The sequence below is a fragment of the Saccostrea echinata genome, unplaced genomic scaffold, assembly GCF_033153115.1.
Source record: "Saccostrea echinata isolate AGI-Se365-2 ecotype Australia unplaced genomic scaffold, CSIRO_AGI_Sech_v1 ptg000008l, whole genome shotgun sequence".
Classification (NCBI taxonomy): Eukaryota; Metazoa; Mollusca; class Bivalvia; order Ostreida; family Ostreidae; genus Saccostrea; species Saccostrea echinata.
Genome location: NW_026889757.1, coordinates 7,856,551 through 8,095,000, shown reverse-complemented (window position 1 = coordinate 8,095,000; position 238,450 = coordinate 7,856,551). Strand labels below are relative to the sequence as shown.

At 32.9% G+C, this 238,450-nt stretch overlaps 6 protein-coding genes, 2 long non-coding RNA genes, 1 other non-coding gene and 1 pseudogene across 17 annotated transcripts in view; 7 read left to right on the top strand and 3 right to left on the bottom strand.

Moving 5' to 3' along the window:
- The window catches only part of LOC133181361 (uncharacterized), a 63,338-nt gene extending 25,101 nt beyond the window's left edge, over positions 1 to 38,237 (top strand). Inside the window, exon 3 of one of the 2 annotated variants that reach the window (XR_009720463.1) lies at positions 37,880 to 38,237. This is a non-coding gene — a long non-coding RNA (uncharacterized LOC133181361). Of the gene's footprint in view, positions 1 to 1,794; positions 1,934 to 37,879 lie in introns of those variants that run through there. The other variant, XR_009720462.1, reaches the window with a different exon arrangement.
- A 4,940-nt stretch (positions 38,238 to 43,177) lies between these two features.
- Positions 43,178 to 52,192, bottom strand: LOC133181359 (uncharacterized). Its single transcript, XR_009720461.1, has 4 exons — positions 52,077 to 52,192; positions 51,299 to 51,639; positions 43,682 to 43,743; positions 43,178 to 43,244 (listed from the first exon to the last, which is right to left on the bottom strand). It is a non-coding gene; the product is annotated as an uncharacterized LOC133181359 (long non-coding RNA).
- Positions 52,193 to 70,708: 18,516 nt separating this feature from the next.
- On the top strand, positions 70,709 to 70,782 carry Trnat-agu (transfer RNA threonine (anticodon AGU)). The gene has a single exon. It is a non-coding gene; the product is annotated as a tRNA-Thr (tRNA).
- A 12,169-nt stretch (positions 70,783 to 82,951) lies between these two features.
- On the top strand, positions 82,952 to 93,577 carry LOC133181357 (synaptobrevin homolog YKT6-like). 2 transcript variants are annotated; one of them, XM_061315875.1, is made up of 8 exons: positions 82,952 to 83,052; positions 83,372 to 83,519; positions 84,182 to 84,264; positions 84,922 to 85,022; positions 86,272 to 86,330; positions 86,967 to 87,078; positions 90,973 to 91,074; positions 91,676 to 93,577. In XM_061315875.1, the coding sequence occupies exons 2-8, from the start codon at positions 83,416 to 83,418 to the stop codon at positions 91,709 to 91,711; spliced, it is 597 nt and encodes a 198-aa protein (XP_061171859.1). In that variant the 5' UTR covers positions 82,952 to 83,052; positions 83,372 to 83,415; the 3' UTR covers positions 91,712 to 93,577. The 2 variants fall into 2 exon arrangements, with proteins under 2 accessions (XP_061171859.1, XP_061171860.1); XM_061315876.1 differs by having other exon boundaries at positions 82,975 to 82,992.
- An 11,967-nt stretch (positions 93,578 to 105,544) lies between these two features.
- On the top strand, positions 105,545 to 118,624 carry LOC133181355 (uncharacterized; annotated as a pseudogene).
- A 6,363-nt stretch (positions 118,625 to 124,987) lies between these two features.
- Positions 124,988 to 142,296, bottom strand: LOC133181354 (uncharacterized). Its single transcript, XM_061315873.1, has 13 exons — positions 142,251 to 142,296; positions 141,038 to 141,178; positions 140,670 to 140,787; positions 139,093 to 139,277; positions 137,986 to 138,130; positions 135,923 to 135,997; positions 134,714 to 134,876; positions 133,652 to 133,791; positions 132,427 to 132,501; positions 130,003 to 130,065; positions 129,761 to 129,817; positions 126,690 to 126,731; positions 124,988 to 125,352 (listed from the first exon to the last, which is right to left on the bottom strand). The coding sequence occupies exons 1-13, from the start codon at positions 142,257 to 142,259 to the stop codon at positions 125,192 to 125,194; spliced, it is 1,374 nt and encodes a 457-aa protein (XP_061171857.1). The 5' UTR covers positions 142,260 to 142,296; the 3' UTR covers positions 124,988 to 125,191.
- Positions 142,297 to 145,501: 3,205 nt separating this feature from the next.
- LOC133181018 (nuclear protein AMMECR1-like) lies at positions 145,502 to 154,606 on the top strand. The gene is made up of 5 exons (XM_061315547.1): positions 145,502 to 145,744; positions 147,547 to 147,657; positions 148,173 to 148,287; positions 149,873 to 149,963; positions 154,278 to 154,606. Exons 1-5 carry the CDS (start codon positions 145,530 to 145,532, stop codon positions 154,442 to 154,444), a joined length of 699 nt encoding a protein of 232 aa, XP_061171531.1. The 5' UTR covers positions 145,502 to 145,529; the 3' UTR covers positions 154,445 to 154,606.
- Positions 154,607 to 168,929: 14,323 nt separating this feature from the next.
- Positions 168,930 to 194,273, top strand: LOC133181017 (protein FAM53A-like). 2 transcript variants are annotated; one of them, XM_061315546.1, is made up of 5 exons: positions 168,930 to 168,950; positions 185,206 to 185,499; positions 187,451 to 187,511; positions 191,190 to 191,905; positions 192,128 to 194,273. In XM_061315546.1, exons 2-5 carry the CDS (start codon positions 185,359 to 185,361, stop codon positions 192,428 to 192,430), a joined length of 1,221 nt encoding a protein of 406 aa, XP_061171530.1. In that variant the 5' UTR covers positions 168,930 to 168,950; positions 185,206 to 185,358; the 3' UTR covers positions 192,431 to 194,273. The 2 variants fall into 2 exon arrangements, with proteins under 2 accessions (XP_061171530.1, XP_061171529.1); XM_061315545.1 differs by lacking the exon at positions 168,930 to 168,950 and adding an exon at positions 181,304 to 181,469.
- A 2,313-nt stretch (positions 194,274 to 196,586) lies between these two features.
- On the bottom strand, positions 196,587 to 222,978 carry LOC133181015 (leucine-rich repeat and calponin homology domain-containing protein 2-like). 6 transcript variants are annotated; one of them, XM_061315538.1, is made up of 20 exons: positions 222,738 to 222,978; positions 219,573 to 219,717; positions 218,564 to 218,693; positions 217,444 to 217,549; positions 216,376 to 216,512; positions 215,943 to 216,073; positions 215,093 to 215,222; positions 213,827 to 214,123; positions 213,098 to 213,258; positions 212,818 to 212,952; positions 210,156 to 210,629; positions 209,064 to 209,243; positions 208,225 to 208,269; positions 205,907 to 206,174; positions 205,625 to 205,717; positions 205,380 to 205,452; positions 205,038 to 205,153; positions 204,759 to 204,896; positions 204,371 to 204,448; positions 196,587 to 199,024 (listed from the first exon to the last, which is right to left on the bottom strand). In XM_061315538.1, the coding sequence occupies exons 1-20, from the start codon at positions 222,901 to 222,903 to the stop codon at positions 198,911 to 198,913; spliced, it is 3,117 nt and encodes a 1,038-aa protein (XP_061171522.1). In that variant the 5' UTR covers positions 222,904 to 222,978; the 3' UTR covers positions 196,587 to 198,910. The 6 variants fall into 6 exon arrangements, with proteins under 6 accessions (XP_061171522.1, XP_061171523.1, XP_061171526.1 ...); XM_061315539.1 differs by lacking the exon at positions 208,225 to 208,269; XM_061315542.1 differs by lacking the exon at positions 210,156 to 210,629.
- Positions 222,979 to 228,086: 5,108 nt separating this feature from the next.
- Positions 228,087 to 229,928, top strand: LOC133181014 (WD repeat-containing protein 53-like). Its single transcript, XM_061315537.1, has one exon. It carries the CDS (start codon positions 228,093 to 228,095, stop codon positions 229,143 to 229,145), a length of 1,053 nt encoding a protein of 350 aa, XP_061171521.1. The 5' UTR covers positions 228,087 to 228,092; the 3' UTR covers positions 229,146 to 229,928.
- The last annotated feature ends 8,522 nt before the right edge of the window (positions 229,929 to 238,450 follow it).

The window sequence follows — 238,450 nt, the reverse complement described above, 5'->3', positions numbered from 1 at the left end:
TGTTGTAAAAATCTTTAAAAATCTTCTTTTCAAGAACCACTGGGCCAGAAAGTCTGAAACTTATGTAGAAACATCCTTGGGTAGTGTAGATTGTAAATTGCTCAAATCATGACCCCCGGGGGTAGGGCGGGGCCACAATAGGGAATCCCAGTTTTACATTGAAATATGTTGTAAAAATCTTTAAAAATCTTCTTCTCAAGAACTAGTGGGCCAGAAAGTCTGAAACTTATTTGGAAGCATCCTTGGGTAGTGTAGATTGTAAATTGTTCAAATCATGACCCCCGGGAGTAGGGCGGGGCCACAAAAGGGAATTCAAGTTTTACATTGAAATATATAAAATCTTTAAAAATCTTCTTCTGAAGAACCACTGGGCCAGAAAAGCTGAAACTTTTTTGGAAGCATTCTGGGGTAGTGCAGATTTTAAATTGTTCGAATCATGGCCCCTGGGGGTAGGGTTGGGCCACAATAAGGAATCAAAGTTTTACTTTGAAATATGCAGAAAAAATCTTTAAACTTCTTCTTCTCAAGAACCACTGGGCCAGAAAGGCTGAAACGTGTAAGGAAGCATCCTGGGGTAGTGTAGATTCTAATTGTTCAAATCATGACCCCTGGGGATAGGGCGGGGCCACAATAAGTACTACAAGGGGGGGGGGGAAGAAATCAGGTGAATAACAATAAGGCAAATGTTACTCAGGTGAGCGTTGTGGCCCATGCGCCTCTTGTTTATCTTAAAATACTGTAAATGTATTACAATTGGCAGTGTATTCTCTTTAGCACCTTTGGCAGAAAGAAGCTACCACTGTCAAGTATTTGGGGGGGGGGGGGTGCAGATATATAGTGTATAGAAAACATAGCTACTTTATGTTTGTGCCCCCTCAATAATAACATCTAATGATTTTTATTAACTCACGTGAGCCAAAAGTTCAAATAAGCTTTTATGATCAAAATTTATTTGTTGTCCTCTTGTTGCCTTCGTCAAAAACTTCACAATTTCATCTTCTCCACAACCAACCAGTATTTCAATCCATGGATGAAGGAGATTCAAGTTTATTCAAATGGACAACCACACCCTCTTCCAAGGGGAAATAAGAACTAATGAAAATTTAATGGCATCTTTTAAAAATCTCAAGAACCACTGGGCCAAAAAAGAAATGAATGAAAATTTAATGGCATCTTTTAAAAATCTCAAGAACCACTGGGCCAAAAAAGAAACTAATGTGGAAGCATCCTCAAGTAGCACTAGATTAAAGTCTGTTCAAATCATAATAGGCTATCAAAATTTTACAGAGGAATATTTAGGAAATTTTTTTTAAAAATCTTATTCTCAAGAACAGCATATTTATATAGAAGCTTTCTCAAGTAGTATAGATTCAGGTTTCTTCAAAACATGTCCCTTGTGATAGAGTGGTGCCACACTGGGTGATCAAAATTTAACGTAGGAATATATATGGAAAAATCTTTAAACATTACCTTTTTCTCATGAATGGCAAAGGCATCATTAGTCATAGTAATATGAAAGCATCCTCAGACAGTGTAGTTTCAAGGTTTTTTTATCTTTCAAAATATGACCCTTATGGTAGGGAGGGTCACAATAGGCTATCAAAGTTTTTTTTAAGTATATAGGGATTAAATCTGCTTATTTCAAGAGTAATAGAGCCATAGTGATCCAGGTGAGTGTTGTGGCCAATAGGCCTCTTATTTAATTTAAAAGTATGTTTATGTTTCTATTATTTACCATGTGTGAATTGTTTATAGGTAAGTTTTAAAAAAAATTATTCTTAATACTGATTTCAGCTTATTTCCTTTACCAATAAAAGAGGAAAAAAGGAATTTAAAACATGATGGAGTTACAGAGCAGATAAAAAAGTATGTTTATGAAGACACTTAGGCCAAATAAAAAGATATGTGTGGATCCAGTTACATCTCAAAAAAAATTAGGGTAGGTAGGAATTTTTTATTAAATGTACAAAATGATTTTCTTAATATTACCTACTGATATTACTACTTTGCAAGTGGCATTTATATATGGTGTGATAAGTATACAAATCAGTATTGATAGGGAGCATCCTAGTTTTGACTATGAAACATATTTTTTAAAATCAAAAATTAACAAGGAAAGTTTATGCATTATGCATTTTAAAAAGTACTTTCACAAGTAAGCATCCAAGTAAAGTTCAAGATATTTTACACTGTCTTCAAAGCAAAGCACAAAGTAATACAATTTGCAAAGTAAACAGAAATGGCACATGCTTTTGGTGCATTTTCAGCCCACCTGAGCTGAAAGCTCAAGTGAGCTTTTCTAATTGAAATTTGTCCATAGTTGTCAGCGTTGTTGTTAAAGTTGCATAATGAGTCAAAACCATGTGTTTCTTTTAGGAAAATTGTATCACAAAACAAAAGATTTCTGTGAAATATAAATATAGTGAAGTTTTGACAACTCAACTGCATTGTAAAGCAAGAAAAAAAACCTGCAAAATATAAGTGCCGGAAAAACAAATGGTGTATCTATCGCTTTGTTTTTATCGTCAATGTGAACAATGTCAAGGTCACGCGTCCTTTATTTTTAGCGTGAAAGTTGTAAAAAACATTGAATTGGGGCAAGCAGAAGTAAGGAATAAGTTATGATCATCTTTTTTGAAGATTGTATCAAAATTCTCAGTCATCCGACATTTATATCTGTGAAATTGAAACCGTGGTAAATTCTACAACTTTTCAGCGCATGCGTACAATAAAGAGGAAGAAGTGAAGCAATATTTTTGTGATGGGTTATACAAAGATTTTTTTTACTTTTATTTTTCTCCATTAAATTAGATTTTTTAGGTTCTGAAACCTGTAATTTTCTGAAACCTAATATCTTCAAGAACTGAATAAAATTTGCATGTATCATGCAAAAATTCTACTGTTGTCAATTTTCCCGTTTGTCCATCACTGTTATTTCATATATTCATCTTCTCCAGAACCACTGGGCCAATTTCAACCAAACTTGGCAGAGAGTATCCTTGGATAAAAGGGATTCAATTTATTCAAATGCAGGGCCATTCCCTTTTCCAAGGGGAGATAATTAAAAAATAGTGAAAAGTGGGTTGGGTAATTTAAAATCTTGTCAAGAACCATTTGGCCAGAAAAAATGAAACTTATGTGAAAGGTTTCTGGGGAAATGAAGAATCAAGTTTCTTCAAATCATGAGCCCTGGGGGTAGGGTGGGGCCACAATGGGTGATCAAAGTTTTACATAGGAATACAAATGAAAAATCTTTAAAAATCTTCTTCTCAAAAAAAGTAAAGCCATGATTGGACATATTTATATGAAAGCATCCTCAAGTAGTGTACATTCCAGTTTGTTCAAATCATGACCTTCGGGGGAAGGGAAGGGCCACAATGGGCAATAAAATTTTTGAGAGGGAATGCATTGGAGAAATCTTCATCTTCAAAATTTGTTCAAATCATGACCCCCTGGGGTAGGGTAGGGCCACAATGGGTGATCAAAGTTTTACAAAGGAATACATAGGAAAATCTTTCAAAATCTTCTTCTCAAGAACAGCAAAGCCATGATTGGTCATATTTATATGGAAGCAGGTACTTTAGATTCAAGTTTGTTCAAATCATTAGTTTAAGGATGTATGTATTCCATGGTGTGTTACATATTTTTAATTTTAAAAACAACAAGAGGCCCAAGGGCCTTAATGGTCACCTGAGCAAAAAAGTTCTTTGTGCCCATGGGAGTGATGTGTCATTGTACCAAGGTCATTTGAATAAGACTAAAATCACTTGTTACACATCTTCGCTAGCCAAGGGTTTCTGATACGCTACTCTCCTCATAAGCCCTTGGCATACGGTGTTAAAAAAAGTTGGGATTTTTTTCTCAAGTTGTGATTGGAGTTGATCGACATCGTTCGACCAATCAACAATTGTTTTCTGTAAATGACGATATTTGCGTTCGGGATATATCTTGACTCTTTAATATCGGTGCAAAATATGTGATTAAGAATCTATACTGAAGATGTAGATTTGCATTTTAAAATGTTTAAGTAACAAATTAACATAACTAAATACCTTCTTGTTAATTATTCTTTAAAAACATTATTTTTTTAAATACGTTATTATTTCTGTCGATGACGCAATCTGTGCCTACCTGGTAAGAATGGTGATCACGTGACGAAAACAATCCCGTCTTTTGTCAGCACTGTATGCCAAGGGTTTATGAGGAGAGTAGTGTATCAGAAACCCTTGGCTAGCGAAGATGCTTGTTACAGAGTGTTTAAAAATTCTTGTCTGTATCGTGACTTAATAATGTAATAACATTAAAAGCCAAGAGGTTGTCTATAATGATGGAATATGTATCCTGACCCTGAACCAAAGCCATTTAAACAAGATCAACTGACAAGGTCACAGCTGGGCTTAGAAGTAGAAAATTGCTAAAAGCTTCTGAAATGTATAAATTTGTATAGGGTCATATTGCACAAAAATTAGTACATGAGGATGAGGAGGTATGATATGATTCTATGCAATGGTCAAATTGTTTAGAAGTTTATATTTTGTTGGTCATGACTTTTTTTTAAATGCTAGGATATTTGAAGATCCAACAGAAAGTATGCTCATGTCTAAAAAAGATGATACAACCTTCAACTTCATTACTTTTCAAAAAGGTTAAATAATAAAGACAGAAATTTGCTGTTTGATTTTATTTTTGGAAAACTTGAGCTATATTTTCAAGTATGCCTTTTGTTGAGTTGCATACATATAAGTCCTGTAAGGTCAATTCTTATTTACACTGGGTTATAATAATAGAAGTATGCAGGAATCCTTGTTCAGTGAAATTTCAATTTACCTAAAGTCATGGACCCATGGTTTAGAAATTGAGACTTCATGAGGGGTTGTCATTAACCTTGGGATGGGAATATGAAGAGAAAGGTAACAGTCATTTCATTTACCAATGATGTCTTTGGAAGACATATACTGACGTGCACAGGCACCCACTTCATTATCTACATATTAAAGCAGCCCCCAGTTTCCTACAGAAAATTATCACCAAATGTGAATTTTGTTGGATAATTGCAAAATTAATGAAATAAATCTAGGTTAGTGAACTGTGAATATCTCCTGAACTGTTAATGAAATAAATTGCTCCATCCTCTCTTTTACGTCGTTGTTGAGAATAAGTGTGAACAAAAGTTTGATCACGTAATTATTCTTTCTTTTTTTTTTTTTAATCTTCCAAGATCATATTTTGGGGATGTATCATTTTTGGTATTTTTATTTCTGTTCACAACTTTATAAGCCCATTGTATTAAGTTCCCTTTTGAACTATGTATAATAGAGTCCTCACAGTTTGTCAAATTTAAGTTTAAGATCAAAGTTTGATGTTTTGTCAAGGTCTTGCATTGTTTGTCTGTGTGTCTGTCTGTCCATATGTCTGTACTGTTAACTTCTTGTGTGATTAACAATATAAAGTTGTACATTATATTGTTTGTTTGTTTATTGTTTAACGTCCCTCTCGAGAATTTTTAGCTCACCTGAGCTGAAAGCTCAAGTGAGCTCTTCTGATCACCCGTTGTCCATCCGTTTGTCTGTCCATCCGTCCTTCTGTAAATTTTTCACATTTTCAACTTCTTCTCAAGAACCACTGGGCCAATTTTAACCAAAGTTGGTACAAAGCATCCTTGGGTGAAGGGAAAGCTCAATTTTAAAAATGAAGGGCCCAGCCCCCTTACAAGGGGAGATAATCAAGAAAAGGCAAAAATAGGGTGGGGTCATTAAAAGGTCTTCTTCTCAAGAACCACTGGGCCAGAAAAGCTGAAACTTATGTGGAAGCATCCTGGGAAAGTGTAGATTCTAAATTATTAAAATCATGACCCCCAGGTGGGGCCATAATAGGGAATCCAAGTTTTTCACTGAAATATATAGAAAAAATCTTTAAAAATCTTCTTCTCAAAAACCACTGGGCCAGAAAAGCTGAAACTTATGTGGAAACATCCTTGGGTAGTGTAGATTGTAAATTGTTCAAATCATGACCCCTGGGGATAGGGCGGGGCCACAATAGGGAATTCAAGTTTTACATTGAAATATTTTTAAAAAAAATTTCAAAATGTTCTTCTCAAGAACTAGTGGGCCAGAAAAGCTGAAACTTATGTGGAAGCATCCTGGAGTAGTGTAGATTCCAAATTGTAAACAACATGACCCCCGGAGGTAGGGCAGGGCCACAATAGGAAATCCATGTTTTACATTGAAATATACAGAAAAAAATTTCAAAATCTTCTTCTCAAGAACCACTGGGCCAGAAAAGCTGAAACTTATGTGGAAGCGTCCTGGAGTAGTGTAGATTCTAAATTATTAAGATCATGACCTTTGGGGTAGGAAGGGGCCACAATAGGGAATCCAAGTTTTACATTGAAATATACAGAAAAATCTTTAAAAATCTTCTTCTCAAGAACCACTTGGCCAGAAAAGCTAGAACTTATGTGGAAGCATCCTGGGGTAGTGTAGATTCTAAACTGTAAAAATCATGATCCCCGGAGGTAGGGCGGGGCCACAATAGGGAATCCAAGTTTTACATTGAAATATATATATGAAAAATCTTTAAAGATCTCCTTTTCAAGAACCACTTGGCCAGAAATACTGAAATTTATGTGGAAGCATCCTGGAGTAGTGTAGATTATAAATTGTTAAAATCATGACCCCTGGGGATAGGATGGGACCACAATAGGTACATGTATTACATGGGGGAAAGTCTGATGAAGAACAGCAGGGCCAAAGTTACTTAGGTGAGCATTTTGGCCCATGGGCCTCTTGTTCACTCATATGGAGACGCCACCACTTGCCGGTGGAGAGCTGGAAATTTTGACCTTTACTTGGCACAACTGCCATTGAGCAGTGAGGGATCTTTTTTGTGTTAGCACCTACTGCGACAAGGGACCTCGGATTATACGGTCTTATCCGAAGGACCGGTCTCCATGTCCCACAGTGGGATTCAAATCTGCAATGTAAGGATCAACTCCTTACTCCACAACTCTAGAGCGAACGCGCCACGCAGGTGACTTGTACATTATATGTACATTATATGTAAGAAACACAATATTCTACTGCCTGGTTTCCAGAGGGGTCATCTCAAAAGATCAAAATTTACTCAATACAAAAAATCCCTCCCACATGCATCGTCGCAAACCACGGGTTTTGTGTCCATTCTATTTCCACAAACCCGTGGCTGTCTCCTACAAATTTCTGTCATTCTCATGAATATTAATAACATACATTCAACCAATGGAATAACATCTGACGCTTCAAGTCAGAACCAATGAAATGATCAGTCTATCTTGTATTTGGATGTAACCATAACCAGGAGCTGTACATCAACTTCGGTTTGAATTTCCTTTCTTTACAAGTAACGCTATTCAGCGTTCTCACACAACGTTTACATTCAAAACCCTGTATTTTAATGTAAAACCTTGTAAGTATTTTAGAATATACGTTACTCACCTCTGTTCTTCAGGATCTATCGTATTTTTTTCTCAATAAATCTGCCACGCATAGCAAACATGATTTTATTATGGGCGCCGCCATTTAAGCGTACCAAAAATTGCTACAGAGTGATTTTATTGGTCAAGGTAAATCTGGTGTCACTTAATAAATATTCAATGATTCAGTTGCGAGAACGAGAGAATTTGGTAGAAGGCAGCCACGGGTTTGTGGAAATAGAATGGACACAAAACCCGTGGCTTGCGACTATGTCCCACATGATCTTACAATCTTTCCTAATTATAGGTTTACATAAGAGACACATAAAAGATCAGTCCCAAGAGTGCACTGTAAATATGTTCTGTTTATAAATTTGATGATAGGTTGGAGCTAATATGGCTTTCATATTAAACATGTGTATTCTTTGTGACAAGACCTTCCATTGGGTATTAACAATTTTGACCCTTTGACCTTGAAGTTTGACCTACTTTTGAAAAACTTTAACCTTAGCCATAACTTTTAAATGGTTGGTGCTAGGGTTTTCATATTTCACAGACTTAAGTTGAATCTTTAATTTCCACCATGGACATGTTTTTCCTGTCCCTATTTAATTTCACTTCCTCAAGTAAAAATGATAGGGCATGGCAAAGAGTGAGAGGGGATAAAAATCTTAAATAATTTTCATTTGGCTGTAAAAAAGATTTCTTGTCCTAATACCATTTGAACCTTTTAAAATGTTCAAATTATGTCATGTTATATTTTTTATCACTGTTACAAAATTGTCCTAATTTAAAAGCTAACATACATTGTAAACTATGTGATAAGTATTAAATGTCATTTGTTAAGAAATTTAATTTTTATCTTGACATTTAATTAAAGAGTTTGAATTATATCTGCATGCTGCATTATCTAGAAAGAAGATTAGATATATCAAACCTTGTTATCTTGAATATGACAGGACAAAAATTAAACTTTGAGATATGAATATTCGAGATAATGGGGTTAAAAAAACATGAAGAAAAAGTGATTGGGACTGCCATCTCACTTTGACATATCCCATATGTGAGATATCAGTGTTCCAGATAATAAAGTTCAACTGTATCTCTTAAATTTCATTATTTAATGGGCAGAATGTTTAAGTTTGCTAAAATCTGTTTTAACAATTCTCGCTTTTGTATTATTAGATACTTGAGTTGCAAGGAAAAATGGTAAAAAGTTGACAGACTTTGATTTCTGCTCTAAATCTCAAAGTGTGTGAATCATAATTATATCAAATATTTTTTAGGTATGGCACAGATATTTCATGTACCATAAAAATTCCATGCATCCATTGTTGTATCCCCCTTTTTTAAGCTAGAGAAGAGATACCTTAATAATACACAAATAATTGATAGGAAAGTCAAGCAGATTTCAATTACAAATTTGAATTTTTAGGTGTTCTTGAAAAAAAATAAAAATAAAAAGTGTTCAAGGATATTTCCAAATCATTCATTCTTCTTTTTCAAAAAAAGTTTATAAGCAAAGAAATTATTAAATGCACCCACTGGCAAATAAATTGTTTTGTTCTGAAAATTCTAATCTACAGGTATCTTTATATAATCGCCTATAAGTCAGATTTTTGGGAGGTATATTTTGGTCCAAAACTCTTATTTTTGACTTAAATGTGGGTCCTAGTACCAACAGTGTTTTTCTGGAAGATGAAATATGGTACTGAAGTAATAACTCTTACAAATGATTATATATCAATAACAAACTTTGACATGCATTCAGGAAAAGTACATCTATATAGGTTACAATATGCATTATGTAAAAATCTCTGCAGATTTTAATGTTTCTTTTTGTTTAATTAATTTAAAATTGTTAATTTCAGATCAAATGTTGATGTCACACCAAAGCATACTTTGAAACATAGATCAATTTAATAGATCTGAAATTGGAACAAATTCAGAGAAAAAAAGACCTTACCAACTTGTAAGTGGGTCACTCACAAATTCAACTAAAACTACATGAAAAAATACAACTGACTAGGCGAACAAACTTATAAGTGCGAGTATATACAGTAAATATAATAGCTAGATAAGTAAAATAGTCTAAAATTAAAAACGTATGTATTGATTTCTATAATTAAGAAAAAAAAATTTAACAGGAGATAGTGATGAGTTGACATATTCAGCTTCTACAGTGATTGTAAACTAAATTAAAATTATACTCTTTTTTTTTTTTTGACTCAGTGACATACAATCATTTTGATGTTTTTATTATAAACAGTTTATCATAATTATTTATCAAACTATTCATTCTTAAACATTTTAATACATTATTCTATTATAGTGCTTCAATTTGTGTTATATCCCCTTTTGCGCATGTGTTAAATTCAAACCATGGTTATTGTGCGTGGATGGGGCTCCAGAAGGGGGTTTAAGGTTTCAAATATATATTAAATCAAAGTACTGAAAGTACTACTACGAGTTGATGGTATTGATTATATAATGTTTAAATGAGTTGAGGTCTCTAGACCATATATGAATATGTGATATTATGTGCAATGATGAAAACTATCACTTTAAAATCTTTTCTTTTTGTTTTCTTTGAGAAATAAAATTATATCATTTCATTTACACCTTTTGCAACATGTATTTTTAACATGTATATTTATTTTTGTTCTTTAATATTTACTGGAATGTATGATAATTTATCACAAATCGAACCTTTAAACATAGAAAACAAATAATACTAGCTAGTTTTGGGATTTTTCATAAAATGGCAATGTAGCTTGCATTTAAAGTAATTTGTATTTTTACAAAATATTAAAGGATACCATCATTGAAATGGTCACAGAGCACAGACTATCATCATTAAAACTACCGAGAACAGTTTTTGGTCACTCGATGTCATTTGACAGAAATATTATATATCAAGTGACTAGAAATTTCAAATAGGGACAAATGGCACAACTGTTGTAAAATCATATAACAGTATTAAAACAACTCCTAGCTAAATAGACAAAAAAAAAAAAAAAGAAAAGAAAAGAAAAGAAAAAGCCTTAAACACACATATCTAAAACTAATAGGTCAAACCTACTATAGTATTACAAATAGGGAATTATTATTTACAAATAGCGCAAATTGAATTATTTCATTAACATGCTTATTGAATATTTTCACTGCTTTCTTAAACTGACAAACAATTTGACATTTTCAATGCACATCAATATGTTCCAATTCTCGTGATTAAGCCAGTCTTAAAATTTACATCTTTTACTTTCATTTATATGTAGATTTCATAATTCAATTTTCTTGATTTAGTTACTATTGAAATTCAACCCCTTTTTTCAAAATTTACGTGCACATATGATATTTCAAATCTTTTGATCTAGCCACTCTTGATATTCTGTCTTTTATGATCATTCACAATAATATTTTAATTCTCTTGATTACGCTACTCTTGGAATTCAACTTCTTGACATTTAACTGAAATGAGCATTTTATATGTTATTTCGGTTAGTTTAGTCACTCTTGGAATATAACTACTTGACTTTAATTGACATGCACATTTTATATATCATTTCTCTCGGTTTAGCCTTTCTTGAAATTCAACTACTTGACTTTCATTGATACATGTATGCATTTAAAAATTCGTTCGGCTTTTCGACTTAAGACTTTAAATTCATCACAATGACATGATATTGACTATTTACATGATCTATCTACTCTTGAATTAATTTGATTTCTTGATCATTTCACATTTATAAATATGCATTTCACATTTAATTTATCAATAACATCCCACTTAATTTTTTGTTTTTATTTATCGCCCTCAGTACTATTAATTCACTTTATAACATGGCCAGCATCTGATAGCAAAACACAGCTGGACATATTAAAGAAAACCACTTTCCAGTGTAGTGCCAACAATTGAGATAAGAATCATAGGCCTGTTAAGTGACCATTGCTGTATTTAAAGCTTGCTGTGAAACAGATCTAGATTGTGGAAGACAGGAATTCTCAACAGTGTTTTTAACAGGGAAAAAGAAATTGGAGCACAAAGTTGTCCGCTGCTGAAAAAATCTGACCCTTTAAGCAATCGAAATATTTTATTGCTTGCACAAGAAATAAGAACTTTAATTTTAAAATTGTTTTTTCAACTAGTACAGCTCATTTCTTCCGTTTGAGATTAGTAGCTGATTTACTTCGACCTTCCTTACTGCAAACTTCTCGCTTTGTTTACAAACATAGGAAGTGTTCTCTGTGTTGAACGATTCATCACTAACGCGGAAAAAACTGCTCTGTTCATTAGCATACAGCGCAAGAATTACTTTATTTATATACCACCAGCATGTCAATCTTTTAAAAATAACCTGGTTTGTAAATGTTCAATTTTGTGAATTTTCTTTAAAAATCTGTTTTCAAAATACTTCTTATTATATAAAACATTTATTGATTTATAAATCAAAACTTTGTTTGCACGACATGTCACTTTTGTTGACCGCATGCCCCTAACACTGTTTTCTTTTGTGGATGGACACAAATTCCAATAAAATTAATAATAAATATTTATGTTTATAAACACTTTAAAGCATATCAGGAAACATATTCTTGTTCTGTAGATTATGAAAACGGTAAATAAACCAATATTATACAAGAACCTGTACGCAAAATACTCAAATGAAAATGTGATTAGTTTCGATACATTGGGGAATCCCTTACAAGTCACATGAGTTGATACCATCAACTCGTAAAAAGGGGGGATTTGTTAAAACTATTTTCTCGCATTTAGTGTAGATAGTGGGATCTCATTTAAGGTTGTTTTTCTATAAAGAAGAGTTTATTGTAGAGGAAAGGCATGGGGGTTAAATTGGCATGGGGGTTAAATTGATTGTTTCTTAAAAAAGTTTTTGTGTGTAATTAACTTACATAACCCTCATAACTGATGGGTCATTGATTTTAATTTTCAGCATATTCTCTGAATCTGAATCAGAACTGTTTTGATTTATGTATTTAATGAAAAAATGATTGATATTGAATTCCATGTGATATATCATGCTTGCATATAGAGAAGTTCAGGGAAATTAACAAGTAATCATGCTTTGTCATTTTATGTATGTGGGGTCCTTCATGATTTACTGAACTATAAACTTTGGCTTTCTGTTCATATGGTAACAAATATGGAAGGAACTAATTAACTAACGTAAAACAACTCCCACTGTGACTTTAATGAACTTTTTATTTACATTGTATGTATAAAAGCACGTAACTATGGTTGGCCATTCTACTCACAATTCTTTATTTTTTACTCCATCCAATAAAAAACTTACTGCAGTAAAAATAAAACACAGGCCATTGCCACTTGCAATTAAATATTTTTGAATAAGATTGATCTAGTACTTCCTGTAAATTTATTAATTTTGCTATGTATTCTTTTTAGTTGCCTTTGGCAGAAAGTAGCTTCTGCTAAATCAAGTACATAATGCAGTGCTAAATATCTATATATTTATGTTTAGCATATTTATAAAAGTGCTAATCCATGAATCTGTGCTCACATGTTGAAAATCAATCCCCACCAAATATTTTTCACTCTAAATATGATACATTTACAGTAATTAGAAGAAACAGTTATTTGGGTCTCTATTATGTGTGTTATCGATATAAATCATATTCTTAAATCAAGCTTTATAATTAACGTAAATGGAACAAGAGTATGCTATAGGCATAGTACCCCCTTTTGACAGAAAGCCTTCTTACTCTTGACTAACTGTAAATGATTATGTGTTAGTGCATCAAGTTTTATACTTGTATGCTTGCAGTGTTAAATATTATCATGCTTAAAGATAGCGTATTTCACAAAAATGCTTAAATCAGAGTAATACATGTATCTCAATACATGTACACATTTTTCAATATAGGTAGAAGTCTTTAGGTTAACTCATTCATTAATCATTTTGTATTGCTTACTCGTTCATTTTAGGAATGACTCTAATTCTTGGCCAAATTATTCGAGTATAACCTGGTTTGGGTCAGTTTACGCTTTATAATCCGCGAAGCGGATTATAAAACAGCGTAAACTGACCCAAACCAGGTTATACTCGAATAATTTGGCCAAGAATTAGAGTCATTCCTTATAATTTAATTTTAAAATCATTAAATAACTATGGGTGTAAAATTTCGGTGTTTTTTATTAGTTCAAATTTGCCGCTCAATAATACAACCATAGTAACGGAAGTAATGGAAGTGATGGGAAGCGAGGGGAGGTAAAAACTGATACATAGGCCTAGCAGCTTGTTTACATGTGGTAAGATCGAATTATTGTTTGAAGTTAAAGGTATATTTATTAAATCTGGAATTTTCCATGAATCCCGAGGACTGGAAATGAGAGGATTGTATGCATACAGATGATTCAGCTGGTTGTCAGGGGGGGGGGGGGGGGGGGGTGTCCCCATACCAAACCAGGTTATACAGAAATAATTTGTGTTCCTTTTTGGATATTAACCAATCAGAGGCTAGAATACAAATAAAATTAAATTATAAAATTTGAAGTTGTATTTACAAGATATCCTGAAAAATAATTAACTAATTAAAATTGAGAATTAATAGTATTCGACTTGATAACAATGTAAGAGAATTAAAGAGGCTGGGGGGTTGTGGCCATTTTTAGACTATATTGATCTCCTTTAGAAGAAGAGCTCCATATGAAGATATAGAAAATGATCAAATTTTAAAACTAAAATTTTTGCAATTTTTCTTTGCCAAATGATAGTTGACAGCTTAAGATATCATATCTAAAAAATTAAGTTAAATCTGGTGGTTAATTTGTTGACCCCCCAGCCTCCTTAAGCAAAGTTTGATAATAATATATTACTAGGATTCCCTTTCAACCTTACCCACATATTTGTACGCATGCACACGCACATTAGAGATTCTACATACCCTTCACAACTTATTATGCAAGGGGAGAAAAAATTCAATAAACAACATTCCCAATACAGTCAAATCTTATTATCTCAAACTTGTTGGGACCAAGGAAAAACTTTGAGATGTATGATGATAGTGCATGAGGGTAAAATGCATAAAGAATATGTGATTGGGCTGTCCATCTCACTTTGACAGATATCCATAGTATTCCAGATATCAATGTTTGAGATATCAAAATTTCAACAGTACTTTAATTATTGCCTTTTAAAAAGAGGTACTTTATTAAAATGTTGCCTTGTTACCCATACCTTCCTATGATTTCACTTGTTTGGTAATTGTTACCTAACCCAGCAGAGAGCTGGCCAGCTCCCTTATAAAAAATATTTTGGTGGGGGTTGTAATGGTGGGTTAATTGAGGAATTGTATTAAGTAACAAGAAGAAATGCTCTTGCCTAATTGATTATTTATCAGAAAACTAAGTGGAATATGAAAATGCCTTGGTTTCAATTACATGACATCCCCTTTTAATCATGTCTCATTGTTTTAGTTGATTTTTTTTCCTCTCTGAGCCAATCAAATAAGATACCAGGTAATTCTGAATATCAGCTAGAACAGGACATGAAGCATTCTGTTGTTTTCATTAATGACATAGGTATTTGAGTTGATGTAAGAATTATCAATTTCATTAAATATCACTGAAGGAAATATTAAAACATGATCAATCAATTCCTATTTTGCATTTTTATAATTATCAAAATAAGTTCATTTAATCTTGTTCAAAAAGTATTGACCGGGGTTGCATATATATGTTCAGACACATGCATGCACCCCTAACTGTGCCAGCTCTGTGGTATGTCTGCAATGTAGGGGGTGGGGGTGTTGAGTTAATCCTAGACCTTTTATTACTTGCCTCCAGATGTCATATTATACACATATTGGAAACAGTTAACAGGTCTGAATTAAAAGCTCTTTTATTAAATTTTGAGTTTGTACTTTTGAATTAATCCAGTTTCTCAAAAAGGGGGTGTTGTCTATAATTTGGCATGAAAAGCATGTCTGTTACCCATAGCAGTCTGTCAATATATATGAGGAATCATATCAATATTTTGCCAGCACTATGAGAACAAATCGGAGAGACGTCCCCCAGGTTGGATTTGATAGATAATACAGTTGACACATGCCTTTTCTTATATATGCAGCTTGTTTGAACAATGAAAGCATTTTTCCATTGAGAGCTTATCAAGTTAAGTTCTCGGTGGCCTTTTAAGAAATGCATTACCTTAAATAAAGTATGTGTATTTGTACTAAGGGAGACAACTGGTATCTTGACTTTATGTTGACAATATCGTAGTACATTTAGTATATTAGCCATTGAAAGAAGAGAAGTAACTCTTGTAAGTTCCATTTACTCAGTTACAAGTATGACAAGAGTTATTCATCTTGGATCACTTAGGATAAGTGCATGATTTAATAAAGTAAGGTTCCAAAATTTAGGGGTAGCAGAATGTGTAAAATAATTTTTTTTATGAACCATTCCACCTTGAATACATTTTGTATTCTTTACAAAAGAAACCCTAATTGAGGCTCATAGATTTTTTGTGACTTGTTATAATGAAAACAAGAGTAAGAATCTTTTACAAGGTAATTCAGTCAAGATTACTATGTCCTTTCAACTTATCATGCCCAGTGATGCCCAGATGTCATCAAAATTCATATCAGTGCAGAATATATAAACCATATAGATCATTTCTTACTGTAAATATTCTTTCAGTATATTTATTATCATAATAGGAAACAGCATTTAAAAATCTTCTCAAGAATAGCAGGGCCATGATTAGTGATATTAATATTAAAGCATTCTTAGGTAATGCAGATTCTAATTTGTTCAAAACATGGCCCCCATTAGGATAGGTTGGGGCCACAATATGGCAACAAAGTTTTATATTGGTATATATTGGGAAAAAATTCTTTAAATTATGAATAACTTCTTGTTAATTAAGAACAACAGGGCTTTGATTAGGCACATTAATACACAAGGATTCTCAAGTTATGTAGATTTAATTGGTTCAAATTATGGTCACTGGGGGTAGGGTGGGCAAATAGAGGAGTCAAAGTTTATATAGGGAAAAATCTTACAAAATCTTCCTCTGATGAACAATAAGGCCATGATTGAGTGATATTTATATGCAAACATCTTCCAGTCAGGTAAATTCAAGTTTTTGACCCCTGGGGGTAGGATGGGGCTACAATTATAGAGAATGAAAGAAAAAATGTTTTAAAAAATATTCTTATAAAGAACAACATGGTCAGGATTACCGTAGTCATATTAATATGCAAACATCCTCAGGTAGTTTAGATTCAAGTTTGTTCAAATCATGGCCCCAGGGGTAGGATGGAGTTAACGTTATGAAGAACAGTAGGGCCAAGGTGACTCAGGTAAGTGTTGTTACCCATGGGCATCTTGTTGTTTATTTCTTTTTCATTTTTAGCTCACCTCGACGAAGTCGAGATGAGCTTATGCTATACCCCCGGCATTGGCGTCGGCGTTAGCGTCGGCGTCCCAGGTTAAAGTTTTAGGAGCAAGTCCATTCCCAAGTAACTATAAGCCCTACCTGGACCAAACTTGCATGGATAATGCATCTAGGGATGGACACTACCACACTTGCTTCGGATGCTGGATCTGACCTAGATTTTCCAGATGAGTGACCAGGTTAAAGTTTTTGGAGCAGGTCCATTCCCAAGTAACTTTAAGCCCTACCTGAACCAAACTTGCATGGATGATGCATCTAGGGATGGACACTACCACACTTGCTTCGGATGCTGGATCTGACCTAGAATTTCCAGATGAGTGACCAGGTTAAAGTTTTTGGAGCAGGTCCATTCCCAAGTAACTATAAACCCTATCTGGACCAAACTTGCATGGATGATGCATCTAGGGATGGACACTACCACACTTGCTTTGGATGCTGGATCTGACCTAGAATTTCCAGATGAGGGACCAGGTTAAAGTTTTTGGAGCAGGTCCATTCCCAAGTAACTATAAGCCCTACCTGAACCAAACTTGCATGGATGATGCAAATAGGGATGGACACTACCACACTTGCTTCAGATGCTGAATCTGACCTAGATTTTCCAGATGAGTGAATTTTAGCCATATTTTAATCAAATTAGCATGGATGGTGTATCTTAGGATGGACACTTTCAGACTTGTTTTGGATTCTGAATCTGACCTATATTTTCCAGATGAGTGACCAGAGTAATGTTTTTGGAGTAGCTATATAATATTATGGCATGTTATGATTAAACTTGCATGGATGGTGCATCTAAGGATGAAAACTTCCAGACTTGCTTTGGATGTTGGAACTGACCAAAATTTTCTTGATTAGTAGACAGGTTAAAAGTTTTTTGAGTAGGTCTATTTCCAAGTATCTATAAGTCCTTCTTGTACAACCAAACTTGTATGAATATTGATCTTGGGATGAACACTAACTAGAAAAAATATGATGTGAGATTTGCCTTACTTATAGATAACCTTCGTTGAGGTGAGCTTCGTAATCTTTGATTACCTATGTTTTTCTTTCTGGGGGGAGGGGGGACTATTTGTTTGGGTAAATAAAAATTCAGTTGAATTAATACATACATAATGAATTAGTAGTTGAGCTAGGGTAGAAGAATATGAAACATATCTATAAAAAAAAGGATCTGAGTTGATGGGGGAATAAACCTGATAGCCGATTAAACAGTTACCTTTAGATACCAAGGAATGGAACTCTCTATCCTCTTCTTGCCTTCTTGTAAATTTACCTACAGGGAAATGTAGCATTCTGTTAGACCATCATTCTAGCAATAAATTTTTCTTTAAACATTTTGGAAATATTTTGTTATGCTACACCATATGCATGGCCAGGCTGTATAGTGTTTGTCATGTCAACAAACAGAGCAACAAACACAATTCAGAGCAACTCTTTGTGACAACAATTACCATTACATGAAATTTAATTTCATGTCATTGTCCAAGAAATCACTCCTGTGAAATGGAAAATGAGTTGTACTTTTTAATTTAAATTATCCATTGTCTTTCACTGAAGTGCACAATAAATCAAGATCTGGAAAAAAGTTCCATTACTTTTACCAGGGGTTTGGCCAGCATTTGATTTGCTAAATTGAAATAATTGTATTGGGAAAGAATATTTACTGTCAGTTTTATGGTAAATTGATAGGCCCCCAGAAATGTTCCAAATTTTTGCAGTAGCAAAATATGATCCCCTTTTTAACTAAGAATAAATTGACTTTTTTTCTACCTTAAAATGAACTTTCCCCAGGTATTGTTTTAAAAGACCATCTAATGCCTTACTTCTTGAGGCATTCATCTTAAAAGAAGAGAATATATTGTTCACTGTTCCTCAGTTCATTCACATATTTAAAAATGTCAGAGTGATTATTTTCTAGTAATTTCCAGCAAGTTGTGAATATAAGGCTGGTTTGAAGACAATTGTTTGTAACTGATGAAATGTCAAAGAACCTGACACTTAAGAACATTTTGAAAAACATTTCATACAAAAAAAGCTAATAATTACATGTATGTTCTTCTAGACATTTCGCGAACAAAAAAATTATAAAGATTATCCCTTTTAACTCCTGGATTCACCTACCTGGGCTTCAGCTCTGGAGTAAATGTTAAATTAATCATACTTCAAGTCCAAGACCCTAAGCAGAGAACCTTAAGTCTTTGCTTGATTACAATGAATACAATGAACTCTAGCTACCAGAAATTTGAAATTACAGACCCCTAGGTTCTCATATTGATGCTAAGTGGTAAATAATTTAAGTACTTAAAGTACTGTAAGCCAGGCTTATTAAACAAAAAATAATTTTTAAAAAATATTTGCTTCTTTGACAAATCTGACATGAAAACAATTTTAAAAAAAAAAGTTTATGAAAATTGTATCTTAAAAAATCAATATTGTAAATGATATAATATCAAATTTATTTAGGGCCCCTATACCATGGTCTGAATTACCGTCTGAATAAATCAGGGTCATGCAGAGTTAACCAGACACTGCTGAAGCCTGGTTTCCTGCCCCTGTTTTTCTTTGTCTTTATAGAAAACCAGGTTATTGACAACACTGACCATCAATAAAGCTTATGCGTATGAATTAAGCTCTTTTACAAAAGACTAAAATTACTATTGATGTTTATTTGCATAGAAATCTTCGTTTACTTTGGTTGTTATATTTAGCATTTATGTAGTATGACAAAAAACAATTAAGAGTAAAGTACAATATATTTGCTGCTGTAAATTTAGTTTGGTGACCATTCAGACAGTCACTCAGCTTCCTGTTTGAACAGTCTCAGACAATAGCCGACTAATTTGCTCTACAAGCAATGAGCCCAGCTAAAAATTGTGATAGCAGTGGAACTGGTAACTTAGACATATTTACCAAGGTTGTTCTAAAAGTTTTGGGACACATATGCTTTACTTTTAGCTCACCTCAATGAAGCTGAGATGAGTTTATGTTATGCTATACCCCCAGCGTTGTCGTCGGTGTAAGCATCAGCGTCCCAGTTAAAGTTTTAGGTGCAAGTCCATTCTCATGTAACTATAAGTCCTACCTGGACCAAACTTGCATGGATGATGCATCTAGGGATGGACACTACCAGATTTGTTTCGGATGCTAGATCTTAACTCTGTTTTTCAGATGAGTGATCAGGTTTAAGTTTTTGGAGCAGGTCAACTCCCAAGTAACTAAATGCCCTACTTGGACCAAACTTTCATGAATGATGCATATAAGGATGTACATGTCCCAACCTGCTTCGGATGCTGACCAATATTTTCCAGATGAGTGACCAGGCTAATGTTTTTGGAGTAGCTCTGTAGTTATGTGGCCTGTTATGATTTAACTTGCATAGATGATGCATCTAGGGATGGACACTTCCAGACTTGCTGATGTTGGAACTGACAGACATTTTCTTGAATAGTGAAATAACCTATACATTACTAACGTCATCAGAAAATGATCTCAACTATTTTAGTTTCTTTACCTGTAAATTTTATTGTGTTTTGACTTACCACGGTATTTTATGAAAAATATAATCATTAAAATCCAAAAACATTTATTACATACAGAATACAGGGCTCAACATTAACTTTAAAATAAACTAGACCAGTCGGACTAATGCCTGAAAATTTTACTAGACCTGACCTAATATCTGTGATTCACTGAATTAATTAATATTGCAAGAATATGATCATGAAGAGAAAAACCCATAGTCGGATAACATTGTCAGTGTAAGCAAATCAATGCTTATTGTAAGTTGGTTTTGGTGTAAAGAAAATTATATGATAAATCTCTTTTTATTGAATTCAAGAAAATATCAGAATGGGAAATGTATTTCAACTTGATTTAGTTCTATGACTGGTTAAATTAAAACAATATACTGCGCAAGTTGTCATAAATAAAATGATCTAGCAGAAAGGAAAAATCTTGGTAGAGTTAGCTAGCATTTACGAGAAACTCAAATGGCAACATGATTAATGAAATATAGATTATTATATGAATACTAATACAGCAATAGTGTACTAAATTAATGTCTCACAAACTGTAAACTGTTATAGTGTGATAAAACAAGTAGAGTTTTAATGGTTATTTTATTTTTCATTTGGATCAAAAAATGATCTAACACATCAATAAACAAGAAAAATCTGTAAATCTGTTTTAAGTTTTGCTTCGTTTGACCTTCAGTCAAAATATTTTTAAACATACAGTCAGGCTACCATGAAGCAAAATAAACTTGACAAGACAAGACCTTTCCTAGTCTGAGTAGATCGGATGTGCCTTAATGTTGAGCCCTGGAATATCACACTGCTGTTTTGATCTCAGCCCTGGCAAGCCCAGATGGCGTGTTACATAAAAAAGGCCAGTATTTTGATAGAGAATGATATTGGAAGAGATATAATTATGTTTGAGTTCATGCGCCGACCTACATCATTATATATTCTTTATTTTTACATTTAGTTATTTTCTTATGAAAATGTTATTCCTATGAAACTTGAAATTCATGATTATTAAATGTTGCCTTTTACTTTGACAAGAAAAGAAAGTTATGTTAGCAAAGAGAAACTAAGTTGTTTAACCTGTCTACAACTTTTTGGGACAACTCGTATAAGGATGTGTTGACTGATTTAAAAAAAACAAGATGTGTTTGTGAAACACTGATGCCCCAGTATGGCAACTTATAGCAAAGGTTAAACTTTCTCAAAAGGAAATCAAATATGTTGGTACCCAAAGTAAGGTCTTGTCCCGAGGAATATACCTGTGAAATTTGAAAGTCCTAGCAGCAACCATTGAAAAGATATGGAAAAGGTTAAAGTTTTTCAACAGTAAGTCAAACATCAGGGTCAAGGTCAAATGGTCAAAATTAATGGTGCCCAAGGAAAGGCCTTCTCACATGAAATACACATGTGAAATATGAAAGCCCTAGCACCAACCACCAAAAGATATGGCAAAGGTTAAAGTTTTTCAAAAGTAGGTCAAACTCCAAGGTCAAGGTCAAAGTTGTTGGTGTCCAAAGGAAGGTCTTGTCACAAGGATTACATATGTAAAGTATGAAAGCCTTAGCACCAACTGCTCTAAAGTAATGGCCAAGGTTATAAAGTTTACCAAAAGTAAATCAAACTCCAAAGTCAAGGTCAAAGGGTCAAAGTTAGTTGGTATCCAAAGGAAGGTCTTGTCATAAGGATTACATATGTGAAGTATGAAAACCCTAGCATTAACTGTTCAAAAGTTATGGCAAGGGTTAACGTTTTTTAAAAGTAGGTCAAACTCCTAGGTCAAGGTCAAAAGGTCAAAGTTGTTGGTATCCAAAGAAAGGTCTTGTCACAAGAATTATACTTGTGAAGTATGAAAGCCCTGTCACAAACTGTTCAAAAGTTATGGCCAAGGTTAAAGTTGGGTAAAATTTTGTACAACTGGGTCAAACTCCAAGATCAAAAGGTCAAATGTGATTGTACCCAAAGAAAGGTCTTGTCACAAGGAATACACATGTGAAATAGAAACCTATAGCTCCAACCAATCAAAAGTTATGAGCAATGTTAAAGTTTTTGTGGACAAACAGATAAACAGACAGAGAGACAGACAGACGGACAGGGCAAGAACTATATACCCCCGAATCTTCGATACGGGGGCATAAAAAAATGGAATAGAGTATTTAAGTGAGGTAGCTGCTTGCTATCTGTAGTCATAAAGATTCATGGAAAAGACAAATCAAATATAGGCGAATACAGGTAACCCCATATAAATCGATTTTCGAAAAAGCAATGTCAAGTACTCGTGGAAGAGCATACTTAGGGTTATATAGGAAAATATTGTGGAAAAGCAGGATGACAAGGTATGTACAGGACTACAAACCTAACAGGGACACTGCTTGTCATCAATTTGAAGAGGTGAATTCCATTGTGGGAAAATAGATTTCAGTTAATGAGAGCTACATTTATCTTTTACTTTGAATATCCTACTTAACTCGATATACTTTAACACAAATTGCTCCATATTCACATTTATTTCTTCTGTCAAGCCAATTACATGTAAATATTGACTATGGGAACTTGTGAGGATTTTTTTTCATCCAGAACAAATTAATATGATGACAAATTATTACACAATGTTGCACAACAAGGGCCATTAATAATTTTTTTTCAGCCATTCATAATTTTTTTTTCAGATTATGTATTTATATGTTTTAGATTTAAAAAATAATTGCAATAGGAGGAGTGGGGGTAGTCGGAAGGAAATTAACACAGTTTTAATTTGTATCTCTGATGTAAATTTTTAAGATTTGACACTCACTTTTACTGATTAAGGAGTGGGCTTTACATCACAGATATATATCAAGATGAAAATAAATCATTACATTAGCTTTGTTTAATTATGCAAGGAGCATTAGTTTTTACCATCCTTCTTATATGATGTAAAAAAAAAAGAAGTTACATCATTAAACATGCAAAATAACATATATTTACTAAAAATACATTTAATATGTACATGTACATATGTATATGTAAGTTGCTTACCTAATACAAATACTGAAAATTTACATCACATTGATAGAGTTTTATAAGGAAAGGAATTTTTTTCTTTATCTGTCATGTGTTCAGTAATCTATTACAGTTGGGTACTTTTAGAGTTATGTGTACTTTAATATTTCTAATATTGATTTTTATCTGGTCACCTAAGTCTTTCAAGTGATATTGCTGTTATCATCTGACATCATGCGCTGCGTATTGTGCATTGTCCATCATGCCTTATCTTTCAAAACTGTGAAAAGCATGCATGGCCCCTGGATCAGGGGGTTCTGGTGTTAGGCTGTGACTTTTTTATCACATCAATTCTTTGAAAATCTTCTTCTCTGCTCCTTGGTATGTAGCAGACAAAGTTTGCTAATCAATTCAATGAATAAAAATGCCTCTTCTAAAACTGTGAAATTCTTGGCCCCTGGGTCAGGGATTTTGGAGTTGGATGGGGCTCTATTGATCATACACTGAAAATGCAAAATTTCCTACCCCCCCCCCCCCCCCCCCCCTTCTAATGTCCTGGAAATTCTTCAGAATTCAAGTATGTGCATTGTAATATTGTAATAATGAGATAGAGTTCTTCAAAAATTATGAAATTCATAGCCCTTAGGTCAGTGTTCTGTAGTTAAGGTGGGGTTCTATTGTGCTGCTTCAAGAGAAGTTATTTCCGTTTGTTATTCTTCTATGATAATCATTTTATAATTTTATAATACCACAAAATACATAAGTGTTTTTCATAATCCAAAAGGGGATAATGGTATGATAATTGTACTGGAATTATAAGAATTACTATGTGAATATGTGATGTATGCTAAAGCACTATTGCATTGTTAAGTTTAGTGATAGACTAGTGTAAATAGATCTACTTTCTGAGTTGTTGCTGATAGATTACTGGGTTTAAGGATTTTATGTAATTTTTTTAAAAATATCTATGCAAATAGCTTTATTTAAAAAATCAAACCAAGAAAAAGGGGTTAATGTGTTTCTTTAGGCACTACAATGGATTTAATTTGATGCAACTTAAACACAAATCACTTTTTTGGAACTTTTTCTTTCCTCCAATATTTTTTACGTGAATGAATCATGACATCATGCAAATACAGTCTTATTCTATGTGAAATTAGTACATACATTGAAAATTATCACAAAGAAAAAGTTCCAAATTACTTTGCATTATCAATTTGGTGACCTTAAAATATACTTACATATTCAAAAGAAAGTACCCTAACATGCAGTTAACCCTAAGTATTAAGATCTGAATAATTTTATCTAATGATATTCACAAGTTAACAAAGATTTAAACATTAATTAGGAGAAAACTTGATTTGCAAACACTGGAAATTTGATGAAAGAGACATTGAAAGTTGTCTTTTAACTTCAGAAACTAACAGAAAACCATTCATAACACACACCCAATTGAATTACATCATGTATTTCCACTAATTATAAGTACAACAACTGCAGCTCATGCAGTTTCTATGATGCATTGAGTTATCAGTCTCTTAAAATGAGAAAAAGAAATATTTTTCCAATTCTTTTGAATTGCCTATTTCTCAGATGCTGAAGTTGAATTCCTCGATCCTGGTTCAGCAACACTTGGACAATCAATCAATGATCAATAAGTCATGATCAGTCACTTTGCATTCTGAACAATATATATGCATAAAATTTGAAGGCATTTATGTGTGAAATTATCATGCATTATTAAAATTATTATTAGCAAACTGATTGATCATCATCTTAAATCCAAATGACCAGACAGTTTTTCATTATATATACATATATATTTACATTTTTATACTTGAATCAATAAAAAAAATATTTTCATTCAATAATAAATGATCTTAGCATCCCAGCCCAGTGTATTACTAAGCAACACAGCAAGAAAGCATGGAGTTCTGTTTTGTGCTGAGCAAATAGCTTTTGGAGGTTATAAAGCTCTGTCATTATTTGTACTTTTATCTTGGACAAAGACATTTGAAAATGTAAATATTTAAGGAATAACTGTCTAGTTCTTTAGGTTTTATGATGATCGTGACCAATCAGTTTGCATGCATGATAATTTGCATAAAAGCCAAAGACATTTATGTGTAAAATTATGACATGTGCAAACTGAATTGATCATCATCATAAAGGTGAAACTTAAATGAAACCTTCTTTACATTGTGTAGATTTAAATTTGTTCAAATCATGACCCCTGGGGGTAAGGTGGGGAAACAGTCAGGGATCAAAGTTTTACATAGGAATATATAGGAAAAAATCTTCAAAAATCTTCTCAAGAACAGCAAAACCATGTTTAGTCATTAACTGATATCCATATCAGCTTCAGATATGGATATCAGTACCCTGCGAGATGATCATGAATAATTCATGATTTTCCTTGAATTATTCATGTATTTTATTCATGAAATGTTCATGAAATGTTCATAGGATCTTCATGAACATTTCATGAATAAAATACATGAATAATTCAAGGAAAATCATGAATTATTCATGATCATCTTGCAGGGGTACTGATATCCATATCAGCTTCAGAGGCATCCTCGTGTAGTGTAGATTCAAGTTTGTTCAAATCAAGACCCCAGGGGTACGATGTGGCCACAGTGGGGGATCAAATTTTTTCATAGGAATATAAAGGGAAAAAATCTTGAAAAATCTACTTCCTATGAACAACAGAACCATTATTATTCATATTAATATGGAAGCATCCTCAGGTAGTGTGAATTCAATTTTGTTCAAATCATGACCCCCAAGGGTAGGGTGGGGCCACAGTGGGGGATCAAAGTTTTACATAGGAATATATAGGGGGAAAATCATGAAAAATCTTCTTAAGAATAGCAAAGCCATTATTAGTCATATTAATATGGAAGCATCCTCAGGTAGCTAGTGTAGATTCAAGTTTGTTCAAATTGTAACTCCTGGGCGGTAGGGTGGGACCACAATGGGGGAATCAAAGTTTTATATGGGAATACATAGGAAAAATCTTTAATAATCTTCTTCTCAAGAACTGCAAAGTCATGATTGGTCATATTTATAGGAAAGCATCCTCAGGTAGTTTAGAAGTATTTTTTTTTTTAAATTATGACCATTCTGAAAATGCATTTGGTTGACATACTATAAGGAAAAAAAATCTATATTGCGAATTAGCTATACATACTTTTAACAAATTCATTATATGGATATAACGAATTACAGATATAACAAAGTAATTTTGCAGGTCCCCAAGACTTCATTATAACTGAGTTTTACTGTACTAGCTTTTACATCTGTGTATTCATGTGGGACAGACTATAATATTTTAGATTTCTTTTAGATTTATTAACTTCAAAAAGGAAAAATAAATGAAATACTTTTAAAGCTTAATAAGCTTTTTATTTTTATTTTTTACTTAAATAATTCAGTGTACTGAAACATTTTCATTCCTTGAATGATCAGATCAGCCACGTATATAGAGGGCAGAAATAGTTCTAACAAAAAAATTGTTGTTTCAAGATCATTGTGTATATGAAATAATGTGTTTTGAACTAGTAGAATAAGAAATCTTAACTATTAAAACTAAAGCAATACCTACATCCTCTGCAGAAAAAAACATGTTTTTGAAAAAAATCTTGTTGCATATTTTAGTGACCTTTCCAAGAATTCAATGTGAGCTAGTGCCTTCTCTGCATGTATTCTAAAAAGCAGGATACACATGTATGTATGTACATGCAAAATAGAACTACTTGATATGGATTGCTCTATATATGTACACCAGTAATTTAATCCTAACCTATCCCCAATACTACTAGCCTAGCATTTGATCGTTATAATTAGGATGCCAATTAACACAATCTTTGAATGTCAATGGATTGATTTTTTTTTTAAGTGTAAAAAATGTTTAATCTTGTTCAGTTAATAAAAACAACAACTTATTCATTGGCTGCCTAGTTAAATAGACATGTATATACATGTAATTTATATGTAGATACAGGAATATCTGATGATGTAAATGCAAAACCCAACACAATCTTTGAATGTCAGTGGATTGAATTTTTTTTCAGTGTCAAAGATGTTTAATCTTGTTCAGTTATTCATTGGCTTAAGTTAAATAGACATGTAATCATGTTGATACAGGAATATTTGATGACGTAAATGCAATAACCACACTATATTTTTAAAAAAAATTTGTACTGATGGACTTCATCTTAGCAGTATTTTTAGGTCACCTGAGTCACTCAGGTGATCTATTGCTATCCGTTTTTGTCCATCGGCGTGCGTCGTGCGATGTGCGTTAACATTTGAACATTTTTAGCTTCTTCTCTGAAACCGCTCAACCAATTTCAACCAAATTTGGCATATAGCATCTATGGGTGAATGGGAACAAAAATTGTGAATTTCATGGTCCCTGCCCCCCTGGGGCCTGAGGGGTGGGGCTAAAACCACCAAAATTAATGCAATCTTTAAAAATCTTTTTCTTTACTCCTGGACATCAAGCAGTCAAACTGTTGGCATCATTGTAAAGAGCATTGAGTCCTCTATCAAAATTGTGAAATTCATGGCCCCAGGGTCAGGGGTTCTGGTGCTAGGGCGGGGCTATATAGATCATATAGTGAAAGTGCATTATTTCTTTGAAAATCTTCTTCTCTGCTCCTGGGCATTAAATAAACTAACTGAGTATATAGTTATGATGAGTAAGAGTGCCTCTTCCAAAATTGTGAAATTCATGGCCCCAGGGTCTGGGATTCTGGTGTTAGGGCGGGGCTCTATTGATTATATAGTGAAAATGCATTAATTCTTTGAAAATCTTCTTCTCTGCTCCTGGGTATTAAATAAACTAACTAAGTATATAGTTATGATGAGTAAGAGTGCCTCTTCCAAAATTGTGAAATTCATGGTCCCAGGGGCAGGGGTTCTGGTGTAAGGGTGGGGCTCTATTGATTATCGGGATCGGGATCCGAACAAGTATGTTCAGCTAAACAACTAAACCTTTTTTTCAACTCCCAACGAGAGTGAGAGGATCCATCAATAGCAATACCAACTGGAGGTGATAAAACTATCCATTTGACATTGATATTATCTAGGTATCAACCATTTTTTCTCAGAAATTTGCATTTTTAAAAACACGTGCTACCTAGCTCGAATTTCCTCGACTAGATATACAATGTCGAGTATAACTAAAGAAGAACTTGAGTCTCTTAAAGACTTATCTAATGTTGATTTATCAATATCAAACCTTTATAATGAATACCCAGAGAACTGTATTCCTAATAAGCTCCGCCCGCCTACAGGCTCTAAAGCAAGACAGGCGGCATACGAAGAAATTAATCCACACCTTTATGAAGAACAAGCCAGAATGGTAGCATTTCGAACAAAACGGGAACGTGTATTTCCGTGGATAAGAGCTTTACAAATTATCTACATAGAAAAGCTGCAAATGTGTAACTCTGTCGAAGTCAAATGGTATAACAACCCAGAAAAGTGGGATAGTAACAATACCCTAGCAACAAACTCTATTTGCATAGATATTGGGAATGACTCTAGCCTACACTACAAGATAACATTCTTTGTTTCAACTGGTACTATCCAAGTCCAAGGAAATGAAAAAGATACATTTGTTACCAAGTTCTTTCCACTGCTGAAAGAATTAGTGAATAGAATTAGTGAGTCAACCGAAAAAGAAGAAACCGTTCCAAAATCTGTAACTGAAAATCTACAAGGCCCAAACTCTGTCAGTTACTCGAACCAAGAACAATTGCTAAACAGTGAACAAAGGCAAATTGTATCAGCCTCAATGCATGACTTTGAGAGATTTCAAGAAAGTATGGTCCTGGCTTTAGAGGAATTAAGCAAATCACACTCTGGACTTGTGAAAACGTTAGAAACAAGACTCTTAAAAGGCCTGGAATCGCTTCAAACTACAGTTAGTACTCTTACTTCAGCCGTTGAAAACTTGAACAGCCAGAACAATAAAATGTCAACAACACCGAGTAAATCGAAAAACCCTGAAAATGAAATTAACTCGATAAAAAATAAGCTTAAGAAGTCAGATGAAATCAGGAATGACCTTCAAATAAAAGTTGCAAATCAACAACTTGAATTAGAAAACAAGGAGGCACAACTTAAAAATGAAAAAATCATGCATAATACATGCAAACACCAACTCCTTGACATGCTAGAAGCAAACAAGTCAGAAAGCTCTACATTAGTGGAAAAACTGAAAAGCAAAAATGAGGAGTTACTTAACATGGAAAATGAAAACAAACATCTCAAAGAAAAAAATTAGGCACTTTTTAAGGAGATTCTAGGTTTGAAGATGCATATTTCCAGTATGGAATCCAACAATGCGAAGTTTACACAGGTAGGAGATAAGAAAATTGAAGAAAATCACTCTTCACCATATGAGCTTCATAAGGGAAATCAAACTTCTTCTAAGACAAAACCCCCTAAACCCAAAGTCCTGTTGGTGGGGACTTCTAACACGAAGAAGATTAATCCAGACATTCTTAGTTCATCATTCAAAACGACAAAAAAACTTGCTTATACAATTGAAGAAACTAGGGATACCATATTAAGATATGAGGAAGCAGCACCAGATTTTGTTGTTCTTCATCACCTCACTAATGATGTAAAGACAAAAAGTCCTGAGATTTGTGTTAACGAGACAGAAGAAATTGTCAGCACCATCACTCAAAAATGGTCAGCCAAAGTGGTTCTGTCGCTATGTACTCCTTGTAAAGATGATGAATTACACAGTGCAAATAGTGCTCTGATCAATGCCCTTCTAAAGAAAAAATACAAAGATGACTCATTTGTGTATACTAGTGATAACATAAACATGTCTACTAGGCATGCCAAAGTCCTAGAAAGAGACAATGTCCATCTTACACAAGATGGTGTTGCCATGTTAGCCTCCAACATAAAAAGATCAACCCTTCTAGCACTAGGAATTGAGCAGTCTCCAATTCAGATGGAAAAAGACCAAGACTCTCGCCGTGCTTCACCAAAGAAGATGTACACGTACCATCGGAGATCGCGAAACTACCAGTTCGCACCATCTGGACCATGGGAAAGGAGATCTTACCAACCTGCCAGCTATGGCTTTAACTATAATTACTAACTTTTTTTTTAATCATCTTTTTAGGTTTTACCTATCAGTTACACAGATGATATATATAAACAATGTGTTCTACTCCAGTATATGAATTGTAGTAATACACTTGAATACTGCACCACCTTCACTTATCGGTGCACCTGTACTCATGACCATCATGTTTATTTGCAATTCCCTTTTTTTTCTCACATAATGTTGCTAGAATATATTCTGTTTTATATGTATTGAAGGATGTTGTACCTCTTCTCTTGATTTGGGTTTGGAAATTTGGTAGTTTTTATTTAGAATGTATCAGATGTACAGCAAGACAAATGTTAAATGTGCTTTTTGGAATATTGGAGGATTGATATCAAAAGGTATGAACAAAATGGATGATGAGCTTTTTCTATCAAGAATTATAGATAAAGATTTAGTATTCCTTGTGGAAACACACATTGGACCTGATACAATTGTTATACATGATGATTTTTACTGCCATACAATATGTAGAAGTAGATCTAATAATGGCAGATACTATGGAGGAATATCAATATTAATTTAAAGCATGAGATTAAAGATCATGTCTCTATAGTTAAAAATACATGTAGTGAATACCAGTGGATCAAATTAGAGAAAACTTTTTTCAATTTTGATAGAGATTTGTATATATGTACTGTATACAATCCCCCTGAAGGATCACCTGCAATTACAAAAAATAATATTAATATTTTGGAGCTTGTACAGAAAGATATTTTTCATTTTAAAGATTTAGGAAATATAATGCTTTGTGGAGATTTTAATGCTAGAACAGGAAGCGCAATTGACTATATATTTGATGATAACATTCAATATTTACCTTTATTTGAAACATATAAAATTGATAATGATATTTCCAACAGAGTTAATAGGGACACTTGCATGGATAAAAGAGGAAAAGAACTAGTAGATTTTTGTATTGCAAACCAACTCCGTATTATGAATGGAAGATGTTTTGGTGACATCTTTGGAAATTTCACTTGCCACAATTATCATGGCAGTAGTGTTGTTGATTATCTTTTAACTGATGAAGAAACTGTACAACATATTTTGTTTTTTGAAGTATCAGATTTTATTTCCACATTATCTGACTGCCACTGTATGTTGTCATGGAATATTTTTTCTCAATATAGTTCTACTAATAGAGAAAATAGTATAGATAATAATCAATGCAAGATCCATTCATCCTTTAAATGGGGAGAAGACTCTGCTATAAAATTTATAGAAGCATTACAGTCCCAAAAAATAAAAGACAAATTTGATAACTCCATGAGCATCAATGACATAGAGTCTATAGAATCAAGGGTAAAAAGTTTAAAAGATTCCCTGGAAGCTGCAGCCATTATGTCATTAAAACCAAATTTACCTAAAAATAAAACATGTAAAAGTAATAAAAGCCCTGCTAAACATAAAAACAAATGGTTCGATAATGAGTTGATACATATGCGTTCAAAACTAGTAAGGAAGGGACATTTATTTGGCCACAACCCTAGAAATATTTATGTTAAGAATCAGTATTATAGAGCGTATAGAATTTATAACAAACTACGAAAACAAAAATTTAGAACATATTGTAATATTATTAACAAGCTAAATACTTTAGGTTCAACTGATCCAAAAAAATATTGGAAACTTATAGGGGAATTAAGAAATGGAAGCAAAGGCACAATTGATACATCAATCTCTAATAATGATTGGATAAACCACTTCAAAAAATTGAATAAAACTCATGAGGATTTCCATGATCAAGATCAGTTTCTCAAAGACCAACTAAAACAAACTGAGGAAACATCTACGCCCATTTTTAATGAACTTGACTACAAAATATCTTTGAATGAAATAAATAAAGCAATCAGCAAACTAAAAAATGGTAAGGCAGCTGGGCCTGACAGAATTTGTAATGAAATGCTGAAACATGGCCAAATGTTTCTTATACCAGTCTTACTGAAAATCTTTAATGCTTGCTTATCTCTTGGCTATTATCCTTCTTCATGGTGTGAAGGATACATTACTCCAGTATACAAATCAAATAACACTAATGATCCCAACAATTATAGAGGAATCACAATTACCAGCACAATTGGCAAACTTTTTAATTATATTCTTAACTCAAGACTAGATAAATATTTACAATGTAATAAAAAAATCAATCCATGTCAGATAGGATTTACAAAACAAGCTAGAACTTCAGATCATGTTTTTGTTTTGAAAACACTTATTGAAAAATATTGCAAATCAAAACAAGGGAAACTATATGCTTGCTTTGTTGACTTTCATAAGGCCTTCGATAGTATAAACCATGCTGGTTTGAAACTTAAACTATTAAAAGCAGGTATCAGCACAAAATTTTACTCAGTTGTTAAGGAAATGTATTCTAAAAGCTATTCGTCTATTAAACTGGGTAACAAATTAATTGGTCACTTTCACACATACAATGGGGTTAGACAAGGCGATAACTTAAGTCCAAACTTATTCAAGATTTACCTTAATGATCTACCTAATTATCTATCAAATTCTGAAAGTTTTGTAAATTAAACAATGATTCATCTACATCTATTCATTGTCTCATGTATGCTGATGACATGGTGCTTCTCTCCCCCACTGCTGAAGGTCTACAAGAAAAACTCAGTATACTAAATACATACTGCAAGGACTGGTATCTCAAAGTTAATACACAGAAAACAAAAATTATAGTCTTCAATTCATCTGGCAAGCACATCAAAATCCCCTTCCATCTGAATAACAACAATATAGAATGTGTTAAACAGTACAAGTATTTGGGTCTGACAGTTAATGCATCTGGAACACTAACTAGTGCTAAAAATGATTGTTGTAATAAAGCAAAGAAAGCCTATTTCAAACTTCAAAAAGACTTTCTCACATTTAATCCATCAGTTAAAACTGCTTTAAATGTATTTGACCACACTATTAAACCCATTATCCTGTACGGTTCAGAGTTATGGGGGTTTTTTGACCCATCAACTTCCAAATTTAAGAGAAATCCAAATATAACATTAGATAAAATATACCAAACTTTAGAAGGCGAAAGTTTGCATCTTAAATTTTACAAACATTTATTAGTGGTTCATAGTAAAAGCAGCAACTTTGCTGTAAGATCTGAGCTAGGACGATTGAATGTACACTTTGATGTCATTAAAAATATGTTGTTATATTGGCATAGATTAGAGAATCTAGATGGGGAATTTCCCTTACTTAGTGAGGCTTATAAATGTTCCAAAACACTACACCAAAATGGAGTTACTTCATGGTATTCTTGTATTAACTTCTTACTTAACCATATTGATATTAAACTTAGTGATGTTTTAGGTATGTCACTCCCACGGTTTAAAATAAACTTGAAAAGAATATTACTTAACTTCTATAAAATTACATGGGAAAAAGACAGGAATTTGCATAAAGAAGGTAAATTATCTACCTTCACATGCCTAAAGACTAAATTTTGTTTTGAACCCTATCTAGATATTTTAACAAACAATCAACATAGATCAGTCATAACTAGGTTACGAATATCAGCTCACAGGCTTAAAATTGAAATTGGACGATATCAAAAAATACCTAAAGATGAACGATTTTGTTCCCTTTGTGATCTCAAGGAGATTCAGGATGAAATTCATTTTCTCCTTGTATGTCCTCATTTTAGTGTACAAAGACTTGAACTTATAAATATTTGTAATAATAAATGTAAAAATTTTCAGTCCCTATCATATGATAATCAATTTCTTTGGCTCATGACTAATGAAGACCCTGAGATCCTAAGATCTCTTGCTAGATTCCTTGATAATCTACCTTAACTGAAAAATTTAAATATATTTGGGGATGTATATACATGTAGGAATGGCAATATATCATCTCTTCTGTTCTTTGATATGGATATATGTATCTTTCCAGCTACTTGACTATATGTTATTATTATATTACAATATGTATACTCGTATACATCTCTTGTAGATGCATTTATCAATGATTATACAATTAAGCACTGCTCATTATATTTAAGATCATGTTTGTTCTATCATTTGGATCTTCCTCCTTCTTTGTTTCATGTTTGTAAATCTTTTTTGCTCCTCCGGGGGCCCAAATTGGACTAATAAATCTTGTATCTTGTATAGTGAAAATGCATTAATTCATTGAAAATCTTCTTCTCTGCTCCTGGGTATTAAATTCAGTAACTAAGTACATAGTTATGATGAGCAAGAGTGCCTCTTTCAAAATTGTGAATTTCATGGCCCCAGGGGCAGGGGTTCTGGTGTTAGGGTGGGGCTCTATTGATTATATAGTGAAAATGCATTAATTCATTGAAAATCTTCTCCCCTGCTCCTGGGTATTAGATAAACTAATTAAGTACATAGTTATGATGAGCAAGAGTGCCTCTTCCAAAATTTTGAATTTCATGGCCCCTGGGTCAGGGGTTCTGGTGTAAGGGTGGGGCTCTATTGATTATATAGTGAAAATGCATTATTTCTTTGAAAATCTTCTTCTCTACTCCAGGGTATTACTGAAACACAGTAAATACATAGTTATGATAATCAAGGATGCCTCTTCCAAAATTGTGAAATTCGTGGCCCCTGGATCAGGGGTTCTGGTGTTAGGGCAGGGCTCTATTGATTATAAAGTGAAAATGTTTTAATTCTTTAAAAATCTTTTTCTCTGCACCTGAGTATTATTTAAACAAACTAAGTACATTGTTATGATAAGCAAGGATGTCTCTTCCAAAATTGTGAAATTCATGGCCCCGGGGACAGGAGTTCTGGTGCTAGGGTGGGGCTATATAGATCCTATAGTCAAAGAGAATTATTTCTTTGAAAACCTTCTTCTCTGCCCGTGGGTATTGTTTAAACAGACTAAGTACATTGTTATGATACGCAAGGATGCCTCTTCCAAAATTGTGAATTTTATGACCCTAGGTTTAAGGGTTCTGGTGAAAGGGGGGGGGGGGGGGGGCTTCTATTGAATATAAAGTGAAAAAGCAAAATTTCTTTGAAAATATTCTTTTCTGCTTCTGGTTAAAAAAGCAAAGAAGCTAAGTGTATAGTTATGATGAGCAAGAGTGCTTCTTTCAGAGTAGTGAATTTTATGACCTCTGGGTCAGATGTGCTGGTGTGAGGGTGGGGCTCTTGATAATATAGTGAAAATGCATTAATTCTATTAAATAATCCTGTTTGCTCCTTAGTGTTAAGCAGATAAACAAAGTGATTAGTTACAATGAGCAAACTTATGGTCCCAGGGTCAGAGGTTCTGGTGTTTGGGGGGGGGGGGGCTCTATTGATAATATAGTGAATCCGTAGTAAAAATTTATTATTATTTCTTTAAAAATCTTTTCCGCACCTGGGTATATCTGAGGTAAATAGAGTAAAAATTTTCATAAGGAAGGGAATTTTTACCAGATTTTTGAACATCTGGACCATTTGGTCAAGTGTTCTGGTCCTGGCCAGGGCTCTATTAGTTTGTATTCTACTGAGAGGAGTTATTCCCCTTTGCCATTTACTTTTGATAATTTATCACTGTAAATAATGTACTTGAAAGGTAAATAGAATAAGAGAATTATGCAAAAACTTTTATTGTATAATACAAAAAGTACTTTCATTGTTTTAATGATCAGATAGACTTGTAAGTAGTAGATAAATAAAAATGAGACAAAAATAACTTGTCTTATTAAATGTTCATCAAAGAGCAAGAGAGGCCAATGTAAGAGATTTCAACAAGGGATTAAAATAGTACAGAAGCATTGATAATTTGTTAATATACTGTATGGTGATAGTGATAAATGGGGAACAGATTAGAACCTAATTCATGAACTGTTAATGAATATTAAGACCAATTATTTTGTTGATCATGATCACCCTATTTTTTTTTCTTTTGGGCAACAAAGCTTCACCTTTCAGTTCATATTATACTCTATGCATCCTTTCAATTATTGTATCATACTCAGGTGACCGTTAAGGCCCTTGGGCCTCTTGTTTCTTTCATTCATGAAAATAATATGTTTCAATTTTCTTACCAACTAATATAAAATGCACAATAATGATAAAATATGAAGTATAAGATTCTCATCCTTATATGCAATTAAACATGGGTATGGATGGGTCAATCTTACTTCTTTGAAATACATGTATCCATTTTTTTTAAAATTCTTTTTTATACATTCAAATATTTCTCACATTTTATCATAATATAATTTTCACAGTCTGCCTCCAAAATATCCAGATTTTACTCCCCCACCCCCTTTTTACTGTATTTTAATTTTTGCTTACTAATGACTCATCAACATTTCTAAACTTTTTAAGACCAAGTGTGTTTTAAAACATTTGAATAATCTTTGGCTGCCCATGTGTTTATGGAATAAATACCATAAGACTATTATGGGGGGGGGGGGGGGGGGGTGTTAATCCTCTCTGTATTTGCAATTTTATTGAAACGATCCAAATATAGGGAAGTGAAATATTATTTTGTCTGTGTATATATATATATATATATATATATATATATATATATATATATATATATATATATATATATATATATATATTACAATTTCCATCCATTGCTCAAAAGATTAGACAGAAATTTACAAAAGTAATATAAAACTATGTATCCAAAAAAAATATATTCAAAAGGAATGGAAAGACACTAAATCTGTTAAACTAATAATTATGTTAACGCATGAAACATTTCAATCAAATATAATAACCTAGAAAAAAAATTTGCAATAGTTATATGAGTTTAGACTGTCAAGTGTTCATTTCTGAAATTTGAATTTTTTATAATAAGCCTAAAGTAAATGTAACAATTTCATGTAATGATGTTATTGTTAACATTGCAAAAATTGTAATGATGAATTCATGTTATGATTCACATTATAGTAGGTTTTGTAGTGTATTGACCTTTTATGAATGAAAAGCATAATGCTCAGTCCTCTATCTTCATTTATAAATACCGTAACAACATTCATCTTAATTAATGAAGCTATTCAGCATGTGCTGAGACTCAGTGTTACTTTTTTAATGTTTCAGGGAATGGACTAGGTGTAAAATATAAGCAGGGGAAATTTTCAGTCGAGAAAATCACTTTATGTGAATATAATTAGAATTATGTATACTTGTATTGATTCCTGGCAGTACATGAATGGGAGAAAAAAATATTGATTATGAAACATCTTGCTGATAGAATACGAGGTCTTTGATAATAAATCTACAAAATGAAATGATTTAATCTACAACTAAAAGAAATCATATTTTGTCTTTAAGGGTACCACCTTTAAATAAATTTTCAAATGCATTCTGTGAGAAAATCTTCAAATTATTAAATAAAAAAATCAATGTTTCAGCACATGGTAATCTGACAGCTAGCATATGGCACAATGAATGAACTGAGGAAGAGCCGTGATATTCCTACCTGTGTGATGGGTCATGTCCAACCACTGATACAAGGTGCCACTACAGCAGGTACCACTCAACAGTATCAAATTTCAGACTTATTGGAATATACATAAAAAAAAGGTCACTTCCAAGAAAGCCGAGAAACAAGATGGGAGATACAAATTACAATTCCTCCCCCAGATCTGATCTTCATTGGTTGTTTGAAAATTTGAGTTGGTGTAAGTTATTTTTACTGAGATATATGGTATACTTAACTGATAAATAAAGGTACTATATAATCTTTTAATCTGTTTTGTTTGTTTTTTTGTTTAATTTATAGATATACTACATGTAGTACTTAATATTGAATTCATAGAATCTATGTCTCTATGCTGGCTTATTTTTATACATTAATATTTTAATATATGAAAGTAGAAAGTTGAAGTTGTATCATTTTTATTTGTGTATGTATTAAAATGCAGGTAAAGTAAAAAAAAAAAAAAAAGGGGGAAAAAAAGAGAAAAAATCCTCAGAAGTCTTTACCACTATTTTAACAACTAAAGAAAATCTTTCCTATGTGTAAATTTCCTTTTCAAACAATACAGTGTATGATTTGTATGAAGCCACTACAACAAATTCAAGACAACACCAATTTTGGATTGTTATATATTTACCTTTTAGTTTCTGTAAGAAGTGAAACATATTCTGTAGCTTTGTGAACCCTGGGGAAAAGTATAGGTCCTAAACAAATTGTTATATAATTAAATGACAGGTTTGTTTCATATTATTAAATTACAGGTTTGTCAAAAAAAAATTAGAACTTTTTTACCAGAATTATCTTAATGAAATTTCAAGGAGATAAAGGTTAATTGGCCCTCTAAGAGAGATAACTCTCATTGGGATTAAAGGACCATTATTCCCTTGAATAATTTTAGAGTTAAAAAGGTGGTTTCTATCAAATGTTTCACTGTAAGATATAAAGAAATTGTTTGCATTTCAATTACAGTGAAATTTTATTATCTCAGAATTGATGGGATGGAGAAAAAACTTAAAGCTATTTGAGGATTTAATATAGTTATGTTAATGTAAAATACATAAAGAAAAAGTTGTCGAGAATTCCATCTTACAGCTGTACTTCAACAACTCTGTGATGGTATTTGAGATGTCAGTGTTCAGAGATACTGAAGTTCAACTGTATCATTTGATTTCTTTTTGAAAAATTATTATTGTTAAAGCAAAATGTCATATTAGTGACCAGGGGGAGGATGACCTTAAGTTTTCACAGCAGGTCAATTTGCCAACTATGTCTCTTAATGTTTTTGTAGATATTGATATTTCTTCAGGATAAAACAAGTAATCAACTGAACAATGTATTGTAAGGAAGTAATGAGCATCCAATTTGTCCAGTTTTGACAACTTTACATATTAGAGATAATGTTTATTTTGAAACAAAATTTGTGTCAAATTATGGCTTTGAGGAAACAAGAGTTAAATCTTAGCATTTGATTATTAAAAAAATAAAATTTACTTATTATTATTATTATTACTTATTACTGTGTAAAAAAAAAAACAAGTATTGAATATTTTGTAAGACTTATTTCTGTTTAAGAATATGTTTCAGCATAGTACTAGTATCTTTTATTCATTTTAGAATACATATTATAGAATACAAATACATGCATGTACTTTGTATTTATTAACCATTTTAAAATGAGTTAAGTACAATGTATGTTCAGAAAATGAGAAAATGACTTCATTGTTTTGTTTGTTGTTTAATGTCCCTCCCGTGAATTTTTCACTCATTTAGAGACGCAACCACTTGACGGTGGAGAGCTGCAAATTTTGACCTATACTCGGCACTCAGGGCCAATGAGGAATCTTTTTCGAGCCAGCACCTACTGCGACACGGGACCGCGGTTTATACGGTCTCACCCAAAAACCGGTCTCCTCGTCCCACAGTGGGATTCGAACCCGCAACGTAAGGATCATATCCTTACTCCGCAACTCTAGAGCAAACGCTCTAACCACTGCACCACGACATATTCATTGTTAAAGCAGTGTGTTATTTACAAAAACCACGAATACCACATTATTTTTTTAATAACAGAATAATTTTTGCCGACAAAATTTTCCTCAGATATTTTTTTATCATAATTTTATGAAGTTCAATAATGAGAACTTTACTCTAAATACTAAATGCACAAACTGATTATGATTTTTATATATCTGAAGCTATAGGCATTTTGTGCGCTTTGTTCACCCATCTCCTTTGAAAAATGAAAATACACATTTTTTAATTGAATTAAATAAATGCAGAGTAAATTAAATTGGAAAATTTAATTTATTGATTTTACAGCCTTGATTAATGTAGCAAAAAATATGGAACGATGCCAACTTAAATGAGCACTGAGGCTCATAAACTCTCTCTTCTAATGGTATGTGATTAGAAAATGACATTCTGAATATGTAATGAGCAAATTTTTACAATATTAAAAACCATTACATAAAATTGCTGGACCAGAATGTGTGGTATTGATGTCTTCTTTGAACTATTAGGTATACTCCATTGATTAGTTCATCACTCTTTTATAGATGTCAATGACCATAATTATCGAGAGTAACAAAGGAGATGTGGGTGGAATCATTTTTGTAACTCGCAGTGTTACAAAATTAGCAATTTCCTCAGATTCTTTTCTTTTTCTCTATTGCTGATTCGGTTTTGGAGAGTATGTGATTGAAAGGTTGTACGATGAAAGATTGTCACAGGATTAAAAAATCAATTCGTGAATATTTTCTAGCCTCTGGGCTTGTCGGGCGCGCACTCCATTATGCCACGTTTTAAACATCAAGACACGACTTTAATATGTTAATTTGAAATTTCATCAGTTTTTCATTGTATAATTATTTATAACACCTACAGACCCTTTTTTGATATCCATTTTTATCGGATTTTCAAAGAAATCGTGCTTGTTTCTTTTATTTTTATTTTATTTTATTTTATTTTGAATTTTTGGGGTTTGTATTTTACGAAAGCCCATTGAGCTCATTTTCGTAGAATAAAAAAAAAACAAGTGATTTTGCGAAACTTAAAATCATAAATTCCGCGTTATATTGCGAATAAATGTGTTCCTTTCACATTGTGGCCTTTTTTTCCGCTAATAAATGCCCAATTTTCACATTATATCGTGAATTTTTCGCTTAGCGATAATATAAACAGTCTAGTCGAACCCCCGAACGGGGGTATACCCCCAAACGAGGGTTTTCCGTCCCGTCATGCAATGCGCAAGAACAGTAACTCTTGCCGTATCCAATATAAACAAACTTGCCTATATATCATTTATCTAAGGAAAAAGATCGATAATCATGTTATTTCTGCTATGAAATTGGTAAAATTTCAACAGAAAAAAATTAACAGTTTAAGTTTTCCATAGTTTGAATTTATACTGTAGGATTAACGAAATATTTTCCGTCATTTCATGAAATTAATTATTATTTTGTAGGACGTCTCAATTAAGATTGTGGAATTTAAAACACAAGGAAAAATATTCTAAGAATGAGGAAAATATTCATTTAGAACCTAGATTTAAATAAAATAAAATACAATCGTGTTTTCTCAAACAATCATATTTATTAATATAAAAAAAACCAAACTACAACAACATGTTGCCAAACATTTTATTTAATTCTTATAAGATATAAAAGACAATAAATACGATAGATTTCATTTGAATTTTATTTTTATATGTATTTTTGTTCCACTTCCTGGGCATGATTATCGATAATAAAGACCGTTGATTGCTAGTCAGAGGAAACGCGGACTGAAACCCACGATAATAAACAATTCGATATTAGCAACATTTTTTCTTGCATTTCATTATGAAAATAAAAGATATAATGTAGAATAATCCTTTTTTTATATAATTTCAATTTAGTATTAGTTGCTTATGTCTGTTTATCGAATGTTTTATCTTAAATACCTGCATGTCAAGGAGCAAAAGATCGCCAACTTTGCCAGTGAATAAATCCCGATTTGTACAATAAAGTTGTATTTTTGTAAAATACAAACTCTAAAAACACCTTTAATCTATCATTTCCGAGTGGTTTTACATTTGCCAAATAATCCGTTACTTTGCACCGGCGATTTTTGTAAACCCCTACTTTTTGCGTGAAATACGCACATTTTTAAGCATCTGCGCATGCTCGTACCCCCGTTTGGGGGTATGGATTTCCCATTTCCGTTTACCCCCGTTCGGGGGTTCGACCAGACTGATAAATTTCGACTATATTGACGCATATTCTTTTTTTTTTAATAGATTAAATGCGATCAATATAATATAACTAAGATGCAATACTTTTTGTATACAACATCATAGGTGTAATTGCTGATACACTCATAAAGATCACTTGAGGCCTGTTATTGCAGGCATTTTTGTGTTTTTATTCTTTCTTTTTTTTTCTTAAAGATTGACCTTCTTCTTCCACCAACTGATAAAAAAATACGTTTGTGACAACTTTATTAGATTACCCCAACTTTAATGTCAGAATATGTTAATTTACCACCCATGTAATTTTTGTATTTATTGCCACCCGATAAATATGAAAGAAAAACCCATTCATAAGGATTGTATGTTATTCGTATTTTTGTACATTATTGTACATGTAACATTAGTATGAGAGATGTGCGTGTTTGTGTAAAATTGAAGATCTAGTTCGGTATGAAATTACATTTCATTGAAAGTGACAGTAATTAAATGAACATCAGCATTAAATTTAATAAGTTTAATTATAAACTGTTATACTTTGTTTGATGTGAAAATGTTTATACTGCGGTATTTAGATGATTATGCATATACTGTATTTATATGATATGTGACCAAAAGAGCTAATGTGATAGTAGCTTGTCCAATCGTCTATATGTCCGTCTTTTAACAATTTTTCAGAATGATAAGAGTTTTACTTCTGCGGTTTGGTCCGATGCGTTAGTAAAGTACACAAAAATATGTACATTTATGTACATATTTTTGTGTTTCATATTTAGATGTCGGCAAATCGTTGTTGTAATGGTTTGTGAAAATAAAATCTTTCAGAACGTCTTCACGGTTTTTGATCGATTTCAATAAAACTTGGTACTACAGTATATATATCACAGAAGAACAAAAATTGTTTAGTTTCGCCTTATAATTTCGATGAACAGTGTTGAAATGGTTACTAGTAATAGATATGTAATAGGGTTCGTTGAATAATTTAAAAACGCAGTTGATCCTTGCTTCATTGTTGTATTTTATTAAATAATAGTAACCATGGTAACAGTAGAGTAGTATAATATAGTAGACCCTGTAATAACAATAACAATTATTAGACAAGCTAAAAATACACATTTAACTCCATTATAGTATATCATCATTATAATAAATCTCATACTTTATAATTCATATTCTCTTTAAATTAAATTGATATAAAAATAATTACCACTTCTTTATCACAGATCAATTTATCATAAAAATATTTCCTTTATTAATTTAGTCATTTAAAATAAAAAATCATAATAATTATCAAAAATCATTATCTGATATTAAATAATTCTAAATCAAATAATCTTATGTGATTTCATATTGAACATTAACACAAATACAATTTCATGCATTGGACATAACACACATGAAATTTAATTCAACATAAAATATAGACATGCATGACAAATACTCAAAAATAAGTTCTGTCAACACATACATATAATGGAACAACACATAAACATAAAACACATAAATTACCTTTAATATGGTCAAAAGGTCTGGATTATATACTAGCTGTTACACATGTAGCTGTGACAGTCCTATAAGGAATGCATAACAATGAGTAATCTCCCTTAGCTGCTTTAAAAATCTTTAATAATAATAACTGCTTTATTTAATGAAAAATACCTATGCTTTTAAATTTGAAGAATTATTTAAATTATATGAAACAAAAGATAAAATTCCTAATTTTACTATTAATCACATTACAGTTATACAAGTTAATTATAAAAAATAGTTTTACAACTTTAGACTTATTTATTCATTTCACTCAGTCCTACATATATACAATTTAATTCTTGAATTAGAGTGAAATGTCTGATAAAATATTTATACTGCTCATTTACACAATCTCTCAAACTTGCATTCACCATTCAAACACCTTTTTCACTCACTTTCACATAAACATACAAAATCACAATCATACATGAAAATAATATAAAGAACAGACCTGAAATTCTGGAATTAAACAATCAAAGAAAATAAACTGCTACTCCCCAAAAATGTATGAAATCAGGAACATCAAGACATCCTCTCAGTTTGAACACAAAGACTGGTATGACCAGTTCTAACCAAAAATACACTGCCCACAAAGAGATTTCCCTCCAAAAACCCCGACCAATGAAATCTCACTGATGGGTCACTTCATAGGTCACTGACCTCTCAAAGTTTATTACTATAAATACTATAAGGGAAACATATTTATTTATACTAAAGTAATTCCTAAATAATTGTATCTTCTAAAGTATAATATACCTTAAATAAATAATAAATTCCTGAAATATAAATAAGTGAAATTAAATAAATTTCCTGTAAATAATAATGTCACAATTATTTTGTAGATGATAATACTAAACCTGTCAAATAAACACAAAATCTAAAATACTAAAACTATATACACTTTTCAAATATTTACACTTCACCACATATTCCCCCCAGGTGGCAAATGACGTCCTCGTCATTCTAACCGTGGTCAATTATGTTAAGTATAGTTGCTGCTACATCTTTCTCCATCCCTGAAAATAAATTGGTATTAGAAACAAGACTTTGTATACAATTTATTTTTTCCTCCCATGGTGACTGCACCAATGACTTTGTTATATACTTGCCTGAAGAATACCACTCTGGTGGTTTTCTTACCCTTTGCGATCTTCGTAATGTTACGGATGTTTCAGGTAAGGGTACCTCTTCCTGAACATCTTCAGTTTCTGTCTCCTTAGGTTCTTTAGCATCTTCCTGATTGTCTTGTACTACTTCTTTGTTCTCTTGTATAATCTCTTCATTCTCCTGTATAATCTCTTCGTTTTCTTGGATATCCTGTGATTTTTCTTCTATAATCTGTGGTTTCTCTGGTGTAACCTGTGGTTTCTCTGTTGTAATCTGCTGATCAGCATTATCCTTATCATCCTTCTTTAAAAATTTTCTCGTCCTGACTGATGTTTTAACCTCATATGTTTCATCTTCAGAAGAAGACTCAGAAATTGACTGGGAATCAGTCACTGAATTCTCTCTATCTGTGATTTCTTTCTTCCTTGTCAGCCTGGTTCGTGGCTTAGGGATGGGTTTGTCCTGCGGTGGAAAATTTGTTGATTCTGATAAATAACCAATAGGTAAAAGTAAATTCCTATGTAAATTTCTCTTCTTTCCTGATCCATCTTCTCTAATAACTGTATAAACTGGGATGTCTTTGTTGGGTTGCTCTAGTATTACATAAGGGGTATCCTCCCACTTGTCTGAAATTTTATGTTTTCCTTCGAATGCCAAAATTTTAACTAAAACCCTGTCTCCTTTTTGTAAAGATATTCCTCTTGCCTTAATGTCGTATGTTGTCTTTTGTCTCATCTGTGCTTCTTTTGCATTTTTTTCTGCTAATTGATATGCGCTAGCAAGTCTTTCCCTTAAGTCACTTATGTATTTGGTCTTGGATTCTTGATTTTCTTTTCTTATCCCAAAGGCAACGTCTATCGGTAGTCTCGGATTCCTCCCGAACATTAAAAAATAAGGTGATACTCCTGTAGTTTCGTGTTTTGTACAATTGTATGCATGAACAAGTGATGGTACATATGATTTCCAGTCATTTTTCTTTTCTTTTTCCAATGTTCCCAACATATTTAGAAGTGTTCTGTTGAATCTTTCGCACATGCCGTTTCCCATGGGGTGGTAACTGGTCGTTCTAGATTTCTTCATTCCTGTTAATATGCAGAGTTCTTTTATAATGGCACTTTCAAAGTTGGTTCCTTGATCCGAGTGTATCCTTTCTGGTATCCCGTAATGTACTATGAAGTTTTCAAATAAAGCTCTTGCTGTTGTTTTAGCTGTTTGATTGTGAGTTGGAATGGCTTGTGCATAGCGAGTAAAATGGTCAGTTATGATGAGTATGTTCTCTTGTCCTCCTTTAGATTTTTCCAGGCTCAGGAAATCCATACAGACAAGTTGTAAAGGAAAACAGGTCTCGATGCTTATCAGTGGAGCTCTCTGGTTTACTGGTGTTTTTCTCTTAACACATCTTCCACATGAATGTATCCAGTCTTCTACATCTCTGTCTATTCCTGGCCAGTAAAATCGCTCTCGTACTAATGATAATGTTCTATCTTTCCCAGGGTGTCCCATATCATTGTGTAGTGCTTTCAATACTGTATTTATATGATCTGATGGTAGAACTAGCTGTTTCTTGTTTTCCTCATTGTAGATAACCTCTCTGTACAAAATATCATTCTGCAATTTAAGATGATGAAATTGTCTGATGTAAGGTGATGGTCCAATTTCTGCAACTGTTGGTTTTCTGCCTAACTTAACGAAATGAATTATTTTGTCTAATTCTGGGTCTACCTTCTGTGCTTTTGTCCAGTCTATTATCTCTTTGTCCATTGTAACTGTTCCATCCTCTTCTAAATTTACTGATGTTGACAAGTTTTCAATGTAAGGTCCAGAAATCCTTGAGTTACAGATAGCCTTGACTGAATCTAATGATATTGACTCCATGTTTACAGGTGGTGAGATTCTACTAAGTCCATCAGCGTCATTGTTCTTCTTCCCTGGTCTATACAAGATGTTGAAATTAAATGCTGATAATGTGGCAAGCCATCGGTGTCCTGTGGCATCTAATTTGGCTGTCGTTAGCACGTACGTCATTGGGTTGTTATCTGTCAGCACTGTAAAATCCTGTCCATAAAGATAGTCCTTAAATTTGTCACATATGGCCCATTTCATGGCAAGAAATTCCAATTTATGTGGGGGGTATTTAGCCTCTGACTTTGTCAGTCCTCTGCTTGCATATGCCACTACTCGCTTCATTCCATCCTGTTGCTGATACAAAACTGCTCCAAGTCCTACTCCGGATGCATCGGTATGAAGCTCAAACGGAGAATGGCTGTCAGCATATGCCAGAATTGGTGCGGATGTTAAGTGATGTTTCAAAGTTCTAAAGGCTTCTTCCTGTTTTTCTCCCCATTCCCATTTCTTTCTGTTTGCTTTCTTAGTTTTCTGCTTCTGTGGAGTTGGCATAAGATCTGTAAGCGGCTTACTTACCTTGCTAAAATCTTTGATAAATCTTCTGTAGTATCCTACAAAACCAATGAACTTTCTTACCTCCTCTGGATTTTTCGGTGTAGGCCATTTGTTGACTTTTTCTGTCTTTTCCGGATCGATTTCAATACCCTCGGATGAAACAATATGTCCTATATACCTTACCTTGTCCTTGAAGAAACTGCACTTTTCTGGTGATAACTTCAGATTGGCCTGTTGTATCCTAGTAAGTACTTTCTCTATGTTTTCTAGATGTTCTTCAAATGTTCTTCCAAATATAATGATGTCGTCAATAAATATGCAGCATATGTTCAGATGGTAATCGTGTAGAATATTCTCCATCATGCGTTGGTAAGTTGCCGGTGCATTTGTTAGTCCGAACGGCATTCTCTCGTACTCGAAAAATCCTAAAGGGCCAACTGTGAATGCTGTCCTTTCTTTGTGGCTCTCTTTGATCTCTATCTGATGGTATCCACTTTTCATATCAATAATACTGAAGTACTTGCTGCCCTCTAAACAATTGAAAATTTCTTCCATTCTTGGTAAAGCATAGCTGTCTTTCTTAGTGATCTTGTTGAGTTGTCTGTAATCCACACATAGCCTTAGTGTTCCATTTTTCTTTCTCACCAGAACAACATTGGATGCCCAAGGACTATGGGAAGGTCTAATCATGCCTGTTGTTAAAAGTTGTTGTATATGTTTCTTGACTTCATTGTACATGGATGGTGGTATACTCCGATATCGTTGTTTAAACGGTTTCTCATCCAGTAAATCAATTCTATGTGTGACCTGATCTGTATGTCCTATATCACTGTCACTGGTGGAAAATATATCTCTGAATGACTCTATGAGTTGTTTTCCTCTCTGATATTCTTCATCTGATAACTTTGATTTCATAATGGTAATTTTCTTCATGACATCTATATCTGCCGTCTCAATTTTCTGTGGCATTTCTTCTATTGTGACAGGTTGTACTTCGCAGATGACTGCTCTAGGTGGGATGTTGATTGTTCTCGTTGTCACATTTGAAACGCAGACATTGATGATTTGTTTGGCATTGAAGTCATAATCTATCAGCTGCGGTTCCACATCTAAATCCTGATAGCAGTAGGAGTCTTCTGATGATTGTAGAATACATGTTGTATTGAAGTAAGGAATTTGTTTGTACATTTCTCCTGGAATTTCCATGACTGAATTTGGCTGAATAATTATCGGATGATGAGATGTATTTCTGATCAAAGCCAAAGTGTTGTTATTCCTGTTGAGCTCTTTTTCCCGAATTGTGATGCATCTAAAAGCCAAATACCATGATGTTCTCAATTTAGAATTTTGTAGATATTTGTTGCCATGTTGTTCTTTGAGTTTATCCATGATGGTCAGAAGAATATTGGTGCCTAGTAAAATGGGAACCTCTGAACTGTAGTTGCTAGTTGGTGTCACAAGAAGAAGTATGGGAAAATTTTCCTGTAAATCTGGAATTTTGATTTCAAGTTCAATGTAGCCTAAATAAGGAAGCTTTTCTCCACTTGCGCATTCAATGTCTAAAATGTGTGTCAAATCTTGTAATTTTGTATCCTTTAAATTTTTTCTGTAGTAATTTTCTGATACTGTGGAGACTGTTGATCCAGTATCTAGCAAACATTTAACAGGTTGATGGTTGATAAATATTTCTGCTTCTGTAGGCTCACCAGTTAATCCTGCTGGCACTCTGTTTGTAGGACCTAGTGCATAATTTAAGCCTATCGGCGGCCCTGTTCCATAGGCTTCTTCATGTTTAAATTCCTGCGTGTGTGGTCAATTTTCACTCTACAGCCTAATTTTATATGGCCATACTGTCCACAGCGAAAGCACTGTACTTCATCCATGCCATGCGTTCTCGGTGTTGGTGGTCTCCTCTGGTTAAATTGAGATTGAAATGGTCTATATTGTCTAATCTGCTGTTCTTGTTGTAGAAATCTTGGTTGGTATTGATTACTTTGTGGAAATCTTTGTCTGAATTGTTGATCTGGTCTTATATATTGATGTTTTGATGAATTTGGACCTTCCTGTCTTCCTGGCTGTTTCGTTGATTCACATTTGTCCATCCTGACCGAGAGTTGTTGTATCATCCCTTTGATTTCCTCCATATCTGATTCATTGGAAATAGATGATTTGGCAATTTGCTTATTTCCTATGGCGGATACTCTTGAAACTTGGTCCATCTCAATTTGTCTAAGTGCTACTCGTAAACCATCAAAATCTTCTATCGCATCATACTTGTGGCCACTGATATCTTTCAATGATGGCTTCAGTCCTGTCCATAACATTGATCGTAGCATACTATCCATAGCGTTCCTTCTAACTATTCCTTGAATAACAGCCTTGCCTAAAATGTCTTCTAGGCGACAACTCCACGCAGTAACGGTTTCATCTTCTTTTTGTCTAGCTCCGTAAAAATGAGCAAGGATATCTTCTTTCTTTTCTATATCTCCAAACACACTGTCCATTTTCTGCAATATTTCCTCAATAGAAGCTTCAGGGCCTATCCTCATCTGAACTCTTCCTGCTTCTCCTTTCAGAGATCGTCTAATCGATTGAAGTATCAATGGACGTGGATATATCTCCTCCCTCAACAAACAACTGACCTCATATCTCCAAAGGTCATATGATGTTTCATTCTTATTCATACCTCCTGAGAATATAGAAATTTTTGGTGGTTCCTTTAGAATACTTGTAGTGACTGTTTCTGTAGTTGACACAGGAAATGGACTACTAGTATCGCTATCTCCTTTCATCTTAAGCTTCTTTGGTTTAACTAACGGAGGTGGTAAGAGAGGTGGTATGCTAGTCTGTGGTTCCTTTTTAATTGCACTTGGTGAAAGAGTGAAATGTTTTATTTTCTCTCCTGGATGGGCATCTGCCTTTTTACCTCCAGTTAATAGTTCTCCAGACTTCATCAAGTACTCTTGCATCCATATTTTCAAATCATCTGGGTTGCTAACTTTTGGCATCTCTTTTAACTCTTTGAGGGTTTTTAACAAGTTTGCGTATTCATCCTCCTTGGAACCTTTCTCTGGTGATTCATTTAATTCCAGGCTCTCTTCCTCAGTACCTTCAATTTCATCGCTTTTTTGATCCTTTCCAGTTGCCATGATGTATTGTAGTTGAAATAATTGTGTATTCAAAACACGAAAACGCGTTGTACATGTACACTCGAGCAATATCACGTGAAACACAAAATAAAGTTGTAAGTCGTAATTAAATTCTAAATAAATTTAAATAAACTAAATAAATAGACTTAATTAAGTTGACTATTTATATGCTGAAAAAAAAAATTAAACCTGAAATTCAAATTTGATTAAATGTCTTATCAAGCTAAATAACTAATTATATTTCAATCTAAATGATACTACGAAAACTTAATGCGGATAATTGATGCCAGACTCAAATTGATCAGAAATTTAACCTACTTACACCAAACAGAACTAAATACAACACTACAACACAACTCCTTGGACAACAAACCACTGAACTTCAAATCACAACTTCAAACAAAATACAACTGTGTGCAAGCAAGATGTGTGTATGTTTCCTTTCAAACAACACTATCTCTCAACCTATCTGAAATCCCTGATGACTTATACTCCTATTTATTTCATTTAATAAATGTTTTGTTTTCAAAAATAAATTAATAAATAAATGGCTTATCTAAATACAAAAAAAAATGAAGGGAGAAAGAAAGAAAAAAAATGTAAACAAACACACTTCCGGTACCGTGACCTTGACCTTGACTTAATTCAGAAAACACCAAAAACTCGAGTATGACTATGCAAGTAAAATAAATACACAACAAACTCTTACCATGTTGTCTTTAGAGTCAAATATACACACTAAACACACAATAATGTTTCTGCAGAATAGCAAGTAATTGTATGCATACAGTAAGTTTTGTATAGGCCTAGATTAATAATGTAAACACAATTCGTTGACACTAGTGCACTTTGACGACGAAGAATTCTGTCTGGTTTAGAATATGCGTACGCAGAGATCTATTCTACATGTAAATATAGCACTACAGCTAAGTATATTTACCAGAAGTAGAACATCTTAATGTCTCGATCCCTCCGGAGATGAATATCGACGATGAACAGAATTATTCCAGCGTTGAAAAGAAGGAAAACACAAGTTGTCAAATCTCTGTGATGGTTCACACGCTATTTTCACTTTCCGGTGTTGAGCGTTGAATTCCGATCCCGATCTAAATACCAGTCGACATCAGATGATCCAGGACTGCAGTAAACATCACGTTGGGCGCCAAAATGTAATAGGGTTCGTTGAATAATTTAAAAACGCAGTTGATCCTTGCTTCATTGTTGTATTTTATTAAATAATAGTAACCATGGTAACAGTAGAGTAGTATAATATAGTAGACCCTGTAATAACAATAACAATTATTAGACAAGCTAAAAATACACATTTAACTCCATTATAGTATATCATCATTATAATAAATCTCATACTTTATAATTCATATTCTCTTTAAATTAAATTGATATAAAAATAATTACCACTTCTTTATCACAGATCAATTTATCATAAAAATATTTCCTTTATTAATTTAGTCATTTAAAATAAAAAATCATAATAATTATCAAAAATCATTATCTGATATTAAATAATTCTAAATCAAATAATCTTATGTGATTTCATATTGAACATTAACACAAATACAATTTCATGCATTGGACATAACACACATGAAATTTAATTCAACATAAAATATAGACATGCATGACAAATACTCAAAAATAAGTTCTGTCAACACATACATATAATGGAACAACACATAAACATAAAACACATAAATTACCTTTAATATGGTCAAAAGGTCTGGATTATATACTAGCTGTTACACATGTAGCTGTGACAGTCCTATAAGGAATGCATAACAATGAGTAATCTCCCTTAGCTGCTTTAAAAATCTTTAATAATAATAACTGCTTTATTTAATGAAAAATACCTATGCTTTTAAATTTGAAGAATTATTTAAATTATATGAAACAAAAGATAAAATTCCTAATTTTACTATTAATCACATTACAGTTATACAAGTTAATTATAAAAAATAGTTTTACAACTTTAGACTTATTTATTCATTTCACTCAGTCCTACATATATACAATTTAATTCTTGAATTAGAGTGAAATGTCTGATAAAATATTTATACTGCTCATTTACACAATCTCTCAAACTTGCATTCACCATTCAAACACCTTTTTCACTCACTTTCACATAAACATACAAAATCACAATCATACATGAAAATAATATAAAGAACAGACCTGAAATTCTGGAATTAAACAATCAAAGAAAATAAACTGCTACTCCCCAAAAATGTATGAAATCAGGAACATCAAGACATCCTCTCAGTTTGAACACAAAGACTGGTATGACCAGTTCTAACCAAAAATACACTGCCCACAAAGAGATTTCCCTCCAAAAACCCCGACCAATGAAATCTCACTGATGGGTCACTTCATAGGTCACTGACCTCTCAAAGTTTATTACTATAAATACTATAAGGGAAACATATTTATTTATACTAAAGTAATTCCTAAATAATTGTATCTTCTAAAGTATAATATACCTTAAATAAATAATAAATTCCTGAAATATAAATAAGTGAAATTAAATAAATTTCCTGTAAATAATAATGTCACAATTATTTTGTAGATGATAATACTAAACCTGTCAAATAAACACAAAATCTAAAATACTAAAACTATATACACTTTTCAAATATTTACACTTCACCACATTTCGATGAACAGTGTTGAAATGGTTACTAGTAATAGATATGTGTGAACATCTTTCAAAATGCTACAACAACCTCCCCCTTTACAGTTTTTGTTAAATTTCATTGAAACTTGATTCTATTATTGATCATGCCATGGCTATTTTGTTTTAAGTCAAGATGCAAATTTTCTCTTTCTGTATCATTAGTACGAACTATTGTAGCTACAGTTTTTCAGAAATTTGTCCTTTCTTTCGTCTTTTTTTTTTATTTGGAGTTCTAAAAAGCACTGGCTGAATTTAAAACTGGACAAATCGTTTTCAAATGTCATAGGAGGAAGATGATACGGGGCGAAAATAACCCTGTATAACATTATAAAAAGTATACTCTATTTTGCATAGGTGAATAAATAATATATTTGCACTTTTGAAACAGACTTAGCCTTATTCAGTAAGGTACTGTAAACCACTCATTATTCGCGTCATCTTTTATTCGCGAATTTTGCAAGTTTGACTGTTCTAATTTTCGCGACTGAGTAAATATTTAACATGAATACACAAGGAAATATTTTTTTCACTTAGAGAAATATTGGCGAGAAAAAGAACGTCGCGAAACTCGCGGATATTTCTCGCACGCGAAAAAAAGTTAATTTACAGTATACACCATTAGCTGGTGGATGTTATAAAAATATTAACGTCAACAATACCGGTAGTTCTCGCCCTAAATACGCTAATTTATTAATTTTATACATCTACGTGGTTTATCGGATGCAAAACTGTTTCCCTAATTTTTGTGAATTGTTAATGCCATAAATAAAATGAGTCCAGAATATGCCCACAGCGAAATAATATACAGAAACTAATTTACCATTAGTATTACCCATAATATTTTTCAATATTTTTTTCTGCATGCATTGTTTATGTATTATTTAACTTATTTTATCTCCGATGCTTCCCCAGCCTAAGCAATCCAAATATCTTCGGAATGTTTTGCTCATTAAAATGTAGCCCTACTACTGTTGAAATACTTTATTTTTTATCTCAACTGAACATAAAACTCAAGTAAGCTTCTCTGAATACATTTTGTTTGACATCCATCTGAAAACTTTTGATATTTTTGACCCTCTCCAGAACCATCTGGCTAAGTCCAACCATGCAAACATGCCATATAGCATCCTTAGGTGGGATTCAGGATTCTTCAAATGAAGATTCACTTCGACATTCAAGGCAAGATAATGAAGAATTAGTGAAAATTTGATGGCATTTTTTTTTAGCTCACCTGAGCTGAAAGCTTAAGTGAGCTTTCCTGATCACATTTTGTCCGGCGTCCGTCTGTTTGTCCGTCTGTCTGTAAAAATTTCACATTTTCGACTTCTTCTCAAGAACCACTAGGCCAATTTCATCCAAACTTGGCACAAAGTATCCTTGGGTAAAGGGGATACAAGTTTTTTTTTCAAATGAAGGGCCACGCCCTCTTTCAAGGGGGAGATAATTAGGAATTAGTGAAAAATAATGGCATCATTTAAAAATCTTCTTCTCAAGAACCACAGGGCCAGGAAAAATGAAACATGTGGATGCATCCACCGGTAGTGTAGATTTAAGTTTATATTTAAATCATGACCCCCGGGGGTAGGGCGGGGCCACAATGGAGGATCAAAGTTTTACATAGAAATATATAGGAAAAATCTCTAAAAATCTTCTTCTCAAGAACAGCAAAGCCATGATGAGTCATATTTATATGGAAGCATCCTCAGGTAGTGTAGATTCAAGTTTATTCAAATCATGACCCCCGGGGGTAGGGCGGGGCCATAATGGAGGATCAAAGTTTTACATAGAAATATATAGGAAAAATCTCTAAAAATCTTCTTCTCAAGAACAGCAAAGCCATGATGAGTCATATTTATATGGAAGCATCCTCAGATAGTGTAGATTCAAGTTTATTCAAATCATGACCCCCGGGGGTAGGGCGGGGCCATAATGGAGGATCAAAGTTTTACATAGAAATATATAGGAAAAATCTCTAAAAATCTTCTTCTCAAGAACAGCAAAGCCATGATGAGTCATATTTATATGGAAGCATCCTCAGGTAGTGTAGATTCAAGTTTATTCAAATCATGACCCCCGGGGGTAGGGCGGGGCCATAATGGAGGATCAAAGTTTTACATAGAAATATATAGGAAAAATCTCTAAAAATCTTCTTCTCAAGAACAGCAAAGCCATGATGAGTCATATTTATATGGAAGCATCCTCAGATAGTGTAGATTCAAGTTTATTCAAATCATGACCCCCGGGGGTAGGGCGGGGCCATAATGGAGGATCAAAGTTTTACATAGAAATATATAGGAAAAATCTCTAAAAATCTTCTTCTCAAGAACAGCAAAGCCATGATGAGTCATATTTATATGGAAGCATCCTCAGATAGTGTAGATTCAAGTTTGTTCAAATCATGACCCCCGGGGGTAGGGTGGGTCCACAATGGAGGATCAAAGTCTTAAATAGAAATATATAGGAAAATATCTTCTTCTGAAGAACTGCAAACCATGATTAGTCATTTTGATATGGAAGCATCCTCAGGTAGTGTAGATTCTATTTTGTTCAAATGATGACCCCAAGGGGTAGGGTGGGGTCCAATGGGGGATCGAAAGTTTTTACATAAGAACATATAGAAAAAATATTTCTTCTCAAGAACAGAAAAGTTATGTTTAGTTATATTGATATGGAAGCATCCTCAGGTAGCGTAGATTCAAGTTTGTTCAAATGATGACCCCCGGGATAGGGAGGAGCCACAATGGGGGATCAAATTTTTACAAAGGAATATATGGGAAATTTTTAAAATCTTTTCAAGTACAACAAAGCCATTTGTTATATTGACATGGAAGCATCATCAGGTTGTTTAGAATTCAAGTCCCCCCCCCCCTGTAATCTTTTCAATACTGAACTGATTTGTGCTTTTGCCTAGCCAATGTGCTCAGGTGAGCGATGTGGCCCATGGGCCTCTTGTTATCTCTTATTCTCAAATATCACTGTATCAGAATAGATGAAACTTAAATATGTAAGCTTCCTGACATAATGGAGACTAAATTTGCAAAAATAATGGTCAATGCGAGTATATTAGGAAAATATATATTTTAAAATCTGGAGAACAGCAAGGTCTTGATAAGTCATTTTAATATGAAAGCACCCTCAAATAATGTACATTCAAGTTTGTTTAAATCGTGGTTGAGGGACACAGCAGGAGATCAAATTTTTACATTGGAATCAATAAGAAACAAGATGTGTTTGTGAAACACTGATGCCCCCGTATGGCAACTTATAGCAAAGGTTAAACTTTCTCAAATGCATTTCAAACATGTTGGTACCCAAAATAAGGTCTTGTCTCGAGGAATATACCTGTGAAATATGAAAGCCCTAGCAGCAACCATTGAAAACTAGTAGATATGGAAAAGGTTAAAGTTTTTCAAAAGTAAGTTAAACATCAAGGTCAAATGGTCAAAATCAAAGATGCTCAAGGAATTGCCTTCTCACAAGAAATACACATGTCAAATATGAAAGCCGTAGTTCCAATCGTTCAAAAGTTATAACCGTTCACGGTAGCTCAGTCGGTAGAGCGCTCGCTCCGTGATCGGGAGGTCGTATGTTCGAATCTCGGCCACGACAGACCTAAGTCGATAAAAAAATAGGTAGCAACTGTTCCTTCGCCATGCGCTCGGCACTCTGAAGTGAAAGTTGCGGGTCCTTCGGATGAGACCTTAAAAACCGAGGCCCCGTGTCACGGCAGGCGTTGGCACGATAAAGATCCCTCACTGCTCAATGGCCCTGAGTGCCGAGTAAGGTCAAAATTTGAAGCCCTTCACCGGTATATGGTGACGTCTCTATATGAGTGAAAAATTCTCGAATGGGACGTAAAACAATATACAATCAATCAATCAAAAGTTATGGCCAAGGTTTAAGTTTTTTTTCAAAAGTAGGTCAAACTCCAAGGTCATGGTCAATGGATTGGTATCCAAAGGAAGGTCTTGTCACAAGGAATAGACATGTCAAATTTTAAAGCCCTAGCACCAACCGTTCAAAAGTTATGTCCAGCGTTAAACTTTCCAAAAGAAGGTCAAAGGGTCAAAGTCGATGGTATCCTAAGGAAGATCTTGTCACAAGAATTACATATGTGAAGTATAGCCCTAGCACAACCGTTCAAAAGTTATGGCCAAGGTTAATGTTTTTCAAGGTCAAACTCCTAGGTCAAGGGTCAAAGTTGTTGGTATCCAAAGAAAGGTCTAGTCACAAGGATTACACTTGTGACGTATGAAAGCCCAAGCACTAACAGTTCAAAAGTTATGGTTAAGGTTAAAGTTCAGTAAAATTTTGTAAAACTGGGTCAAACTCCAAGGTCAAAAGGTCAAATATGATGGTACCCAAAGAAAGGTCTTGTCACAAGGAATACACTTGTGAAATATGAAAGCCATAGCTCCAGTCAATCAAAAGTTATGGTCAATGTTAAAGTTTTTGCGGACAAACAGACAGGCAGACGGGCGGACAGGGCAAAAACTATATACTCCCGAATCTTCGATACGGGGGCATAAAAAAAATTTGAATATCTCAATAACAAAAGGGCCATGATTAGTCGCATAATACGCATCCTCGGGAAGTGTAAATTCAAAGGAGATAAGCAAACAAGCTGAGAAAAATGCCAATGGTTTTTCAAACAGGAAAGCGAGTAATTGAATCTCAATTATAACAATTTTCTTTGATATTTCACTTAACAATAAGTAAAATTTTTACAATTTGAAACAATTGAAATTGTTCGTCTATGATACATCATTCGCACACCAAAGAGTACAAAAATGCTTATTTCATACTATACATAGAGGATAATCAATGTTTTGTAGTTCGATATGGAATTTATTTCACGATTTGGACAGGTTTATATATATATATATATATATATATATATATATATATATATATATATATATATATATACTCACACACGAGTGCGAAGCACGAGTGAAAATATCAAAAAATCCTGTCCCACTCGTGAAATAAATTCCATATCCAATTACAAAACATTGAATTTTCTGTTTATTAAATTTTCTTTGATTTTCCCTTTGCCTCTGTATTTTCTGAACACAGTGTCATAGACTGTGAGGTCATAGTTGAACAGCTGAGACGTCATAGCTTAGCAGTTGTGAGATTGAAAACATTGCAACATGGATTTTAGCAGCATATTTGGGAAGAAATTGGCAGTTTTAGTCTCTATCAAGATGGTTTAGTTACTTTCGCTATCTTATTAAAGGCCAGATATTGTGTTTTACTTTCTTTTATATGCTTTCACACTGTGAGAGAATATCACTTTGGTATCCTTTCACACTGTGAGTGACTATCACTTTTTGAATATCACTTTTCAATAAATAAATCACACTATTTCACTGTTGAAAATGTAATAAAATTTAACACAGTATTTCTATGTAAGTGGGTCTTCGCTTCATTTTAAGTTTATCTTCAAAGTGTATTTTAAAAAAGGATTTTTTTTTTTTTACTGAACAAAAACATGGAGCAGGGAGGCACTTTACTTAAAAAATACACTTATATCTTATCAATAAACAAGATATCCTTAATTTTTTGAATCACTGAACATTTTCTGACGAGAGAATTTTTCTCCGATCTTCTTTCAGCAAACATGAATCTAATCTGAGGATTCCGCGAATTTATATCACTACATGTAAATCATGCCCATATTGTTAGTCCCCTACCGGTGAAACCGGAGGGGACTATAGGTTTCCTCTGAGTCTGTCCGTCCGTCTGTCTGTCTGTCTGTCCCTCTGTCAGTCTGTCCCACTTGGTTTTCCGCACTTTTTTCCTAAGCGCTTGCAGATATTGAGCTGATTTTTGGTATGTGACTGTATCTTGATGAGATACAGATCAAGATTGCATTTCGTTCCGCTTTATTGATTTTTGAAGGAATTATGGCATTTTCAATTTTTAATGGGAACCAGATTACACTTGCCGGTAGGGGACTAGTATTGCTAGTGCAATACTCTCAGAATGCTTGTTTCTTTAGAAGGTTTTTAAGTTTTTTCTCCCAATATGATTCCGCATAAAAGTTTGATCCCCTATTGTGGCCCCACCCTTCTCTCGGGTGCCAAAATTTGAACTTTGAATCTGCATTACCTGATGAGGATTTAATATGGTAAACCATGGCTCTGCCATTATTGATAAAAACGTTTTTTTTTTCTCTATATATTTCCCATGTAAAATTTTGATCCCCCATTGTGCGCCCCATTGGAAGGGGAATTTAAAAAAAAAATGTAAGCTACACTTTGTTAAGAAGCGTTCATATAAATTTCATCTTTTCTGGCTCAGTGGTTCTTGAGAAGATTTTTTAAGACCCATTCTATTTTTGCGTTTTCTTGATTGTCTCTCCTGTTTTAGAGGGCGCGGCCTTTTATTTGAACAAACTTGAATTCCATTTACTCAAGGCGGTGGTTCTGGAGAGGAGCTTGAAAAAGTGAAAAGTTAACAGACGGGCGACAGGTGATCAAAAAAACCTTACTTGTACCTTTTGGTTCAAGTGAGCTATAAAAGAATCTTGGAAAACTAATTTTGGTTGATGATTAGTATATAGTATTCACTAAATGATATTGCAAGTAATTCGGTAAAATTACGGTATCAGTGTCCCTATCTGCGAAAGATAACTGTTTACTAGATTAGTTAATGAAATATGTCCAAAAAAATTCTTTAAAAAAGCTTCCGGAATCCAAAAGACAGCCCTATCTACCCAAGGAAAGGGCAATTTAATTATAGCTCGATTATTCAAGTTTGACGGAAATCTTGCAACTAGACTCCGGGTCAATATATGAAACCAATTGAAAGAGATTATCTAATGATTTTTAGTTTAAAAAAGTACCTTTTACGTACGATAAAGTTGTTCTTAATACCCTTTTTGAGGTTAATCTTTATATGACGTTTCACTAGAGATTTTTTTAGTTAGGGTAGATGTCTCACGTGAAAGGTGTGATCCCTAGGCATCTAAATACTTCCTGTATTTAACAGGGGAGGGGGGTTCATTGCTTGCTTTGGCAGTTGATTCTGCAAAGTAAAAGTCTACTATGCGTATATGTCATATATATATATATATATATATATATAGGATCTCCCATGATTTGTAGTTGGATATGATTTTTATCCAACGAGTTGTGTGTTTTTTATCCCCGAGCCTTGGCGAGGGGATAAAAACACACAACGAGTTGGATAAAAGTCATATCCAACTACAAATCATGGGAGATTCTTTTTATCCCATGTTTAATACTTCACAATGAATGTTTTACGCTGTTTTATACAGGACTCCACTTCATTTTACTTCATCACTCTAACGCAAAACCATTGTGACGTCACAACTGCACTTAACTGTGGAATATGAAAAAATTATCCAACGAGTCATATCCACGGGATAAAGGGGTAAACATGGGATTATCCCATGTTTACCCCTTTATCCCGTGGATATGTTCGATAAATATATATATATATATATATATATGTAGCTCAGGGAGCCGCTTATCAGATGTTGGCGAATCCCTGGTGTAACGAAGGTCATTAAAGGTCAGGCGATGGAAATTTTTTTTATATACTCAGTATATTGCATTACCCTTTATATATACCGATGTTTGTTTATATATTTCGCATTTCTCTTTATATATATCGAGGTTCTGTTTATATATTTCGCATTTCCTTTATATATATCGAGGTTTTGTTTATATATTTCGCATTTCCTTTACATATATCGAGGTTTGTTTATATATATCGCATTTCCTTTATATATTGAGGTTTGCCTTTATATATACAAGTTGGCACTAATGGGCTTCCGTATTATTATATATTAATATATTTTATTCTTTACAATCTTCAATTAATGCCCTTTTAGTCTCTATAGATATTTCCTACTTTCTTTCGACCAGTCTTCCATGACCTGGGCAACTGAAACCCTCACATATATAAAAATAAATGTGTTCACCAAAATTGTTTTTAAAAATACCTTCTTTTTAATTCATAAAACTTTTATCCTGAGTGGTATTTGCATATTAGTATTAGATTAATTGTGGGCTATTATTCACGAGATTTAGAAGATTTTCCTGTGTAATAGATCAACTTAGACCTTTTAGCTCACTCATGGTGAAAGATTAAGTGACCTTTTCTGATCATCCATTGTCCGTCCGTCTGTAAACTTCTCGAGAACCACTGAGGTCATTTTAACATAAAGCATCCATGGGTAAAGGGGATTTTAAATTGTTTAAATGAGGAACCAAACCCCTTCCAAGCAGAGATAATCAAGAAAAGGCAAACTTAAAGGGGCTTCATAAAATTTTTTCTCAAAACCCACAGGACCGGAAAAGGCGAGACTAATGAGGAAGCTTTCTGAGGTAGTGTAGATTCTAAATTGTTCAAATCATGACCCCCGGTGGTGGGATGGGACAATAGGGGATCAAACTTTTACATTGAACTATGTATGAAAAATCTTTCAAAATCTTGGACCAGAAAAGATGAAACTAATGTAAAAGCTGGGGTAGTGTAATTTCTAAATTGTTCAAATAAAAGCCCCGGGGGTAGGATTGAGCTAACATAGGGGATCAAAGTTTTACATGAAATGTATGGAGATAATTAACAGTATTCAAGCTCAAAAGTCCATTAAACAATACAAATTTGGGAGCAGATCAAACACGGACCTCTAAAACATCAGGAGGTGGGATCAGGTGCCATAGAGGAGTGAGCATCCCCTGCCGACCGATCACACCCGCCATGTGCTCCTTGTCATGATCGGGAAATAACGGAAAAAACCGTCGACAATTCAGTGTGTAAATAATGGCCTAACAATTAGTATGAAAAACGTCTGTCAGCATTTGACATAATGATAAATTGTATTTGCTGACAAGGTCATTGTATCGACCATAGAACTTACGAAATGATGACTTTAAACGATCCTGTTGATATTCTTGTTTCATCAACTTGTTTGTCAATAACTTACCTCGTTTTAGAAATTGTTCATACGTAGAGCATGCTCTTGCGTATCGAATCAACTGAGAGATATAAACCCCATATGCAGGTGATGAAGGTATATTGCTGCATAAGTAAGTTGATGATTGAAAAGTTAAAGTCATCACGTTCATCATAAAGCTTGGTTGAAGCAAATAAAAAAAATTTAAAGTCATTCTTAAACACCATTGGAGTAAAAAAAAAAGTGAAAATTATGTAAAAGCTTCCTGAGGTAGTGAAGTTTCTAAACTGCTAAAATTGTGGCCCTCGGGGGTAGAGCGGGATCTCAATAGGAAAACTCTTAAAAATCTTTTTAAGAACCACTGGAGCAGAAAGATGAAACTTACCTGAAAACTTTCTGACCTAATGTAGATTCTAAATTCTTAATTGTTCAAATCACGGTAGAGTGGGCCACAAATGGGAATCAAAGTTTTACATTGAAATATATAAGAAAAAAATTAAATCAACTTCTCAAGAACAGCAAAGCCATGATCAGTCATACTAATATGGAGGCATCCTTAGGTAGTTTAGATTCAATTTTTATAAAAATCATAACCCCGCGGGGATATATCGAAGGAGATCAAAGATTTACAGAGGAGTATATAGAAAAATATATTTTTGATTTTCTCAAGGACAGAAAAACCATGATTGGCTGTATTAATATGGAAGCAACCTTAGGTAGTGTAGATTCAAGTGTGTTGAAATCATGCCCCCGGGTTAGGGTGAGGCCACATTTGGCGATCATAATTTTACAAGGGAATATATAAGGCGAAAAAGAACAGCAAACCATGATTAGTCATATTAATATGGACCATCCTCAGATAGTTTAGATTCAGGTTTATTGAAATCGTATTTTAAATCAATTTTTACAAAGGAAAATATTGGGGGAAATCTTTAAAAACTTTCCTTCTCAGGAACAGCATATGAATGTGGAATCACTTTCACGTGGTGTAAGTTTCAGGGTGTGGCCACAATAGATGATCAAAAGTTTACGCAGGAACTTAAAGGAAAAGATTTAATAAATCTTCCTCTCAAGAACAGCATAGTCATGATTAGCTATATTTATATGGAAGCAATATCAGATAGTGTACATTCAATTTTATTCAAAACATGACCCCTGTTTGTAGGGTGGGGCCACAAAAGGCGATCTAAGGAACACATTGGTACCGTATATAAGATTTGCATGTATTTCGGGGGAAAGAATCTGATAAACAGCAGGGTCCAAAGTGATTCAGATGTGCATTGTGGCCATGAGCCTCTTGTTTCTTATTCTTTTTTTCAACAATGGCGAATACAAAGTAGATCAAATTATTTTTTTATGTGGATTTTTGTGATTTGAAAAAATGTACAAATATAGATAACCTCGAATCCATTATGATGCTTCTTGATTGAATGTGCGGTGACCTCGCTGCTACTTTTATAATTGTGTGTGTGGAGGGGGGGGGGGGTATAGCATGAGATATTTCAAAATACTTATAAAGTGTTATATACCAATAATAAAAAAAGTAGTCTTTTCGAGTTTGAATTAAAGAAAGAATTGTATATTTCAAGATTGAAGCAATTACAAACTACAGAACAAACTGTTATAAATTTAGGTGCACTTTACTTGAAGACAAAGTTCAATCCAGTGCAGCCCAGCTTTGGCTTGAACTTGAGCTTCATGTTTCGTTGTAATATTTCTAATCGACTGTCCCTGGTTTTCACACCTTGTTGAAAATAAAAGTCTAATATAATTTGATACTTGTATAGGGACACTCCCAGCAATGAAGGGGTACCTTTGCGTTGGACTAAATATATTTAATTTCACTTAAGTACACAACAAATCAAATATTGCCTTTACCTTAACCCATGTTTAAGGGAGAAAAAAAAGCAATGATACATTACATTAAAAGTCAGTCTTCCAATATTTATATCTTATAGCAGCATAGTTTTCATACTACTATGTAATAATATAAATGTATTTTTTATGTCTATAATATTACCAGTTCATCTTAGATTTAAAAAATTCAAATAAAATATTTAAATTGAGTTGGGTTAAGATTTTTTTTTAAACTTACCTTATGAATTGCAGATAATTTGGATTTAAAGAAACGTGTACACGAATGCAAATTTATACTATAGAAGGTGTTGCTGCGTCAAGTTATATACGGATTTCTAGTTGGTCTGACGTCACCGCTGTATTGGGCAGTTTTACAAGAAATCAAATTTCTTTTTAATAAGGTTAAGAGAACTTGCACAAAAATGCCCCATGGACCACAACACTCACCTGAGCCGCCTTTGCCGAACAGTTCTTTATCAAAAGGATTTCAGTTTATATTTTCATCTATATTCCCACTTTCGACTAAAAACTTTTGATCCCCTATTGTTGACCAACCCTAGCCGGAAGGGGTCATGACTAAACCTAGCTTGAATCCTCACTCTATGGTGATGCTGAATATCAGTATGATTTACATGACCTTGCTGATCGATCTGGGGAAGAAACATTTTTTTTCTTAGTTGAATTTGAAAACAAAAAAATTGAATTTGCACTTCTGGGGATGCTTGCATATTAATATGGATTAATGTTCTTTGTGCTATTCATTAGAAGATTTTGAAATAATTTTTATACATACATGTACATATCCCACGGGCTTTGGAGAATAACGGACAGAGCAAAAACTATATGCCCCAAATCTACGATTACTATTTTCTCCACCATTTTATAAAACTATTAGATGCTCACCTGAGCCGAGCTTATAGTCTGTTCTCTGCATGTAAATATTTGACATTTTCGACTCCGTGTGTGTGTTTGTTAATCTGTTGTTTGTCTGCAAAAACTTTGACCTTGCCCATAACTTCTGAATAGTTGGTGCAAGGACCTTTATATTCCACATGTTTATTCTTCGTGACAAGACCTTTCTTTGGGTACCAATAATTTTCATCTTTTGACCTTGACCTACTTTTTGAAAAAAAAAACTCCAACCTTGGCCATAACTTTTGAACTATTAAGGCTAGGCTTTTATATTTTACAGGTGCATTTTTTGTGACAAGACCTCCCGTTAGATACCAACAATTTTGACCCTTTGACCTTGACCTTTGAGTATGACCTTTGTTTGAAAAACCTTAACCTTGGACATTACTTTTGAAAGATTAATGCTAGGGCTTTCATATTTCACAGGTGCATTTCCTGTGACAAGACCTTCCTTTACGTACCAACAATTTTGACCCTTTGACTTTAACCTTTCAGTATGACCTTTATTTGAAAAACCTTAACCTTGGACATTACGTTTGAACTGTTAATGCTAGGACTTTCATATTCCACAGGTGTATTCCTTGTGACAAGACCGTTTCTTTTGGTACCAATATTTTTTATCTCTTGACCTTCAACTTGGAGTTTGACTAGCATTTGAGAAACTTTAACCTTTGACATGAGCAGCCATACGGGGGGCATCAGTGTCTCACAAACATATCTTGTTGATAATGTAAATTGTTTTCAAAATTTAAAAAATAACATCAGAGTATATTGATTTGAGAGTCTGAAAGATTTGTCTCATTTCATTTTCCTTGTAAATTAAAGAGATGCAGCGAAAAAGGATTTTTTTTTTTTAATTGAAATTTTATCAGTATAAAATAAACAAACCATCACAAATATCGAAAAATTTGTGATACATTTTTTTGTCAAGATATCTTTTGTCGTTAAGTAATGATTTCAAAATATATGTAGAAAAAATTATATAACGTTTGCCTCGTCAGAGTAACACGCCCCTGCAGTAGAACAATATTTAAAAATAAAATTCCATTGACAGCTTGAAACTATATTCTGCATCCATCCAAACCGATATAACCATAGTTATATAAATACTAGGAGTGCGTCCATTTATTTTGAAAATCAAGTAATTTTGTTTATGTAATTGGTGTTACTTTTAAAATTTATCAAACGTTTAATTTGTTGAGTTACATTTACACTGACTCTGATTTTTTCCTTCAAAATTAATCGCTGGGACTAAACATAATAATTAAGTATTTCTGTTTATTTTTGCATTTCATTGTACAATATAATATATTATGAAAACTTCTATAAAGATGACGATCGTGGATACAGGTATATCCTAAAAACCTGATGTGTCAATAAGAAATGCGGTTAATGCTTAAAATTTTGAAGATTCAGTGCAATGCCCGATAAAATTCTAAATATTTGTATAAACCTTGTGAAAATAAGAAATGCGATTGTCTTAAATTAATTGGGTAAACATCAGTATCGAAAAAATAAGTTGTCTTATAATAATCAAGAACGTAGTTACAGAAACTTTGGGATTATCAGAAATACTTGGAACTATCCCAGTCATTTAGATTTAACTTTTAGCTAATTGAGACAGAGCCTCAATGAGCCAAATAATGGCGGGATCATGAAGTATTACCTCCTTGCGTCTGTCACTCCATCAAAATAAGTTTTCAAGACATTTTGTACCCACTCTTTCTAAAGAAAGTTTGGGTATACAAATATTGTAATCATGGTTCGCCCTCAGTCTTTTTCCTCAGACTCCTCATACATTTTAAGCAGTAGCCAATCAGTCTTATGAAATAGGATACGTCGTGTCCTGTTAAACTCCAGAACTCCTCTGACATTATACACAATAGCCAGATCACCGTTTGGAATATGACTGGCGGTGCCCTGTAAATGTGGAAAGAGGTTGCAGAATTTTAATTTTCACCCTGGGGCCAATTGGGGTCAAAAACGACTTTTAAAAAACTTGATTCAAGAACTCTTCTTATTTGCTTTTGCATTTACCAAATCATCTTTTGAAATATGATTGGTGGTGTCCTAAAGATGTGCAGTATACTAATTATATTTAGGGATTTTCACTTTCACAAGGGAGGCCGAATTGAAGGGTCGAAAACGATGGGTTTTCTATGAAAACTCCTCTTATATTTTACGCTGTAGCCAAATCATCTTTTGGAATATGATTAGTGGTGTTCTGTTATTGAGCACTAAAGTTTTAAACCCTGGGGACCAATTCTGGTTTCAAAAAGTTCCCACAAAAAAACCTGGTTCCCAGAACTCCTTTTACATTTTAAGCAGTAACCAGAGATAATCTTTTTATATATTACCAGAAATCCTCTTACATTTTACGCAGTAACCAAATCATCTTTAGGAATATGATTGGTTTTCTCTTGTGATATTCAATTTTATTTTCACCTTAGGGACCAATACGGAGTCAAAAATGGAATTTTTTTTAAACAAAAAGCTAGTTCCCAGAATTCCTTTTACATTTTAAGCAGTAACCAGATATTTCTTTAATATGACTAGATGAAATCCCGCGCAAGCGCTGGAAATTGAATTATACCACTACCGACAGAAAAATTCCAATGATATATATTGCAGTTTCTATTGACAGCCTACAGGCTTATAGCAGGAAGAAATACTTTGTTCAAAATCCCGCATTTAGCTTTGGAGCAGAAGTAGACGTACGTCACCATCCCCCTCCCCCCCCCCCTCCCTTATAAAAACTTGAAAAATAACAATTTCATTAAATGCCGTTTTTTTTGTGAAACCTATTATACCATGTTATGAATATTGCACTTCAGGTGCTCTTATTTCATTTCTGTCAAGGATAAAAGCACCGAATATTCACATTTTAATGATAATTTGGATATTTTTTTTTATAGTAAATATTAGCTTTTAACACCCTAGTATTTGATACAAGAGACTGTATTCAGAAAAAATATGAAATGTATATTGGTTAAAGCACAATATTGAACAGCTTTAATTGTATTTTAACAATACCTTATCCATTAATTTTCTCTTTTCATGTAAGCAAATTTATTACAAATTGTACTTCGGGTTCGTTGCCACTATGCTCTCAGTGAGGAATATACAAATTTTACCGATAAATTTATTAGGAAAACCAACTAATAGTCTTTCGATATATAAATATATTCACAACTTATAGTGTTATCAAAAATTTACCATTATTTTTATGACCATTCACACACAAGCTATTTTTATGTTCATGCAGCTATAATCGCCTCGTTTTTTAGCTCTACTGATCAGAGATCAGTACTAGTATACACTTGTTGACTGGGGTAAAGGGAAACTGTCGATCTGTTGGACCGGAGTGCAAGCTATTGTCCAAGGCCGTAGGCAACAGCCTGCACTCCGGTCTAAAAGATCGACTGTTTCCCAAGACTCCTGTCAACAACTGTTTTGTTATACTCATACTAAATCAAATCCATAAATTTAACAGAAAATAAAACTGTTAAAATTGGGAGAGAGAGACTTTACGTTTTCACAACATTTTTCGTATTTTTACTGTCCCTTCTTTCAAGTATCGCCTGGATTTCATCCTCGTTCGCCGCAGCAAAACGAACATCGGCCATTTCTGTTTATCTTTAATATACAGGTTTAAATTACTCGGCACTCCTCGGCTGATTACATTTAACTGTTACCCGAATCAGCCGAGGTTTGCCGAATGAGGAAAAGATAACTCAATTTAGCGCCATTTGACGTCAGCGGGCAACAGTCTTTTTTGCTAGCGCTCTCGAGCGCTAGCAACTACGTTAATCTATATTTCTGAAATACGCATCCTCGACTTCACGGTCGGGGATTCTGGGAAAACTACTGTAGATGGACTGTACGAAAACAATTTCGTTTTGTCATACAAAAATAGAAATGATCCGAATTTACACTGGCCTTTCCTGTCTGATATGAGCGATATACATTTCGTAGGTTAGAGACAGTCAATACCAGTCTAGATCCGGATTCTGAATTTTTTTTAATTTATTGTCTAACCTACACATAAAAGTACAAGAAAATATTTGGCCATATAATGATTCTAGACATCTAGCTTTCCTTACATTTTATCACCTTAGTGGATAATTCCGGCAAGCTCGAAAAAAAAAAACAACAAAAAAAATCTTTTTCAGAGTATGTCGGAAAGACATGGCAATTTAGTGTTTATCATCTGAAAATACATATGATCTGAAGTTTCGTGTTTTGTTGTCTAACCTGCACGTAAATGAACAAAAAGTAACAGTAACTCGGATCTTTTAAAACCAGGACTGTCATTTCTAAAGTGGTAATGAATACATAGCTTTTCTAATCTACCTTCATGGATCTTTCCGGCAAGCTCGGAAAACCGCGGCAACCTCGGATATGTTTTCCGAGCTTGCCGGAAAGGCCCGAAGGTGCTCATTGGTTCTACTGACCTTTTATTTTTCACCTAGAAATTGAAATTACAGTAAAATACAGAATGCTTTAAGCACAGTTAGGAGTTATGCCATTGCCGACGTGAAGCACACTCTTAGATTCACCATTCTGAATTGTGACACCCCCCCCCCTACACACACACAAACTCAAACTTCACCCCCCAGTGCACCAATCTGCCTTCCTATTAATAATTAATCGATTCAGCAAATTTAACAAATGGTTCGGATTTCTTCTTCTGTATTTTTTTATGCTACAGCGCTAGCTTACCAATCTTTTTAAAAGATAAGCTTGTTAACAGTCTATTTTAACAGTTCCTGGTCCGACAGTCGGGGAAAACAGTCGAACTGTTGGACTTTTTTAAAGTAAGAAATTATATAGGGACTGTTTAGTAGGGGTATAACAAAAGAGCTTATGCGATAGTAAGGTGTCCGTCGTCCGTCCGTCTGTCTGTCTGACCGTCTGTCTATCTGTAAACAATTTTTCACAATCCTCCTCCTACAGTTTTGGTCTGATTTCAATATAACTTGGCACACAAGTAGACTACACTATGATACGTAATTCTGTGTATCGGCTTTTGATTTTGATGAACAGTGTTGCCATGGTTACTGTCCTTTACAAAAATTTTGATATTTCTTATTCAAAATAAAATTTTGCATAAGAAATGTCAAAATTTTTGTAAAGGACATTACTAAAAATAGAAGTTTCTGTGAAATACTTTCAAAGGCCTACTCCTCCTACAGTTTTGGTCTGATTTCAATACAACTTGGCACACAAGTAGATTACACTGAGATACCTAATTGTGTATATCCCTTTTTTGATTTTGGTGAAGTGTTGCCATGGTTACAAAAAAATTGAAATTTCGTTGATATACTTTCAAAACATTACTTCGCCCTACAGTTTGGTCTGATTTTAATATAACGTGGCATGCAAGTAGACTACACTGAGATACATAATTGTCTTTATTGTTTTGTTTTTTTTTATTTTGATGAATGATGTTGCCATGATGACTAAAATCGAAATTTCTATAAAATTCTTTTAAAAGGCCACTCCTTATACAGTTTTAGTCTGATTGCAATTCATCTTGCCACTAAAAGAAAGTAAAACAAGGATTATTATTTATTTATTGCTTTTGCAAAGTTTCAAGTCCAAGTGCTACTTTTCTCTTTATTATAAGTACTGTAGGAATTTAGGCTGGACTGAGGACATCGGCCTGGATAGCTCAGTGGTTAGAGCACCTGACTAGTAACGTAGGGGTCCCGGGTTCGATTCCCGGTCCAGCCATATGTTTTTCATTATATATATTTATGAATTTTCAATGTATATTAACTCATTCCTCCTTTCCATACTACAGTTGGTGCCGTGACCTACCTTGTTCAGGCAATATAATATATAAAATATAATAAATGTTAAGTCCTGACAAGGTGAACTTGTGTTGTGTCTTCGGGGGCGAAGACTATTTAAGGAGGGAGGAATGTAGGAATTTAGGCTGGACTGAGGACATCGGCCTGGATAGCTCAGTGGTTAGAGCACCTGACTAGTAATGCAGGGGTCCCGGGTTCGATTCCCGGTCCAGCCATATGTTTTTCATCATATATATATTTATGAATTTTCAATGTATATTAACTCATTCCTCCTTTCCATACTACAGTACAAACCAGTAGAGCTACCGTCTCGACAGAGACTTCTGGTCTTTTAAACATCGGGCTCAATACTACATATGTATAAGATGTTCTAGAAGTTTTCTTCAATATTAAGATCAGTGAATGACGAAATAATTTGTACATTTCCCTTTTTAATCGGTTATCATAACTTATTTCTATTTAGCTGCAGAACTGTAGCGTTATGGTTTTATATTTTAGTCTTTGACCATAACGCTACAGATCATGTACTGCAAATATGGTGCAAATTACGGCGCAAGATTTTCTACGCACGATTGGGGAGAATTTCTCCACTTTCCAGCATTGGTCAATCAACTACCTTTCACTCCCTAATTCTAGACATATTTTATCCACCTCCTGGCCCTTCACAGTCGTCTCTACAGACCAATAAGTTCGCTTCTTACGAATTTCCTGCCATCCGAAAAAAATAAAAACAAGCGAGTTTATTGGTCTGTAGAGACGACTATAAAGGGAAAGGATGTATAGACAACCTTAAAGGTTAGGATGGGTTGGGCCCATCGTTTCAAGTCCGGAGTCCGCCATATAGCTCTCCCCAGAACGGGAGAGGATCGTACATTTGACCGTGGTTTGCGACGTTGAGGGGAGGCCAAGTAGGACTATCAAAGATTGTATACGACGATTTTTAATAAACCCTTAGTAAATTGTAGGAAAAAGACTGCAATTGTAATAATTTGTTTGTAAACAGATGGTAGGAATCATGCTCTTTTATTTTAGATGAATTATATGTATAATGATAGTTTGCATGTTCCTTTTTATAGTACATTTCCGTCGAAAGTTCTCAGTCTAACATCGCGGAATGGATTTTGGAGAAAACTGGATTTTTGTTACCAACGTATACGTTACTCTTCCTGATTTGAAAACTGAGTCTAGAAAATTAAGTGACGAAATGTATTGTTTAATAATTCTAATCTTAATTTTATTTATTGATTTCCTGTGTTCTGATTGGACGAGAACAAATTCAAGAAAAAGTTTACACATCGATAAATCTCTCAACCAGAACTACTTTCTTGGCCTACATGTAGCTTTTACTATAAACAAAAATGAAACAAATCGTTACTTATAGTCTGTTTTAGCTAAACGATTACAGAAACTTTAAATTAAATAAGAACAAAACTGACGACAGGACTGACAGACGGGAATGTTATGTTTATGTCACTGTCTGATCACGAGTTAAATCTCTCTCAGGATATTATCGTCGTTCCTAATGCTAAGCAAATCAGCTCAGTTCTCGGTAGCTGATAGGAAAGAGAAACGTACCTCAGACTCTTGCCTTATTAGCATCAAATTCATATGTCTACATCCATATGTCTACATCCTACATCCTATAGTCCCGTCTTTAAACACACCAGAGCAAATCAAGGGTGTCGTCTGTATGCTACTTTCATTTTAGAGCGTTTCACCGTTTGTCGTTAATGTCAACATGGTCAAGGACGAATTCTTCTGAAGTCTACCTGTATTTACGATATTCGTTGACTTAAACAATATTCGAAGATATGTTTTATATGTTTGTTATATTGAATGTTTTGACAATTTAAGTTAAACTTTATCGATGCACATCTCGATTACGTTTCGTTTCCACACCGCGACATAAAGTATTCCTACGCTGTATACAAAAATAACGGATTGTATGGAGACTTCAAAGAGAAATAATTTTAAAACTTCTTAACTGGAATTATGACAAGAAGGCCATGGGCCACAACGCTCACCTGAGTTACTTCGGCCCTGCTGTTCTTCACCAGCCCCCCCTTGTAATACTTATTGCGGCCCCGCCCTACCCCCGGGGGCCATGATTTGAACAATTTAGAATCTACACTACCCAAGGATGCTTCCACATAAGTTTCAGCTTTTCTGGCCCAGTGGTTCTTGAGAAGAAGATTTTTAAAGATTTTGCCTATATATTTCAATGTAAAAATTTGATTTCCTATTGTGGCCCCGCCCTATCCCCAGGGGCCATGGTTTGAACAATTTAGAATCTACACTACCCAAGAATGCTTCCACGTAAGTTTCAGCTTTTCTGGCCCTGTGGTTCTTGAGAAGAAGATTTTTTAAAGACACCACCCTATTTTGTCTTTTTGATTATCTCCCCTTATATGGGGCCCTTCATTTTAACAATTTAAACTTTCATTCATCCAAGGATGCTCTGTACCAACTTTGGTTAAAATTGGCTCAGTGGTTCTTGAGAAGAAGTTGAAAATGTGAAAAGTTAACAGACGGACGGACGACGGACAACAGGTGATCAGAAAAGCTCACTTGAGCTGTCAGCTCAGGTGAACTAAAAAATTAAACGTTCCTTTTGAAAATTTTATCGGTGTGTAAACTCTTGACAAGTTACTCACAAACTTTACATAAAAGTGCTTCGCACTTATATTTAGTTTGTGAGTAAAATGTCGAGAGTTTACACATTGATAACTTTTTCAAAAAGAACGTTTAATCCTATAATAAAATTAAACCCGGTGTGCGTGTACGTAGGATCAACCTCTAAACACCGTCACTCACGTCCTATATTTTGAACCCCATTCACAGAAAGTATATACTAGGATTTTATAAGACTTAACTTGTACACTCTTGTAAGCTATTAATCACGGCTTACATCTATTTCTACGCGAACTGATTAATGATTACATATATGCTCAGATAGCAGAAACAAATCCAGACACTGATGAGAATGAAAACAGCTGATTGTAAATTGTAGACCTATGATTGTGGTACTATTTTAACTTTCCAATAAGTTTTGTTTGTTTGTTTGTTTGTTGTTTAATGTCTCTCTCGAGAACTTTTCATTCATATGAAGACGCCACCACTTGCAGGTGGAGGTTTGCAAATTTATGCCTAAACTCAGTGAGCAGTGAGGGGTCTTTTTCATGCCAACACCAGAGACACGTACGGGACCTCGGTTTATACGGTCACATCCGAAGGACCGGTCCCCACGTCCCCCAGCGACGTAAGGATCAACTCCTTACACCGCCACTCTATAGCAAACATCCTAACCACTGCGCCACGCGGGCGACTTCCAATAAGTAGTTAATGACCTACTTTTCATGCTATTTGCTTTTTGGTATTTCTCGAAAAATGTTTTTTCTTAACAAAATATAACAAGTGATAAAACTCTTTGGATAATAGAAAATAAGCAAAATTTTGCTAAAAATAATGAACGATTAGAGCTTGAGCAAAAACTTGTTGAAAATTCCGTTCCAAATTTCCTCTGTCAATTTAATTTCTATTTTTAACTACATGTATATTATTATAAAAATCTTAACTATGAAAGTTCCCTTCTATTTATATCCTTGGTTCACTTGTATTGCCTTTATTTTACTGCTTTTAAAATTATGTGGGGTCAATAATTATATCCTTGAAATGTGCTTTCTGGAATGGCTTTTGCTTATATTTTGAATTCTTTATTGCGTGCCTTCCAATTATTTAAAATAATACATGGCTATTGACACACAAAATATATGTAACATGATAATAAAAACACTTTGAAAGTCAACTTTTAGAACAATGTCAAAAGAAAACAATTTTCGTAAAATAAAGAAGAATCAAAAATTCAGTCCGAATTTCATCTGCACTTCTATAAATACTTTTAAAGCTATATATATGGCGTATTTTTAATGTCTATCTATTTGATTCACTATTTTATATGAAGATTGGACTTTTCTGTAGAATACACGAAAAATCAATCGTGTTTCAAAGATATCAAAAATTTGATACAATAACCGGTTTATTTACCGATCCACAAAAATAATAGAGATTTGAATTATTCCGACTTTATTTGATCGCGTGACTTTGACAATCAGCAATGAGAACGAGGGTAGACCAGCAAACACAAGCAGTTTAACAGATTTATAGAGAACAAAATGTGTTTGTGAAACACTGATGCCCCGGTATGGCAACTTAGAACAAATGTTAAACTTTCTCAAATGTAAATCAAATATGTTGGTACCTAAAGTAAGGTCTTGCCTGTGAAATATGAAAGCCTTAACAGCAACCATTGAATAGATATGGAAAAGGTTAAAGTTTTTTCAAAAGTATGTCATACATCAAGGTCAAGGTCGAATGATCAAAATTAATGGTGCCCAAGGAAAGGCTTTCTCACAAGAAATACACCTGTCAGGTGAAATATGAAAGCCAAAGCACCCATCGTTCAAAAGTTAAGACCAAGGTTAAAGTTTTCCAAAAGTAGGTCAAACTCCAAGGTCAAAGGGTCAAAGTTGTTGGTATCCAAAGTTACATATGTGAAGTATGAAAGCAATAGCACCAACTGTTTAAAAGTTATGGCCAAGTTTAAAGTTTTCCAAAGTAGGTCAAACTCCAAGGTCAGAGGGTCAAAGTTGTTGGTATCCAAAGAAAGCTCTTGTCACGAGGATTACACATGTGAAGTATGAAAGCCCTAGCACCAATTGTTCAAAAGTTATGGCCAAGGTTAAAGTTTGGTAAAATTTTGCAAAATTGGGTCAAACTCCAAGGTCAAGGTCAAAAGGTCATATATGGTGGTACCCAAAGAAAGGTCTTGTCACAAGGAATACACATGTGAAATATGAAAGCCATAGCTCCAACCAATCAAAAGTTATGGGCAATGTTAAAGTATTTTCGGACAAACAGACAGACGGCAAAAACTATATACCCCCGAATCTTCGATACGGGGGGATAAAAAGGAGGAAGAGATAGGCACATACTAGTATGGGGAGAAGTGAAGAGAAAATATATTTACAACATCTTGTACAATTATTCCTCTTCTACCATCATGGCTTAAATGCTGTATTTTTCTGCAGTCATGCGTATGGCGTTTTTTTTTTTTTTTTTTTTTTTTTTTTTTTTTTTTTTTTTAGTATTCAGCACAATTGCAGCAAAGTTCAAAGTTAATTTCAATTTTAACGTACATAACATATATCATGCCTGTATATCTACACTCAATTTCATAATATTTTTAGTTATATTTTTTTTAGCTCAATACGCCATAAATAGCTTTAATGTTCCATATATTCAAATAGTACAAAATCAATTGTTTAACGTTGATGATTATTTATACATTGTTATTTTGTCCATTCAGATCAATTGCACCGTTTTACAGCAGAACTAACGAGTAAGACCAAAACGTAATATTGCGAATAACTTTCTTCTTTAAAATAAATTTGAAAATGGTTAATATTTTTTTAAAAGAGTTTAAATATGTACTTTTATGCAATAATTTTTATCAGGATATAAAATTGTTTTTTACATATTACTTTAGCTTTTTTTTTTAGTCCTGAGTTCTTTTGTAAAACGTTGCCCTCGGCTTACATCTACATATACAGTATGATGCAATATATATTCGGACAAGAAGGCGGCGTGTATAATTTTAAGGCACTTCCCGCCATCGACTCAATTTTCACCAGCTTACGTGTACGTGGGCTTCTTCAGTATTTCATAAAGGTTAAAGGTTCAGTGAACTTAATTTACTATATAACATTTTGAAATCTGAATATCACACCAAGGTAGGAGGTTAGATAGGTGTTAGGCCTACGTATATTTTAGATCTAAAAAAGCAGCAAAGCTTTCAGGATTAAGGATAGATTCTTCTCATATTTAAATTGTATTTAAAAATTCGTTTAATTTTCCCAGATCGAAGAAGATAATACCACTCAGTAAAGTGTAAATTAAATTTAACAGCTTAATTCTAATAACAATGTACGGACAAGGTCATGTTTTCCTCGATAAAAAAAATGTTGCAAATAATGTAATAATTACTTCTATTTCAAAAAACATGTACTTTTCTTAATGTTGTCCTTATTTTTTCACAAAAGTATAAAGATCCACATAAAGTCTGTCAACTCTCACTACCAGTTTGAAAGATTAGCATTGGCTAACCTGAATGTCCTCTAATTATTCTAATGAAGAATCAAAAACAAAAAAAAATATTGGCGCATAAATGAATATAATCCCAATAAAATTTCCTTTTGAAGCATTGAAAGAGACAGTTTTTCAAATTGATATCCAATTATATCTACTACAAATCAAGATGTGTTTGTGAAACACTGACGCCCATGTATGGCAGCTTATGGCGAAGGTTAAAGATTCTCAAATGCAAGTCAAACCCCAGGTCAAGAGATCAAAAATGTTGGCACCCAAAGAAAGGTCTTGCCTCGAGGAATATACCTTACGTGTACGTGGGCATATGACGTTAAGTAAAAGACTTATGACAGTAGTCCACGAACTTTCCGAACAACCCTCGTAGATACTTTTATGCAATAATTTTTCATCAGGATATGAAATTGTCTTGTTTTTAATATACCTTAAACTTTCTATGCCCCCCTAATCGAAGATTCGGGAGTATATAGTTTTTGCACTGTCTGTCCGTCTGTCTAGCTGTCCGCAAATACTTTAACCTTGCCCATAACTTTTGATTGGTTGAAGCTATGGCTTTCATATTTCACATGTGTATTCCTTGTGACAAGACCTTTCTTTGGATACCACCATATATGACCTTTTGACCTTGACCTTGGAGTTTGACCCAATTTTGCAAAATTTTACCAAACTTTAACCTTGGCCATAACTTTTGAACAGTTGGTGCTAGGGCTTTCATTCTTCACATATGTAATCCTTGTGACAAGACCTTCCTTTGGATGCCAACAACTTTGACCCTTTGACCTTGAAGTTTGACCTATTTTTGGAAAACTTTCACCTTGGCCATAACATTTGAACGGTTGATGCTAGGGCATTCATACTTCACATATGTAATCCTTGTGACAAGACCTTTCTTTGGATACAAACAACTTTGACCCTTTGACCTTGACCTTGGAGTTTGACCTACTTTTGGAAAGCTCTAACCTTGGTCATAACTTTTGAACGATTGGTGCTTCGGCTTTCATATTTAATCTGTGTATTTCTTGGGAGAAGGCCTTTCTTTGGGCACCATTAATTTTGACCATTTGACTTTGGCCTTGATGTTTGACATACTTTTGAAAAAACTTTAACCTTTTCCATATCTATTCAATGGTTACTGCTAGGGCTTTCATATTTCACAGGTTTATTCCTCAAGACAAGACCTTACTTTGGGTACCAACATATTTGATTTGCATTTGAGAAAGTTTAACCTTTGCTATAAGTTGCCATACGGGGGCATCAGTGTTTCACAAACACATCCTGTTTATATAGTCGTGAGTTCTTTTATACAACATGGCCCTCGGCTTACATCTACATATTCGTATAATTGTTTACGGGATTATTAAGGACAGAGGGGTTTTGCTTTTAATTGAAAATTTCAGTTTGATAGTTAATGCTTAAATCAAGCCCATCTCTTTGAGACCTACTTACACTTTTATTATATGTATTAAGTTTGGCAAAATTATATTTTTTTTAAGTTTAGTGGATGGGTTTAATACTAGTACTTCTCATGAAAAACCACTCAATTTTCACCAGCTTACGTGTACGTGGGCTTCTTCAGTATTTCATAAAGGTTAAAGGTTCAGTGAACTTAATTTACTATATAAATTTTTGAAATCTGAATATCACAACAAGGTAGGAGGTTAGATAGGTGTTAGGCCTACGTATATTTTAGATCTAATTCTTAATCTTTATATTGTCCTTTTTCACAAAAGTATAATGATCCACATAAAGTCTGTCAGCTATCACTACCAATTTGAAACACTCCTGAAGAACCACGCATGCTAACTCTCGATTCCCGCCTACATTTTACACCCATTTAATTCAATATAAATGGCAGTTTGGCCATTAAAACTTAAATGAATGCAAAGAAGAGTTCATTATTAATTGATGAATAATTTAAAAACCGTCGTCAAAAACTTAATTGCTCTTATTTACGACTCTTTTCAAAAGGGGGGGTGAAATTTTTATCCATTGAATTCAGGCTTTAAAAATCTCTAGATTTTCAGAAATACATGGAAATTGGAAAACGGCCCTTAAAACTTTCCGTATGTTTACCTTATGTAAAATTAAACATAAAATATTGATAAAAGACGTTATTTTATTCGTAATGTCCTTTGAAATTGATAATAAAATGACCAATTTTGGTAGGTTTTGTAGACATATGCCCCCCCCCCCCTTCCCCCTGTGAAACAATAAAAGCTTTGGTATGAATTTGTGAAATAACAATTCATAAAAACCCATAAAAATGAATTTTTGTTTCACAGGGGGGGGGGGTGTTTTAAAAATGTTTTTAAAATATTTTCCGTTTTCCGTTGATTTCTATAGTGAAAAGCGCAATTTTTACCAAAATTAAAGAGTTATCTCCCTTATTTTTCCCAAATAAGTTATGTTTTATGAAAATTCACATAAATATCTATATAAATATGAAAAATCAATCAAATTTGTTAACTTTTGAAATTTCGGCAGAACAATACTATCGTTCGCAGTTCTTTCCTCTAATTTTTAATGAAGTCACATAATGAATCAAACACAAAAAAATATTGACGCTTAAATGAATAAAATTCCAATTAATTTTCCTTTCGAAGCATTGAAAGAGACAGATTTAATTTTCAAATTGATATCCAATTATATCTACTAGTATTTCAAGTCAATACTCATGAAAACGGAGCGTGAATCTAAAGATGTAGTATGAGTTAAAATATGTCCACAAAAACTTTAACCTTGACATCACTTTTGATTAGTTGGAGATATGGCTTTTATATTACACTTGTGTATTCCTTGTGACAAGACCTTTCTTTGGGTACCAATATATTTGACCTCTTGACCTTGAACTTAGAATTTGACCCAGTTTTGCAAAATTTTACTAAACTTTAACCTTGGTTATAACTTTTGAACGGTTGGTGCTAGGACTTTCATACTTTACATGTGTATTCCTTGTGATAAGACCGTCCCTTGGGTACCAACAATTTTGACTCTTTGACCTTGACCTTGGAGTCTGACCTACTTTCGAAAAACTATAACCCTGGCCATAACTTTTAAATGGTTGCTGTTACTTAGGGCTTTCATATTTCACTTGTGAATTTCTTGTGACAAGGCCTTCCTTTAGGTACCACTAGTTTTGATCTTTCATCTTGTTTTTCATTATTAATATTTTCTGAATTTATTTTCTTTTATTATTTTGTAAAAGCACGAAGTCCTTAGACTGGAAAAGAAAATAGTAAAACAATCGCGCGTTATTAATTAATTGTCATTCATTATTGCTGGTAATTCTTATCGTAACTATTTCCTTTGGAGAAAAAACATTAAAATGTTCATTTGTTCTTAAACTTTCAGATTTTGATCGTTGTAGAAAATTAAACTATCTTTTAAATTTAAAGCATGATATAAATGGGTTAATCTCTAAGTCATCATATGGTCACGCAAAGAACACTGGCTGAATGACGTAAAACCGAGGGTGTCTTTAGTTGATACTGTCGACCCCTACTTATCACAGCGAGCGTGCTAAATCGAACACGTGATTTTTTCAGTACGTTTTTCTCGGTACGTTTGACAGATTTTAGTAAATTTACTGTTAAATGACGAATGTGGCGTAAATGTATACATGTAGGTACATCACGTTATCTTTTTACAGTCATGTTCTAAATTTTGCATTTGCTGAATAGGAGTAAATACAATATTTAAAATATGATTTCTTGTTGTCAGGTTGTAAATTTTGTATTTACTCCCATCCAGTAATTTTAAAATTTAGAACACGATAATATGAGTACTCAAGGGTGAGGCCACGTTAAAATTCTTCATTATCTTAGAAATAAAAAAGGATTCCATATGTAGTGCAAATTCACATTGCACTGCTTCAATAAAAAGTATTTAAGTTCAGAGTCCTCAAAACGCTTTCTTGATGATAAACTGCAAAATGTATTCGGCTGTAAACTATAGGTCACGTTAGCAAATAAATAATTTAATAAGCATTCATTTACGGAATTTTCTTGACAAAGGCATTGGGTAGGAATTAAATGTACTCAGCTTAATACATGTTTATATTTATACTGGTACATCATATAACAGACATGAACTTTTTGAAGCCCCCTAACATTTTACATTTCTTTGATCATCAAATAAAAATCGTTAAACTTTAATGTACAGAGGTAAAAAAAAAATTGTCTAGATTTTATTTTTTATCGCATACTCGCAACGAATTCAAATTTAATACGTAATTCCAATTCTAATTTTTTACTTCACAAAAATTAAGTATGCTTTAAAGTTTTTCAAACAATGTCATATCTAATTTTCTTTTCTTAGCGTATTATTTACTTTATCATATGCAGTGAGCAATTGTGTTACCAAACATTATTTATATAGTTTCCTGTATCCTTGTATATACTTAACAAAGAATATCATTTAGTAATCGTATATTTATAAGTATATTGTGACCTTACACTTTGATGCTTCCTTGTCTCTATAGTAAAGGTTTGTGGATAAATTTACTAATATTAAACCATGATATAATTTTTTGGGCTTGCAGTTATACCACTTGGGATAAATGTATGCTTAAGAAATTATAACATGGGCTTGGCTTAACATAAAACAACTTTGAAGGAAAATATCCATTTATTGAAATATTTTTACACTGACCAATGCCCTCAGCACAGAATTTCGCAGACTTCGGAATGACATTTTAACACCTGTATTCCGCGATTTTCCCTACTCCCAAAGCCTAACTCTGGAACACTAAAAACTGCAATATAAAGACATGCATTTTCCCGAACTAGTCCTAATATTCGTCTCGTGTCTCAAACCATGCTATATTTTTACACAAAACAGTTAAAATTGTTGGGTTATCTAGTATAATATTTTTAGGTCACCTAGATCCTTCAGGTTACCATTTGCTGTTTTTGTCCGTCGTCGTCGTCCCTAGTGCGTTAACATTTGAACATTTTCAGCAATTTCAACCAATTTTGGCATATAGCATCTATGAGTGAAGAGGAACAAAAAATTTGAATTATATGGTCCCTGCCCCTCCCCTTCTGGGGCCTGATAGGGTTGGTCTAAAACCATCAAAATTAATGCAATCTTTAAAAATCTTCTTCTTTACTCCTGGATCGACATCAAGCAGTTAAAGTTGAACTGTTGCAATGATTGTAATAAGCATTGGGCCGTCTCCCAAAATTATAAAAGTTATGGCCCCAGGGTCAGAGGTTCTAGTTAGGGAGAGATTTAATGATAATATAGTGAATATGCAGAAATTCTTTTAAAAACCGTCTCTCCCCTGTATATTTTAGGTCCATGGTTATGATGAGCAAGGGTGCCTCTTCTGAAATTTGTGGCACCGGAGTCATTGAATGGGGGAAGGGAGGCTCTATTGATTATATACAGTGAAAATACATTATTTCTTTAAACATACTCTTCTTTGCTCATGGCTATTAAGCAAACAAACTTAGTGCCTGATTATGATGAGAAAGGGTGGTTCTTCCAAAAATCGAGATAAGATTGAGACTGTAAGTTCTACGTCATTAAAAGGGGAAAGGGGGGACGCTTTCTGTCACTGAAAAGACATATCGTCAGTATATTATCATATATATATTTCAAGGTACAGAAAGCCCACGCATATTCATGGTACTCGTGTCTAGATTAGATAAATGAAATATCCGATGCCAAAATTAGCGCAGTTTATCTCTCGCATAGGCATTAATATGTGTTTGTTTTCCAATCATAATCACGTATCATAAAAAAAGCATATTTTAGTAGTCTTCAGTGGAGATACATCCAATTATACTACCTCCACCCCTACCCCCACCCCACCCCGGGCCCGACCATAAATTTATTATTGGAATCAAATGATCAAGTTGCGTAGTTCTTATAAATCTTTATAAAGTTTATTTTTTAGGGGAAAGCTATTAATTGAGATGGTTGTGGCAAAAGTGATGAATATTACTGAGAAAAGATGTCATCTCTAAAATTATGAAAAGTAAAAGGGGGTTTCCCTTATCCGTGTGTCCTGTATCTGTAAACTTATAATTAATGGCTCTTTTTAAAAAATATAGGTGAATCTTGAGTAGAGCAAGTGTGAGGGAGAGTATTTTATAGAAATTGAAAGTAACAGATCGTTTTGATCGAATAACCCTTGGGTGAGTTGTCTAAGGTCTACTTCTCTTCGTCATTTCCGGTTTAAATCACAGCTAAAATAAAAATTGACAGTGGCCTGTGAGCATATTGTTGACAACCTGTCGTTTAGTCATATGTGTATGGTAAGAAAATCATCTATATATAATTGAAAATTCGAAGACAAAATTTTCAGTTGACAACAGGTACGTATAGAATGAAATGTTAATATAGTTTTTGTCAATAGAAAAAAATCTCTTGCTGTGTACTGAGTTGACGAACGTTAATAATCTAACCTATGTTCCTTAGGTTTTATATTTGTTGTAACTTAAGTCATTGGATTTAAATTAAAATCGTCAAGGTTTCATTCTTGATTAGACCTTTTTTTGTTCAAAATTTTTTCACAGCTGTTGATTTACCAAGTTAGTATAGAAGAATTTATATACATGCATTCCAAAAAATGATCACAATGCTTAATATTAATATTACGGTGAAAGTATATTACATTTTTCCCCCAAATTCCAGATCTGGAGATATAAAGAAATCATTAATACATACTACAAATCATCATGAAAATATACTGCATAGCTGTACTTCACAAAGGGGAAACAAAGGTGAATCCATTAGCCGCAGCCCATGAATTATCATCATTTGGATATTTTCAACGGTCAAGGTACACACATAATCACAAATAGACTCTATGTTGTCATATATATGTGAATTTCTTTATAAAAAACCTATCTGGAGGTTGTGTATGTTGTACTGTTGTTTGTAATGATGTCACTTTTGTGAACTCAACAGATTCTTTCTTTAAGTAATAATTAAATGATAAGAATCCCTACTTAGGAAGGCACTTTGGGACAATCTTTGAAAACCTAGTATTTGTTTTTTTATTTTATATTTCTGTTTTTGAAATTCACAGTGATTTTTTTTTTATTTTTAAAAAGCATATATACATGTATATTACTGATAGTTCCATTCACATATATTAAAAAGTTATTATGGATTGTTGCTGTTTCTTCTGATAGATGTGATAGATTATTATGGTTTCAAATCTTAAGAGTCTAGTAATTTATAACATTCCTGTGATACTGAGAACTAATTAGTAACAATATGGACACTCAACTGAAAACAGCTTAACACTTCTTGTTGAAATCATGTTGAAGTTTAAACAGAAAGAAATATTTAGAACATTTGAAGAATTTCATTTACTTTGTTGTTAAACTGTTCAACACATTTCCTTTTAAATAACCAATTTCTTCAATTAGTTTAAGCTATATTATTTTTCTTTTCAATAGAATGTGAACGTTAAATAGTATTATCAATTGTTTTCAGTGTTAAAGAGTTTATGGACTTTACTTGCAAGATTGTGGCAGAGAGAACAGTTGTTGGGTCAAGGGCATCAGTCAAAGAACAAGGTAAGAAACTTATTTCTGTTAAAAAAAAACCTAGTGGTAGATTCCAAACATAAGGCTGATGTCATAAAGCAAATATATTTTTTATGGTTTAGATTTGTTATATTTATCTTCAGTCAGAGAAATCTCAGAAGGGAATCCCACTACAGATATGGACTTGAGGAAATAGTTCAGTGGTTGTCATTGCTACTAAGAATAACTACTGTAAACCAACTTTTATGCGGGTGCAAGAAATATCTGTGGTTTTCGCGACCTACTTTAACTCAGGAATATTAATCGCCACCAACTATTATTTTGCTTTGTATTTGGAGAGAATGTTGTGAAAATAAATCGTTGCAGATTGATTTCAAATTGAGGAATGGCAAATAAAAGATGACACAATTAATAAATGATAGTTGGTTTACAGTAAACCATTGAAGGAGTGACCATTTAAGCCCTGCATATGAAAATGTTGGTGTCTATAGTAATCATGTCTATCTGTCCATTTGTCTTGTCTATCTCTCCATTTGTCTACACTCTTATGTGTTTGATAGCTTGATTATCTTCAATAAATATAAAGCTACAAGCTCCACATTTTCTACATAGGTGCCAAAGGGCCGTGGCAATACTGAATTGTATAATTATAACTGAATTGTAATGATTTTGTAATTTATTTTTCAGAGTATATTTGTCATGTGTATGTAAGAAGTGATAGTCTTACTGGATTGGTGATAGCAGACCATGAATATCCTCAAAGAGTAGCCCATACTCTTATCAATAAGGTATTTCAGAGTGGCATACATGTAATAGACTTGTCTTTCCTTCATTTTACAATAGTAATCTGTATTCTAAAGACCTATGTGTTATGGAAATCATTTCTTGCCTTGAAATCAAAGAGCTATGTGCGGTATATGTGTATTTTTGCCCCCACAAAAGTCAAATTTTGAAAATTTTTGAAATGTGCTGTAAGAAAAAATTTGAATTAACAAAAAATATTATAGTTTTGAAGTAGGTTATTGGCAGCTTTTGTTTCTGTGACGTCACAGACTATTTGGATTTTGTGCTATTTTTCAGAAATGGGGACAAAATGGACAAATATGTTCCATTTTTACCATAAGATTTATAGAGTGCAGGCCGGCCTGCTCCATAACAATATTCATATATCTTATTGTATTATCATTCTACACATTATATCAAAACATTGAGTTGGAGCAAAAGGTCATTTGGGGAAGTGCAGGGTCACTGGCAGAAAAAGAGTAAAATTCCTATCCAGTTCATATCTCTTAATTGGAGAAACATTGGAGGTTGATATTTGAAACAGAGATTACCTGTGAGTTAAGGGCATGTTATATTCTTGACCACAGGTCATTTTGGTGAGTGCAAGGTCACTGGCAGAAAAAGTGTAAAATTAGTATCTGGTCCATGACTTCCCCCTGAGAAAAATTGGAAGTTAAATATTCATACAAATATTATTTATGTCCTGAAGGTGTGTCATGACATTGACCCAAGGTCAGTTGAGCAAGTTCAAGGTCACTTTAAGAAAAATGTACTTGGGTACTTTGGAAAAATTTGCTGCAAGGAGGGGGGGGGGGGGGGGATTATGTGAGCTCGCTCACAATACCTCTAGTTTGGCCAGGCCCATTTCTCAAGTAACTGAACAAAACTATAAGGGGTAACATATTTATATGTATGCTTACTACTACCGGTAAATATCCTTCAGAAACTGCACCTAGTGACACTTATATTCTATGTATGAATGCCCATGTTGATGTTGTTAAAGAGGTTTATATGAACTTGTGTAGATGATGATATATAGATGCATACCAATACAATTTTTCTGGAGATGATTTCTTACTGTGATGAGAAAAATAATTATTGCATCATATCAGACATTCATTTGAGACTTAGCCCTAATAATATATATCATATTTGTTATACCTGTAGTTGGGTTTCTTTATACATGTATATTCGATAACTAAATTCAAGGTTAATGAATTATAATAATTTCTTGAATTTCTACTTCATTGACAGGTTCTTGAAGATTTCACCAATAAAGTTCCTAAACCACAGTGGCCAACAGCCAATCAGAGGTAAGCTTAGATTTTGGTAGTAGTAGCCAACATTGCCAACTATCTGAACCAACATTGCTCCTGATGATGATCAATGAAATTTTCTTTCAAGGAGAAATTGTATTCTTTTTAAAGGTTCACATCTTGATATCTTAATTACATTTTTACAGCCAACTGGTCAAAAACTTTAGTCTTTAAGATATTTTTAAGCTGAGCATATGATTTAAATGAAATATTTTACTGCTCTAAATGTACATGTAAAATTAAGCATTTGTAGTATAGCGAATAAGATATTTATTTCCAGTTCACAAATGGTTCAACTTTATTGAAATGTGATGTATTAATACTGTTAATGTACTTTTTCCTCTTGGTCATAATTCTGTGGAATCACAATTTATGTTCAATCTTCAGGTAGAAAATGATGCTGATTTCTTAGATTGCCGCTATGTACTTTGAATGTACTCTTAGTACGCTTTATCAATTTCCATAGAAAATTTGAGAACGCATAAATTAATAACACTTGGAAAAAAGTACTTCTACAGTACCTGTTTCTGATTTTCAGTGCAATATAATTTGGAGTATTAACAGTTTGCCTTCAAAAGTACCAGGATCCAAAGCAGGCAGATTCAATACCATGTTTCTGAATTTCACTTTCAGTACAATACAGTTTGGAGAATTAACAGATTACCTTCAGAAGTATCAAGATCCAAAGCAGGCAGATTCAATGACAAAGATACAGAATGAGCTGGATGAGACAAAAATTATACTGGTCAGTGATTTCAATGATTAATAGGTTATCTAGGTAAACCTGGCTTCTGAGTCCTTGAGGAAAATTTAGTCTGGTTAATGTTTAAGTGTAAATTTATCAATACATGTATGCAATATGTACATACACTGTATTCTTAGTATTACACAATGATTCACTGTGTCATTCATGTATAACTTTACAGATTTAGCATGTATATTGTTAAATCATTATACTATAATTTGAATTACCATTAAGTTCATTGTTATATGTTGAGACACATAACCTACAAATTAAAATTTTAATCTAAATTTACAAAAAGTTCCTTCATTGCCAGATTTATTATCCCCTCGCGCAACTAGTTGAGGAGGGGATATAGCATCGCTACTGTGCGTATGTGTGTGTGTTAGTGTGTCCGTTACAGCTTGTGGGCAAAATTTAAAGATAACCTTTGCACTATCATTTCTTAGTCTTCACATACTTATGTGGCATTGTAAAAGGACGAATCCTATTCATTTTCAAATTAATTGGTGAAATAGTTCTTAAAATATCGCATTTTTACTACCTTCAAACCCTGCAATTTTATGTACGAGTTGACAATACTCACTTCCGGTAAATTTAACAGGTTAAAATTCGGGTCATTTCGATAGAGCCGCTTCGGTAAGTTCTACTTTGTATTCGCATATTGTCATATTATTGTGCTGATCTTGAGACAGTTTGTATGAATTAAAAGTGTCATCTCTGTCACTGAGTAACTTAAATAATTTGATGAACGTCGCAGTTTCAATACCAAATCACCACACGTGTGTGTTTACAATAACATAATTCTCGAAAGCTATAAATATAAACTTTCACAAGTATCATTGACATCTCAACACCGGTATATTGTCATTTTTCACTACAAAAAAATATTACTTCCGTGCGTATTTTCAGATTTGATGCATATTGCATGCTACTGTGAGGTTTACTCTGGTAGGTAAATTAATGAAATTTAGAGCATACGTGATATGTTTCTGCTAGGAATAAGGGAAACTGCCCAATCACGTATGCTTGTTATCCCCCCCCCCCCCCCCCCCCCCCCCCCAATGATATCCACCTTGAATTTTGTTAAAATCTAATTAGTGTTGCAATACATTTTAATTTCTTTACCTTATTTTAAAGAAGATGGGTGAACAAGGCGAGCGAAATGCCCATAGTGCAACAAACATGAATGTGAAAATTAAATTTCAATTATAACATAATTTTCTTTGATATTTCATCTAACATTAAAGTATACTTTATGTAAAATCTCCACAATTTGCAAAAATCTCTTAAAGCTTGAAATTATTTGCTTATGAAATAGCATACACACACTAAAGAGGGCAAAAAGTATCATTTTCTCATATTAAAACACAAATTTTCGATATGAATGGGTCTTCGCTCCATATTTTTGAAAGTTTATCCTCAAAGTTTGCGTAAAAATAGACATTTTTTGGTTAACAAAAACATGGAGCAAAGACCCACTCTACCTTTAAAATACACTTTTTTGACACAACATTTGCATCTTTCCGAGAAAAACTTGAAGTCCATTTAGTCAATGGTCATATCACAAACATGATTTAAATGCCACTATTCATCAGGAGCTGTGTAGAGTAGTGGTTATCTTGATAGTCTTAAAAAGAAAATGATGCTCAGGATTTTATTGCTAGGGTTCAAACCCCATGAATACCATATTATTTTTTAATAACAGAATAAATTTTGCAGAGAAAATTCTCCTCAGAAAAATTTTGTTTATCATAATATCAAAAATTTCAATGATGAGAACTTTACTCTAAATACTACATTCACAAATTGATTATGATTTTTATGCCCCCGGATCGAAAGATCCCGGGGGTATATTGTTTTTGTCCTGTCTGTTTTTCTGTTTATCTGTTTGTCTGTTTGTCCGTTTGTCTGTCTGTCTGTTGTCAACTTTAACCTTGCCCATAACTTTTGATTGGTTGGAGCTATGACTTTCATATTTCACATGTGTATTCCTTGTGACAAGACCTTTCTTTGGGTACCATCATATTTGACCTTTTGACCTTGACCTTGGAGTTTGACCCACTTTTGCAAAATTTTATGAGACTTTAACCTTGGCCATAACTTCTGAACAGTTGGTGCTTGGGGTTTCAAACTTCACATGTGTATTCCTTGTGACAAAGCCTTCCTTTAGATACCAACCACTTTGACCTTTTGACCTTGACCTTGGAGTTTGACCTACTTTTGAAAAACTTTAACTTGGCCATAACTTTTGAACAGTTGGTGCTTAGAGTTTCAAACTTCACAAGTGTATTCCTTGTGACAAGACCTTCCTCTGGATATCAACCACTTTGACCCTTTGACCTTGACCTAGGAGTTTGACCTACTTTTGAAAAACTTTAACCTTGGCCATAACTTTTGAATGGTTGGAGCTAGGGCTTTGATACTTCACATATGTAATCCTTGTGACAAGACCTTCCTTTGGATACCAACCACCACTTTGACCTTTTGACCTTGACCTAGGAGTTTGACCTACTTTTGAAAAACTTTAACCTTGGCCATAACTTTTGAATGGTTGATGCTAGGGCTTTCATACATCACATATGTAATCCTTGTGACAAGACCTTCCTTTGGATACCAACCACTTTGACCCTTTGACCTTGACCTTGGAGTTTGACCTACTTTTGAAAAACTTTAACCTTGGCCATAACTTTTGAACAGTTGGTGCTTAGAGTTTCAAACTTCACAAGTGTATTCCTTGTGACAAGACCTTCCTCTGGATATCAACCACTTTGACCCTTTGACCTTGACCTAGGAGTTTGACCTACTTTTGAAAAACTTTAACCTTGGCCATAACTTTTGAATGGTTGGAGCTAGGGCTTTGATACTTCACATATGTAATCCTTGCGACAAGACATTCCTTTGGATACCAACCACCACTTTGACCTTTTGACCTTGACCTAGGAGTTTGACCTACTTTTGAAAAACTTTAACCTTGGCCATAACTTTTGAATGGTTGATGCTAGGGCTTTCATACATCACATATGTAATCCTTGTGACAAGACCTTCCTTTGGATACCAACCACTTTGACCCTTTGACCTTGACCTTGGAGTTTGACCTACTTTTGAAAAACTTTAACCTTGGCCATAACTTTTGAATGGTTGGTGCTAGGGCTTTCATACTTCACACGTGTAATCCTTGTGACAAGACCTTCCTTTGGATACCAACCACTTTGACCCTTTGACCTTGACCTTGGAGTTTGACCTACTTTTGAAAAACTTTAACCTTGGCCATAACTTTTGAATGGTTGGTGCTAGGGCTTTCATACTTCACATATGTAATCTTCGTGACAAGATCTTCCTTTGGATACCAACCACTTTGACCTTGACCTTGACATTTGACTTTTATTTAAAAAACTTTAACCTTCGCCATAACTTTTGAACACTTGTATCTAGGTCTTCCAAATTTCACAGGTCTATTCCTCGAGACAAGACCTTTCTTTGGGTATCAACATTTTTTATCTTTTGGCCTGGATTTTGACTTGCATTTGAAGAAACTGTAACCTTCACCATAAGCTGCCATACGGAGGCATCAGTGTTTCACAAACACATTTTGTTATGTATCTGAAGCTATAGGCATTCTGCGCGCCTTGTTCACTCATCTCTTTTATATAGTAATACTGGGTACCCTTGAATACTAGGCCTAGATGATTGTGTCTTGTTTAACATCCCTCGAGAGAATTTTTCTCTCGTATGGAGACATTGCCATTACCAGTGAAGTTCCTGGCGCGAGGGGATGCTCCTCTTAGAGGTGCTCTTGTTTTAGTAGAGACAAGTGATATTCTTAAAGTTGGTGATATTGAAAGTTTGATGAACAATGATGTCAGAATTGTCATTGTTTGCTTTATTTTTTTGCAGTATGATACAATAGAAAAGATCCTAGAGAGAGAAGAGAAGCTGAATGATTTGGTAGAAAAGTCTGAGGGACTCAGCATGCAGTCTAAAGCTTTTTACAAAACAGTAAGTCTGCAATTGCTCAATTGATTAATGAAGAGTATCATCCATATGTTCTATGTAATGTCTACATGAAAAATACATATGGATTTGAAAAAAAAGAGGAAGAATTAGGGTCTGAATCAACAGATGTTCTTTTTACTCAGCAATATCAAACTGACCTGAAAGTTAATTGTTCTCACATACAATTGAACTTTGGTATCTCTAACACCGATATCTAGAATACCATGGATATGTTGAAGTTGGAAATCCCAACAACATGTTTTAAGTATTTTATCCTTGATATCTTAAATCCTCGGATATCTGGAAGTTTTTTCTCAGTCCCATCGAGATCAAGATAATGAGTTTTGATTGTAAATGGTGGACACATTTCATATAATGCATAAGTGCTTCATTAAAAAATACACTTTTGTGAAAAGTTGTTTCATTATTTGACATGAAGTGCAGATATTGCTACTGGCATTTGAACCAGACATTTCATTCAAGTGCATAAAAAAATCTAAACAGTTAAAAAAAAAAATGGAACTAGAGTTTAAAAAAAAACAGTTACCAACTCGCACCAGTTATTTAGCCTTTATTTTTATTGTTTGTTTGTATTTTATTTCAGGCAAGGAAGACTAACTCCTGTTGTGTTATCTTATGAGTGTATTGACCTTCTGTATTTATTGTAATTATTAAGAAGGAAAGTCAGCCAGCTACAGATTTGTCTGAATTCATGATGAGATTTCTAATATGGACCAATTTTTAAGTCTCTTCAATTTTTTAATGCTTGTCAAAGTGCAATCATGTGTTTGTCAAAAATGTATTTATTTTCACTTTGAAAATTTGACAAGGTGTGATGTTTTAAGTTTGAGTGTGAATGAAAAATATTTAATTAGAAAACAGTTGTACTGTAAGGCATTATCTTTATTTTAAGACTTAAGATATGTAAATGACTCAAAGAGTTTATTTATATTGTGACGATTTTAAAGAGAATGGGTCAATCTTAACTCCTTTTTTAATGCTCCGTAAAATTGACTTTGTATCACTGTTGACCCCTTTTTATGATTTTATGAAGTGTTATCTGTTGGTCTCGTCAGAAAAATCTTTGTTCTCTTTTATGTGCCAGTAAATGTCAATATTGGATCAAACCTGACTTATGTATTTAATGACATTAATTAACTCAAGGAGTTCTTTCTCTTTTGAGAGAGAAATTGGAGTTTTCCATGATGACAATCTGATTAACCCTTTAATGAATCATTATACCCACATATCAAAATTATAGCTTTGAATACCATGTTTATCTACAATACAGTCACATACATTCATGTAAAGAATATTTTCATTGTGATTTTAGAAAAAGTGCTCTATTTGCCAAACACCTCTTTTATTGCAACTGCAATTCTTGACGTGTCTAGTTCATATGTAAGGTGCTTTGCCATTATATATTTTTGCTTTGCATGGTATTTTTATATAGAGTATTATGAAGATCCAATTAACACCATTTCTTTAAGGTGTTCTAATGCTCTGAAAATGCATCTTTACATTGTTATTACTTAGAGTTTGAATCTTTTCACTGATGTTATTAATTACTAAGCGTTTTTTGAGTATTGTAACCTTATATTATTTGATAATAAGACAGTAGGTTTTTCAGCAGAAAAAGGAAGCTTCGGCTTTAACCAGTTTGTCTTTGACTTTCTACATTCGCTTTATTATTCCTTAAGTCAATGTATGAAAAGCCTAAACATCTTGTAGTCCAGGATTTGAGGAATGCAATTATGTAACATATTGCTTTAAAAAAAAACTTTTCTTCTTAACCATCAACAATTCTGAATTTTGATATTTATCCACAATGAAGTGACACATTCCACTTTTCCATATTGACAAAATGATTTTTTTTTTCAAGCTTATTTGATCATACTAAGTTTAGAGAAGTGTGATTCAAACCTTGTGAGGTAGTGTGAATTGGCATGTATGTTTGTAATGATGTGCAAAAGAAAGTTGAATGTTGTGTCCGATTTTATCAAAAGGATAATATTTATTGCCTAATATCAGTTTATTACCAGTTTGCTGTTGAACTGTCTCCAACAAAATTTCAATATATGTTGTTGAAATAAGTATTTGTTAAGTTTATCACCGAATGATATTGGGCTTTTTTTTTTTTTTTGCCAATAATGTATCCAACAGCAAACATGTTCAGTTGTGTGCTTGCATTTTTAATTAAGAAAGGGTAAATGTACTATAAATTGAAATGTTACAATACTGAATATGAAATAGACAATTATTGTATAACTATCACATAATGTCAGCAACCCACAGTATTTTCTTTCCATTTATAATTTTAGATAATGAATTGTAAAGGATTTTCACAGGCATATCCTGCTGTATGGTTTTAAACTGAACTGAAGCAGGCAATGTTTAAATTGGAAGAAACAGTTCCCTTACCTGTAAATATTATTATTTGAATATCTGTGAGTGTATTTTATTGAATGAATGTAATAAACAAGAATAAAATATTGAATGCAAAGTGTTCCTAAAATAGTTACTTGTATTTTGTTAATAAAATGGAAATTACATAACATGTACAACATTGGAAAATGAATAATGATTAACATGCCTGGGTATTTATGCCTATCATTGTGGATAAATATAATGCCTTTATTAATATTGTCCTCCTTGTGGGTATGTTTTCAAGGAAGTTACCCAAAACGTTGTTCTGTAGACATTTGATACATGGGGGGGGGGGGGGGGGGGGGTGCAAACCATTATCACTATGATAATGGTTTCTTGAAAAATATTGGTTTACAAAAAAAATTTGTTATTGCCATATTTTGGCTCTCAACATAAACATCCAATAATTGTAATTATACCACTTCTGTATTATATCATAGTCACTAAACAAAGTAGAATCTTTTTCTTATAAGAATGAAAAAAAGCTTTTTTCCAGAATAATGCACAGGTGCTTGTGGACAGAACCCCTCTCCCCCCCCCCCCCCCCCCCCCCCCGAATATTCACCCGGGTATGATACCGCGGGTATGATTTTTTTTTTTTTTAAGGAAAGCGTTATTTTTTTTCAAATTTCCATATGGAATACAATGTAAATGTTTGCTAGAAGAATAATTTATGAAAGAAGACAGTCCTTGGATTCGGAGGGTGTATGCGGGGGGTGGGGGTCTTCTCCACAAGCACCTGTGGAAAATGCTTTATAATTGCAATAGAATACCCGGTAACAGTTTTCTGACTCTATCAATGTTACACCTTGGTATGTTTTAAGTTCCCTACATCTGGAATGAAATTCCGAAACAATTCAGGTGGTTGCGTGCAGTTCCCAAGTATGAGAGCAAAATATTGAGATGACACTGGGTAAATAAATTTCCAAGTCATTAATGTACAATGAAAATAGAAAGGGTGGCGAATTTTCACCTTGTCTAACAGCAACGAAATCTTGTAGTTTTTGACCTATTTGTCCCTTTAATTGTATACTTTGATATCTTTGTACATATACATACAACATTTTCCATGTATCCCACTTTTTAAAAATATTTGGTCGAAACACTAAGACAAATAGAATAATTTAACTGTGTCTCTGGACAAGCCCTCACCGGGTCCGTAGGGCAATATCATTTTAACGATAAAATGTTTTATCTAAAAGATAAACAGCATAGCTAAGGTAATACAGGCAAGCGTTACTTTGTTCTCTATTAGGCCACACAAAATTGAATCTTTGTTTTACGTTCCGGGCTGGTAGTTTTCAAAGAAATGAAATAAAAGAAATACAATAAAATAAAATAAAAACAAGCATTCTTTCAAATCATTTTCTCCGTATTCTTCATAAATGCCCAAATCCGTTCGATTTTTAGAAAACAACAGTATCTTTTTAAACCTAATATAAGTCTTTTCTGGAATCCTTATCTGAAGAATCCGGGCTACTATTAGTTTACACATAGATTTGTATAGAGAAAATAGGTGTTGTACGTGTATATGGGTCATAACATTTTTAAACTAAAAATGTATTTCTAAAAAAAAAAAAAAAAAAAAAAAAATCGGTATGAGCTTAAACAATCTGTCCACAAAGCATGCATAAGAATAGGGAGTTTTTATGGGGGCATTCTCTGGTATTAAAAAATAAATCTGACTTCATGCTCTTAAAATTGTAATAAAAATACAACCCCAAATACTGATTACTTTTAAAATATACAATGGAATACACTTTGAATTAACCACACGAATGCATATCACGGTAAACTTTAAATCTATGATCAGTAAGTCTCATTTATCTGACCTTCAACCTTAAAAACCCATGGGTAAATTTTATTTTCAAAATTATAACCTCTTTTGGATTTTTCGACATTTAGAATAGTATGAACAAAATACCAATGACAGGACTTGGTTCAGCAAAGAACCAATTTATCAAATCAAAGTACTGAAAGAACTGATGGGAGTTGATTTTAATGACGGGTTCAATAAAATTTTGTGTGTTTGTAACCTCGTTCACATCTTTTCAAATTATGCACAACATTAATGCTTCTAAATTTGGTATGTGAGAATAAAATGAATAAGAAAATGTCACGATCCTACAGAATCAAAGGTACTAATTCTTGTTTTGATTTGACCATAACAACGATATGCGAAAATGTGTAAGACTTCTTCACTGCTCCAAATTTTTCAGTAATTTAAGGCATTTTACTGACCAAAATTTTGTTTAAAAGTGCTATTAATAGCAACTTAGCTTTTCGCCAGAATGTGATACAAGTCGTGAATTCCACTCCTATTTATATAATCCTTGAATAAATAATTTCTAAGTGTACATTTGAAATTTACATATACATGTAGAATTCCATCGTCATCTAAAAATTACAGTTGTGAGTCATTAACTTAATTTTATAAACCTAAATGACTTGCTACAAGTAGTTTACAGGAAAAAAACGGAGTCCCATGTTGTGACAAAGATGCATCACTTTTGAGTCTATAAGGGACACAGACTCAAAAGAGTTCAAACGGTGTCCCTCGGAGAATTCTCACGCAGGGATATTAATTAAACATATGTCATAAGTGCAGTCTTCAGATTCCCAGTTTTGGTATAAAACCAACAGTTATTTAAAGAATGAATTTAATTGTTACCGAGGTTATACTGTATAACCTGGGTCGGGACAGTTTACGCTCTATAAACCGCGAAGAATTAGATATATGTTACACGATCAGTATGTACTGGTCCCAGCTGACAAAGCAGCTGACAAATTTTTCTTTGTTTGTAAAGCTCCTTATTTTAATTGTATTTTAGAGGAACTGGGATTGAATTCTACAAGTGATAATCCAACATGTCCATATATAATTCTCTTTCTAAGGAGGAAATTCTTCAAGATCATATGTCAGTTTTAAATATTTTTAACATTCCCAACAATCAATGTGAATTTGAATTACCATGCATATCTACACTGGATTCCTAAACTTAATAAAAATCCTTACAAACAAAGATACATAGCGGGTTCCAGTAAATGTTTTACCAAGCCTCTTTCTCTGCTCCTAACTAAAATAAAAACTTCAGGAGTACTGTACAACAATATATTTGAGGAGTAAAACTTACAAGGTTACTTACCTTGTCGTTGGTCATTTGCAAAATTATTTTGTTAAAAAAAACACTCTGATTGCACACACATGTACTCAGTAAATATGAGATGCTTGAGTTTCTGATTGAAAATATCTACGTAGTTTTTGGAGATTAAATCTTCCAATAATCTGTCGGTATTCCCATGGATAATCGCATATTCATATGAAGCAAACTTTTACATGAAAAAAGGCGCCTTGATATGGCCTTCAACTCGACATTTAGATATATCGACGACGTGTTTTCAGTTAACAATACAACTGTAGTTACTTCCATTCATATTTGGATATTTTACTAGATAAAGACGTTAATGGTAACCTAACAACAAAACCTTATGATAAACGGAATGAACTCAATTAACTTTTCTATCGTCAGCTTCCCTTACTTATATAGCAATATACCCTTATTACCTGTATATGGGGTTTAAATCTCCTAGTTGATTCGATACACAAGAGCATGCTCCACGTACGAAAAATTTCAAAAACAGACAAACAAGTTGATGAAACAAGGATATCAACAGTCTCGTTTAAAGTCATCATTACTCACATTCTATGGTCGATACAATGACCTTGTCAGCAAAGACAATCTATCATCAAGTCAAATGCTGACTGATGTTTTTCATACTATAATTGTTAGGCCATTATTTAAACACTGAATTGTCTATACGGAATTACCGTTTGCCGATCATAACAATGAGCATACGGCGTGGAATGCTTACTCCTCAATGGCACCTGATCCCATCTCTGATGTTTTAAGAGCTAGGTCTGTGTTTGCTCTGCTCCCGATTTGTATTGTTCAATTAACTTTTGGGCTTGATTACTGTTCGTTATCTCTATACATGTATTTCATGCATAAATTTGACATAGACAACAAAACCACACAGGTGTTTGTTTTCATCTTTTTTTATTTTGTTTGTTTTATCATTGTGTAATTACAGAAATGACATTTTCACCTTAAATAACTGGGATATTTTCGTTTGTTTGTTTTGTTTTGTTTTTATCTCTGCGATAAGGAAATATGAGAAGCCAAGAGCTTCAGGTTTCCTATCATTATGTTCCCAAATAGGAACATCTTTAATTGAATTACATTGCATGAAATATAACCCGAGACAGATGTTAGTTTGCAACAACCTTAGATATTGTCTTACAATCCAACATTCAGTCTTTAATAATATCCGACTTTAAATATTGATTTTTCCAACTTTAAAGTTGGTAATGCCAACTCTAATCTTTACTTTTCCAACTTTTACGGCATTTGAGCACTTTTAACCCCTTTTCTTGCCCCCCCCCCCTTAAAATTATTCCTAACTTTATTAATGCAAACTTAATGCATTGAAACAAATATTTGTGAGCAATTAAAGGAGAACAAGGCGCGCAGAATGCATGTAGCTTCAGATATATAAAAATCATATTCAATCTGTGAATTTAGCATTTAGAATCAAGTTCTCATTATTGAAATTATGAAATTGTGTTAAACAAAACTTCTCCGAGGAAAATTATATTTGCAAAAATTATTCTGTCATTAAAAAATAATGTGGTATTCGTGGGGTTCGAACCCTAGCAATAAAAATCCTTAGTATCATTTTTATGCCCCGTATCGAAGATTCGGGGGTATATAGTTTTTGCCCTGTCTGTCCGTCTGTCTGTCTGTTTGTCCGCAAAAGAAACTTTAACATTGCCCATAACTTTTGATTCATATTTCACATGTGTATTCCTTGTGACAAGACCTTTCTTCGGGTACCACCATAATTGACCATTTGACCTTGACCTTGGAGTTTGACCCAGTTTTGCAAAATTTTTCCCAACTTTAACTTGGCCATAACTTTTGAACAATTGATGCTATGGCTGTCATATTTCACATGAGTAATACTTGTGACAAGACCTTCCTTTGGATACCAACAACTTTGACTCTTTGACCTTGACCTTGGAGTTTGAACTACTTTTGAAAAACTTTAACATTGGCTATAACTTTTGAACGGCTGGTGCTAGGGCTTTCCTACTTCACATATGTAATCCTTGTGACAAGACCTTCCTTTGGATACCAACAACTTTGGCCTTTGACCTTGACCTTGGAGTTTGACCCACTTTTGAAAAACTTTAACATTTGCTATCACTTTTGAACGGCTAGTGCTAGGGCTTTCATACTTCACATATGTAATCCTTGTGACAAAACCTTCCTTGGATACCAACAACTTTGACCTTGACCTTGGACTTTGATCTACTTTTGGAAAACTTTAACCTTGGACACAACTTTTGAAAATTTGCTGCTAGGGCTTTCATATTTAACATGTTTTTTCCTTGTGACAAGACCTTCCTTTGGATACCAACAATTGTAATCCATTGACCTTGACCTTGGAATTTGACCTACTTACTTTTGAAAAACTTTAACCTTGGTCATAACTTTTGAATGATTGGTTCTTCAGCTTTCATATTTCACCTGTATATTTCTTGTTAGAATGCCTTTCCTTAGGCACCATTAATTTTGACCATTTGACCTTGACCTTGATGTTTGACTTACTTTTGAAAACCTTTTTCCATATCTATTCAATGGTTGCTACTAGGGCTTTCATATTTCACAGGAACATTCCTCGAGACAAGCCTTTACTTTGGGTACCAACTTATTTGATTTGCATTTGAAAAAGTTTAACCTTTGCTTTAAGTTGCCATACGGGGGCATCAGTGTTTCACGAACACATCTTGTTCTTCGAGACTTACATGCTAACCACTACGCTACGCAGCCCCTGAGTAGCGCAGTGGTTAGAGCGTCTGTTCTAGAGTCGCGGAGCAAGGAGTTGATCCTTACGTCGCGGGTTCGAATCCCACTGTGGGACGTGGAGACAGGTCCTTTGGATAAGACCGTATAAACCGAGGTCCCGTGTCGCAGTAGGTGCTGGCATGCGTAAAGAATGGCCCCGAGTGCCGATTATAGGTCAAAATTTGCAGCTCTCCACCGGCAAGTGGTGGCGTCTCCATATGAGTGATAAATTCTCGAAAGTGACGTTAAACAACAATAAACAAACAAACAAACGCAGCCCCTGATAAATAGTGGCATTTAAATAATGTCTGTGATATGAACCTTGACTAAATGCACTTAAGTATTTCTCGGAAAGATGCGAATGTTGTGTCATACAAGTGTATTTTTAAGGTATAGTGGGTTTTGTTAACCAAAAACTTTACATTTTTACGCAAATTTTGAGGAAAATCAGCGAAGACCCACTCATATCGAAAAATTGCGTTATAGTATGAGATAATGATCATTTTTGCCCTCTTTAGTCTGTGTGTGTGTGTGTGTGTGCAATTTCATAGGCAAATATTTTAAATCTTTGTGAGATTCTTGCAAATTGTGGAGATTTTACATAAAGTATACTTTGATGTTAGCTGAAATATCAAAGAAAATTTTGTTATAATTGAGATTTTATTTAAAACCTTCATGTTTGTCGCACTATAGGCAATTCGCTCGCCTTGTTCGCTCATCTTCTTTGTCAATTATTTTTACCTTGACCTTCCCTATACTTTGGTGTTTGATATTACACTTTATTTCATACAACTGAAGTATATGTGTCAATTCTGTAAATGAAAACACAACGAAATCGTTCTTTCTAGTTCCATCATTATCATTTTCATAATCAACTCGCTTCTTTCAATTTTAATCACATGTATAAAACAGCAACATGAGTCTAGCTACAAGGTTTATGGCCATAACGCATAAAACAGTACAAAGTTGGAAAAGCCAAGAATAAAGTTGGAAAAGCCAACCTTAAAGTCATCTTTGCTACTCAAGGGATTTTGATCCATTACTCACGAAGAGAGTTTGCAAGGAGAGTAGCGGATCAGAAACCCTTGACTAACGAAGATGCTTTAAAGTTGGAAAAGCCAAAATTAAAGTTGGAAAAACAAGATTAAAGTTGGAATTACCAACTTTAATGTTGGAAAATTCAAGGTTAAAGTTGGAAAAAGCCAACTTTCAAGTTGGAATTACCAACTCTAAAAAAATGTATAACATGGCACTAATACGCTTCTTTACGACATATACTACCGTCGCGGTAGTTCAGTCGGTAGAGCGCTCGCTCCGTGATTGGGAAGTCGTGTGTTCGAATCACGGCCGCGACTGACCTAAGTCGATAAAAAATAGGTAGCAACTGTTCCTCAGCCAAGCGCTCGGCACATTGAAGTGAAAGTTGCGGGTCATTCGGATGAGACCTTAAAAACCGAGGCCCCGTGTCAAGGTGGGCGTTGGCACGCCAAAGAACCGGCCCCACTGCTCAATGGCCCTGAGTGCCGAGTAGAGGTCTAAATTTGAAGCGCCCTTCACCGGTATATGGTGACGTCTCTATAATATGCGTGAAAAATTCTAGAACGAGACGTATAACAACATACATTATGACATATACCACTCAGTATTTTGACGTGTACAGTAAAACCCGAATACATGTAGGCTACTTGTCGTTCATTAGGAAACTACATCTGAGTACAGAACGAAAATCAATATAGAATCTACGAATCACCATTGCATAGGTCCCAAATGTAGGGTTAATCACCATCCCATCCAACCCTTACAAAGAAAGAAAGGTTAGATAACGATGGAAAAGTGAATTTTTAACGGAGTGTTAACAATTCTTTTTTAAGTTAAGTTAAAGGATTAACAGGGTATGCTTTCCATTTTCTACTGATTTGTACTACATTTACATGCTCGAAATACTTCGCTAATTAACACACGTACAGTGTAAAATAATAATAATACAGGACCATTTTTAATTGAAGTTTTGAAAACAGCTCCTTCTATTCCTGTGCATATCAATAGATGAATTTGAACATCTGTTGGACTATTTGCTATTTGTGAAATATTTTGAGTTATATTCAAGGAACAGATGTTTAACAAATGGAAAGTTACAGAAGGGCCACTAATTGAAAAAAATATATACTTTGCTATTATAAAGATTTTACGACAGAGTTCATATTTAAAACTATTAAAGACACTATGTAATTGCATCGCATTTCTTTTTTTAGTGGAGCACTTTTATATATCTAGAGCTTTTGTGGGCATGCTTTTCATAAACTTTTCTCAAGCGATAGGGACATGTTTCGATATCTGTATACACCTGATACGAACAGAGTTACAGCTCTGAACCGACAAAAAAGTTAACGGGGTTACAGCTCTCAATGCTGTCTGTGGTATTACCATTATACCATATACTATTGGGGTTAGCGTTCAGAACAGTAACACCAGACGCAATACGGAAAGCCTCGCTCTCTTTCGCACAGAACGTATTGCGCGCGGATTACTTTTAAAAAATCATATTTTATATATATATATATATATATATATATATATATATATATATATATATATATATATATATATATATATATATATATATATATATATATATATAATTAAAAAAAACGAACACAGATGATTCGTAATATTGCTCTATATGTATTCATACCTTTTTTTTTAAAATTATTTTAGTCTTCTATATTTAAAATACAATCAGTTTGATTTTTTTTCAAGCTCTTACGTATATCCATGCACAATACTTAAATCAGAATCAGTAGAAATATTTCATGTGCATCAAACACATTATCAATTTAAAGCTTAAGTCAGGATTTACGTTAATTGTATTCATTATAGATCCATATTGCATAAATTATATAGGTCCTAACATTTAGTATATGGTTGTACTTAAAACATAGACCGTATATTATTTATAAAAATAATAAATATTGTACATGTATTTTTAAAACTCCTCTATACGTATAATTTGTTCAGATAAGTTATAATAATTAAAAAATTACAAATAAATATAAATGATTAAAGGCTAATCAGCTGTTGGTGGCTTATAGATTTAACTGTGATAGAAATAATATACATATTTTTTTAATTATAAACCATAAAAATTTCTACATTTGTTATTTTATGAAAGTAGGACGTTCACGTCATGCAGAGAAAATAAAAAAAAAACTGCAGATGTAGCACGGTGCAGTATAACAGGCTGGTATAAAGGACCCCCCCCCCCCCCCCCCCAAAAAAAAATCCTCGCTGCTTCTCTGAGTAGTGGTATTATCGATGAAACAATACAACATGAATATCTCTGCGTGATAAATTAACACTTCCTAATGAAATACCCACAAAATTATGGGTCATTTTTAATTGCACTCTGTAGGATACATAGGCCTATCTGTTTAATGTCTCTGTTATCCGTACCCATTGTGAAGTCACGTGATAAGATGGAGCTTCAGAACGGTCACGTGGATGGACACCAGTACCATGGGTCAAAGGCGCAGGCATACCTTTCTGCAACATTTGTCAACAGTCCAGTACAAGGTAAGAAAATGTTTTAACAGCTGATTGAAAAGGGGGCTCGTTTTAATCGTTCTCATCCTCCTTACTAGGTACTAACTCGAGGAAAGTTGAAGCCACGCTTTTCAAAAGTTTTGTCCCTTGGCCGCCATCTTTCTCAATTCCCATCTAGGCCTTATCTCAGCGAGCTTCGTAGAGACTAAAAATTTTGGTCTGGTGACCGCAGAGACACCGTACCAACACTTTTAGTCTCTACGAATCTCGCTGAGATTAATCTAGGCCTATAGGTCTATGTAGCGAACCCTTTGCAATTTTTGTCTTTTAACATGTTTTACAGGAAAAAGGTCTTTGCTTCTTGTATTTTGATTTCCCAAGAACATGGGGCATTGAAAAAAAAATTAATGACAGTACGCCCTTTTCAATTGAAAAAAACCCCGCCAAATTGGGGGGGGGGGGGCGCAATACATCATGAAGTTTCTACATCTTTAAGGTAGGGAAATATAGATTAAATCATGACACTTTTTTAACATGTTTAAAAAATCTTTTTCTATTATAGACCCAGTCTATTTAGTAGCCTACTTTTTAACCAAAAATAAACCAAAATGAATATTTTCACTTTTTTTTTTAATTCTTACAAAAAAGATTTCTATATTCAAAATAAGTTTTGCTAATTTGTCTTTGCAAATACCCTTATATTTATGTATTGATTTATCATATCATGTGTATCCCCCACTGCATCACAATATACATTGTTGCACCCTAAATCATTTCTTTTGATCCTTTTGACCTTTTGGTTGACCCAACACAAAGCCACAACTTTTGAAAAGATGAATTTGCAAAGTAAGGACTAGCCTCTACAATGTATTTACCCACAGCCACATGACACTTGCTCACACCTATGTCTGACTTAACCCCATCTATCAATATTTTGTAATATTAAATTAAATTCAACATTACTTATTCATTTGTATTTATCAGACCTGAAGGAAGCAATTTCAGTTTAGAGGAGGGAGTACAATCATATATTTTCAGTTGGGGAGGGGGCACCACCAAGAATTCCATAACAAGCCATAAAAAGAACTAGTCCGTTGTTTGTTGTAGTCGTTTTTGTTGTTGTCATTTTTATTAATTCCAGTGAAGTGTACCTTTTTGCATTACGACACAACCTATGAGGACAGCTGCACTCAAGGTAAATAGTAGTCTCTCCTTATCCCTGATTGGTTGCTTGTGCAACAGACTATTTCCGTGTCAATGTTGACAAAATGATTTGACCAATCACACAGGTCTTATACCGGGGGCGTGAATTGTTTACGCTGGGCGCATCTGTCGAGATAGATTGTCACGTAATGCCAAATGGCACACTTCACTGGAATTGATAATAACTTTTTTACAATTGCATCCTCTTCTCCAGAAACACTGGGCCACTTTCAACGAGTTTGTTTTGATAAAGGGGATTCAAATTTGTTCAAATAAAGGGCCACACCCTCTTCCAAGGAGAGGTAATGAAGAAATAGTAAAAAGTTAGGGTCATTTAAAAACTTTAAAAATCTTCTCAAGAACTATTTGGGCCAGAAAAGAAGAATTTTTTTTTTCAAGTCATGACCCCCAGAGGTAGGTCAGGGCCACTTTGGGCAAACAAAGTTTTACATTGGTATATATAGGAAAAATCTTTTCAAATCTTCTTAAAAACAGCAAAGTCATGATCAGTCATATTTAAAAAGAAACATTCTCAGGTAGTGTAGATTTTAAATTTATTACATTCATGACCCCCAGGGGAAGGGTGGGGCCAAAATTAGCAATCAAAGTATTGCATAGGAAAACAAAGGAAATATTTTTAAAAAGCCTTTTCCAAGGAACAGCATAGTCATGATTAGTCATAATATTTAGGCATCCTCATGTAGTGTAGATTCAAGTTTGTTCAAATCATGACCTTGGGCATAGGGTGGGGCCATAATGGGCAATTGGAATACATATAAGAAAAAATGCTTGAAAATCTCTTCAAGAACAGGAAAACCATGATAGTCATATTTATATGGAAGCATTCACAGATAGTGTAGATTGAAGTTTGTTCACATCATAAACCCCGGGGATAGGGTGGGGCTACAACTTGCAATTTATATTGGAATGTATCACACAATTGAAAGATGAATCTGCTGATTAAGAACAGGAAGAGCTCAGATGAGCCCATGGGCCTCTTGTTTATTGTGGGGACACGAGCATATTTATACACAATATAGTAGCTTTGTTTTCTATAATATTCTATATCATTATGTCCGCAAAAAAAAAAAATTGTTGGGGGGACACAGGCCCCTCCCCCCTTTCTTATGCCCATGTTCATCACTATTATGTATTGATAGCTAGATCCCATATTTTAAGATAAGGTATTATTTAGACATAATTTTTTTTTTTTTGATTTATGTTAACATTTACATATTAACATTCTCTACAGCTTGGTTACATTCTGAGGATCAGATAGTGAAGCAGTGGCTATGTCAAGGTCAAATAATTATTTGAAATCATTGTCATATGTTGATAAGCTTTTGTCAATATTGAGTGTATTATGTCCAGAATTACATGTTGGTATTTTTCATTTTTATTGTTCAGATATGCCACTTAAAAGCAAAGATGCCACTTAGAAGTAAAAAATATTCACAAAAAATTAAAGTAATTAAATACAAGGAAGAGGGAAAAGAAATTGAATTTGTGAAGTCTGAGCCAAAATGTTCAGGTTCCAAGAAACCAAAGAAAATTGCCACAGAGGAACTGTTGGATCAGCCATCAACTTCAGTTGTTCAGGAAGGTAATTGTATGAATTAATTTTACATGCATCCTCATAGCAATAAGGACTTTAAATATAACCACCACATTTCTTTTTTACTTCCAGAATGAGAATCAAGTTTTTCATGGTAATACATGTATATAATGATTATGAACTGTCTAAATTCCTCTATAAAAATCAAGACCAATGTTTTTCATGTTGATACTGAAGCATCCCCATCTTATGTGGATTCAGACCACTTAAGCCAAGACCTCTTGGGTGAAGGGTGGGTCAACAATATGAGGTCAAAATTTTTCATGGGAATAAAGTGGGAAACAATTGTGAAACCTTTCCTGACAAACATCAGGACCAAGGTGTCAGACTCAATTGAGATTTAGGGATTACAGTTCTCTGGTTTACTTTAAATCTGTTGCTCATTGTCTATCATGGGTCCTCCAAGACCGTCTAATCTCTTAGTAAAAAAATAATAAGAAAGGAAAAGCAACAAAGTTATCAGAGTTAAGCATGTGAACCAATTTGTTATCTATTACAAACTTTAGAATATTTTATTAATTTTATTTTGAAAAATAGATGTAAGGACTTATGTATCCAGAAAAACTAAAGAACGAGAAGGATGGGAAACAGTACAGCCTTCAATGCTAAGGGCTAGAATTGAGGAAATGTGCCCATCAACATGGGAATGTTGTTTTTGTGGCAAGGAGACGATGCATATTATCTACTGTCCAGACTGTGGTCCAACAGCATACTATTGTGAAACATGCTGCACAAAACTCCACAGTGTAGTGCTTTTTCACAAGCCATGTGTTTGGAAAGTAAATAATAATCAGCTGGTCATCTTTAAAAAGAATTGTTTGTTTGCCCTCTTCCGACCGACTGACTAAAAACAGCCTGATTCAAAAAATTTTTGACCTCCAGGAAACAAATTTTTCTTTATTCATTAATAACTATTTTAACTTCAATTTGCAGGTGTTTTTGACTAAAAGAATATTTGCCCCTACCTACCTACCCATTTTTTTTTATCCTCGGTTGGGAGAGGGCAAACAAACAAATTTTTGGCCTTATTTACTTTTTTTTTTTTCACAATTATATGAACTTCCTTAAAATGAACGTTAATTTAATACAAAAATTACAAAATTAAAGTTTATAAATATCCCTTCTGGTTTATATGCATTTTTTAAATTTCCTTTGTCTTTTTAAGAATGATATGTATGTCCCATATGAGAATTCATCAGAAACATGCATTGGAAGGGAAGATCATAAGGAATGTCCCACCACCTACACCAAGTCCTTGCTGTGATAAGCCTATCAGGTAACCACATTTCTAAATGTTAGCTCACCTGAGCTGAAAGCTCAAGTGAGCTTTTCTGATCACCCGTTGTCCGTCCGTCCGTCTGTAAACTTTTCACATTTTCAACTTCTTCTCAAGAACCACTGGGCCAGTTTTAACCAAAATTATTACAAAACATCCTTGTGCGAAGGGAAGTTTAAATTGTTAAAATAAAGGGCCAAGCCCCCTAACAAGGTGAGATAATCAAGAAAAAACAAAAATAGGGTGGGGTCATTCAAAAATCTTCTTAAGAACCACTGGGCCAGAAAAGCTGAAACTTAAGTGGAAGCATACTGGGGTTGTGTAGATTCTAAATTATTCAAATCATGACCCCTTGGGGTAGGGCGGGGCCACAAAGGGTATTAAAAGGGGGGAAATCAGGTGAATAACAGCAGGGAAAAAAACTACTCAGGTGAGCGCTGTGGCCCGTGGGCCTCTTGTAGTTTATAATCTATGTCTCCAAATGTTTTTTTTAAATTTTTTAATTTTTTTCTTATTTTTTGCAGTTGAATGTAAGAAAGACTGAAAAAGCATATTTTTTTTGTTTTTAAATGCCCACTTCAGATTAAGGGGAAGTACTTTTGTCAAGTAAAAAAAAAAAAGAAAAAAAAGAAACGCACACACCTCAAATGTATTAAATTAACATTCACGATTGTGAGATGTTAAAATTTTGTACAAAATTGAATCGTTTCCTGAGTAAATGGGAATTGGTTTTAGAGAGCTAAATGTCCCTTCTTTAAGCTGTTTATACCCCCCCCCCCTCAAATAAAGGTGGGTGGGTGGGGATATAGTAATCACCTTGGCCATCTGTCTGTCTATGCAATCTTTTCCAAGCTGTACTTTGTAATGTAGATTCACTGAAACCTTATACATGGTACAAAGATTTTTTTTATGCCTGCAGTTGTGTCTTGATCTTGCTCCAAGTTCATTCTGGCAAGTTCAAGGTCACTGGCAGAATAATTGTAAAATTTATGATGTGTGTATTTTCTAACGGAAAAAAATTGGATGTCCATCTTTCACTCAACGAATACTTGAAATCTAAAATCATGTCCTTTTTTCTTTTTTTTAATCAAGGACAATTTGGCAAGATCAAGGACACACTTGCAAAAATTGATTACAAATAGGCATTTTAAAAATATTGCACCAGGGGGCATTACTTTGTGAACTTGCTAACATTACCTGTAGTTCATTACAGTGAATGAGGGTTAGTTCCAGACCCTAACAAAAAATTAAATTTTGATCAAGTCATGACTCCTTGGGCTAGGACAGGCATAGAATAGTTTGTACAAATATTTGCATATAAATAAAGCTTAAATCTTTTAGCAAGTTAAGTGTATTCTGTCTCAAATGAAATTTATAAGTGTTATTGTATGTTAGCATCCCCATCTACTGCAGATTAAAGTTTATTTGATATGTCTTGACCCTCAGAGCTAGGAAAGGGCCACAAAAGAAGGGTTCAAAATTTAAATCAAAGATCTTATATGAAACATTATGTACCAATGTTTTAAAAGTAAAAGTCATCAAGATTAAGAAATTTGAAAAACATGCAGACACAAATGGTAGTATTTTAGGTTCTTGAGCCTCCATATGTATATAGTTTATTTGTTATAATGAATTTCACTCTCATTAACAGTTTTCCTTGGCAAATTTGTAAACAATATGAAATTATTCAAGCATTTATTAAAAAAAAAAAAGAATAACCCTGAAAATAACATTTATATCGGTTCTAATTGAATTTCAGGACATCAGCATAAGATAAATATGCAATTTTGCAAGTGTGAGAAGGAGTCTATCACTTTGGTCAGGTACAGACTTTGGCCATTATTCTCCTGAAACTCCCCGTGTTGCATTTGATCTTAAATTGATGGAATTGGCTGTGGTCCTTCAGCTTGAGGGGCATTTATCTTTAAAATCCTTCTGTGATGCCATCATTCAATCTCAAAATGGATTTCCTGTTATGGTGCGACCTGATGAGGTAATTGTTATTGTTATATATACATCTCTCTCTCTCTCTCTCTCTCTCTCTCTCTATACATATATTATATATATATTAACTTTACCTCAACTGCTTTATAGAAGATCCTATTTAAGAGAGGACTGATAGGAGATGCATTGTAGTAATGATTATGTTGCTCAGTTGTCTTCTTTGTATCATTATTTATTGCAATATTGATAAAAGAGGGAAGTGGAATTTGTTTAAAAAAAGAAAAGAAAAGAAATAATTACCGGTATAACACTTGAAAGAGCTTTTTATGCCAGCATCAGTGTGGGCTTAGGGAAGTTTTTGAGAGGAGTAAAAGTTTCAGACAACCAATCGGATCTATATCTTAATTCACATCTTTATCTTATTCAAAGGACATGTCACAATGAGATGCATGCACTGCCTTGTTGAGTTTAAAATCTTCATTAAAGGTAAAGGTCACAGTAGGCAATTCAAATTAGACTGAAGAATATACTTTTGAGTCATATTTAATCAAAGAAACTTGACCTGAAGGGAATCGTTCAATTCATATAAATTTTATTTTAGCATGATGATTAAATTCTGAAATAATATTTATATCAAGATGACAGAAACTGAATGACATCTGAGTAAATTGACATTTAAATACAACAAAATATAATTGGAATACAATTAAATTGTATACTGTTAAATCACTAATTTTCATGGGATAAAATTTTATGGTTAGGAAAAGTCATTACTTGTTCAAAGAGATTTTATTTTGTGATTAAAGAGGAAACATTATTTTAATGCTGCAATATTGAAATTCAATATTTTTTTTTTGGGGGGGGGGGGTACATTTATGAATTCTTGAGTCTCTTCATGTCATGAAAACTATAATAAATAAATCCCCGTGAAATTCATCAATTTTACATTATATATGGATGTGCTATATATCTTTGCCTTTGTAGTACAGTAAAACATGCTTATAACGAAGTGCCAGGGACAGGCGATTTTGCTTCGCCATAAGCCTAATTCGTTTTATCTGTTAAGTTTACAATATATTTTAAAGTCTGATGGGAAATGAAAATCACTTTGCTATAAGTTTCAATTCATTATAAGCGTGTTCACTATAAGCGTGTTTTACTGTAGTTTATCAAGCAGCAGTTTATTGAAGAACAGTATTTTCAGCATCAATAAAACCAGTTATCTCTTGAAATGTATATTTTTATTGCAAAAAGCTTAAATATTTTGTTTCTGTACCTACAGGTGAAAGATATATACAGAAGTCTTGTTGGGGATTCTTTCAATGAATATCGTTTCCATAGATCTCAGTTTAACAATAGAGAGATGTATGAAGAGAACCATATTGAAAGTACCAATGAATGCCCTATCTGTAGTGAGGTATGTGTGTAAAAATGATAAAAGTGAATCTTGATACCTGTTACTTCTTTTCCAATATCAGATTGAGCCTTTTCTTTTTTTTTTTTTAGTAAACTGAAATATCTAACAGTAACTTCAATGGGAGATATGGGTATATATTTCACGTATATTGATGAAAATTGTTTGAAATATAGTATCTTGACTTTTTTAGTATGGGTAAACAAGTTTTTCTTCGATCATGTAAGATATTTGCATAAGATCTACACTTGAAAAGTGAAATTTACTCATTGCTTATTTTAACAAAGATTATTAGAAGAAAAATGTGAATGTATTCACATTTTTGTATTTGCAAGATTTCAGAGTATACAGCATCCAGGTTTTACAAGTTTCACTGTGGCTGCATTTCATTTCTGGAATTTTTTTAAAATTTTCAACTTTTCATTTCCGACATTTTAAAGTTTTCATCTCCAACATTTTTCATGTAGTACTTTTCGGAAATGAAAGCAGGATTGAAGATTTTACTTATAAAAAAATATTTAAGAATAGATGATGAATAAATCATTAAAATCTAAATAATGAGTTTTGCATAGCTATTAATAAAGGGAAAATAAGATTTTTTTCCTGAGGCACATGTAAGTGTTGTGAACTTTCGCAAACCCTGCAAAAATCCCAGAAATGAAAAAAATAAATGTCAGCAATGCTATGCAAAATTCCGGAAATGAAATGCAGCGTTCACTGTATAACTGTCAGTGGACAGAGGAGTGAATTAATTGTCCACATGTTAGAGGTGTGAAACACTGTTTTGATATGAAGGTTTTTGTGTGCATTGTGTATTTAACATTGGCTAAAATTTTACATAAAATTTATGCTGAAGTATGGTATACTTCCAGTCTGCAAATTTCAATATCGGGCATCTCTAATGATAAATCACTAAACACTAAATTCTCAGTAAATCAGCCACTGGACCCTCTAATCCATCTGTTTCAATCAGTCTGGCACTTGTCAGTTTTGATAATGTAAGTTTCACTATACAAATTAAAATTTTACATGTTGTAATGCAATCATTTTTTTATGATGAGCTATCTAGGTCTAAGAGTATCATAAATTGTCTTTATTTAAGAAATGAATTTAATTTTTAAAGATTTATGAGGACATGAATTATGACGCCAACACTTTATGCTGGCATAGTTCATAAAGCGCATTAGCGCTTCGTGATAAATATGCTGGCGTAAAGTGTTGTAGTTCATGTACCTCATGAATTTTCAAAAATCAAATTCATTTCTTATATTTACATTATTTTTCTGATGAGTTGCCACAAATTATGCCATTCAACTGTCATTTTTAAAGCCAAAGTTTGCACTATAGTTTTGACATCAAGTATGGTATTATGATGTAACATTGGAGATATTCATGCTCATCCACAGTAGTTCATGGGAAAATGAACAATCTTCTAATTTGCAAAGAAACTTAAGGATAAATATTTGGAAATGTAAATATATCTAAACAGATCTTTGGGGAAAAAATGTAAGTATAATGAAAAGGTGTATTTATATTAACAATATAAATTTTCAGAGTGAAGTAACTAAAATACTTTCCTTGGATGGTAACTTTGGTCTTGTACATAAGAAATCATCAGGAGAGGGAAGTGGCATGCCCAGAAGAAAAGAAAGATTTTTCATGGACCAAGACAAAGTTGACGCATTTGTGTCAACTTATGGTCTAGATACCAAAAAGCAAAGTATTGTAAGTGTTTTATTTTATTGAAGAAGGTTCACATAAGGCTGTATCAATTAATTAGCATAATTAGAAAAGGCAAAAAAAGTAAATGAGTTTATAGAGGAATGTTGTTGATTTGATTGTTATATTAAGATAAATGTTTATATTTTGGGTTTCTGAAATGGCATATCTGTCCCAAAAAATATGACATACATATTTATAGAAAACTGTGATTTAGTATTAGTGATATCAATCTTTATTGTTCTTGAATCAGTATTACCAAATTCATAGTGATGCATATAAAATCGTAATTGTCAGTTTGATTCAATTTCATAGTATGAATACATGTAACTTGCTGGCTATTGTATGCAGGAAATATCATGCATATAATGCATTGCAGCATCTTTATTAGCCAAGGGTTTCTAATCTGCTACTTTGCTCACAAACCCTTGGCTAGCTATGTTGCTATCAAAAGTCTGGATTGTTTTTGTCATGTGATTTCCAATCTTACATCATATACACAGCTTGCATCATTGTTAGACATAAAGAGTGTTTCAGGTATGCAGTTAGAATGAAAATGCAGCAACTTTTTTTAATGTGTTCTTGTTATGTTTCAGAATTGCTCAGATTTTCAAGCAGGAAATATCATCCGTTCTAAAAAGAAGACTGATAAATTAGATATCACTGGTTTATTTGGTTCTGTGTGCCAACATGATATCCCACAGATTTTTTTAAATCTGAAACATGGTGAAAGGTAATTAATTTAAAAAAAAAAACGGACTTCATATATTTGAGTGTATTGATATGAGATCATATACTTTATAGTCTGCAACAATTAATGGAAATAGGAAAAGTATGGTTATATATAGAGGTAGTACATGATGTTCTTTGTTCAGTGATTGAAAAAAGACTAGTTCCTTTTTTTTTTTCTTTTTTTTTTTTGGAAAATTTGTCAGTTCTTTAAAATACTAAATGTGTACATATGTAAATAGTTGTTGACAAGTCATGAAATTTCATTTGAATAATGTACTACAAGTTACAGTATGATTAGATTCTACTGAATTTATTTAGATTGGCATATTCAGTGCACCTCCTACAACACTTGGTTGACAATTCTGAGCAGGATGAAAGACCAGGAACTATTATGTATGACATAGCATGTAGCCTAAAGAGACACTTGCAGGTATAAATAATAAAAATCAGTATATAGATTTAGAAATATTTTTGACCTAACTGTCTCATTAAAACTCTGTTTTTATTTATTGTTACTTCATTTTTTTGTCAAACAGAAAGAAAACAAAGACCTACAGGCATATTTCAAGTTTGTTGTGCCAGTTTTTCACAGTTATGCACATAATATGGCATGCCAGGTATGCTCTATTAAAATTTATAATATAAAAGTATGCTGATTGTTTTCAAATGCAGCTGCCTAAATTTAATCGTTTAGCACACTGTGAAGGCATTGGAATTCTTCGGCATTTAGTTTTAATGCGTCCCCCATAAAATGGTCGGGAACATATAGTGTTAACCTGTTCTGTCATTCCGTCATCATTGACTTTCCGTTCATTATCTTGGCAACAGTTGCACACATTCAATTCAAATTTGACATATGGATACATCATAGAAATGCGTCAAGTTTGAATTTGGTCGTGGTCTGATGATTTTTGACAGAGTTATCCCTCTTGAACTTAGCCAAACATAGGAAATTCTCACTTTCCCCTCACTAACTTTTGGAAGGATGTATGTATAAGGTAGAAATTGCCTAGATGTGAAGATATTTTACCAGAAAATACAGGTCAAGTTCGAATTTGGTCCTGGTCTGGTGATTTTTGACAGTTATCCCCATTGTACTTAGAAAAGATTTATATTTCTTTAAAAATTCACAATTTCTAATCAGTATGGCATTTGAAATTTTGGCTACCTGCGGGGGCATTGATGGTGTTACGACACATCTAGTTCTCAATTATTGTGTAATATCTTATTGTAAAAGAATATTTTTTGAATTAAGTGTTTGGGAGAATTGGCATTATTTTTTTTAAATTGGAAATAGCAAGTTTAAGGGGGCATAGGTGATTACTGGAGTGAATGAAATAGTTGAAATTGTGAAACAGATTTATTGATGTGATTTAAATGAAATCTGCAAGTGTAAAAATCTACCCTATTTTTAACTTGTTTGTGAGAATGTCAGCTGCAATTTTTTCATTCTTAAATTTCTTAATTGTTTTGATGATGAATGCCCTACAGTGGAAACCAGTCAACAAAGTGAATTAACTGGCATATCAATTTCCAAAATATGTTGATAATATGTTAAATTCTTTAAGTTTTTTGTCTTTAAATTCAGACCCTATTGATTACAGCATAACAATTTCTAGTTAGAATCATCCCCAATTTAATTTAAATATGTTCATATCCAGACTTGTCTTTGTTTTGATAGCCAAAAAGTAAATTTTGCCAAATAAAATGTAATATATTGATCCAAAATTTTTTTCAGCTTGAATATGGGCAGAGGTTTGTTGAAGGAACTGGACTAAATGATGGAGAAGGTGTAGAGAGATTGTGGTCCTACCTCAGAAAATTCAGTTCCATCACAAAAGAAATGACTGTTTCAAATAGACAACATTTGATTGTGGATGCACTTGAACATTATTCTAATAGAATAAAAGAAAAATTGGGTACATTTCTTTTTACATGACAATATCTTTAACTTATCCATTTTTGGAGGTAGATTATTAGATTTATAGAATTCCTGTATGATTTATTTATTAGTAAACATATTTTTATTATTTGATACACTGATATTTGTTGTTTTATAATTTGAATTTTGAAATAACTTTAAGGCGAACGATTGAAGGCCATGCTGGAGAAAGCCAAAAAAATACAACAAGAAACCAGAGATGTGTACACTGCTGTTGAAGCCAAACATGATGGTATGCTATAAATTTATGAAATTTGATAAGGTAAAAAAAATAATTAGGATGAAGCATGGAGAGGCTATCAATGAATTTACTTCACTAAATCAAAAATGTTTATCTGTTGAAGGTAGTTCCTCAGAATGGTTTTTACTCTGGAAAGAGTTATCGAGAAGTGGAAGATAGGTTTCCGGTAAGATTGAATGCTACTGAGTAATGAGCTTAGAGTTGTTTTTTCTTTATATCGAGTAAAATTGTATATTGCTATTTACAGATGTAACATATTTATTTCTTTGAAACAGAATTTTCCTGATTATCATGAAATCCTTTTTTTTTTTTTTTTTTTGTCTTTTCATGACTCATTAGAACCATGCATGCATGTATTTTTACACTTTGCATATGTACTCGTATAACCAGTTAATGCTATATTCGTTGTCAATTTCTTACAGTCACCTTAACACCAGATGAGAGGTACTGTTGGCTTTCCAATCAGATTGTTACACAGAGGTAAGTAGAATTACTTCAAAGACTTCAAATGGTTATTTCTAGAAATAATAATATTTTTTTTTTGGTTAATCAAATGGAAAGTATAATTGTTTTGTGGTAGCTAGTAGTTTAAAGAATTTATTTAGACTTTTTAAAGTTGAATAATCTTTAACAAATTGTATAAGATTAATTGGGAACTAAATGTTATTAATGGATTGAAATTATTTACAAGCTATAGATATACAGTTAAACTTTGGTATCTCAAACACTGATATCTTAAATACCTTGGATATGTGGAGGTGATTTGGAAATCCTTACCAATTATTCTTTAAGTATTTTAACCCTGATATCATGAATCTTTGATATCTCTCATAATATTATAACAAGGTTCAAATGTATTTGAAATTAATAAAATATATTTTTCTTTGCATCTGCATGTATTCATTTCAGATATATTTTGAAATGAAACATTTTGATATTTATATTATTTGCAGGACAATGTTGGCTGATTCCCTTGATGAGGATGAAAAAATACTATTGAAAGGCCATATTCAAAAGTAAGTTTGTGAGTAAGTATTAGTGATATCCACAAGTAACTGAGTACTGGACTGTCTTTTGGATACTGATCATCTACCTTTTTTCATTCAGTTACTCATTGAAAATGTTTCTCCTAATAGAAATCCTAAATTCTAGCTGATATAATTAAAAAGATTTTTTCTTCAGCTGGTTTACTACAAAGTGGTTATTCTGGTATGCATTGGGGAAATTAACAATAGTTTTGCAGTAGCTTTATTAAACTACATAGAATTGCTCCATGTCCCTTGCATATGGTTACAAAAAACCTCTTTACTGTTAGATTTTTCATATTTATTAATTGTTAAATTCACCTTATCAACACTCTATTGAGTGGACCTATGAGCTTACATGTCATAAAACTAATTATTTATATGAGGATCAATGCTATTTGTATTATTGCACTGTACATATAAGGAATGTGCTTGTTTGCAAGATGTTCCACTTAGCAGTGCTCTTATTAGCCTCTTACAACGGAGTTGGAAGGGAATGTAGTAACGCATGTATGTGGGTTAGTTTATCCTTTGTGGGAAATGGAAGTGACATAATTTGCATTTGGATTGATGTTTAGTGCTGCCTTAATTTATAGAAATGCTCCTTGCAAGGGGATGCTATGCTTTGCAGTGCCCTTGTTCTCAAAATTAAGTAAAATGTAATTTTAATTTATAACTTAATTGCTGTCCATGGCCATTTGAATAGTTTTATGGTTTAGTTTCATGTTATCAAAGAAACATTATCATTTTCAGAGAAATGGCAGTCTCAAGTTCAACCACTTTTTCTTGATGTTTTAACTTCATTTTGTCTAATTCTTGGAATACATTTTAAAGTTTGATCGGAATCATGGCAAGTTGAGATAACAAGGTTTAACTAGTAAAGTTTGAGAAAAGACGTTTATAACCCCTTTTAAAGCTTAATTTTGCATTTTTTTTTAACATAGCTATATATACTTTTTGAAAAGGATCTGAATTTTAACAAAAGTGACTAGTAAAGGAACACGGTTGCACAACAGTATTAAATTTTGCTGTATATTCTTACCAAAAATGCGCAAATTTGAGTAGGTGGTATTAATTGAAAACAAACTTTTGAGAAGTTTCCTTGTCAGATCTTGTAAAACAATTCTTTATAAAGATTTTAGTACCAAAAAATACATAGGCATCCTGCAAGGCACGCAAGTTTGTTTCGGTCGAAGTCGAGCAGGTGCTTGAAAATCAAGTCCAGGACCTAATCACTCCCCACTCAAATACAGTATATAGAAAAATCAGCACGCCCTAAATTATAATGAATCTAGTCAATGCAGGAAGTTTACATATTGTTTTTCATCTCATAAAAAAATTCAGCTCCAGTCTCGTGTTAAAATGCCCGAATCGGAAGGGAAGATTCTGGAATTATTTTGCGTCAGCCATGATTTGACGTGAACCTCAAGTGAAATACTGTTATGACACCAAATAGCAGAATAAACAGCATGTTGATAAGATTTATCTTTTGCTTGTAATAAATTTTAAAACTGTTGATGTTTAGATTTTTTTATTCTTTTGCAGAACAGAAAGTGAATTGAAAAAAGCAAAGAAAACTTTACAATTAGATGTTCAAAGTTTGGACGCCAGGAAAGAAGAACTTTCTGAGTCTGCGAAAAATAAATTAAAACATGGGCATCTTAAAAAACTGCAAATGTTTGCCAATGAAAGGCAGTACATTCTGTCCTTGCTGAAGAAATATTTCGGTAAAAAAAAAATGTTTATCTTTCTTTTATTCATTGCTAAATACAGTTTAACATCTTTATCTCTAACATCAATATCTCAAAATTAATGTATATGTAAAAATGAGTTTTGACTCCCAACCATTTAAACCGTAATAAGATGATTTTCCTTAATTTGTTTTTGTAATTATTTCAGTGTTTTACATAATTTTAGTAATTTGTGTATGCAATTGAGCATGAATGCAACTTCTAATTTTCTAATGTTCTTTTATAATTTGGACAGATGGACAAGAAATGACAAAAAGAATTTCTAAGCAGTTGTCCTCCAACAGTGAGAGAATAAAGAAGTGTCTCAAAGAATTTAATAGCAACTTCAGTGAAAGTTTTTCTTTTGCTGAAGTCAGCATACCAACTGCTGCAATTTACAAAGATTTGGAAATTACAGCCATCCTAGATGATGGCAAAATTAAGGCTTGCCAGGCTTACTCTCTCCACCAACATGCAATGGAACAGGAACACATGACAAATACAGAAATTAAAGCTTTGCTTAAATATATTGATGATACCAACCAAAAATTATTAAATCTTATAGTTGAATCTAAACAAGAAGATAGATATCAAATTGGGCGTAAACACATGCTTATGATGTTTAAGCTGAAGGCAGAAGAACTGTGGATCAGATATTTATTATCATTGTTTGAGTTTTCTGCCAAAAGCGCTGAGAGTCAAATTCATTCCTTCATTGACATGCCTCTGCAGACAGATTTTGTTGATATAGATTGTATATTTGGTGAAGTATCTGACTTGTCTGAATCTGATGAGAGTGACACTGAATGAAATCAATATTGTTATTTCAACCAACCATAAGCAACCCCACAAAGTTATTTTGAGGGTGTACCATAATCATGATGTCTATCTGTCTCTTTTTTTTTCTCCATGTACCTGGTACAGTTGTTATATTTTTGGAATATTAGATTAGGTTTTTTTTTTAATGAATTAGGTACATATTTATTACATTTTCAACAGTGAAATACTGTGATTTATTAATTGAATAAAAGTGATATTCTCTCACAGCGTGAAAGGATACCAAAATGATATTCTCTCACAGTGTGAAAGGATATCAAAGTAAGTAAAAAATAATTTCTGGCCTGTCATAAGATAGAGATAGTAACTAACCATCTTGGTAGAGCTAAAACTGCACATTTCTTCCCAAATATGTTGCTAAAATCCATGCTAAGTAATGTTTTTCAATCTCACAACTGCTAAGCTATGACGTCTCAACCGCTCAACTATGACGTCAAGCTATTACACTGTGTTAAGAGAAGACAGAGGCAAAAGGAAAATCAACGAAAATGTAATAAACAGAAAATTCAATGTTCAACTCGTGAGACGGGATTTTTTGATATTTTCACTCGTGCTTCGCACTCATGAAAATATAAAAAAATCCTGTCCCACTCGTGAAATAAATTCCATATTCATCTACAAAACATTGAATATCCTCTATTTATTTATTTATTTAATTATTTTTGCTGTGTGTGGAGAAAAGGATGTTATTTTTAAATCAATTTAAATGACTTGTTCACCAAATTTAAATTTCATATGTAAGTTGAAATTATTTGCCTCATAGTGTACAGTGTTTTATAGTTCACTATTTTCCAGTTGTATGTGGGTTTTTTTTTTTCATATATATATATATATATATATTTGTCTTGGTATATAATGAGTTCACATTTGCTAGAGTCTTTATACTAAAGTTCTATTTTCATCATTTTATCAATGATACAATTTTTTGAAAATTTATTGCCCTTGAAAAGTTAATTTTTCTTTCTTTTCATAAATGTTCAGCATTAAATGATAGTTTTTGTTTCATATTCATCCTGTAATATTTCCACATTCTTTGGCTTTCAAATACTAAAAAGAATTGCATTTCATCAATAGATTTTGTATCTTTTTTAAATATTTAAAAGGTATTTAAACAAAACTTCTGTGGAGGCTTACGTATGTTAGATTCATTCATGTACACTGATTGGTTAATGATTAATCTAAGCCATTATTCAACATCAATTGCAATATTGACATGTGTTTCCGTCATTTCACCTGTATCTTGTATATTTTTTTGTATATATTGTACATAGAACCTCATGTACCAATAATTGGTTTGAGAGAATAAATTGAACTTGAACATGAAAATTAATGTTATTATCCCATTTGCCACTGGGAAGGAAAAGAGGATGTTATTAGACTATTTTAAAAAGTTTTAGATTGCAGTTGGTTATAGGCCTACTTTTCACTTCACCTTTTTGATTTGTTCAGAATTAAATTGATATAATGTTCAGAAACTGCCACTAATGAACAATTTTGACCTTTCAGTGGAAATACATAGAGTGGTTAGAAAATTAGATATTAATTTAATATTTTGAATATTGTAGACATAAATTGAAACTTTTGAATTGTTGTGGTTTAAATACTCCATTACACGATCATTCTTATGAATATTTGTTTTATTATTAATAATCAGTACTCTCATTGTTTACTGATTTGAAGTTTAATGTGTGGTTGATTTGTTTTGTAAATATAAATATATATATATATCCAAAAGCAAAATAAATATTATTACAGTGTCCAGTAATTAATGATGCCCTCGTATGGCAGCTTTTGGCGAAGGTAAAAGTTTCTCAAATGCAAGTCAACTCCAAGGTCAAGAAAATTGTTGTTACCCAAAGAAAGGACTTGTCTCAATAAAGATAACTGTGAAATAAGAAAACCCAAGCACTGACCATTAAAAAGTTTTAGACAAGATTTTTTTTTTTTTTTAAATGCAGATCAAATGCCAAGGTCAAAGGTCCAAGGATCAAATTAAAGGTACCCAGGAGAAGGCTTTGTCATTAAAAATATACATGAGAAATATAATATCCCTAGCACCAACTGCTCAAAATTTATGGCCAAGGTTAAAGTTTTCAAAAGTATGCCAAAGGTCAAAGTTGGTGTACAAAGGAAGGCCATATCATAAGGAACACACATGTGAAATATGAAGGCTCAAGATTAAAAGTTTTATAAAAGAGGGTCGAACTAAAGGTCAAAATTTTCCATGGAAATGTCTTGTCACAATAACTACACATGTGAAGTATAAAAGGTCCAGTATGAAAGCCCTTGCACTAACTGTTCAAAAGTTATGGCCAAGGTTAAAGTTTGGCAAATTCTTGCAAAAGTAGGTAAAACTCAAAAAAAGGCCTTGTCACAAGGAATAAATATGTAAAATATGAAAGCAACAGCTCCAACTAATAAAAAATAATATAATATATATTTGGACTGTGTGCGGATGAAAATGAACATTTGTGTGAAATAGTTGTGAATATTATGCCATTGAACCATGAATAACACGAAATAAGCAAATGCAGCCGCATAAATATAAAATTTTGGTCACATGCGGCTGAAAATTGATCTTTTTCATAAAACAGTAGGAATATCATGCCCATGAACCCTAATTGGCATGAATTAAGCAAATGAAGCCGCATAAAAGTGAAATATTGGCCTACTGCGGTTGAAAATAAACTTTTCCACGAAATATAGTTAAGAATATTATGCACATAAACATTATTTTCACAAAATACACAAATTTCACCGCATTTGATATATATTGTACTTTGTGCGGATGGAAATGAACATTTTTGTGAAATAGTTGTGAATATTATGCCATTGTACCATGAATAACACGAAATAAGCAAATGCAGCCGCATAAATATAAAATTTTGGTCACATGCGGCTGAAATTGATCTTTTTCATAAAACAGTTGGAATATCATGCCCATGAACCCTAACTGGCATGAATTAAGCAAATGCAGCCGCATAAAAGTAAAATTTTGGCCTATTGCGGTTGAAAATAAACTTTTTCACAAAATATAGTTAAGAGTATTATGCACATAAACATTATTTTCACAAAATACACAAATTTCGCAGCATTTGATATATATTTGTACTTTGTGCGGATGGAAATGAACATTTGTGTGAAATAGTTGTGAATATTATGCCATTGTACCATGAATAACACGAAATAAGCAAATGCTTCCGCATAAATATAAAATTTTGGTCACATGCGGCTGAAATTGATCTTTTTCATAAAACAGTAGGAATATCATGCCCATGAACCCTAATTGGCATGAATTAAGCAAATGCAGCCGCATAAAAGTAAAATTTTGGCCTATTGCGGTTGAAAATAAACTTTTTCACAAAATATAGTTAAGAGTATTATGCACATAAACATTATTTTCACAAAATACACAAATTTCGCAGCATTTGATATATATTTGTACTTTGTGCGGATGGAAATGAACATTTGTGTGAAATAGTTGTGAATATTATGCCATTGTACCATGAATAACACGAAATAAGCAAATGCTTCCGCATAAATATAAAATTTTGGTCACATGCGGCTGAAATTGATCTTTTTCATAAAACAGTAGGAATATCATGCCCATGAACCCTAATTGGCATGAATTAAGCAAATGCAGCCGCATAAAAGTAAAATTTTGGCCTATTGCGGTTGAAAATAAACTTTTTCACAAAATATAGTTAAGAGTATTATGCACATAAACATTATTTTCACAAAATACACAAATTTCGCAGCATTTGATATATATTTGTACTTTGTGCGGATGGAAATGAACATTTGTGTGAAATAGTTGTGAATATTATGCCATTGTACCATGAATAACACGAAATAAGCAAATGCAGCCGCATAAATATAAAATTTTGGTCACATGCGGCTGAAATTGATCTTTTTCATAAAACAGTTGGAATATCATGCCCATGAACCCTAATTGGCCGCATAAAAGTAAAATTTTGGCCTATTGCGGTTGAAAATAAACTTTTTCACAAAATATTTTAGTACATTCTGCATATAAACATTATTTTCATAAAATACGCAAATTCCGCCGCATTTACTTTATTTTTGTACAAAGTGCGGATGAAAATGAACATTTTTTAAAAAAAATATTTGTGAATAGTATGCCATTGCCCATGAATAGCATGAAATGAGCAAAACAGTCCCATTAAAATAAAATATTGGCCTTATGCCGCTTAAAATAAACTTTTTCATAAAATAATTGAGACTGTTATACTTATGTTCCATGAATAGCAGGAAACGAGCATATTAAGCCGCATAAAAATAAAACATTGACCAAATGCGGCTAAAATGAACTTTTTGCACTACATAGTTCAGAAAATCATGCCCATGAACTTAATTTGCACGAAAAGAGCAATGCAGCCGCATAAAGATAAAAAAAAAAGCAAATTAACAATGGTGGTTAAGAATGAACATTTTAATTACCTGTAATGCCCATTGAACGGTTGAAATAAGTCAGTGAAGTCCAAAAAATTGGAAGAGTATGTGCTGTTACATTTTTTTTCTTTTTTCCCCCAAATGATTTATTTTAAAGAAATATCTGCTTTATACTTATTTCCATGCATAACAAGGGAAATCTTTTAACTCATCAGAGAACAAAGATTTTATTTCAATTATTGAGCCATATTTCTGGGGTTTTGCAAAGGAATGGGAGTCTGAAGTCATTTAGCATGATTGACTATGAAAACGTAATGATACAGAATAAATAGAAAAGATCCCTTTCTCTCTCAATACCAGGACTTATTTCACCCAAAATAATAAATGTTCAGCAACAGGGTATTTCAAAACTAGTGTAGAATTAATGGTTTTCTTCATCCATTTCCATATTTTTTTTTATGAAGTAAAAGATCTATGTTCAAGATCAACATCTCTTTGCCATAAAAATTAAAGCAAGTAAATAAGGTTATGTTTAAAACAATATTTACTGACTTCAATTTAACAAGAATGACCAATATTTGTAGTAGTAGTAAATTTTATTTATAGTCAAATTATATACATTTTACAAAAAAACAATAGCTTAAAGCTCTTTAACAAACTGGTAACATAACACTTATAGCACAATTAAAATTTACATATACATATATAGCAAACAAACACAAATAAAAAGAAGAAACATACATATTTGGTATGAGACATAAAAAGGAACTGCACATACAATTAATTAGTTCCCCACATCAAGTTGAAATGTATAGTTTCATAATTAAAAGAAGTAACACGTAAAATGACAATGAATTAAACACAGGAACTCAAAGGACAATGAATCAGCATTAAACATAGTAACACGAAGGACAATAAATCAGCTAAATTTTACAATGCAAACGCATTACATAAAATTAATCAACAATGACATATACTTTGAAAGTTGTCCACTGTTGTGTACTAATAAATGCATTTTAACTGTAAAACACCACCAATGTAGTAAATACTAGAATGAGATATTCTACATGTATGACAATGATAAAACATGGAGTATTCTCAGCTCTTTATTGCTACAGCTAGTACGTTGAATGTGGTATAGGGATGAAATTAAAATCATCTCCAAGTATACACCTTTTTTCATCACAATTCACAATCAATGGTAAATTTGGTTAATTAAAGTAGCTCTTTAGAATTATAGGTACACATGTGCATTTAGGCCTCTTGCTAAGTAATAAAAATTTATGTAAAATACTTTTGTTATTGTTTAACATTAAGATTAATTATCCTTTATGTAATTACACTGTAGCTATCTACTCTAGTTGGGAAAAAAAACAAAACAAAACAAAAACAATTTCCATAACAAGTTCACCATTTTTTGCAGTATACACCATGTTTGTACTTTTAAAACATCAATAATATTTATTTCTTGAACATTATTTCTAGGAGGAGTGTTTCAATCTCAAATGCTAAAATCAATCATTAAATGATTTACAAGGCAAACTGCCATCTCAGAAAGTCTCCATAATTCATAATCATATCCCTATTAATACTAATTAAAATTTGAGTACCCTGTGTGAAAAAAAAATCTTTCAGTTCTTATTAGCATAAATTAAAAATAAATTTTCTACTCAGCAACGTTTTACAAGGAATTTTTTTACATCCCTAAAATCAAGTATCTATGTTAGCAAATTGCCATCACTATTGCTATCTTGGCAATGTTTTAATTAAGGGAAGATGGGGCAGTAAAATTTAACAACAAATAGTACAAAAACAGATGACTAATAAAATTTGCACTTTATCACTTTTTTGCATTCAATGATCAGAAAAAATTAGTTGGAGGTTGATATGTATGCACCCCCCCCCCCCCCCCCCCCCCCCCCCCCCCCCCCCCCCGCAAATTCCCACAACTTTCAATTTAAGCAGTTAAAAAGCATTAAAACTCATAATAAAATACAATATTTCAAAATAAAGTTCTAAACAAGTCTTATCTGTTCCATTAACTGGTTACTCTGTCAAAAAAATCTACAACTAACTGATTACAAAAAAAATTTACAATTGCCATCCTTACTAATAATTTATTCACATTCCCAGACACAATAATTATTAAATTTTCAGACATTCATAAACTCCTCAATAAGATGTGTGGGGATGTTTCTCTCTGGTTCCCACGTGGGATCTTCATATCCTTCCCACTTAATAAGAAATTCTGATTTTCCATTTTTCTTCCTTTCACTTAATATTTCATCTACATAGTAGAATCCTGGTTCATTGTCTGTAATTATCAATTTAAAGTAGCAATTAAAAACATGTATTACCTTTCTTTACAAAATACATCAAAAAATATATCATTACATTTAAGAAAAGAATAACAAGTTTAAAAACTTGAATGGGAAATGAAGTGGGTTGGTCATGTGATCAAATCCTGTGAAGGCCATAGGCCTTCTTAGAAGATTTGATCACGTACCGACCCACTTCAGTTCCCATTGAAGTTTTTAAACTTATTTTTTATTACTTATATATACATTTGAGATGGACAATCAAATATAATTGAGTATAAATTTTGCACTAACTGTACATCATAGATTTTGAAAAAATTACGCAAGGTGCAAATCGGCTTGAAAAGCGGTTATGTTTCAAATTCATCAGACAGAGGATTCTGTTTTGAAAGTAATATTTTGTTATAGGCAACTTGTGATCAACCATAGTGAGCAGTTTGTTGTCTGGAAATTTTTGAATTTGTGAGAATCAATATTGGATGCTAAAGTCACAGAAACACCTCCGAAGTTTGTTAATCAAAAGTTGGAGGAATTAATTTCAGTTGAAAAGGGATGGATGGAGACACTTGTCAGAGCCAGTTAACTTGAAATCAAATATAAAATTTGATCAAAAACAGTAAATCTTTGATTCCTGTAAGGCGTATTTATTATGATGTAAACACAGAGACACTGGCAACAGCATACACTGTTAAGACAATGCTCTTGATGATTGAATTGTGCTTGTAAACCAAAGTGTTTGTCAGTTCTTTATGCCATGTTTGCATTGCATTGATATTTTCCAACATTAACAGAATTATCATGGGTGATGTTTAATGAAAAAAAATATATAGAATAGCATTTAAAGTTTATGATGTGGATTTAACTAAAAGAAAAATAAGGGTAAATGTTGAGACTGTGAAGTTGACATGAAACTATAACACTTAGTTTTCTATTCTCTATGTAAATTAAATGAAAGAACTGAATTAATTACTTGTTTACATTGTAAAGGATTATTATTTTATTTGTGTATTTTATACATTCTATTACATAAAAAGCATGCTAATACTGTTGAGCAGAACATGTCTTTTTATGTAGATATTATTGTTCCATGTGAGTATAGGTCACGTAATGACCTATGACCTGAGAAAAACTTCATACAGGTATGAAGATATTTGTTCTCTGCAGGTTTATATAATAGAGAGATACCACAAATGTATATATATACATATATAAGTACAGTATGTTGAAAGATTTATATTAGTATTTTTCTAGATTCAATTATGAAATTTATTATTTAATTTCTTGTCACCAAAGTATTGTTTTAAAAGATGTTAATGTGAATTTATATACATACCATCAAATGCCATTTTCTTCTGTTTTGCCTTTGATTCCTTACCTATAAAGAAATGTAGCAATATAGATACATTAAATTAATATTCTATATGAAAACTAAAGAGATATGAATTAAATTTGTTTGCACAAAAGATTTTTTTTCTGAAGTTGGATAACTCTGTCAAAAATCATTGGACCATGACCAAATTCCAACTTGACCTGTATTCTTTAGGAAATTACCTGCATATGCAATTTAAACCTTATACATACATCCCTTCTAAATTTTGAAAGGGGAAACTGACAAATTCTTATTTTTTTCTAAGTTCAAAAGGGATAACTCTGTCAAAATCATTGGACCATAGCCAAATTTGAACTTGACCTGCATATTCCTATTACATAGCCATAGGTAAAATTTGAGTTGAATGTGTGCAACTGTTGCCTAGATAATGAACGGAAAGTCATTGATGACACAATGACGGAACAGGTTAACACTATAAGCCCCTGGCCATTTTATGGTGAGGGCATTATAAAAATGCAAGACTTTTCCACAAATCCATATTTTAGAACTGTTTGTAGTTTGTGGGGACAAAGGATGTCAAATTCCATTTTATTATTCATTTCAAGCAGAAAAAGTTTGCAAACAACAGTTTACACATTACTTGCACAATATCATATCAATTCCTAGTAAAAAAAAAAAACTCTCTATATCTATAAACACAATCCTCTAGGCCTGATTTTAAATATCGGTGTAATAATCTCTCAGAAAACGCAATTATATTAGTTCAATATCAAAATCCTTTAATCATCCTTGTTTCAATTAAGCTACAATCATGCAGGTTTGAAACCGAGTAAAGGCATTAGATTTCTACAATTTTATCTATTTTTATTACATATTGTAGAGGTAAACAGATTAATTAATTTCTTCAATTCTTATTGAAGTTACTTGTGTTATTGAAAAGGCCGGGTAAAGAAGATTACTTCATTTTTATCTAAGTTTATCATAATATTGTAAAGGTAAAAATTTAACTCTAACATTTAATGTTTCTAACCTTTTGATATATTTGATAATATATTTTCAAGATTATATAATAAATTTATTAATAATTTCCTTTTTACTTTGTTACAATTAAGCTCAAGATCTAATGAATAAAAGGTGCCCACAGATTTCTCAAATTTGAGATACACATTCCTTTAATGATCCTTTACGAATATAGCTTGGTAAAATAAGGTGTATCCAGACATAATTTTGGGGTAAACTCATCAGAAGAACATATTATAAACTGCCCATTTTCAATGAAAAATGAAGAAAGTCAGTTATAAACATGGGAGTTTTCTCCATTTAAGGCAAAGGAAATGTATCAATATTGCCTACCGTCTCTTAGAAAACGGTTTTTCATATCTTCTTGATCTCTACTTTAAAATGATATTAAACGGAATAAGGGTATTAGGGCTACATTTTACATGATATCAAGTTGAATTCCATGAAAGTGCTTTATTTTCTACATAATTCTATTGCAGCCGTAAAGTACGGGAAAAATTAAGTTTAAATCATTTATGACGTCATAATGAATCTAGCACCAAGAAGAAAGTCTAAACTCATTTACTAGATCTTGACCTTAAAAAGAATGTTTACTCTTGTAATTTGACGCCTCATTAGGAATTCATCCCAAACAAGCACTGTGGCCCATGGGCCTTTTGTGACATTTTTTTTTGAAAGGGATATTTTATATGTATTCAAATAGAAGAGAATGATTGACCCTGAAGAGAAGAAAAGACAAAAAAAAAGGGTTCATATAAAACTTATTCTCAGTAGAAGTGCCAATCTTAAAAAAAAATTGCAATATACTGTAGTTTCAGATTTATCAAATGCTTGGAAGGGTATCATAATAGGATATCATACTTGCTAAAATACAAAAAAAAACTCATAAAATATGAGCAGACATTATGATTTAGAGTTAGGGTTTGACATTTCTCAAGTTTTCAACGCTCGAGTTCAGTCAGATTAGTTCCTGTTCACTTTAACAAATGAAGTTCACAATTTTTTTTTTATCTTTCTTTTTATCTCTTTTGCCCCAAATTTGTTATTAAAAAACCAAAGAATACTTGATAGTTTGTGGTTTAAAAAAATCTTAGTTGACACCTGTTTAAAAATCTGCATTTATTTAATTGAACTAAAGACAGAGACAACAAGAGGGTAATAAATCATGATTGCTTGTTGTTAAGGTGAAATCAAAACCAAATAACACCCATAAAAGAATTTGAAAATGGTCACCAACTTGCATGAAAATAATATTGCTTCAATAGTACCTACATGTATAAATAATTCTATTGCAAGACTAAGATACTGTGTTTCTTCCAACTCAAAAAATTGTGATGACCATGAATGTATATTAATATTCTCACTTCATTCAATATGACATATATATTTCTATGTAGAAATTTGATCCCCCACTGTGACCCATCCTACCCCCGGGGGTCATGATTTGACAAAATATGAATTTACACTATGTAGTGATGCAACTAATACTGGCTTTACTGCTCTTGAGAAGATTTTTCTAAGGATTTTTCCTAATAAATTTCTGTGAAACTTATATCCCCAATTGTGGCCCCACCCTACCCCTGAGGGTCATGATTTAAACGAATTTGAATTTTTACTATGTAAAGAAGGTTTTAAATAAGCCTCGACCTTTTTGCTCCTGTTTTTCATATAAAAAGGTTTTTAAATGATACCACAAAATTTGCACTATTTCTGAATTATCTCCCCTTGAAAGAAGGCTTGGCCCTTCATTTGAACATGCATACTTCAACCTCCATCACACAAGGATGCTTTGTAGCATGTTTGGTTGAAATTGGCCCAATGTTTAAAGAGAAGAAGTTGAAAATGTGAAAAGTTTACAGACAGACAGACTACAGACAAAATGTAATCAGAAAAGCTCACTTGAGCTTCCAGCAATAGATTACCAATAAACAAAAAAATTCTTCAAGAATAAAAACCTCTTGGGAAAAACAACTTCAATATTTAATAGAGCTTATTCTTTAACTAAATATATATATATAAATTATATATATATATATAATCTTATATTTTATTACCTTTGCTTTTCCCTTTTTGTTTCGTCATTTTCCTCATTTCTTTCTTAATTTTCTTCTCTGAACACAAAAAAAAAATTTGATGTTAACTTCACGCTAATAATTCTTTTTCAGTCCTCTTAAATAACTATTAGTGAATCTTTTGGAAAAAATAGTTGTGGTAGAAATAGAAGATTATTCCAAATGAATTAATTTTTTTATTATTTTTTTATTTTAAATAAAGTTTTCAAAAATCAAAGTTTTACCATTCGGCTCCACAAATACGGCACTGGAAACAAGGTTCCTTTCCTCCACAGACACATCAGTACCTTAAAAATAGACAAAGTTTCTAACAATAAAGCCCAAGGGGTTAAATGGTCACCTAAGTATAATACAACACCATGAAAAATCCATTGTGATACAAGTAAAGACTAATAATAACTAACAGGTAAAGATATGTTGCCAAAAGAAGGAGGATGATAGGAATCAACAAAATAAATAGTCTAGTACGTACTCCATAACAAAATTTAAGGTAGCTCTATCTAATTTTCTTAACATACCCCCAGTTGTCACTATCATGATGCAAACTAAACAAAAGAAAAGTGCTTCGATCAGCACTTTTAGTGCACCCATCTTGTTCCCTCTAACATTGGCTTCTCTTAATCTTTGAAGAAAATTTAATTTACGAAGATATTAGATTTTAAAACCTGGTCTATAGAGATAACACCAGACCCCCCACCCCCACACAAGAGCATGAAATTCATAATTTTGGAGGACACACCCTTGCTCATCATTATCATGCACCATTTTTACAAAATACCCAGAAACAATGAATATTTTAAAAGAATGCATTTTCACTTAACAATCAGTAGAGCCCCACCTTAAAATTATTTAACTCCTGCCCTAGGGTCCTGAAAAATCTCTAGTGTAGAAGAGACACTATGCTTTTCATTACTATACATTTAGTTTTCTTATACCAAAACAGAAAAAAGGATTGTCAGAGAAATTGTGCATTTTCACGGTGTCTTCCCACTTAGTCAACATTTTGAAAAAATACAGGTAAAACACAGGTAAATGTGTGTTGGCTAAGTGGGAATGGGGTGCATATGGAGAACAAAAGAAATAAAGGACTATATTCGGTAATGACCAATATTTGCCCCCAAAATCAAACTTTGATGGAGAAATATATAATTATGTTCTAAAACAGGGGGATATCTGCAGACTTCAAAGCGCTGAATATTTTCATAATCCACGACGCCAAATGTTAGATATTACGTCAGAAAAATGACGTAAATTCAAAATTTCCATGATTTATACAGAAAAAGGTGTATATTATGTCAATATTTTGAGTAAAAGTCACCGAGCGCAAATCTGCTCCAACTCAATATTTTGATATAATGTGTAGAATGATAATATCAATGAAATATGTAAATATTGTTCTGGAGCAGGCCTGCGCTGTATAATTTTATAGTAAAAATTGAACAAATTTTGTCCATTTTTTCCTGTTCCTGAAAAAGAACACAAAATCCTAATAGTTTGTGATGTCATAGAAGAAAAAATTGCTAATAACCTACTTTGAAACTATAACATTTTTTGCTAATTTAGAATTCTCATACAATATATACAATTCAGCACATTTCAAGATATTATCAAAAAATGACTTTTGTGGGGGCAAAAATATGCATATACTGCATATAGTTCTTACAGGTAGACTATAGTCTGTTTTAAGCTATATGTACATGTGTAAGCCAAATAAAATAATTTATTTAATTTTGTAGCATGTACATAAGAACACCATGATGAATGTAATATTTTTGTGATGAATTGAGTTTCAGTGCAAGTACAAAAATAACTTTTCTTAAATATATAATAATAATTGATTACAGTGTGATTTAATTAATTATTTTCAATAATTAACGGTTTTAATCTTCTTTATTGCTGTGTTGTATCACAATTTGTTTGTTTGTTTTAATTTTTAATTTTCTTTGTCACATTTGTAACATCTTTGGCGAGAAATGTTTTTAAATATATTTATTATAAAATAAATATTCAAAAATCGATCACTGTATAATCAATAGAGCTCTCCCCAACCACCACCAGAACCCCTTTGGGGCCATAACTGTCACAATTTTGGTAAAGGTAGAGTAATTGCTTGATCTTCATAACTATGCACCAAGTTTATCTGCTAAATATAAGATGATAAGAAAAAAAATATATGCATTAATTTTCACAATAAGATTACAGCTCAACTCTTTCTCTAGAACCCTGACCTTGGGGCCATGAATTTCACAAAATTGAAAGAGGAAACAATGTGCATTACAATCATGGTAACAGTTTAACTGCTCAATGCCTGTGAGCAAGGAAGATTTTTTTTAAAGATTAAAGATTTTATGGTTTTAGTGCCACCCCTCAGATCCCAGTGGGACAGGCACAACGAAAATCAAAAAAATTTGTTTCCCTTTACTCAAAGATGCTTAATGTAAAAGGTGGTTGAAATTGGTTCTGCGGTTCCAGGGATAAATCTGAAAATGTTCCAAAGTTAATGGTGGACTGACGACTGATGATAGATTAAAAAAGAATGACAAACAAAAACAGTAACAATAAGTCACCTGAGGTGACCTTAAAAATTTCAATTTCCGCAATTGAAGTGCTTAAAATTACAAATTAAACAATTACAAGTTGCAGAATACCTAGTTCTGATGTCACTCCAAGTATGCCAATAAGGTCATTTCCCACATCCTCCATCTCTGTAGTGGCATGTTGTGCTGAAAAACATTTTTACAGATGTTAATTCACATGTACCTTATTGAGTAATATTAGTTTCACATGACAGTCACCATGGACAAACCACCCTACAATGGTTCAACAAATAAATCATTTTAAGTAATTTACCTATCAAACTGGTTGTTGAAGCAGATGCTGCACAAACAATAATATCCGGTATTTTTTTAAAAAAAATGCAAATTAAAGTTGAACACAACTCATAAATAGGCAAACGCCATATTTATTTTCTTATCTCCTATCTATCAACATTGTGGTATATAAACCCTTGCGTTTGTTAATCAGGATTTTTTGTATGTTGTCACTGTGGCATATAGAATATGAAACAATTTTGCACCACCTTGATTGCTATGCAGCAAACGATGAAGACAAAATCATACATTTCTACATCACAACATAAACTAAGGCTAGTAAATCTAAGTTCAGGCAAGTTAAACTGTAATTTCAACACATTTGTTCAGACTGACAAGGGAATATTTCTCAGAAAAACATGTACTGTTATCTAACCTACATTAGTGTGTAAATAAAACAATGGATTGAAGTGAACACTTATTTCCACTAGGAAAGTGATTGACATTGTATATGCATTCAGAATCCCTCCAAAGCATTTCTAGATTGTACTCTTTATTAAAAAAATCTTCTTTATTCTGTTTTCTTTCCTGATGAATATGCTCTACCTGTAAAACCTTTGTTACCTACTAAGTACTTATTTTTATTTCCTCATAAAATATTAGTAATAAGATGTGTCCTGATCAAAATATGTACTGTATGTTTTGTGGCAACTGTTTTCCTTAAGCATTGCCTCACAATTAATCATTTCTGAAAATCAAAATTTAAGAAAAAATCCTACTGAAAATGATTTTTAGAAATATTGTAAAGTAAACAGGGTTATTTCTTCTAGGCAGCTTGAGTTTACCATGTTATCAACATTCTTTTCTAGTACGTAGCTCAAGCTGCTTAACAGGCATTGATGTAACTGGTCACATTTTTTTTTGTAACATTTACAGTACATGTAGTAAACTACTAATCTAGATTTTGTATCAGTTTAAAGATTACATAAAAAACATCTGTGAGCGAGGAAAATACATTATAATGAAAGCTTTATATCACTACCAATCAGATATATATGCATACATGATGATATAGGCAATGGTTCCAATGATGATGGCCTAGTAGAGGAGGTAGATGGTTCATTAGAGGATGCAGATGATGAGTGTTCAATGAATGGTTCCTGGGATAGAGAATCTGTAGGTTCTTCTGCTGACTGTGGATAACTTGATAATAGGGAAAAAAATCAAAATAATTGCATGAATTAGGAATTTTAATGTAATATATTAAAAAAACTAAATGTGTCCTATTGAAGCTAATTGTGACCATTGGGCATAATAATGAAACATTCAATACAAACATATTTAAAAAATGTACAAACTGAATATATACCCCAAAAAATGAAATTTCATTGATTTCAAACAGTGTAAATGTGTCCAAGAATACCAGTCGTAGTTTAAGGATATTTCATCCCCTGGCCATAAGCAACCTTTGCATCAAGTTTGAGTCTCTGCAATCTCTACATATTCTGAAATGATGCACTTGGCCTAGCTTCTTGACACTCCCTAATATAATCATTTTTTTGGTGAAAAATTAGGGTCGAGCTATAAGGAAAAATTCAGTAAACCCTCTGAACACCCCAATTAAGTCAAAACTAACCCTTCCTTTGCAAAGTTTGGGCTTCCAAAACCCTACCAAATGTCCCTGGAGGAGAAAATAATATTTCCCCTATTAAGGAGGAGCAGTGAAGCAGTCTTTTTTCTGTAGAAATGCTTATATGCCCATTCAAAGTAGTGATGTTCTCCATGAAAAAAACATAAAGTAGACAAACTTGTTCATCTAAGCTTCTGAATTTCTTGTGAGTTAGAGAGGAAAGGAAACATTTTCTTTGAATAAGTGAATTTCGATCTTTACATGTGAATCAGCTACTATATGTAATTAAAGCTTAATGAAATGTTAAAAGCATTTCTACAGTAGAACATAGGTATATGCTAAGAGTGCAAATTCATCCGAGTGTTACTTCTTTCTTATTATCAAAATAAAGAGACTACCATATACAGTGTAACCCTGGCTCTTAAAGGTTTGTGCCTTTAAATGCTTTTTAAAGTATTAAACACTTTTGATCAAATATGACTATTATACACATACTTTATTGAAATGCTGGGACAAGATAACAACAGCTGCAGCTTTTCTTCTCCATAGTGTGATGGAGGGTGCAAAGGTAAGACAGCCTGGGGAAGTCCCTCCACCACAATATCCCCTTTACGCACCATCTTGTAGGGAAAGCACCCTGCTTTGCCTGAAGCCTTTCCTGTTAAAACAACTTTACATCATTTTCCATAGTATCAGTCATGAACTATTAGTGTTCATCTTCAAAGTAACCCACAAAAGATTCTACAATTCTGACCTTAGCTGAGGGTCTACACATTTTTGGAGGAATTTAAATAAAGCTTTTGAAAATTAATTACAATATATATATATTTATATATATATATATATATCCTGGGAAAGCATTTTTTTTCAATAGGAATCTTATTTGAAAAATTTATCAAGCTATCAAAGTAAAGAAAATAAATAGGAAACAGAAGCAGGCAGAGCATATTACATCTCTTTGGAGAATGTTTTGAAATTAATTACATTCACAAACTTGATAGGTATAAAAAATTTTTTGAATGATTATTTTAAAATATCCACATATAAACATATTTGGAGAGTTTAACTTATGTTAGGACTCAAAACATTGCAACACATTCTGAACTAAAGATAGTTTTAAAACTTCTGATTTTTTTCTTTAAACCACTGAAGTTTGAAAAATTTAATTCTCGGGACTTAATATTGTACTTTGATCATTTAATTAGGTAGTTAATAACACACATTTTGATAGGGCCAGTGCTTGATGTATCCATCAACATTAATTCTTGTCATGTAACATGACCGATCTATAATGAGATTTAAACTGAAGTTTGTGACATATTTCTGGCTAAGCCAAGTCGATACACTAAAATGTTTTCCAGAATTGGGATATAAAAAATTAATCCTTCATTTATTTTATGAATCATTTCCAATTCAATTAGATTTCAGCTATAAAGCAGGAATAAACTTAATTTTTATTATTATACATGTACATGTATATGCAATATATTTTCGGATTTTGACAAAAGGAACATCGTCTCCCTAAGAACCCAAATGGTAGCTAAGGGACAAAACTGGTCTGAAGAAACTGAAACCACTTTTGACCTATACTGTTCAATAAAAAATCTCAGATATATTATATATTTGTATGATTTTAACAATTAAAAAAAAATTCAACACACTTCTATACACTAGACTTGAAATGATCATAAAATCTATACTAACTGTATAATTCGTTCATGTGTACTTGAACTGTCTTTCGCAGCTCATTGACTTTTGATTTCTCTGGAGTAGAATAATCTGTAATAAATAAAGATTATTAAAAATACATATTTCCTTTTTGTGATTCTCATTTCATTATAAAAAAAAGGGTCATCATATATTTTTGAAAAAAAAAAGATTTTCAGACAAGACAAAAAATTTTTTTCTTTGATCTTCAATCTGGGACAGATTGAAATATCAAATGGATAACAAAATGCAGAAATACAAAATACAGGAAAACATAAAATTTACAATCCATGAAATACACTTAACTTAATATGTACTTTATTTTCTCCATACCTAAGAATTTATGTTTAAAATATATTTTTTACTAAAGGATGAATTCCCGGAACTATGATCTGGGGCCCCTTTTCTACGATGAATTATAATAAACCTCATATCAATCTGGTAATTTTAAAATAAGAGTAAAGGAAAATAACACCTTGAGAAAATAAATATCTATAGTTTGTATTCTTTATAAGTTGTAGGAATACCACATTATAGAGGAATTTTTAGACCCTAGCTATTACAGCTATAACTGGTTTGTGGCTTTTTTTTTATTAATATAGATGAAAGGAATGGGCAGATAAGTATTAAAGAAGGATATACAGGTCTGAGAAATTATTTTAAAGGGCTATTGTTATTATTTCACAGTTCACAAAGAGTTGCTTATTGACAAAAATTGTCCAATCCAATGAATGAATGATGCTTACAACAAATTTGCATTTTATCACAGACACATATGGTTCAGGTCAATTTACATCCCATCTCTTCTACATTTCAAACTTTAAGTGGTCAACAAAGGCCATTTATAAATGATGATGTGAGGAACCTGTCTATTTTTCTGGGACAAGTCAAGAAATGCACATAAAATTTGTATTCACTGATACAAGGGAATATATATAGGCAATTGTCCATCAATCCCTTGCCAAATGGAGTGGAGAAAAATAGAATTCTAGAAAGTATGTCAATAAAACAATTGTTTTTAATTGTGAGCATAGAAATAATTAATAGCAAAGTATGGTTCATATTTCATCTGACTAAAATGCATGAAAAAATAATATTGTCTATATCCAAAAGCAAAAAAAAAAGTTGTTTTTTTTCTTAAATACTAAAATTTCCTAGCATTTGTATTTTTGTATTATTCACCTGAAATGCTACTCATTTATCTGATTGGTTGGTTTGAATGTCACATTGGTACCTCAATTAGCACGTGAATTTATTTTGATTGGAAAGGCCAACAAGATTTTCAAATGTTTTAAAACACACTATTTGAGTACATTTTTCTCCTTTCACATATAGGTATGTATAGACAATAAAATACAAAGATATATGCCAAAGGGGCAAAATGTACCCTCTTTTGCTGGTATATTTTTAAGGCTTCATTTCAAAGAGTGAGGCAACTTCATGGGCCAAAATTCAATGGAAATCGGATGTAAACATGGTAGGCCTACCCCCCAAAAATATTTAATCTTTCACATGGTGTTTGTTTTTGGTAAAAGTGGTATTCCATGATATTATACTTTCACGTAAATTATTAGAATCTGATTCATCGAGAAACATTTGTTAAAAAACACTATTAATGAAGCCACGCCCTCCAGCATAGCAACAGTCAACATTGCTTGACGAAGGGTGTTATTCCAAAAAATATTGACTGCGCAGAATTTATGCACGCAAGGTTCACTGTAATATGTATTTGTATAAAACATTCAGTATAATATAATAAATACTGCATGTAGCTGAGTGTAACATTGAAAATTTTCACCCCTCAAAAAAACCATTGTCAACCTCGGCTGTGCCTCGGTTGACAATGGTTTTCTTTGAGTGAAAATTTTCAATGTTACACTCAACTACATGCAGTATTTTTATAATGATACACATATCAACAATTAAGTGCATGTATGAATAAGAGTAAAATTAAGATTTTATTTTTTTGTCATATTACCGGGGGCCTTATGGCACGTAATCCTTATCGATTATTACAAAAGTTGACATATAAACCAATATCAATTTATAGACCTACTAACCTTGATTACAAAATCGGCTGAAATTTGGTTCAATATCCTCACGATCAAGGAATTCTCGACCCCTCCCTGTTCCAACGCTGTGGACAGTATTATTTTCAGCCACCAAAGCGAAATTGGGCAAGCCCATATTTTCCAATCGCCTACTCTACAAATATAGATCATTTTACATTATCAAAATGAGTTCAACTAAAAGAAGACTCAAATAGAAGTCAAGAAATCAGCATTTTTTGGTCCCAAGATGACTGCAAAAACCTGATACTTATAATTTTCATGATATATAATATGAAAACAGATTCTTTTCAACAAAAAATGGAGATTAAATGACATCATAAACATGACAGTTATAATAAAACAGGCCTTTCAAGATCTGCTAGTACCTGATATTTTTACCTAGCTGAAATTATGATTATACCAGCCAAAATATTTGATAGAGAAAAATTGAATACTTCATTTAATCAAAATCTTTTCTATAAGTTTCCTCCTATTTTTATAAAAATACCATCTGTTTCTAGTCAGGAAATAAGTTTGTTTTGAGTGACTTAATTTATATACATAAACAATGCATACCTTAGTACATGCATGCATTTATGAATATAATATTAACAAATTAATTAATTTGTTTACATTATTGTGATAATTAAAACAAGCTTGGATTAAACTATCATAAAGGGGAATCATATTAATCTGTGGTGGTTGGTTCATATGTGGTAGTGTACATTAGATACAGTACATGGAATCCTACTAGCTTGGACTAGTGGGTTAACCCACTGGACTGGCATGCCAGAGTCCCTGGATTCAATCCGAAGCCAATTCAGATAAATGTCTCTGTTGCACATTGACAACCAAAATTTAACTGGATTTTGGGGTCATAATGATTTCATATTTACAAAACATTCGTTGTAGTGTACTGATACATTGTAAGATGTTCCTTGTGGATATGTTAATTCATAGGCAAGATTAAATTCATGAAATCCATGAATATTAGTCCTTCATAATCAATTATTAATCCACAGCAGTAGAGGCAAAAATAATTAGGTTAACATGAATAATTGTAAAAAATCAAAAATCTCTACTAAATATATAAATATCAAAATCTAAGGTATTTACAGTCCATTCCAGTTGCTTCAGAAGGGTTCTAATGGTCTTCTTCTGAGTAGTGGGATCATCATTTGTTGATACACTTCCCCCCTCTTCTGACATCTCCCTCGCCATCTTTGCGTACCTCTCTTTCTCCTTCTCTCCAGCTGCCTCCCACTCCATTTTCCATATTGAAGGATTAAAGCCAGGATGATCTACAAATTTGAGTATTTTTCAAGTGAAATAGAACATACATGTAATCAAGATAATAATGTAAAATAATTTTCTTACTAGATTAATAAAACTTAATAAATATATGTATGAATGTATGTGGCATCCGGTTATAAAAAAGGAAATGAAGATACAATGAAATAATATTATTTGACAAACAAGAGGCCCATGGGCCTTATAGGTCACCTGAGTATCATGTAGCAATTGAATTTGGTTCTTGTGTTAAACCAGAGGACATGAAATTCACAATTTTGAAGGAGGCAGTACCATTGCTCATCATAACTCTACACTTAGCCTGCTTACTTTGATTACTTAATACCAAGAGGGAGAGCAGAAGAACAAAGAAAAAATGCATTTCCACCATATAATCAGTAGTGCCCCACCTCACAGGAATCCCTGACCCTGGGGACACACATATCACAATTTTGGGAAAGGTACCCTTGCTCATCATAAATCTTTGATTAATAACAAAGAGCAGATTTTAAAAGCATTAATTAAATTTCAGAATATAATCATTAGGGGCCCCCAGCCAACAGGTACCCCCCAGGGGCCATCAAATTAACAACTTTGGAAGAGGCACCCTTCCTCATAATAACTATGTACTTATATCATCGGCATAAAACCCAGGACCAGAAGAGAAGATTTTCAAAGAATTAATGCATTTCCACTATATAATCAATAGAGCCCCGCCCTAACACCAGAACCCCTGACCCAGGGGCCATGAAATTCACAATTTTGGAAGAGGCACCCTTCCTCATCATAACTATGTACACAGTTCATTGGCTTAATACCCACGAGCAGAGGGGAAGATTTTTTAAGAAATAATGCATTTTCACTAAATTCAATAGAGCCCCATCCTAGCACCGGAACTCCTGATCCTGGGGCCATGAATTTCACAATTTTGGTAGAGGACTCATTGCTTCTTACATGTACAATCATGCGAACAGTTTGACTGCTTGATGTCCAGGAGCAAAGAAGAAGATTTTTAAAGATTGCATTAATTTTAGTGGTTTTTGCCCCACCCCTCAGGCCCCAGGGGGGCAAGAGCCATGGATTTCACAATTTTTACTCCTCTTCACCTATAGATGCTATAAGCCAAAACTGGTTGAAATTGGTTCAGTGGTTTCAGAGAAGAAGCTAAAAATGTTCAAAAGTATACGACCGATTGACAACGAACGACGACAGATGAAAACATATATCAATAGGTCACCTGAGTGAGTCAGGTGACCTAAAAAAGGGAACTGTCACTTAACTACATCAAAACTTGATTGGTTACTGGATTAAATTTACCAGATTCTATAATTTTCAAAGTGAATTATAATTCATTGGAAAAGTTTAAAAAAAGGTTTTTTAAAATTTCAATAGTCAGATCTTACCCTTGGAGTATTCCTTACAAAATAAGGAATAAGCAGTTGGTCTTACTGCTGGGAGTGTCTTCCTTTGAACCAATTTACCATGTCCACTTTTGGATTTGTGGTAATTTCCCAACCAATTCTGAAATAAAGTATATATATATATATATATATATATATATATATATATATATATATATATATATATATATGAAAAAATAAAACACCACAATCAAGCATTTAATATTAATATTATTAATACGTACTTCTGTTATTGTAAAAATATGGATTAACCTAGAGCTTTTGATCAAACTGAGGCAAATACATGGTACATGTACCAAGGTTTATTTATCTAAAAACAAATTTAAAGCATAAATGGATAAGGGAACTACCTTTACTTGAAGTTCTGTTAAATTTAATTTTGCTGCCAGTTCCTGGTGAGCACCTAACCAGGCCTTTCCTTTCCTTGTGCCCTGTCCATAGGCCTCCTCCAGCATCCTCACTTGTTCTGGCGTAAATTCTGTTCTCTTTTGCTAAAACATTGAATGTTCGAACAAAACTAAATTTTCACTATACTCAGTTTTACAACAGAATTTGAGATAAAAATTGATCTTTCTGGGACATTAAATAGTGAGTATTTATCAAAGTGTACATGTAAAGAATTATTTAGATTAATCAACTACATAAATGTACATATACTAAAAAATAAACACCCTCACTTTTGTACCTTTCATCATTGTTACTGTGGATACCCACAGGTACATTAATAATATAAAGAAGTCAATTGATGAGTACACAATACACATGCCATAGGCGTAGGAACTGGTGGGGGGGGGGGGGCTAGGGGGGGCTTACTTTTTTTGCAAAGATATACATAATATAGGCATTGAAAATTGGGGCTTACCTTTTTTCGTTGGTTTAGCCCCCCACTTTCAATTAGCCACCCCACTTTTAATTTGCTTCCGACGCCTATGCATGCATATAAATCTATAAACATGATAATTAAATGCATTCCTATACAGAGTATGGATATCTTTCTCATCATAAAAGGGGGTTTAATTGGTATGTGGTTGAAGAATTTCTGACAGGGGCTAGCAATTTAATTATTCAGGTCAATGGGAAGGAATTCCATGAATTTTCCCACTACAGCCCCCCCTTTTTTTTCAATAGACCTTGGGGGGGGGGGGGGGGTGTCATGCCAAGCTCGCTGACACCCCTATTATTTTGTTGAAAAATGCGATAGAAAACACAACCATTATGTGTCATCTCAATAATTACATCCGAGAACTTTTTTACTTGGCAGTGCCTGGAGTCCAAACTGAAAATATTTGCCCACCCCCTCCCAATCTGAAATTGTTTCTATATATATATTCATTAAAACGGTACCACTTCTTCTAAACAGCTTGTGTATGAGATTACTTTTAGTTTATGTGAATATTCAATATAAAAATGTAAATTTATCATCATATTATTATGTATGTATAAATACTGAGTGTACAAAACTTTTTACAATGATTCTGAAAAATAACCCGCGACCCCCCCCCCCCCCCTTTCCATTTTATTTTATCTACATTTTTCATAAGCAAACTGGTGTTTTACACTTACCTTTTCCATTTTAAGTCTTCAAATCAGTAAAGGATTGACAAAACTATACTAAACTTCCTTGATTACTCTCTTCTTTTGTCTTTGTAAAGCGCACGTGCAATATAAAATGGCGAGTGACGGTGAGGCTGATCATCAACACCCGTCTTTAAATTATCACGTGACAAAATTTTACATCAGTCTGTTAAATATTTTATAATTTGCTAGGCTATTATATAGGCTAAATATGAAATAAATCAAAGTGTACACATGTGATGGTTAACAGCAGGAGCGGGCATCTGGCACTGATAACAAACATGACGGGGGGGGGGGGGGGTCTAATAGGTATGCAGCCGACACTGTATCATATATCATATTTAAAAAAACAACAACAAACAAACACATTTCAAATGTATTACTTAATAAATATATAAATTATCGTACTATTGTAACTTGATTTGTTCTTCTCAATAAAATTAATAAAAAAAAAAAGTTAAGAAAAGAAAAAAAACTTAGGTACTCTATTAGGGGAAGTGCAGTACGTGCTCAGCAAAATCGTTTTCAAAAGTCTCATATCCAGATATATTTGGCCTTCTCATATTTATATATTTATTTATGCATTTTGTTACATTCCTAAAAAAAAAAATCATGAGTATGAATAATACTCGTACGAATTAGTTCTTCCTCTGTTAAGACCAGAGACTTTCCGTATTGCGTCTGGTGTTACTGTTCTGAACGCTAACCCCAATAGTATATGGTATAATGGTAATACCACAGACAGCATTGAGAGCTGTAACCCCGTTAACTTTTTTGTCGGTTCAGAGCTGTAACTCTGTTCGAATCAGGTGCTGTATATCAGCTTAATAGTAAGTAAATTTTCTTATTTGCATTTTGTTAAATTCCATTCTACTTCTCGGATACATATTTTATCTTTAAAAATTATTAATCTAAACGATTATGTCCTTATGTCTGTAAAGGATATTCAGTTGATAATATTTATATTCACAACATTTTAATAATCAACTCTTCAGATCTTAATTGCGACTACGTATACAGTTGTCACTGTCACAAAGGGGGATAAAAAGAATTATTGCATAGAAAGCAGTGAAGGCAGGGAAAGCTGCGAAAGAAAATGTGGATCCGCCGAGTAAATATTAAAATCATTTGTATAAGTGCTCTCTCTCTCTCTCTCTCTCAATTTATAAATATCATTGTAAGGACGCTTTTGAGATCGAATTTTAAATATACCCCCATAGTAAAGCTCAATCATTTAGTGAGACAAACTCATCAGTAAAGAAAGGTATCCGTTTTTTCAAAATGAAAAATCGTTGATTTCATTTGTCAAAAGGATTATTTACTCACCTGAGCAAAAGGCCCAAGTGAGCTTTCTCTGGTCGAAATTTGTCCGTTGTCTGTCGTTATCGCAAAATTTTCACATTCAATCTTGTCCTCCAGAATTACTTCAACAATTTCAACCAAACTTGCCACAAAGCATGCTCGGAAAAAAGGCAATTCAAATTTGTTCAATATTGAAGGGCCACACCCTCTTTCAAGAGGAGATAATTAAGAAATCGTTTTAAAAAATGACGGCTTCTTTTAAAATCCTCTTCTCAAGAACTATTGGGACAGAAAATTCATAACTTAGAGGAACATACTTAATTCCTTTTTATTGCTCAAATTCAAGTTTGTTAAAATCGTGACCCTTGGGGAAGGCTAGGACCACAATATCTAGGGGATCAAAGTTTTACATAGAAATATAATTAAGGGTAAAAACTTAAAAAAATCTTGTAAAGAACAGCAAGCCATGATTATAATGGTACTAGCCCCTAATACGTGTTCTTGATCAGGTCGAAACCACTAGGTTTTCTGACGTCAGCATAAATATGCATGTAAAATTAGCTATCTACTAGTATAGATACGAACTCAGGTGTAAATCAAATCAAAAAATAATTCAGAGAGTAATTTGGCGTGTTTTCTGCGGTTATGGAGGATGGTGACGGAGTTTGGGTAATAGGGGATACAGCAGAACGAATGTCAGACACTTCGGCCCAACGACACCTCGGCCCAACGACATCTCGGCCCATTGACACCTCGGCCCCGACGGGTCGGCCCGAGATTTGAGACACCTCGGCTCACGTAAAAGACACTTCGGCACAAACAAAAATGTATTATTTTAAACATATTTATTTGATATTTTCTTAAGTATTTTATTATTATAGGGACTATATGCGACGGATTATATTATTATATATATCCATGAAATAAAAAAGAAAATAATTGAATAATCTTCCGAGAGTAAGTTGACGGTAATTAAAAAAAAAATTGTCTATCACATTGTGCTAATCGTTAAACAAACAAGAAGACGCAGCGCATCCTTCGAAGTCTCAAGCGTGTGTCATATGGGGTGGTGACAATGAGGAGTTAATTACGAGCAGGCTAATTAATCCAATTGTTGGGTACAAACCACATATCTTCCTTGGTTGGTTTAGGGAAATATATCCATTATGCTCTAATATTACGCAAAGATCTATCAGGTTAACGTAACTTCTATATCTGTGTAAGGTTAAGTTGAGTTTATAAATTAAAAAAAAAAGAATCAATTAAGACATCTTATTGATCAGGACAGAATACCTAAGGACATATGCTACTGTGCACTGGTTTATAAATATAATTATTATATATAGTTAAGTGTACAATACGCCCCTACTACAAAGTGATTTTTAAGTAAAAGAATTCTAAATATTATGAAATGAATAAAGTTGCATTTTCATAAGCAACAAAATAAATAAATAAATAGATCTCCTATCTCCCACTCAATAAATACAGCAGCTGACATCTATGCTGTCGTTCGTTCAAAAATTCTGAAATTATTTGCCCGTTTATCGTATACATATCGTCATTATAAACATACATACATTTATATTACCATAGTGAATACAGATAATTATTCTAAAAAAAAATTCCTTGGGCCGAGGTGTCTTTAGTATGGGCCGAGGTGTCAATAATTTTGGGCCGACCTGTCAGGGCCGAGGTATCAAGCGCGACGGGCCGAGGTGTCGTTGGGCCGAGGTGTCTGTCTACCAGCAGAACCATTTACTCAGGTTAGCGTTATGGCACATGGGCCTCTTTTTCGTTTGTGTACTTCTTTTGAAAGTTACTCCAGTATACTAAATTGATACATGTGAGACACATGTGAGACATGTACGAACAATAGCAGCTTTACATATTTAAACCTGTAGATCCGCCCATGAAGAAAAAGAAGTTCTCGTTAGCCGTCGAGATCCTGGCGAGAGAGGTTGCAATATGGCGGCCAGCTGTTGTGGAGTTAAAAAACAAAAACTAAACAATTCAATGCCTGCCTCTATGTGTTGTAATGGATCCTCAGTTCATCCCAATGGTTACAAACACAACTATTCTGTGGCTAGAATAGAGATGTGTATATTTTGTTTTGACGTTCTCCATAGCCATCTTCACAGTTATGAACCACCCAAAAACCCGTCTTTCACTAATGAAGCCTTGTAAGTAAATTTCATATGTCACTAATCTGAACTCTTTAATTCTTTTATTATATAAGTCGATATTAAAACTTCGATATAATATATGTATTTTATGATGTAGTTTTGGTCAGTGCACATGGTTACCTAAATTACATGTTATACAAAGGAAAGTGAATGTAAACAAAGGATATGAGTCATTGTTATGGAGACTACGACCAGCTGATAGAAATGGGTCAAATGGACTGACCTCCAGAGTGCGAACTGGACAAAGAGAAAATTGTCATTTAGATATATATGTATAAAATTGGAGAAAAAACTTTTGGTATTTGATTTAAAATATTTTTTTATCTTAAATTTAACAATTTCACTGAATTTGAGAATCTTAAAACAGGAAGGGAGAAAATGTCAATAGATTAGTGCTGTATCAACTTTGTTGTCTGGCCACTGGTTAAGGAACTTTCCACACGTAGGAATGACCATCCTCTATCCTATTCAGTTTTTGGTTTCTTAGGTTCAGTGACCCAGTAAATTAAATGGCTTGTTGCATCCTTCACAATCATAGACATTCTGTGGGGTGTTTATATTTTTCATAATTTAAGTCTTTTACTGATTAAGAGCATCCCCCCCAAAAAAGGGGGGGTATAAAAAATTAATCAGTAAGTGGGCAACTCTAATATATTTTTAAGTTTATATACCCACACATAGATTTATTTTATTATCTAGATAGTCCACATATATACAGTCATTAGATCTTCTACTTTGGTCTTAAAGGACAGACCAGGAAATTGATTTTATTTGGTATTAATAAATAATTTAAGATAACTGGCAATCCTAATAAACTTCTGAAAGCAATGATCCAAGTTCCTGTTATATTTGATAGCAAAGTCCAAACTTAGGTTTGAGCAAAGTGAGCAAAATACTGGAATGTATTGGCTAAGAAGGAGAGAAGATTGTTGTAAATTTAATTTTAAATTAAGGGTTTTTCCTCCTTTCAAATTACAAATTACAACAATAGTTTAAAGCTAAAGTTTGTTATCATGGTTCAGTCAGTGCAGAATAATAAGTTGAACAGCAAATTGCAATAACCTAGCAGGGTGAAGAAATTTTTGTCATACAGTTCTACCAACATGAAAAGTTCAAGGATAATGTGATTTAACACCATTTCATAATATAATTTTTGATATGATTTCCAAAAAATTTCCAGCAGTAACAATATATTTTCCAAAATTTTGATAATGAAATATTAGCTTGAAATGTGCAATTCAGAGTCTTTATTTAAATCCAGATGTTTTGAGAAATTAAATTACAATAGTAGGTGGGTATATATGTATACAAGTACATGTATAACCATAATTCTGATTCAGAAGATTATGGTTTTCTATATATTCAAATATGGTCATTACACATATCAACCCAACTGAAGCTGTTTTAAAGATTTAACACATTTGAAAAGGAAGAGGTCTTTGTTTTGCTTTTATTTGAACAAAAATGTAAATATTTTTTTATTTAAGTAAAAAATATCTTGAATTTATATAATTTACAATTCAATAAGAATTACAAGAATTCTGGTTTCTCAGCATTAATGGTCATTTGAATACATTTATTTCATTATTTTGGCTGAACCACAAAAATGCTTCACAAAACTCTCACTGGTGCAGAAAAAAATTGGGATGAATCTCTGGTTGTCCTTCCATTTTATTTTTTCTTTTAGATTAGGGGGCTACAGAACTGTAGCTAGTGCAAAATTGTTCATTGCAAGATTGTGATATTTTCCAATATTTGTGGCTATGCCTTTGCACTACAGCTGTGTTTTCTTTTGGTAGTCCTCTGTTTGTCACCTGGAAGATCGGTCATAGCCGTCGTCTGCGAGGTTGCATTGGAACCTTCACCTCTATTAGTCTTCACAGCGGCCTCAGGGAATATGCAGTCACCAGGTATCAGATATCATACTTAATTAATATAGGTAATCATACTTATAGGTAATCATACTTATTAATGTAGGCAATCACTTGTTTATGTTGATAAGCATAGCAACAGGAGCATCACAGCTGTCAATCATAATAAGAATCATTGGAAATGCCTATATATTTTGAGACTACCAAGTGGTATTTACAAGTGGATTTTTTCATGAATATCATGCTTTACTAAATGTGTTTAGCTGAAGAAAAAAACAAATTAATTAATAGTCTGGTAGGAATCATTTTCTTTTTATATATTTAATATGAGAGAAGGTGTTCTAATTTCGAATTTTTAAAAAAAAAAAAAAAAAAAAAAAAAAACACTGTTTAAGTAGAGAAAAAAAATAATTTATTTTCCAAACATATCAAACATTATCAACAACAAGAATGACTTACAATCCCTAGTATTAAATTTTTATTAATTTTTTTAATGATTTTTTATTGTATTATGAGTTGACAAATGGTGTGAACAAGTTTTGCTGTTATTTCAGTGCTATTAAAGATAGCCGGTTTAGTCCCATCGCCAAGGAAGAATTTAGCAAGCTTCATGTTTCCGTGTCCATCCTGACCAACTTTGAGGATGCCCGTGATTACCTGGATTGGGAGGTAAGGACACATTATATCAGATGTCTTCAGGATGTCCATGATTACCTGGATGTCCTGATTACCTGGATTGAGAGGTAAGGACAGATTATATCAGATGTCTTTGGAATGTCATGATTACCTGGATTGGGAGGTAAGGACAGATTGTATCAGATATCTACAGGATGTCCATGATTACCTGGATGTCGTGATTACCTGGATAGTGAGGTAAGGACAGATTGTATCAGATATCTACAGGATGTCCATGATTACCTGGATGTCGTGATTACCTGGATAGTGAGGTAAGGACAGATTATATCAGATGTCTACAGGATGTCCATGATTACCTGGATGTCGTGATTACCTGGATTGGGAGGTAAGGACAGAGTATATCAGATGTCTACAGGATGTCCATGATTACCTGGATTGGGAGGTAAGGACAGATTATATCAGATGCCTTCAGGATGTCCATGATTACCTGGATGTCATGGTTACTTGGATTGGGAGGTAAGGACAGATTATATCAGATGTCTTCAGGATGTCCATGATTACCTGGATGTCATGATTATCTGGATTGGGAGGTAAGGACAGATTATATCAGATGTCTACAGGATGTCCATGATTACCTGGATGTCGTGATTACCTGGATTGGGAGGTAAGGACAGAGTATATCAGATGTCTACAGGATGTCCATGATTACCTGGATTGGGAGGTAAGGACAGATTATATCAGATGCCTTCAGGATGTCCATGATTACCTGGATGTCATGGTTACTTGGATTGGGAGGTAAGGACAGATTATATCAGATGTCTTCAGGATGTCCATGATTACCTGGATGTCATGATTATCTGGATTGGGAGGTAAGGACAGATTATATCAGATATCTACAGGATGTCCATGATTACCTGGATGTCGTGATTACCTGGATTGGGAGGTAAGGACAGATTTTATCAGATGTCTATAGGATGCCTGTGATTAACTGGATAGGGAGGTAAGGACAGATTATATCACATGAACTGTGTTAGCTCAAAAAGAAAGTTGTATCAATGACCTCTCTTTGCGCAGTTTAGCAGCCCAGCTTACGAATAAAAAAAAATGTGTCATTGTTGTCTTTATGAAGTCAGTTGACTGTCAGAAAACCCAGTTATACTACATCTTTTGAGACAAAGTACTTCAATTAAACTTTTCTTCCTTAAATATAAAGTTTAATCTCTATGATCAAATATACTATGTTAGATTTTTGTCCTCTTCAGTAAATTTACCTTTTAAAGTTTCTATGGCTTTCTATTATTTTTTGAATATTCAGAAAGTGGTAAAAGAGAGGGACTAAGAATATTAGAGATGCCAAAGCAAACAGCCGATGTTCCTCAGAACTTAGTACATTATTATTGTCGGTCTTTAATGTCTATTTGCATTCTTCCATTGGCAGTGGTTCCTGAGAAGGGAGTGTGTACTTTAGACAATTGTCTTTCACTCTTTGTCTTTTTGATTATTAAGTGCTCTATTACGTAAACTTATATACATATATCTAAATCTTTTTGTTGTCCATTCGACTTCATTTAGTTATAACTTTCTGGCAGATTCACACAATTTTCTCTCATTTTTTCAGGTGGGAGTCCATGGAATCAGGATAGAATTCCTCAATGAGAAAGGCCACAAGAAAACAGCTACTTACCTGCCTGAGGTTGCCATAGAGCAAGGTACATTTACTTTCAATACATTCAACTTGGTTTGTGGTGAAAATCTTCATACCTGTTAAAATTTTATTACATCTATTTCACACACATTTTGAAATCTTGAAGGGAAAAATTTGTTCAAAACTGAAAATCAGATTAATTAGTAAATAATAATAAGTTTTTTTCAACTTTACTGTCTTTACATAGTACATGTACTTAATAAGGACACTTTATCCTAATATTACCGGAAAGGCATTTCATCCTGAATTTGTTGCTGTAATAAAAATATATATTTCACAATTTATTTCATTAATTTAATCATCCATTTCTTAAAGAGTAAAACATTGGTAGTTATATTTTTGACACTGTACCAGTGTTCTTTATGGTTCAGATGCATTTCCAGTGATCTAAATACTCTGCGCACTAACAAGGTCTAGCTGATTTGATGGTACATGTATTTTTATGCAGTTAGAGTGATCTGCCGTTAGATCTAAATTTAAATAAATTGAAATCTACAGTAAATTTAATTACTTGATGTAGAATCATTTCAAGAATTTTAAATATTTTATAAGGCCAATTAAGATAAATTATTTGAACACTATATATGTATGTAATTTCCACATTTAAGTAAGCAAGAGTGAAGTGATTTCTTTTGTCTTGAAAAAAATTTTTTTGGGGGGGGGGAGGGTCTGGTACCCTTTGTTGAAAATCAGATAGATAATATCTATACCTTTATATGAAACAACTATCAATGTCAAAAAACATTTTTCATTAGTGTGAAGAGGGTCCTTATGAAATAGTTGAATTATTAAAGGGCACCAAGTCTTTGATTGAAATTGTCATGATTATTTCTGCAATATCATTACAACAAGGTAGGTAAATTTCATTTATTTAATGTAAGACATATGTGGCATGTTTCTGCTAGGTATAAGGGAAACTGCCCAACCACATATGCAGTAGAGCTATCTATTTTGACATTAACTTATTTTAATCTGTTATTAATTTTGTTAAAATCCTTCAATTTGCAATCATTAAAATGGAATAGAAATAGAAATGGCCACTATTTCAGCATTTATGTTTATCAAGCACATCTTGTATACATGGATTAAAAAAACTTTAGCACTGGATGCAAAGAAAGAACGAAGTATTTTCAAAAGTCACCGGACACTAATGCCAAGGTTAAGAGGATGAGATGTGACACAGGGATATCCCTATAAACTCCTCTTCAGCATTGGTCACTGATGTTTTTGTCCATGCTCTGGTCTTTTGCTTCCCTTGGTCATGATGACTGCCTGCTTCACAACATCTGTACATCTACCAAATGAATGGCCACGATAATAGTTCAGCTGCAGTGTTAATCTGCAGGGATCAAAGCATGATGCATTGAATTCCTGTTTGGAGTACCATTGATATAAAACATCTTTTTGTTTGTAATACAATTAATTTTGGTATCTCAAACAAAGGTATTTCGAATACCATGGATATGTCAAAGTTGGAAGACACAACCACATTTTTTTTCCCCAACAATGGCCAACATTTTTTATGCCCCGCCATGAATATGGCCGGGGCATATAGTGTTTGTCATGTCCGTCTTCCGTCCTTCCGTCCTTCCGTCCTTCTGTCCTTCCGTCTGTCCTTCCGTCACACTTTGCGTTTAGCTCTGTTCAAAGCTCAGTTTCAAAGAAACTATCCAAGATATTTTTATCAAACTTCATATGCTGATAGATATTGATGAGGGCTATGCAACTGCATCAACATTTTTTGACCTTGACCTTTCCTTTGACCTTGACCTCACTTTTCTTAAATTAGTGTTTAGGTTAGTTTTAAAGATACCATTCAAGATAGTGTAATGAAACTTCATATGTTGATACCTACTGACATAAGCTATTCAACTGCATCAACATTTTTTGACCTTGACCTTTCTTTTGACCTTGACCTCACTTTTCTTAAATTAGTGTTTAGCTCAGTTTTAAAGATATCATTCAAGAAAGTGTAATCAAACTTCATATGTTGATACATACTGATGTAAGCTATTCAACTGCATCAATTTTTTTTGACCTTGACCTTACTTTTGACCTTGACCTCACTTTTCTTAAATTGGTGTTTAGCTCAGTTTTAAAGATACCATTCAAGATAGTGTAATCAAACTTCATATGTTGATACATACTGATGTATGCTATTCAATTGCATCAACATTTTTTTGACCTTGACCTTTCTTTTGACCTTGACCTCACTTTCCTTAAATTAGTGTTAAGCTCAGTTTTAATGAAACCATTCAAGATATTTTTAACAAACTTCATATCCTGATACATACTGATGTAACCTTTTCAACTGCATCAACATTTTTTGACCTTGACCTTTCCTCTGACCTTGACCTCACTTTTCTTAAATTAGTGTCAAACTTCATATGCTGATACATACCGATAAGAGCTATTCAACTGCATCAATATATTTTGACCTTGACCTTTTCTTTGACCTTGACCTCACTTTTCTTAAATTAGTGTTTAGCTCATTTTTAAAGAAACCATTCGTAATATTTTCATCAAACTTCATATGCTTATACATACTGATGTAACCTTTTCAACTGCATCAACATTTTTTGACCTTGACCTTTTCTCTGACCTTGACCTCACTTTTCTTAAATTAGTGTCAAACTTCATATGCTGATACATACCGATGAGAGCTATTCAACTGCATCAATGTTTTTTGACCTTTACCTTTCCTTTGACCTTGACCTCACTTTTCTCAATTTGTGTTAAAATGTTGCATTACTAATATACCCTCGGCGGGGCATTCATGTCCTATGGACATATTTCTAGTTTTACCATACATTCACTAGCATCAGTTGAAAGGCTGTTCCATATGCCATAAATCACTAAAAAGCCTCATCTGACTTCATGTAAAATAGCAAATTGGTATCATATAGAGCAGTGGGGTTTTCTTTCTTTTTCCGTTTCTTGCAAACTGTTGCAATACAGGTAAATCTTCAATAAATGCATGTAAAAGCATAGATTGTACTGTATAATGGTTGCATTTCATTTCTGACTTTTTTTTCCAGATGTTTTACTTTTCAAATCTGTCATTTATTACATACGGTATTATCATTTAGAGAATTCTTGCTCCATTCTTTAGAATATTAGAAAAATATTTTAAAGAATGGAGCATAGCCAGTACATGTAATTTGGAATTGAATGAGGTAACAAAATTGCCAAAAAAGTACTACTGTAAATAGTGTCAGATATTTAAAGAAATAAATGAAGAAAATGAAAGTAATGAATGAAAGAAATACTGAGCATAATGTAGATATGAAATACAGCAATATTAACAGTGAAAACAAGAATGCAAATATTAACTTGGATGACAACATGTTTTGTAATTGTTATATCTCATAGCACTCTAGGTTAGTTGGAGTAAGATTTTTTTCACTTATATCTTGAACTCAATTGTTGTAAGCAATATTACTGCTAATTAAGTTATATTATTTCTAAAGAAAGAGATGAAAAAGGAAAATTTGTTATGGACTTAGATTTATCTCATGGTAAACTAAATCTTTTGGCTTCAAGTCTCGGTGTTTATTTACCAGTACTTGTATATGCATGGATATAAAATACGAGTGACACTGTTTTAAAGAGCAAGGTTCACTTAAAGCATATTTTGGCCCTGTGAATTTCTCAAAAATCAAAAATGCTTATCGTTTTAGTTGGCAATGCATTAAATATCACTTGTTGGCAATGCATTAAATATCACTTGGACCCTTGGTGACCGCATATCTACTAAAAATGAAGTAATTTTCTTGCTAGTCAATACATTATGACATCATGAATTGTGTCATTATTTCCATATCCTCTATATTTCTTCCAAAATGGCCAGAAGATGAAGCTGTTTTTCAGTATTCCATATACAGCACAACCTCTGATCCAAAATGTGTGATTATAAAATGAAAGAACTACTTCTGAAGATTATGAAACATATTTTAGTTTTTCGATTGAGGGGTGTGCTCATGCATAGTTTAATTCTTTGCTGAAGGTACTCAAATACACCTGTTTTCTGCGAAGTTCAAGAACATTGCAATTTCACACAGCCTGTTTTCCAATACCTGGACTCTTACAGTAAACTTTTTTATACGAAAAGAAAGCATTAAGTCTCTACTTTATATTGATGTTGAAAATGGGACAGAAGATATTAGTCAATAAATTGGTAAACCGTTAGGGCCATTTTAAGTATAAAGTGAACCTAGCTCTTTTGGGAATCAAGATTGAAAATATCAGTAACATTGAATTAAGTAATAACCAATACATGTACTAATATATACTTGTTTTCTTTCACAAATACTTTCAGGATGGGATATTCTACAGACAATTGATTCTCTTCTAAGGAAAGGTGGATATAAGGGACCAATAGACCATGAAGTGAGAAAATCACTTAAACTAACTCGTTATCGCAGTGAAAAATTGACATTAGGATATAACGACTATGTGGCCAATAAGCAGAATGGTCATGCATGATGCCGGTGAATTTTAGGATTCGGGCAGCACCACACCTTGATCATTGCAGTATAAAAGAAGAACAATAGCAGCATGAAAACAGCGTATTATAGAAGCATAAATGTATATGTCAGCATATGGTAAAAAGAAGATAAATAGATTCTTTGGTATGATTGGATAGAATTCTTATGTGTACTGGTTGTCTTTCTTTTGTTATAAATTGTAGTGATTTTACCCAGGGTTTGAAATGAGTATATTTCCTAATTAACATATAGAAAGTTTTCTCACCATGAATTTTAATATCACACAGATGTTGTGAAGTAATACTGTACGTATTTCTCAATGTCACTGGATTTATCTTGTAGATAATAGCAGATATCTTTTGATAGGGGTAGAGAATTGCCTATATATATGTATTTTTTTAGTAGTGAGTTTCATACTTGGATAGTTTTTTTCTTTATCATGTTACACCCTTCTTGAAGAACTTCCCCTAGCAGTGTTTGCATGCCTAGATAATTGAACAAGTGAATGGGTACCCATCAATAAGTCGGAGATGAAATCTTGTGAATATTTCTTTCTCAGTCCTTTCTGTAAACATTTTAAACAGAAGGATTGTAGTCCTCTCTACTTCTTTTATTTTAATTATTTTAGTTGTAGATCCTGAATCAATAGAAACTTTGAGTATCAGGAGTTGAGGCAGATTCATCAAAATTTCTGCTTGAAAACTCTGAACTAGAAAATTGACTTAAAATTGAAGGCAATTTTAGTGGTTTTTAAAAGGCAACATTTTAATGCTATATCCTGCTCAAAATCCTACTTCCACCTCCTCGTGGTGAGCAGGGGGCAACAGATTTATGATCTGGACAACGGAAGAGGTCACCCTTGGATGAATGTCAAATCTGAGGCTAATCATTTCTTTTAATATTAAATATTCAGGTTTATTTTTAATCATTTATTAAAGAAAAGTTGGGTAGAAGTTTGAACATTATTAGGGTGTACATGTACTACTATGGAGTGAGAAAAGAAATTATTGTTTCAGTTTAAAGGCTCTTTCATTATTAAATACATGATCTGAAATACACACACAAAAAATATTGTTTTAAATAAGTTCTTCTTAAAAAAAATGGATATGTATATATAAAGGATTTTTTTTTCATCAACAAAAGGGGGCCCACTATTTTAACTCAACTGAGCCAAAAGCTCAAGTTAGCTTTTCTGATCAAAATTTGTCTGACATTGTCAGCATCCTTGTTGTTGTTGAAACTTTTCACATTTTTATCTTCTTTTCCAGAACCACTGGATCAATTTCAACCAAGCTTGCCACAAATCATCTTCGGGTGAAGGGGATTCAAGGTCACACCCTATTTGAAGGGAGATAATTAAAAAATAGCAAAAATATTATGGCATCATAACTCTCATAAACCACTGAGCCAGAAAAGTCTATACTTAGGTGAATGCTTCCTTATATAAGTAGTATTAAAGGTCATATGAAACAGTTCTTAACACTAGGAGTTTACACTTTAAACGTAAAGACTGGTATGAAAGAAAGTCAAATTACGTTTAGTAAAAAAAAATTGCCTTTGCTTAACTGAAAAATGAAGACCTAAACTTGTCCACTTGATAAATTTGTTACCCGCTTATCGTTCTTGATTTCGTGTTTTTATGACGTCACAAAGACCCATTGATGTAAATAACGCATTAGATCTAGTGTGATTTTACCCTATTTTATTGAGTTAATTTTAGTCATTTTTGTGGGTATAAATGTGATTATGTTTTCAGATGAGCTATCTGATTCTAAAACACAGTTTACTCTATTTGAACTAATCGTTAATTAGACACAGCAACTGAAAATGAGAGCTTTTCATCGTAGGATGACCCTGATGAATACCCCGTAGTTCTAAATCAAGATTTTTCTCCTCCAACTATGATTAATTATTTTAAATTAATACTTCAGAAACAAAAGTCTTCTTATTTCTGTTTGATACGTATATGATACATGATGTTTTTTTTCCATTCCCAGTGAAATCGTATAATTAACAACAAAAAACAGTGTAATTAATTAATATTGACCTGAAGCTTCTTACGACAAAAAATTTAATGGGCATGCAAAATCTGTAAAATAAAGTTGTGTCATATATTGAGAGGGAAAAATATGTAGCTCAAGAGTACCCCCCCTTTTTTCCCCAAATAAACACGGGGATGATAATTAAAGTGGATCAATGAAAAATCGGCGTATTTGAATGCGCACTTTCTGCAATCTGAAACACGAGGACTAATGTAAAAACAATATAGAAATAGGGGTTTATGACGACATCATCGTAATTTTGCTGTCACAAGAAGCACGATTTTATTAAAAAAAAAAAAAAAGGCTCGAAACTTTCCGGCATTACGAGAGTGTACGTGTATATATACATGTACTGTAATGTTACGGTGCTGATACTTCTTACAGTTTGGCTGAGCAATTGCAGATTGAAAATACTCATACACTTCGTGCATAAATTGATCAGTTAAAAAAATCCATACCCCCATTATTTGCAAGACTGGATCTGAACAATTTTCAAAATTAATATTTTGACAGTTCATTTTTTTTTTTAAATCAGGCTAATCTGTGTTAAAATAAAATGATACAAATTTGAACAATTCGGTCTGTAAAAAAGTGGATAGAATTTCGTTTAATGTCTGACTTTTTAAAATTATTACGATAATATAGTTACAGTGTTACATGTACACTGTATATGTACCAACTTTTTGGTAGGAAAAAAATACGGAGAGAGAGAGAGAGTCATCGAGACAGGGAAAACCAGAGAGAGAAGAGGAAAAGTGATTAAGAAAGGAGGAAAGCGAGAAAGCGATGGAATCATTTCATTTCCCATAAATAAATGAAATCATTTATATGCAGGTTTAGTTTCAATTTTACACACCGCGGTCAATCGAATTCAGCTAGGCGCGTACTACCGAGTACATAGATAGCATCGTCTAATCATGGCTTAAAAATTTTAATCAGAAAACAAATCATCAATATTCTTATGTAAGAAATTTATTCAATTGTAAATTATTTGACAGCGTCTATATACAGTTACTCGAGTACAGATCCCCGCTCTTTGTCGTATCGTTTCTGTCGATTGAATTTAAGTGTCGAAGAAAGACAATAAATTACACAGACAAAACATACTAAAATCTTGCAAATATGCAATAGGATGTGAAAAGACACATACTATCTTGTTTGAACATCGTATATTTATGCGACGTTTTAGCCCAGATAATGATATTTCTTAAAAATTATGCTGCAAAAGTGTTAGTACTGAATGTAGTGACTGGGTCTTACCGACGTCATAAGCAAGGGAGATAAGCCGCACTAGTTGAAGTTCATTTCTGCAGTCAAGTAATTTTGATCGACTCTGCTGCCACTAACTTGCATAAAAAATCCAAAATGTAATTTCAGGCTTATTAAAGTAGCTCAGATGAACTCATTTCCGTATACAACCAAAAATGCTCTGGACATTGTTTCATATGACCTTTAAAGGTTGTTCAAATCATGGTCCCTGGGGGTAGGAGAAGCCCACAAAAGGGGGTGAAAGTTGCATGTAGAAATATATAGGAAATATCTTTAAAAATTGTACTCTCAAGAGCAGCAGTGTTTCGGTTGTTCAAGTCATGTCTCTCAGGGGTGGGAGGGGGGCATGATAGGGGATTAAATTTTTACATAGGAATAAATAAGGGCATTTTTTTATTTTGGAAATCAGGAAAAAATTCTAGCAATTCTACCACACTAAATCATATAAATATACAAACATTACCTAGTTGTGTGGATTCAAGTTTATTCCTGTGATTGAGTCAGGGAAATGATATAGCTAAACCACTGGGGATCATATTTTACACAATGCATGGATATAGAAAAAGGATCTTTCAAAAATCCCCTCCTCCAGAAGAGCAAGACCATGTTTATTCAGGATACAGGTTTAGTTATGTCATGACCCTTTGAGGATAGAGTGGGACCGCAATACATTTTCTTGATGCAGAGTTTTTAGCTCACCTGAGCTGAAAGCTCAAGTGAGCTTTTCTGATCACATTTTGTCCGGCGTCCGTCTGTCTGTCCGTCTGTCTGTCTGTCTGTAAACTTTTCACATTTTCGACTTCTTCTCAAGAACCACTGGGCCAATTTCAACCAAACTTGCCACAAAGTATCCTTGGGTAAAGGGGATTCAAGTTTGTTCAAATGAAGGGCCACGCCCTCTTTCAAGGGGAGATAATTAGGAATTACTGAAAAAATAATGGCATCATTTAAAAATCTTCTTCTCAAGAACCATAGGGCCAGGAAAGATGAAACTCATGTGGAAGCATCCTTAGGTAGTGTACATTCAAGTTTGTTCAAATCATGACCCCCGGGGGTAGGGCGGGGCTGCAATGGAGGATCAAAGTTTTACATAGAAATATATAGGAAAAATCTTTAAAAATCTTCTTCTCAAGAACAGCAAAGCCATGATGAGTCATATTTATATGGAAGCATCCTCAGGTAGTGTAGATTCAAGTTTGTTCAAATCATGACCCCTGGGGGTAGGGTGGGGCCACAATGGAGGATCAAAGTTTTACATAGAAATATATAGGAAAAATCTTTAAAAATCTTCTTCTCAAGAACAGCAAAGCTATGATTGGTCATATTTATATGGAAGCATCCTCAGGTAGTGTAGATTCAAATTTGTTCAAATCATGACCCCCGGGGATAGGGCGGGGCTGCAATGGAGGATCAAAGTTTTACATAGAAATATATAGGAAAAATCTCTAAAAATCTTCTTCTCAAGAACAGCAAAGCCATGATTGGTCATATTTATATGGAAGCATCCTCAGATAGTGTAGATTCAAGTTTGTTCAAATCATGACCCCTGGGGGTAGGGCGGGGCTGCAATGGAGGATCAAAGTTTTACATAGAAATATATAGGAAAAATCTTTAAAAATCTTCTTCTCAAGAACAGCAAAGCCATGATAAGTCATATTTATTTGGAAGCATCCTCAGGTAGTGTAGATTCAAGTTTGTTCAAATCATGACCCCCGGGGGTAGGGCGGGGCCACAATGGAGGATCAAAGTTTTACATAGAAATATATAGGAAAAATCTTTAAAAATCTTCTTCTCAAGAACAGGAAAGCCATGATGAGTCATATTTATATGGAAGCATCCTCAGGTAGTGTAGATTCAAATTTGTTCAAATCATGACCCCCGGGGGTAGGGCGGGGCTGCAATGGAGGATCAAAGTTTTACATAGAAATATATAGGAAAAATCTTTAAAAATCTTCTTCTCAAGAACAGCAAAGCCATGATGAGTCATATTTATATGGAAGCATCCTCAGGTAGTGTAGATTCAAATTTGATCAAACCATGGCCCCCGGGGGTAGGGCGGGGCCACAATGGAGGATCAAAGTTTTACATAGAATTATATAGGAAAAATCTTTAAAAATCTTCTTCTCAAGAACAGCAAAGCCATGATGAGTCATATTTATATGGAAGCATCCTCAGGTAGTGTAAATTCAATTTTGTTCAAACCATGACCCCCAGGGGTAGGGCGGGGCCACAATGGAGGTTCAAAGTTTTACATAGAAATATAAAGGAAAATATCTTCTTCTGAAGAACTGTAAACCATGATTAATCATTTTGATATGGAAGCATCCTCAGGTAGTGTAGATTCAATTTTGTTCAAATGATGACCCCCAGGGGTAGGGTTGGGCCCAATGGTGGAAGGAAAGTTTTACATAAGAAAATATAGAAAAAATATTTCTTCTCAAGAACAGAAAAGCTATGTTTAGTCATATTGATATGGAAGCATCCTCAGGTAGTGTAGATTGAAGTTTGTTCAAACCATGACCCCCGGGGATAGGGTGGAGCCACAATGGAGGATCAAAGTTTTACATAGAAATATAAAGGAAAATATCTTCTTCTGGAGAACAGAAAAGCTATGTTTAGTCATATTGGTATGGAAGCATCCTCAGGTAGTGTAGATTCAATTTTGTTCAAATGATGACCCCCAGGGGTAGGATGGGGCCCAATGGGGGATGGAAAGTTTTACATAAGAACATATAGAAAAAATATTTCTTCTCAAGAACAGAAAAGCTATGTTTAGTCATATTGATATGGAAGCATCCTTAGGTAGTGTAGATTCAAGTTTGTTCAAATGATGACCCCTGGGATAGGGAGGAGCCACAATGAGGGATCAAATTTTTACAAAGGAATATTTGGGAATTTTTTTAAAAAAAATCTTCTCAAGTACAACAAAGCCATTTGTTATATTGAGATGGAAGCATCATCAGGTAGTTTAAAATTCAAGCCCCCCCCCCCCCCCCCCCCCCAAGTCTTTTCAATACTGAACTGATTGTGCTTTTGCCTAGCCAATGTGCTCAGGTGAGCGATGTGGCCCATGGGCCTCTTGTTACTGATACTCTGGAACCCCTTCCCCCCTTCTGATGAACATTCTCTAAAACTTCAGGCCATTGAAGGGTTATGTGGTAAAAATTTTCATGTAAATGAATAAGAAAAAAGTGTTCTGAAGAACAACAGAGCCAAGTATACTCAGGTGAGGGTTGTGGCCATGGGCCTCTTGTTTATCTTTCACCCTGGTCATTTTATGCTTACAACTCTTAAAAACTAATTCTCAGACAATTGATCACAGTTATCATTTTATTATCTTATTTTTAGACCTTGAATCTCACTCATGTTTTAATTAGGATTTTAATTTTTTTTTGGAAGTTAACCAGAGGACAAACCATATGCTGTGTGATGAAAAAATGTGTAAAATTATATGCCTGTCATGAGTGACAATGAGTTTGAGATGTTGAAGTTTTAAGTCAGTAGTATGAAATATTGCAGTGGTACATGTATAGCTCATGGGAAATATTTGTCCTTTTCTTCATGGAAAAAAAATTGATGTTGTTCAATGCTATAAGCATTCAAAGTTCATGTAAGTGAAATGTTCTTTTTAATTAAAATTCAAAGTGACTACATAATAAAGTAAATAAAAATCAAGAAGATAACATTTTCCCCAGTATATTCTATCAAAAGGATGTGTAAATAAGTGTCATATACATAAAATAAATGGCAAATGATCAAAGGGATTAACTACTCAATTAGCAATCTGAGTCAGGTTACTGCTTCAAATTGGCATTTTACAAAGGCCTTCAGATCACTTTAACCTGACTGACATACTAGGGGGATAAAAAAAAAAGGACTTTGTTATACCCCCAGTACGTCAGTCAGGTTTAAGTGAACTGAAAGCCTGTGACATTTGAAAACAATGACTGATTTTTTAGCTAAAGTAAAAATTATCTAAATAGATCGACTGAATAATGTGAAATCTGTAAATAAGGCTTCATCTATTTTTTTTTTTTCGGTTATAAATATGTTTCCATATCAGCTGAAGAGAAATTATTATCACTGCACACATCTTTGGTGTGTATATCGAGTACCAGGTATGCACATGAGGGATATTCAATTTTTTTTATTGCACAAGTGGGACATGATCTTTTAATGTTTTCATGAATGCTAAGCATGAGTGAACGAAAAGAAAACCTGCCTTGCAATTGAATCCAAGTAAAACACATTGATTTTTTTGTCTATACATTTCCTCTGTTCTACTTTGACCCTTTTAGCTGTCTCTTATTGAAATTCAAAACAATATTGCACAGTGAATTTATGTCTAGCAGAATGATGCAAAAGAGAAGGAACTCAATAAATTTGAACAATTAGTCAATTTTGATTTAAACTTATGGTAATTTTAACATGAAAATATGAAGTACTGAAAAATTTAAGCATGGAAAAAGTAGTTCTGGTTTTTATTATAACACTTTAGTCATTACACTGTGAAAACATCTGTGGATATATCAATTTTATTCAACAGATAAATTGCTGTAGATCATTGTTTAAAGTGTACCAGTAATAAAAAGAGTTATTTCTAGTTTTTCTAACATTCTTATTCTCTAACTCTCTGACCTAATTAATCTAAAACATTTTTATTAAACAAAATTGTATTAAAAGATATGTACTGGGGAAGATCTCAAAATCTTAGGTAAAATTGTAATATTTCTTTAAAAAATCGAAGTTTTCATTAAATAAAAATATCAAATGGAATGATACTCTGCTATAGCACAGTGCCTCTGTGACCTTGACCCAGATTTGCTATTTGACAAAGAAGGGTGTGGCTTATAATTACACCTCAGGGATCAAATTTTCATGTTTTTATTGAAAGTCATTGAATTTTGATGATTATTGTGATAATAATGACATGGTAAGATCAGAATTTATTGTATTAATAAAGGATTACTTTTATTTTGGTTACTGTTGATTTCTTGTATACTTTTGCTGAAGTTTTTCTCATTTTAAAGAATACTTTTTGAAAGGACGTAAAGTAGGACAATTTTAATATTTTGAATTCATTTTGTGTTTTATTACAAGAAATGTCAGTTAAGGGGTTGTAAATTTAATGATTTATTTTCTCAAAATACTTTTTTTTTTGATTCTCAGAAGTCGATTCCTTGACAAGAAATTCAATTAATGTATAATCAGTCAATTTGATTAAAACATTGCTAGTGTATATTATTATTTCAATATCTCAAGACATAATACTTATAACAGCCTTCACTGGAGGTTTTTTTCCTAATGTATTACTAGATATAAAAGCAGCACAACTTATCATATTGTAAATGATGTTCTGTGGTCTCTATTGGTGTTAATTTATTTTGTTTATAATTTCACGGAACTTTTACCACTGATTAACAAGTACACCAAGTGTACAGGTATTTGGAATAGCAATAAAGCTCTTATCAAATGCATCAATATTATGAAGTCAGTTTTGTGTAGTTTTTCCAACCTTGGTGTGTTCACAATGTGTGTGCATTGAAACTAGTTTATCTGAGCTTGTCATGTGACTCCTATGACAAAATAATGTTGAAAGCATTTTAACTGTGTATGTTCAGCAAAAAGTACTGGATATTTGTTTGAGTAGAGAGAAAATTTAAACTTGATTCCATCCAAATGTTGCAGATACTCTGCACATATTAAAATAATGAGCATGTCCTATTATTACAATGATATTTGAAGCGGCGATATGCATTACAAGTCTAAGGCAAGCATATCTAAAGCTCATGATTTTATATTTTTTAATTGTATTTAATCATTATATATATATATATATTGTATTGTGTAGTCATCATTCAATAAATTCAATAAGATACTATAATATTGTGATTTGAACTTGACTAAATTGATTAGAATGTACTCATCAGTGGTGACACAGTGGCATAGTAATAGACCTAGAAAGAGTTTCCATAAATCAGAATACAGTTTAACTTTGGTATCTTGAACACAGATATCTTGAATACCATGGATATGTTGAAGTCATTTTGAAGTCCCAACTGCTTATTCTTTAAGTATGTTACCCTGGATATCTCGAATCCTTGGTTATTTCGAAGTATTTTCTCAGTTCCTTTGAGTTCGAGATAACAAGGTTTGACTGTATTATATGTTTCTCATTATAAGTTTACCTGGCATTTTAAGGTTTCTTGTTTAAAACAATAATTATAGCTGAATGGGTATAGTAATGCAACTGTACTTTTACATCTTGCCAACAAATGCATAGTTTACATGTATGCTATACCAGCTGCAATTCTTAAAAGACCATCATCTTTTTAGCCTGCTAGATCAGAAACATATTTTGGTCGGTCCTTTTCTTTATATGCATGTCTGTGACTTCATTTGAGGGCCTCAAGCATATAGAAGAAAAATTCTTTCCCTTATAAACGGAAGAGTTCTGGGTCATAAAAAGTTTTCTTCGGTTGACTTAAAGGGGCTTGGACACAGATTTGAAGTTAGTATTTTCTCAAATTTTCTGTATAATATCATGACTTATATATTTCAATAGCATTTCACACGAAAATATAATTAAAAACTTATTTTATCTGGAAATTATTTGAACTACGAATTCCTGGACGCGTTTGATTAACACATCCTTGCACTTTCAAAAATTTTATCTTTATCCTTAATATTTAAGAAAAGAAGCGATTTTATTGTGTATTAATGAAAAACATTACATCTATAATCCAGAAAATTCAGAGTAGAAATGTGTGAAAGCAAACCCCCTCACTAATATTGTCAGCCCGTGCTCAGTGTTGAGTACAGAGTTTAACAAATTGAATACACCCGTGAAACGTAAACTGTTTTTGTAAACAGGGCGCGAGCTCTGTTATTGTTACTGTTTTCAATTCACCGGGTGTATTCAATTGTTAAAGTCTGCACACACCACTGAGCACGGACTGACAATACTGTGAGTGGGTTTTGCTTTCGAACATTTCTACTCTGAATTTTCTGGATTATAGTTTTAATAATTTTCATTAACACACAATAACATTGCCACTTTTCTTAAGTATTAAGAACAAAATTAAAATTTGTTAAAGTGCAAGGATGTGTTAATCAAACGCACCCAGAAATTTTAAGTTTCAATAACTTCGAGATGAAATAAGATTTTTATTATATTTTAGTATGAAATGCTATAGCAACATATAAGTCATGAAATTATACAGAAAATTTGAGAAAATATTAACTTCAAATCTGTGTCCAAGCACCTTTAATAGTGTCAATTGAGAACATAGCGGTAAATATTAAAATTAACAGAATTTTTTTATGCCCCCGGATCGAAAGATCCCGGGGGTATATTGTTTTTGTCCTGTCTGTCTGTTTGTCTGTTTATCTGTTTTTCTGTTTGTCCGTTTGTCTGTTGTCAACTTTAACCTTGCCCATAACTTTTGATTGGTTGGAGCTATGACTTTCATATTTCACATGTGTATTCCTTGTGACAAGACCTTTCTTTGGATTCCATCATATTTGACCTTTTGACCTTGACCTTGGAGTTTGACCCACTTTTGCAAAATTTTATGAGACTTTAACCTTGGCCATAACTTCTGAACAGTTGGTGCTTGGGGTTTTAAACTTCACATGTGTATTCTTTGTGACAAGGCCTTCCTTTGGATACCAACAACTTTGACCTTTTGACCTTGACCTAGGAGTTTGACCTACTTTTGAAAAACTTTAACCTTGGCCATAACTTTTGAACAGTTGGTGCTTAGGGTTTCATACTTCACATGTGTATTCCTTGTGACAAGACCTTCCTCTGGATATCAACCACTTTGACCCTTTGACCTTGACCTAGGAGTTTGACCTACTTTTGAACAACTTTAACCTTGGCCATAACTTTTGAATGGTTGGAGCTAGGGCTTTCATACTTCACATATGTAATCCTTGTGACAAGACCTTCCTTTGGATACCAACCACCACTTTGACCTTTTGACCTTGACCTAGGAGTTTGACCTACTTTTGAAAAACTTTAACCTTGGCCATAACTTTTGAATGGTTGATGCTAGGGCTTTCATACTTCACATATGTAATCCTTGTGACAAGACCTTCCTTTGGATACCAACCACTTTGACCCTTTGACCTTGACCTAAGAGTTTGACCTACTTTTGAAAAACTTTAACCTTGGCCATAACTTTTGAATGGTTGGTGCTAGGGCTTTCATACTTCACATATGTAATTCTTGTGACAAGATCTTCCTTTGGATACCAACCACTTTGACCTTTACCTTGACATTTGACTTTTATTTAAAAAACTTTAACCTTCGCCATAACTTTTGAACAGTTGTATCTAGGTCTTTCAAATTTCACAGGTGTATTCCTCGAGACAAGACCTTTCTTTGGGTATCAACATTTTTTATCTTTTGGCCTGGATTTTGACTTGCATTTGAAGAAACTTTAACCTTCGCCATAAGCTGCCATACGGGGGCATCAGTATTTCACAAACACATCTTGTTCTGATATTTAGTTGTATCTGTTGAGCAAAAAAAATATTTCTTTGGATAAAAATGTTAATATTTAACAACATAAATTCAACATAATGTAATGATCAATTCCTACATGTATGGTATCAAGTCTAATGAGGCCTATGGGCCTTAACAGTCACCTGAGTATAATACAACCCTGAGCATAGAAGATTTTCAAAGAATAAAAGCATTTTCACGATACATATCAATAGTCCTCAGAATCCCTGACCCAGGGGCCAGAAATTTCTCAATTTTGGAAGAGGCACCCTTTCTCCTATTTATGCACATACTTATCTGCTAAATACCCAGGAGTAGAGAGGAAGAATACCCAGGAGTAGATAGGAAGGTTTCTTTTTTTTAAAAAATCATGCATTCAATGTATAATGATTAGAGCCCCATCCTAACACCAGAACCCCTGACCCAAGGGCCAGAAATTTCTCAATTTTGGAAGAGACACCCTTGCATATTATAACCATATACTTAGTTTGTATGCTTACCCAGGATTTTCAAAGAAATAATGCATTTTCACTATGTGATCAATAGAGACCCACCCTGACTCCAGAATCCCTGACCCTGGGGCGATGAATTTTACAATTTTGGCACAGGGCTCTGTTCTTATTACAATCATGTCATCAGTTTGACTACATGATGTCCAGGAGTAAAGCATGACAATGGAGGAAAATAGATATCAGAGTTATTCAGGTGACCTAAAAATCAAACTTGACGTGGATTAATTATTGTGGGTTTTATAGTGTGACAAAAGAGAATTTATACTTTATTTTTTAAAGAAAAATTAGCTGTCTATTCTGTTAAAAAAAATCATTCTTTTAAACAATATACAGTATTTTTTTTTTTACTTAATGAGCAGTTATCCCTCTATCAAAATTAAAACATTTATTTACTTTTCCCGTTCTAGGCTCAGGTTTCAAATATATATACGTCTCTGAGATTCTTATTTTTTTTAGCTCACCATGGATGACAAGCATGCACAACTGTGTGATTATAATGAGCAGATAACCCTCTACAAAGATTTTGAAATTCATTTCCCCCTTTGAGTTAAGGCCCCAAGTCCAATAAACATAGATGAAAACGACACTGGATTACATGTGGACATTTGAAACTTTCGTTACCAAAACTTGATGTTTAAGTCTATGCTATTTAGCATGTGCACTGTTTGTCATAAGACATTATGAAAAATACCAGCATTACAATCCACTTGACCTTGCCCTTTGACCTACTTTGCAAAAAATACAATGAAGCTACAAAGCAGGCGACACATGCGTTCCTTGGAACACTCTAGTTTTTATGCTTAATTTGACTACGGATTATTCCGTCTACCTGGTCAATATAGAGGGCTCACGGTGGGTGTGATCGGTCGACAGTGGATGCTTGCTCCTCCTAGGCACCTGATCCCACCTCTGAAAATTTCCAGGGATCCGTATTTTATCTCCTGTTCACAGATTAATATTGTATATATTTTTTTAGATTGATCATTGTTCACTATCTTTATCTATTTCATAATTGTCCATGTGCTAATACCCTGCTGCACAGCGCGGTGATGGCCAACACAATAAATGAAAAATTTTGTTGTGTCATTCGCAGCTGTAGCATATAACAAATTTTCTCTGCTCTACCAACCTTTCAATTTTATTTATCACTTTTGGCATTTTAATTTATCCGGAAACTCATAACGTTTTGCGCTCATATCCATGCGAGGATCTGGGAAGGGGGGATCTGCCCCCTCCTTTCCGGGATTTTCAGTTATTTTAAAAATATTTATGTAAATAAAAGAATTACCTTGAACTTCCCCTAGGAATCATGAATCCCTCTTAAAATGGTAAGAAGATTTATGTATGAATTATAAAGTGTCTTCTCGTACCTTGAACCCCCCATAAGAAACAAGAGTCCTTTGCTTGTCAAAAAATTTCTGATTCTGACATCTTTAAGAGTTCATGTGAAACCCCCCTGAAAAAAAATCCTTGATCCGCACTTAATATCTTTGACATCCCAATGTCATGGATTATTCCCTTCAAACCTTTTTTCTTAAATTGCTTGCCTTCGTCATTTTCACTGGAAAGTCATTCCGACTCAGAAATCATGCATTAAAAAAATTGCTATTTTTTCCCCTAAAATTATTTGCAAGTCTATTGATCATGTTGATTACTACAAAAATGTGAAGACATGCATTGAGTTAAGAGGAGTCATAAGTTTGACTCTAGAAGGAAATTCTATGATGAGAAATTTTGCATAATTTGATTATTGATGCTAAAATGTGTTTGCGTTTGTAAGAAGGGGTATAACTGCACCTATGAAAGCTAATCATGAGGTTAAATTTTACTTTTAAAATCAATCAAATTCAGGAACTTCTGGGGGCAAACTGGGCCCCCACCAGGACTTTGCCCTGGACCCACTGGGGGTCTTAAGGTGGCCCCTAGACCCCCTTTCTCTGAGGGAAAAAAATCAGCCCCTAAACCAAATTCCTTAGGATCTGCCCCTGCCCGCTCCACGGAAATTTATCCATTCCATATTTTAAAGGAGGCCTACACAATTTTAATGTCAAGCCACGATTGCTATATGCCCAACATAAACACCGGAAGTTACGTTGGTGCAGCAGAAAAAGAAAGTGCATGAACTCTGTCTCGGTGTTTGAGTGATCGTGAAGACTGGAGCTGGCCAGGGTACGTTTTTTAAATGATTCACTTTACTCAGGCTTGATTTTAGATGTATTCAAGACGTTGACTAGCCTTGTAGAAAATCTACCTCCTTTAGTCGTCGTTGTGTCAGTCAGTAGGTCAGCTGTGTGCCAATGTTGCAATCGAGACCCTGCAGCGTTGTATCTCAGGTGTCATAAAATTCGTGTGATGATTAGCATTATTTGTTAAAAAAAATGACTTTTGAATAATTTGATGTTTACTTTTGTTATATCATGGACTGTTCTAATTAGGTCAAAGCTGTAAAATTTGCATGCTCAACATGTAACATGCTTCACATACCCTATATGTAAGTGAGATGATTTAAGGGAAAGTATACTGGTACCACAGGCACTTGTTTCATACATTATGATAGTTTTCTACTATATGATGTAATTTCGTATTTTACTTCAGAAATACCAAGCCCATGCAAGCATTTTGCAGGTATATCGGTACTCAGAAAAAGTATGGCAATATGATATTTTTTATCAACGAATCACAATATACCAGAATATGGATAATATTTTGCAACCCTAATATATAGATAATCCAGAATGAACATTTGAGTAAAACATTTCATCAGTTAATTGCATGTATGATCAGCTAGGCTGTCAGGTTTTTCATCCCCATATGATTTTAAGAAATATGCCTGAACTGCCACAGGACTGCCATTGGGTGTTCCAAATGATAGATCTAATTAGAGATTCATGTCACAGAAAAAGATATGTGTAGTCAATGTAAAAAGATTGATCGATAGATGATAGTTATTCATAAACAAAACATTTGTGTGAACAAGTTTTCCTTGCACACAAACACTGACATCATGCGCATACTAGTATCTTCATATCAGGGGTTGATCAAGAAATTTGATTATGGGAGTCTGATCAAAAAAAAAAAAACTTCCTCCAGAAAAGTTTGACAAGTGATGAGTAAGCAGACAACATTTTGTCAATTAAAAGAAGGGAAGGGTCAAGCCCCCCCCCCCCCCCCAAAAAAAAAATTGTAATTCACCTCAACAGAGCTAGCAGTGTTGGATATGATATTGATGTATCACCTATTTAATTTGGTTCCATATGATACTAATACATTTTTTGAGTATCAAATCATTTTTCATAGTTTTAAGATAAAAACAAGATGTGTTTGTGAAACACTGATGCCCCCGTATGGCAGCTTATGTCGAAGGTTAAAGTTTCTCAAATGCAAGTCAAAATCCAGGCCAAAAGATAAAAAATGTTGATACCCAAAGAAAGATCTTGTCTCGAGGAAAACACCTGTGAAATTTGAAAGACCTAGATACAACTGTTCAAAAGTTATGGTGAAGGTTAAAGTTTTTTAAATAAAAGTCAAACGTCAAGGTCAAGGTCAAAGTGGTTGGTATCCAAAGGAAGATCTCGTCAGAAGGATTACACATGTGAAGTATGAAAGCCCTAGCACCAACCATTCAAAAGTTATGGCCAAGGTTAAAGTTTTTCAAAAGTAGGTCAAACTCCTAGGTCAAGGTCAAAGGGTCAAAGTGGTTGGTATCCAAAGGAAGGTCTTATTACAAGGATTACATATGTGGAGTATGAAAGCCCTAGCATCAATCATTCAAAAGTTATGGCCAAGGTTAAAGTTTTTCAAAAGTAGGTCAAACACCTAGGTCAAGGTCAAAAGGTCAAAGTCGTTGGTATTCAAAGGAAGGTCTTGTCAAAAGGATTACATATGTGAAGTATGAAAGCCCTAGCTCCAACCATTCAAAAGTTATGGCCAAGGTTAAAGTTTTTCAAAAATAGGTCAAACTCCTAGGTCAAGGTCAAAAGGGTCAAAGTGGTTGATATCCAGAGGAAGGTCTTGTCACAAGGAATACACATGTGAAGTTTGAAACCCTAAGCACCAACTGTTCAAAAGTTATGGCCAAGGTTAAAGTTTTTCAAAAGTAGGTCAAAGTCCAAGGTCAAGGTCAAAAGGTCAAAGTGGTTGGTATCCAAAAGAAGGCCTTGTCACAAAGAATACACATGTGAAGTTTGAAACCCCAAGCTCCAACTGTTCAGAAGTTATGGCCAAGGTTAAAGTCTCATAAAATTTTGCAAAAGTGGGTCAAACTCCAAGGTCAAGGTCAAAAGGTCAAATATGATGGTACCCAAAGAAAGGTCTTGTCACAAGGAATACACATGTGAAATATGAAAGTCATAGCTCCAACCAATCAAAAGTTATGGGCAAGGTTAAAGCTGACAACAGACAGACAGACAAACAGACAAACAGACAAACAAACAGACAAACAGACAGACAGGACAAAAACAATATACCCCCGGGATCTTTCGATCCGGGGGCATAAAAATATCCTGAATTTTCTCTTTTGTTTTGCAGTTTTACATTAATTCACTTAGTGCACATGGACCTCTAATATTGATTTAAAGTCTGTGACAGTCTAGTGAGTCAACTATAGCCTCTTTTTTTTTTTTTTTTTTGGTTTGTGTTGTAATATCTTTTGGTTTAATTATTGAAATTGTTCAATGTACATGTTCAGATAAACCCTAATTCTTGTACAATTTTTATTTTCTCATTTTCAACAAGGTTAAGTAAAAACAATAACAAATCAAAGTACTGAAAGTACTGAAAGCCGGGCTTTAATATTGATTGATTGATTGTATGTTGTTTTACGTCCCATTCGAGAATCTTTCACTCATATAGAGACGTCACCATATACCGGTGAAGGGCTTCAAATTTTGACCTTTACTCGGCACTCAGGGCCATTGAGCAGTGAGGGATCTTTATCGTGCCAACGCCTGCCGTGACACGGGGCCTCGGTTTTTAGGGTCTCATCCGAAGGACCCGCAACTTTCACTTCAAAGTGCCGAGCGCATGGCGAAGGAACAGTTGCTACCTATTTTTTATCGACTTAGGTCTGTCGCGGCCGAGATTCGAACTCACGACCTCCCGATCACGGAGCGAGCGCTCTACCGACTGAGCTACCGTCAACGGTCCGGGCTTTAATATGTTCGAGTGTATTGTCTAATCCTAAATAAGTACATATTTGAAAATCTTTCTTTCTGACCATTGATATTTAACAGGTAGAGTTTGTATGATTATGATTAACAATAACCCATCTACCAATAATTTACGTTCCAGAACCCAACGTTAAGACCCCAGGATAGGACTTGGTGATATTTTTAATGAAAATACATTTATACCTTTCTAAACATTAAGCTCACAATGGTTATGCATGGTAACAGTGCACTTTGAGTGGTTTTGCTGATTCATACAGGCACATATATAGTATTGGAGGAGCTAGGGGTGTCACCATTTTTCAAACATAAACTTTTACTATGGACAATGTACATTGAATTATTAGGTTGATTGACTCTTCGCAATCAAATTTAAATTGGAACCTTCATCTCACTCTTCGTAATATAAACCAGGTATTTATCACGAGCGACGAACAGATTTACTAAAAGCAAAATGGATAATCTAATTTTAATTAGATTGTACCATCATTTTATTGTAGCATATTAAAAGTACGGCAATTTGGTAATGAATTAATGAAATTCGAAATGTGAAAGTAAGTTGTAGCCCACCCCTACTCCTTCTCCAACGGAATATGATTTTCAGGTTTGGACAATTCTCCTTTTTTCTGATAATGATACTACATGCCTGTATTAATCAGAAAAGAAATATTCTTTATTTTTGGTCCTCTAGGAAACCAGCTGCACGAAAATTACAATTACCTAATCTTTATGACATGAATATGAGTCTCTAGAGTTCTAGTTCCAGGTTCGGCCATAATGGTCATTGCCTGAGAAAATCATGATCATGTATTCAGGTCGTTATGGCTCGTACATAGATGGCTCTTCATTCTGAACAGGAAGTTTTGAAGCAAAGACTAACCAACTTTTTCTGAAAAATTATAATGTGTTGTACTTAGATAAAGACTAATGAACATTTTTATATGTTGTTTTCTTTTAATTATATATTAACATAAACGATTTTTATTTCCCAGCACCCTTGACAGCTTGCATGTGTTTTAAGACTTTTTTTTTGGAATGCGCGCGCACGCTCAATATACTGTAAAGCGCTTTGGGAGCACATCCGAGATGAATCCAAGGTGAGAAGTCTCGAACAAAATTTTCACATTCAAAACATACCATTGACTTTTCACTAAAAATTTGATCTGAATTTGTAAGCATAAAATTTTTTTTCGACGCTAAATTGATTGTTAAATGGGTATAAATAATTTATATATTATACATAAACATATTCACATGAAATTTCTATCTTAAAGTTTACATTTTTATTTATTTATATTCCATGCTTCACAGAATATAAATCTTTATCCCAGTCATTTAAATTAATACTATTAAATTAAAATATTAACCAAATGGAATCGCATTGTTTATTTCATATTATGAAAGAAAACAAATAGTTTTGAACTTCATTTACATCACCTTTACACAAGATCTTAGTAGCTCGCGTGGCGCAGTGGTAAGAGCGTCTGCTCTAAAGTCGCGAAGTAAGGAGTTAATCCTTATGTTGCGGGTTCGAATCCCACTGTGGGACGTGGAGACCGGTCCTTCCGTTGAGACCGTATAAACCGAGGCCCCGTGTCGCAATAGGTGCTTGCACGAAAAAGATCCCTCACTGCTCAATGGCCGTAAGTGCCGAGTATAGGACAAAATTTGGAGCTCTCCACCGGCAAGTGGTAGTGTCTCCATATGAGTGAAAAAATTCTCGAGAGGACGTTAAACAACATACAAACAAACAAACACAAGATCTTAACCATCATAAAGATTTTTGTTCGAAATTATTTATTAGAAAGGAGAAAGTTATTTTAATTGCATTCAGGGTTATCGAAGTAATACCGTATTTTCAAACCCTTTTCTTTAAACGCATTCAAATTTTAACTTTTTTATTTGAGTAGTAATATATTGAAAATATTACAGCATTACTAGTATTACAACTGTAAGATTTTTACATACATATATCATTAGGCTAAAAAAAAATTGTTTGTTTCCGGTTATACCCGACTGACCTCCTACACATTTTTTTTTCAGAAAATTACGAGTATCTGTAACTGTCTCTTTGTTTTACGAATTCGTAATGGCGGCGCACTTGTTTGCTGCAAGTAGTCGGTGTTCGCTGTTATTTTATGCCGTTAATATAATCATAAAATCATCATCTTTTTGCAATTATTTTGAAAGGAAAAATTTAATAAATTGTCTCCTGTTAAGCCGTTTTCACAAGATCAACCCTGAAAATATCAGCAGGAATTAACACGGTATCGTACCAAATTACATCTGATAAATGACCACCGATGTTTTTAAAATTCATTATTACATTAAATTTCTTGCCATTCAAGACACCTTAATGCTATACTGATCTTTAAAAAACAATTACAGATATCACGACATTGTCAGTGAGCTTACTGTTTATACATGCTTCACGGATGTAAATTCAGACTAATTATACAATGTACTATAATATCAGTAAACGAACAATAAATGTCATACAATTTTTTTTAATTCTACCAATAACATATGGCTAGTGAGGAGAATATATAAGTCATTTGTTTTATTTAATGTCACTAATTTAAACATTTAAGGTCACTTATTTTAACTTTTAAGAAAACAATTAATTTTTTACAAAAAATGTTTGTCTGTCAATTGCCAAACTTTTTTTTAAAAGATTGTTGAACCATATGGTTTGCTGATTTTTCTTTAGATATATTTTAATTAGAATTAATTTTAAAAAAATATATTCATATTGGTTTAATAATTTATGTAATTCATAATTAAAGAAATGCACATATTTTTAGAGATATTCTTAAAGTTTCAAACAAACAGTCCTTTTATCGCCGACTAGATACACCAGATACACCATGTACAATTGCCAGGCGACCTAATTCAGGCATATCGCACATTAATTAATTCTTTAAACTCCAATTTACTTATCTATTTATTTGCTGAAAGACAAAACAGAGAATATAACCACTCACTTAACATCGACGAAAACGATATGAAATATAGGCAACCTGTCGAAAAGCCCGCGCTTATTGAAAATAGTTCGCTTACAATCTGCATTCAGTAGCGTATGTGCACAAATTGTTATATCACGATTACCCTAATAAAGTAAATACAATTTAATTCTGAAACAAAAATATTGATCAATTAACAATTCCGTAGATTGAGATGTAAAATATATTTGTTTAAGTATCGTCTTTCAATGTGACTATTTTGTTTATCGGAAGCGTCTGCTTTGATGCTGTTAGGCTTTTTGTTTACTTTTCTGAACATGTGCTATTTATAGTAAGGCAGTCGATCACGATGCCTACAGCCAGGACTTTGCTTTCAGCAAAGCCCGGCTAAAAACTGAATACTATAGGGTAAACTGATCGAAAGTCGAACATGACCGCGAGTCGAACGCATTTTAAACCTCACCTACACCTTTTGATAAACAATAAATGGTAGGCAACTCTTGATTATCTGTCTTCTTTTTTATCCATTTAATTAATTAGAGTTATCTTTTCTAAGTCGAACTCTTCTGTCAGTAGTTCTAGGTGCCGGGAAATTTGAAGGTGATTTCTCCAAATTTTCTGTCGTAAATGAATTATCCATGTTGTTTCAAAGCTCCAAACATTTACCAAATAAGCTAATCAATACTTTAAAAGACAGATTTATACCAATCAATATTTTTAAAAGCTGTTTTTATATGGTTTTGGATACATAATTCGCAAAGTAATTAACCAAAGCTCATTGAATTAATATCGAAAAAAGATATGGAGTCGAACACCGAAAAAGATCGCAAGTCGATCAGTGTTCGACACTAGAAACAACTATAAAATACCGCAATTTACACAAGAGAGAATAAAAGCTTTATAAGATTTATAAAAAATACATTATTATAGAAGAAAATGAATCAACTCTTTCCATTAAAAAAAACAAACAAAAAAAAAAACAAACAAACAAACAAACGAACAAACAAACAAACCTGTGCCACCAGTACTTTAATTATTCCATGATTCAGACCACAATTTACTTGATCATTTTAACTGTAAACATCTAGTCGTAATATAGCAAATTTAGATGTAGGCTATCTATTTTGGCAATTACGTCTAAAATCAAGTTTTAAACTTTGTGCAAAAATCCTCATGCTGGGGAAAGGAGTTTTCTTTTCTTTTTATCAACAAATTTGTGAGTTGGATTTTTTTTTTAATGTAGTCCCCCCTCCCCTCTCTCTGGAAAAAAAAACCTGGGTCTGCACCTGCCAATGTTTTCAGTGCTCTCCAGAGCCCAATACATGTTACTGGTGGGTTCATAATGCTTTATCCATTTACCAAGACTGTGAAAAGACAAACAAAGATGAATATTTAATTAAGAAGATCTGACGCTCCGCAAGCACGAAGTATATTTTCGAACATAATATTTTACTGTCAATTTAGTTTGAAAATGTTCATTGAAAAGTCTAGCTGCAACCCCTCTCCTAATTTTTTGCAGCACGGTAAAATCGCCCCGTTTTATGTAGCCAAAAAGCTTATTGTTGAAACAGTTGGAACCCCCCCCCCCAACCGCATAAAATTTTCAAGATTGGATAATTACTTCTTGGTTTTTGCTGGCTCATGGCGCAGTCTTCACAACAATTTTTTTTTCAACGCATGCCCGTCGGGCATCTCATCTACTACTTTTACCAAGTTTACATGCCTTACTCAAAATTTAACTTCATGAAATTAAAAAAAATGCTGTCTTTACAGTGTATGAACCATTGTTTATACAAGAATGGACCAACAACCAAAAATTTCGATGAGTGAAAAATATTCTTTCGGGTGGTCAAGAACATATACTTTTTATTGCTGTAATGCATTACCGAAAATTTTGAAATGTAGTAGTTTATCATTAAGGAAAAACCTGCATGCAGTTTTTAACATACTGAATTTGGATTCCATGTGAAAATCCTACAGTGTAATTACAGTTTGTGTACACAGTGTGTACACAATGTGGCATGATTATCTCGTGCATTTCAACAACAGTAGAAAGACGACAGGGATTAGTTAGTTACGCTTCTTTGCATATGACACCTGTGAAATTGATTTCAAAATGTGTATGCACTTCTTTGGTCAACTTATTTAGTATATATACTTGTGTGTTTTCATGATATTGTTACATTAGGTAATAAAAAATAAATTTCACCTATTTACTTGACTACTGACGGCATATTTATTTGGTACATTAAATACATGTATAAACAGGGCTGTTAAAAAAGGTCAGTGAATCTACAATGAATAATAAATCTACCAAAATGTGGTAATCATTGCTATTTTTGAAGAAATCTGAATTTAATAAACGAGTATTGAACAATTGAACGTTGAAAAAGGGGGGGGGGGGGGGGGGGTAACGATAACTTCTGACGTAAATGTAATTTCTTTTGATTTTATTTACCGGGTATTTTACTAAACTAATATTCAAATTTTCACACACAAAAAATCAAGAAATGCCAATTAGAAACAGAAAGGGAAAAGGAGTTGTCATGGAATAAAATACCGTACATACTTTAATATCAGAAATGAAAGTATAGATTGCAATCCACTGTGTAAAATATTTTTACATAAAAGTCAGTCTATAATGGAGAAAACATTACACATGCCCAGCGGACATGTGAATCTTCATTTTTTACATGCCCGCCCGCAATTTTACCAGGTCCCGGGCATCGGACTAGATCCCGGGTTATTTCGAAGACTGATGGCGGGTGTGACTGGTCAACTTACTTCTCCTAGGCACCTGATCCCACCTCTGGAATTTCCGGGGGTTCGTGTTTTGTATCCTTTTCACAGATTTGTATTGTCTGTAGATTTTCTTGAGATCGATTCCGTTCCCTATCTTCATCTTTTTCAGGTACGTTGTCTTGAATCTTTTTTCGCTCCCCCCCCCCCTTTAAAAAAAAAACAACGATGCTGCAAGTATGTTTGCGCCAGTTCCAGAAAAAAAAAGATTTGTTGAGATCTCAGGAAAATAGGGGCCGTAACAGAGGATTAACATTTGATTAAAGGAAAAAAACGAAAGCTTATAGAGATAATTTGAATGGTTTTAAAATCCGCATGAAAGATTTAAAAATTTCTGAAGAAATAAATATTCAACATCAAATTTTTATGCAATTTTGTAAATCGTTTTATGTCTTCTGATTTTAAAATATGTCAAATTGAATTTGTTTCATGGCAAGATTGTTTAGATTGAAACTATTTTGCGTTGAATAAAGTAATCGAACTTTAAGAAAATTAGTCCTATCATAGAAAGTTGTGAAACTTCAAACAATAAATTGAGTCCTGACCACATAAATTGACGAAATGCTACCTTAGAAAAGACTTCTAGGTGCAAAAAATGAAGATAACAAACAGTGATCGATGTCAAAAAAAAAAAAGAAAAAAAAAAGCAAAACTTTTTTTTTCTCTTTTGCCATAACTTCAAATTGGGCTTCAAACATGTTCAACGGAGGATGAAAAAAAAAGAGAAAAAGCATATAAAACTGGGGGGGGGGGGGGGGGAACTGAATACAGAGAGAAATAAGATAAAATCAACAGAAAAGGTGGAGGATCAATGAAAAATTTTGCAAATTGATAATGTTGACTGAATTCTACATTACATGTATTACTTTCCTCCTTTAATTTAAAATTATTTCCCGTATTACCAACAACGTTTCACAATCTTCCTTGATATTAAAATAAATGAAATGAAAATCATGTCAAAATGTTTGGTATGAATCAAAATCTATCTATTAGTATAAAAGAAAAAGACGAGATCAAACAAAATCTTTTCAGAAGTTTGTCTATTTTTAAAAATAATAATATATTATGTTAATGTCATGAAAAGCAGTTCCTATTAACAATTATGTAATTCATGCGACTCGGAATAAATGGCGTTCGACTTCATATCTAGCCGTTCGACTTATGGTCGAATGTGTTCGACTTACGATCTATTTTGTATCTCGGGCTTTTTCCTTTAATAACAATTGTTTCATTCAGTTGCCACAGTAAACAACACGCTAAAATGACGCCTTAGGCACACATTTCGATACATCTCTGGGTTTATGACACGCATAATGTACCCTGTTGTCAACACTGTCGGTGAATATAGATAGGCGTTCGACTTGCGATCAGTTTACCCTATGACCATTAATTTTGTATCCTTATTTTGGAAGAATTTGTAAAAATGATGCAGTTTAATACATTTTGTAACCCAGTTTTAATATTGATACGATGACAGCTAGCACTGCACCACAGCATACTGACATTACCAAGTTCCATGATGATAATCAATGAGAAACTGCAATACATATTTTTTTCACCCAAAGTTCTAAATGTAATTAGTGTAACGGGATCAAAATTACATTTTATGTTCTCAATTGCATTTTTTATTATAAGATGCTTCCATGTTACATATATATTTTTCATTCCTTCAAAAAGTGTTAGTGTACTGATTGTAACAATGGGTAATTAATGCTGTGATTTCTTTCTACACTATCAAGTTGTTGTGTCTTGCCCTTGGCAGGTGTTAAATCCAGTTAACATGTTTTCTTGATGTAATAGAGAATACATGTATTTGACCTAAATAATGCCTCTAAGTGATGTCAGAGTCATGATTTGGATAATGGAGTATCAAACTAGAATTATGTGACAACTTAAACTTTTGGAAAATTGTGTTGAAAAGAGGATTTTTTGATTATTGAGGGGTAGAAAGTTGTATAGCTGATGTTTTGTAAAACTGAATAAATGAACTATATATTTTATTTCAAGATCTGAAGTATATTTTATAAACTTGCTTTGAAATTTCCTTTCAGGGTATGAATGTATGCATGAAAATTGAAAAGTATGATAAGTAGAGGACAATGTGTTTGGTTTATCAGCTATTTACACTTCTAAATATGGTGCATATAAGCATGTAGGAATTTCAGTGTTTCTGATTGTTTATTCAATAACATCTTGTAGATTAAGGCAATGAAGAATGTGCTGAGTGTTTATGACAGTTGAAGAACTGAAAGGCGCATTCTGAAATGAGTCATGGGGATTAAATACAAAACCTTATAAAATAAGGGATGAATTTTGAAGTAGGCCAAATACATGTCTACCACCATCACTTATGTAAGAGATTCAGAAAGCAAGCATTTATAACTTCATTTTTGGGGTGTTTTCAAACAACGGTGAACACATATTCATCTCTTAATATAAAGCCAGCTAATGCATTCACAAGTACTAAAGGGGGAAGTTCTTTTATTAATGCTTATTAACAAACAACCAATTTTTGTTGGTGGAAGCTTCAAACATGTATATATACATGTAATGTCAGGGGCAGATCCAGGATTTTTTCAGGGGGGGGGGGGGGTCACATCAGCTGTATCAAATGTGAGACTCAGAACTTTTTTGTGTTTAAAAAAAAAAATAAAAATCTGAAAATGCTATTTGGGGGTTTGAGAGGTCCCCCTTCTACGTGTGTAAAAGAAGACACTTTTTTAAGTCAGTTTTCTTCAGATAGATGACTCTCCTTACAATTTTTAAGAGGGGTTCATGTTTCCCGGGGAGGGGGGTGGTTCAAGGTTATTTTTTATTACTTTTATTACTGATAAAAAAAAATCATGGTAATGAAATACATGGTGGTATCAAAGACAAATAGGAAATTGACTCTCGGTAAGATACATTTAATTTGTATAAGTGTCATGGCATATATGTTGCATAGAATGAATTGCATCCTTCCTTTATACAAATATTTCATACCTTAACAGGTTGATTTAACACCTGTTTCTTATGTGTTTACAATTCAATTAGGAAATAAATGTATCAGTGTATAGTAACATTTTAAATTCTTTATATACAGGATTCCAGAAATGGGATAATATTGTGAAGCAAGTAACCAGGGTATAGATATTTTTTGGATAGGCTTGCCTGAATTTGTGTACATTGCCTATTGAGTTAAAAAGAGATTAAGATTGGAAGGTTATGTTTTTCCATTGAATTTTTTAATTACTTCAGACTCAAGCCACTGATTACATTTTCAAAGGAGATTATATATGCATAAGAATGTGCAGAGTGAATTTCTGAAGTGTGTAGGAGGGCTTTTATAGCTGTTCTGTAGAAAATATGATAAATTAAAAGTGAAAGCTTTCAGAAGATCACTCTGAGCAAACTGTTTGTACGAAATGCTTTTCTTATGTACAAACTTCAGTTGACATATTCAATCAAGTAGGCTGTTTGGTTTTGACATATTTAAATATCTTTAGAGCTTGTGCTTTTGTGAAAGATTGGAAATAAATGACCTTTAATAAGAGGGTAGCCCTCTAATTGTATATATGTGGATCCTCATTGTTTGCATTTTGGACGCCATCCAGATCTCTCTTCCTGCAGTACAAATATTAGCGAGGTCTATTTCCCCTCCATTTTGGAAATAATATTACATTAGTGCTTGAAGCAGCTCTTTTGGGAAATAATGCTGATGACTCAACAGTGAAAGCAATACAACAGGACATTGGTGGTTCTCCCTCAGCTAGCAGTCCAAAGTAAGTGGGTGGGTGATCAGATGATAATTAGAAGTTAGAGAGAAACAGGGGAATATGACATTTGCTCATTTGAAAGATATTTAGCTATAAGTAATATATACATGTATATATATATAAAACTAAAGCTGAGATGTTTTGTAGATTATAATAAATTTTATATCAACACGAGTGTCATTCTGTGGCGTTCAATCACTTGCAATCTATAGAGCCTGAGGGAAGAAAAAGTAGGCCAGTTTATTTAGTAATATTAAATTAAAATATTTACATTGCCACTGCTCCGTGTATTTTAGATTGGATTTAGGGATCTATAGAATATTATGTCAACTTTGTATAACTTGGCATATCAAAATCTATCCATGGTGAAATGAACCATTGCCTTAGTCGTCAGCTGTAATATTAATTGGTACTTTGTGATAATACATATATAAAAATACTTAATTCAGGGGTAGACGCTTTCTTTTCTGAAATAAATGAGAGAATTATTGACTTTCCAATGAAGTAAAATGTTAGGAATATGTGTAATATTTAAATTCTAATTGGTTTTTATATCTAAAGGTGGAAGAAATTGTCAGATATCTCTTTAACATTTGTATTTAGTGCATTATAATCAAATGTAGACATATTTGCACAGCAACCTTTATTTTGCCATTTCTATAAAAGGAAATTAAAACATGATTGATCATTGATTCTTTATATCACTTAAACATGATAAAGATTCTGAAAGTTGAATTAAAATCTGACCTTGGCAAGAATTGATATGAACCATGGTACAAGTTTAGCTAAATTATATACTCCAAACAGGTGAATTTGTACCCAATATCTGATAACATACTGAATACTGGAATGTAGTGCAATCGAAGTAAGCATTGATTATGTTGTACTTTTGATTATTCTGCATTGGGAGGGGGTGGGCGACCCCTCACCTCACCCCACCCCAGCCCCTAAAAATTGTAATGTCCAAATGATATTTGCAATGTAAAATATAATTATTTTTTTTTAGCATTTCATATATACCTACAGAAAGATTGCTGATTATTTCATTGTTCAGCATATTTTGCATCTGGGAAGGGCTTTAAATTTACTTTGCTAAATTTTCAGAATAATATGAAATTTTTTTTTATTGATTCTGTTTTTTTTATTGAAATTATAATTATTGAAAAAATATGATATGGAAGAGAAAATCCAGCTTAAATTTTTTAGATGCTCTAGCTTTTTATAATATGTTTTATATCTAGGTTTACAACAATGAATAAAATTGAACCAGTTTGCAGAAATTTGAAATGCCAAAAGTGATGTGTATTTGAAAGTATTATATATATTATAAATATAATTTATATATAAACCTGAAAGTGAGATATTTTTAATAATGTTATCAGTTTGTAATCAGTTTTGCTTTCTTTTTTTTTCTTTTTTTTTTACATCATCAAAAAATATGAGTATTGGATGTATGAAAACTAAAAAAAAACCTTTGAGGAAGAAGGTATTGGAGAGCAGCTGCTTGAGTATGATTTTATTTATTGCTCTTTCTTTGTTCATGAAAAAATGAAGATTGTCTTATTGAGGAGTTACATCTTTTGCATGTAGCAAAACTCTTCTCACCACCTAACCTAGCTATGTAAGGCCAAAAAAAAAATAAAAATAATAGTCTTGTTTCCTGCTACAAGCCTGAAAAAACAGGGTAGGTAGGTAGGAATTTTATTTTATTTTTTTCCAATGGCATTCTTTGGATATGAACTAATACAAGATCAAATTAAACATGTTTAAAATTAAATTTCATGTCTTTTGATGCACAATTCAAGTGGTATTTTATAAAAGTCCATATTTAATACATAGAATTTCATGAAATGCTTGTTTTGTGTTAACATGGAAACCGATTACGGTGACAGAACAATGAAATTCTGGAAATTCCTGATTTCTTTTTCCAAAACTAAAAAAAAAAACTTTTAGGTTTGGGTGCAAAAAATAGGGTTGGTATGTAGCAGGAAACAAGACTATTATTTTTTTTTTTACCTAATTTAATTTTTTGATTTTAAAAAAAAAAGTCCTTTCATCATTTTTAGGATGAGGGTTGTAACTCTTCTTTTTTACTTTCCCAAACCTAATGGTAGTAAACATTGCATTCACTTCACAATCATCAAGGCATTCACTGCAACATTACAATGACCATTTTATCATATGGTTCTGTCAAAGTTTGGGAAAAGAAACTCCTTATCATTGTGAAGTGCTTTATCACCATCATTTTTGATGTCAGCATATTTGCCAAACTTTGAACAGTATTTGCAGAGTTCTTAAAACATCAATAATTCGAAACAATACCCTCTCTTGCCTTTCCTCACACAGGATGAGTAAAAGCTATTTAATGACCACAACCAATCTGTCAACCACCTTAAAGCTTGATAAGTGATTTTTTTTTAAGGTTGCTTTAACAGTTTGAAGAAATCAATTTTATTTCATATCAGTTATACAGAACTGTGAATTTCCATTCTCTAGAATTTCTTGTACTTTGAATAAATGTTGTTTTGGATGGAATAAAGATTTAAAGATAACATTACTTTTGAAATCTTTTTTGTGTGTTAGGCCACCTAATGATGTAATAACTTAAAACCCTGTTGAAACACTACCCCCTATGGCATTGCTTTTCTTCTCAGAATTAAGTGTTATTTTCACAAGTACTAGGTGTTCTTAAAATTTGTCCATCCCTTGAGGGGTCTTCTAATTGTTTACATTGTGAGATAATGGTTTAACCATGTACAGATGTAGAGTACATATATTAAGATGTTTGCACATTTGTCCTTAAAAAAATATTAAAGTTTTGAAATCATTATATTAAACCATAATTGTATGACAAAGTGTGCTTGTTTAAGAGGTAAGTGAAGTAAGACATGTAATTTTATATCCCAATAATAGCATAATTTATTTAATCTTTATGGAGTAAGAAGTTTGTAATTCTTTAATCTGTATTAAGGGCTTTAAGGGGTCTGTACAAACAGACCATGTGACCTTGTGTATTGCAGTAAATGACTGATTTTGTTTCATGACGTATGCTCGCACATTGTGTACACTAGGTCGAATGTTGTCTTTTTGTGACCACACTCGTATCTAATGATTTTAAAAGGTCTGGCACATTGCCCTGTGTGAAACGCTTGTGCTGAGAAATTATCGAGTAGTAAAAAACAGGCCCTACAACTGGTTGTTTGTAGTACTTAAAAATACCTGGGTTTATATTGAAAGGCATTTTGAACTGAAATGTGAGGTACAAGCCATTTGATTAAGTGAATAGATGTGATATATATTTCTAGATTTATAGCCTTCGATTGGTAATTGAAGTCAATTAAACCACTTCACCAAGACTTAATGTTACTGGTATATGGAAATCTGTCGTTGAATTTTTTGTGCATACTTGGCTAGAGGCCATAATTGTTGATTCGACACATGGAAATCAATGAAGTGTGTTGGATTAGAGGAGAATTTTTGTGGATCCGGTCATTTTGAAGGTATTGCAGGTACCCGATAGCAGTACAAGTTTTCAGACTACACAGAGAAAAAAGAGCCTGTAATCTGATCGTAGCAATAAAACAGTCAGGGCACATTGATTTTTCTCATCCCTCTGCTAGTTGCTGAGGCCAGGAAGTATTTTTGTGCTGGAACCAAGGGCTGTGATTCCAACATTGACCGGCAAAAACAATTATCCTGGTGAACCACTGTATTATTGAACATGATTGTTTTATTATTTCAGGTGTGATTGGGGAAAAAATACTATGAATTATGGAGGACTATCTCCTGTGCGCTAGTGTAGTGGCACTCAAAGATTACATGTCCTGACCACGATGAATTTGATTGTACCTAAGCATCTCTGTGATAACTTGTGATTTTTTTTCCCTTGGGAGCAATGTCATCATTTGTGGCACGAGAATTGTTCCCCCAGGCTGTCGAAGGCAGTTCAGTCTTGACCATGGATATTCTGGCTAAGAAGTTTCGTGAGCAGTCATTGGAAGAATCAAACAATCAAAATTCATCACAAATAAAGTTTGTAAGTATCAAAATTTACTTTTTCCTGCCTGTAGAGTAAAGTGAAGTATTTTATGTATTAAAATAAACTTGAAATGGATTTTTCTTCAGATTCAATCTATTTTTATCTGAAAAAATGCATATATCCCTTGAATACACTTGGAATGTACGTACCATCTCCAGAATGACATTGGGATACTTCAGTATATTTCTTCAGATATCTGATTGTATATTTTTTTTGTCGATAAGCTTCAACATACATGGGAATAGTTGAAAACGTGTGTATAGCAACACATGCAGTACTAACTGAACCAAGAGGAAGATATTTACTTAACATGAGTTTTGACCCATAAAAATGAATATCTACCATCTAAATGTTTTAACTTGTTTAGCATAATAAAGAGATCTGTTCGTATCATTTTAATATAAAGAAGCCTTTGAATAAAAAGACCTTTGAGGTTCCTTTTAAAGAGCTTGAACATTGCAAAGGTAATCATACAATGTCCACCTCTTTGCTCCCACTTCTGACACATGCTTGTCTTGCTATATCTCAGTTTGCAATCGTGTATATATTAAAAGATATTATCACTTGTGACAATGGTGTTCTTCCAATCATTATTTTGAATTCCACTTCACGTAGGACAGTTATATTGTTTTTCTTTAGGGTGTCTTATTGTTTATTATATTAGTCTTTTTGAGAGGGAAAACTGTACCTGAATGCCAGTTTCATATTTCAGTGGTTATATATACTTATCAATGACAAAAATACTTAATATAGATAAAGATTATTTCAGTTCTATGGCGCTACAATTTATTTTCCGTATCATAAAGGCATTCAGGTGAGAACTCATGTTACAAAGAGAGCATGTACCGATAGTTATCTTACACATAATGTAAAGACAATCTTCTCTTTGTGTGTCTTAATGATCTTCTCTTGAACATAAAATTTAAATTGCTCCTACACCTAGAATATTTTAAGGAAAGGTACTCATTGGAATATTTACTTAAATGCATTGTCTTTATGCTGACCTTTGATATTCTGTCAATTTTCACCCCAAACTCATGAAAAAAAAATTATATTCTAGGGAAACGAGTGTTCTAGACAAAATTATTCTCGTAGAGTAGAATGAAAGGTTTGTAGGGAAGGGGGAGGGGGATGGGGTACCTTTTTAAAACATCTGATATATTCTGAAGATAAATCAACATGTTAATTTAAAATATAATATAAAGAAGTTATACATATATATTACACCAGTGCTTAGTCTATTAGGACCCTTAGATACTAATATCATGATGTATGTGTGCAGCATTTGCCCTAACTAGGACCCAGACTGTTCAGAACCATAGTTGCCACATCAGAAAAGAGGATATTTTTTTTTCATATCAGCTCTTTAGTATTAATATATGATGTATCTGAAATAAGATTTCATGTCATACATTAAAACACATTGAATGAAATGAATGAAAAAATATTTTAAGATTAAATTGTACTCTGGTGAACTTGAGATTTTCATACTGAAAACAGAGCCTCGTGCTTTTATTATAGAGACATGGATGGTTATTGGGGCAAATATGGTATATACTCAAATGCAGTAAAAGATATTGATTTTTTTTTTTTTAGTAAACACATAACCTCTCTTTCTGTCAATAAAAATTGGCCTTGAATCTTTCACCTGAAAAAGAAAATTAGTGTTGCATATGATTGAATAACTAAGGTGTTGGCACAGGCTAAAGATATATATATATTCTGACATTTCAGTTTTATTAATGTTTCTTTGAGCATTTGTGTTATGTGCCCTTCGATTTTAAATTGAGTTTTGATTCAGATGTGGTAATAAATTTTCTCTTCTAAATAAGATGTATTGATTTCTCTCTTTGGTAAAATTGCAAGTAATATTAGATAAATAAAGAAAAAATATATATATGTATAGAAGATGTTAATGACATTTTTGAAGGTGTTCCTTTCTTTACAGATCCGTCCTGGGGAAGGTTTTAGACTAAGTCGCAATGCTGAAGCCAGGCTGGCAGGGGCAGGTAATGCTAATCATAATATGTGTATGATGTTTCACTTGACAGATCATATTAATCATACATTTCTATGTCCAGGTTATTATACCATCATTACATGTTTCACACCATTGCTAGAGCACATCATATAATGGACTCCTATGCTATTGATGTGTTTGTAGTTCCTTTTGTTCAATGGAATACAGTTGAACTTCGGTATCTCGAACACGGATATCTTGAATATCATGGATATGTCGAAGTGATTTTGAAGTCTCAAGTGCTTATTTCATAAGTATTTTACCCTGGATATCTCGAAGTATATTCTTGGTCCCTTGAAGTTTGAGATAAGAAGGTTCGACTGTATTAAACTTTTAGCCCACCTGAGTCTAATTAGGGGTTAAGTTAATCTAATAGAAGTTTTGTCTGTCTCTGTACATCTGTAGATTTTTCATAAATCTGACTTCTGTTCAGAATTAGTGGATTAATTTAAACTACAGTTACTGGTACAGGCCATATTTTTATTTTCTAATTAAGAGTCACCTTTGCCCAATGCAGAGGAAGATTATAAAGAACACATTTTGAAATATGGGATAATTTAAAAGTGGTGGTGTCTAAATTAAACTACTTGGGTAGGAAAGCCAAAATAATATTTAAAAGCTTCCTAATAAACTTGAATTTGAAAATTTAAAAAAACAAATTGAGAAGTGCTTTATATGTGAAAGTTTATATATCTGAAAGAGAATTTGACTCCGAAGTGTAGTATGACCCATTGGCCTACTGCATATTTCACAAGCTAGGTGTTAAAAATGCAAAAGATTGTGCTGGAATTTTACACCAGATGTATCTGATTACAAAATATGAAAGAGGTATTAAAAATTAATTGTGAACACTGTATATATATGTAATATCAATATATAAGCACACCATATACAGATACATATTATAAATACAGTCAAACCTTATTATCTTGAACTCGATGGGACCAAGATAAAACTGAGATATCTGAGGGTTCGAGATATTGAGGGTAAAATACTTAAGAAATACGTGGTTAGGACTTCTCAATCACCTCAACATATCCTATTCGAGATATCCATGTTCGAGATACCGAAGTTCAACTGCATGTTTATATAAATATACTATAAGTATACATGTTTTAGATTTATGATAGCACTGAAGTTTTTTAAAAAATATATTGAAGTATTAAATGCACGATCATATTTTTAATGCCCTGAATAATACATATTACCTGGGGCATTTATCATATCAGGTCTTTGGTATTCCTTCCATCCAGATTTGGTACACAATTTTCATTAACTTTTTCAAAAATATACTGCAAAAAATTCTTTAAGTACTACATTCTTTAATACAACTACATAGATATTGAAATACATCATGTTAAATGATATTGAATTTATGGTCATAGCAAATATCTTTATTTTGCATCAAGTTTAGTAGATTGGAATGTCTTTGTTCAGATTCATACAAAAATATATCTTGTCTGCATGATAACAGAATTTATTGTCTTGCACCTTCATCATGATGTTAATTTCACATTTCTATATTCTTCTTTTAGCACATTTTTCTGAATTCTGCAAAGGGATATTTTATATGGTTTTATACACAGATTAATTTTAATGAAACATTAAATGGTAGGGGAAAAAAATATAAATGTGATCTTGACCCCAGCTCTAGTGACTAATTTAGGTGCATAGTAACATATATCCCAGTGTATAAGTGCAGTGTTGAGACATTTTTTTTAATATGTTGTACAAATTCACTTTAAATTAAAGGAAATTTAAAATGAGTTGCACAAACAGAATTCAATGAACATGTATAACTGGTACTTTAAAGAGTTCATCAAGGTTGAAGAGCTTAAAGTAGATTTAAGTTTTGCATTGATAGAACTTTTTTATGCCCCGATATGAATATGGCTGGGGCATATAGTGATTGTCATGACTGTCTTCCATCACTCTGTCCTTCTGCCTGTCCTTCTGTCACACTTTGCATTTAGCTCAGTTTCAAACAATATTTCAAACAATAATTTTCATATTACAACCCTGGTCAGCACTCATGTCCTGTGAACACAATTCTAGTTATGTACCTGTATTGGAGACATTTTCAAAAAATGCAATGTGCCCGAATAAAAGTTTAATAAATTAGTATTTTTTAACAAAAAATTCATTTCTTGACTATATTGGATTGTCCTAGTTAGTATCACTTCCATTTGTTGTCGTTTAAAGAGAAAACATAAATGCCGTTTTCTGACATGGTTATGCTTTTATATTGAATATATCTTGAATCAAACATGATGAAATCAGTAAATGTCAGCTAAACCAAAGGGGTTTATAAGAAATACACGACATATTAAATTATGTAAAAGTAGTTTATGAATTAATCTGCCAGACATGGTAATACCCCGGATATAGCAAAGAATTAAGACACTCATGTTACCAGTCTAATGTTCTTAGATTCACTGCTAGACAAAACAGATTCAATTACATGTAAATGTTATATTGTCTACAAGTTCACATAACACGAGTTCATGGATGGAGCAAAGATCATCATCAATATATTGGTCATTAAAGGCATGCAGATAGAATGGGAAAAATCTTCTTTTTTTAATTAGTTTCCTAGTAATTGCTGGATCTATTTGATTTCTCTTATCAGTAAAATGGCACTATAGTGATAAAAAGTTAAGTCTATTTAGTTGAATAAAATCATTGAAAAGATATGATTTAAATTTATATATGAATTCAAGTTTTTGTGTGATGACCGTTGTATGGTAAGAAGTCATATATATGGTTATCCTGTTACAACAAAAGGACAGCAAGGTTCATAAAATTCTAAATGTGAAGGATGTGGACTCTATTAAAATTTTATTTTCTTGATTTAAATAATTAATTATAGATAAAGATGATAATTTTTAGCTTACCTTGACAAAGTCAGGGGGAGCTTTTGCTATACAGTTGACATCCCAGGTTAAATTTTTTGGAGCAGTTTTCTTTTGAAGTATTTGTAGCATGTTTCACAGTGTACCAGTCAGATTTCAGATGCTGCATTTTCAGCCTGGCTGATTTTGGGGCTGGTTAAAGTTTTAAGAGCATGTCTCATTCCTGAGTAACTATATGCCCTACCTGGACCGAATTTGCATGGATGATGCATCTACAGATGCATACTACCAGACTTGCTTCGGATGCCGGATCTGACGTACATTTTCCAGATGAATGAATAGGTAAAAGGTTTTGGAGTAGGTCTCATTCCCAAGTAATTATAAGCCCTATGGTGACTAAACTTTCATGGATGATGCATTTAGGGATGAACTCTACCAGACTTGCCTTGGATGCTGGATCTGACCTACATTTTTTGTATAGGTGAACAAGTTAAAAGTTTTTGGAGCAGGTCCTTTTTCAAGTAACTATTTGCCATACCTGGACCATACGTACATGAAATGATGCATCTAAGGATGCACACTGCCAGATTTACTTCAGATGCTTTTATCTAATCTTGATTGATGATTGAATATTGTCTTGATTACTGATAGGTACATACCCAAGTTACTGTAAGTCCTACCCAGACCTCAGAATGCTGTATCTAGAGATGCAAATTACCAGAACATTTATTTGGTTTGAGACTTTGTTTTTCTTATAGATAACATCCATTGAGGTGAGCTTCATAATCTTTGGATATCTTTGTTTTCTTTTGCAGACAAAAAGGTGTTTACAGTACAGCTGAACCCTAATGAAAGAGACAATGTAATGAGTGGCTCTCCTTTTGAGGGTTACCCAGAAAACTATAGGGAGCAGTCAGTGTGTGACAAAAATGCCAACTGCCAAGTGGATCCACCCTCAAAGAGACACTGTCGTTCACTATCTGTACCTGCAGATAAAATGTGTCCACAAAGATGGCAACCTCAGGAGACACAAGTCTGGAGGCCAGTAGCTGTGATATCCAGTGACAGACAACACCCCACAAATCCTTGTTACTTAAATCCTTCGAAGTGCAGTGACCTCACCCAACAGACTTCAGATTTTATTAGTATAGCTCCCACAAATTTTCATTATGAGCCGGGAGGAGGTCAAGGATTACATATACCACCTGATATTTTCACCCCACCTGAATCACCCATTCCCCGCCCTTCATCCACTTCCACATGTTCGGGTCGTCATGACATTTCATACCAAAGGCTTCATGCTTTTGACAACCGTAGTCTTTCATATGAGGACCAAATCTCATCAAGCTCTTCAGCAGGGTCAACTCCCAGTGTTCCTGTATTTATTGGGTCAGTTCAGTCATCGCCGCACCGACACAGAATTCCTCGATGTCGTTCACAGCCCTCTGTACTGCATGATAGAAAGTATGGAGTCAAACGACGAAGAGACCATGACCAGAGACCGGCACTGAACTTCCTGAAAATGACAGAGGTTTGTGTTCTTTTACCCATTCTCATTAGAATATCACAGTCTGCTTAAGGAATTTCCAAGTTGAATACTTATATAGACTATGTTATTTGAATTTTGTTTTTTTTTTTGTTTGCATATTAGTATCGGTACTGATAAAATTTGTTTCTGATTTTAGAAATGTTTTGAACAGGCATTCAGTGTACATATTTAGTTTTAACACATGCTAATCATTCTTGATTGTAGAAGGGGAGAGTATCACGGGTATCACGATTCCATGAGGAGCTGGAGTCTGTCATGAGTCTCATGCCTATTGCCAGTTCTCCTCTGGACAAAGATGTCCCTCTAAGTCGAGCCATGGAGTCCAGTACAAGTCCTATCACAGAGATGGAGCAAGGGAGAACAAGCAGTGCTGAGTTCCTGGATCATGACCCCAATGACCTGGAAGAGGAGGATGGACCTGTCCAGCTTCTGGGTGACTCAGATGAAGTGGAGGAAATCTTCACTCTTCAGGAGGACTTAGATTTAGAACAAATTGAGACAAATTAACTGTTGTCTGTCCCTTAGCTCTGTTTTCTTTTTCCCTTTGAAATCAGAAATTTTAAATTTACCTTTAATTTTTTTTTTTTTTTGTAATTGTATAAACTATAGTGTTTTGAATTTTACACATGGGGAGAACTAATTACATCTTTTTTTCTTTTTTCTGTACAAAATGTTTCCGTCCAAGTGATTTAAAAAATAATATTGCAATTTGTATAACATTGCATTTTCAATTAACTTTAATAATCTACTTGTACATGAAGGTTCATTTTTTTCAGTGTGGACATCACTACAGTAAAGTGAAAATGTATTACTAGTAAATCCTTTAGATTATCATTAAATGAGAGAAATTTATGTATATATATACCTCAGTGACATCAAATTTGTTGCATTTATGAATACTTTCTCAAACAGTTTGGACATATGAGAAATTACATGTAGATGTTGGCAACATTCCAGTAACAAACAATATTACATCTTTTCATCATTTCAAACACTGCATTCTAATAACAAAAGAAAAGATCGAGTTAACTAAAATTTGTATTCTGTGTGGGTCCATTATAGACTTATAGTGCATTTGTATTAAATTAACTGCAATGAAGAGCAATTCATTGGACAAATTTTGATGAACTGTAAAATGTCTTATATAATGCAACCTGTAGAATTGAACCCAACAAATAAGCCTGTCTCATTCCTATTTATTACTTTTTATTATGTATTTAATATATATTGGCATTTAATGTCAACTTTAGTCCTTCATTTTTAATAATATCTACAAGATGCAAGTGTTGAAATCCACTTGGTGATTATTTAAAGTCAATGTTCTGACTTACTGCTAAAAAACTGGACAAATGGTTTTGTAATGGTACCTTTCTTTTGATTAGGTATAAGATTTAGACTTATGGATAGATGCTGCTTGAATTTTGCATAATTAGATTAAACTTTGCTTAATTTCCTGTCTTGAAAGCCATGAACCAATACAAAAATATGCATATTACTCTGAATTCAAAAGTTGTTGCATATATTGAAGCTAGATAGAAAACAAAATGTAATTTTCTTGGATTTTTAACTAAAGTAGCTAGATCTTGTAATTTTTCCCCCTTATCAACACACCATGAAGTTAACAATTCATTCATATTTAACTTTTTTGATATTTTGTTACACATCATTGAGAAAATGGTGAAATTAATGGCATATCAATTTATGGAGTCTATTATTCAATGTCTGATGAAGAAATGGCATATTCATTCTTTCATATCAATACATTTTTACAGTTGGTGGTACAATTTGTTTTTTATCTCTTTTTTTCAAAGGAAAATTACTTAAAAAGGACATATATTGTCACTTTAATTATAGAAACTAGTCTGGGTGTACAGTATATTTTGATCAGAACCCAAATTATTGAATGACAGAAAAGGAAAGAATTGATGAAAAATAGAATACATATAATGCACTGAAAGAGATAATGAAATCCAAAAATGTTATTTGTATATTTAGACCTAATTAACTAGATGGGATCAATAAGGAAAGCACACAAAAACAGGAATAAGTGATTGATTTTATTGACAGAAACATTCAGGGATAATTGTGTCAAAATTAGCCAAGTACAGTGGCGTCAAATTTATTGCTGTAGCATTTCCCTTGCTTTGAGTAAGGTTTGTTTTTTAATTCATCTACATATTGTACACTGGATAGTCATGTAGAGACAGAACAAAGCTGTATATTGACTTTGCCAGTCACTATACAGATGCTGAAGTGTGTTACTGTGTGTCATAATTAGAGAGAGAGACATTTTGATTAAAATCATGGCATTGTTAAAATTATGTGGTTAAATAAATGAAAATTTATTCTGTTTTTGTGTTCTGAATCAAACAGTTGGTCATTAAGCCTGTCAATTCAATTCTAGTGCAGATTCTGCCCTATAGGGGTGCATGTCCCATTGAAAGTAATATAAAGAATGGGAGGTATGTTTACATTTCATTGTGGAAATTTCAATTTACATATACACAGATGTTTATCAGAGGTTTCTCAATTTTTTTTTGGACATTTCTTTCCATTAATAGTGAATTAAATCTATTGATTTAAGCTTACATTTGTATCATGCTGGTTTAGTTCAATTGAAGAGTTGTACCAATCACTTATTCCAAAAAAGAGAGCTATTTGACCCCCTAAATGTGGCCCTACTCCCCCCCCCCCCCCACACACACCCCACTGCCATTTAATTGAACAAGTTTAGAATTTACCTGAGGATGCTTGCATATAATGTCACTGATTATGGTCCTGCTGGTTTTTTTTTTAAGAAGATTTTAGAAACAATGAAAAAACTTTAATACATGACCTATTTTGACCCTACCCTACCAGGCCATATTTTTGCCTTTCTTGATTATCTCCCTCTTTTAAGAGGGGTTGTACTTCATTTGAACAAACTTGAATCCTGTTTACCCAAGGATGCTTTGTGGAAAGTTGGTTGAAATTTGCCCAGTTCTGGAGGAGAAGTCGAATGGACACAGATGATGACAGCTATAGGCAATCAGAAAATCTTTGGTTCAACCTAAAGAGCACCCATACCATAATTTGGGACTTCAAAAGTGGAGCATGGAAATATATGAAATGAAGTTGAGGTGCACCAAATTTTTTACCTTGAACTTTCTTAAATCAAGGTCTAATGAAAATAATTGTAACTTAAGGGCAGATGAAACAAACTTTTATCAAAAATTCTGAAAATAACAACTTAATTGAGTCGTGTTTAAATAAGTAAATTTGTAAAATGAATAGGTTTAACCACATAGATTTTAATATTTTTTTAAAATTTCATAATAATAGGGTTTAAAATGATGAAAAGTTGTATAGATTGATAAGGATGGTTGCAGAAAGGTAGAATTTTGAACATCATAGAAATTTTAGAATTTTCTTAATATGTTGGAAATTTTCTATTCACATCATTTACAACTAAAATATGTCCAAAAATATATACCTATCCAGGCATCCATATTTTTGTTTGTATCATCTGTCCTTAAACTGAGAACACTTTGACGCAAGGTTTGGAAAATGAAATTATGAAGAGATCTTTGGGTTGGCAAAATTGAAGAAAATGAATTACGGTATTCTATCATTTATAGTACTAGGTATTCTGTGGATCACTGAAACCTTGTTGTAAAAAAACTTAATAATTGCAAGAAAAGACGTCATTCTAACTTTACTTCATGAATCTGAAAAACAGACTCATAATGCATATAAAAGCTTCAATGAACCTGTTAAGTTATTATGGTTACTAGATGCTGCTTCACTATTCAAAGGTATTCAGTCATTTCAAAGGTATAATTTTTGTCATAATAGGTCAACCTGGTCCTGCCTATGGAGAAATGTCAAATATCTGCACACTTAACACAAGGATAACAGTATACACTGTGGACTACTACTTGAATCAGGAATTGTGTATATTAAAGATCAGTTCAATTATTTATGTTTACCTTGTAAGCAGTTGCTAGTGCAGATTAATCAAAGTATTGGGAAATGTTTGTCTAGATAGAGTGAAAATGTGTAGTGTATGTATTATATAAGAACCAAATTACAGATCTTTGAACAAATGAATCACATTCAAACACCAGTCACTGGAGGTGTATTAACTTCCTTTTGTTCCTGTAGATTGTAATTCAGGATTAAATTATAATTTTGCTAGATGTCAAGATATCTCATCATTGACCTCTATTGTTGTTCTCTTTATGCTTAATCTGATAGAATTAAATCTTAGATCCAGTCTTGAGTTTGATATATTATCATAATATATTAGATATATTTATATTACTTCATATCTCTAATTTTACCAACTTTTTTCTTTTATAAATGTTAGTGCAAGCTTAATTTGCATAGGCTGTAATATGGGCTTGCATTAAAAAAAATTCCTACTTTAAGATAAACTTGGGTCAATGAAGTGCTAAATTTTCAAGTGGAAAATTGCTCAAATGAAGTTGGCTATATTACTAGCTCTTGCTTAAGATTATATTCTATCAAACAATTTAATGGTTTACTCCATTTTCTAATTGGAATGGGGTGGAGGGGGGATATCCAAGTTCTGCAACATTAATTTTACAAGTTCATCCTGAAGATCGATGTGCATGTATGGATCGAACATCAATCACATGTAAACAAAATAAACAACAACAAATTTCAATTAGTATTTTTTTTAATTTTCATATGTTTAATCTCTTGACCTAGGTCTATGCAACTTTTAAATTAATTTTAACAGTAAAAAAGCAAATAAATGGTTGCAGAAACACAATGACATCTACATTTTTTTTTTTAACCCTTGTTGTTAATATCAAGCTACTATATACAGAAGCCGGTATCATCAGGTTTGTGAATCTTAAGTGATTTACAGCAAAGCAGATATGTGTGCTTAAAAAAGTCTTAATAATATTAAAAAATCATTACAAATCTGACAATTTTAAACCTAAAATAATCATAATAATCATCCATTGTCCGACAATGAAAAACACCCAAAGCTTTTGCTGCGAAACCATTCACAGGCATTTAGTCATCTGATTTATTTATTTAAAGTAATTTGTGTGCTAGTACACTTCAAATGTACAAAGAAAATTAGTACTACATTGTAGCAATTCTTTAAACATTATGTCATGAATTCCTTAACTACAAACTTCTTTTTGTAAATTTGCCTCTTTGTCCCCCCATATTCATGACATTGAACTTTTATATTTACTTCTCTTTTCACACCTAACAGTAATATTTGCATGTGCCAACTTTGTTTGATCAATGAAAAATTATATAACCAACTTGATGTACATATATTTTATTTAAAAAAAAAATTGAAGACAGCATACCCTTAATTTAGTAGCAGTTGTAATCTCATATAAAGGATAAATAAGACACAACTGTCAATATGAACAGCATGTAAACATTCAACTCTGGCCATTGATAGGTTTATAAAGGATAAAGGCAAAGAGAGTTTCTAATTGCCGTTTGAACATGCATGATTTTGTTAGAGCTGCAACAACTATTCTGACTATCATGAACATTATCACATAAAAATAAATATTGCACATCATATGATAAAAGAAATGTTTTACTTGGCAGTAAATACTGTACAAATAAGTAAAACACTGAATGCTGATAGAAATGTAAAATCCAGGCATTTCACATTTTATTCCCATAAACAGTAATGAATCAGCTTTTGTTTTATACCTTAAAGCATTTCTAGTTAATGTTTGAGACATTTTCTTGAGCAACTCCTAGAGTATGATTGCTCATAAATTATCATCTTTTTTTTTTTTAGGGGGGGGGGGGGGGGTGTTAAAATACCTTTAATCTATTGTAGAGACTCTCTTGGATATAGGGCATACATGTCATAGATATGTTATTTGGGACCATGAATGATGTAAGGAAAAATCTTTAAAATGGGAACTCCTGGAGGACAGATATGGCACCAAAATAAAGGGATAAGTTTGGAACTCAGTAGCTTTGCTGTAAATTATCCGGGATGGTATATATATATATATATACTCTACAGGTGTGTCTAACATGTTTCAACCAGGTACACATATTTACAAAGAAACCTTTAAATTACATGTATTAGCACTAATTTTTTTTCTGGTAAACTACTGTAACAATGGAAAAAAAGAATACAACAAATGGAAAATAAAAATCAGGGAAAGAAAATGCCACAAGGTCACCTTAGGAAACTGCTTTGGGGAGCTGCTTTACAACTCTCTCTGAAAGGCAGATAGTTATAAATTCTGATGCACAAAGTCCAAAAAAAAAATAAAAACTGTGACACACATCAGTCTACATTATAGCACCTTTACATGCTTTATGCATAATACAATCAGCATTGACATCAGTGTACTCTATAGTTCATAAAGACCAGTAATTCAGTGTTAACTGTTAACATTACAAATTACTTCTCAAGAAACAGAGTTACAGATGTATAAACAGTATGAACAGAATCATTTCCCATATTTACAAAATAATCTGCCTATCGTTACAATTTATTACTGCACAAAAATTAAACTTAGCATATCTTCTAACTACACCTACTTTTTAAGTACAATATTTATATTTATACAGTAAACTTGAGTATTATCACAGTCTGTGACCCTGCTACACACTGCTTATGGAAATTCTGGATTAAATATACCTGACATGCAGCATCCAGGCAATATGTGTGATTTAATTCCCCCTCCCCATAATGGTACTTACTTTTAAAAAGAAAAAAAATTGATATGAATTCGCTGTTCCTCTGAGAAAAAAGTGTTTAGATTATGTACTAATTCAGCAAAATGCACTGACTGTCACATCTTTTATATATGTATTTACTTTGGGATTTTCGAGATGCCCTAAAATTGGGACTTCTCGACCTGATGTTCTTGATGACAGTTCTGATAGCTGAACGTTAGTGGCGAGACATGTTAACTGACTTCCTATCAGCTTGTGCAGTGTAAGTTTTGGGATCCTGGGATTAAATGCAATCTCTGGCTACACAGCAGATGCTTTGGGATTTGTTGAAATGGCTACTAAGGCTGCAATTGTTATAGACACACGTATAATACCACTCTCATCCAAAATGTCTTGTGAACTACAGATCTGCTCCTAATAAATAATAAAAAACAGAATACATTAAATCTAAGAAATGGTAATCATGTTCAAGATAAAATATTCACAAGATGTCAGAATATCAATTATGATTTGAATATTGTTGGCGTTTACCGGTAATCAGAATCTAATCTGATAACGACTCTTCTGCATCCATATCAGTGATAAATTGAAAATTCATGAGTGTAATTATTCTTCCTTTATATTTTGTTACAAGTAGCTTTTAATAATTAAAGGAACATACACTATTTCCATTTATTTCAGCATGTAACAAAATTACATTTACAACTTTGACGAGGGTTATATTGCACAAAATTCACAGCCTTCAATATTTGTTTAAACAGATTCTTTGGGAACATAAAATGTTTGGTCTGCCTGCAAATCACAGTAAATAAAACAAATACAAACTTGTATTGTTGAAAGCACTACAAAATTTTGAAGTAACTTGGAGCATTAAAAAACAATATTATTTCACACTGTAATCATACCATGCTCCAATTCATTGCCTTATACTGATACAATGTAATCATACTCAGTACAGTGACTTCCTTATACAATGTAATCATTCTCAGTTTGTACTTCTAGCCTATACATTGTAATCCTACTCAGTCCAGTTATTGCCTTATACAATGTATTAATAATCAGTATTAAATCATTCCTATACTCAGTACAGATACTGCCTTATACACTGTAATCATACTCAGTATTAAGTTAATGCCTATACACTGTAATCATACTCAGTATTAAGTTATTGCCTATACACTGTAATCATACTCAGTATTAAGTTATTGCCTATACACTGTAATCATACTCAGTATTAAGTTATTGCCTATACATTGTAATCATACTCAGTATTAAGTTATTGCCTATACACTGTAATCATACTCAGTACATTTATTGCCTACACACTGTAATCATACTCAGTATTAAGTTATTGCCTATACACTGTTATCATACTCAGTATTAAGTTATTGCCTATACATTGTAATCATACTCAGTATTAAGTTATTGCCTATACACTGTAATCATACTCAGTATTAAGTTATTGCCTATACATTGTAATCATACTCAGTATTAAGTTATTGCCTATACACTGTAATCATACTCAGTACATTTATTGCCTACACACTGTAATCATTCTCAGTATTAAGTTATTGCCTATACACTGTAATCATTCTAATTATTAAGTTATTGCCTATACACTGTTATCATACTCAGTATTAAGTTGTTGCCTATACATTGTAATCAAACTTGGTACAGTTATTGCCTATACATTGTAATCATTCTAATTATTAAGTTATTGCCTATACAATGTAATCATACTCAGTATTAAGTTATTGCCTATACACTGTAATCATTCTAATTATTAAGTTATTGCCTATGCACTGTAATCATTCTAATTATTAAGTTATTGCCTATACACTGTAATCATTCTAATTATTAAGTTATTGCCTATACACTGTAATCATTCTAATTATTAAGTTATTGCCTACACACTGTAATCATTCTCAGTATTAAATTATTGCCTATCCATTGTAATCAAACTCAGTATAGTTATTGCCTATACACTGTAGTCATACTCAGTATAAAGTTACTGCCTATACATTTTTATCATACTCAGTATTAAGTTATTGCCTTTTACACTGTAATCATACTCAGTATAAAGTTATTGCCTATACATTATTATCATACTCAGTATTAAGTTATTGCCTATACACTGTTATCATACTCGGTATAAAGTTATTGCCTATACATTATTATCATACTCAGTATTAAGTTATTGCCTTATACACTTAATTTCAAAAACAAAACAAATCTCACACATAAACAAACTCCTTATCAGTTATCACTATCATTCTGAAAGAGCATATGGATGTACTTTACTCAGAAGCTTCTGATAAACCTCTCTTAAGAGTAAAACAACAGTTGCTTCAGCAGTTCTGGCATATAATATACATATCAGCATAAGTTGCAATTTGTAATATTTGCACTGCACATACTGTAAACATACATATGTGCATGATGTAAATTAATACTTGTTGTTTTCAATACTCAAATGCGCTAATTTATGATTGTGCTAATCCATTGAAGAGAAGGACTTCACTTAATTTTGAGTGTGCTAATTTATGTACATTATTACAGTATTAGTGCAAATTATAATTTAACAACATCTAATGTGACTGCTACTACATACAGGAACTTTGCTCACACTTGCACAAATATTGTTTTTAACATCTTTCATTTTTATACACCAATGTTTTAAAATGGATATGTTATCAATGCCAAGGTGCAAACAGCAGTACATTAAAGGTTAAGATGGTGAAAATACAAATGTAAATTGAAATTACTTGAACATGCAAGTTCTTAGAACATGCAAGTTATAATAAAAAAAGAGAAGAAATCAGCACCATTAAACAAACATTACAATTAGACAATCAAATTTCTCTCAGATATTCTACCATCAAAGAACACAGACTTTGGTCTCTCAGACTATTAGTAAGATAAATTGGCAGTTTCATGCAAAAAGTTTTTAATGCAGAAAAAGTTGAACTTTAAAGCTCTACAATAACAAATACGTACTAGAACATGTTCCAAGATAAAATTATTTCATAAAACACTGTACCCCCAACAAGCATTTGGCTAAGTATATATTTAGACACTGAAATTAGTGTAGCATCAATATCACAAAGATTAGTTTAGTGCATCACAGATATCCTAAAATCACAGCCATACAAGTAGCTAGAAAGACAAGAAAACACAGTTTGGCCACAGCAAAGTCTCGTGGGGTTAGTCTTGGACACAGATCTAAGTGTTGCACAGTAACTGAGACCCGAGCTGGCCTAAGTTCTTCTGTTATATCATCACATGCACAAAGGAACTCCTGTAACGAGTTACAGAACAAAATGTCATTTCTCTCAATAAGTAGACTTAGACAAAGAAATTTCTTTCATGAACATTAATTTTATCCAAAAAAAATTAATTAAAATTATCTAGTTAAGCAATGTATATCATCTTTAATGTAAGACTGTGTTATATATTTTAATTAAATACGTTATAAGATCATGTATGGTGTATAGATGTATAATTACTTCCAAACAGAGTTAATCATGCTCTAGGAAATTAAATGAAACTCATAATACATGCTCCGTTAAAACAAATACTGTGCAACACTCAGTCCATATACTCAATTATCCATTAAAAGTTTATTAGAGTAATGAGTAATATATAAATGATTGTTTACATCAAAGATTACAGCATTTCCCAGATCACCAGGTTCTTAAAACTATTAAGTAGAAAAACCACCGAGATCATTCCTCTGTTTAGTAAAAACGAATATAAAATCCAGTATTAGCCTAGTACATAAAAATTCTTCATATGACATCTAATTGAATAGTTCAGAAAACCATTCTTTAAACTTATCCTCAGATTGAATAGTTCTGCATTACTGAAAAAATTGATATTAAATTACTGAAAATTTTTCTTATCAATACTGAAAATAAATGTATTTAAATATCAATACGAAAACCGTATTAACTTTCAAAGCAATGTATAGCATATCCGAAAATCTTCCTTCAATACATCTTCCGTTAGCTACATGTATGTTGTATTGCTGCCCTCTGCTTTCCACAAAGAGGATTTTTAGCAAAGTAATCTTAATGAATTTAATTCACTTTTTTTTTCCCAAAAGATACATATTTACAGTGGAGTTGAACTGAATTAAAATGCTTCTAATCATCATCATGAAAATTTACAAATCAAATACCGCAGAGTGCTTGTAGCTCTAAGTGGAATATAATGCTGGCTTGAAAAGGCTCCAGATACATAGTCACTATATTTCTGGAAGCAGTAGTGAACTTTTTCAGCCACAACTCTGAGTACCAAAGCTTCATTGTCTAATGCTTGTATCTTGATTTATATTATTGTATTTGTTTGTGATTTCCAAACATGGGAAGATAATTGGATGACTCATACAGAAGTGGGCAATGAACTTCTCGAGTACATGTAAAATGATTCTAGCCCATTGTTCATTATGGAATAGATGCCAACATTGTCCGGGAATACAAGTAGGCCTCAATAGGTAAATGTATTTTTGACAATGATATTTAATATTCTTTTGGAAATGAAAAATGATTATCGGTATTGATACTGGCCAGTTCTCAAAATTTTCAGCAATGCAAAGCAACCAAATTAAATATGATGAACTAGTTGAGGATTAAAAACAAAAGATGACTTAATTATACGTATTAGTCTGAAATAAAAGTGCATCCAACTAGTCAGCTTGTGGAACAATCTGTGTTCTAAATTAACACAAGCTGAGTCATACATGTGCTCACATCTATTCTAATCTAAATGCTATCATTCTAATCTTGTTTATCTTTTGAATTTTACTTCTAGACTCACATTGCTTATCAAATGTGGCATATTTCTACTGGTGTTTATTAAAAACATACTCATTTTTTAAAATTAGGCCAACCCAAATATTTCTTTAACATTATTTTGTTATTATTATGAAGTGTGATAAATAAACAGAAGACATTCATATACACAAAAAGCATGACCAATGAAGCGCAGGATATATACAGAGCAGTGAAATCCTGCAGGCACCGAGGATACAAGTATAATAGCTATTTCACGTGGGACTAGAACATAACAAGGAACTAACTGTTGTGAGGATTAATGTGGGAGTTAAGATATATGCCCACCACGTTCCTTGCCTGGAAATACAGAATCTTTCAGAACGATCCCAAAGTTTTCTTCACTTGCTCTCCTTTCATATGGCAGCTGCTTTGTGGTCATTTTTTTTTTTTGGATTTGTCTCTCTTTTAATTATTTCACTTCCACAGGAATCATACTTTCACAAATTTGGTCCAATATACAGTAATTTACATATACATGTAATTCCAATAAAAAAAAAAATATCAAATCATGAATTTTTTCTACAAGAGCAGGAATGTTAAAAGTAGATTCAGCTCATGATCTGGTTAATATAAAAATTTGGTTATCTGATTTTAATAATGATATTAAAATTCTAAAAGCCGTGGTTCAATCTGTTTTCATGTATATTACACACAACTGCTGTATCTACAACAACATTCCAGCAGCATTTCAGAGAAACTACAGCAAAATTTCAAAATTATATCAAAATTACGCCAAAAAAGAAACTTTGAAACACAAATATACATGTAGCATGAAACAAGGACTTGAATAATATGTACACTGTGATGCTTACTTGTAACAAAATATCATACAGAATCTTGAAACACTCTGTTAAAATGCTAACAAACTTAAGTCTGTTTAACAAAACTAATAAATTAAAAAAAATAGTTCCTTGATTTACTATACCTTCCCTACTCCAACTTTTCGACATGCTTCTAGAAAATTCTCAACATTTTTTCGGCATTTTGCCATTGTCAGTTTTGGCTGAAATATAATAAAAATAACACATAATAAGACAAATGAATTTATCAAATCAACAAAAACATGGAAAAATTTAACCTTGTGCATTGGACCTTCATAATTCAACAATCATGTGCTACTTTTTAGGACAAGAAATGATGGAAAAATTCTACAAGCAGCTTATGCAAATCATACTGGCATTGAATTGATATGTTTGAAAGCTAATTTTATTTTGTCATATATCAATACGTTTCCAAAAAAAAAACCCCATTAAATCAAGTAGGTATAGAGCAACTACCACAACCTGAACTATGAACTGTATATAAATATTTACCACAGCAGGTGAGGGAACATGGATGCTGAGAACAGAGCGCGGCCTTATGTTATTGGCAAACTGACACAGCAACACGCCATCCCTCAGGGACTCCGGCAAATTATCTGGCAACGTCACCTTCAGTCTCTTCTCTATTGTCTGTTGAAAATGATAAACTATCAGTGCTCCCTATTCTTAATCACAATCTAACCATGCTCAATGCTTTTAAGATTTAAAATACATGTACCATTTTTTGAAGGTTGCTAAAATCCATACAAAAACAGATGATAAACTATTTACCATTCTGAGGCGATTTAATTGCTCTGCCTCTTCCTTCATGCGTTCCTCTTGTCGGCGTAGTGTAAAATTTCCATCATCTTTGTAACTATCAATCACTCTCATTGCACTCCCTGAACCTAAAAGAAAAACTATTCAGCTGAAAGACAGAAACCTTTTTACCATAAGAATTTACAGTGCAGTAATTTGAACTAACTTCCAAACCTAGTTTGATGCCAAATGATTCTAAAATTGTCAAATGTTTTAGATAAAAGTAAAAATGTACCAAACATTGATGAAAATGAAGTCAAATGCCTTTATAATTTCAAAATGGAAAAGTAGCTTTCTTGATCAGTATCTACAAACCTGCAGATCTGCGAGATGCTGCTCCATAACTGGTTCTGAGGGGTGGGTTAGGTGGAGTTTTCTTGTCATCTCTCTGTTGTTTAAGAAATGCACACATTATCAATACCAAAATTGAACAATGAATATTATTTTTGTTCAAAGTGATTACTCACAATCATAAGTTTAGGACAACTTTAATTCACACTAAAGAATATCTGGTTGTATCAGTAAACATGAAACCTACTGGTCACTGAAGGACTATTTACCTTGGCTATCAGACTGTTGACAGCATTTTTTTGCACCTGTCTTTTATCTTCCCCAGGTGTTGTTCGCCCACCTTTACCAGGTTTACCATCCTCCTGGAATAATTTCATTATTATACGCCTATAGTAAGAGCATAATTCTGTTCAAATTTGTAGTAAAATCTATGTAAAATTTTAATTCTAAGTTTTATTTCTTTAAGCTATTTCATTGTACTTTATTAAAAAAAATAAAATAATTGCTAACTCCAATTTCAAAGAAGGATGAAATCTGAAATGAAGACTTACCTGTGAGGATCCTGTAGATGGTCTGTTAGAACTGCTTCTTACAGGGGTAGGAGGAGGAACATTGCTTCTCTCCCCACCTGCTGCACCCCTCCCAGAAGAGGGCGTGGTGGCTGTTGTTTTGGTTCGTCGAGTGGCCGGCCCACCTTTGTCACCGATTTTGTGTAGTGAAGATGTAGAGGAACTGGGACTATTGGTTCCTGTAGATCCTAGAGAAGACCTCGGACTTGGGCTCGGGGAAATCCCAGGACTATTTCCTCCATTTACAGTACTGAAAAACAAGCACAGATGAAATAAAATAAACAGTCCTAAACATTTAGCTTCTCAAAAATTTATGCTCTTAACATTATCAATCAATAGAAATGTAATTTGCCTGTCTTCATAAGAAAAAACTCAAGAAAATTAATGTATACTAAGTCTGTTCTACATGTATTTCTTCACATTTAAAGACTTATATACAATATCATCAATTTTGTGACATATTTTTCAAATTGGCCTTTTTTGTAAAACAAAACTACATATTATTCAGGGAAATAAAACCCAGACTTTCCAATAGTTCTTCTAATGCTATGATCAGTATTTTTTTTATATACCATTATATTTACATCATGTTAATATTACATGTATATATAGCAGTCAGAATAGTTCAAGATTTAACCAAGTAGTATAAATATAATTCTTCACCATCTAGTAAGAGGATAACATATAAAGAATATACCAGGTGTGAACAGAAAATTGAAAGAAAAATAACCATTTAAAGAAAGATAGATTCATGCAGCTTTTTTTTCCCTGTTTTTTATTTTTTTTTTATTTTTTTGTTTTGTTTTGTTTGGTGGGTCTGTGTAACATACTGTGAAATCACTAATTTTCGTGGAGGGTGTTAATTTTCATCTTTTTCAAGATATGAAGAGACCCCTCAAATTCACGTCCACCATAAAATGTAAAATGTCATTTAAATTACTACTCAACAATTCTTCATCCACCAAATCAAATCCCTATGAACTCCTAGTTTTTTCTCAAACCATGACAATTTGACCAAACAAAAATATGTGAATTTACAGTAGGTATCAGTACATATTAAACACATATCTTTACATAAAACGCACTATAAAATAGGAGAAAAAACTAATATATTTACTTAAGTGAAAACCACATTAAAACAGAAACAATGAGTACTGGTAGATGAAATAAGTTGTATATATATGTCTGCTGCGTAAAGTCATTTGGTGCATTGTCTTGAGTAACACAAGTACCTCTAGATTATGTTAAAACACTTCACACAGGAAATACTTGCTGTAACCACCAACTTCCCTATAAATCCACAGAATGATTCAGACTTTATCAATCACTCCACTTTTAAACATAAATCATATTTATTTCAGGTGAAAAATTTACTTGAATGAAATATTAGTTTCTTTTTGATTATGAATTTTTTCAGTCTATCAATATTTGTTTTTTTGAGATAAAATGTGTGAAATCAGGTTAAAAAAAAACATAACAATGTCCTTCATATCAATCAGTCATGTGTGAAGGAAATTAATACAATCATTAATATCTGTTGGTCTGAAAAAACATATATCATGTGCAACTTATTGACTTTTAACCTTAATCCATAAGCATATGACTCGCTCATTTTTAGTAGTCTTTCTTTTTCCATGTGAAGGTTAATAATATCTATCAATGTTTCACAACTGCAGTATCAACATTGCACACATAAAGGATATTCTATTTCTCATCACAAACATGTATTAAATATTCCCACCCAATTATTTCTTGCGTTTCTGAAAACCAAAGAAGCGTGCCTTTTTTTAATTAAACTAGGTATCAGCCTATGTACATCCCATTCAGAACACCTTGGAAGTTTTCATATATTTCACTTTCATTGTAGATGAAAAAAGTTATACTGCATGGATATTTATTGACTCTATGCATCTTAGTGTGGTAGGAACATTCTGCTTTGTAAGCTTTTTATAGAGTATTTTAACACTAACAATGAATACATTAGATGGATTGCAATTTCAAATATATAGTAAACACGACATAACAAAATTCATATTACTTGCCATATCAACAGTGACATACCCATCCTCAGCTGATATTGGAATCAATAAGTGTTGATATTGCATGCAATACAGATTTTGTCATGGTATATTCATTATTCATATGCATATGTAAATCCGATTGTATATATATATTATACACTATACTGAAAGGGATCAAGGAAAAGATAAATACAGATGGCATGATCATGATTACAAAAAGCACCCTGTCCTATGATTATCATACTGTCCTTTATTATGGCCATAACAGTCCAATATTACCTGCCCGGTTTGTGCCGCAACACGGGAATGCCTCTGCTAACAGGTCTGGAAAATGTCAAATCACCAACAGAGTATGAGCACAACAATCACATTCTAACTTAAAATTAATCCACTCCCAGGCATGCAATACAGAACTTCAAAAGATAGAGGGGGGATTCAAGTAAATCTCATTAACAGTATGCACATATGTTTATATATATAGATACTGAGAGGAATATATGAATTGCTAAGGAATATTTCTTGTTTACTCTAAATTCTTTAAAATGATACAAGTACATACAAGACATAATAGTTTATTATAATAAAGTTTTAATTTCTATGTGAATGTTAAGGTGTTTAATACATGCACTGAAAGTGCCCAGTAAGAAAATTATTGGATTAATTTTATTTTATTTGGCATTAGTTGGTTGTCTGTTTATAATTACCAAGATGCATAAATGGCTTAAAAAGTTTGACTACTCTTTCCACATAAATGTAAATATTGAACAAAAATTAATCTCATCTTTTTTTTTTTTAAATTGAATCGAATGAATATTTTTCTCAAAGTAAATGAATATCAAGATTTCAAAGCAGAGATGAAATCAGAGCTATGCCTTATCCCATCAAGTCATTTTAAAATGTCGCCTTTCCCTATAAATCTATTTTCTGTGCACTGCTTTTACTACTGCTCTTAGCAGGAATATTCTAAATCTGTCTAGGTAAATTACTGTGAAACATGCAGTCAGTAACTTTAAAAATAGTGAGAAGGCCAAAGCTTCTAATACAAGCATGGGAGAAGGATCGGTTCTACCCTTAGACCAATAGAAAAATGATGCAGAGGAAATAGAGGCAATATTTACTTTTTGATTCGCGAAGTGGAGCTATGAGCACCAGAGGCCCCTGTTTTAGCCCCTGATGGTTTGGCTGTGGAAGGATTTGACGTAGGGTTCTGATTTGAATCAGAACCCTGTCGTCGTAATGGAACATTTGTTGGCTTCTGTTCCTCTTTGTTCACGCTGTTGGTAGTTTGATTTGGTTGTCTGCAATAACATTTGCTCCACATTAAATTGTTCACAAATTTACTCATGCATAATTTGAATTTAGATTAGAGGTGACATATGATGTACTAACTTTTACCTTTTACCATGCACCCTTAAACATACATTCCTTTCCAACCACTCCTTTAGTACGTATCATTTCTACTTACAAGAATATACATGTCAAGCCCATTTGTCAGTATATAATAAAAATATATGTTGTTATATTTCTCCCCTCACAATGGTATTTTTATAAATTAACTTGCCTTGTTAGCTAACATTTTAGAATCTGAGAATCATTGTTACTTTCAGCAATGCAAATGTCATCAATCAATAAATCTACTCTTTACTAATCACTTTACGTTTGTATCCAGAGTACAGATAAAGTGATAGGTTTACTAAATCTCTTACAGAATATTGGAATCTCTGTTAATACCAAATCAAATACAGTAATGCAACCTTCAAGCAATTTCCCACTCATTTCCAGACTCAATACAAAATCATTTCTCATACTGTATTCTTATTCTTAATCCACAACCATTTATATATAAAAAAAATATTTATACCTGGTAAATATCCTTATAATGCAGGATCATGATTCATACATGTGTGTGTATGTCTGTAAGGGTGTGTGTGTAATGTTGGACACAAAGTGGTAATAAACTAATTGAAATGCACTTAAAATGTGTATAGCAAGCATTTTGTATAGCAAGCAATGCAAAATGCACAATACAGAAATAAATCATAATGCAACATTATCAGGATACAATAAAAGGTTTTGCTGTAGTATACAAAAGAGCAACCTAATACTTAGAAAGCCAGATTAAGACATTGATAGAAAGATGTGCACAAAAGATACGTATTACAAGGTGGAGCATTTCTACATCACACAAGTGCAGAAGTTTCATACAGTACCTATAATTCATGCTATAGGTATCCATTGCATTTCTGCTGTTCCGTTGCAATGGAGCAGCGTAATGAGGCACAGATGTCTTTGCTGAATGCGGAGAAACATGAGGAGGGGAGTGAATGGAAGAGCTGCTATTTCCCATGCTAGCATCTTGCACATATCCAGAATAATGCTGAGAGTCAAGTGCTAGAGTCCTTGGAGGATTTCCAGTTGCACGAGGGTTATATGTGGGCCTGTTTGGTGAAACCCCTTGAGGGGATGCACCATGTGGGGAAACTCCATATGGAGAAACCCCTTGAGGATTGTGGTGTTCATTCCTGTGTGGAGAATGAACTGTTTGTCCATATGAATATCCAGGGGGTGATCCTGGAGAGACTGGGGAGTAAGGGGACACATTTCCATGGTTATACTGAGGTTTGTAACCAAAGGGGGTAGGGGTGTTGAAATCTGCAGGGTGTCGGCTTGGATAAACCTTGTAACTGAAAACAAAAGTATTAGTTTTCCTCTAAAGTAATAAAATTATCTAGCATAATATCAAATTTTGTATAGCCCTAACTTATATTTCTAAAGAATTTCTCAGTATTACATGTATATGGACTGAAACTTTCTGTAAGGCCAGTGTCCATGTGATTTGCGTTATTTAATGTATTCAACTTGTTGAATATGAAAAAAAAAAAGCTTCAAGATTCTCCTTACAGGGTAATATTACAGAGACTTTTAGATCCTCACCTGTTTGCCTATTTTGCATTGTTACATATTTTCAAAAATATTTTCAAGCCAAAAATTTGTTTTATAAATGGAAAATATCCAAAATTCAAGGGCATGAATTTCCCCATCTTAATGTCTTAAATTCTGAGAGAAGGTCAGCCTTTTTTTTTTCTTTAATTTTCAAGGAAGGCAGAGTTGGTAAGATTAAATTCTTTGAATTTGGTATTAGAAATTTTGATATATTACATGGTATTTCTTCTTTTTTTTTTTCATTCTGAAAGTTCATTCTGCATGACAAAGCACATGCAAATTATTTAAGTAATGATATACTCAGTATATGATGATTATTAAAATGAAGACGTGAGGAAAGAATGTGATCTGATATATATACATATAAAATAAATGTAAAATGCTTTAGTTTTGTGTTGACTTGAAGAATCTCCGAATAGTCCATCTGAAAAATATATGATAATGGACAAGATATTAACAGCTGAAGGGGTAACAAGAAACAAGAAAAAAAAAAGGTTTATATATTAGTATCTAAAAACTGATAGTAAAAACTTTGGAAATAATCTACAGTGTATTTCTTCTTAACATTTATTTTTCTTTATTGAAGTCATAAGAGTAACTATACATTTGTATAGTTATAGTAATTGGAAATTGTGCCAAGCCTTATCATCTAATAGAGAATGGAGCTCACTTTAATTTGGAAAATCTCTCTGCAGTATACATATATTCTATATTACTGGTAAATAAATAATTATGTGTGACACAGGTTTGTTAAAGAATTGCTGACCTTCTCTCAATACAAACGATTTTCCTCAGCTAAAGACAGCAATCAATTAAGATTAAAATAGCCATTTTTTCCCTGTACTCTTAGATTAGGAACTTCTTTTGGACATTGAAAAGATTATATGGTATAAAGGTGTAAATATTGAATTATTCTATTTCATTTTCAATATAGTGTACCTGACCCCCCCCCCGAAAAATACTCAGAAAAAGTTTTGATAAACAGATATCATCCTTGCTTACTTTGGAATAAATACATGCAAATAAGGGTTTTAATTAATTTACTTTGGTCTAATGTTACAAATGCTTGAAATTGATTATAAATTGAGTAATACACTGTAGATATTTTAGATTTCATGGCAGATCACTTAACTGCATAAAAATATCACAGAATTACTCAGTAGAACTCTCCAGTGTGCAGTGTAAAGAGCTTATTTTTGTGCAGTTTACATTCTAAAGAAAATCTGAAATGGCTGTGCTTTATTTAGAAATGAAAAAAAGAAAGATTTTATTTAATTAGTTAAGAAGACTAACTTTCATGCAAAAAATAAACAACTGTCAACAATCAAAGTTTTCTCCTTGAAGATTTGGAGATGATACTGACTCTAAGATTTCATTTTGTGTGATTTTCAGATGCAGAAAAAAATGTTAAGATTGGTAAAATAATGTAGCATTAGTTGCGGCAAGAGCTATAAAGGGCAGTTTTACCAGTACAACATCTATTTAGTTGTGTCAATTTTCTAGTTTTACATGTACCTAACACCCTGACAATGTAGAACATTATTATTTTATTCCTAGCTGTTTACGAGTTTTTATTTCCTATACTTAACCCTTGTGACTACATTCTCAAAAGGAAAGAATTGAAAATTAGTTAATATTGTACTACATTAAAAATTCATTCATCTTGTTAATCACACTGAATAAACACAAAAACAGTAACATAAACAAACCATGCATAACACAATTCCCTTTGTTCAAATATCATACCATAATTCATATTTATATAAATTGTTACATTTAATCATAAGCACTTGTGCATTTCATTGGCATTAAATTGATTAACTTTGCAAGGAAAATAAAGAGTAGAGTTCATTAATTCAGAGCAAAGTACATCTGAAAAAAAAAATGTTCAAAGTACATGTATAAAGCATATAAGCAGTTCTGACATACTTGTTTTCCACAGATCTCCTGGCATCCTGTGACCCTTTGTTGACCTCTTGTTCTGGGCGGGGCAACAGAGCCTTAGGTTCTTCCTGCTTTTTCTCTGGTCTCCTGTTTTCTTCTACTTTAACTGCTTCATTTGTCCTATTTAGATTTAAATTTTACGCTCTAAATGTCTCGAATGTTCAATTATAGATGTACAACTCATGAGAAAAAAAAATGAGGGAATAAATTTGACTACACGCAGTATTTTATTGCTGTTTTTTTCCCATCATTTCCACATTTGTACCTTGAGTCCTGCCACTGTTTTTCTAAAAGAGCTTTCTGCTCCTCTTGAATTTTTTGGGCAGCTTTTCGTCTCGTTTCCCTCTCCTCTTCTTCCTGTTGAATTCTCAGCTGTTCAGCAGTCTTCTTCTTACGTTCATATTCTACTTTCTGGCGATTAAGTTCCTATCAAACAATTCATAATCTAGATTGTCAATGGTGCCAAAAGTTATAAAAATACTACTTCTGCAAATACTGGGCCAATTTCAACTTGCCTGAATTACAAAGAAATCTATACATGTAATTATTTGCAAGTTGTCTAATTTCTCTATTTTTGTTATGAAGATTATCCTTCTTATAAACATGATATCCTTGTTACAATTTTGAAGTATATTGGTAACGTGGGTAACTTTTCCAACAATGGCACTATATCAAACTGATCACTATACTGTCAAAATGGTGATCCATGCAACAACATATAAGAAGTTTGAAAAAAAGGAGACAAACTATTCAACAGGATTACTGAATGCTATAAAACAGGAAAATGAGAAAAAGAATTCTGCAGAGAGTTGGATAACATAAAAACAACATGAACTGTCTCAAGCAGTACCTGGGCTAATAATTAGCAGCTGCATACACCAGACTTCCCAGTGTAATTATAAGTTTAAAGACCTGCTTCCTTATAACAAAGGGGTATCTTTTTTTTTGATCAAATATTAGACTAAGAAGCAAACTTGAATTAAAATAAACTAACCCTTGAAAATTCATTCTCTGAAAATGCTTGGTCACTGGCACTAATTGGCATTCTAGGAGTTACGGGGGTCAGAGGTGACTGAGGTGATAGCTCCCCTGGGGGTGGGGAGAGTTCTGTTGGTGGATACCCTGGGGTGGGGGTCTTAGGTGAGAACTGATTGGTATTTGGTCCACTGTAAGCTGTGTTTATTGGAGGAGGACGAGATTCAAGCCCTCGTCGTGGTGGGTCTATTTCTGGACCATTAGCCACGACCCCTTTATAAGCTGAAGAATCGCCATGCTGCCATTGGCTTAACGCCTAAACAGGGCCAAAAACATGCAGTTAGATGTACACTCACACAAATAACAATGATTTGTGTGCAGCTATCGCAAGAATTACATGTAAGCTCTATTTACATGTACATCTCAGCCTAACTCAAAAACTTTTTCTTTATAATTTAAAGCAAATATCTAAACCTGTTCATATAATCAGTAACCTTTAAACTGGCTTTAAAGAAACTGCCTATTCAAATTCTTCACTTTGTGCTAAAAAAACCTAAAGTAGGTGAAAGATTTACTAATCTTAGCTGAGAGATGGTTAATGTTTCTTTTAATAAATTTATTCCTGCTTAAGAAAATACAAGAACTTTCACTCCACTAAAGAAGAATCTATAAATATACTGTACATATATTTTTATCTGGATATATATAGATATAAATGAATATTATACAAGCAAGATCAAAAGATGCCAGTTCTGGATACACAGAAATAAACTTTTTGTAAGAGAAAGTCCTTGCGATAACTGCATATCAAACCATGCAATACATTTCAATGAAAAAAAAAAAAAAAAACAAAGCAGAAATATCTACGTATGTAGTACAAATGAAATGTTTACTGACCACAAATTTCAACATTAATAAATTCTTCTACATGTGTGATAAAGCAAACATGTATAATGGGGATTTATGAATAAATATTTCTCATTTTATGAAAAAATGTTATTTATAATTTTCATTTTTCAGTTTCATCAGAAATTTTCATGTTGCCATCTTCCTTGTGGTCAGCAATATCAAATAAAGATCATCTAGAATACTACTTGGTTTCAAACAACAACGAGTGACAAAGATTAGTCAAACTGCATTAAACTAATCAGTACCTTTAATGCTTACAGTTCAATGTCTAATTAAAAAGTTTTTTTGAGACAGACTTGACAATACTCCTAACTGAAAGACTCAAAAAGGACAAATCAGTTTAGACTGAAAATGACAACATTGATTTAGTACCTACCTCAGACACATTGGGGGACCATCCAATCTTCTCCAAACTATCTGTGGTGCTGTATCCAGAATCATTACTTAACACAGTGTGTCTCTTCCATTTTTCTTGAGATGGATCTGTCATAAATTCCTCTGCAGGTCTGTAACACAATATAAAGAAGAAATAAATAAACTTTAACAAGGAAAAATTCATAAAATTGTGATACTCTTTTTTCCCCTACTTGTCTGTTATTTAAAGTTACGTAATGAGTCAAAATCATGTGTTTCTTTTAAGATAATTGTATCACAAAACAAAAGATTTATGAGAAATATGAATACAGCAAAGTTTTGAGAGCTCAACTGCACTGTAAAGCAAGAAAAGAGCTGCAAAATGTAAGTGCCGGAAAAACAAGTGTTGTATCTATCGCTTAATTTTTATCGTCAATGTCAACAATGTCAAGGTCACGTGTCCTTTATTTTTAGCGTGGAGCTCGTAAACAACATTGAATTGGAGCAAGCAAAAGTTAGGAATAAGTTCTGATAATCTTTTTTGAAGATTGTATCAAAATTCTCGGTCATCCGACATTTATATCTATGGAATTGACACCATGGTAAATTATTCAACTTTCAGCGCATGCATACAATAAAGAGGAAATAGTGAAGCAATATTTTTGTGTTGGGTTATACAAAGATTTTTTTTACTTTTATTTTTCTCTGTAATAGTAGATTTTTTAGGTTCTGAAACCTGTAATTTTCTGAAACCTAATATCTTCAAGAACTGAACAAAATTTGCACGTGTCATGCAAAAATTCTACTTTTGTCAATTTTCCTGTTTTTCCGTCAAGGTGTCACTTTAATATGACAATATTGTGAGCCCATACATAGAATTTTGAGGAGGCATGGATTTGCGGACCAGTTTCTTCATTTCTGCATCATTGTCTCTCTTCTGTTCTTCCTTTATAGCCTCTATCTGAAGGAGCTTCATGATGTGACGTTTACCTTTGATACACACCTGTTAATAATAAACCTTTTTAGTACATGTGAACAGCATACGAGATTTATTTTTAAAAACCTGATAATTCTCAAATTTCATTTTTTTCATAATACAGAAATCATTACAAAAACATTAAAAAAATTTCAGCTCTTTGGTAACAAGGGTTACAGGTTGACAAGTATTTTATATGCTCCAAGTTAACACTAGAAATATAACTTGAGTAACATGTCCCTCTCAACTTGTGATACCTCCCTTATCTGAGCTGCTGGATGAGATTTCTCTCTCTTATAACCTACTAATTTTGAAGATAGTACACTTACATGAGCTGGGGGCATGGTCAGTGGGTTGTGGTCCAGTATCATCTCTTCTAATGTCTCTATCTTACGAAATGCAGTAGGTATAGTTGAAATCTTGTTGCTTGAAAAATCTAACTTCCGTAAATGTAACTTACTTAATTCTAGAAGAAAGAAAAATAAAACATTTAGTAAACTTCTAAATACATGTACATGTGTATGAACCTGAGGTTAAAATAGCAAATCATTAATTTTTGTGTGTAAAACTTTTTATGTGAGCATTTCAAGCACCTGGTATGCTGATCATGAAGTAAAGGTCAAAGAAGGAATGCATTGATTGAATAAGCATGGCAATTAAACAGCAAATTATTATCATCTACTTGTATATATATGAAAGTGTTTCCTGTAATTGTTATTTAATGCATGTAACACACTGTATACAGCTCTAATTTTTCTCAAATTTACTTCCACCATCCTTTTTGCTTTTTAGTTCATGAGTATTCCATCCCTTGTACTGTTAGATTTTCTTCATATTGATACATTATGACCAATATATGGACCAACACATCCCCCGTACTTCCCTGTGGGTAATCACACACTTTGCCAAAGGGAAGGATTCACTGATAAGCTTTTTCAGGGCTCTCACACTGCTTTTTGGGAAAGGGGCTGGGGCCATTAGGATTGGGAAAAAGGCAACATTTTGGGAAATTTTTGGATACTTTAAAATCATGATATATAGGGCTTCTGGTCTTTGATATCAGCTAAATTTTTGTTTTGCAATACAGAGGAATATGAATAGCAAGTTTAGTTATTATATATATCTTACTATATTTTCTTAAATTTTTGGGAGAAATGACTATTGGGAAAATTAATGCATTCAACTGGGATAAAAGGTACCTTTAAAGTTTTTGAATTGGGAATGGGGCCCTTGAATGGCCCCAATTATAGACAATCAAGAGCCCTTTTTTTTGATTTTTTGACAACTTAAAATCATGTGACATTAATAATAAACAAGTTATTTTGAACAATTGAATTTCTTAATACTTTCTCATGAAGAATTATATTAAGAGTATAAAAGTTGTCAGATTCACTTACCCAGAGGTAACTCTATTAACAGATTTCGTCTAACATTTAGACACTGCATGGATTTGAGATCCCCTATCTGTGATGGCAAGTGAGATATTTCATTGCAGCTGACATCCTAAAAAGTTAAACTCTTAACATAAATGATATGAATTCTGTTGTGTACACTCATACACTGATCAGCTGACATTGAAAAACTTCACAGCAATAACCATTATTATCAATTGCAATAGCCTGAAAGGCTTCAATGGCATCGAACATGAAAAATAATTTCATAAATTCTTTTAAAATTAAATATAAAATTAAACATTGTTAACAAAATATTACAGTTATGGTTATGGAGCCTTAGGCAATGGTCCAAATTGAACAGGGTATGAATTAACTATACACCTTCTAAAGTAAACACAAGATCTGTTCTTGTTAAAGAAATCAACACATATCTTTTTGGACAGTTGAAGAACTTGGAAGGATTTATTTTAGTATTATTCTATTTATCTAAGCTTTGCTTTTGTAGTACTTTTAGTATACACAACATTTTCAATGAAAAAACCATTGCTATGTGTCTGCTGATATTGTTTGAAATTCATCTGCAACTATCAATATAATGCAGCCCCCACTTTTTTCAAGTTTTAGAATAAGAACAGTATCAATGTATTGATGCAATTTTTTTTCAAGATGTATTCATTGAAAAGTGTTCAAAAGAAATTGAAGTGTACTATTTTTTGTTGTGAATGCATCCACTAACATCATGGTTGCCAAAATTCTGGTCGGATGATCTCTACATGGCTTTTAAGCTCCGCTCTACACCATAATGATTAATGAATAGGACTTTTAATTTGTGGATGTATGATTTTGCTAATTTTCTTTTAGCACCTTATTATAGGTGTTTGAATTTGCACAAATATTCCTTATGTTTTCAGTATGTTTTCTAAATCTTTTATTTTCAATATATACTTTATTTACTCTTTGTTGAATATGCTTCTTCATCTTGTCTACTGCTTGTGAAAATTAACACCATGAGTTATCCCCCTTACATTGTTCAATAACAAAATTTCCCTTTGAGCTTTGATAGTTAAAACTGAATATTTCAATAGCTAGATGAATTTCACTTATCCATGAAAAGGCTACTTACAATTTCCATAAGCCTTTTAAGCTCCCCAATTTCCTCTGGCAACGAGACCAATTTGTTATGACTGGCAAGAAACACTTCTAAAGCTTGTAAACATTTAATGAATGGGGGTATGACTGTCAGCTGATTCCGACTGAAAAAAATATTGGTTAGTAATTCATTAAATTACAAAGTTTATCTCATACACATTTATTTGATTCACACATATGTTCAGTAAGACACATTCTTGAAATCCTCCAATTCAAGTGCCATGTTCTTTTGTATGACACCATCTATAGCAAGTGCATCAAGTGAGAACCGATGAAAACTAGAGGTATTGTGAGGACTGAGCTCATAAAATGATATCCCCCTGCTTTTGTATTCATGAGCATAATGGTAAAGTTCATGTTTTGCTATTGGAAACCCATCTGTCTGATCAGAATGTAAAATAGGAAGGAAGTGCACAAAGGCACTGTGTAATAAAAATTCTGTGAGAGTCTCATTAAATTTTATCAAGTGGTATAGGAGACTTGAGAATAAGAGATGTTATAGAAAGAATGGCAGTGTCCATGTTTTGCTATAGGAAACTACAAATATGTGTTCAATCAAAACGTAAAGTGGTAAAGGCACAATGCCACTACGTAATAAAGATTTTGTGAAAGTTTCATTAAATTGCATTCAGTGGTATAGGAGGAATTTCCGATAAGGGAAGGCTACCCCCAAGTGTATCGGACACACGGACACCCCCCATCACCTTTCAACAGGAGGGTATAAAAATGCTGAATGTGCACACTGATCGTGCAGTTTTCATGTCAGAGCACCTGCAAGTCCCAAAATGTTCCATTTCTTGTGAACAGTAATCATGTCATCTTTAGCAAAATAACAGACCAGAAGTGTATGATATTACCTTTATATCAGTATTTTTCAGAAGTGTTACTCTAATGTAATTTTAGCTTCATTCTCTTCAATATTTCAGCTTGTGGTAACCATAACAATAAATACAACCCCTAAAAATTGTTACTTTAAATTGTACCTGAGACAAAGATGAGTGAGATTCTGCAACTGTAACAATGCTTCAGGAACAAATTTAATAGCATTGTGGTAACAGTTTAAACATTCTGCTGAGCGATACTCAAATATTTCTGGTGGAATTTCAGTAAACCTGTTTTTGGAAAGATCTGTAACAAAATAAAAACATTAAATAGTTATACATTTTACTACAGTTAGATTTACTTTGGTATGAAAATCTTAATGACTTTGGGCATGTTTAGTCTTATATCATATATGTCTAATAGTTTGTTGAAAATAGAATTATGCACTTAATAAACAAAAAAAAAAAAAAAAGAAAAAAGAAAAAGAAAAAAAAAAAGAGAGCCCATGCACCTGATTCACCTTGACCATGCTATCATGATATCAACCCAATTGATGTTACTTTTAAAATTTTTACAATTTAAAGGCATTTTGGAATGGAAAATTGTTTTATTTTTACATTTAATGATAGAAAAATTAAAATAAAAGGAATATATGTAACAGCTATCCAAGTTAACTTATACTTGTACAACCTTAGAAGTGAAACGGTTCACCACGGTATCGATTCACCGCGGTATTTTTTCTCCGTTTGATAAATGGTGCAAAATCTCTAATTTTCGGTTCGGTTCATTTTTCGGTCGAGATCATTATTCAGTCGGGTTTGGGATAAGGTAAAACACGTTACTCAGTATAAGTAAGTATAGAAAACGTAAATTTTTGAGGATTGATAGTTTGCAAAATAATTTTTGACAGTCAAATAATTCTAATCAATTTCTTCTAGTCAATTTGCAAATAAAATTCGTAAATTAAGTGACTAGATTTAGTAAAAGAAAGCATAAAACAATGTTGAATTTGTTTACTTCTATCAAAATGTATCGTATCAAAAATAACTGTACCGAGACAAAATTATACCAAAATTGTATCGAACCGTGAAGGAGGTGTATCGTTTCACCCCTATTAAACTTGGGTTGGAGCAGTTTACACTTTTTCTACAAACTACTTCATGGTATTTAAAGCATACACTGACCCAACCCAGGCAGGGTTGGCCAGGAAATACCAGTGGTGGGAATTACCAGTGGAAAATACCGGTATTTCCTGTCCTGGGAAATACTACAAATTCTCTCTTAACTGGGAAATATTGGGTATTACTGGGAAATACAAAGTTAAAGTTTTTTTATTTCTTTAATTCATTCAATCTTATACTAAATTCAAAAATAAAATAAACATAAAAACAGAAGATGAATAATATTGAATATGTCTCAAATTGCAATTTAACATTTTCAGAATGTATCACTACTCCAGGTTCCATACCATAAGCATTCTGAAACATTTCCCTGGATGTATAAAACTGAAGTTTTCCAATTCAAGTTTCTTTTCAGTTTTTTAATATTATTAAGTTTTAATTATAAATCCAAGAACAAAACAAACTTGTTTTAATCCTTCTATAAACACTGTAGTTATTACAATCAATCATGTTGTTTTAACAAATTGCTCTGGACAGTTTTGTGCTCCTGTTGAGAGATAATTACCTTGAGTAGAACTGAAAGGCTTCTTCTTAGGTTTGATATTTATACCATACTCTACATTTAAGATTTTCTTAGATCCTTCTTTAGTTACATAAAAAACACAATTGGCATATTTGGGTTCATTGGACCTTTATAGACTACATCAGACTCAAGCATGAAACAAATGACACTCATGACTGGTACATGAATATACTGTGTTATGATTAAATAAAATGAATTACTAGGAAACCAGAATTTTTTAAATCAGAGACAGTGTTACCAGTTAGATATCTTAGCCAATAAGGTGTACTGCATGTCAATATGAATGAAATATGTAGCTATTACTTATTTCCCAGTATTTCCCGGGAAATACCAATAATTCCCGGTAATTACCAGTATTTTCCACCGTCCTGGGAAATACGAGTATTTCCCAGTTTTTTTGCCAACCCTGAACCCAGGTTATACAATGTAACTTGGATAGGTATCAAATTCATTCCTTAAATAAATTCTGAGATTTTATACATCATTTTAGATGGGAATAATTTTTCCTTTAAGCAATGGTAAGAATGTAATTGATTTGAAACTTCATAGCAGCATATTTATCAAAATATTACATAATTCCATTTTTAAAATATAATTATGATTTTCATCTGCATTTTGACTAGCTATATGGTTTTGAAAATATGTAAATTTTCATATTATCTGCAAGAAAAATTTCTGACATTTCTAATGATGTGACATTCATTAAAAATTTAAAAAGTGAAGAAGTTATTGTATTTCTGATGGAAGGTAATTTTTCTTCAGTTGGCCAAAGTCAATTACAGAGTTGCCAACATCATAAAATGAAAAATTGTACGGAAGAGGTCCAGGGGCCATTCAGGTCCCCACCACTAGATATTTACATTTTGATTACTATAAAATGATTTAAATTGCAGGTTAGCATAGAAATGTAAGTCACAGTAAGTACTATGACTTTTGTATTATAAAGTGAAAACTTAAGGTGGACAGCTATGAAAATACCAGCATTCCAAACTTTTGATGGAGAGAAACTGAGATCATTAGGATAAATGGGAAAATTGTAAGGCATATTTTAGAAATTCAAACCATAACCCTTACGCTGAAATCTTAAGGGTTTGCAGCTCTGCAATCAGGATACTGGGGTTGGCTTTTTAAAGTCACTAAATGTTGAGAGTTACAGAAAAATGGAAGTTTCTGGTAAACAACTCAAAATAAGGGACAACTTTTCATTTTCTGTGAATTTTTATCCAGTCATGATCCGGTGAATGGGTAAAAAATATGTGACTTTGTGGTCATGCGGTATATAAAACATGTATTTTCTACTTTCAATAGTAGTCAAATAACTGCAAAAATTTGTACAAATTCATTTGAAAATTGTATACTTCGCATATTGTTTTTTTTCTTTTTGAACTGGGACAAATAATTGTGATGTTTTCTTTTCTCATTATCTTGACACAGTGAAATATAATCATAACATTAGTCATCACCGGAGCTCATTGTTCAATGTCTATCGTTACTTAAAGGCTAGTCATTTGCACATGTTAATGTAAATATACGAAACACATTTAAAAAATATTACAATGATCAGTACTGATATATGAGCAAATAACTAGCAAAATCTTTTTTTTCTTCAATTTGACACTTGCCTATGGAGACGGTATCGACAAGATCATATTTTCCTGCTATTTTTGGATACTCTTTCAGTTTACGACCACATAGAATAATTTCACCAGTGTGTTGAGCATCATCGAATATACGATCCAGAGGCCTAGAAACTGTATTTGCTGATCCTCCGGTAAAAGTACTCGCCATTATACTTCCTAAACTGGTACCATGATGAATCTCAACTGGCTTCCATTTTTCTGTTATCAATTGCACATGCGCAGAGGAGGTGATGATGGATACATTACTAACTTGTCCTATACTTATTCGTACTATTTTTAATATACCGTAATATTCAACATTTATAATCTGAGTTCGTATTGAAAAGCAGTTTTTCTTATTATAGAACAAATTAGTAATAATTAAATTGATATTATATGTATTATTAATTTTCCACCACATCCATGTCATGATCGAATAATTATACGAACGAACATCGACTACCTGCGATCCCTTTCGTGGAAAAGCGGAGCAAGTAAGTAAATATTTACTGATTTAGATAAATTAAAAAAAACCTGAAATGTGATCATTTCTTGCTAAGTCTACGATTAGCATAGAGAAATCATTAATAAATTCCGTTTTGTCATTTGCTGTACGTTTTTACTGTAGTTATTGAAGTAGGTGACTACCATGCATTACAAAGAAATAGTGATGTGTTCCCTTTGTAACTAAAGGCCAAAAGAGTCTAATAAGAATACTTTTTTTAAAATTGTCAATGGTTTTGTGCTCTATTTTGATTCTTATTCTTTAGCATACGTTGAAGTTGTACCCTGTTTTGGGAATCACTTGAAGTGCCCACCAGAACTCTGGCAAAGGGTGGCACATGACATGTCATGGATTTTGATTATTTTTTGCTTGTGTACTACTTAAGCAGGTATTTACATATGGCGATATCCAAAAAAGAGGAAAAAGAAAGTGCTCCCCTAGTCTTTTTTGTTAATTCTGGAAATTTTAAGTGCAAAAAGGTCAACATTTTACAACATATTTATTATGATACATATAATCCAATTCTGGATATGGCAATTAATTTTTTTTATAACTGGAACCTTTTCCTTTCATTTTATTAATGATTTAGAAATTTATTAATATTTTGGGTGGAAAACTGGGTGGTACAAAAATGGATTAACCAAGTGACTTGATATATTCATCATCCAATATCCAGTGTCACCTAAAACACAATACTTTTAAATCTGAATATTTTATCCTCATGTAACAATAACTTCAAAGTCTAAACTGTTGAATCAATCAATAAGTTTGATGGGCACAGGTATTTTGAAAAAAAATATGGTGTGTCAAATTGATCTTACTTTTTAACAATTTATCCAAATAAAACTGAACCCAACAGAAATTATACACTGGTAAATGTAGAAATATATAAAAATTCCATCCAAAAATTAGGTTTTCAGCTCTCCTGAGCTGAAAGCTCAATGAACTTTCTGATCATCCATTGTCCAACATCTGTCCTCTGTGAATTTTTCACATTTTTGACTTCTTCTCAAGAACCACCTGGCCAAATTTAACCAAAGTTGGCACAAATCATCCTTGGTTATTTAGGGAAATTATCTAAATTGTTCAAATAAAGAGCCAAGCTTTGTTCCAAGGGGAAATAATCAAGGAAAGTTAAAATTGTATTAGGTCATTAAAAAATCTTCTTTTCAAGAACCATTTGGCAAGAAAAGGAGAAACTTGTATTGAAGCTTCCTGAGGTCATGTAGATTCTAAATTTTTCAAATCATGACTTCAGGGGGTAAGATATGGCCTCCTGGGGGAAGGATGGGGCCAGAATAGGGGATAGGGAATCGTTTTTTTTTTTTTTTTTCATGGAACTATATAAGCATAGTAGAACCATTAATTTACAAACATTCCTAGGTTGTAGGGATTTAATTTTTTTCAAATTATGGAACCCAGGTTAGGATTGGCAAAAATCAAAATTAGATTTACATAATACTTGTGTTCAGGAAGAGAATTTTCTTCTCCATAACTTCAAGGCCATGTTAGTGATTATTTTGATATTGAAGCGTCCCCATGGTGTGAGGAATCAGAGACCCTTTTTTTTCATTTTACTCAAGAAATATAAAAAAATATTTTAGGGTTTAAATCAGCCTTTCAATGTGGATTTAATATTTCAAATTATGTAACATGTGTAAACTGTTGGTGTGTTGAATCTCATTTAATTTAGTTTTTCACCCAGTTATCAATCTCGGGTATATTTATCTGCTTTATACTTTATTTGTGTTAGGTAAGAGATATATATTGTGTGTTTAATTGCATAATAATTTTTTTTTGTAGATAATAATGTTGATAATAATAAGGCTGATAATAAAGCTTAATAATAAGATTTGCCCAAATATGACTGTACGAAGATTGGGGGGGGGGGGGGGCTAGATCAGCATCATTTTAATGATGTTTAGATTAATATGAGAAATTTTTTGTTTGTTTGTTTTGTTTTTTTTTTCAAAAAATTGTATTCTAATACATTTTAAATACATTAGTATTTAGGTGTGTTGAATTTTACCTGCAAATAAATTGCCGTTAACCATAAAAGTAAAGAATGCATGACTGAATAACATGTACCTCAAGTTTCAGTGTTAACCTAGGGCCTATACAGAATGCAAATTATTAACAACATTTCTTCATAATATTAAGTTAGTGACACCCCCCCCCCTTTTCTTTCTGTTGCTTCATGAAAATTCATGAATCAGATGAAAGAATGTTTTCAGAAACTCAGCTGTCAATTTGTTCTTATTATAGAGGTTATTAATGGACTTTTGCAAGAAGCACTGACTTTTACAGTCGACGGCTTACTTTTACATTTAAATCTGTGTTATGTACGGAGGTACGGAATTGATAATAGATAAGAAAACCTTACAAGTGGTCATAGGTATGGTGATAGGGGCACTAACATGATTAAGTATTTTACCGGTATACAATCCACACAAGAGATGATGGGAGGCAGGATAACATAACTTAAAATGCCTTATTTGTGAGGGATAGTTTCTCCTTTCAATCTCATTTTCTGAAGGAATCAAATAAGGAAAAAAAAAAACATTCCGGAAGGAAAACTTGACAGGAGTTGGTCAAGGTGGGAGGGGAGGGGGTTACGGATACGGTGGTTGTCGTTCCCTTCCTAGACAACGTAATATGTGCTTTAAAATGGCCCATTATTATCATTTAATTAACTGTAAAACTAAAAATTCATATCCCAAAAGAGCCTCCGAATATTGGCCAAGTGTAATCGTAAGCCGTCGATTGTAAAAGTCAGCGCTTCTCGCAAAAGTCCAATGGAAAGTACCATCATTTTTAACTTTTATTAGCTCACCTGACCAAAGGCTCAAGTGAGCTTTTCTGATTGAAATTTGTCTGTTGTCTGTTGTTGTTGTTGGCATCATGGTTGTTGTTGTAAACTTTTCACATTTTCTGTAATCATCTTCTTTTCCAGAACCTCTGGGCTAATTTCAACCAAATTTGACAAAAAGCACCCATGGGTAAAGGGGAGTTAAGTTTCTTCTAATGAAGGGTTATATCTTCTTTCAAGGGAAGATAATTAAGAATAATTGAAAAATTAATGGCATCTTTCAAAAATCTTCTTTTTAAGAACCATTGGGCTAGAAAAGATGAAACTTATGTAAAAGTTTCATTACATATTGTGTAAATGTAATTTTGTTCAAATCATGACCCCCTGGGATAGGGTGGGGCTACAATGGGCTATCAAAGTTTTACATAGGAATATATAGGAAAAATCTTTAAAATCATATTCTTATGAATAAATGGGTCAGAAGAGTTGAAACTTATGTGAAAGCTTCATTACATAGTGTAGACTCAAATTTGTTTCTAATCATGACCCCTGGGGGTAGAGTGGGGCCCCAATGGACAATCAAAGTTTTACATAGGAATAAATAGAAAAACAATCTTTAAAACTCCTCTTCTCAAGAACAGCAAAGGCATGATTAGTTATATTGATATGGAAGCATCCTCAGGTAGTGTGGATTTAAATTTGTTCAAATCATGACCCACTGGGTGTAAAGTGGAGCCATAGTGGGCGATAAAATTTTTGAACAGGAATACATAGGAAAAGGTCTTTAAAAATCTTCTCAAGAACAGCAAAGCCATAATAAATCATATATATAGTCAAACCTTGTTATCTCAAACTCCATGGGACCGAGAAAAAACGTAGAGATATCCAAGGATTCGAGATATCAGGGGTAAAATACTTAAAGAATAAGTGGTTGGGACTTTAAAATCACTTCGACATATCCATGGTATCAAGATATCAGTATTTGAGATACTGAAATTCAACTGTATATGGAAGCATCCTCAGGTAGCGTAGATTCAAGTTTGTTCAAAACCTGACCCCCAGGGGTAGGATGGGCTGTAATGGGATCAAAGTTTTACATAGGAATATATAGGAAAATATTTTTAAATATATTCTTTTCAAGAATAGCAAAGGCATGATAAGACGTCATATAGGGACACAGTTTTTATTTTCTGTGGTTTACAATTTTCTGTCTCAAAAATATGCATTAATGGGTGGTCGAAAAATAAAAATAATTTAGGATTAAACTGATTTCTTTTTAAAATAGCATTAATGCTGTTTTGAAAATAAAAGTAATACACACTAAATGTATTTATCGGCTTTAATGTTCTTGATCACATTACTCTTTTTATTAAATTTTAATGCATTTCTAATTTATAGACTGAATGTCATTTTCATTTAGTTCTGACATTTATATTTTTATAAATCAGTGCTTGGTTCATGAATGTATGCTCTTCAGTGATATGTAATGGTTACAAACCTCATTGTCCCCACAAACACAAAATAAGAGTTCAAAGTTAAAGTTCAATTTATATTGAAGAAATACATTCATAACTGTTGGGCGCTCTCCAATATTTCATTTCGAATCTAGCCAATTGAGGCATTTAATTTGGAGAAATGATGGTTAAAGTCTAATATGTGATTACTATATGTATACAGACTCTCTTTTTTTCATATACATGTACAACGTAATTTTAATACTTGTTTGAGATTCTGATCATTTGTAGATGACAATTCTATAAAACACATCGCTTAATAACCACTTTACACTGCATGCTAAAGAGTATGGTATTTTTATGCAGTTAGAGTAATCTGCCCTTATATCTAAAATAAAAAAAAATTAAAATCTACAACCACTTTGTGGTAAAAACTATTAAAGTGCTACAAGTCATCAACAACACAATATTAAATACTTAATTACACAGAAAGGTTAATGAGCTAATTGAACTATCATATTTTTATAAATATTTTGCTAAAATAGGAAAGTTAGAGAAACATGTCATATAATACACTGTTTTACTTCCAGATGGAGCTGGGGGGATTTCAAGGAGGACACTCGGGCTCAATTTTATGTGTGGATATCTTTGAGGACATCATTGTTTCGGGTGGAGAAAATGGAGATTTGTGTCAGTGGAATGGTGATGGCCACTTGCTTTGCAAGCACACTGAAGAAAGCACTGATTGCACCTCTGTGCTCATCTCACAACTGAAAAAGGATGTCATTTATGCTGCATTCAATGACACCGTTAAAATTTTTAATGCTGGAGATTTAACATCACCATTGGATGCTTTCAGCTATAATTCAGATGAAATAAACCAGATAGCTGTGGATGAAAAAGAGAAGTACTTGGCTGCCAGTGATGATGCTGGAGAAATCAAGGTTATTGATTTGGGTGAGAAGAAACTGTACAAAACTCTAAAAAATAAACACACCAATATCTGTGCTTCCGTGTGTTTTAGACCTAAAAAGCCATGGGAACTCTTTACAGGAGGTTTAGATTCCAAACTGATTCACTGGGACTTTTCTCGCCATAAGTGCTTGAATATGTTTGACATGAATGAACTAAATAATCCATTTGAAACAACAGATTCGTACATGGTCAGCCCTCCATTCGTCCACCACCTGTCCGCTAGCTCAGATGGAAAATACTTGGTGGCAGCACTTGAGAATGGGCTGATAGCAGTGTTTGACAGTACCCGAAAACACCTGAGAGAGTTGTTTAGTCTTCACATTCACACACAGGGTGTTTCTCAGGTGCATTTTATAACAGAGGACAAATTTGTTTCAGGAGGAAATGACTGCTGCATTGCATTATGGGACTTATCCAAATCCCATGATCACCCAGAACTGGTTTTACCTGCAAATGCCCATGCTGTTAATGGTACTTCCAGTGAAAACAGTATCACACCAGATCCTTTAGAAACAAAAAACCAAACAATGACCGACATTTGTCTTGTGAATAAAATTGAGCACACTGGAAAGGTTAACTGGATGAAACCTTTTTACAAGGAACAGTGGAAGATAATAATTGGAGATGAGTCTGATAAACTGACTATTAAGGCATTAGATATACTTTAACCATGCATGTTAACTTAACCTGCAAATGAACTTTTATGTTTAGTGTGCATCCTAGCTTGAAAGTGACGTGTTATTATGATTATTATAATATACTTGTGGTGATATGTTCTATTTTCAATATTTCATTGTTGGAGTTTATATAAAAAAAATCATGAAAAATATTTAAACTATTCTGTGACAAACTTTCAGTGATTTTATTTTTGTCATATCCGAGGTTTTATGTTAACATATATTCTGGTTAACAATAACCAGTATCATGATAAATTTCACATCAAAAGACCCCAGATGGTCATATGTGAATCATGGTGCTGTTGAAATTTTTCAGGACAACCGTGTTTTTGTACCACATAAAGCCTGTTCTTGTAATTTTGTTTTCTCTAAATCTTGTTTGCTTAAGCTAAAGAACAATTCTCAATAAGGCTTATCTGTGGTCCCCGGTTACTCGTCAAATTTCCAACATTTATTAAAAGATTTAAAAATTAAATTTTATCATTAACTAATGTCTTTATTATCTGAATCATCATCTAAAAATGTCAAACAATAGATATAGGCAGCATAAGAAGCTGCGTGTTAAAGATAGGGTTCTTTGATTTTCATGAATATCAAAAGAAATCAGTGACACGTACACACTTCAAAGCTTTCGTAAACATCGAGCACAGGTTTGTTCAGAGTCGAGTTTGAAATATATTTGTGTATATTGTATGTGTAAAGGTTGAGTGAACATATCTTTGTTGAACAACCCTGTGCTCTATGTTTTCTAATTAAAAGTATTGTGATTTTGAATCTCTTTGCTGACTTCATTTACATGCGATTAACCTCTTTATGACCTGTTTAGAATCATAACAAGTCACGTGGATTTGTATCGTTACGGGCAATTGCCCCCAGTAAACGTGCTAGCTTTCAGTTGAAACGTACTCAGTTTTATATCTGTCAGCATGGAATATTTTTTGGTTCCTCTTGTTATAGCGTTTAATTTCAAAGATTTGTAAATAGAAAATTGTATTTGTAGTTGATTGAGAATCTTGAACATATAATTCGTCTTTGAAAAAAAAAAATCATTTCAAGATATATTCTTTTTATAGTATCTAATCTAAATGTCTCCGCCCATTTCCATGTAATAGAGAAACCGTAGTCTGATCGGGGGAAAATGTTCCGGCATTTTTTAGCGCAATAGGTTTAAAAATTGGCTTGTATTTTTAAATACGTTTAATTATTCATTATCAATACACAATGCTTTAATTAGAAATACTTCGTTATACACAATGAAAACAAACAAAATACCGTATGCTAATGTTTAACCGGTAAATCAAGGGTGTAAAAAGGGACCACACTACTATATTTAAGTAGAATACTCCTTTGCTTTGTTTTGTTTGGAATTACTGTTTAGCCAGTTAAATTTTATTATTTTGGTGGGTTGGGGATATTCCCTTTTCGCAAGCAGATCTTCGGTTTTGAAATTGTGATTTTTTAAAGCTTTAATTTAAAACAAGTGGACATTTTTTTGATTTGCTCAAAGTATGTATATTCAAGAATTCCTCATTTAAGTAAACTTGCTAATGATCATACTGTAATAAAGAAAGAAAACAATTGATATGTTGTTACCTTTTTGTGACACTGTGGCACTGAATGGAGACCTACAAGGACAGATCCAAAATTTTCACTGAAAAGGGGGGGGGGGCTTTTAATAAAGTAACTCACAATTTTTGTACATGTATTTATTATTTAATAGCACACATTTTATCTTTTAATTTTTAGCCCCCCCCCCCCCCTCCTAAAAATGTTGGTAAAATTTATTATTACCAATGGTACCAATGTATACCAAGAACACTTGCTGATCATGGTAAACTATCTTCAGACATACATGTATTAGAGTGTTGGAAGTATTGATAATGACGTCATCACTCATCTTCATGGAGACAAAATAGCAGTAGCACCATTCAAGGACAGATTTTTTTTCCTTGCCAGTAGAGAACAGATTATTTATGTTCAACATTTTGGAGGACAGATTATTTATTTCCAAAATCTGCTAGCCCCCCCCCCTCCAGAATTAAAATATTCTCCCCTAAATTGCCACTGTTACTATAATGATGTTATTGGTCTCTATTGACAATGATGAAATCAATACCATTAATATGCCAAAACCGTTCTGGGTTTGTTAGTAACTAATGGTATCATTTCCATCAATGGAGGCAGAACCACTCGTAGAATCTGAACGCACCCTTTTTGACAGATAGGTACGCACCGATCCCGATGCAATAAATAAATATTATTAGATTCTCATATATTGGGAAAACAACGTACCATTTTGGCATTAAAAGAAATACTATTGTTGCATAAAAGTATTTTTTATGATTGTACAGCTAAAAACTCCCAGTCTTATAGATGTGACTTCGTTGAAACAATTTTTCCCAACGGGATCGGGGTTGCCCCCGTAACATGTGTCGTCTGAAAGAAAGAAAGCCTGAAAGGCACATGCTGCCATGCACCGCAAAGGTCGGTAAAAGTATCATAGTTGAAGATTCTTTTTTTTTTTTTTTTACTTACAATAGTTTTTAATTAATTTTTTTTGGTTTTTAATTAATTGATATTGAACTATTTATTTTAAAAGAATAGATGAATCCACATCCTTCAAAAGTAATGTCCCTTGGGCGCCATCTTTAAAGGGGGAAAAATTCGAAGTTTTTCGGTTCGTAATTCTGTCAATTGACATAGGAAATTTGGGTGGACTTTATTATAGGTTCACAATTTTTCAAGGGAATTTGTTTGCTTCTTTTATTTTGAGTGCCCCTGGAGAGGGACTACACAGACATAAAACATTTTGGTTTACCCAAAGGGACACAACTCAAATTATTTTTTGCACTACGGAAAGAGGTAATGATTTTAACAGGTCTAGGCGGCCTCTGTTTTTGGAGGATAGATTTTATCCTCTGAAAACAGAGGATAGCGGTCTTGCCACCTACCGGAATTTTCAAAACTAAGGGCAGTTAACTCATAACCAAACAAATAACAGCAACTCTTGCATTTATGAACCGTACTCTGACTTTGAAATCAAAACAAATAAAAGGTACAATTTCATATGATGATGGATAATTCCAGATATTAAATCAATATAACTATATTTTTGTAATTGTCGTCAACCAGTTATTCCGTATACAGCTTGGAAAACAAATATTGCACTTACCTGCCTGTGACTGAGGTTAATTATAACCACGCTGATTTTCCAGTTCAGTATTTATGTGATAAGCAGTTTAGAAATTTTGATAAACAATTTTTTTTGGAAAAATTGATTTTAATCATTTATTATTTCTTCCAGGTAATAATTCTTAAGCACATCACTTTGTAATATTTATTTGTTTATGTATACACATGACTGTATGAATATATGTTAATTTCTTAGTAAACATGTTAAATTATTTATTTTATTTACTTATGCTATTCGAATCATTTATTTATTTTTATAATTATTCATTCAATCCAAATATACTTTTATTTGCTTAAATTATAAGGCAGAGTAGATTTTGCGTTTTAAATACGCTTAAAATGTGTTTCCTTTTGTGTTTCCTTTTTTTTGAATTAAAAGAAAATATAAAAGAAATATTAAAGTCCTTTTTCATTTGTCTAAATAAGGAAAAAAAATAAAAAATAAAAGAAAATAACAAGAAATATTCAATATTTATGGAGCGCAAAAAGTGCTAACTTTGAAAATAAATTGCAAAATATCTAGACATAGAATCTCAAATCGCCACATACAATCGATAGTTTAATGTTTGAACTTTTATTTGCATGTACTCTGGTGCTTGCACTTTTTGATTAAAGGTAGGCACGAGGTGTTTGAAAATTACCTGTGTTATCCTCTGAAATCGGAGGATAAACTATCCCACAATGCAACGCGGTTTCCATATATGGTAAAAATTTTGGCCGCCATATTGAATTTAGCTATCCTCCAAAAACGGAGGCCGCCCAGACCTGTTTAAAGTAGTCAGTGTTATATTTCTCCCTTATAAAAAGAAAACAGCTTTATAAGATGCACTATAATATCAACTACTTGTGTGCATTGTCAAGGATGAGGCTAAATTTAAAAAAAGTGGTGTTTCCGGTAACCTGACCGACCCTAATTTTTACCCACCAACCCTACTACTTTTTATTCCAAATCCAGATTTTGAAGTGGGTGAATTAAAAAAAAAATGACCAAATGCATATTTATCAACCCACACTAAAAATACAGACAATGAAAATAGATTTCTATGTCTCAGTATATGTCTTTAGATAGTGTCTAAATACCTGCCAAATATCTCGTTGATATCTCAATTAACAAAAAAGTTATGCCCAAAAATGATGCTAAAATTGTCAGGAGTGCAACACCTTTTTGTGACATTTTGAAATTTCAATATTTTTTGGAGATCTGTGAAATAAAAAATAATGTTTCATGTTGAAAATAAAGACTTGCCTGATAATATTCAAAGTATTGAGCCTTAAATGTGGACTGTCATAACTTTTGTTTAATCAAGTTGTGGTCATGGCTGATGTTTAAAAAAATGTTATACCATGTCAGGAGTGCAACAGAAAAAATGTAGTGTTGCCAAAAAAACATCAATTGTAAAATTCTGATAGAAAATTAAGACAAAAAAGAATTTTGGAAGTGTAAAATAATAACTGATATACATTTTAAAACTTAAAAATGTTATATAAATCACAAACAGCATTAATGAGAGTCAAGTATATGTGCATACCCAAAAATGTCAGGAGTGCAACATTTGATGTTTTGCTCCCAAGCATGAAAAAACTATTATCATTATATGATTTTCTGATTTTTATTTTGGAAAATAAAGACACAAAGAACATTTTTATCAAATAGATTTATCAATTACAGGATCCGTCTATGCTTCAGATCCATATTTCTATGGTCAGGAGTGCAACACATTTTTTTTTTAAAGATTCAAGTTGTGTGACGAAAAGACTTCTATTCATGCTTAGAAGTATTCATTAATTAATAATGATCTTTTGTATAATTTAATGCTAAATCATTGACAGTTTTATTATTAAAATCCTTCCTTTTTAAATTTTATCCATTCAGATGTGTTTTTATCTTTTTTGTGATTTTTTTAATGAACGTTAAAAATAAACACACTAAAACATTGTCATAAAATTCAAGTAATTCCTCCTCAACTTCACTGAAACAACAGAACAAGTTCTTGTGTAATTTTCACTTCACAATTCTACTTCAAAGGCCCCATTGCTTTTGGTCAGGAGTGCAACAAATATGTTAGAATTATAAATCATCCAATAAGAATAAAAATAAAGAAAAAAATATGAGTAGAATTTTTCTGGTGGGTTACTGTGATTGTCTTCTAAAGGAAAATATGCTTTAAAATATATTTTATCTTCTAAATATACATTTAAGCTAGTTTTTTGGCATAAAATGGGGTATAATTCCAGATAAAATGCAAATTTAAAATACTTTCATCTGTTTTAGTTATGAAGTATTGGACTATAAATATTGCACAATTTCATTACCACTTAATGTTGCCAACACTCCATGAATTTTTGTGTTCTATGGTTTTAATTTTAAACTTTACTGCAGTCAGGAGTGCAACAAAACTGCTTCATAATTACCGATGCTTTTTATCTTCTTTACCAAAAAATAAGTTGAAAAAAACTGCTTGATACTATTTGATGTTCAAAACACTATGTCTATCAACAAATTACAGAAATGTTACAGTCAATTCAAAGATTAGTTTTCATCATTTCACATATATTTTAAATACATTTTATATATATTACACTTTGCAAATAATCATGTTTTAAGATCTTCAAAATATGAAAAACCTGCTGTAAACAATGAAAAATATCAACACGACAAATTGATTTACAAAGTAAGAATGGGTTATTGTGTGTTATCATTTTTAAAACAATGTTAAATAAAATACATATCAGATGTCAGGAGTGCAACACAATAATGTAACATAGGGTCACTTCAAAATCTAGTATTTTTTGTAAGAGAACTCGTATATAACGATTCTTTTTTTGGCTTAGATTTAAAGAATTGACTTGAACGGACAAAAAAGTGAATTTTTGGGAATTTTACTGCTTCATATTTTTTTCATATTAAAACTTTTCAAACCAGAATTGAAAAAAAATGTAAAATAACAATCAAAAAGCCAATTTTTTGTCACATGTACAAGAGAAGATACTCATTTAAGGTCTAGATTTAATCATTTGTACACCTTCTACCATTTTGAAGCATATAAAACTATAATTTCTTGTGATTATGTATTTTAGAAAGTCTTTTAAGGTGTAATGATATTTTCTTTTTTCAAAAGAAATTTTACTAATAAAAATTCTGAAACTTTTTAATCCAATTGTCTATTCTATTGCCACTTCAGGATTTTAAACTAGAATGCATTTGCAATATGATGATATAAGTGAAAAATATGTTTTAAGTAGTTGAATTTTGCCAAAAAAATTCAGTTTGGTGGTCATTTTTTTTAATTCACCCAAGTGTACTTTTGTTCACTAGTACAGTTTTCTCAGTGCATGCATTCAATAAAACACATATATATGCCTCAGATACTGTAAACATGTGTCTATCCAAGTGTTTTAAAGAGTACACTTGTTTTGTTGTGTATATTTATTCATATATATGTGTGTGTGTGTGTGTGTGTGTGTGTGTGTGACTGTATATGACAGAAACAGCATATTGAATAATTAACTGATGCTTTCAAGATAAAAAGTAAATAAAAAAAAAAAAGGTTATTGCCTACCTTAGAACCTACCCCCAATTTTTTTAATTTTTTTTTTTTTTTGGCATGTTTCCGGAAACACTCATATTTTTTTTTATTTGGCCTGAAAAACCCAAAATATTTTTGCTGAAATTATATGTGCCTCTGTCACTAGAAAGGTGAAATTGTTTAGTTTTGGACAACTTTGTATTTGGCTAAGCCATATAATTTGGTGAGAAGTGGGAAAATGTAACCTTAGAGTTTATAATAAACTCTAAATTTTAATAAAAATATTAAGCTTTAATAAAAATATTGAAAATGTAGCAATGTAACTCTTTCAAATTGGAGACAAGAAAATGTGTTTGTGGACTGTATAGGGGAATGATTCCACGTGTTGTAATTTCTGTATTTTTCTCTCCTCTGACAAGATCACATTTTATAAATTTGGGGAATTGGTATATATAAACTAAGGATAAAAACCACCCTCATTGGAGTTGCTCCCAGGTCACATTTCCAAGTAATTATAAAACATATATTGACCAAACTTGCATGGATGATACATCTAAGGTTGCACACTACCAGGATTGCTTCAAATGCTGGATCTGAGCTACATTTTCTGCATGAGTGACCAGGTTAAAGTTTTTGGAGCAGGTTCATTCAAAAGTAACTATAAGCCCCATGTTGACCAGACTTGCATGGATGATATATGTAAGGATGCACACTACTAGACTTGCTATGGATGCTTGATCAGACCTACATTTTCCTGATGAGTGACCAAGTTAAAGTTTTTGGAGCAGGTCTATTACCAAGAAACTATAAGGCCTACTTCAACCGTCCAGACTTGCATGGATGGTGCATCGAGGGATGCACACTACCAGAGTTGCTTCAGATGTGGGATTTGACCTACATTTTCCAGGTGAATGACCAGGTTAAAGTTTTTGGAGCAGGTCCATTACCAAGAAACTATAAGGCCTATCTGAAACAAACTTACATGGATGATGCTTCAAGGGATACACACTACTAGACTTGCTTGGGATACTGGATCTGACCTACATTTTCCAGATGAGTGACCAGGTTAAAGCTTTTGGAGCAGGTCCATTCCACATTCCACAGGCTCATTCCAGTATAACTTCAAGCCCTGTCAAACCAAAATTACATAAATGTTGCATCAATAGGGATGCTCACTATTAGATAATTAGTTTAGTGTGGGACTTAACACTTTGCCATACTTAAAGATAACATTCGTTGGGGTGAGCTCTGTAATCTTTGATTACCTATATTTAAAGGTAAGGTTTATCATTTCTCAAAAATGATTTTTAGACTGAAAGTTTTTGCATTGGTAAATATTAAATCTGTCTAGCTGCACATCCCTTAAGTATACATTGTAATGAAAACATCAATAAACTCTAAGTCTGTCATTTTATTGATGATTATCAATGTGTTCTTATATAATTGAAAAAAAAAACCTACCTACTTACCTATCCACCTTAAAAAATGTTGGTTGGAGTACATAAAAAAAAAAATCAAAAGCAAAAAAATTAATAATGGCCAGACCCAGTATTACTTTTTTTCCCAAATCTCAATTTTAAACCATACTTTTGTTCACTAGTCCTTTTTTTCATAGTGCAGTGAATAAAATGCAAGATTCAGACACTGTAAAAAAGTGTATATACAAGTGTTTTAAAGAGTATGCTTGTTTTATTGTGTATATATGTGTAACATGTATTTAAGATGAAAAAACAGTTTATTGAATGATTAACTGATGCTTTCAAAATAAGAACTGTAGTAATAAAAAAAGTTACGGCCTACCTACCTACCTATTTTTTTTTATTATTTTTTTGCAAAATACTGAAAACATTTTTTTTAGCTCACCTGAGCCGAAGGCTCAAGTGAGCTTTTCTGATCACATTTTGTCCGTCGTCCGTCCGTCCGTCTGTCCGTCTGTCTGTCTGTCTGTCCGTCCGTCTGTAAACTTTTCACATTTTTGACTTCTTCTCAAGAACCACTGGGCCAATTTTGACCAAACTTGGTACAAAGCATTCTTGGGTGAAGGGGAATTTAAATTGTTAAAACGAAGGGCCAAGTTCCCTCAAAAGGGGAGATAATCAAGAGAAGACAAAAATAGGGTGGGGTCATTAAAAAATCTTCTTCTCAAGAACCACAGGGCCAGTAAAGCTGAAACTTATATGGAAGCATCCTGGGATAGTGTAGATTCTAAATTGTTCAAATCATGACCCCCGGGGGTAGGGCGGGGCCACAATGTGGAATCAATGTTTCACATAGAAATATATAGGAAAAATCTTTAATAATCTTCTTCTCAAGAACCACTGGGCCAAAAAAGCTGAAACTTATGTGGAAGCATCCTGGGATAGTGTAGATTTTAAATTGTTAAAATCATGATCCCCGGGGGTAGGGCGGGGCCACAATAGGGAATCCATGTTTTACATTGAAATATGTAAGAAAAATCTTTAAAAATCTTCTTCTCAAGAACCACTGGGCCAAAAAAGCTGAAACTTATGTGGAAGCATCCTGGGATAGTGTAGATTTTAAATTGTTAAAATCATGATCCCCGGGGGTAGGGAGGGG

What these genes read in the sequence shown, in the direction of transcription:
- LOC133181357 (XM_061315875.1), top strand. Translation starts at nt 83,416, where the DNA reads ATGAAAATATACTGCATAGCTGTACTTCACAAAGGGGAAACAAAGGTG. An exon ending in GGATATTTTCAACGGTCAAG is followed by an intron (nt 83,520 to 84,181) that starts GTACACACATAA and finishes AATTGTTTTCAG; the next exon opens with TGTTAAAGAGTTTATGGACT. An exon ending in GGCATCAGTCAAAGAACAAG is followed by an intron (nt 84,265 to 84,921) that starts GTAAGAAACTTA and finishes TTTATTTTTCAG; the next exon opens with AGTATATTTGTCATGTGTAT.
- LOC133181354 (XM_061315873.1), bottom strand. An exon ending in TGAAGCAACTGGAATGGACT is followed by an intron (nt 138,131 to 139,092) that starts GTAAATACCTTA and finishes CTATATTTGTAG; the next exon opens with AGTAGGCGATTGGAAAATAT. An exon ending in TGTCCCAGCATTTCAATAAA is followed by an intron (nt 133,792 to 134,713) that starts GTATGTGTATAA and finishes CCTATTATCAAG; the next exon opens with TTATCCACAGTCAGCAGAAG.
- LOC133181018 (XM_061315547.1), top strand. Translation starts at nt 145,530, where the DNA reads ATGGCGGCCAGCTGTTGTGGAGTTAAAAAACAAAAACTAAACAATTCA. An exon ending in AGGGAATATGCAGTCACCAG is followed by an intron (nt 147,658 to 148,172) that starts GTATCAGATATC and finishes CTGTTATTTCAG; the next exon opens with TGCTATTAAAGATAGCCGGT. An exon ending in TGAGGTTGCCATAGAGCAAG is followed by an intron (nt 149,964 to 154,277) that starts GTACATTTACTT and finishes AAATACTTTCAG; the next exon opens with GATGGGATATTCTACAGACA.
- LOC133181017 (XM_061315546.1), top strand. Translation starts at nt 185,359, where the DNA reads ATGTCATCATTTGTGGCACGAGAATTGTTCCCCCAGGCTGTCGAAGGC. An exon ending in AGCCAGGCTGGCAGGGGCAG is followed by an intron (nt 187,512 to 191,189) that starts GTAATGCTAATC and finishes TTTCTTTTGCAG; the next exon opens with ACAAAAAGGTGTTTACAGTA. An exon ending in ACTTCCTGAAAATGACAGAG is followed by an intron (nt 191,906 to 192,127) that starts GTTTGTGTTCTT and finishes TCTTGATTGTAG; the next exon opens with AAGGGGAGAGTATCACGGGT.
- LOC133181015 (XM_061315538.1), bottom strand. Translation starts at nt 222,903, where the DNA reads ATGGCGAGTACTTTTACCGGAGGATCAGCAAATACAGTTTCTAGGCCT. An exon ending in ATGCCTCCTCAAAATTCTAT is followed by an intron (nt 215,223 to 215,942) that starts GTATGGGCTCAC and finishes ATTGTGTTACAG; the next exon opens with ACCTGCAGAGGAATTTATGA. An exon ending in CAGAGAATGAATTTTCAAGG is followed by an intron (nt 213,259 to 213,826) that starts GTTAGTTTATTT and finishes ATTGTTTGATAG; the next exon opens with GAACTTAATCGCCAGAAAGT.
- LOC133181014 (XM_061315537.1), top strand. Translation starts at nt 228,093, where the DNA reads ATGGAGCTGGGGGGATTTCAAGGAGGACACTCGGGCTCAATTTTATGT.